The 224,093-nt window shown below is 43.1% G+C and overlaps 5 protein-coding genes across 7 annotated transcripts; 1 reads left to right on the forward strand and 4 right to left on the reverse strand.

Annotated features, from left to right (window-relative positions):
- Positions 1 to 4,099: 4,099 nt before the first annotated feature.
- On the reverse strand, positions 4,100 to 10,379 carry LOC306976129 (interferon alpha-inducible protein 27, mitochondrial-like). The gene is made up of 4 exons (XM_079574011.1): positions 10,342 to 10,379; positions 10,231 to 10,260; positions 9,988 to 10,152; positions 4,100 to 4,342 (listed from the first exon to the last, which is right to left on the reverse strand). The coding sequence occupies exons 1-4, from the start codon at positions 10,349 to 10,351 to the stop codon at positions 4,254 to 4,256; spliced, it is 294 nt and encodes a 97-aa protein (XP_079430137.1). The 5' UTR covers positions 10,352 to 10,379; the 3' UTR covers positions 4,100 to 4,253.
- Positions 10,380 to 23,247: 12,868 nt separating this feature from the next.
- Positions 23,248 to 24,505, reverse strand: LOC306976130 (interferon alpha-inducible protein 27-like protein 2B). The gene is made up of 4 exons (XM_079574012.1): positions 24,380 to 24,505; positions 24,280 to 24,309; positions 24,023 to 24,184; positions 23,248 to 23,510 (listed from the first exon to the last, which is right to left on the reverse strand). Exons 1-4 carry the CDS (start codon positions 24,387 to 24,389, stop codon positions 23,425 to 23,427), a joined length of 288 nt encoding a protein of 95 aa, XP_079430138.1. The 5' UTR covers positions 24,390 to 24,505; the 3' UTR covers positions 23,248 to 23,424.
- A 338-nt stretch (positions 24,506 to 24,843) lies between these two features.
- Positions 24,844 to 27,734, forward strand: LOC306976127 (galectin-8-like). Its single transcript, XM_079574009.1, has 8 exons — positions 24,844 to 25,036; positions 25,233 to 25,321; positions 25,606 to 25,816; positions 25,886 to 26,005; positions 26,088 to 26,114; positions 26,875 to 26,963; positions 27,043 to 27,208; positions 27,283 to 27,734. Exons 1-8 carry the CDS (start codon positions 24,965 to 24,967, stop codon positions 27,430 to 27,432), a joined length of 924 nt encoding a protein of 307 aa, XP_079430135.1. The 5' UTR covers positions 24,844 to 24,964; the 3' UTR covers positions 27,433 to 27,734.
- A 1,128-nt stretch (positions 27,735 to 28,862) lies between these two features.
- On the reverse strand, positions 28,863 to 49,660 carry zdhhc14 (zDHHC palmitoyltransferase 14). 2 transcript variants are annotated; one of them, XM_079573000.1, is made up of 9 exons: positions 49,366 to 49,660; positions 41,779 to 41,939; positions 37,692 to 37,844; positions 36,010 to 36,147; positions 34,391 to 34,439; positions 33,576 to 33,678; positions 33,384 to 33,493; positions 32,228 to 32,333; positions 28,863 to 29,429 (listed from the first exon to the last, which is right to left on the reverse strand). In XM_079573000.1, the coding sequence occupies exons 1-9, from the start codon at positions 49,605 to 49,607 to the stop codon at positions 28,992 to 28,994; spliced, it is 1,500 nt and encodes a 499-aa protein (XP_079429126.1). In that variant the 5' UTR covers positions 49,608 to 49,660; the 3' UTR covers positions 28,863 to 28,991. The 2 variants fall into 2 exon arrangements, with proteins under 2 accessions (XP_079429126.1, XP_079429125.1); XM_079572999.1 differs by having other exon boundaries at positions 28,863 to 29,474.
- Positions 49,661 to 54,456: 4,796 nt separating this feature from the next.
- arid1b (AT-rich interactive domain 1B) lies at positions 54,457 to 206,851 on the reverse strand. 2 transcript variants are annotated; one of them, XM_079573991.1, is made up of 21 exons: positions 205,359 to 206,851; positions 182,442 to 182,645; positions 165,521 to 165,760; positions 151,004 to 151,108; positions 97,049 to 97,346; positions 86,255 to 86,341; positions 83,764 to 83,940; positions 78,237 to 78,528; positions 70,414 to 70,511; positions 68,139 to 68,230; positions 66,118 to 66,315; positions 65,222 to 65,431; positions 64,363 to 64,585; positions 61,642 to 61,783; positions 61,156 to 61,325; positions 59,475 to 59,610; positions 59,174 to 59,293; positions 59,015 to 59,087; positions 57,848 to 58,565; positions 57,601 to 57,731; positions 54,457 to 57,442 (listed from the first exon to the last, which is right to left on the reverse strand). In XM_079573991.1, exons 1-21 carry the CDS (start codon positions 206,544 to 206,546, stop codon positions 55,640 to 55,642), a joined length of 6,705 nt encoding a protein of 2,234 aa, XP_079430117.1. In that variant the 5' UTR covers positions 206,547 to 206,851; the 3' UTR covers positions 54,457 to 55,639. The 2 variants fall into 2 exon arrangements, with proteins under 2 accessions (XP_079430117.1, XP_079430116.1); XM_079573990.1 differs by having other exon boundaries at positions 54,458 to 57,442; positions 151,004 to 151,111.
- Between the last annotated feature and the right edge of the window lie 17,242 nt (positions 206,852 to 224,093).

Here is a 224,093-nt window from a genome sequence, read left to right on the forward strand (position 1 = left end):
CTTACTGCTCTGTGTGACGTACTGGTTTAGATGTGGAGTCAAATGTCATCAAAATGAGTGTGTTGGAAATTAAAATGTAAGATTTTCCAATTTTCACTTTTCAACCCATTGTTTAATAAAAATAAAGTTTTGTGTAGAGTTGGACATAATCGTTGGCTACATCATGTAATAGTCGCCTAATGGTACAATCATGTTGCTTCAATGTTTAAAATGAAACATCCCCGGTCTTATTTATGACAAGCCTGACCATGACAGTGTGTGTGAGGAAGGGAACAAAGTTTGATGTAATTGTATAAAACCTAGAAACAACCTCATCTGAGCTGAGAAGTGATAGACCTATATTAGGCTTTGCCAGTTGTGCTGCATTAAACAATGATCTGAATAACAAAGCACGTTTTCTTTTGTATACTCTGCACATGAAAGGATTATAGTAAAAAAAACAGTCATGTGCTGACTCTTGATTCATGTTATGTGCACTTACTGCACCTGCCAAGAAACCTCATAGAAAAGCTGTGATTTAACCTGAAATTAAACTGTGCTTTTTTAACTAACACATTAAATACCATCCCTCTGCAATTGACTCTATAACAAAGTGTGTTTTGTTATTTTCATAACTCAGACCATTTTACTCATAAACAGAAACATTTTATTCAAATGAATGCATTACAAACATGTTGGAGAAATGTCAAATAATTTCAAAAGTGATTAAACAAACATAACACATAAACACAATTGTTTTCAATTGTTGAACTTAGTGTTTGGCAATTGTAGATTATCCTTCAAATCTGTCCTTTAGGTTCGGGTTTCTAAATAAGTATAGCAGCTACACCGGCTCCCACAGCCCCTGAAGCACCGGCCACAGCCGCTGTAGCAGCTGTTGACAGCCCGGCCATTCCTGTAGACACAAAACAGCACTTACATTTTTTGGGCAACATCTTTAAGGTCACACAACATATTCCACCAATCAGTTAGTCCAAGTGACATATATTTTGATTACATTCATCAAGCCTAAATTATAATGTAATGTATAATGTTTATGTCTGTGCACCACCAGCCACTAGGTGCACTGCACTTCCTGTCTGTGTGTCCAGGTGAGCCTTAAGGGCTGAAGGGAGCGGCCTCAGTGCGGCAGAGTGAAGGCATATTTGATCGTGATTGTTAAGCTGTTGAAATACGGAAATAAAAGGATTCTTCACTTAACACAAGAGTATTGGGCTCTTTCCACGTGTGCTAAACACCTTTCTACTTTGCCAGCCTAGTAACCAGTGGTACAGGGCCGCTGGCCGCTACAAATAAGATATTATAGGCCTACCAGCTGACGTGAGAACAGCCACGGTGCTCCCAGCAGCCACTCCTCCTCCACTGGCAATAGCCGTAGCTGACATCCAACTGGCTGCAACGGATCCTGCTGCTATGCCCACTGAGGTGAAGCCTGCAACTCCCAGAGCTACAGGAGCGAGAGCCACACCGCCCACTGCTACTCAGTCAACACACAAAACATCATCAACGTCATTTAGGCCAATAGATAACAATGTAATATAGTCAAATGTGTCGCTAGACTACCTGTAGCAACACCAGCCAAAGCATAAGTCACTAAAACAGAAACATAAAAACGTTAAACCACCTCCGAAATGTAAGACTGAAATGTTCCAATTGAGCTATAAATACTCACGGAGCCCCATTGTCGTCTGTGCTGTGGAGACTGTGTCATGAGAGTGTTGTGAAGGGCCTTATATACAGATGCTCTCTGATTTACACAGAAACGAAACTCTGAAATAACAAAAATTAAACTACCACTAAAGGGCGTGGTACCGGGAACCACACGTAACATAGGGCTAGACATTAGTCATATGAGCAGAGGTTGGTAGTAGCTGCTCAATCACATTTACTCCAGTAGCCTACCTACACGTCGGCCAATGGCAAATGCTTCATTTTGACAAATACTGCAGTTTGTCTCGTGCATCTTGTTCTTTGGAATAATTTCTGACATTTTCTTGGAATTTTCTTGCAGATATCACAATTTCCACATTATTTTAATGTGTGGAAATAATACTGTGCATCGAGTTTAAAAAAGCATTTGGATGGAATTCATGAACTTCAGGCTCGTTTTCCAGCATTTCTGTGAAAGTGACGCTGAAAGTTGTGAACTGTGCTCATAAACGTTTCCCTGAAGAATTGATGCTCCAAATGTGGTAGAAAGTTAGGAATGAGTTTGGAAACAACTAACATTTTCATTTACTGACTTCCTCATGTCACTGTTTGCAGTAAAAACAAGTCAGGTATAGAGCCTTTAAGAGGATGCTCACTGTTCTTCTGCAGAGGGTTTATTTAGCGTTTTACGGAATTATTGAGGAAACAAAAATGACAATGTATTACTTTAAATATTATGCTTTTGAGATGTGAAGTTTTTTTCTTAATTTTTTATGTCTTACATTGAAATGTGCCAGTTGATGAATCCCAGACATTGTGCTGTTCCCCATAGGAAAGTGAAAAGGAAATACTCCAGGAATACAGCACTGATAAAATAATTGATTTTGTAATAACAGTTGTAAGTACTGGCCCAGTTCTGAAGATGGGGCACTTTTTTTGAGAGACGTCATTTACATGTAACACTTTTCACCAAATTAAAAAAAAAACATTGGTTTTTAAAATTACATTGATCGCAGGAAAGTTTCAGTTCACAGTAAACCAATCAAAGGGTGGTTTCTTGGTGCAATAAGGCGGGAGGTGAAGAACACAGAGTAAAGTATGCTGGAAATGTAACCACTCCTACAGTGACAATACACATTTAAGTGAGAACTTTTGCTTTTTTATTCTAATAGTAAAGTAAATGTCATCTAAAAATGTTCTACTGTGCACCATGATATCGGCTAATCATTGCATACAATTCCATTCAAAGGCAGTATCCTCAATGGACTCAGGCCCAGCCAGCACAATAAAACACAAATGTGCATCTATCCTCACAGGTAAGAATGAACATGACTCATAAACATTTGGATGGAGGTTTAATTTGTTCTTACTGCAGATTCACTATCAATTTAAGAAATGTATGCAGCGTATAGGAAAGTGTGGCTTGTCATAAAGTTTCTTATTTCTTAGTTATGGTCAGAGATGGGTAGAGTAGCCAAAATATTTAAGTAAGAATGACATTACCTCAAGTATCATAAAACTACTCAAAGGCAACAGTTACTTCATAAAGTTACAAGTCTACTACAGTAAATGTATCAGAAGCCTCAGGTAAAAGCAAGGAGTCAATCTGCTTTTCTTATAGGACATTATTGTACATTTGTTATAACAATGGCATCAATATTTTAATGGACAAAACTCCCATGTAGGTTGTGGAATAGGCGTCTCAGTGTAAATAATCTGGATATTGTATCCATTTATGGCACTTCTCAGTACAATCTATGATAATGAAATAGCCTATATTTAAAGAGCCACAGACTATATAGATCATAAAACTACAATGTTTTTTTTCTAGCATATAATTAAAAAAAATAGGCAAATTAAGTCATTACTTTTTTGAGTTGGTGCCTTTTGTGTCTGTCTTGCATGTTGTGGGCGGACCTGTCCTGCTAAATTTAGTTCATTATCTCTGATGAGTCTTTGAACCTGGTTGTCTTACTGCTCTGTGTGACGTACTGGTTTAGATGTGGAGTCAGTCAAATGTTGTGTTTTGAAATTAAAATTTAAACTTTTAAAAATGTCTTTTCAGTGCATTGTTTGATAAAAAAAAAGTTCTGTGTAGAGTTGGACACAATAGTTGGGTATATGTAATAGTCGCCTATTGATTGCTTCAATGTTTAATATGAAACATCTCCGGTCTTATTTATGACAAGCCTGACCATGACAGTGTGTGTGAGGAAGGGAATGATTATAGTAAAAAAAAAAACAGTCATGTGCTGACTCTTGATTCATGTTATGTGCACTTAGACTGCACCTGCCAAGAAACCTCATAGAAAAGCTGTGATTTAACCTGAAATTAAACTGTGTTTTTTTAACTAACACATTAACTACCATCCCTCTGCAATTGACTCTATAACAAAGTGTGTTTTGTTATTTTCAGAACTCAGACCATTTTACTCATAAGCAGAAACCTTTTATTCAAATGAATGCATTACAAACATGTTGGAGAAATGTCAAATAATTTCAAAAGTGATTAAACGAACATGAACACAATTTTTTTCAATTGTTTAACTTAGTGTTTGGCAATTGTAGATTATCCTTCAATTCTTTCCTTCAGGTTCAGGTTTCTAGATAAGTATAGCAGCTACACCGGCTCCCACAGCCCCTGAAGCACTGGCCACAGCTGATGAAGCAGCTGTTGACAGCCCGGCCATTCCTGTAGACACAAAACAGCACTTTATCAGGGATTTAATTACATTTTTAGGCAACATCTTTAAGGTCATATAATATATTCCACTAATCAGGCCCACCTTAATGTACCCATAGGCCCCAGGTCTTAAACAGAATTGTAGACCCCTACCCCCCTCCTCAGCGCAAACCCAAACCCCAAACCTAACCCCCACAAAAACCCTAACTCTTCATGTATCCCTCTGGGCCAGGTAGGGCGGGCCTACTCCAGGTAAACAGATAGGAGCGCAGCGCAATCATCTCATATGGTTAGTCATGCTGCAAAGTGAAGTGATTGACATGAAAATCAACGAATCACCAATTGTTTTTTTTTAACTTATTTCTGATATAGGCTCTTGACCATGGTAGGCCCCTGGGCTCCTACTAGCCCATTGGATAAGGTGGCTCTGCCACCAATAAGTTAGTCCAAGACACATATATTTTGATCACATTAAGCAGGCCTAAACAATAAGGTATTATAGGCTTACCAGCTGACTGGAGCACAGCTACGAGGCTCCCAGCAGCCACTCCGCCTCCATTGGCAACAGCCGCAGTTGACATCATTCCAGCCGCGTAGGATCCTGCTGTGATGCCCACTGCGGAGAAGCCTGCAACTCCCAGAACCACCGGAGCGAGAGCCACACCGCCCGCCGCTACTCAGCCAACACACAAAACAGTCATTTAGGCCGATAGATAGGTCAATAAATGAGAATGTAATATAGTCAAATGTGTTGATAGGCTACCTGCTCCAGCAGCAGCCAAAGCATAAGTCACTAAAACATAAACATCAAAACGTTAAACCACCTCCAAAATGTAAGACTGAAATGTTCCAATTTGGCTATAAATACTCACAGAGCCCCATTGTCGTTTGGATGATGCTGTGGAGACTGTGTCATGTGAGTGCTGTGAAGGGCCTTATATAGAGATGCTCTCTGATTTACACAGAAACGAAACTCTGAAATAACAAAAATTAAACTACCACTTAAGGGCGTGGTACCGGGAATCACACGCGAGATGTGAAGTTTTTATTTTTTTATTTCATTATTTTATTTTAATGTCTTACATTGAAATGTGCCAGTTGATGAATCCCAGACATTGTGCTGTTCCCCATAGGAAAGTGGGAAATACTCCAGGAATACAGCACTGATAAAATAATTGATTTTGTAATAACAGTAAAAAAATGTAAAAAATGTTTTTAAGAATTACATTGATCGCAGGAAAGTTTCAGTTCACAGTAAACCAATTAAAGGGTGGTTTCTTGTGCAATTAGGTCATTCCACAAAGGAGGTGAAGAACACAGAGTAAAGTATGCTGGAAATGTAACCACTCCTACAGTGACAATGCACATTTAAGTGAGTACTTTTGCTTGTGTATTCTAATAGTAAAGTAAATGTCATCTAAAAATGTTCTACTGTGCACCATGATATCGGCTAATCATTGCATACAATTCCATTCAAAGGCAGTATCCTCAATGGACTCAGGCCCAGCCAGCACAATAAAGCACAAGTGTGCATCTATCCTCACAGGTAAGAATGAACACGACTCATAAACATATGGATGGAGGTTTGCACTGAATTTGTTCTTACTGCAGATTCACCATCAATTTAAGAAATGTATGCAGCGTTTAGGAAAGTGTGGCTTGTCATAAAGTTTCTTATTAGTTTTCTTAGTTATGGTCAGAGATGAGTAGACAAAATATTTAAGTAAGAATGACATTACCTCAAGTATCATAAAACTACTCAAAGGCAACAGTTACTTCATAAAGTTACAAGTCTACTACAGTAAATGTATCAGAAGCCTCAAAGCAAGGAGTCAATCTGCTTTTCTTATAGGACATTATTGTGCATTTGTTGTAACAATGGCATCAATGTTTTAATGGACAAAACTCCCATGTAGGTTGTGGAATAGGCGTCTCAGTGTAAATAATCTGGACATTTTATCCATTTATGGCACTTCCATGGCACACGGCCAGCTCCGGGGCCCGTGCGCTCAAAACCCTGCATATTGGTAAAATAGAGGTAAATACTAATCACAGAATGTAAGGCTAAAGTATATTTAAAGAGCCATAAACTATATAGATCATAAAACTCTATAGATCATAAAACTACATTTTTTATAGCATAAAATAAAAAATCAGCAAATTAAGTCATTACTTTTTTGAGTTGGTGCCTTTTGTGTCTGTCTTTCATGTTGTGGGCGGACCTGTCAGTGTAAATTCATTATTTTTGTTGAACAAGTGAACTGTCTTTGTCTCTGGTTGTCTTACTGCTCTGTGTGACGTACTGGTTTAGATGTGGAGTCAAATGTCATCAAAATGAGTGTTTTGGAAATTAAAATGTAAGATTTTCCAATTTTCACTTTTCAACCCATTGTTTAATAAAAATAAAGTTTTGCGTAGAGTTGGACATAATCGTTGGCTACATCATGTAATAGTCGCCTAATGGTACAATCATGTTGCTTCAATGTTTAAAATGAAACATCCCCGGTCTTATTTATGACAAGCCTGACCATGACAGTGTGTGTGAGGAAGGAAATGATTATAGTAAAAAAAAAAACAGTCATGTGCTGACTCTTGATTCATGTTATGTGCACTTACTGCACCTGCCAAGAAACCTCATAGAAAAGCTGTGTGATTTAACCCGAAATTAAACTGCGCCTTTTTAACTAACACATTAAATACCATCTCTCTGCAATTGACTTTATGACAAAGTGTTTTCTGTTATTTTCATAACTCAGACCATTTTACTCATAAACAGAAACCTTTTATTCAAATGAATGCATTACAAACATGTTGGAGAAATGTCAAATAATTTCAAAAGTGATTAAACAAACATGAACACAATTGTTTCCAATTGTTGAATTTGTTGATTGTTTGGCAATTGTAAATCATCCTTCAAATCTCTCCTTTAGGTTCAGGTTTCTAAATAAGTATAGCAGCTACACCGGCTCCCACAGCCCCTGAAACACCGGCCACAGCCGCAGTAGCAGCTGTTGACAGCCCGGCCATTCCTGTAGACACAAAACAGCACTTACATTTTTTGGGCAACATCTTTAAGGTCACATAACATATTCCACCAATCAGTTAGTTCAAGTGACATATATTTTGATCACATTCATCAAGCCTAAATTATAATGTAATGTATAATGTTTATGTCTGTGTACCACCAGCCACTAGGTGGCACTGCACTTCCTGTCTGTGTGTCCAGGTGAGCCTTAAGGGCTGAAGGGAGTGGCCTCAGTGCGGCAGAGTGAAGGCATATTTGATCGTGATTGTTAAGCTGTTGAAATACGGAAATAAAAGGATTCTTCACTTAACACAAGAGTATTGGGCTCTTTCCACGCGTGCTAAACACCTTTCTACTTTTCCGCAGTCTACTACTGCGGTCAAGTGAGCCGTCATCCGCAAAATGCCAGTCAAGCCAGCCGTAACGTTGTTTTGTAGTGCGCGATTATTGCCGCTAACACGGTGGGCCAATGGGCTCAGGTTTAGGGACCGTCAACAATGTATTGTACGTCCTTTTAAGCGTCCATTATTACCACGACTGCACTAGGCCAATGCACTGATTAATAGGGACCGTCAACAACATAATGTTAACAACATAACTTGCAATCCAAAGGAGGATTACAGCTGCCAAACTTCCAACATTACTTTCTCTCCTTTGGATGTGAACAAGCAAGCCAGTTGTTCCATCACACTGCAGATAAAGACTGGGTCAAAATAGAAAAAAACCTACTAATGGAATTTGATATTGAAGTGGAAAGCCTATATTACATAAAAAAAATTACCACATGAATTAAAACAAAGCCCTATTGAAGCCACCTTTAATATTTTAAAGTCATGTCAAAAAATACTTGGAATCAAATCAGCTACATCTGTGAATCAGCCTCTTTGGTATAATTCTAATTTCACAATCAATAAAAAGATTATAAAATGGGCTACTTGGAAAGACATAGGCATTACTCAGCTTCAAGATATTATTCATGAGAGTTCCTTTAAAACATTTCCTACTCTAGTTGATCAATATAATGTCTCCAAAAATAACTTCTTAAATTACATATCTTTAAAATTTGCAGTAACCAATTGTGTATCTTTTGAAAACATGACTTATGGCACCCATCAATTGGAAGATGCACTTTTCAATCAAGATGAAACCAAGAAAACAGTTAAAAAAATATATAGAATCTTAAATGAACATCATACTAAAAATGCAAACGATATGTGTATTAGGAAATGGACCAATGATCTAAACATTCAGGAGGACGATTTATCATGGAATGACATCTGGAAGAATGCCAGGCGACCTTTTAGATGCAGCAAAAATAAGCTGAGTCAATTTAAAATCTTGAACAGACTGTACTATACACCTTCCCAATTGTTTAAAATGGGTGCTGTAGATACTAATTTATGTATAAAATGTCAGGCAGCTGAGGGAACCTTGGTTCATCTTTTGTGGGAATGCCCAAGGATAAAGGAGTTGTGGACAAAAACAACAAATGAAGCCATGTCATATCTACATATTGATATTCCAATGACTCCCCAAACTTGCATCCTTGGAGACCTACATCAATTTAGTAATGCTTCATCAACGAAAAAGAATGCATTTCTATCATTATGCATTATAACCAAAAGAATAATTTTGAAAAAATGGACAATGACTGTCCGACTCAATACGACTGGTACGCACATGCTATGGAGACGATATCAGTGGAAAAAACGGCTTTTAGATTATACAATCAGGAATCCGATTATCTTGAAACATGGGATCCATTACATGAATTTATCTTGAGTGTTAATTGAATGTACGTAGAATTCCTTTTTTCTTTTATGTGAATGGAATTGTACTTACTAATATTAATATTGACATTATCATCTGTAAATATTGTTGCGTGTGGTAGAAACGGAAAAAAAAAATTGGGAGACAATGTGGCACTGTTAGTGGAAAGTTTTACTGCTGTTCATTATACATGTATTTATGACTGTGTGTATATGTATGTGTGTATGTATGTATGTATGTATATATATATATATATATGTGTTTATGTATGAATGTACGTGTATGTATATATGTGTGTGTGTATGTCAATATACATTAGCTTTGTAAAAATGCTTTATACACAAGGTGTAAACGGATTGGGTGCGGGATATTTAGTATTTTTCTCTTTTTCTTTCTCTTTTTCTTTTCTCTGTTGTTTTTTCCTTATATGTTTACATCCTTTGTAAATGTATTGAATAAAGAAAAAGAAAAAAAAAGAAAAAAAAACAAAAAAAACATAATGGATAACATAGTCTACTGCGAATACGCGAGACCAATGTACCATAGAAATATAGCAATGTACGGAGAATTAGGGACCGTCAACAATGTAATTTCTCCTCTAAAATGGAATCTTTCCGACACCTAGTGCAGTCGTGGTAATAATCGACGCTTAAAAGGACGTACAATACATTGTTGACGGTCCCTAAGCCTAAACCTGAGCCCATTGGCCTACCGTGTTAGCGGCAATAATCGCGCACTACAAAACAACATTACGGCTGGCTTGACTGGCATTTTGCGGATGACGGCTCACTTGACCGCAGTCCTAGACGCCAGTGGTACAGGGCCGCTGGCCGCTACAAATAAGATATTATAGGCCTACCAGCTGACGTGAGTACAGCCACGGTGCTCCCAGCAGCCACTCCTCCTCCACTGGCAATAGCCGTAGCTGACATCCAACTGGCTGCAAAGGATCCTGCTGCTATGCCCACTGAGGTGAAGCCTGCAACTCCCAGAGCTACAGGAGCGAGAGCCGCACCGCCCACTGCTACTCGGTCAACACACAAAACAGTCATTTAGGCCAATAGATAAAAATGTAATATAGTCAAATGTGTCGCTAGACTACCTGTAGCAACACCAGCCAAAGCATAAGTCACTAAAACAGAAACATAAAAACGTTAAACCACTAACAAATTGAGATAAAGACTGAAATGATCCAATTTGGCTATAAACTCACGGAGCCCCATTGTCGTTTGGATGATGCTGTTGTTGTTATCTTCCTGCTGTGGAGACAATGTGTCATGAGAGTGTTGTGAAGGGCATTATATAGAGATGCTCTCTGATTTACACAGAAACGAAACTCTGAAATAACAAAAATTAAACTACCACTAGAGGGCGTGGTACCGGGAACCACACGCGAGTTTTTAATTTTTTAATTTAATTTTTAATTTTTTTATGTCTTACATTGAAATGTGCCAGTTGATGAATCCCAGACATTGTGCTGTTCCCCATAGGAAAGTGAAAAGGAAATACTCCAGGAATACAGCACTGATAAAATAATTGATTTTGTAATAACAGTTGTCAGTATTGGCCCAGTTCTGAAGAAGAGGCACTTTTTTGAGAGACGTCATTTACATTTAACACTTTTCACCAACTTAAAAAAAAGAATTGGTTTTAAGAATTACATTGATCGCAGGAAAGTTTCAGTTCACAGTAAACCAATCAAAGGGTGGTTTCTTGTGCAATTAGGCCATTCCACAAAGGAGGTGAAGAACACAGAGTAAAGTATGCTGGAAATGTAACCACTCCTACAGTGACAATACACATTTAAGTGGGTACTTTTGCTTGTGTATTCTAATAGTAAAGTAAATGTCATCTAAAAATGTTCTACTGTGCACCATGATATCGGCTAATCATTGCATACAATTCCATTCAAAGGCAGTATCCTCAATGGACTCAGGCCCAGCCAGCACAATAAAGCACAAGTGTGCATCTATCCTCACAGGTAAGAATGAACATGACTCATAAACATTTGGATGGAGGTTTGCATTGAATTTGTTCTTGTGTTATCTTACTGCAGATTCACTATCAATTTAAGAAATATATGCAGCGTTTAGGAAAGTGTGGCTTGTCATAAAGTTGATTATGACAAGCCACACGGATTATTTCACGGATTATTTATGACATAATCCGTGAATTTGTCAGTGTTCATATCAGGTCCCATTCCAACGTGGTCCCGCGGTGATCTGCGTTTTAGTAGACTACTAGGTCTTAACACGTGGCTTCATTCGAAGTGCATCGTTAATGATTTTATTTTCATTAACAACTACGAGTTGTTCAGAAATCGCCCCGCCCTCTTCAACAGAGACGGTCTTCACCCGAGTGGACTGGGCAGTCACATGCTGTCAAAAAACTTTCAGCATGCTGTACAAACAAACACACGTGATTGACAACCATCAACAACGACGTCACACCCTGCCCCGTTTACTTCTCCTTGGAGCCACCCTATGCCATTGAGCGCCCCCTGTCTCCCGCGATATGACACACCTATACCGACCATTATTCAAAACAGAAAGAGCTCAGTTAGAAAGAGCTCTGCGAGGCGCTCGGACCAAACAAATCTAGCACACATCCCCCGTCAGAATGTGGCAACTGGCCCGATCACATTAAAACATGCTGCACTTAATGTTAGATCGCTAAATAACAAATCGCTTTTAATTAATGATCTTATATCCTTTTATAACCTTGATTTTATGTTTTTAACTGAGACATGGCTGGATAAAAACACTGAGAATGCTGTCCTAATTGAGTGTACCCCCTCAAATTTTAACTTTATGTCTGAAATAAGACACAATCAGAGAGGTGGGGGTGTCTGTTCCCTATTTAAGGACAATTTATCTTGCTACAAACTGTCGTTTGGGGATTTTTCATCATTTGAGTATGTGTCATTTAAAATGAAGATAGAAAAATCTGCCATACTCTATATTGTTATTTATAAACCGCCCCAAAATGTTTCTTCTTTTATTGATGATTTTATTGGATTAATCTCAATTGTGGCAACAGAATTTGACTTTTTGATCATTACTGGAGACCTGAATGTGCATGTGGATGTACTGAATGACCGGCACACAAAAGAACTCAATGCTGTCCTGGACACATTTGGTTTAACTCAGCATGTGTCTGAGCCCACCCATAACAGAGGTCACACATTGGACCTTATTATTACAAAAGGTGTTACAATCTCTAATGTGAATGTTGTTGATGTTGCACTATCTGATCATTTTTGTGTTTTCTTTGAACTTTCTGTCGTGCCCAAGCCAGCAGTTGGGTCCGCAGTGTTTCAGAAAAGACTCATAAATGATAAAACAAGAGAACAGTTTATAGAAATGATAACATTTGAAGATTCCCCCTGTTCCGATGTTGATAATTTGTTGAGCTCCTATACGTCAGGTGTTTTAAATGTCTTGGACACCATAGCCCCTGTTAAGGATAAAATTGTTAAAACTAAGCAAAAGGCCCCTTGGATAAATGAAGATTCGGTCCGGGCACATAAAAGGGAGTGCCGGAGAGCCGAACGAACATGGTGCAAATCAAAGCTTCAGGTACATTATGAAATGTACAAAGAAAAGTTACACGTGTTCAACCAGACTCTGCGTAGAGCTAGAGAGAAGTATTTCTCTGAAATAATTTCAACTCTCGTGTTCTGTTTGCCACGGTCAGCAGACTCACAAACCCTCCAGTTTCATTGCCCCATGAATTAATATGTACATCCAAGTGCAATGAGTTTGCAAAATTTTTTAGCAACAAGGTCCAAGCAATTAAAAACGCTATTAGCTCCTCACAACAAATGGTAGCATTTCAACCAGTAGTAGAACTAGAGCTGACACATTTTGCACCGGTCACTCCTGACTTAGTGGAGGATGTTATCTCTGGTCTGAGCTCAAGTACCTGCTGCCTGGATGAACTGCCAACCAGATTTTTGAAGTCTGTGCTGAGCAGTTTATCCCAACAATTCACGTGTCTAGTTAACACCTCCCTCCAGACTAGAGTTTTTCCAAAGGCCCTAAAAACAGCTGTTAAGCCACTGCTGAAGAAGAGTGGTCTTGAGACAACAGAAATGAACAATTATCGGCCTATATCAAATCTGCCCTTTATTGGAAAAGTCTTGGAGAAAGTGGTTTACAGCCAGCTTACGGACTTTCTTATTGTAAATAATGTTTTTGACGTGTTCCAATCGGGCTTTAGACCCTGTCACAGTACTGAGACAGCCTTGATCAAAGTGACAAATGACATCAGGCTAAATACAGATGCAGGCAAGGTCACAGTCTTAGTTCTGCTGGACCTGAGTGCTGCGTTTGACACAGTGGACCACGGGATCTTAGTAGAGAGGTTAAAAACCTGGGTGGGAATCTCTGGAAAGGCTCTCGAGTGGTTCAGATCCTACCTCGAGGAACGAACATACTATGTCGCCATCGGAAACTGTGTCTCAGACCTAGTTGCATTGACCTGTGGTGTTCCCCAGGGGTCGATTCTGGGGCCCCTCTTGTTCAATTTGTACATGCTCCCTCTAGGTCAATTAATATCAGGTAACAATGTATCTTATCATAATTACGCAGACGATACGCAGATCTATGTTTCATTGACAGTGGGTGAAAATGGGCCTATAGATTCACTGTGTCATTGTATCAAACAGATTAGTGCGTGGATGCAAAATAACTTCCTCCAGCTGAACACAGATAAAACTGAGATAATCGTCTTTGGCCCACAAAAACACCGAGAGGTTGTCATTGCTCATCTTGAAGCTCTTTCACTGGCACCCAAAAGTCAAGTTAGAAATCTCGGGGTAATCATGGACTCAGACCTGAATTTGAACAGTCATATCAAGCCCATTACATCAGCGGCCTATTACCACCTCAAAAACATTGCCAAAATAAAAAACATAGTGTCCAAACCAGACTTGGAGAGACTAATTCATGCTTTTGTCTCTAGCCGCTTAGACTACTGTAACGGCCTGTTCACTGGCCTCTCTAAACGAGCTGTTAGACAACTGCAGTACATCCAAAATGCTGCGGCTCGATTCCTGACCAAACGCAGGAAATACGACCACATTAGTCCAGTGCTCCGGTCTCTGCACTGGCTTCCTGTTGCTCAGGGAATAGAGTTTAAAACAGCCCTGCTTGTGTATAAGTCCCTTCATTGTCAAGCACCAAAGTACCTTTAGCTCCCAGCTGAATGAATGAGCGTACAGGTGGGTTTTCCTTTTACACGTTTCCTTTTATTTCCATGATCACCACCGTAAGAGCTATATAAAAACATCAGTGAATTAATCATACCATATTACAAAGAATCAACCGTACAATAAAAACATACCTTATTTCCCCAATCAGCTAGGGCCAAGACCATAGTGAGGACGTCTGGCGAACCCACCCGCCCTATTCTATTTGAACATTTCCTACTTCCTCCCAAACAGGAAGCGCTCCACACCGGAAAACAAAACTTCAAAATAAACTGTCCGATACAGTACCTCTCTGACATGTTACAGCTGTATGAACCACCTCGGGCCCTGAGATCGTCAGGGAAGGGCCTCCTGGTGGTTCCCAGAGTCAGGACTAAACATGGTCAGGCTGCATTTCAGGTTTATGCAGCAAAAGTCTAGAACAGCCTCAATGAGGATCTGAGACAGGCCTCAACCCTGAGCATTTTTAAGTCCAGGCTGAAAGGACACCTTTTTACTGCAGCCTATGGAGATTGAAACTTTTTTATTTATTTTTGTATTTTATGAAATTGTAACTAATGATTTGTTTTCTTCATTTTCATTGTGTTTTTAATGCTTTTTTTGTGTGTTTTTAATGCTTTTTATTCTATTTTTACTATGTTTGGTGCTGCTGTGAGGCACATTGAGTTGTCATGTACATGAAATGTGCCATACAAATAAACTTGCCTTGCCTATTAGTTTTCTTATGGTCAGAGATGAGTAGAGTAGCCAAAATATTTAAGCAAGAATGACATTACCTCAAGTATCATAAAACTACTCAAATGCAACAGTTACTTCATAAGGTTACAAGTCTACTACAGTAAATGTATCAGAAGCCTCAGGTAAAAGCAAGGAGTCAATCTGCTTTTCTTATGGGACATTATTGTACATTTGTTATAACAATGGCATCAATGTTTTAATGGACAAAACTCCCATAGGTTGTGGAATAGGCGTCTCAGTGTAAAGAATCTGGACATTTTATCCATTTATGGCACTTCTCAGTACAATCTATGACGGCCCGGAGTGCGGCCAGTTCCGGGGCCCGTGCGCTCAAAACCCTGCGCTCGTGGGGGCTGGAGATCGACGAGGCGCTGTTCCTGGCGGGGGCTCCCAAGGGCCCCATGCTGGAGAAGATCCGGCCGCACATTTTCTTCGATGACCAGATGTTTCACGTAGAGGGCGCTGCTGAGCTGGGTACCGTGGCCTGTCACGTGCCCTACGGGATTGCACAGAAAGTAGCCAATGCCGTAAAGCCCACACTTAATTGACGTTGCGTCAACTTTTAAAGAGGCATGTAGCCGTGTGGCATTATGTTGTGATGGTGGTGCCCTCTTTATCATCTAACACATATTATTTATTCATCTACAAAGTATTTATTATAACTCCAGAGTTGGAGAAATCACACAAAAAGAGTGCCTTATTTGAAGAGGTGTTCATATTGGTAAAATAAAAGTAAATACTAATCACACAATATAAGAATCAAATATATTTAAAGAGCCATACAATTAAAACTGCAATATTTTTTATAGCATATAATTCAAAAATAAGCAAATTTAGTCATTACTTTTTTGAGTTGGTGCCTTTTGTGTCTGTCTGCATGTTGTGTGTGGACCTGTCCTGCTAAATTTAGTTCATTATCTTTGTTGAGTCTTTGAACCTGGTTGTCTTACTGCTCTGTGTGACGTACTGGTTTAGATGTGGAGTCAGTCAAATGTTGTGTTTTGAAATTAAAATTTAAACTTTTCAAAATGTCACTTTGCAATGCATTGTTTGATAAAAAATAAAGTTGTGTAGAGTTGGACATAATATGTAATAGTCGCCTAATGATATGTTGCTTCAATGAAACATCCCCAGTCATATCTATGACAAGCCTGACCATAACATAACATAACATAAACCTGGAAACATCTGAGCTGAGAAGTGATAGGCCTTTGTTAGGCTTTGCCAGTTGTGCTGCATTAAACAATGATCTGAATAACAAAGCACGTTTTCTTTTGTATACTCTGCACATGAAACGTTATGTGCACTGTGCTAGGCTGCACCTGCGAAGTAACCTCATAGAAAAGCTGTGTGATTTAAGCCGAAATTAAACAGCTTTTTTTTAACTAAGCTTAGCACATTAAATACCATCCCTCTACAATAACAAATAACAAGGTTGTTTATGTTTTCAAAAGTCATAACTCAGACCATTTTACTCATAAACAGAAACCTTTTATTCAAATGCATTAAAAACATGTTGGAGATATGGCAAATAATCTCAAAAGTGATTTAACATGAACACAATTGTTATCCTTCAAATCTTTCCTTCAGGTTCGTTTAAGTACAGCAGCTACACCGGCTCCCACAGCCCCTGAAGCACCGGCCACAGCCGCTGAAGCAGCTGTTGACAGCCCGGCCATTCCTGTAGACACAAAACAGCACTTTATCAGGGATTTAATTACATTTTTTGGGCAACATCTTTAAAAAAAAAAAAAAGCTACATCTCGCCAACGGGACGTGCACCACTAAATGCATACCTACACGCCCTACAGTCACATTGCCTGACATGTTACTAGTCAAAATGATAGATTTGGGTAAGACAAAGGTCCCCCATAAAACGCATGGACATATCCACGTAAAAATGTACAACGTTAATTTTTACAGATATTGTTGACCTGACCAGGATATATGTTCAAGTGGTATTTTTTAAAGGCTCAGGGTGTGTTTTGGTTCCACCCATACGAGCGATCGCAATGTCGTCACATCCGTTGGCCGTGGTAGGCATTTTACATTTTCATATTTGATAAACATTTTATTAAAATCCTATAATCAGCAAAAACAATGTCCATAAACAAGGCATTGCTTCTCTTGCGCTGTAACAGATCTATCATTTTATAAAACCGAGTTAGAGGCCTGTATGCATCAGCTGTTGCCGACCATTCACCAAAACATTCAGCGAAAATTGCGGAAGTAAACCATAACAGCGATCGCTCGTATTGCAGCTGTGGACCTTATTTTCATCAAAAACTTTAAACTTAAAACAGAATGTGCAGTTCGAAATGATTCGCCACCAATAAGTTAGTCCAAGTGACATATATTTTGATCACATTAATCAGGCCAAACCAATAAGGTAGGCCATTATAGGCTTACCAGCTGACTGGAGCACAGCTACAAGGCTCCCAGCAGCCACTCCGCCTCCATTGGCAACAGCCGCAGTTGACATCATTCCGGCCGCGTAGGATCCTGCTGAGATGCCCACTGCGGAGAAGCCTGCAACTCCCAGAACCACCGGAGCGAGAGCCACACCGCCCGCCGCTACTCAGCCAACACACAAAACAGTCATTTAGGCCGATAAATGTGATAGCCTCTAGTAAAATGTGTCGTTACCTGCTCCAGCAGCAGCCAAAACGTAAGTCACTAAAACATAAACTTAAAAACGTTAAACCACCTCCAAAATAGATTAAGGCTGAAATGTTCCAATTTGGCTATAAATACTTACGAAGCCCCATTGTCGTTTGCGCGGTGGATCGTTGCTGTTTATCTGCCTGCTGTGGAGACTGTGTCATGTGGGTGCTGTGAAGGCGGGGCTTTTATAGACCCTTTAACTGCTGACATCATCAGTGACATCATCTGGAGGCAGGAAGTGATCAAGAGAAATAAGATTAAACTAAAACTAGCGATTATAAGTGTAAAACTACAACTAAATAATGTGGTCCTGTTGTGGCTTAAGGTGCCAGACCAAGAGGAATGACATTTGAGACGATATTTATTTGATATTTCCAAAACAGTTTTTCATTTGTTTATCGCTACCATGACAACAGCTCCAATGGAAATAGATAGGAATCTAACTTCCTGCCTCCTGCGAGTCCGAGCTACTCATGGACCTCCCTTTGCCTCTCTGAGCACGTCTTGTGAATGCAGCGCGCGGACATCAAACAACCTAACGTAAGCGTGCTATTGGTATTTGATTGTGTATATCGCCGATTAGGCAAGTGGTTTATGTGGATCTCTAACCATTACATAAGTGACGCGTACCTTTGCACTTAGGGGCCGTTTAACAGGGTCCAAACTCCGAATGTTTTGCCTCCAGCCATCTACACCTGATTGGTAATGTAACTAACATTTTAATTGACTGACTTCCTCATTTCATTGTTTGCAGAGAAAGAGTCAGGTATAAGTCAGATGATTGAGAGCCTATCATAGAGGATGCAGATTGCTCACTGTTCTTCTGCAGCGGGTTTATTTAGTGTTTAACGAGTCTCAATGTCCTTTACTAATGTGAAAGAGTTTTAAACCCAGCAAGAAGTTAGTTTTATTACCAATGTGCAAAGCATTATGCTTTTCAGATATTGATTGAAATATGTCAATCAATCATGACTCCCAGATATCATGCTTATCCCCATAGGGAAGTGGGAATTACTCCTGGAATACAGAATTGATGAAATAACTTATAAGTATACTTAATATTTTGAGTATTGGCCCAGTTCTAAAGTTGGGGCATATTTTATGAGAGGCCATTTACATTTGACATTTTTCACCAACTTTTTGCAAAATATAGTTTGTAAGAAGTACATTGATCACAGGAAAGTTTCAGTTTTCAGTAAATATTAAACAGCCACATCAAAGCAATAACATCATCAGCTTTTTACCATCTGAAAAACATTGCTAAGATCAGACTTAGAGAGACTTATCCATGCATTTGTCTCCAGCAGGTTAGACTACTGTAACGGCTGCTCACTGGCCTCTCTAAATGAGCTATCAGACAGCTACAGTACATCCAGAACGCTGCTGCTCGAGTCCTGACAAGAACCAGGAAATACGACCATATTAGTCCAGTGCTCTGGTCTCTACACTGGCTTCCTGTCACTCAGAGAAAAGACTGTAAAACAGCTCTGCTTGTCTACAAATCTTTTCATGGTTTAGCACCAAAGTACATCTCTGACATGTTAGAGCCGTATGAACCATCTCGGGCCCTGAGAACTTCAGGGAGGGGCCTCCTGGTGGTTCCCAGAGTCAATAATAAACACGGTGAGGCTGCGTTTCAGTTTCATGCAGCTAAAATCTGGAACAGTCTTCACGAGGATGTGAGACAAGCCTCAACTCTGACAATGTTCAAATCCAGGCTGAAAACAGTTCTTTTTACCGATGCATATGACTGAGAGTATTTTATCTGCACTCTCGCCTTTTACTGTAATTGATTAATTTTATGTTGATGTTTTTATTGATTCTATTTGTTTTCTTGTATTTATGCAACTGTGAAGCACTTTGAGTTGCCTTGTGTATGAATTGTGCTCTACACATAAACTTGCCTTGCCATAATCAATTAAAGGCTGGTTTCCAATGCAAGAAGGCCATTACACAAAGGAGGTGAAGAACAGAGTAAAATATGCTGGAAATGTAACCACTTCTACAGTGACGTATTGAAACAATTCTTAAGACAAAATAAGCTGGGTACTTTTGCTTTTGTATTCTAATCGTAAAGAATTACATTTGCATACAATTCAATTCAAAGGCAGTGTCCTCAATGCACATAACAATAAAAGTACAAGTGTGACTCTAGCCTCGCAGGTAAGAATGAACATGACTCAATCACATATGGATGGAGGTTTGCTCTGAATTTATTCTTGTGTTAGTGTAACACGTGGTTGTAACTCAGCCATAATTTAGGGTTTACCAAGAGAAAGGATTAATTTAATCTAGTAAAATAAAAAAAAGAATATGTTTTCACCAGTTCTCTCATATAACAGAAAGTGTCCACCTCGTTATTAAAACAGGTAGTAATAACCTTTTTCAGTTCTTATTGTTCTTTCAGTTAGTCAAGTAAACTTTTAGTCAGTGGCCATATATTTCCCCCTGTATCGTTAAGTGAAGAATAGAACGTGGGGGAGGTTCCAGCACTCCGGAACGTGTGCCAGTCCCAGGGTACGGCTGTCCAGGTGAGGCAACGGCAGCTGGGTGTGGTCCTCCACTTGAATGGGTCTCTCAAAAAACAACCTGCATATTTATAAATCAAGTCACTATCACTGTCCATATGCAGGATTAAATATTCATATCTCAGTTACAAGCTTGTACAGATCTCAAATCAACAACTGTTACAGTTTACAATAAAAGAAAATAAATGGCAGACCTGATACCATATTTCACTCAGTAAACAACAGTTATTACAACATAATAACACAGTTTCAATAAAAGGTACCTATTAAAATACAACTTTAGAATAGTCTCCGATTGGTTTTTAGGAGTACATAAAATACATTTCACTCACCGGAGAAGATCAGCAGAACTACCTTACTGCAGATGACCTTTCGTGTGTATGCTACTCTGGACAAAAAATCTAATGTAATCAGCAGGTGTGCTCGCTTTGGCTGAACAAAAATAGCATTCTCATTACATACAAATTAACTCACCAAATAATGCTGACATTGATGACAAAATGCAGCAATGCAAATTTATAAAAATAACCTTGTCTCGATTACCAGGAGAAACTGGAGTTATAATAACAAAAAATAAAATATTGAATTAGCATGAGCACTAGTATTAGCTTAGCAACATTAGCTTGCTCTCAACTGCAGATATTTATCCTCTCTGTCTCACTTATTACTGATGTGGACTGGACTTTGAACGAACGACTTTTCTTCTTCTGTCTATTGGCTAAAATAAAATTAAATGAGAGTTTTGTATGTTGTCTGAGTAGCGGGCGACTCAACAACTTCAAACTTATTTTTCTTAGCAAAAGGACGAGCAAGAGCCAGGCGTGCTCTTTTCTGCCACGTTTCTCTCTGTCTTTGACTCACTTGCGTAAAACATTTGTTGCACTATGGAGTCTGGCTCCATCTAGTGGCGACTAAGTGTAACGACACCGACAAATGAGATGTTGGTGTTTTACAGGGATACTTGTAGCAATAAACAATAAAACCAAAACAAATAATGAATAGTTTGACCCAAATTATGGGGTTACATTAGGTTACTGCAGATTCACTATCAATTTAAGAAACAGCCAAACAGGAAACTAGCACCCGGCTCCAGAACCTGATGGGTGTGTCAGAGTCTGAAAGGGGTGCAAATAGAGATCCTTGTTGTTGCGATGCTAATAAAACTAAGGGTGCTGGGTAACTAAGGGACTCATGTGTTTGAGTTCAGACACAGGGGGCGGGACCTGAGTAGTCACACTGTGGTTACAATACAATGGGGACGTGGGAACTGTCTAATAAGCTATTACACTGTATAGGAAAGTGTGGTGAGAGGTGGGTAGAGGAGCCAAACTGTTTACACAAGTAAGAATAAAGTTACTTCATTTTACTCAAGTAGAAGTAAAAAGTATTGATCCAAATTATTACTCGAGTAAAATATACCTGGGGAAAAGGTTTCTTGAGTCCTGTGAGAACTGAGTAACGTGCCATAGATTATGAGTAACAAAACACATAAGAAAATGCCGTAAAAATACATAAAACGGAGAAGAAAAGAAAAACTACATCTATTTTATATGTGGAAGCTTTTGCCACAATTTATGATTTTTTTTATTTTTTTACACAAGTAGGTGTATAAAGAAGTGTATCACAAAACTGCTCTAAGATGTAGGCAACAGTTACTTCATAAAGTCTACAACAGTAAATATATCAGAATGTGTTGTGGAACAGGCATTTGGACATTTTACCCATTTATGGCACCTCTCTGTACAATCTATGACGGCCCGGAGTGCGGCCATTTCCGGGGCCCGTGCGCTCAAAACCCTACATATTCGTAAAATAGAGGTAAATACTAATCACACAATGTAAGACTAAAGTATATTTAAAGAGCCATAAACTCTATAGATCATAAAACTACATTTTAAATAGCATAAAATCTAAAATAAGCAAAGTAAATCATTACTTTTTTGAGTTGGTGCCTTTTGTGTCTGTCTTTCATGTTGTGGGCGGACCTGTCAGTGTAAATTCATTATTTTTGTTGAACAAGTGAACTGTCTTTGAACCTGGTTGTCTTACTGCTCTGTGTGACGTACTGGTTTAGATGTGGAGTCAGTCAAATGTCATCAAAATGAGTGTTTTGGAAATTAAAAGATTTTCAAATTTTCAGATTTCAGCCAATTGTTTAATAAAAATAAAGTTTTGCGTAGAGTTGGACATAATAGCTGGCTATATGTAATAGTCGCCTAATGGTACAATCATGTTGCTTCAATGTTTAAAATGAAACATCCCCGGTCTTATTTATGACAAGCCTGACCATGACAGTGTGTGTGAGGAAGGGAACAAGAGTAAAGTTTGATGTAATTGTATAAAACCTGGAAACAACCTCATCTGAGCTGAGAAGTGATAGACCTATATTAGGCTTTGCCAGTTGTGCTGCATTAAACAATGATCTGAATAACAAAGCACGTTTTCTTTTGTATACTCTGCACATGAAAGGATTATAGTAAAAAAACAATGTGCTGACTCTTGATTCATGTTATGTGCACTTACTGCACCTGCCAAGAAACCTCATAGAAAAGCTGTGATTTAACCTGAAATTAAACTGCGCTTTTTTAACACATTAAATACCATCTCTCTGCAATTGACTCTATAACAAAGTGTGTTATTTTTAAAAGTCATAACTCAGACCATTTTACTCATAAACAGAAACCTTAATAAACAATGACCTGAACAGACAAATGCACATGAAATGATTAGTCAAACAAATGTGCCGACTCTTGATCAATGTTGTTATGTACACTGTGCTCGACTGCACCTGCAAAGTAACCTCATCGAAAAGCTGTGTGATTTAACTCGGCTAAAGTGAGGTAAGAGCATATCTCAGTATGTAAAAACGGTGGCCTATTCCTTTAAGTTTATAATAACACATTAACTACCATCCCTCTGCAATTGACTGTCTATAATAAATTTCTTTTTTATTTTTCAAAAGTCATAACTCAGACCATTTTACTCATAAACAGAAACCTTTTTATTCAAATGAATGTATAAAAAACATGTTGGAGATATGTCAAATAATTTCAAAAGCGATTAAACAAACATGAACACAATTGTTTCCAATTGTTGAACTTAGTGTTTGGCAATTGTAAATTATCCTTCAATTCTTTCCTTCAGGTTTGGGTTTCTAGACAAGAGCAGCTACAATAGCGGCCACAGTCCCTCCAGCACTGGCTGCAGCCGCTGTAGCAGTTGTTGACAGCCCGGCCATTCCTGCAGACCATACAAGAAAACAGCACTTTATCAGGAATTTAGGTACATTTGTTTTGGGCATGGACTATACCTAACTTTGAACCTTTTTCATCAAAATGTGAAAAAATTAGTATTTTTACTGTCACGGCTGTCCTTCGGAGTCCACAAGTGACTCACTTATTGACTATTTGGGTCAGGCCCGCCTTAAAGTACCCATTTTTCCCCCCTTAATTCTGATAGGCCCTTGACTATGGTAGGCCCCTGGGCTCCAGCCCCTGCTCGCCCATTGATTTGGGTTGACCATTAACGTCAACAAATCAAAACAGACGCAAACATCATGCTTTACTCTGATTTTTTCCACAAATGAATACTTTTACAACACATGGGGCAAAAATAATTTTACCCTACAAAAAGAAATTAGCCTTAAGGTCATGTAACAGATTCTGCCAGTGAAGTTAGTCCAAGTGACATATAAGCCTATTTATATTGTGATCACATTCATCAAGCCTAAACAATAAGACATAGAGGCCTACCAGCTGCCTGGAGAACAGCCACGGTGCTCCCAGCAGCCACTCCTCCTCCATTGGCAATAGCCGCAGCTGACATCATGCTGGCCGCGTAGGATCCCGCTGCTATGCCCGCTGTGGTGAAGCCTATGGCCCCTAAAGCCAAAGGAGCTACGGCGACACCGCCCGCTACTCAGACAACATACAAAACTCTCATTTAAATTCATTTTAGCCAATAGACAGAAGAAGAAGAAAAACATTATGTATTAATATAGTTAGACTACCTGCTCCAGCAGCAACCAAGGCATAAGTCACTAAAAACAAGCATAAAAACTCTGATTTAGAAAGAAATGTTAACATTTTGGGAACAAACAGCCAACTTACATAGTCCCATTATGGTCGCTCTCCGGTCACACCAGTTCTGCGTCTGCTGTGCCACGTTATGAAGGGCTGTTATATAGAGATGGAGAGACCCTATTTACAGAGAAACGAAACTCCGAAATAAGAAAAATGAAACGGACCAGCAGAGGGCGTGCTGCCGGCAACCACATGTGAGAGTCACACAAGAGCCTGAGACACTAAACATTAGATATATATTATATCTCTATATATATACATCTATGCACTAAACGGGCAAAAAACAACAACATAATAAATAATAATATTAATATAAATATTAATACCTATATATATATTGTATTATTATTGTATTGTTATTATTTGATATGAGCACATCATATGTTTATAATAATATCTTAATGTATGTAAATAATTGTTAAAAAGCAGACTGTCAAGGTAATTTTTTAAAACTAAAATACAGCTTGAGTGACACCTTTGCGCATGCGCGAGGGATGCAGGCCTGTCGTAGAGGATGCTCGCTGTTTTTGTGCAGCGGGATTTACAGTGAATTACGGAATTATTTAGGTATTCAACATAAACTAATTGGTTTATTACCTTAAGCGCAACTGCATGGTGCTGGTGCATCCAGGCAGGCTCGTCTCGATGTCTGTTGCCAATGCGAAACACAGAGTATTAAACCCGGTAAGATGCTGCTGTTTTATTAGCAACGTGAAAAGCAGATGTATTACTTCAAATATCATGCGTGTGAGATGTGAAGCTTTTCCTTTTTTCTTTCTTTTAAACGTTTAACACGTAAACAAACATTCAAATGAACCATGACTCCCAAACGTCATGCTTGAAGTGGAAGTACGTAAGTTTCGGTTTCATTTCTCCTCAGGTGATCCCGTACACAGGAGCCATCCCTGAAGGCCTGCACCCTGGAGAAGTCATCATTGTCCAGGGCACTGTGCCCCAGGACGCTGACAGGTATTTGGGTTATCTGTTGGGCAATAGCAGAAATGCCCAGACGAACCACATGTAAAAACAATAAACAAAAAGACCGGAAATGCCACAAGGTGTTTTTTGTGTGTCATGTTGGCTATAAGAAGTCAAGATTGCAATTGATGCTTACTTTACTGTGACCACCAACAATAACTTCATTATTGTACAAATGCATTATTTCATTGGTATGTGTGGAACCCCCAAAGGCAAAAATATTGTTGGTGACTTGAATTGATCTGAACATTATATTTACGTGTCTGTTTTTCTAGCTTTCAGATAGACTTGTCGTGTGGTTGCAGCACTAAGCCATGCTCAGATGTGGCCCTCCGCTTCAGGACTCAGTTCAGCGGCTCACCGTGCGTCTCCTGCAACTCCATGCAGAGAGAAAGCTGGGGCAAAGAAGAAACTGTTCATCAGCTACCGTACAAGCACGGAGCCCCCTTTGAGACCCTTATATTTCTGCACAAAAATGCGTTTAAGGTGAGTCACTGGCTTATATTTCAAATATCGTGTTCATGGGCGACTTCAGGTCAAATGCAATATTCTTAGGTGGCAGTGAATGGCACACACTTGCTGGAATTCAAGCACAGAATCCCGTTGAACAGGGTCGACATGTTTTCTATTTCGGGCAATGTCCTGGTGTACGCGATCGGCCACATCCCAAGTTCAGTAAGTTCCTTCTCCTCACACAGAAAATGCTTCTATTTTAGACATGTGTTTACTCATTGTTTTATTCCCTCCTCCTTTATAGGCAATATTCTCAGAATCAGGTGACTTGGTAAGTTTCGTCTCTTTTGCGTCATTCACTGATCTCTTGGACAAAACATGGCAAGTGTCTTGTGATGTTACTAAATTGGGTTCAATGGCATCTTTGTGCACTGCAGACAGACTTGTCCAAATTTCCGTGCTTGTTGCCAAACTTCTGGAATACAGCATTGATAAAATTAACATTTGATACTTTTCACCAAATCTTTTAAAGCTGGGGTACCTGATTTTTTTTGTGTTGTAGAATACATTTCTTTTTGCCACCTCAGAGTATGTTGTAAACACAGACCTTGTTGTATTGTCTTCACCTAAAGTTTTATTGAGCATTGGATGATAGAAGTATAATCTAAATTAGTGTTAATTTATCTTTTTAATTTATCTAGCTTCACTTTGTCACCACTCGATGCTGTATACAGGTGTGAAATGCGCATGTAATTACATTCTTTGAACAATTTGAATACACAGGAGGGACTGAGAGCTGGAAACAAGTTTGGGCCAAAACCACAAATGTCACTGTTTGAACAGGAAAAACAGTAAATCAATTACGGGGTGGTTTGTTATGCAAATATTATACAAAGGAGGTGAAGAACACACTCCTACAATGACGTTTAGAAACAGTTCTCTAGATATAATGCAAATCTAAGGTACTTTGTTTTTGTGTTGTAATAGAAAAGAGTACATTTAAATAATACTGTCATCTAAAAATGTTGTACTGTGCACTAAGAAAATAGTCCAATCATTCCTGCAAGTTTCATTTTTCTCTGCAATTTCAGTGTCTCCCATACAAAGGCAGTATCCTCCATGGACTCAGGCCCAGCCAGCACATAACAATAAAAGGGCAAGTGTGCATTTACCCTCACAGGTAAGAATGAACATGACTCGAAATAACAAACATGGATGGGCTTTTGTTAAGACTTTCTACTTGTGTTCTGTCACTGCAGCTTCACTATCAATTTGCGAAACAGTCAAACCGGAAACATCGCTCTCCATTTGAACCCACGCATTAAGTCGGCAGTGTTTATAAGGAACTCTTACCTGAGTGAGTTCTGGGGCTACGAGGAACGAGAGTTGCCTTTCTTCCCATTCTCAGCAGGGGAATATTTTGAAGTAAGTGCAGTTGTACCTTTATATTGACTGACACATGACACTTTATGAGGAGATTTGTGTTATTTCTCTTACAGATTCTCATCCTCTGTCAGCCCCATCAGTTCAAACTAGCAGTGAATGGGACTCATCTGTTTGAGTTCAGACACAGAGTGCAGGACCTGAGCAGCATTGACCAGCTGGAGATCATGGGAGATGTGGAGCTCTCTGATGTGAAGATGTGGTGAGGTATGCATCTCCCCTCACCTCCCCCCCTCTTCCATCACATTATCAAAATGAGAAGACTACAAAAGAATGAGTAAGTCATCAGGAAGTATTCTCCCTGCATATGAGCCCTGGCTGTGGAGATGAAGACTGCTGTTTACAAGCCTGAAAAGTGTCACTACAGTGGTGCGTTATGTGTGACAGGCCTACAAATATTTACCAGAATGAGTATAGAGACCATGCACTAGTCATGTATTGAATCATTATAAGTATATTCTGAAAGTGACAAATACAAACCAAGTATGTGAATGTAAACAAGTAGTTATTAGGTCAAAGTAAGTTTTCCATTGTTTGCCTTACGTGTTACAGCTGCTGAAAATAAATGAATACTAAAAGTTTGTGTTTATTTGTTGTATGTTGTTTTTCCCAATGGTTTACGTCACAGAATCTCTGGCCCCCAAGGTGATTTTGAAAAATATTATTCTATACCTGTTAGAGTACTCGTCAGTATTTTTTAAAATTTTGTGGTACAACATCCCACTTGGTCATAAATAATGTGAAACATTGGTATTGCAGAAAACCATTCTTTACTTTGGACTATAATGATGATGTTCGGTCCTTGGCGTTTTGGCAATAATGAAAATTGGTCCTCCACAAGTGTTTCCTACCCAGAGGTACGGGACCCCTAGGGGTACATGAGCACTGAGTGGGGGGTGGTACTTCGAAGCATTTCACATCAGATTGGATACTAAACTAAACTAATTCAATTATATTTGATTTTGGAGTAAATTATGGATTTGAGCATATTTGGCTGTATATGACCACAAAGCATGGTCTTTAAACGAACAAACCTTTTCAGGTTTCAGTGGAATACTTTATACAATTTCGTCAGCATTCTCGATTTTGGAGTGTAAATGGACAGAAGTGGTACACGAGACAAAAAGGGTCCGCAATCACTGCTCCACGACGACACTAACTTGCCTACCAAGTATGCCAAGACAATGTACACCAGGTACATTGTCTTGGCACCGTCCAACCACAAGGTGGCACCACAGAACTAGTGCTGCCAGGTTATAATTAGACCTGCTGTTATACTTCAGGGTTTGTAATAAGACTGAATCCTCTTTAGTCCTCAACATGTGATCATCCAGTCCGGTTTGATAAAAAGTTTTATTAATATCCACAGGAAATACATTTTTGTAATACCATCTAACAGTACAACAGTCTTATTTTCTTACATAAACGTAAAAAAAACCTCAGTATGATATGCATAAATCATGAAACCAATTGTTGAAATGCTGACTTGAAGGCCCAAATGTGGCAAAGACATTGTCCAAACAGCAGGTTTCCTTATCAAAGTATTCCCATCGTCTTTCTCACAAAAAAGGCCTTTTGTTTTGAAATAGTTTTGGTCTGCCTTCCTTTGGGCAACTATAACGTGTTGTCTCTGGGCCAGGTCCAGCAGAGGCATAACATTGACTTGAAGACTGTAGTAGCAGCAGACAAAGCACAGCTCTTCGAGTTCGTTGGTCTGTGGCAGGAGTCGTCTGTGGCACAGTGGAGCGACAGAGGAGCGCAGCTGTCAGACTGAGCTGAGTTTAACTAGTCCTCTGACTGAGTCCTCGTGCAGAGAGTCCTGGCTGGCCGGGTTGTAGAAGCCCGCCTGCACTGTGTGGCTGTGTCCCATGGGGCTGCCACAAGGGAGCATGCCTGGTGGCGAGGGCACCTCCTCTGGGGTGAGGAAGTGGTGATGGGCCATGGGGTCCTGAAGGGGGTGTGTGTGGTTGTGGTTATGGGCGTGGGGGTGTGTGTGGCCATGGATGGGTAACATGTCCATGACCTCATGGCAGCTCAGGCTTGGTGTTGACGTGGGAGGAGTGGGTTGACCCAAGGGCAGAGAGGTACAAGGGCCGCCCAGTGACAGCGCCGTTCGTCCAGCCAGAATCCCGCCGTTTTCTGTGGAAGCTGTCAAGATGACAGGCTCACTGCTTTGCTGTTGGAGGAGGGGGGTGGTGGCAGCCTGTAAAACGAATTTGGTGCTCTGAATGCACTGGTCTTGATCACACTGAGCACAAAAATGGGGAAAATGCAGAAAAGAAAAAAAGTATGTAGGATAGAGACAGAAGAAGGGAGAAAAAGACACTAGATGTTAGTACTGTTGTTAAAACACACACAAACGCACCAGAAAAGACCCACAGCAGCTCGTGCATCTGCCCCAGAAACAGCAGCTCAGTCAATAGCTGGAAACACGCAGCTATCGAGTCTACCCTTCATGGCCTATTGATCTGCATTGCTTTAGAATTGAAATCAAATGTGAAAGTGGAGCAGCCTAACTGGGTTAGGGCATGTTGGGTTATCAATACCATACACTAGCAACAGGCAGATTAGCTCAAAGTTGGTCATTCCCTTTATCACCACAGCCACAAAATGACAATCACCACATGTGCAAAGACAGTGATGGTAAAATCACTGGACAAACATTTTGACAGGTGACTCCCACAGCCATGTCAGCATTTATAGGAAGCTTCATAATCTGTGCTCGAGCCTCACCTTTCAGTCTCAGTGTCACTGACCTAAAAAAAGTACAAATGTATTTTAACGCACAACGCCGCATGATTAAGTACTGTTTATCAAACTGCTGTGGACCTTCCCTGTGCTGCCAGTCCACCCTATTTTTAGGGACAGTGATTTAATACTGAATGTTTCCGACCTTGCACATATTGGAGAGGGTAAAAATGCTTGTTTGTCCTTTAAATTTGACTTTGAAGCCCACTCATGTTTTATAAACAGACAGAGCTAGACTGAGTCAGTCCTGAGCATCCCACGCACACCGTTTAAAGGAATTGTGTGGAAGGACTGATGGATGAGCTGATGGCTCCACCTGAGACTTTGATGCCGCAACAAACAGATTTATGCCTTTTTAAATCGAGTTGCATTTCACACATGACCCATACTTAAACACCATATTGTTTGGATTTCAGTAGAATCTTTACTAATCATGAAGAATTCTGCAAATGATGGATCCATTTTAGACCGTCACCCTGACATTATTTAAATGCACAGTAGCGGTCAGCTGGCAGCTCAGTGCGCCTCATTTCTCATTCTCTCTCCTGATTTTCCCCACAGAAGAGCTGCTCATCAGCAGCTTTGATCAGGTTTGACTCTGTAATTACAAGGTCACTGAAGGATAACCAGGACTTCGAGTGGTCTGAGGAGATTCAAAAACTATTTTCTTTGGCCCAACCTGTCACCAAAAATACATTGAACAAAGGAAATGTATTTTATTATTTACAAAAGACTTTGTGGCCAACAGAACTGACATTGAAGTTGTATGTGCTAAATTCAAGGTGTAACATGACATCATATTACTGCCACTGTTACCGTGGCAACAGCCTTTCAAAGTTCCTACATGGAGGCTGTGGCTTTTATGCTACAGAGAGAGATATTCAATTCCAAATGTAACAGCCACATATTTATCAGGCCATTAGCAAGTCAGTCTGCTCAGTGGACCAAGTGCATCATTATTCATGTCTGCTGTGCCCATGCTGGATCTTATTACGGGGTGTCACGTGCTGCACGCACCCTATTACACAAGGGCATTATTTGTGCATTATTTTTACTATTATTTAGAAACTTTAGAAAATTAGAGTGGTGCATTGTCCATCAATAAATATTTGTTCTTTCCCTTGTAGTGACAATTATCTTTGTGTCAATGTAGCAACCATTTATTTGTAGTTGAGAAGCTGATCAGTATGGAGATTTTTATTTTAGGTGTAATTTGAATTTTCTCTATTTCTAGGGTTCCTGGTTTCCCAAATGAACCTACAACAGACAACATGCACAGTCCTGACCAAGCTTTGCTCAAGATCAAATTCCCGCCGACTGAAAAGCTCATCTGATTTTATTCGCCTGTTGTACTTTGAGGTTTTCTTGAAATGTAAAGTGCAATATAAATAAAATGTATTACTATTATTATTATCTTATAATTTCAACTGTGTTCAGATCAATGCCACTTTTCCTGTCTGCAGCGGGCACAATAGCACCAGTGTGCGCCATCGTCAGTCTCTGAAAACAGATGGCGGTTATTTGTGAATGTGCTAACGTAAGGGAAGGCTGCGAAGGCTCTCGGGCCCAGTACAAGTACACCACACTTTTAAGTTTCAAGCCCGAAGACAGACAACGCCGGACAAGTCGGGCTGTCACGATAATTACTATATCGACTGATCGTTCAATAACAGATATATATATTTGTGCTCAATATCGTCAATACATTACATTACAATACATTATGGAATACCTTTTTTAAACCTGAAGTAAGTTGTGTTTCATGGTATTCATTTGTTGTGGGATATTTTACAATCAAGTACTGTTCGAACAAACTCATTTTTAAGCTGTGGGAGTTTCTTCAGCGTCAAAAGCTCAGCAATAATATCGTTTATCGCGATATTTTCCACCCTCACCGAATATATATCGAACTCCAGATTTTGCTATTGTGACAGGTGTACGGACATGTCGGATAGAACCCGCGGGACCAGCTCCGGTCAGACGGGACCGAGAGGGGTCTCAACAACAACATGTTCAACAGCAAAAACCAAACTATCTCGGCTGATTTGAGCTTTTTTCTGGCTTATGATTCTTTAATGAAGTTAGTCTCTGTTACACAATTTTGATTGGATTTGCTATTCAACAACTGCTGTGTTTCTTTTTTAGGAATATAAAATGGGTTTTCTATTTAAAATGGTGATAGCCTGACAACTACACATTATGACATGAACATTACAGTGTGGTCTGAGGCAAAGTGTCCACTCTGAAGCTCACCATGTGGCTCTGCTGGGACTGCGTGGCGCCGTACATTGTGATGCCGTTGGTCGGTGGTGCCAGCTGCGGGGCATCTGACTGAATAAAGCCCCGTCTGTCGATGAGGCTGCAAAGACACGAGAGGAGAAAAACATAATATCAATAAATGTTTATGGACTTAAGTACACAGTTGGAAAAAAAATAGTAAATGCGAGTTCACAGGAGGATGTCAACAATCCACAACAGTGTCTTACTTTGACAATAATCTAGGACCATTTATAAATGATCTTGCAGTGACATGTTACAGACAGTGGAGAAGGTTTCTTTAGTGCCTTAGTGTCTTGTCCATGTGTGTTCATTAATGTGCACTGTCCCGACCAAATAAACAAACAAATAAAAACATTTGAAAACAAAGCTCTTTGCGTGTGTTTTGTGGAGTCCAGGGCTGAGGTGAAGCGTTCCTCTCTGGCTGCTGCACCCAGCTGTGTGAGGCCTGTGGCCGGACACAAACATAATAAACAGACAGAGTCCAGATGGCGGCCACCTGTGCACCAGAACTATCCTTCGTGACCCACTCTTCATCACCGCTGACTAATGGGTACGGTCGGGGATGTCTAAAGCACAGCGCACTTTTATAAATGACAAATTGCACTTAAGACTAGAGATTACAAGAACTTAACCTTTAGAAATGCATTTAAACACAATCATAAAGTGCTGGAGATGACCTCATTAACTTGTACTTGTTGTGCCAAAAAATCCAAAAGAAAACAAGCCCATGCACTGTAGATATTTCAAATGTATCAATGTCATTGTGTGTAAAAATAAACTGGCACAGACCCTTGCATTGTATAATGGCTGTAAAAAAAAAAAAAAGCGGATAACAGACTTGAATCTGTCACATGGACGTGAAAGTCCCTCTTTCTCTCACATGAAGAGCACAAGTGTGGAATCTAATATCACCAGCTTTGATCTAGGCTTTGGTTAAAATGATCTTGAAATCTTTCTTCCTTTTGCAGTGTCTTATGGAGCCGAAGCTGAAGGCCGTCTCATTTCAAACGGCTCTCACATCAAAAGGAGTCTCTTGAATGCGCAGGCCCACTCGGGTGATTGTGGTGAATGAAAAAAATAAAGTAAATGTCTGAAGCTGGAGCGATGTGTGTGTAAATATAGACTATACCTGGGAGGCAGGGGTCCACACAGTGCTGCACAGCAGTTAGTGAATATATTCCCATAACTGTAGGGATTGTAGTTGTCCTTTCCTCTTTTAGACGACCAAGAGCCTTTAATCTGGACAAACACATACAGACGGGGGTTACAAAAACAACACTCTCACATTTTTACAACATTAATACAGTAAAGATATACTCACATCTTCATTAGTGGTCTGGTTTGAGCTGATCAAGTAAGTATGGAAGCCTGAAAGGCCCACTATAGACCAAACAGAGAAAAAACACACCACCACCTCCAGCACAGTAACAAAGTCAGTTAAGGATTATGCTTTACTTAAAACAAACCTAACCAACATAGTATTCTTATGAAGCACAGAGGGCACACTTTGTGGCTGAGGCATATTGACCTACAGCCCCAGGATGCTCTGCTCGAGCCAATAGTTCCATGTTACCAGTTCATTTGGCAGGGACAGCAGCGCCGCTCATGTTTTCTGCACCACATCAAGAACACAAAGACTGTAAGATGCTCTGCTCTGTAGAGTGAAAGACACTTTCCATTGCACAGATTTGTAATGCTAATAATAAAAAGCTAAAACATACATATGCAGTTTTATTCTACCTTTCTTTCTACTCATTACTCTACGTCCTTTCAATATATTCCAGTGTTAATAATGATTTAAATATCCTGTGTACTGGTATCAGGACACAGTTATCTCACTCAGTTTTGTTCACAACTCGCCCTGTGCAAGTTGACGGAACGGGACTGTTGCTCTGTTAACAAAATTAGCAATTATTGACAAATGCTTCTTCTAAAATATTTACTAATTCCCCAGGATGAAAATATAAAGCACACATTTCATACTGATTAAAGTATTTGGCCATGTATTATAAATCTTATTTTTCATTAGTGTTAAACGGGAGAGGGAGGGATTAGAGGGCAAGCTTACACAGTTAATATTTGGGATATTTTCATGAGCTTGTGTGAAATAAGAGATTGAAATGAAAAAAAGGATATCTGGCAGGACTGTCTTTGAGTGCGTTGAGAAACCCGTTTCGATGGGAGCCTGTCGAAAAACAATGACACATTTACTCGGTGCACAGGTGGTTACGCACATGGACTTGTAAAGGGCAGTTTTAACCGGCTCGTACTGGGCCCAACACCTGCAGCAGCACACTCTTAGTTACAGTTTAAGTGTGACCAGATAAAGAGCTGACACGGACACTTCATCTGAAGAAGGAAGGACAGAGCCAAAAACAATGCTTCATCACTCATATACAGTGTTTGGAATAACGCCGTTTAAAAGAACGGCGTTAGGTAACGGCGTTATTTTTTCAGTAACGGAGTAATCTAATTCATTACTCTCCTCGTCGTTACAACGCCGTTATCGTTACTGGGTAAACAAAGTGGCACGTTACAATTGGGCTGAATGAAGCGCCGCGGTGTCAGCATGGGGAGAGCAGTGGAGAGGGTGGGCGGAGTCTGACGGAGCAGAACACGCACATCTGACTGTCCGTGCAGAGTACTGCATCGCGCTCTCTGCTCCATAAACTACTTGTGTCCCCGACCCGCGGCTTGTCATCCCCACAGCGCGGTGCAGCCGCAGGGGAGAATCAAGTTGGTGATCATTGATCAGTAGTGTTGGAACTTATTTTTAACCCAAAGACGCAGTGGACGCGGTGGAGACACGTCTTTCTCCCTCTCTCTCTCAGCGCCTTTCTTCTTCCTCTCTCCCCGCTCTCCGCTCCATAGAACAGTGCAAGGCCACTAACCTTCTGGGGCATGTAAACTTATATTTGCTGTCGATTGTTTCACGGAGAGACATCATGCTTGTGCGTAAAGTCTGCCCTGATCGTTGGCACATGTTACTCTTGTTCCTCCCCATTCTCTTTGAATACGGCCATATTCCTACATTAATAAAACAGCGGCGCAAATACAATACCACTCAGTCACAGGGGCCTCCCCCACTCACCCCCCATTCAGTTCATTCAGTTACTATGAACATCTTTGAACATCTTTGAACACCTGTCTGTTCTAACCATTTCAATTGACTTGTGAAAACAGCAACAACAAAAAAACAAAATTCTTTGACATATAGCAACACAAATAGTTACTTTCCCTGGTAACGAGTTACTTTTATTATAGAGTAATTCAGTTACTAACTCAGTTACTTTTTGGAACAAGTAGTGAGTAACTATAACTAATTACTTTTTAAAAGTAACGTTCCCAACACTGCTCATATATAATCATGTACATATTAGTTGAATATGATTTAATCACAGCTTTGAGTGCAGCTGTGTGAAATGCTGCAGAAGGCTTCATAAAGTCTATATGGTAATAAAGTTTGAACTAGAGACAATTGTACAACATCATTTAAATAAAAACAGCCGTCACTTTGACAGATGTGTGCGATATTTTAAAGTAGTAATGAGCACACAATGAACCATAAGTAAACTCTTTCTTTGCAGTGCAGCATTCATTCAGCGGCTCACATTATAGACAGACCACATCAGTCACAACAGTCCACTGCCCACACAGAGGCGCTAACTTTTCCACCACAACAACAATTTACAACACGCTGATCTAGAAAAACACCTTTGGTTTTGTCGTTCAAATGGGCAGCCGCAGGTACTTACGTATAATGATGTGTGTGATGACGAAGGCGAAGATGAATATAGTGAGGAAGGACAGCGAGAGGATGAACATATAGAAAAAGCGGTAGTTCCTCCGTCCAACGCAGTTCCCAACCCACGGACAGTGGTGGTCAAAACGCTCTGCACAGAGAATAGTAAAAATGAGTCAAATACGCAGACAGCATAGTAAACAGACCCTTGAGGGCGCTGACAGGTGGATAGGCTGTGCTCCTGCAAGTGAATATGTGGGAGGCAAAGAAAAGAGCAGGGAGGTCAGCTAAACTCCACAAATGTGTGATTAGCACACAACAGGGGCAGCAGGACAAATGACTCTTCTAAAAGCAATGTGCATAATATGGTTATTATGTTAGAACTAGATTGAATTTGTTTAGCATAAATGTGAACTAAAAGTACATTGTGCTGATTAGCACCGGGCAATTTCTTTGAATAAATCTCAAACAGCTGCAGCATACTTGTTATTGCAATGATTGCTTGACTTGCTGAGGACTTTTCCTCGCAGCACCATGTCCACGTTCTTACACAACACACTAGAGCTGCACTCTGCCGCACTCCTTCAATAATTACTCATGCCCTTTGTTTGTTTAAAGACGAGAAGTAACCCACTTTAGTCTCAGTTAATCAATTCCCAGTTCAAACGGTCAGGACATGTGCTTTCTAGCCCGGGGAGGAGAGGTCCACTGCTGGTGAAATAATCATATGAACACAGTGGCAGATTTCAGACGCACTTTGAAAGCGTTGGAGATCATTAGTCACTTATTATGTACAAATGCTGGCAGAATTACAATCAAATGTTCAACCACATTCTGGAGCCAACATCTCACTGCAAATGCTCAGGTTTGTTTTAGAGGATCATGTCATGTGTGTATCGCTTGCTGTGTGCATAGTAAAATATGCAGGAAGTGAAAGTGTGCCTCGTCTCAGCGCTGGGCTTTTATAAGCTTCTTCTATTGCTCCCAGAGGAATAGCCCTCTTAAGAAAGGAAGTCCTATCCATTGTGGCTGTTTACTTATTTAACAGTGTGTTGTTAGGGACCAGCGAAACGGGAATCTTCAGCATCAGACGTTTTCACTACAAACTACAAATGATCATGCATTACACACTTACTATAGGCAGGACTTCTTTTAACACGTCTCTATGAATGAGTTATGGCGTTTGTCTGACCCATTATTGCTTCTTCCCATGTAAAAATATATATTGGTTTTGCCCAAATTGAAAATCTTTGATAGAATTTATCATTGTTCTATTCTGTTTTATACGTAGTTGTAGAAAATGATGATGCAGCACAGGCACAGTGGGTAAAAAGCATCATTCAGGCGCCAGTATCATAAACCAGAGACTAACAATAGAAAGAAACTCCATTCTCTTGTTTACAGCTGCTCATCTGTCTGTCCAGACTGCTTCAGCTGAAACATATTCCTGCTGTAAGTGATTTGCTCAGTGCAATGTTTTCAATGGAGATTTAGTCGGCTCTGCTTTTGTTTGACTCCCTGTAACTGTGTGACAAACTCAAACTACTGTCAGAGCGTCGCACTGTTCTTTCCCCTTCTGCTTCTGTTGCTGCCAAAAACCTGCGTGACTTTTGCGTGAACTCAGCGGCTCTCACTCAAACTGGCGGCATGTTTTAATGAGTAAACGGTTTGTAATTGTTTGAACAGGTCACTCACCCACACAGTTGTCACAGAGGCTGCAGTGGGACGCTCGCGGCGGCCTGAAAATTTTGCAGGTGAAGCAGTACTTGAGTTTGACCGTCTGCCCGTTGATCTCCACCTCCTTGGTCCGGGGCGGCGGTCTGTAACCCGTGCCACCGTTGGCCACATCTAGAAGAAAGATTAAAAACATTGATGCCTTTGAACTGTTAAGTTTTTCCCAGCACAAGTACAAACCGTATTGCTTTTTTCCATAGTTTGGCTGAGGGTGCGACTTAAACTCAGGTGCGACTTATATATCAAAATATATCATTTCACATGTTCATTATTTTCACACTGACAGACGCTCGAGGGCGCTCTAGGCTTGTGTACCGGTATCTGCTACTCTGAACCCAAATGCCCCAAAGAGAAAATCATATTCTGCAGATTACAAGCTGCAAATGGTGAAATATGCAGCCGGAAACAGTAATCGAGCAGCAGAAAGAAGGTTTGGAGAGAGCGAGAAACTTGTGAGGGACTGGCGAAAAGCAGAGGTTACTCTTACTGCAATGAAGAAAGCAAAAAAAGCAGACCGCGAGCTAAAAGCTGGATGGCCACAGCTAGAGGAACGAGTTAGCAAATACGTGCTTGAACATCGTGCTGCCGGGAGAGGCTTGTCAACAAAACATGTTTTTTTCTTCTTCATTATGCATTTATTGGCTGGTGCGACTTAAACTCCGGGGCGACTTATAGTCCGGATAATACGGTACTCAAATATTTAAAACTTTACAGAAGTAATCACTGAATAGAACCAAAACAGAGTACACTCATGAAGTCAACAAAAGAAGTTGAACAAACCAGCAGGTCTGTATCATCTATTTACGCTGGGAGCCTTGGGACAACTTAGTATCTTTCTGCAGCATTGTCTCTACGTCTATTCTCTCTTGTCTATACTTCATCCTTCTGTGTCAGTTTTCAGTGGCAAAGGCCTGCAATGACGACATGACAAGCTAAAGAGCAATGATGGTGATTTGGGAGCCCCACTGCAGCTCAGCTCAGAGCCACTGTGGGCAGACAATCGCTGGGAGACGAGCTACGCAGCAGCCCATCCAAACGTAGGGGTGTGCGCAGCTATTGGAGGCATCGTAGTGAGAGAGGACTGTGTGGGAGTCTGACATTTCCAAAGCAGTGCATAGGAAACACTCACTTCAACTGTATTGAACTCTATTGTTATCCGTGCCGGTGGAGCACTGCTCTGTCTCAGCGCTGGGAGAGAAAGGGGGGGGGAGACGAGTTTTATGCGGGCAACAGCACAGTTTAGAAAAGACTGGGAAAAACAATGCTGAACGCAATCAGAAAATAATAAAAAATTATTATAACGCCCTCTACTTGACTCGAACAACCCTTTTCTACGATATTTAGGTAAAATGATGTCCTCTGAAAACATCCATATCACCTTCTTTGAGATCATGTATGAAAATGTTCTATACTCTAGCTGCTTCCAGTAGGGCAAGCACAACATCAGGATTGTAGTCGTCATAATGCGCAGAGCTCGTCCGCTTGCACCCACACACACACACACACACACACGAACCCAACCAAATGAAGGCTCAATGTCAGCCAAACATGCGAGGCGTATCCTGGCGGGGTATAAAGGGAAACTAATTGCCATCCTGCTGCGAGTGAGGAGGAGAGTAAATGAGAACCTTTGCACCAGATGGAAACGACAAACAAGCAAAAGTTGGGAGGGCAAACAAACAAGGGGCTGCACTGTTTTGGGAAACACCTACTAGATTCAGTTGACAGTTTGAGAGGAATATTTCAATGTCTTTTTCCCCCCATTTTATGGCCATAAAGCTTATAGCAAAATAACGTTAGATAGGACTAAAGTGTGTCAAAGTATCCCTCAAAACTAATTCTCGAGCCCCCCACTGCTCCCCTATATTTCATTTCAGCCTGTAATATCACAAGTACTGGCTGTGCGAATTGCCTTGGCAGAAGCACCTTGTTCTAGCGTCATTTTCTATAGCTTTATCAGGAGTGAACAGTCTTCCATCCTAACCTCCTTGTTTTAGGCTATGTGCCAGTGCTCGGACAATTATTTCCAACCTTTTTTCTGGCAAACCTAGACCTCCAGAAGAAGGGAGGAAGCATCCGCCCGTGTGAACAAGGACAATGTTGTGGACCAGGTACAAGAAAAGAGGATTTAAATATGAGCAAGGCGTGCTGATGTGTTAAAATGGAAAGAGGAGAGGTTTATTTTATGGGACTGTAAAATCACTGAAGATACTGTTTATGCGATCTCTTAATATCTTTTAATGTATCGTTTAGACATTGAGATATAAAGCGTTAGGGCATACGTCAGCGTAAACAATATTAGCTTTGTGCAGACCAATGATCAGTGCTGACTCATCGCTCCTCGTAGTCAATGCTGCCATCCTACACATCAACAGGAGAAACCTCTCTGTATAAAAAAGCCTTGAGAAAAAAAAAAAACATCAAACAAATAGAGTAAACCTTCCTTTCAGCCCGTTATTACGACCTCTCCAGTCTGTGCAACATTTTGCTGGAGACTGCTGTGGGTTTGGCATGTGCTAGCCGCGCTGATGCCAGCCCGTCTAGTCCTGACAAATTGGCCGAGCGGACAGACATGCAAACACGGCACGCAGGCGAGGGTAAACGCTACACTTTTAAACCATAGACATAAACACCAACCGGCTTTATGACACATCACCTGACGAGCAGCAGGATACGTGTTTGTTTTCTCCTTTTCTGCATGTATCGTCTGCAGTGAACTGGCAGCTTGTATTGGCAGGCACCCACACCATCCTCACACTACCAGCTCATCTCAGAATCGCTGAATTCACAAGAAGTCTCCATTTGTACAGGTGTTTACCACAAACAGCAACCCGCTTATTCGCATAAAAAGAGCCTGTAGGACATTTACATTACTACAGCAGTTTCCTGAATGTAAAAAGCAGATATTATCAGAGCGACTATGAACTTTTAAGGGTGGTATTCTTCCTTAGCACGTCGTGAGAGGTTTGCTCATCTGCCCAGCAGCGGTTTAGAGCTACTCACTGCAGATGTGCCGAGTGTCCTCATGAAAGAGAGACGGTCTGCAGTGCCATATCACACTTGGATAATCAGGACATTTGAGGATCCAATGTGATGCGAGCGGTCGCCACAAAACTGGAGTGTATCGAGCCTTTTGTTTGTGATCAGTGGTATTTTCACAGCACAGCGAATCGTCACCGAATTGCATCTTGAAAGGGTCACAAAAAATGACAAAGGCAAACCTTTGCTAACAACAAAATATCCAGTGTGTGTGTGTAGGATCTTGTTGGCTGAGGGTATCCTGCTGACGCTGAAGTTTAGCACAATCCTGCATGCGATTCTTCGGTGATTAGTTTAATTAATGCCATTTAGAAATTGGTATGGAGAATTTGGAAACCGACACTTAAAGTCTGGAAAAACGGAAAGTCTAAATAACTAAAACTTCATATCACATGCCTCAAACCAGTGCGCCTATAAACAGACTGAGCTCTGGGCGACAAAACAACAACACAGTAATAATAATCATTTGCCTGAGAGCAAACATTCCAATTGAGAAGCAGTCTGCTATGCTAATGCCAGTCCCGAGCACAAGAGCCATGATGGGGAAGAGCAGGAGGAGAGAGAGGCAGGCTGGTATTTGGGTCAACGTTGTTCATGTTTTCAGTCACTAATTTGTTTATCCTCATCAAAAAGACCTGCCAGTAGAATATGGCTGTTCGGCCTCTCAGAGTGGGCCGTATTTCACTTCTCGGCAAAGCTTTTAAGTCTTCTAATGAGATTAATGAAGCCGGCCCAAGCTTTGTTAGATGAGGCTCTGTAGGCTAAGTGTAGGATCTATTCAAACAGAACAGTAATGCTTTAAAAAAAAGGCACAGAAAATGTACACAACCTGCAGATTTTTAGGCTTGTTAAGTTAAAACTGTTCTATTTCTCCCCTTCTTCTTTGCACATTTACAGTTTTCAGGGAGCAGGGTGACTCGGTTAAGTTCATATTTGGGCATGGCTGGTTTATGATATACAGTATCCTGCAAAACGTATTTCACTCCAGTTCTTTACTGTCTGGTCTCACCTATCTGCCTCTCCAGGTCGGCCGCTTCGTCTGGCGTCGCCCTGGGCAGAACTCCCGGATCGCTGAAACTCGTCCGCAGCAGAGTGCCCAAAACAAAGAGGAACAGCACGCCTCCGATGACCGGGATAACCGGCGTCAAATACTGCGCCAGGAACGGACAGCTGCAACACAACACAGGAGAAAGAGATGTGAGAATCACGTTACTACACAAAGCCTGTGGGTGGTTTCTGATCGCTGGTAAAGTTATGTGTGGCTCGAACGCGCCACTCTGAGACACCTGTGACTCTTGAGCGATAATGGCGATAATCCATCACCCGCTTGTTCTAATCTGCGCTAATAAGACAATAGAGAATGATCCTGTTAAAGCTGGGCCCAGGTGGTTTTACTGTAATCACATTTAGTCCCGTGAGGTGTGCCGCCGCGGCCCAATCCACTTTCTTCTGCGGTTTGTGGAGCGACTGGAGTCAGAGACAAGGTCCTGTCCCAGAGCGCAGGGGCAGGTCTGGTCCATGTGGGGACCATATGTTTCAGAGGCAGCTGCAACACATCTGCTGCTTTACAGACGCACACCTCAACATATGATCCTTGAGTAACATCTTCACTAAGTGGTTGGGATGTCTCGCCAACAACCAAAAATGAGAAGCCTGATAAACCAAAGCATTGGAAGCAGCATTTTATTATCACTACTTAACACAAGAATTCCCATAACACATTAAGCCTACCTCACCTTGAAATCTCGCCCTTCCCGAGTCTTTGTGCAAGGTGAGCGTTAGTTTATCTTGTTGGCAACTGCGCTTCGACTAAATTTAGGTTTCGCCACTACGCGAAGCCTGTGGGAGGAAGAGGATGTACGGTGGTTGGGGCCTGCATGAGAGTGATCAGTGTAGGTGGCTGTGAAGAAGACGGGTCGCACAAATAAAAACATTTGACAGAAAAGCTTTTGGAATGGTTGACTTAATAAATAGAATCTGGTGGATGGCTTCAACGCCAGGGACATATAAGGCTGCAGCTCCTCCGTCGAGTTCACGGGGCCGTGTGGAAACTAGCCAGTCCCTGCTGCTCTCACATCTGGAGTGAGAGTGCGATATGAAGACACTCCGGACCGGGACATCGGCAGGGGACGGGGCAGGAACACACAGCGCTGCACAAACACCAAAACTGTGGCTCTGCGCTGACAGATGTGACCACAGCTCTTCTACGTTTGACTGATTCTTGGTCTGGTGGTTGCTTTTTCCTCTCTAGTCTGCTCACACACAATGCACGCTTGTTTTCTCTGCTTGTTGTTTGGGGAGGTCAGGAAATATTGCAGCCACCGCAGACGACCAAGACAGAGACGACACACGCGGAATATTTCCCAAGTTTCAATTGTTTTTCGTATCAAGCCACTACTTAATACAGGAAGAAATCATTTTTTCAAAAGTGTGAAGGAAGTCCACAAAGTCGGCATCCTGCGAGATGTGCGTGGACCACACTGGTGTAATGAAAAGGCAGTCATGTGGAGAAAGTGGCGGGTCAGGAGAATCCCGACAGTGATTAAAGGCCGCGGCCATTAGAGAGGGCGGCAACACACAACACGTCCCGCTCCTCTCACAAATTACAATCAATACGAGCACACGGATGGTTTTAAATAGGTATTCCCTTATTAAACCGTGACTGATTTTGAGGTTCGCTTTACAGAGAGGACCCTTATGAGCTCGTCGTGCAGATAGTTTTGGCTTTAGTTGCTATAGAGATGTGCAATTTCTAATGTAAGAAAAACGCTAAATTCACAAAGAGGATCTGGTTACCCTGGAAACAGACACAAGAGAGAACAGAGGCCTCCAAGACGAACCAAAGACAGAAATGGTTGAGTTACTATGTTCAGGAATTCTGCTTTTGAGACTAAAAAGAGCTTAATCCGTGCGTTTAATGCTTAGCTGTGCCGCCACCGCTGGTAAATATAGTGCGTTTGTGAAATGTGATCCAGTTTAAAAAGGAACAGCGTGTCCCATAAGGCTACAGGTGTTCACACGTATTTCGGTTTGCTCTTTGCAGATCATTAACAAATCACCTGATATGTAAAAGACATGAAGCGTTTCTCATTCCAGCCCGAACAGAATCCCATGAAAGCGAGTCAGCCAGGAAATGTGGTTATTTTAGAATACTACAGGAATGTTGTTAGTATTCGCAAAATTAGGCTAAAATCTCAAGGCACATTCACGAGTTGAAGTCCTGGCTCCCAGCAGGTCTGATGAAATCTAGGGAACAAAAAAAAACAACAACCTAAAAATAACTTAAAGATAGCAAAAAATTAAAAGTTGTGGGAAACACTGCCCTGTGCCAACTAAGGCTACAAGATGAATCGCATTTGTATTTTATTTGTTTATATTTCTCTTCTGGCTTAATGTTTAATTTGAGAACAGTGAATGGAATCTTAAATTCAAAATGCATTGTGTCAGACAACTTGAAATCATATCCAATATCATTCAGGTCACTTCAGTCAATTTTAAAATTATGACCTTTAGGAATCCCATCATTCATTGGAGGGGAAACAAACGATCTGAAAGTGAAAGCCAAATAACCAGTCGACCCGTGTCAGTCCAAGTGTGGCTGTATCCACTTCATATATCATGTATGTATATAAAGATCACCATCACAATAGAATCCCTTTCGGCTTTGTCGCTCTTTTGCCCCTCGAAGGCTGCGCTAATCTGTGCAATGATCCAATCCAGATTACGATTATCGCATTTCTCACTAACCCTCTTATGTCGGCCACTGGCTTTTCAAAACCTCCAAACGTCAGCGGGAGCCAGAGCCGTAGACCTTTATCTCTGTGGGACGCGCCCGTGTGATGGCTCAGGTCGGGTCAGAGTCACCTGGGGTTAGCCCCGCCCACCCCGCTCTTATCTCCCGCTGTGAAGGCCTTGCCACCTCTACAATGAGTGTGCGTTGGCAAGGAGCTACAGAGGAAAAGCATTAAGCCTCAGACATCAGCATGTCCAATATGCTGAATAAAACATGACAAGGGTGTGTTTGTGCATCCAGATATCCTACAGCAGATAGAAAGTGACTTTTGATCATATGAAAGGATAATATGGAAAGAACTGAACCGAGCATATGAAACTACGGACCGGCGACATCTTCACTGCATGCAGGACCAGGTGATATGGTTGCTTACTGACAGGTCATGAGAAGAAGAGGTTTCTAAATCAGCAAGCATCCCATTACTGACTCAGAGAGTGGATGTTTGTGCGTGCGACGTGTATATTTCTCTGCAACATTAGCCTGCCTTCTGAATGGAGAGCGGCCTTCGGAGGAATGCTTTTCTTAGGAAACCTCCACAACGGGCGTGACTGTTCAAATTATGTGGACAAAGGCTATTTCGCAAGCAACTGCCAGATGACACTCCGGGGCAGACATTTTTCTGAGTTCATGTAACGTTGTAAAGAGGTTAATGTTGAGGTGGATTTCAACCTAAAAGTTGAGAAGAGTTAAAGGGGGCCAAAGCGTGTACATGTCAAACAAAGCCGAGTTCTCATGAGGAGGGCTCCTACAGCATGCCGGTACTGATAGGGTTCCTTTGAGTCACTTCTCTGGCTCCAAACGGCCTCACAAATGCTGCCCGTTTACCTTACACACCCTTCAGGCTTCGCAACTTCAGCTCAAGTGCCACTTAGCTGAAGGAGAGATCACTGGGAGAGCAGCATCGTATAAATTATTCACACTTTAGCAAATATGGTAAAGTCCATAAAGGAGTTCAAATAAGGCTACGGGAAATACAATGTGTGCAAAATGACTAGAGAGAGTGGTTCCATTTGAAAGTCATTCAAACAAAAGTGATTTCCAACTTTGGGAATCACTCATCTCAAGAGCGGTCATAGACTACGTTTACAATATTTGGGTTACGGTCAATATTCCGGTTTCTGTAACCCATTTAGAATAACTTGTTTACATGCGTGAGCAGGCAGAGCTACTCCTGTTACATGGTCTTTGTAATCAATTGGGAATATCCTGATCCAAACAGCGATGCACGGAGAACATCAAGATGTAAATATGCTCTTGATCTTTCTATCGTCAATATTCATGCCTTTCACCACACTAATAAAGCAATGTGTGGTGCTGTGCTGCGTTTAGGGTGTGCCCTCTTCTTTAGTTTATTCACGGGTCGCAACCAACAGTTTAGGTGCACCTACTGTACCGTGTGTGTCTTGGGATGCTAGTTCTGTTTCTCCTATAGATATAATTCTGAGCTGTTGTTTTTCCCCCCAACATTTTATTGAACAGATATGTAATTACAGTAAGAATAAAAGTGCAACAGAAGTAAACACGCAAACATGTATTTCCAGACAGGGCATTCGTACATGTACTTCCTGTTCTCAATAGACCAAGATTCCTTATGAATGAGTATGAATGTTCTTTTTGATGGGGATATTCCGATTCGTGTTTGCATGACCAAATATTCCAGTTAGGAAAGGAGTAAACCAGGGTCATATTCAGGTTTTTAAAATCCAGAATATGAGCATATTCCGATTTTGACGTGGCCGTGTGCAACCAGGGTATTGCTAACATCCCGGTTATGAAAGGCTTTTTGACTGCATGTAAAAGTAGTGACTGTTAAAAAAGACCCCTTCTTCTTCTTGTAATTTCCAGCAGGCTATAGGCAGGAATGCACATTGTTGCAACCCCACAGTTAAAAAGACAAAAAGGGAGAGAACTAGATTCTTGCCAACTTAAAATAGACCTCTAGCTTAGTGAATCATTCTTACATTTTGAGCGTGAAGAAGATTCTAAGATTCTGGGATAGAAGCGAAACCAACGCAGTCCAGTCAACATGAAAAATAAAGCATGGTGGTGCCCAAAGACTGAAAAATTAAGTTCATTCATCTTTAAGTTTGTGTTGCTAAGTCCAAGACAGACAAGTAGAAACAAGTCCTTTTTGAGAATGTTTAAATAAGCAAATAGATCAACCACTGCTAATCACCAGACAAAAGAGTTCCAACACACCTTTTCTATTCAGACAAAGAAAATTGTATGCGTAAGCTAGATGGTTCTTACAAACAAACATCCCCCATCTTGTGCACCTTATTACTGATTCACGCTACACAGACAGCCTTTTACCCGGAGTCTAAAGTGCACTGTCAGACAAATTATATGGAAATTAGAGAGATAATGACAGCTACTGACAAACACAGATTAGTCTGACCCTTGAAAGTCTTCAGCCATTCAAACTCTCCATTTAAATGACATCCACTAAAGAGGTTTATAAAATCCTTTGGCAGTGCTGGTCTATTTGTCCATTAGGAAGGCAAAAACAAAAAAAGAGAAAGTAGGTGAGGTGCGTGGACTCGATGATATATAAAGTTTAACAACGTTGGAAAAGTATTTAAATAAGACACTTGGTACATCGATTATTAACTGTAGGATTCAGCGCATCCGCCACTTCCATTCAATGCTTTGAACTCTCTGATGCCTCGTGCTTTTCTCCAACACCTGTGGCTTTTGCGCTCCGTGTCACCTCAAAAGAAAAGCATCTAACCCAACACTGATTAGCGAGAGTCAACTTTAACAAGGCAAGGGCGAGAGGAAACAGCAACATGTGGAACAACAGAGCACACAGGTATCGTGGGGGAGGGAGGGGACTGGAGATAGAAAAATAAACAGCCCAGAGTCACTAAGAAGCCTCACCATACCTTAGATCAACAAGCTAAGATGGATATAGTTCACAAAGGATGTTCTATGTTGTCACAATCCTTTTAGCCTGTCCGCGCAGCACAATGAATGACATGAGCCCCGCACAGTCAGACCATGTGAAGTAAACTATAGTGTCAGGGTACATGGACGATTTAAAGGCATCCCTTTACAAACTGGAAGAGGAGCTGTTTTTCCACTTTGCTGACAACCTGCGAGGACGAGGAGGCTTAGGAAAAACGCCTCTAATCGAAACACATTACACTTAATGGCAACAGAGGCCAGTGTGCAGGTCTGCTGACTATCGCCCTGTCCGATAAACGTCTCCGTTCAGCTGACAGGCAGGCGGAGGCAAGGGGAGGAGGGAGGAGGGAGAACTGATCCAGCCTGAAGGCGGCTACAGCTCAAACAGAGGCACATGGTGCTGCTGTGGTCACAACAAACAGGGGACAGGAGATCACAGGTAGTGGAGCTGTATCATCAGGAAGCATCCGGCGTCCTCTGTGTGGGTACCACGAGAGTCCAGGTTACAGCAGTCACTTACAGGCGGCCAAAATCCTCCCAAGACGAAGGTTAAAAATGTACCTAAGGCAGTGTGACCATCTTTCATGAAAACCACCTCCCCAAAGAAATTATAATGATATTATATATTTTATCATTAAAACAACACCTTCTAGGACTTTGTGTGGTGATAGAGCAAGACAGGCTTGAACGCCCTTTTTCAACCTGTGCTACAGATGGCAAAATAAAAATGTGTCTCATTGTGCACAACCTTTGCTCACGAATAAACAAGCAATACACTTATGGCCATGTTTTACTGTTACTTATTTAAAGGAGAAACACAACTTACTTTCTTTGCTATGGAGCACAACTTAGAGCATTATTTTATTTACCTCAACAAACATATTGCTCTATGTAAACATGACCGTACCAAAGTTTTTGTTGTGTGTGTAAAATATAACTTGCAATACTATATTCCTTACAGTTATTAAACCAGAAGTGTGTTCTGCTCTTTGCTCTGTGTGTCACACAATAATATGCAATAATCAGCATAATATTGCTTCTTCTGCTGGCTGTTGCTCTAAAGCTTTGGACGCTGATAAATCGTCTAATTGAGCTTCAAACAGCATGATGTGCAGGTTTCTTATCTAACAAAGACGTGCTTCAGAGACCATCAGTGTCAGAGTTATTACGAGGTCTAATGAGGAGATAGAGAGTGTCCTGTGTTACACTTCTGAGCTGGCAGCGGACAGGTCAATGTCTGCATGCAGCATTACACACTGCACTAGAGTTTAGAAAAGGCACATGTGGAGCTCGACAGGACTCCCACAAACACAGAGACTCTTTATAGCACGTTGTTTCTGGAGTGAAGGAAAGACAAGTCTCCTCTGGGAATGCCAGGACTGTGATTAACACAGGTACATGCAGACAGAGTAAGCCAAAGCGGACTGTGACACGGTCAAAAGTCAGCGACAACTCGAGAAACAAATACAGACCTGTGTTTTACAGCAGCGGGAGAGAAAGTAGAACCTGATATCAGATCGATCCGCAGCGTTGCCACACTGGACACCGTGTCAACACTGGAGAGGTACACTGAGGTTGTACACTACACGAAGAGACTTGCTGACATAGTGTGAATATGAGTCCTGTGGCAAAAGGATACTATCTGATCATACTCCAGCATACACGCAAACAAATAACAAGAGGGAAGTAGATTACAGTCTCACCAAGTATTAAAACTTATTATTTCCAGTTTCCATCAGCTGCTGATAAACGGACAACGCAAAAAGTCACCGACGTGCTTGAAACACAAACCCTGTCATGATTCAAACCACTCTCAGGACATCAGAAACCCCCCACCCCCCTCTCTCACACACAAACTGAGACCAAACAAACCTGCATAGACACAGCAATACTTACTCAAATGTGAAGAAAAGTCCACAGGTGGCTAGAATAAGCACAAGCGTGAGGTAGAAAACCCCAGTCTGTTTGGCCATCATAATCCTGCCATTGCAGTAAAACTTATTCCGCCCAGGAAAGGACTCCCACTTCCTCTTCTTGGGGGTCCTCTTCTTGTAAGGGGTCTCCATCGGTGTCGAGCTGCGAGTGCTGATCTGGCTGTACTCGCACTCTCGCATGGACTCTGACACCCCGAGATGCATCAAGTGCCGATGACTATCTGCACAGCTGAAGAAATCCTGGGGCTGACGCGTCTCTGTGAAAAACAACAAACCAGTTCAGATCGACACATTACAAAAAGTGACAGGCTTACAGACAAGAGGTGGAAAGTTTACGAGAAACACACTCCCAGTTCCTGATATTAACTACTACACCTGGCAAACTCTTTACACACAGAGTTGGCTTAAATACGAGCAAAACTGTTTCGAAGACTGAGCGAAAGCAAGTTAGGAGTAAAATAACTTGACATAACCTCACGAGCCTAACGTAGCTTCTTTGTTAGCTTCAACTTGGCTAGCACTGTAGCATATATATGTGCTGCTAAAGCTAAAACAACTTTATTACTCAACACTAGCGTGCAGTTTTAGCTCATCCTCATTCAGCACACAGTTATAGTGAATACACATGGTTGTAGAGCGAGTGGATAAGCTGCACATCTCCCGGGTCCGCTTAGCCCCAGTGAGGCGCAGCTCAAGTGCCTCACCGCAGCCGAGGAACGCGGCTCTGTCGCGGGGTGGCGTCACGTAGCTGCTCCTTTTCCTTATCCAGGCTTATTCCGAGCCGAAGATAAAGCGAACGACACCATTTTCGACAAATTCGTGGATAAGACGCGTCCAGATGCTTGTTGCCGGGTAAACTTCACACAAAAAGACGAGGATAAAAATCCAGCGAAAGCGCTCGACGGCTTCCTCAGACGAGCTTCAGCATCCCGTCGCTCAAAAACACAGGGATATTATGGCACGAGCGTTCACCCCATCACAAGCACAGGAGCGAGGATCTTAAAGTATCAAGTAACCCGGATATTTAAAATCTTCACTCGTGAGCACCTTGAGTGATAACATTGGCGATCGCAGCATTCCTGGAGACGCGTGAGAGCAGGCAGGCCAGCCGACAGCCTCCGCACCACGTCCCCGCTGCTGCTCCTGCCACCCGCACAAACACCGACACACGGCGCTCCTCCTCCCGCGGCCGAGGCGGACCTCAGGAGGCTTCCCAAACCGAGGCCCGGGGACCGCTGATGGGGGAGTCCCACTGTTCAAGCAGAGGGCGTGGCTAAGGAGAGCTCCCACTAACACAAAAGTACCACTTCATGTTATATTTCAATATCCATTACAATCCAGTGTTAATTTTGACAACATATTTTTATTCAGTTTTAGTCTTAGTCTTCTGACGAAAATGTAATTCAATTTTAGTCAAGATTTAGTAAAAAAAAATCTTCAATTTTAGTCTAGTTTTAGTCGACTAAAATTGCAAGTAAATTTAGTCGACTAAATTTAAGACACATTTAGTCGACTTTACATTTATAATATTCATTATTATCATATTTAATCTTGTTCCTCTGCTTCATGGAGCTGCTCCCACTTGATAAAAGCTCAGAGCTGATCCTTTGGCAGAGAATTTACATGATCTGAGACTCTTTCAGACTGTCCATAGAAGTTTGTATGATTTTAGTCTCTCCTTTTCATTTTTATTTAGTCTTATTTTAGTCGACTAAAATATCTAGACATTTTAGTCATAGTTTTAGTCTCATGAAAAACTTTTAATTTAGTTTTAGTCCAATTTTAGTCGTCAAAAATATCACTTTGACTAAAATTAAGACTAAATATTTTAGTCAACGAAATTAACACTGTTACAATCCCAGCCTTAACCAGTGCGTATGATTTGTGTCCTTTGGCAACACACTTCACCCTCCAAGCCTCCAGTCCTCCATGTCACATGACTATGAATGAGAAATAGTTCTGGGCTATAATCTATATGTATGCATAAACTAATAATAGGCCTATTTATATCAATAATAATTGTGTGTCTATACCCTGCAAGTTTGTGTAAGATCTCAGTCATACAGGACTTTTCTATTGTAGACAATGTTCTCATCATCTGCAACGCCAGTAAAGAGTTTCTACACTTTTGCTTTCCATGTCTCACCATAACCTACCTGTTGTGACGTCAACTTAAGGGAATGTGAATGTTCATCTGTGGAAATGTCATTTGACTGGCTTAACCAAGCATGTCCATCTCTGATAAGGTTTGATTCAAAACTTCTAGTGGATCTAAATTGACTAAAACACTGGGCCACTTCATCATTTAACAGTTTTCTTCTGGAAGGAATGCACTCGGTGTGCGCTTGTGTCCAATTTGGTCCGCCTCATGTGGGGCTGGTTTTATATCCACCTACCATTTGTAGTGCTACATTGGATATGACAATGTAAACAGAAACAAACAGCTTCTGAAACAGTAAGGATGAAACATAGCTATTGGGAGGAGGCGTGTTGACATTATCCACAGCTTATGATTCATGGTCATTCTTTTGTTTCCTCTTAAACCAGCTGACATTAAAGGCAGTGTGATGTCGTTTCCTCTTTCTTGCTTAAAAAGTTTGTAAGTACAACACAAACCAGTATTTCTGCTGTCATATGTCTCTGTCATTCTATTGCACACTTTCAAAACCACACGCCTGACTCTGATTCATGTGAAAGTTTTTTCCGGGAAAACATTCCTAATTTCCGTGAGCGCAGTTGTTACAAATGAAGGAAAACATATTCAGCTTCACTCTAAAACCCACACATTTCCAAACAAAACAGTGACTGACAGCGTGATATTTAAAGCATGGCGGAAGTGAACCCGTTTTACATCTTGTGGCATGTGGCTGCTTTCAAAATGAGAAGTCATGTTGATTGGCACCCACAGCAGAGCATGTAAAATCTACAAAGCTTGTGGTAAAATATGTGTTGGAAAGCTGGGCATGTTTTCCTAATGATCTGAGTGTAATCCAGGCAATTATTTAACAGTTTGGCTTGTTAAGAAAAGTGAAGACATATGGCAGGGGCTTTGTGACATGGGTGAACATTATAGACTCCATTTTGATCTGGAGAAATGTGGGGGCCAGAGTACTTTGCGGCGTAAGTGTGACTCATGAACTGAAGTCGGTAGAGTAGCCAAAATATCTACAGTACTCGAGCAAGAGTGTTTTATTTTGAACAGTTATAAAAACACATTTTGGTGAAATAGAGGGTAACCTATACACATAACATAACATAATTTCCATGCTCAGAGGCAGGTAGTACTCAGTTACATTTATTCAAGTGCATGTACTTGAGTAACGTTTTGAAGAAATTTAACTTCTTAGAATAGTTTTTATCAAACTCTACTTTCTACTTCTACTTGAGTCAAGTTATATTGAAGTATCTGTTGAGTAATAATAATTGTTACTTTTTCCACGGCGCATAATTATGTGGCAAATGCTTCATTTTGATCTATACACCCTGTTCTTTAGAATTATTTAGTTTTTCTGTATTTTCTGCAATTTTCTTGAAAAATCACAATTTCCACATTATGTTATGTTTTGTTTCACACAATGTATGGGATCTGTCATCCAAAATGAATCACACATTTTTGCTCAGTTACTCCCAGTACTTTATAATTTTTACTTGAGCAATTGTTTGGGTCATTACTTTTTGCTTGTACTTGAGTAAAATTCTTTCAAAGTAACTAATTTGACAACTCTATCACCTCTGTCCATGCTTAACAGAACCCTCAACATTATGTACTGAGTGGCAAAATCAAATAATAAAAGCTGCAGTTGTACATTGTAAAACTGTACCCCCACATCACTCAAATAAGACGCATGTTGATATTCATCAACTCCCTCGCCTCATCCTGGACATCAGCCGAGAGTTATGTAGCTACAAAACTCGTCTTACTCTATCGAGCTCGAGTGAGAGACAGTGCTGGTAAAGTACCAGAGCCACCACAGCAGTCGTCAGTGGCAGGCTGCCCTCAGTCGCCACATCCATCCTGTCAGATCTGGATGACTCAGTGTCAGAGGCACAGAGAGTGGGAGAGGTTTTCTCAGGTGATCTGCTGCCTACATCAAAACACTTCCTACGACACCAAAACCTCCTACAGCCACTTCCCATTCATATTTCCCAAGTGGATGTAGGGGCAAGGATACCGAGATAAACCAACAAGAAAGAGGTAAGTAAAACAAAACAAACATATTAGTCTTAAAATGGAGGTACTCAAGTAGAAGTAACCAGTAATAACCCTGATCAAATATGTATTACTCCAGTAAATGAAAAACTCTTTACATGGAGAACTATTGAGAGCAACTGAGTATAAAAGTCTCATGTATGTTTTAGCATATTTATTCAATAGTACAGCAACTTCAAAATACTTACAAGATAAAACTACTCTTGGAAGTACAATTTGCCCAACAGCTTACTCAAGTAGTTGTACTGAACCGTAAATGCTTACTCCCCACCTCTGTCTACATGAACACAAATCACATCTTCATAGAGACACACTTTAGCGGAGGATCCATCAAAGCTGCCGAAGCACCTCTCAGGAATGTTGTAATTGGTTTTAAGGTGCCAGTGCAGCTATAATAGGATGAAGATGAGTGATTACAGTGATCTGCAGCTGAGCGACCGAGCTAACCATCACTATGTGGATGGCAGCCTTTGATGAGGCAGCTTATTGGCCATGTTGTCAAATCCAGGAATCCTGTTATTGAAGTTTCCAAAAAAAAGAATTAGGTATGCTTTCATTACGGAGACAGAGTAGACCTAGAGAAAGAAATCATATCATAGCTCATTAGTAAAAGTCTTTTGCTATTCCCACACCGGCTTAAAATGACTCCAAGTAAATGTGTGTTTGTGATTGGAAAATAAAAAACAGTAGATATAAAAGAGATGGGCTAAAAACTACTTTGTTAACAATAATTTAAAAATAACAATATAAAAAGTTGTTGATTCAGTCTTGCCATTTCTCGCCAGACCTACACATCCAGTCGTGGTTTTGATCACAGTATCACAAGAAAATCAAAAGCAGCAGCCCGGGTAGCAGCTGATGTTCGTTTTATTGGCCTAAGATTGTCGGGACATTAAGCGACATATTGGGTGTTTCCATGTTCATTGTACATTTATTGTGACATGTGCAGCACAGAGTATAAATGTGTGTACTGATAAAAGAGACAGTCATATGAAAAAGGCAAAGTTTACAATGAGCTCCGGGACTTTTCTCATGTGTTTCAGAGCCAGTTCATAATGAGTCCATTGACATGAATGGAAATATGGATGAACAGTCTCTCTCTCACCCTGGCACTTTCATGTGGAATTACCAAAGCGATTGTTTTCTCAGCTATTATACAATGCATACAAGATTTGTACATTAAACATCAGTTACATCTTTTCAAATATTTGACCCAAATAACAAAATATGTATAATAACAATAATAACAAATTTACCACCATTAAAAGCATTCTTTTAATATTTCAGAAAGCCTCATCTCTCACTACGCTTGAAACACGTGTCCATTATATACACAGTGATGAAAAGATACAGACATAACACAAGTGTGTAAAAACATAAACCTCATCTGTGAAAGTCGAACTTGTGAAAGGCTATGGTTTATAAATTAGACGTTCTCTCTGGTTTATTGGCTGGTGCAATGCTGCCTCACCATGGCCTAAAGCACACATTGCATGTGTCTGTTTCAGACTTCCTCTCATCCTATTGCACAATCGATCTTCCAATGAAGAAAACGTATACATTTCATAGAGTCAGTGTTTCAGTTTTTCACCATATCTGTTGGCAAGAAGTTCAAACTACTGTACAGTGTCACGTTTTAAATAAATACTCTTCATAACAAAATGTTAATGTGTAGATTAGCATTTATAAAACTGAAAAATTTCTCATTGCCTCCAAACAAACAGAAATCAGCACCAATATCTGGTGGCAGCTTTGGCTGAAAACGTAAACAAAAAAGTCAAATAAAAGACTGAACACTGCAATCCAACACCAGCAGGTATTAAATATTTGTATTAAAATGAGCTTTCAAAGTTAAAACCTGTTTAATAACAGGACCACGAAGCTTCTCATGTATAGATGTATTCTTTTAAGCTGGATATTTCCTATAAAACAAATTCTTCTTTCATTTTGATAAATAAAAATATAAAATCACAGGGATATGTTGCCCGTTTTACTGTCCACTGTGCGAGTGCGGCCTGTCCTCCTGTCATAACTTCCCTAAGTGGAAGAGGATTTGGCAGATTGTGGTCACCACAGTCGTGTTCAGCACCGATGAAATGGAGAGGTCTAATAATCTGCTTTCATACAGTACAAACTCACATTTATTCTCCTCCACTCTGGCCATGGCCAGGAGGCCTTTAGCTGCTCTGCACAGCATGTTGGAGCTGGGCGGGTCCATAGGGGGGTGTCCCATGTGCAGCAGGCTGTGAGGGTTCTGCTGGTACTGTGCCATGCTAACACCATCCTCCAAGAAGCCCACCAGATTGCCCACACAGCTCTTCTGCATGGCAATGGCCCGGGCTGCTGTGGGTTCTCCTTGTGCCAGATGTGACAGGACGGCCACAGCCATCTCTCGGTACACCTGGGCCTTCCTATGTCCCACGTATCGCACAAGAACAGTGAAGAGTTTCTCCTGTCTGCTGAACGGTGGAGTAGCTAACAGCAGGTCTACATTAGCATCCTGGATACTGAGCTTACACAGACACTCCAGCACCAACCTCTGAGGAGTGAGCTGTGAGAGTGAGTTTCCAAAGGGGAAGGGGTCGTGGGACTCAGCTGAGGGGCACACCATCCAGTGCAGCAGCCCGTCCAGGATGGGGAGACAGATGGTGTCCGTGTAGTTGGAGAGGTCTAGCTGCCCGGAGATGTTGGCTAGCGTCACCATGGAGTCCTCCCTGAGCACGCTAAGACACTCCCACCACCACTCCTCTTTGTTACTGGACATGCCCTGATCCTGTTGTTCATCCCTCTGAAAGGTAGGGGGGGCTCTGCTTCTCTCTGGGTGCTGGTGGTGCAGTAGCAGAAGCCTGCCTAGGAGGAGAACCAAAGCAGGGTGGCGGGACATTTCCAAGTCGTTGCCCGGTATAAAAGACAAACTGCGCACAATATTGGACACACAGAGGCACCGTTTGGACAGGGACTCCTGCCATGTCAATGTGGTGCACAGTGGCGCTTCATCCAAGCAGCGGGGCTCATCCTCCAGGAGGGTGATATTGTCCTTCTCCCCATTTGAATGCACTCGAAAGGGGTAGGATGGCAGGAAGCGTGCAGGATGGGCAGATGAAAGGGCATCGACGCGAGCACATAGCACATCATCGATAGTAGCAGTGATCTGCTTCCTTGGTTTCTCCCCTTCCTCTGTGCTGCAGTCCTCTTTCTTTTCCTCCCCTGCTTCCTTGTTGTCCTGGGCAGGGGGTTCAGTCCGAGGGTCGAAGTGTGTCTGGATGTGTGCAGTGGTGTCTCCTCCTCCGGCCTGCCAATGGAGCAGCCCAGTGCTGAACTCAGAGATGTAACCTAAGCGCTCCGTAGGGTTCTCTATCAAGTCCTCTTTCTGTACGATTTTAATGGGGAACTTGTCATGTTTGCTGGCCTGCTTTGGTCTTGGTTCTAGCTCAGAGGCCGATTGCTCCATTGGCTCTTCCTTAATTTCTGCTTTTATTTCACTCTTCTCCTCGCCTTGGTCGTTCTCTGCTATTTCTTCTTTTTTGTCGTTCTTTGCCGCTGACTCCTTGTTGACCTCAGGCGGCGCTGTATCTTTTTGATTGGCTGGGTCCTCCGTGCTGCCCTCTCCTTGCGGTTGCTGAACTGCTGATTCGGATAAAGCAGTACAGTCGGGCTGTGGAGTGGAGCTTTTAGCATGATCCGCTGTGTCTTCTGTTTGCTGATCACAAGCTGTATCCAGATCGTTTTTCTGAACTACTGTCCCAACTTCAAATTCTTCCAAGATGCCAAATATGTCGATTAAGCAGCGACGGAAATGCTCCACAATCAGCTCTAGGAAACCAGGCAACTGGAAAGAATGAAAATTTGAATTAGTACATCAGTGAATACAAGGCTCAAGAAGTAATTCTCCCACAAAGTTTGATACAGAAAATGTTCAAAGTATTTCTTTATTCCTAAAAATTCAACAGATAATTGTAGAGGCTGTAGGAGATACATGTGGCATACCTGGGAAAGATTAAAGGAGGCCACTGTGCTGTCGTCGTACAGCAGGATGTTTATTGTGTCCAGAGCCCATGTGCTCTCAGCCAGCAGACCAGACTTTAGAGACATCATCACACGCCATGCTTCGGGGGTTCCTGGAAGATAAGTAAATAAAAAATTGAAGAAGTGATAATAATACAAATGTTAGGAGTAGCACTCACAAAGGATGTTTTACACGGCAGTTAAATATAAATAAGTAATAAGTGCTCACCTGTGTCCTTAGAAGTGAACTTGCGGCGCGTCTTGAGAACAGGCATAGTGGCTTCTACAGATCCCGGCGGGTAATTCAGGTCCCTCCTCAGGCTCCCTGGAAACTGCAGCATCCCAGAGCCTTGGGAGCCCATCATGGCCATCCCGGGCTTAGGCATTTTCATATTGGACATGAAGGGGACTTTGCCGGGTGACATCCTGGAGTCCATAGAGCGCTGGTATGCTCCTGGGCTAGGAGCTCTGGGCAGGTGGTTGACCATGGATGAGGAGTTGGTGTAGGACGAGGGGGGTTGCCGTGACGACAGAGGAGCCATCGATGACGACATGTAGGAGGACTGCCGGTGCCACTGCTCCTGCCCAGGCCTACCCTCCAAGTCATCTCTCCCCATTGAGCCGTAAGGCGGCATCTGGGACGGCGCTCGGCTGTGATACGGATAGCCGAGGTCAGTCCTGGATGACCACATGTTTGGCCCGTCGGCGTGATTTGGAGTGGACCCCCCTCCCATCATACTGTGCTGGCTCTGTGATGGCCCTATGCGGTCCCGGGGGTAAGGGTAGGAGAACTGTCCTTGCATTAGTCTGTGCTCTGGCCCTGAATACCCGCCTCCGTAGTGGTTGTACATGTCCGGCTGCTGGTTTGGGTACTGCATGCCATACATGTCGCTCTCATGCCTCTTTGCTGGAGGGCCGTACATACCATCAATGGGGCGTTTGTAAGCCTGCGAAACAAAACACGCAGACGAAAATGAAAACCTTTGCGATTCTGGCCTATTAACTTAATTTGCTTTAATGCCTCCTTAATAAAATAGACCTTAATGTGACTTGACTGCATTTAAACCATGTCCAAACCAGCAAAACACATAACTTAAATGCATAAGTACTAAATTATCTCTAATCAAAATAAATAAAATTGTGTACCACATTCAACACTTATCTTCACGGCAAACTAGACTCTGAAACATACATACAAATTAAAGTGTGTGAAGAATTAGGATTTGTGAAAAGGTTTACGAGAGCTGGAGTTTAGCTGGGGCTTTGGCTAACAACGTACATTCAGCTTTCTCCCTCTTTCACAATTTAAGAACAGGGTAAATAAGGTACAAATAGCACTAAATTCCAAAGCATGTGCAATGACAAGAGAAATGATCTGCATAGAGAATCCTCCCACCTGTTGCTGTGGGTACATCCCAGAAGAGTGCATACCATATGGCATGCTGTACTGCTGCCCATAGCCGTCATGTCTATGATTAAGCAGAGAGAATACAAATGGAAAAAAAAGTTATATCAAACCGGAAACACTGGATTAAAAGTAACCCTGGATACTGACCGTGGCTGTGAGGGGTATCTGCTGGGAGTGTACATGCTGTTTTCACCGTTTCCAGGTCCCATACTGTTCTGGCTCCCAGGTGGGCCCATGCTTCCATCCATGCTCATCATGTGTTCAGGTCTGAAATCACATGACACGGAAGAATTTGATCATGTTCTCATTAAAACTAGAGTGGAGTAATGTTTTAACTTGAATTATAATGTTGCAATGTTTAAATAAAATTATAAAGAGTAATTATAAAGGATCTTAGGGTAGTTTATTCCCATGATCACTATAATTACTGTAAATACCGTGTACCTACCTTCTGTCATAACCTGGTCCATACGGGGGGTACGGAGAGCGCTGGTTCATGGGGAGAGCTGTCGACGGGCGTCCGTACATATCCTGCATGGCACCACCGGACATCTGACTGGGCATGTAGGAGTCCCCTCCAGCCACTGCAACGACAAGTATACATACAAAAAACATTATAGTAATCGTAATACTTTCTTTAATCCATATGCTGCAAGCTTACACTTAAATCGTAAAAAATTTGATATTGATTTCTAAACCAAAAAAGAAAGAAAGAAATGTATTAAGATTATTTGGGAGAAATCTAACTTTACTTTGCTAGACTGGACCCTTTGATAAGAAAATAAACAAATAATAAAGTGACTGCTGCTGGGAATTAATGGTCTGGCTTGAATACCTTCTGAATGCACAGTACACTAAAATGTAGAATAACACATTTCTTAAGACCCGTCTCGTGTTAGCCACCAGATGGCACCATTACTCTTCACTCATTTCCCACCTCCAGTGATTAAACCTATTGCTGCTTGCCTGTCTCTTTTATTATGCAGCCAACATCCTCTTCAGTATTATTCATTCAGACGCCGTTCTCTGTCTATAGTCTTCGGAGAGACCGTGTCCTTTCCACAACTCCTGTTTGTTGTGAAAAACCAAACCGCACGCGTCGGTCCAAACAGGTGCTTCTCAGTGGGGTGGTGAAGGATGAAAGGTGGAGATGAGTTGGATGAAAAGCATGAAACAAAGTTAGGATGAGAGAAAGGCTAAGCTACAAGAAGATCAGAGGGGCTGCTGCTTTTTTCATGATAACGCCGTGTGGATGTAACAAACAGCTTCCATCGGCTTTTATATTTTCACTGGTGGAAAAAAAAAAATGACATCTGTCCTTCTAAGGGGTGACGCAGGGATTAAAAAATTAGAGCAGAAATGCAGATGAAAGAACAGTACCTCTGTATGAGTGATGCCAACAGCATTATGAGAAATTGAACACTGTTACATTTCTATTGGTTGCATTTAAGTGACATCAGTAACATTGTAAAGAGTAGTTTAAAAACTGAGGTCAGGCCAGAAATCTGTGGTTTGAATGGTGTCTGAAAATGTTGTCATCTGGTACTTGATTCTGTTATTAATAGACCTATTGTTGTAAAAACAAAGCCATTTAAAACCGCATTTAAATGACCCCACCTACTATTTCCTGCGTCTGTGGGGGTCATTTATCAAGACCGGTGCAAGCTGAAAAACAAAATATGCTATTTTGTTGGCATATTACACCTAATTTACCATTTGAGATCTGTATTTCTGCTGCTTACCCACTATGGCCCATAAAACTCGTTTTGCACGCTTGGTAAATGATCCCCATCTTGAAAAGAGCTATACAAGTACTATGTCATTATTATTAGTATTATGATTATTATTGTTACTATGACCATTATTATTATTATTATTGATATTATTATTATTATTAATAGTAATAAAACTGCCATGGAGTTCAAGGTATTGATTGCCAGCAAAAGTAAAATATGTTTTTCTATAATGAATAAGTGGTGGTATTATTCAATCATAAAGGATGAGAATATGAGTTTGAGCAAACAGTTCTTAAGCCAGTGCAAGCGTTGCCTTGGCTAGTGTTTGGAACCTTTGTGGACATTACTCTATATGCTACAAATACTGCTATGTCTCTGCATGGGCCCACTTACTCTTTCTCATCCCGGCGAAAGGGTCCTTGGTGTCATAGTGCATTCTCATCATCATGTCGGGCATGCCCAGTCCCTGCTGGTACGGGCCGGAGGGGGGCAGGGGCGGAGCGCGCTTCTGGAAGGCTGGGTCGCTCACCTCTGAGAAGGGGTCCTGCACGCTCACACTGCTCCTGAAGGGACATGACGGGAGGCAAGGACGTTGGATTTGAAACAACTATGTAGAGAAGATGCCTGGTAAATCCAAATGCATGTATGTATGTAATGCATGTAGTCATTAAGTGATAAGTGTAAATATATTGGCTGCATAGGCCTGCAAGTTGATGTTGAAGCAATTAATATTAAATAACTATGTTTTTTTTCTAAAAATCCTCCCTTTGTTGATCACAGCAACTAATCAGAAACTGTAACTGTAACTTCTACTAGCCTATGATATAAACATGAGGTTTAGCACATAGTACTAGAGCTTTAATGGCACAGACAAAGCACCTGTTAGGGGGCAGTGGCGTGGCCTGTCCCAGGGGTGTGGTAGCGGGAGTGGGGGGCTTCAGCTCTCCTCCTGCCTCCGCCGCGGTGCTGCTGCCGGAGGACTGAGGTGTCTGCGGGCCTTGGAGGGATCCAGCTGAATTTGCTGAAAGGCAGAGGCAGACTTTGCTGTAATAGAAGGTGATCCACTGTAACACCAACACTGAGTCCTGCTTGTCCTCAGCTCTGATACGGGCTGCTAGGACTAAGAGCAGTCCAGACCGGCTTTAGGTGCTGACTTCGGGAGAAACGCGAAGAATCAGAAGTGTGCGCTACGTGCAAACTCAGCAAAAAGGGGAGAGTGAATATAGTAGAGTCAGTTGAAGGTCATATTTGGCAAGTGATATTTCAGTCTGTTGCACCTCAAGAATGTGCAATGTTCCTGCTCACTCATACAAGTTGAGGTAAAAAAAAGTTGTTTTTAGTTGCAAACAAACTACACAAAGGACAACAGGCTTTCACTCTCTTGTCAAATTCAAACCAATACATATTACAATTGGAAATGTAGTTTTGTTATGATATTAGTGAAATAGAAAAATAATATTTGCCGTAATGAATTCAGTGGCCTTTCAGTGCAGCACACAATTCCAGTGGATGAAGATTGAGCTTTTAAAAAATGTATTACAATTTTGAATTATTGAACAACCCCCCCTGCCTTTACATCATAAAAGAGAACCAGACAGAGAGAAGGGTATCCCATGATGAGGGGTGTGCCGAGCAGAAGTAGGTGAGAGGGCAAGCGAAGGGCAGGAAGCAATAGGGGATTCATATGCTCTCGGGATACCCCTGAACTGAATTAGACATAGGCCGATGAGGTGCAATAACAGAGCGAGGGAGACGTCCACATGGCATAGCACAGAGTCAGGGATAACAAGAAACCAATGCAATGGGAGAAAAGTGTGTGAGCGTGCGTGTGCCGCTAGTGTGTGAGCCGTGACATAATCCAGAGATGTGGCAGTAGTAAAAGGGGGGAAAGGAGGGAGGGGGGGGTGATAAGTCAGTCAGCTGAGCCAGTTTTGTGAATGAAAGGTGGCGGCGAGGTCGGGTTTGTTTACGTAGTACATTCCTCTGCTCATTAATCACCCCCCTGACCCCCCCCCCCCCCCCCCCCCCCCCCCCTACCCTCCCCTCCCTTGACTGCTGGACGAGCTCCCTCTGTGACATCACCAGCCTGCTGTTCTATATATAGATTTGGAGGGTGTCACTGGGGCACACAGTGACACTGAGTAAAACAAGGTCGAGGCTAAACTGCTGATGGGGTGGACTTCATATCGGGGATTTACTACAATAAACAACAACTAAACAATAACTAAAGCAAAAAAAAAGGTTAAATCTAGTACTTAATATAAATATGTTTAAGTAGGCCATATGTAAAAGCTTCTTTCTTCTTGTGGCATTTCATTTTCTTAATAAAAATGTGTACCGCCGTGAAGAATAAATTCTGAAAAAAAAATCTGAACGCATCCAATATTGCAAGCTGATATAAAATAATGTAATTAATAACATCAATTTTCTCGCCTCAGCAGTTAGAGTGTGACGACGACTACACATAACCGACAAAAGCCATGAAATGAAAATAAAATTGAAAATCTTGTGATACATATTTCGTAATAAAATAAGACCATTTAGAGTTAGACATCTGTTGGACTGAATCAAATTAATACTTAGATGGAAAAAAAGCCACATAAGCACCGTTCATTTCTAACATAGCATTACGGTAATTCATTAAAAAGCCTGAGCCTTTACCATCACTCCAGGACAATTTATATTGGGAATTTCAGTGCTATTCATTCTGTTTTAAAGATTGAAGTCAGTAAACTGCTCTTTTTCTATTAAACTTCAAACCGAGCCTTTCTGTGACTGTGTTCAAATATAGACCATTCTCTGTTCTAAATGAGCTCCCTAACCCTAAAATGTTCATGTTTGCGCAGGTCTGTGGGTTTATAGGCAGCATTCAAGACACATGTTCATTACGTGTTTCAATCTGTGACCGCTCACAACTTCTACTCGTGTTTTAAAAGTGTATAGAACAGAGATTGGCGACTGCTCAATAATTCTATTCAAAAGGTAATTTACAACATCGTTGCAGTAGTTTTACATTAATTAAAACAAGATTTAGAATGAAGTCCTGCTTATTAAAGTATATTGACCTCTGCATTTGCAATTACAAGTACATTAAAACATGAATAAATACATTTTCTAACTTTTGACAAAGATGTACAGCACAGAAACAATTATACACATTCAAAATTTGCAGTTATTTTTGTTGGCAGAAGTTGTACATAAGATCTTAAAATTAATAATATGAATCTGGCAACGAGCTGTAGACACCTCTGTATTTAACAGTCTAAAGAGATGTTGGTTTAAAATGATGTACAATTAACTTGCATGTTAATTTGTTATTCCAAATAAAGAATTTCCAACTGCAAAATCGATATTTTTTAGCTTTTACGCATAAACCGTCACTGGGACGTTCTGAGCAGTTCTGCACTTGATATGCTAGCAGGCATTTAGCTAAAAATGATGGCTTGTATTTGGTGTTTAGATGTAACTTTTTATTGAATAACTTCAGTGTCACGAACAGCACTATATGACGATAATGCATTAGCTTAATACATATAAATTGATCGGTGATGAAAACCCCAGCTCAGAGCACTTGCATATGGATGCTGTTTTTTGGCCTACCAGGTGAAGGAGGCTGGACCTTGACCAGCTTCCCTCTGTCCCCTCCCGTCGTCCCGCCGCTGCCGTTGCTGTTGTCCGTGGGCGGCTCCTCCCCCCTCTCCATCTTGCACTCGTAGGCGAACAGATACTGGATGTACTGCTTCTTCAGGGAGCTGGCCACGCTGCTGGACGTGCCCACATTCAGGGTGCTGGAGAGTTCGCGCCACTTCTTGTTTTTGTTTACCTGGTGTGGAGATAAAAAGGCCACGACAATACAAGATTAAATAAAAACGTGTTCACTCTGTTTTTTTTCTCACCAGTGGATCCCAATAGTGCCAGGCAGCTACACAAACTTGTCATTTTGCCTGGAGCGGGGCAGACCACAGCAGCTGAGTAAATCGACAATAATTGATTTCATGTTTTGACAGTGTTCTTGTATTTACTTGGGCCACAGGCTGCTGGAAATGTAGACACTGCTGTTCTCGTCAAATAGGGGAAAATGACTAAACAATTAGCTTTTTTTTTTCTCGTTACCAAAATATCCAAATTTCAGTTTTAATTGATGTATAAGCAAGATGTTTGTTGGGGACGTAAAATTCAGAATAAATAATATGAACAATCAATGTTTATAGGATGGTTCTACTGTGTTACTATTGACCAACCATGCAATTATTTGGGTTCACGAAGAAGAGAGCTTGTAAATAGAAACTGCATAATCTCTAATCATACCCCTCTATTCCTATATGATACTGAGTGAGTTCAGTATTTCTGTATCATCGGCCATAAATAAACTCTAGCTTTGAACAATGGGATGGGTCCACGTTTATAAACTTGATTATAGGAAGCATGACTTGAGGTTGGTATATGTCCTAAGCCTCACCATAGCCAGGCCTCCAATCTCTCGCACGGCCATGTAGAGCTTCCAGAGGTCCAGAGGCTTCTTGCCCACGACAGGCAGCTGGCCCACAGGCGTGCCCCTCTCCTCCATGAAGGACAGGTATCGCTCCACCCAGCTGCGTCTCTCCGGCTCCACTCCCAGATCGAACAGACGGGCGATTCTCTCTGCTCCGAGGGAAGAGGAGTTTGCTTTCTGCGGAGGAGATAGAAAAAAAAACAACAACAGATAACTATACACTCTTTGCAAATGTATTTCACACAAAAAATTGTATTGGAGTCAAAAGGTTGTGAGGGTCAATTTATTAACTTTTCAGGTCAAGAAGTAGCAATAATTTTTCTGCTGGTTTGTTGTACATGATGTAGCAGAGACTGACCTTGTATTAAATTTATACTGTATTTTACACAAATACATGTATTATTTGTAGCTTCAGGTTCACCAATTGATCAATACAAACATTGTTCAAATTAAATTTATCTTCCTATTTTATATTATTTATAATTTTCCATAAAATGCCCAAAACATTTATATTATTTAAGTTTTTCACCGATAAACGAACCATGATTTTTTTTTATAGAATCTGTGATACATCCAGTGTGCGGGTTATAAATATTTCTCAGAAAAGGTATACTCCGATTTGCCATATCCCAGTGCTGTTTTCCTCAAAACACACCGCGTTTGCCTTCGGGGATCTTTAATATTTCATCCTATATTTACACATTCTCAGGAAAGCCTTTGGTTGAATGACTGGCCTAAAAGAGCATTTTGTAGGAGAGGAGTTTTACTTTCTGATGTAGCTTTTATAAGACGTTCACTGCCCAAAGTAAAGTCGACTTTTCCTATATAGTGTACCGTATGTATAGCAGTGTGAGGGTACTGACTGGGCTGGACGGGGTCTTGAGTGGCCAGGGCGGGCTGCTGATGCTGTCACTGTCGTCTCCGTGGTAGGACGACAGACTGGCGGGGCTGGGGGAGAGTGGAGAGGACACCGGGAGAGCTCCCCCCGGTGTGGGAGGCTGGGACACACACTGCTGGGCACCTACACTGCTGCTGTTGGCGTTGCTGTAACCGTCCTGGAGCTGCAAAACAAAGACAGGAAGTTCAATATGTTATCAGTACTGGTCATTTGTATTAAAAGCAGCATGTTCATTAGGGAGTCTAAACACAACACTTTGGGAGCTGGATTATTTATCCAAACCCCTTGTTCCAGTGTTTGTACAGAATCAGCATTTATGTGCCTTCATTTCCACTGTTTGTTGTGCGGAGCCGAGATTTCAAATGCGGGCAGATCATTATGCATTAGCCGCATTTTTACATCTCACAAATACGCGGCGGCTAACAAACTCTGAGAAAATCACTTCATGTTAGCTTCCACTCGTGTACGTGTGTGTGCGTGCGTGCGTGTGTGTGTGTGTGTGTGTGCGGAGCGCCTGTGAAGGAGGGAACAACAGCTTGACAAGTGCTTCTGGTCTGCCGCGTGGAATGCCCATGTCAGCAAAATCTTATCTTTCTCTCCCCCCCCCTTCCTCCTTTTCCTCTCTTGGCAGACAGATCATCTCTTTCGGGAGCATTGGGGGTCTTTCTGGCTGCTCGGGCTGCCTTAAATTATTCAAAAGGCCCTAGTACAGTAATCAGCAAAAGAAAAGACCGGGATTTGTAGGGAACAGACGTGTAGAGGATGTGATGGAGTGAGCGCCTGCGTGTGTGTGCGTGTGTGTGTGTGCGCGTGCGGGAGCGAAGTTGTTAAGTGCAAAAAACAAGGGAGAGCAAAGACCACGGAGTTGCGTTGATGCAGAGCCGGAGCAGTAAATAGTAGGGCAAAATGAGAAGTCAGCATCGTGTTTTGGGACTTGTGCGTGGACTTACAGGCATCAAGGAAGTTTAAGAAAGCGAGGTGCGTGTGTGTGTGTGTGAGAGTGAGTCAGTGGAAAGGCCAGTGTATGCACGGGCTGCGCGTCGAGAGTGCTTGCCAAAACATGAAGCAGAAGAAGAGCGCTATGGGCAAAAACAACAAGGGGAAAACATTGAGAGCACTAAATGTTAAACAAATCATTAAAGGGGCTTCTGGAGCTTTCTGCCGCGCTGTAAAAATATTCCCAAATCAAAAAATATACCTGAAGCTGTGTTTTGTTTCATTCACACCTTTTCTTTTGAGTAGCCCTGTATTCTCCCGCGCTGCTGTTAAGCAAACTACAAACAGCTCATTCTCTTTACTTCAGACCGCACTGACCAATCAACAATCCCTCCACATCCTTTCATTTTTTTAATCTGTTCAAATATAATGCCTTGCTCTGTTTACCAATGTTTCCTCACAGCCTTTTTCTCTGTACAGTAAAGTAGTATCTGTTCTAAACAATGCACAACTGAACTGCTGCCCTATATTGAATTAAGTTGTTCATGTAAAGCACAGAAAGCTATTTACGGACCTCCGCAATCCTGTCCACCTTGAAGCTTCTGTGATAGTAAAATTCACATTCCTTTCCCTGTAAACAATTGGTCAATTACGTTGATTAAACATGTTGTATTGTCAGTGGAAAAAGGGCCTGTTTGCAAAGTTACAAGTACAAATGCTGCAGATGCAACGTCCCTGCCAAAAACACACCCGGGAGATGAGCGCCAGGGGCAAAACTAAAAGCGCAAAAACATTAGGAGTGCTAAATGTTAAACAAATCATTAAGTACAGTGAGGAAACAGCAGAGAGGGCACACTGCAGTGAGGCGTCATATGCAGAATGGCTTTAGTTTGCTTCATTAGTGGAACAAACAAACACATTGGTTTGCAAAAATGAACTGCAAAAACAGGCCCTGTAAAAGAGCAAGTGAAAAGAGAAATGGCAAAAACACGCACTGAAATGACACAGTTAATTTTCAGCTTACTCAAAGCAGCGGCGAAAGTCTGTTACCTTTGGTTTGTGAGGGTCATTAGCTGGACTGTCCTCCTTCATGTCCGGTTTGGCTTTTCCGTCTGGGCTCATCACCTCGTCGTTCATGCCTCCTTCACAGAAAAAGAACATTTTGAAAACACAGCTCTGTTTTACATGTATTAAAGGAAGGGTGTGTAATTCCCGACTCCTGCAAGTACACGCTGTCATTGTGTCCTTGGGCAAGACACTTCACCCACCTTGCCCCGAGTGCCTGCGTACACTGGTGTATGAATGAGTGTGAATGGGTGAGTGGTTCCTTGCTGTAAAGTGCTTTGAGAGCCTGATGTAGGTGGAAAAGTGCTGTACAGGTGGAGACCATTTACTATACAGTGCATTATAATATATAGATGTACTGTACATGATGTAGAAGTTGCTTATAGGGATTAAATGTTTGTTTTTTGGGGTTCTTGAGGACATTGTTCTATTCAGAAAGCAGTCACTATGGGCGGCCAGATCCTATGGTTAAAACCACTTTGCATTACACTAAAAAGCAATTCCAAATTCCCAGCACCAGTCTCAAATCAAGTCCTAATTGTTTTCGAAAACGTTATTTCTCTATTATTACACATTTCTTGGCCTGTTCAACTCTGTGCCTTATGCAGTGAGGTATATAACATCTTCACAGGGACTATTATGATCTTAATAGTATTCATTTGAGGCTTCTGCTTTTCTGTTGACTATAAAAAATAATGTATAAAAAGTCAAAGCGAATTAGATAAAGACTGAGGTAGCACGTTCCTATTTTAACCTCGCTAGTGCAGGAGAATGAGTGTATTCAAAACAAGCAAAGTGCCTTTCAAAAATATGCTTTTTGTGTGTATTCTCAGGTTATTCCTAATTGAAAAAGAGTTCTGATCCTTAAGACTGGGTTTAATGATGGCAGCTGCATACTTTCCTCTGAACAGAAGGAAGAGGTCCTTCGATGCAAGGCTGTTCTCTATCCTCCCTTGTGTGCCTGCGCTGCGCTGGGAAAACGAATGGCTTTTTACTGCGCCCAGGGGCAAGCCAGATGAATTTTGAGGAACCTTGGTGCTCTAATTCTTTTGAAGTTTTGCAAATGTCACGCGATTTGATATTTGGTGTTGAATGAAAAGCTGCCTTTCAGTTCACGCATGCTCTGAGGTGTGTTTAGTAACAATGCAGCGGGTGAGGTGGTAAAGTAGAGGAGGCGCAGACAGTTGTGGTGTTGGCTCAGTGGAAGGGCAGAGGGGGAGACGCTGGCATTGGGAGAAAACAAGTCTGATTTGTTGACCTTTACTCTTCCGCTTCTTCTTGCTCGCTATACCCCCACTGCTATCCTGTCTCTGTGCTTCAGAATGTGAATAAATACGAGTTATGGTATATGTTGTATAGTGCAACTTTAAAGAAGATAATGCTACAACAACTCATGTCAATTTGCAGATTGAAAAAAAGAAAGAAGACATTGAAAAGACTGAAACTGTTACACAAATGACATGCATTTCATAATATGTTTGCAGAGATGCGAACAACACCAAAATGTGTGTTTTAGATCATTGACATATGTCTAACCCCGCTGTGATGTCATTAGGTGGTGCTCCTCTCTGTTTTAAAAGCTTCACTGGACTCATTCTTATCATTTCAGTGCTCTGACAAAATAGAACAACAACTGCATTGGCTCACTCATTTTTATTACTTGCACCACAAAGTGATGTTTATTTTTATTTTTAGTACAAACTATGTCTGGCTAATAGCTGACGGCTATTGTTTTAAGATTATATCACTCACATCTGCTCCATCAGATGCTATCTGTCTTCCCAACTTAAAGCAGAACTAAGTAACTCATGCCCCTAGAGGCCATAAGCGCCACTGCAGGTGTTATGTTTTTTACTCATTAATTGTCCGTGAGAGTAAATACTACGCAGACAGAAAAGACAAAGGGAGAGAGGGATACTACACAACCAATTACACAATGGAGATATTTTTTTTCACTCAAACTTGGCTGTAAACACTGTCTAAGTGGAGCTACCCTGCAGTTAGCTTTGCCCGTTAGCCTGTTAGCTTCTTCTTCGTGATTCCATTAGTGTGTATTGGGGCCTCCGTCCCCGTGCATGAAAACGGCAAGTGTGGTTTTCTGGCCAGAGACACCAGGGGGAGATTAAAGACCCCCCAATCATCCCATTGACACTTGTATTACCCCCAGAGGAACTACGGAAAGGATTTATAAAGGTAAAGAAGTTACTTAGCACTGCTTTAAACTCCTCACAGAAGCACACCCGGGCTTTGGCGCATTTACCTGTGGGTGCCATGTTGTAGGCTGGACTTTGTGCGTTGCCCATAGTGGAGCTGTTGTTGGCCACAGGCTGGTTGTTTGGACCTTGGCAGTTGCCGGGCCTGAAAGACAAAGCAACAAGCGGCACCATAAAGGTTAAATTTGAACAAGATGAGTAGTCAGACGCCGCAGAGAAGTCATAAAATTCAACAAAGATCATGTTTGGATTCTGTCAGGGCAATGCATCAAGACTAAATGGAAGCACTCCAGTGTGTATATGTGTAACTCTGAGTAAAAGACAAGCCACAAATCTGCCATCAAACAAACAGCTCTTGAAACAGAAAGCATGATCTTGTTTTCCCCGCTCTCTCCATCACTCCCTCCCGCTCCCACAAGTCCTCATTTAACTAATTAAGGTGTGCTTTTGGAGAGGATCATGTTATTTGTTGCCATGGTGACAGCAGAAATCAATCCCGCTCCATCTTCCTCCCCCGAAACAGGCCTGCCTTTAAAGCCCGCTCATCACACGGCGCTCAAAGTGACATCAGAGGGGCTTATCTGCAGCCTGCCTAATGCTCACCGGCCCCGTGGCTTCTATCAGTGTGAACCAGTGCGGCCGGAGCAGGGGCACGGAGGCTGAAAAAGGAACACCACGTTTTGGAACAATTTGCTCTATCTCCTGTTGCCTCCAGATTATCTCCTGGACAACCACAGGAAACGAGCGGAGGCGCACACAGAGAGGAGATTGGGAAGGACTGCAAATGCAAGATGAGATAAATTAAAGGAGAGACATGGAGCTGGTCAAAGAGTCCATTTAAAAGTCAGAAAGTGTAACGATAACAGTGCAACGTTCTTCAAGGAGGGAGTTTTGGCACAGATTACAACGGAGATTTATGAAGTCTAAATCATGCTTTACGGATTTATGCCATTCAAAATGTAACTGGCATCTTTCTCTCTCTCTGTCACACACGGAGTAATACCTCATGTTGGAAGCGCTACACATAGCCTAAGAGGAGGGATCGGATTGGTAAACCTCCCCATAATCTCATCTCACAGATGTAATTAGTCATAGAGCACGGCTGATGATACATGTGTAATCCCTCTATGGGGGCCGAGGTGCACAGGGAGCTCCATGGCGAAGAAACAAGCGCTCACCAAATCCATGCTTATCTGGCCTGTCTCCATAACACCGGGGTGATATAGAATGTGCTGATGCTGCCTACGTAAAACCTCTGTGTGAGTCGACAAACAAATACATCACCGTTTAATCAGCGCACCTTTCTCTCTCCTGCGCTCAATCACAAACTAGCTCCAACGTGTAAATAGCTTGCCAAATGGCGGCGGATCAGGTTTCTCCTTACTGTAAAACACCCACTGCCACCTAAAGCAATGTAAGCACAAGCTCTCAAGTGCATGAGAAACATCCAAATCAACAACAACAGCCACGGTGGTTGGAGGTTTTCAACTGTGGCGCTCTCCCATTATGACTAATTCATGTCATAAAAAAGCCTATTAGAAAGCACTTGATGGAGGCACTGCACAGCGTTTAATCACACTTAATATATGCATGTGCTGCTATCGGGGAAAAATGGAACAGCACATTCATCTTGCTCTTGGGCACCTTTGTGCTGGAAAAAAAGCATCCTGTTGCTGAGAGAGAGAGAGAGGGAGAGAGAGAGAGAGAGAGAGACAGAGAGATGGAGCAGACAGAGTAAAGAGGATGTGAGATGAAGGCTGGAACAAGCTGGAGCTGTGAGCATGTCCCTGGCGGACCGACGGGGGGGCATGTTTGGAGCTCAGGGGCCCAGAGCTGGAGGTAATCGCTGTTCCATGAGACTGAGCCAGGGGAACCACACACATATACTGAAGCATGGAAAACATCTATCTAACTCCATCACACCAGTGCATTCTCAGTTTGTAGTCCAGGAGTGGCCTGAGGAGACGAACTCCACTCAGCGCGTTCTGAGTTTGAGCAAAAGTTTGAGCTGTCCTCAAAAGTCCACCAAGTCGAAAGAACCGACAATATACTATGTGTGGGTAGCAGATTCAAGTATATAAATATATAGCAGTGTAACACTTAATGCTTTGCCATGCATTTGCAAATATAGCACTTACTCCAATGACATGTAATATACTGTAAAATATGTATGTTTAGACAGTTTTTGTTGAAGAGTGCCAGCAACCACAACCACCCACACACCATGGAGGAGGTTTAGGTAGTTGGAATTTACTTTTGCCCTGACAAACAAGATTTAAGAAGTTTTCACAACATTTCGGAGCACACCGTATTCTTGTTTTGTGCTTAGTGCTGGTCCTGGGTGGGTGAAGGGCATTACCAGCACAGACGCGTACGCGAGTGTCCATGTGTTTGAGCGTGTCCTTGTGCACATGACGGAGTGGGCGCTGTTGCCAAGGGGATGCCATGGTTACGAGGTGCCAGCCAACCAGCTGACAGCGTCTCTCTCCGCGTGGCAGTGGCTTTGTCCTTCATTTGTGTTGACAGGCCGCGGTGATGGCTCCCAGCGCTGCTAACTGGAGCAGACAGCAGAGGAGTGTGTGACGGCTGAGCGGCTGTCCCTATCGATCCCTTGCCTTTGTGCGTGGAAGAAAGAGGCAGAGAGCGGAGCGCGGCTGCTGGATGGAAGGATGGAGTGAATCGGCTGGAGGCCATGAATTATATATGGAGCCAATCTGTTCTCAGGGCAGTGCGGGCACATAGCTCCTTCAAACTCCTGACTCAACCCTGCATACACACACACAAACACTGAGGGCACCAGAATAACCCGGCAAAAAAAAAAAAAAAAAAAAAGAGAAGGACAGCTTTTAACATATTAAATCCAGAGAACGCTGCTCCCCCTTCATCCTTCCCCAACATCAAACAGCTCAGGACGGATGGAGGAGAAGCCATTTATTTAGCCGTTCTAATGAAAGCAGAGCGAGGCACAGCACTGCCAAGACTGCCAGCGACAAAGCGCCACAGGCAGCATCCCCCGTTCTTGACATTCAAGCGCTGCTCTTATTTATTTAGCAAATTTACTTACTAAGGAGGTCAGAAATGAATTATTTGGCGAGGATTTGCCTGGGAGCACTCTTCTCTAGTCGCTTCCAACATTTTTCTCCCTTCAATTTCCTTTGATTTACGCCTCTTTTTTCCTGAGCTTTGCTCTTCTTCTACTAAGTGCTTATTTTTTGACAGAGCCTGTTCCTATAGCTCCAGGAACTTTTTGTAGAGTGTCGCCGGCAGCACTAGAAAGTCATTTGAAAAGCCAATTCTGTTCTCAGAAGCCGCTGCCAAGAAAAGCTTATACCTTTTAATACTTTGTGTTCTCTCTGTTTTCCAAAATTTCCCCAGCATCAATCTGCCAAGCAGAAAAAACCTGCACCTTTATCCCAAACAGACTTCCTCCTCCTCAGCCCTGACAAGCCTGCCATCGCCCATGTTCTTCCACACAAATCAGAGATTTATCATGCTCAGTCTGACAGACTCTATCACCCATAGAGACAGCGCTTTAAATTTATATCCTTCCCCACTAAATCATTATTAATTAAGAATGGCCAGGATGCTTTCGGGACAATCTTACTAACAGCCTTTACTTAGTCTGTAAGATTGTAAGTGAGGAGAGAGCAACTGTGATTTTTTAAGGTAAACAATTGGATCTGCAAGTTACTCCTAGTTTGCAAAGTGAGGGGAGCAGGAGCAAAAGTTCAAAGTACACAGTTAAGCTCCCTCCCCCTTCGCTCCTGATTGGACCTGACAGGCTGGCTCACAAAAACGCTCGTCTTATTGGCCAAAGTAATAGCCCAGGGATTTTCATCAGCAAAAGGAGGGACTTTGAATATTGAATATTATTGTCACATCAAATTGCGGGCTCAGGCACTCAATTATACATTATACTATTACATTTATAAAACATTTAAATTTACAGACTTCCTTAAGTGGAAAAATAGAACTCACTCAACAAACTTTTTCTTCACCTCTGACCAGCAGATATGGGACGCTTTGAGAGACTGTTCTGTTTTCAATTGTTACTCTAGTGTCGGTCTGTGAAAAGCTGTATGCTGAAGTGGGATGGAAGTCCAAGGCTGCAGTGAAGAGGGTCTGCTAGTTTTTGGTAGGTAACAATGGGACATTTATGATAAACTCTAGAAAGAAGACACATTGGATCAGACTTCTCGCTGGCTCTGATTTAGAAGGTCTGGCCGAGAGACGCCTGTGGATGGACGCATTAAAGCTACCAACAAGACATGCGCCAAGACTAACAACTTGTTTCTACGACGAACCAGGGAGGAACCGAGTCTGGATCTTTCACAATGTTGCTGCAGAGAGAAAGAGAGACTTTAAACTGCAGGTTTTCCGAGGCCAATTTTCCCCTGATCTCCCTCAGATGTTCTAAAGGGGGGATCTGAGGGAGCAAACATAACAAGGCTGTAGCTGGAGTCGGTGCAGAACAAAAAAGCAAATTGGGAGGAAGAAAGACTCTGGCAGATAAAACGGTCTGGGGAAGGATAACAGAGGCGCACAGCAGAGACAGAGACGAGGGAGCGCTGTGCAGTCGGGAGAGTTGGTAAAACGAGTGAAATAAGGTGGTGGGAGGAGGAGGAGTGGGAGAAATGGCTGCCGATGAAAGGGGGAGAGTAAACGACGGCGGTGGCAAAAAAAAAAAAAAAAAAAGGTCGCTTTAGCACGCCATTAAAACGACTTGATCCACTTTGTGTTATTGACAAATTCACAGCATTATGAGGAAATAAAAGAATGGAAGAGCCCGTGTTGGCAGACTGTTTCATCATTCTTTTATGAACATCAAAACAGTGAAGGAGTTGCGATTACTTCTAACTGCATTGTATCAGAAAAAAAACTAGTTAAAAGGCTTGATAGCGCACATAGCATAAGGTTATTTGTTCATTGTTTTTTTAACCTAGCATTTCATACCGCTGGGGCTGCTCTGTTTGCTACCAATGGGGGCCTTCACAAGGTTTCTTGCTCAGCCAATTGAGCATTTTAGCCAAAAACATAATCTAATCTGATTCCTCACACAGGCTGGTATAGTGTTTGATCTATCTTGAAGCTGCAACCTCACTTCATAACTACAGAACCTTACCCTTGCTCGTATCGAAACATAACTGGATAAAGATGCAGTCTTGTAAACAAATGCCATTTCCTGACAGTGCCCCCTTGTGTGAAAATACAAGCGACTGACAGACACTCTGATTTGTTCCAGCAGCGGGGATCACATCTTCTGCCACTTCTTATTGACAACTCAGACATGTCTTACTGACACGACCCACATTTGCATTATAGCCTGCGCATGTGACAACAGAATTTACCCCCCTGATGCACATAATTAATCATAGTCCCCTGCTACACAACACGGCTGGGCTCATATCGTCGGCGAGTGCCGGTGATGATGGCGACAGTTAAAGAGCCGTAATAATAATGATGACACCCGTGGCTTTGCGCTCACACAGAGATCATGAGGAATATTGAGTCGTCGGCGTGGGGTACGCGGTGCTTTTCGACGTACCACAGGCGCAGTGAGGGCGGCGGGATGGGGAGGTGGTGGAGGTGATGGTGGTTGGGATGAGGTGGAGGTGGAGAAGGAGGGGTACAGGAGGGAGGCCAGTGGTGAGTGGGAGGCATCTGAGAAGGCCTACCAAAAACAAAGCAAATAGTCGACTTAAAATGGGAAAGCATAGGAAAGGGGAATCAACTTTCAGTTAGTGTCAGTAACCTACTATCTATCTACATTTTCAGCATACAGCCTTTCCAACAGTTATTGTCTCGTTTACTGCCATTGCTTAAAGCAGTATGAAGTAACTCATGCCCCAAGAGGCCATAAGACAGAAAAGACAAAGGGAGAGAGCAATATTGTACATCCAATGACACAATGGATATAATTTTTCACTAAAACTTGGCTGTAAATGCTGCAAAAGGGGCGCTAGCCCACAGTTAGCTTTGCCCGTTAGCCTGTTGGTTTCTTCTTTGTGATTCCGTTAGTGTGTATTGGTGACTCCGACCTGTTGGCAGCGAAGTTGCAATTGTGGTTTTCTGGCCAGAGACACCGGGGGAGATGAAAGACCCTGCTAATCATCCCATTAACCCCCAGAGGGACCACTAAAAGGATTTATTAAGGTAAACAAGTTACTTAGTACTGCTTTAACGAGACTTAAGTGTACATTTTACTCACACTTGGTGGAAAATGTCTACACTACTGGTCTTAGATCATATTTTCGAACTAGGGCTGGGTACATTTTTTCCAGTACTGGTACTTTAACAATATAGATTTATGATACCAATACCTGAACAATACTTGTTTTGATACCTATACTGAAATATTTGTTATCTAGAACAATAAAACAGAACAAATTTGTATCATTTATTTGAGCTGAAAGAAGCAAGTAACTTCCTTAAACGCTGTCGCTGGACTCAACGGGCATCAGAACTTGGTCTCTAAAGATATCACCTAAATTCGTGTGCATATGGACATTATTGTTGTCATTATCAACCAAGGATTTGTACCTGCTTTTGATACTGTCATTTTTTCGATACCAGTATTATCGAAAACATTTTCACCGATACCATACGGGTATCATTCAACGGCACCCAGCCCTAATTCTGACTACACCAGTAAACAAACTAAACTGGGTCAAAACTGCTACACTGGTCCCATAAGCTGTACCAGACTTTGAGAAACAATGATCTTGTCCAGTGGTTCAGGTATTACAGGTTCCCAACCTTTTTTGTCCCACATACCTCTTTATACCCCGAGTACCGTCTAATACAAGGATCCTGCCAAAAAAGTGAGCAACTAAAGATGATTCAGCATTTAGAAGTTTCAAAATGTAGCTTAAATACACCTTTTACTAAAAATTATCATTAAAACTTGTCTTTGAAAGTACTATTGAAATTCTACTCAGTTTCACCTACTGTTTTTAATCTGAGGTAATTCCAAGTACCCTCTGTGAAGTGCTCAAGTACCCTCGTACCCCTGGTTAGGAGACACTACTCTACAGGACTAGTCTCCCTTTATTTTATTTTTTTTGATATTATTAATATTTTCTGATCAGAACCTCTTTAGTCTTGGTTTTGACCTGGTTAAGGCCCAGTGTAGACCTGATTGAGACCAGTGATTGACCTGGTACAGTCTAGATCTAGTTTAGATCCCCTGCCACACAGACAGCCTACCTTTGAGAACCACTGGTCCAGTCAAAATCACTACAAGACTTGTATGATGCACCAAATCATTATAAATGTCCTACTGCAACTCGACATTCAGGAGCATTCAGTAAACAACCAGAGCAATAAAACTTAAGATCAGTGAACACGTGTTTAGATCAATGCCACACTTGGTTTTATGATTGGACATCGTAGTCTCCCATTTACAGACTTCGTACAAGCTTGTATCTTTCCTTCTGCAACAACTGGCACTTGGCGTATAGCGCAAGCAATCAAACTGTCAGGGGCTTTATGAGTGTGTGAAAATAGAGATACGTCTGCAAATGGCTTATAAAAGTGAAGAACCCAAGAGAACTAGTCTTGGCCATAGATTTGAAGAGATGACAGCAGGCCTTTGTGAGGCTATACTCCGCACATCTCCCTACAGAACGCTACAAATAACACTGAGCTTTGAGACTCAGGGAATATGCTACGTTTTACAAATTAATTAAAGTACATCTTTAAATATTATAAATGAAACATTATCTGAAGCAACCAGATATATCCACCACCAAGGCACGAGCTATTCAAAAGTGATACTTTGCTCTATATGCTAAAAAGCTAAATACAAATTCAGAATGTCAGGGTGGGCCACAAACAAAGCTTGGTTGAAAACACATATTTAATTGCATACCTATTGTGCGTAGAGTTAGTCGACATGGATGCTGTGTCTTGGGATTTGCGGCTGGTGGTGCCCATAGCTGGTGGGCCCATTCCCGCGGACTGGGGCATGCTGGGGGAGCTGGGGGCCACTGGGGGGTAGGCTCTATTGTGGTTCCCGGGACCATGGCCGCGTCCCATGGCACCAGGCTGGCTCAGGCCCTGGCCTTGCATCGGACTAGTGGAGTTCATCCCCACACAGTTGGTCATCCCGGTGCCGCTGTAGCTGCCGCTGCCGCTGTAGTTAGAGGGTCGAGGGTAGTTGCCTGCAAAGACAAGATAGGAATGTTTAAGTGTGGATATTGCTCCGAGGAGCGACCTACAGTAGACTTGTGCTAATCTGACTTTGTGACCTTTTAACCATGTTATAAATTTGTTCTCTCATCATAAATATACATGGCTTTGTAATCCGATTCATGTTTTTTTGAGTTATTTTGCATATTCCGTCAATCTCCTTCCCAAACAGCTCAAAGCACATGGTCCACCAACCTGCTCATGCAATGGGGTGGTAGTTATTATTGTGGCCATACCGCCTGTGCTATGCCCCATCCCGTCAGACCTTGGAAGCTAAGCAGGGAAGGGCCTGGCAGGACTTGGATGGGAGACCGTTTGGGAACAGCAGGAATCCTAGCAAATGTAATGCGTGAGTGAGTGGTGGTGGTCGGAGGGGCCGATGGGGCAGACTGGCTCGCTTCTGTCAGTCTACCCCAGGGCAGCTGTGGCCGCAATAGTAACTTACCACAACCGAGTATGGAGTGAACGAATAGTGCAATGTAACGCGTCTTTGAGTGTCCAGAAAAGCGCTATATAAAACCAATGCATTATTATTTGTGTTTATATTGGACAGACATATGCACCAAGAGTTGTTATGATCATTTCAGAGCTCAAATTGTCTCCAGTAAAAAGCATGTCTTTCTTATAGCAATTCTTTTGCAGTCCTCAAATGCATAAAAGTTATAAAATATACGCTTTTTCAAAAATTCTGACGTTTATGCATAGTTTATAAAAGGATCTTTAAAATACAGTACTTTGGTAACATAGTATCATCATTATGGAACATTTGAACTAAAATGTGTCAGTATACACATGTCGTACACATTGCAGTGACAAAGAGGCACAAATCGGGTGAAGGTGGGAGAGACTATCCTGGGTGAACCATGGTGACATTTTTAAAGGTTCCTAGAAGGCCTGGGGAACAATCGGCTAGCTTAAGACCAACCACTTTAATCTGCGGTAAATGCTTTCCTTTCTGCCCTGTAGTGGCACACAGCTCCGGCGAAAGCAACACTCCTAAGGCGCACTTAAACCCCTCCATTTTGGCTCAGCGTGACTCCCAACTTCAGCAAAAAGGAATCGCTGTGCGGTCAAAGACAACATCTACATGCGTCCCGGCATATTGGGACGGCCACACCACACACACACTTCAGAAGTGACAATATATTCACTCTCTAGGCAGCAGCGGGGTCTTTCCAGCGTGATCCGCCCTCCCTGGGACAAATCCGCGCAAAATAGGAAATGGAAAATGTGGCATCCTCTATTGTTAAGGGGCTATTTATTATTATTTGATTAAGGGCGCTTTCGTTGGGCCTCGCGGCTTAATCCCCTGAGAATGTGTCTGGAAAAGGGGATCAAGTCTCTTAAAAACCTGCGGGCTTTTTCTGCACGCCAGACGAGGGGAAGTTGAATGACAATATTCTGCATGGGGAGGGAAACGATGACGGAAAATGGGTTTTCAGTGTCCTCGAGCTGAAGACACTTTCCACATGACATAAACCCACGGGTCCAGAAGTTGTGGAAGGCGGGGGCGGAAAGAAGCACACCAGAGGGGAAGGGTTATAAACTCCTACCCGTTCCAAACCCCCGAGATAGGATTTATATTGAATCAAAATCTTTCCCATAAAAGTCAGCAGCTCCGCTTGAATTTGTCCAGAAATTGTGATGAAATCAACTGTGGGAGATGAGAAAAAGAGAAGCGGATTATTTTGGGGGAGAGGCTTTGAGTACAGCTGACACCTGTCAAGGGTTTTGGGGCTATAATAGGGAAGCGTTCAGGAAGAAAGGAGGGCTGCTAACGAACACAAGAGGATACGGGGAGAGGAGTACATTTGTGCACTGAGCATGTGTGTCCATCTGCTCAGAGAGGAGGCATTTACTTCAGAGACAGACCGTCAGAGGCACATTCAGAGTTTTACTGCGTGGAAAGTCCTGGGAACAGCTCAGCGCGGCTCCTCCCTGTGACTCCGGCCTCAAACAGTCACTGACCTCTCCCACTGCTCCATGACAGCTGCAGCCTCACTTCTTAAATTTGCAAAGGTGGGTTGAGGAACTAATAATGTTTAGAAAAAGTACATTTTGGCACTTACATTTCTCTTCCCAAATATGGTCATTAACTATGGTCATTAACATGTCTGTCCCTGCCAAAAACACATTTGCAATGAGTGTTTGAGAGTACTGCAAACTTCCATTCTTGAACTAGGAAAAATAAACATTTATATTATTATATTATACACACTCAAGGTTTATGTTTCAATACAAATCTTATATACGTTAAAAAGCTGCGCTGTACCCAGAGCCAAATAATTTTTCATGATCATAAATTTGACTAACTCAAAGCATAGGAAAGTGTGTCATTAGGGTAGCTTTATCAGTCAAGATGCTGCTCCATTGAGTGTGGAGTTGCCCGGGCTGACAAAGATAAGACAGAGTAGCACAGAGACTGGGTTAATGCTAAGCTTTCCTATGGGAGGTTTGTTCCACTCTGACAAGAATGATTCATTTCCTGAAGGATCGGTGCTATGGCAGCCAAAGTCTTTCTCAAGGACAGATAGCGCACTAACCCACTTTTTAAAGTGACTCTTTGGAGTTTGGAGATAGACGTTTTATTCATGTGTGATGGTTTGGAGAGCTCTTCAGACTACTTAAATGTAGATCAGAGAGATTGGAAATGAAATCGTTTGATGTTTTACATGTGCTTTACAAAAGTATTTGAGAATAAAACTCTACGGATTGGAATGTACTTGTAAGAGCTGCAGCAACAAGTTTATTCAGTTCAATGTCTTCTCTTCATTTCACAATGTAACACATAGCACTATCATCGACCTTGACTGTTTCAAATATTGAACATTTCTACTTTTTCAATTTGTTTGTAATTATTTGATGCCCTAATGGCAAACATGCTGCTGTTGTGTCATTGTGCAAGACATTTTTATCTTGAAAATAATATGTGCCGGTTGAGAGGACACATGGTAATGGAGTGCGTTTTGAGGCAGAAAAGCCCAATACAAATATGCCAATTTAGTAATGTGAATTTTCTTCCTGCATGTTAAGATATTGAATGAGGGCACAGAAGGAGAGGTGGACAAGGAGAACAGGTGTCTTGGTGTGTCCTTGTGGCTCGCTGCTGCTGCTGTGCCTCGGGCTGCACTGGTATTTATAGTGCTATGGATGAGAGGAGAAGGAAAGCTCATACTGCTTCGTTCATGATTACATGGACATTCCAAGCCCCGTCACGCCTCGGCCGGACACTGTATCCCGAGCCAGCTTTAATCCCAGCATTTCCGCAGGAGAGAAGAGTGTGACCAGGCACATTACTGTCTTCTGCCTCCTCAGCAAACCGACCCCGGCAGTCATCGGTATGAGGTGCCCCATGGACGGAGTGGAACGGAGATTACATGCTAGCATATGTGTTCTGTTAGAACCGTTGGTGTGGGAAAACCGTGCACACACAGAGGAGCACGAGAAAAGTTAACAGCAGCACTTTTGCTTTGAGTTTACTGTTTGTTGGTTCTGACATTTCACGGTGAGGATAAAAGGTGATGTCAACAGAAATAAAGCAAGACTGTGGTCATGTTTCATACAGTGCACTCTGACACTTTTATGTCCATTACAACTTCTGACAATAGACTTTTTCATTGTGGTTCAGTCTTACAGTGCACTTTGTGAGTCTGACTGGGGTGGAGAGTTTTCTGCTGCCTTCTATTGCCCGGGGCCAGTACATCCTCTGTGAGCCACCTCAGCACCTTCCCAGCAGGATGCCTGAGCCTCAGCAGAGCAAGGGGCCGCCGCGGGGCTGCCAACTCCACACGCTGTCAAATTTCCTCCAAAACCCCTCTCCCTCCCCCAGGCACTGGCTTGACTCATAGCCTTTTCTTGGGCCGAATTATACCATGGCTGCAGCAAGGCAAGCGTGGCTTAAAAGTGCTGTCTGAAGCGTGGTCATTACCAGCAGAGTGCTTAACCCCTCCAGGGGGGTGAGGGGAAAGAATGGCCCAGGACTCACTCCAAACCTCATACGGTAAAGACAAGATATCCTGTCTGTCTGGTTGACAGCCTGTTGATCTCACTGGCCAGTGCAGACCAAAACTAATAATACAGGGGTTACCTTACATCGGATAAAGAATACTTTCAGCGGATCAGTCGCAGTACTTCCTGGTTTAAGTCGAAAAGAGGTCCACCAGTGCATTTGCATGTTCAAGTAAACATTTCTACAGCAAATAATGCAGCCACAAAGTTGCCAATTCAAACTCACATTACAGCTCTGGTGGATGGATATCAAATGTGTGTTTTATCTTAGGCACAACCCAGCTGGTCCACAAAAGGCACATATGCACAGAGACAAAGAACAACACTAGTGCTTAGGTAAGCATGGTAGTACAGTATTTACGCTCAACCCTGACGAGTGACTCAATCACAAACAAATAGAATGTATGTACAGAGCAGATGCAGAAGCAGAAGCACATAGATCTAGAGTTTGGTCTGGTGAAGAGCAGCAGTCAGATCTGAACTCCTCTGTTGGTGATGGGACATGTCTGCTGTCATCCTAGAGAGATTTCACGCTCATGTGAGTCCAGAGACGCTTCACTCGCCTGCCTCACGTTGCTCGGTGCCTCCTTCATTTCTTTTCTTCTGAGCCGTTTGGGCTGTCAGCCCAGCCAAAGTCACGTTAAGAGATAAGAGTGGGCGGAGAGAGGAGACAAAATACCAAATGCATTAAGGCTATTAATCAACATTAATGAAAGTAAGGGAGAGCTGGTTTCAGAAAACACACGCTCGGCTGGGCGTGTTTATCAAGGTGACACTTGAGAACACATATACTAAAATAAAACTCAAGTATTTTGGTGTGTGTCCAAAGATTCAAATCAGACCACACATCATTACTCCCAAGACATTATCAAAGCAAAAAAAAAAAGCAGGCATAATTAGACCCTGCTTATTCGTGGGCTGTTTCTTCTTCATTTCTTGTGTTTGGAAGTACAGTTTTAACATCGGCACAGCGCCAGAATTCACTTTGTGTGACATTCTTCCATTGTTTTAATGCAGTGGTCTCTCATTTTCACTAAAGTAAACCACAAACTTTTACAAATCTGCAATGGCATCATAAATCCAACAGGGGGTGTCACTTTTAAGTCAAAAAAGTCTTTTGACTCTGGTGTTAAAATTAGAAACAAATGACCAGAAATACTCATTACGAAAACAATTCTTTTTGCATTACTGTGGCTTACCCGGACCATACTGTGCTCCTTGTGGTCCATACTGTCCTGTAGGAGTGTTCTGAGAGTAGGGGCCCATCCCCTGATACATGGGGCCTCCAGACGTGTGATGCGGGGACATGGGGGGCCCAGACTGTGGACAGGCGAACTGGGAGCCGCTCTGGTTTCTCTGCACATTGGACATGAACCCTGCAAGAGACATAAGCACATCTGCATCATGAGGCTGTTTGTTCAGTGCCAAACAGTGACTGGCAGCTCTGTGTGGATAATCGTTAAGGTCATAGCAAAATGAGTCCTGCTTTAGCACTAATCTTTTGCCATTCATGAGGCTTGTGTCACATGGAGACGTGCACGGCAAGGACAGGCCAACATGTAAGATGAACCTTCGGAACATAAAAACAAAAACACACGACCAAGGTAAGTCTTGGTTTGAAATTAAAAACATTTTGCGTACAATACAGACAAAGGGGGCAACCGAGGACAGCAATATGCAGATTTGCTTTCTTTCTGTTAATTGAGTTTTGTTTGTTGTAAATCAAAAAAGAACATGGTAAAAAGATCAGAAATATAAACGGAGCCCCTTTAAAGCACACCTGGGCATATTTTAGGAGAGGTATGACTTACTTGACTGCCCAAGCGCAAGCTCTTTCCCCACAGGATAACTCGGGGATTTGACCATGACTGCAACTTTATTCTAAACCATTCTGTCAATGTCCGAGCCGCTCAGGCCTGGATCTGGGCAACACCATTCAAATTGACATTTTAAAGCAATCCTCACATGGGCCCGGAGCTTTGAATATGTCCACCTCCTTTCACCGCAAATCGGCAAAGGTCACCGGGTGGCCATTGAGAGCGAAGGAGAGGCGTGCTTGATAAAACAGATCTGCCCTAAATGGATCGGGTCCGCTTGGCAGTAAACTTTGATAGCTATTGTTGAACGCTCAGAGCGACTCGCCAGTGAGGGCTTTGATGGTTAAGAAAGTGCAAGCCGACACATGTACAATTCCGTGTTTTTGCTAGCGGAGGGGGGAGATAAAACTTAAAAACCAACTCAAGACTTAACATGCGCGCACGCTTCCGCCCCTGAGTGCAAGCGCGGGGAGATAACGCGCCAAGCACAAGCCATAAAAGCCTTGTGTGTTTGCGTGAATAAGACGAGCCAAGGCAGCAGAAGAAGCTCCGGTGGCTAAGTGTGTGTGTGGGAGGGAGAGAAAGAGCGACCCAGGTCTGAAAGTGCTTAGGCTGCGAGTGCCGGGTTTAAGGAGCCAGGACATTATTGTAATGTTTTGCTTCCATTAGGGGAAGGGGATTCTGGGAGAGCAGCAGGAAGAGAAAAAAAAAAACATACAGTGTGTAATACTGCACTTTAAATTGCCTGGAAAATGGATGGGGAGAGGAACATTGTGCAGACAGTGCTAAAAGCAAATAACACATTCAAGGATTCTCTCTCTGAGCTTTATTCCCGTGGCACACTTACGGTCACACATAAAGGTTTTCTGTGGAACTCTCAACAAGTGGAGCTGGGGCCCGGCGTGTGTGTGTGAGGGAGGGAGGGAGAGGTAAGTGGACGGGGACAGTTTGTGGAAATGAGAAACACTACACTCAACTATTTGCAATCTTTGTGTAGGGGGAAGTCTTTTATTCATAATGTTGGTGATTAGTCTCTTAAGCTCCTCTTCATTGATTTCATACTTGTCTTACTTTGTCTTTCTCTGGTGCCCTCTGACTTTCTGCATTGCGCTGTAAAATGTTCCTAATCAGTTGTTTTGGCTTAAGCTAAAGAGAAGTGACCAGAAACACCGTTATCATTCGCTATTCCCATGGACTGGCATTAAGTTAAACTCAGGTGGTGGGTTGGTTTTTCAACATCAGCGAGGAACACAGGAACGCCATGAAATCGATGCAATGTCTATAATATTACCGTATTTTCCAGAATATAAGACACACTTTCTTCATAGTTTGGCTGGACTTATGCCCAGGTGCGACTTATATATCACAATATATAATTTCACATTTGTTATTTTCACACTGACGGCCGCTAGAGGGCGCTCTAGGCTTGTGTACCAGTATCTGCTACTCCTGTACGGGCTGTACAATGACAAATAAAGCACTTACTTACTTACTTACTGTGCCTCTGAAAACAGTAAGGTTTGGAGTGAGTGAGAAACTTGTGAGGGACTGGTGAAAAGCAGAGGTTACTCTTACTGCAATGAAGAAAACAAAAAAAGCTAATTGCGGGCTTAAAGCTCTATGGCCACAGCTAGATGAACGGGTTTGCAAATGAGAGCCTGAAAAACGTGCTGCCGGGAGAGGCTTGTCAACGGAGCAACTTATGCCTCCATGCCCAGGTAGTTGCCAAGGCTGGTGCGACTTATACTCCGGAGCGACATATAGTCCGGAAAATACGGTATATCAATGCAGAAACATGTAACGTTGTCAAAGCTGTCATTTTTTAAGTACGATTAGAGCGCAGACAGAACTAAAAGTCTGAAGCATACTGTACCTCTGTCCTGAGCCATAGGGGAGCGAGGGATGGGAGGATGCCCCCCCTCTGGTCCATTTCCAGCACTCTGTGAGGCCATTGATGAAACTGCAAAACAACAGGGAGACGAGACAAAGGTTATCGTACAGAGCCTGCAGGATAACCCCGAGCCGGTACATATTGCTTGCTCTCCTGTCACTCCCCACTGTACACAAACGCCCCAGAGAGAATCAAAGCCATCTGAGGATCATCGATTAGACGCATGGGTTAGCACCTTCCCCATTGAAATCCAATGGACAGTCGAGGGCCTGATTAGGACAGTGACAGACAGAGCGGTGAAACTCGTTTTACCCAAAGGTCAGAATAAACGATCCCATTGTTTTGGTACATCCAATTCATTCTGCGTGACATGTGCTTTTATTCACATTACCTTTTACAAAAATGAGCTAAAAGATGACCGTTTAGGGCTTGCGGAAAGGCACAGGCGTAGAAAAAATGACTTTTTATTCCGTGAACAAAGCATAACTTGAAGTATGTTTATATGAAGAAAAACATTGACAGCCTTGTTCAAAACCTCATTGATTTTTGTATGACAGGAGGAGTATCTCTTGAGTGCTGTTTTATAAGTAGGAATCTTTGGTATTCTTTGTGTTATGTCCTTACACTCTACATTGAATGGAAACCTTTTTTCCGACAAGACGCACTTCACATTATTCACAGCTGAGAGAGAGGGTCCGCGGCGTGCCTCGGCAGCACATGACTGGAGGTGGCACTCTCTTCACACACAAACAAACCCAATTAAGTCAGCCTAATTGCTTTGAATACAACTGCATAAACAACGCATCCAGCCTACTCTAACGCGCAAATAATACGCCCAAGTAGTAAGTGTAAACACTCGCGAGCGCACAGCGAAGAACATAATGGCAAAGAAGGAGCGGAGCATTTTGCGCAAAGGAGGACCCCCCCAACGCACGCTTGAATAGAGCCAGCGGCGCGTCTTCAAAGGCAGAATATTCGATTAGTTATTCTGTCGCCGTGCGCGCTGCATGAGGATGGATCTGGGAGAAACGCGCAAACACTGAGAGAAGGAGCTGGTTGGATGAAGTGGAGAAAGAATTCCACTCAAAAGCAATGTCAAATTCAAGCAGCACTTTACAGTCAAGGTAAAAACTTAGCAAATATAAGTATCACAAACTTATTATCATATCCTTTTACGTGCTATATTTTTTAGGTTCATAAGCATTCAGCAAATAGTCGGAGCCGGTGCTCTGCTGCAACCTTATCTACCAGGTATTGTAGTGCACTAATGAAGTTGTATTCACTATGGATTAGAGACATGTTTTTCAGCTCGGCACATTCTTCCTCAAGGCAAAAGCTTGGTCACATGCTAGCTATGTTTTCGTTTTTTTTTTTCTCAGTGATGGTGTGTTTATTGCATGATAGAATTGAGAACTGGACTTTCAAAATATTATTTAACGACAATTTAACCATAAAACAAGGTCCAGAATTTTCAGTTCATTATGGCCCATGATGGAACCAATGGAAAAAAAAGTTTAATGGATTCTGTCTCATTCAAATATTTAGTTAAGTATGTCAACGTTGAAACTGAAATATCTACTGTATAGCGTGAGTCCAAGTTTAGGGGAATTGTTAATGTTCTGATTACAACACTGGTATAGATACTTCATGTAAGCTTAAGAGTTTTCAGAGAGAAAAGGGAAAGAACAATTCCATAATTACTGGAGTTGTAAAATTATAATATTTCTGATATTTGGGATAAAGAATAAAAAAATCCTCCAATTAAAAGTCACTGTTAAATGCTTCCAAGTTGTTAATTAGCACTCCAACATGTTAGCATGGTTGAATCTTGTTTTGACAGTTTTTTTTTTTGACGGTATCAAGGTACAATTTTTGGATGTGCAAATCATCTAATCACCTTGGAGATGGGTACACATCCCATGATATAGTTCTGTTGAGGCACAACTTTCTTTTTTTTTTTTTCAATTAAAAAGTTCAATGCAAGAAAATCTACTTTTAAAAAACACAAAAACATATCCTTTAAAATGTCATCAAAGTTTGACAGCATTTTCCACATTTCTTGCTAATTGACAACCCAATAAATTAACTATTCAAACAATGCCTCCAAAATTATAACCTTTTCATTGTAGTTTGAGTAATTATTAAACAAGCAACCTCAAAACCTAACCCGTTTTGGAAGTTTTAATCACCAGTAATTACTAATCACATGTTTGGACAGGCTTCTCATGTGCTAAATGTCAGCAAATTCTTCAATATATATTTTCACTTGTCCATGTAATGATCAATTACTATGTTTAAAAACAAGGGTATTTCAGGGTGGATGCACTCTTTGGATTTGTAAGTTTTGGGACAGTTGGTAAGCAAGTAGCTAGTTAGTAAAGCCGGTATGCAGTATGGCAAAAGCATGGCAACAAAACCTAAATGTGTGCCAACGCTGAGTTATGAAATTTGTTATTTGCTTTGACACTTGCTGAGTACTCTGTTTAGAATGAAAATGAGTACATACCCTCCCTGAATAACCGAGTTGTAACGACACATTTAAAATCTGCTTTTAAAATACCATATCTTGACCCAACCTTCAATCTATCTGGAGGAAAGAAGTATTTCTAATTACCATGTCCAATATGTCCACTAAGGTTCTAGCTCATTACCAGGTCACTGCAGTATTTCTCACTTGCATCTGTGTACCGCTCAGTTACAGCTCCCATAGGTGCCCTCTAACACAATTAACACATGGCACTGTCATTCCTGCCTTCTTCCCCACTATCCAATGGCTGCAATTTGCACCTTGCCTATCGCCCAGCTGGGCGCGCACACACAAGAGGCGTCTCGGCCCAGCTTTAACGCATCACGTGTAAGACTTCTTCCTCCCTCTGAGTATATTCTCTCCCTTCATAGACGGGCCTTCAAATGTAATTCATTCACGCTGACACCGAAGACGTCGGGACGCACCTGCACAAATGTTTGTTTTTAAGAGATGTGGCAGAACGCATTAGGCTCGAGACATGAAAAGATCTAATGGCCACGCTGATGGAGCTTTTACAGAAGGAACCGGACTTGTTGAAGCCTCAGAGCGAACAGGCGGGAGAGAGATTTTCAAACAAGGATGCACTTCGGAATGTGAGTCAAATCACTGTAATTTCCTCTTTGCACAAAAAAAAAAACGGCACTTAGCAAGCACATCCATTTCTTACATTTTTCCCATGATACAAAACACCAGAGCCACAAGTAATAGGAGTTCATTGCAATTTTTTCGAGGAGATAATACTGCCTACTAAAAGCCAATACGCATTTTTAAATTTCCCTGACTGGCGAGGCAACCCGGAGTCCGCTTTGAAGAGACGCGGCGTCAGTCTTTGAAGCGTTTTTTTTCATCAGGGTTTCAAACGTGAGCGCTGGCGAAGTTCAAAGCCGAGGGAGAGCACTTGTGGCCATATTTCTGTTTTGTTTCAGGGTCTTGGTAATATTAAGCTTATGGGAGTGACTGCGTGTGTGAAATGCCAATGATGAAAGGTCGGCCCGAGTCAATAAAAGGCCTCTATTAATTGGAGATGAAAGGGAAGAGGTGTGTGCGTAAGGAGACGGTGTCCTACCAGCAGCAGGGGGGAAATTTTGTAAACTAAAGCAAACTCACAAATTTATACACGTTCAACTATTTTCCAATGTCCTTGTTTGAGAAATTTCACACCGAATACAACTGGCTCCAGACTAAACTAAATCAGGACTTTAAGACTCCCCCGATGACTTGTATAACCATTCTACAACCTTTTGAGTGTGCAGAACCAAGCAGCAACATTCTCACTTTTGTGCTTGACCCACTGACCCCTAGAAAAAAGGAGCTGAACTGGTGCACCAAAAATACAAATTCAAGTTTAAATTTCCAGTGGCAACCATAAAGTTCACCATTACAAGAGAACACAGCTGCTTGAGTCGTGACTAGAACCGGGGTATATGCCCACATTAGTCCAGCACTCAAGTCTCTGCACATGTTTCGTGACAGCCAGAGGAGGGACTTTAAAGGAACAGGCCACCGTTTTTCCATACTGAAATATGTTCTTACCTGAGCTTAGACGAGTTGATGCGTACCTGTCTGGTCTTTGTGCGTACACTCAGTCTTGCAAAACGACCAAAGATGTTGTCAGCATTTGGCCTCTCCCAGCATATTCCTACAGCTCTAAATGGGATGAAGTTGGAAGCTACCAAGCTCTTCCACGGGCACGCACAAAGACCAGACAGGTACGTATCAACTCGTCTAAGCTCAGGTAAGAACAACTCACAGTGTGAAAGAACTGTGTGCCCTCAGTCACGTAAAAAGACCAAAGATGTTGCTAGCATTTGGCCTCCCCCAGTATATTCCGATAGCTCTAAATGGGATGAAGTTGGAAGCTACCACTCTCTTCCACGGGCACGCACAAAGGTCAGACAGGTACGTATCAACTCGGCGAAACTCAGGTAAGAACATATCTCAGTATGGAAAAACGGTGGCCTATTCCTTTAAAGCAGCTCTGCTTGAGCACAAGTCTCACCATGGCCTTGCGCCTAAATACTGTACATCTCTGACATGTTAGTGAGAGTCCAAAGTCAGGGCTAAACATGGTGAGGCTGTGTTTCAGTTTTATGCAGCTTTAAACAGCCTTCCTGAAGAAACAGGCCTCTCTACTCTGAAAATGTTCAAATATGATCTGAAGACATACCTACCACTAAAACCATGTACAATAAGTTGTTTCTGACCATCAGCCTGGGTCCCCGAGTGCCGGCCAACGCTGGCAGCTCACTGCTCCTACAGGTTGCCCCAGCGGCATTGAGGATGGGTCAAATGCAGAGAATGAATTCCCCAACAGGGACTAATAAAGTATAATTTAACCTAACTTAACATTTAGCTAGCTTTATCTGTTGGCTTTTGATTTAACTTTTACAATAATTATCTATGTTTTCATCAATTGTATTTGTCTTCTACATGTTTTTTATCACATTGCTTTTGAACTGTGCACTAGAAAAATAAGTTGTCTTGCCTCAAAAGCCTTTGTGAAAGATGCAGCATCCGAAATTCTGAAATTACACCATAGTGAAGAAGCCTAGCATCAACTGACTGTTATCACCAGCAGAACAGTATCTACCTGGTGCATGCCTATATAGTGTGCTACTATAGCGCACCACCAGAGTAGCAGAGGGCAGTTTTGTTAAATTGAGGTAAGTCCGGTAAGCACCGCTGTACAATGTGGAGAAAGGGCTGCTTCAGCACCATCTCGTAATACAGGCCTCCGGCAGTAAATGCACACACCTGCTCCGGCCAACAAACACAGCCAGCTCATATCCCCGACTTGGCATGTCTTTAGGGGGAAGACGCAGATAAACAGCGGGCTCCAATAATGCTGGTTTAGATCTCAATGGGTGCGAGTCAATGCCTCTCCGAGCCGGGGGCTAATGCCAGTTAACTCTCCCTGTAGGGAACAAGCGCGGGCCTGCAGTGGCTCGCAAAACAAGCGCTCTCCCCAGATCCTCATTACTTCCAACGCTGAGTAGCAAGTGTAAGTAAGGCAAAACTGCAAGCTTAAGCTAAAAAACAGCGAGCGGCGAAGCGATGGAGTGGGGGAAAAGAAAGAGAATAGGTGTTGGGGAGGAGAAATAATTGTGCGCGCCGCTCCAGTTTGGGGTTTTTTGGAGACAGTTGGAATGGGATCTCTCTAAATGGCTAACTCTGCAAACCAAGTGTTTTTTTTATTTTTTCTTCGTTTCTGTTTTGGCCGACAGTGTACTTTGTGATTGTAATGCCTGCGGGGAGGGCATTTTGCTGTTTCACATCGAGAACATGAGCAGCCATCAGGAAGAGCAGAGACGGCGGCATGTGGGAGCGATGGGGCTGCGGATGCTATGGGGTAGGGGGGGTGGGTGGCGGGCGGTATTTGTGGAGGGAAGCAGGGAGAAATAACAGGCAGAAACGTGGATGGAAAAAAAAAAATGATCCAGGCTTGTTCCTCGGTGGGACGCCCGGTACCGCAGCAGCGCTCTGAGCGAAAAAAAAGAAAGAGGCGCAGACAAACAGAGACGGAGCGGAAAGGGGTAGGGACGAGGGGGACGTGAGACGAGAGATAGAAAGAGGGAGAGAGAGAAGTGAGAGAGTAGAAAATAATGAGAAAGACGATGGGACAGGGACAGCCAGAGGCGCCGTTCCCACCACGCAGCCTCTCAGGGAGTGCGGTGACTAGAAAACTCACTGGAAAACACGTTTGCATAAAATCTCAACCCTCCCTTCAACCATTTAGCTGCAGCTTTCTCATAACAACATCCCAAACGGTGAAAAGTGCGAGCTCGACTTCCCCGTGGCATCCTTTGTGGTCCAGTAACTGCTTGCTTTAAAAAAAACAACCCAACAACAACACTATTCTATTGAGCTTTATGGAAGGTCAAAGTAGCAACAGCTTTCTCACTTGTTAGCGCTTGACCTATATGACCCCGAGTGCAGAAGAATACTAGCAACATCCCACCTCCCACTTTGATATGCAGCCGTCATTAGCATAACTTCAGAAAGAAGAAACACACACATTAGAAATGGTTAATGAATGCAAACCATGGGGTTAGCTTGGGGACAGTCGGCTTAAAGGACAAAACGCTGCAGATGTAAAGTAGGACGTGATGGGGAGTAGCAACCCTGTAGCGTCTAAAATAAAAACCCAAGTCTCTCAAAGCTCCTATCTGCTTCGATCTGCTTCTCCTCTCGCCCTGACCCCTCTGTCCTCGCTCAGGCCCTGGAAGCACTCGAAGCGCGGTGTAGATAAACAGCTCTTAAACTCTCTCGAGCGCTTGCCTACGTGCTCCAATCACCTCTTCAGAAGAAAATAAAAAAATGTAGCGGGAGGAGGAAAAAGGAGAGGAGAAGAGGAGGCTAACTGGACCTCTGAGGACCTGTGTGCGGAGACGGGGAGAGACGATGGTGGATCTTGCGGGGAAGAGGAAGGGAGGGCGAGGGGAAGACTGTTAATTGGCAATAGTGCAGAGTGGTGGGCTGCAGTGGTACATCCTGCTCATAGATTACATACAAACCATCACCTATTGAGGACCTTTTCATGCCCTGCAACACATCGCGGACAAGACGTGTCCAGCCTTCTTTTCTAAACTTTAGCCAACTTTAGTATAGACTTTACCAAAAGCTCTCCCCCACAGCTCACAGCCCCTGACAGGATCTTATGTCTCTGCGTTCCCTCCACCCCTCCACCGTCCGGCCTGAGAGATGAATGGCCGTCCCCCGCCCCGTCCCGACTGTCTCGCGGAAAGAGAAAAATATTGGAAGGATGCTCTGAATTGCTTCGGAGACACTGGGAGGAGGATGAGGTGTGTGTGTGTGTGAATAAACAGCTGTGTGTATATAAGGAGGGGTTGTGTGTGTGGGGGGGTACGTGTTGTGGGGGGCTGCTGGCGTTTGAGCAATGCGATTTCTGCTCGACTGTCACAAATCTAGCGCAACAGGAAAATCAATTTGGCCCTGCGTGTGCCTTTTTGGCTCTGGGAGAGATTCCAAATAGCAAGGCGAGGCCCGGATAATGTTACAGTGTATTGGATTTGCTTCACAGGGAGACGGAGACAGCGAGGGAGAAAGGCGCGCGGGAAAGTGTGGAAAAGAAGGAGGGAATCGCGGGCTCTGACAAGATAAATTTGTGAGCGGTTTTGGATGTGTATGATTGGCTGCCAGGCTGTCAGTCCTTCTCCGCGTCCCCTCACCTGTAACAGCTTTTCCATTCAATGTGAAGGATCTGGAGCGGGGCGTGTGAACAGCGCGACAGAAATTGTTTACAGATAAGTGTGCAAACGTGCGTCAGCGCTGGACCTGACGGCTGTGATTTGAGATTTTCCAGGGGTGACATAATGAAAGTGCGCTCTCCACTGACTGCTGTCAAGGGGAACGTGTCCCACAAGCGCTCCGCCGCGTGACACATCCCGTCACTCTGGCGACGTGATGCTGGCTGACAAGCGCTGGACTCTCGAGCAATGGGAGAGAGATGTAGTCGCACCGGTGGTTCAGGTGTAAATGCTCCGTTCAATTAGTCACAGAGGCAGCAAGATTAACAATTGGAGATAGTTATTGTACAAAATCCCAATGTGAATTACAATTGCAGAGTCTCACCGTCTCTACAGCCTGCTAACCCTGCCGTTTAGACGTCTACAATTGTGAAAATACATGACTCTTGTTTTAGTTCAGCAGTTCATATTCTCCTGGACAACAACAGGAGGCAAAAGTAGCACTTTTTCTTGTTGACTTGCTTCACTCTTTCCACACAAACTGCAACTCAGCTGCAAGAACAACTTTCCAGTGTCCTCTAACTCATGCAGAAGTGTTGGTAATGAGCGCGTGTATGCTAACTCCATTAGTTAGGTCTTCGCTAGGCTGCCTACTCCTCCATCTAATTCAAATTGATCGCAGAAAAGTCTCCAAACCACGGCAGATGTTACTCACCATTCTACACTTAATCACCATTTATTTGGCACGGGGAATATTTATTTTAACCCTTTTTCTTATTAATCATATCCCCGCAATCACTTTTCTGCCCCCCCGTCTAATTTGGGATCTCGGGTTGTGATTCTTGGCACGGATTCCCGGAAAACCGCTGTCCCAGTTTTTCATTAGCGTCAATCACTGCATAGAGGTGACGCGGGGGGAGGGGGGGGGGAGGGGGTGTGTGGCGTGGGGGATTGCGCTCTAGACACTTTGGCCCTCCCGCGTCAGTGTGAGTGGCAGGTCTGAGACATGCTGATGCGCCGGTCAGACACGCTGCCAACCAGAGGAGAGACAGCAGCAGCACCCACACAGCCGAGCCACAGTGTCGACCGCAAAGGTGATCAGTAATCAGTTACAAATACTTTATGTAGGATTGTACAAAAAAGTATCATTGTAATTCCTATTAACTGTATTGTTCAGCTTACTTTTGGGGTCACCTGTCTCCTCTCGAACACTGGATAATGTAACTTGAGTAAAACATTTGGTTACTCTTTCTACTGTGACAAAAGCTTCAGATTGATGTAAAGTAAACACAATTTAAACATAAAACAAACTTTTATGCGATTATTCATGACTTCACTTTCGTCTAATCGAGTAACATGACTTAGCAGTATTTATTTTCAGTTTAGAAACTATACTGGCTCTTCCACATAGCCCCGCTCTACTGCTCAGTGTTTATCTAAATTGTAATGTTGTCTCCCATGGCCTCGGGAGACAGACAGACATAGTGCACTGTGAGATTATCCGTCCGGTGTCTTGTTGGGAACGCCATGACTTAGATAAGGCTTCGAAATCTGATGGGAGGCCGCCCAGTACCTGTCTGTCTCAATTCATTAGCAGTGGAAAATGAAAAAGGAAAATCTTCTCCCTCAAATATGCCAGTTTTACCGTTTGTCAGAAAGCAGGGAGATAGACTTAATCGAATCGGCTGTCATGTAGGGACATTTCTACTACATGGCTTGATCAAAGGCTTAACAAATCCCCACTATGCACGGACCAAAAAAAAAAAAGAAAAAAACGTGCGAGGAAAATGAAGGAGTCATTTCTGATGAAGAGTGCCGAGGTGGAAAAGCTTCACAGTGAGAATAAGGATCAGAAATGCAGAAAGAGATATCCAGTCTAGACACCAGATTGATATGATTTGAGCTTTGCAGCAGTGTACTCCCAGGCTAATCCTCTCTGTCCAAATGAATGAAAATTGATCGGGCTGGATTATGCTCTCAGTCGCAGATAAGAAAAGAGATGCCGAGATATTGGGACTATTATAGTTCAGAATGTGCAAACTGCTCTTGAGTTTGGCAATCACAGAGTAATACAAGCAACCAAACATCTTCTACTGGCTCATTGTGGCACAGGCGTCCAGTTAGTATTTTCTACTAATGCGGGACTGGAGCTCATAATGGTGGGACATCATTTTTTGGTTGTGCAGAACAGCAAAGGTTTCATCTCAGTGGGGCTCAAACTCGGGTTCACCCCCCACAGGATGAACAGTTGAGTTAAAGAAGGATGTGAGGCGAAAACATCATTTAATTCTAGACAGCCCAGACCAGATGAAAGCTTGTATAAAACATTAGTTATACATTGGCTACTCTTGTCACATGCTGCTAGCTCCAAAAGGCAGGTCATCTGGTAAAACAAGCGGCCAAATTGCTGCACCGCCAAATAGAAGAGCAGCACCCACAAAACAAAACAAGCAACCGGCCTCTTAACATCTTTCCCTGCCCTCGTAAAGATATACTTTATTCCTCAGTCAGTGTAAAATACAAACACACATTCTGCTTCGGGGTCAGCCTCCTGCCCTTTCTAAAGGTCTCTCAAATTGCACATATTCAAAAACAAATGAAAGCAGGCCAATGCCTCTAAATGGCTGCAGAAAACGGAAAAGGTCAAGCAGAACTATAGGTATGAAAAACAGTCCCGTTTGCCAAGCACGACGGCTAATGATGCTTCAAGGTTTGTTTAGTAAAAGCTGACCTCGAAAGCGTCTCTAATGTCCCAGCTGCTGTTGTTACCGCTGTCAAAAGCAATACAACTGACGTGACATAACCATCTGGGAGATTTGCCTGTGTTCTCATTTGCTCTCAAACTGCAGCCCTTGTTTGGTGGCACAAAGCAATTTCCCTTTAAGCTGTAAAGTAATTTTGCAGATTTCCCAGGGAATCCGACACAGTAGTGCGGGATACGGGCCGGGAGTGGAGTGCGGCTCGGAGCTTTCTAATGTTCTTTGTGATTTGTGTTGTTTTTAACACAATGCTGGAGGAGCGATGGCGTGCCTGTGCCCATACCTGCAGCTGTGTTGTTAGTGGAGGGGCCGTTGGCGGGGGAGATGGGCCCCGAGCCGGCGCGGGACTGCTGGGACTGTGTGGATCCAGCCGGGGAGCCCACAGGGGAGGGAGAGGGTCCGCTCCTCTGGTTGGGGAGGTGAGGGGACGCATGAGGGGAGAAGGGCGACTGTCCCTGGGCACTGGCACCCCCCTGCTCTGCTTGGCTACTACTGCTGCTGCTGGAAGAGTTGGCAGCGCCGGCTGAACCCGTGCCGACCTCTGTCCCAGTGGGGAGGTCATCAATGGAGCCCGACAGATCCTGAAACACAAAAACAAGACACATGACCATCTCTGTGTAAAGGGAAATAATAAAAACATGTTATTTTCTGATAGGGATGGATTAGTTATTGTAAAAGTATATCTTCAGCCACACCCGCTACAAGCAATCCATACAGCCAATGTGTCCTTGAGCATAAGGAAAAGCACAAACTAGTGAAAAAATAAATAAAAATCACTGCTCCGTGAAGTGTTATATAACCTTATTGCATTATCATTATTCATCATTACAGTGGTCGGCCACAGACACTGCCCACAGGAGCTGAAAGCCTTGTACCGTGGCCGCAGTGGTGAAAATGAAGTGTAATAGGCTTCCATTCAGACCAAGGTGAGCTCATATTACCGTGTTCATTCCCCGTGGTGAGCGAGAAGTGTGCACATTTGAGTGTGTTCACAGGTTCTCCCCTTTTTCAATTGATTCCAGGGAATCCCCACTAAATCCAGCTGACAGAGAACTGACAGCCAAAAAAGAGAATTCGGAGGGGAACAGGTAAAAGTGGGAGTAAGAGCAGAGCAGATGAGATATGACATGATGGGGATGTGAGAGCTTAACTACAAGTGACACACATTCAAACACACACACACACTCACAGTCAGACTGGAGCCTGTGCCACAGCTGCACTCTATACAGGGGAAATCACCTGTGAGTGACCACATGCTCCAACCTGCTACTCCTACCCTGACCCCACTGTAGCCGCACCTGATCCTCCATGACTGACGCTACAGATGGCTCATCTCTACTGTCGGCCGAGCACAATAGCAGAAACAGTGCGTGCAATGCACCAAGTCACTTTTGTTTACTCTCCGAGGAGTAGTATGTAAAGGTGTAAAACATTGTGTTGAAAAGCGAGCAGATTGTACAAGTTACAAATAATATTTTGTATATGGTGTATGCCAACATCCATTCTACACTTAAAAATGGATTTGATTTCAGAGTTTCTACAGCCCTGTCATTTCAGTGTCAGCAGTAGGCAAACACTGCAGCTTTTCTCATTATTCTAGCTCTATGTTATATCGCAGAAGTACGACAGGCGTCCCCATCTCGTCCCATCTATGTGGGCTCAGCCGCTGGAACAGACAAGAGTTATTGTGGCAGCCGCTCCATGGCTGCTTGTTTTGGTTAATGCGATCTCGACACTGACACACAAAGCTTTTGTTTTGCTTCATGCCACTGTGAGTGCCCACCCGCTCTGCCAGCCTGCCAGTCTGTCGCCTGGCATTATCTCCTCATGCTCCGCTCAACACATGGGGCACTGGTTCTCCGTCTGACGCGTTCTCTTCTCCCCTCACCCTGGTACCACTCGCTGTCTCAGCCAATCACGTCAGCCAGACAACACAGCTGAATGATGTAATGCTCGGCAACCGCCAATAGACTGGAGTGTTATTTTTGACCAAACCTCCACTAGGGTGCATGCCATCTGACACGGTGGGGCATAAGAGTCTGGTAACCATGGCAATGGCTCTTCCAAAACACTAGACGCTAGCCTAGTGCAAAGCTAGGTTGTTAACCCACAGGCTAATTGTGTGAATGGATGGGAATAATTGCATTTCAACTAATTGGGAGCTGTTGCCAGCTTTTCCAGTGGCAGTTCAGGGCTGGGAAAATGTGTACCAGTAATTCGTTTAGAGGCTGTTAGGCTCATTTGGATTATACACGTACTTGAGCACAGCTGTGAGGCCCGAGCCAAAATACAGCAACACTATATGAAATTAAACAGTGTTAAAGCTTAACTCTATTACAGTAGTCATTGCATGCTATTTGTAAACACTGACTACATCTGTGATAATAAGTGTTGAACCACTGCACACCCATATGGCCATGTTTGGGAAATGGGCCAGAAACTACAATATGTGCTCCACGGCATCACCTTTACTGTCTGCTAGGTGCAGTGTGTGAAGAACCCATGCCAGTCAACCGTCCCACTAACTGTCCAGGCAGGATCATCCCAACACCCAACAATCTGGGGCCCCGGTCCAAAGTGGCCCAAATCCAATTTGTTTGGCTCGGGGCTGCAAATTGCTCTGTGCATCGAGTCTCCAAATAGCTGTCAACCACACCCGCTTGGCGTCCTGAATCGCTTAATTCGCCGCAAGAGCATGTAATTGTCATAATAAGAAAAATATTGAGGTGATAATAACCAGTTACTTTGAGATGGCCCCCTACACACACACACACAAACACACGCACACAAACACACACACACAAAGACGCAGTAGGTATAATAGGCCGAGAATGCCATCTACGCTTTTCACACAACATTGGAGAGGCAGCCGCTTGTGACCTTTCACCTTGCTGCTGTTGATGGGTGCGTGTCTGTGCTGCTGCTGTCACCCGCAGACATGCTTGAGCACTGGAGCAGCCGAGGGACAGATGAGCCTACACACACCCTCTCTCTCTCTCTCTCTCTTTTTCTTCTCTCCCTCCATCCCACTGCCGGAGCACAGGCATCAGAGTGGAGCCGCGAGCTGTCACAGTCACCTTCTCCCCTGACCACGCCGCCGATGTTGTCTCCTCTCACTGCACTCCGGGAATTAATCAAAGTTGCCATGGTAGAAGGAAGCGAGTGTAGCGTGTCTGTATGAGGGAGTGCTCTCTGTCTAGACAGGGAGGAGCCCGGAGAGGCAGCTTCCTGTGGTGGCAGGAAGAGAGCGCGACAAGGGAAAGGTGCAGCTCCTCCTCTTTTGTCGCCTCCAAAACAGTAAAGTGTAACTTTAAGCCATTTCTCAGTCTGTCGCTGGGGCCTGGTCAGAGGAAGAGGGTGGCTCTGGGCTCTGTAACAGATGGCTTGAGCTAACCTGAGCCGAAAAGCACTTAGACAGCACTGTGAGAGGTACATATCATATTGTGACCTTGGTTTTTAACTGAAAGGAAGAAAGTTAGCATTGCTTTTAGTTTTGTACTTTTTCACTTCATTGTCCTATGCTTTTGAAACCTCCCTTCCACCACTGGCTCTGGGCAAACTCTCAGAAGTAGTGGGCATCTCAAATTCGACTTGGCCGGCCCCTTATGTATATATGCAAGGTTAAAAGGATGAGTGGGTGGCCTATAGTAGCACTATGGCTCTTTTGTGCAATCCCACTATTTTATGTACGTCCTGGAGCGCTAATGTTCTCATCAATGTGTATATTTATCCATACTGGCCTTGGGTTTTCCATAGGTCAGAGGCAAAATGCATTGTATTGTTGCGCACACGGCAGCGCATTCAAAAACACCACCTCAGAGGCCACTTTGACTCTCATGGCTGGGTAAATATGATGATGCAAACTGTAATTAAGTCCAATAGTTATCGTTTGGAAGCCGGAGGGACGAGGAAGCTCATGGCAGCAGCACGCTCGTTTATCGGGCTTGGCCGCTGTGCTCTCCGTCTTTATAGTGCGCTAGAGGAAAAAAAAAATTTAAAAAAAAACGGAAAATGCTATTACGCCAAGATCTTATATTTTCTCATCTTCACAAACCTTTGATTAAGGCAAATGAAAAGGAGGCAAAGGTATCTAAAAGAGCAGATAACCGTGCTAATTACAAAGCGCTTTATTAAAAAGTTAAGACACACTACGAGAATTTAGGAGCTTTTCGAATTAGAATTGACAAAGAGAGCAAAGAGACACAACCAAAAGGAATAATCTCGAGAAAGATGACAACAGTACATGTGCGGGGACCTCTCTCCTGATATGGGCGATGATCCTGGTCATTCTATCATCGGTCGAGGGAGGAAACAGAGCACACAGGACCAGAATTTCCACTCAATTATCAGGACGCGTCTTTTGGTAAGGTGAAGGTGCTGCAAACGTGCTGCAAACTGTGTCAAATGGCAAGTTTTCCAACAGGGACGATGAACTAACCTTTACCTGAGAAAACTACGGCTTGATTCCATTAGAAATTGATTCTGCAAAAACTCACAGTGCATTTTTACATTTCCAAGAACACAGTCGTCTCTGTCCAAGTCTATGCTAATGCGCCTTCCCCAGCTCGACATCCCCTCTCTCCTCTCAATAAGACGAGCATCTGTGCGCTGGCATGTCTATGAGCATGTGCGAGGAGATAAGAGTGCTCCAAACTCCGTCTCTGCCATCTCCCGAGGGCTGCCTGAGTGAGTTCTTACTTAGCAGAGGTAGACGCCGGGCACAGCGGCGGCGGAGTACAAGGTGGCAGCTCTGTGGGAACCTTCGGGGAGATTGGGTGAACACCTAGCAGGCACTCCAGTATGCTAACATGCTAACCTGCGTGCCTCTTCTTCACTGTGCCAGGGGCAAAGGGGGGGGGGGAGAAAACTTCCCCTCTTAAGTGACTCCCAAGTTTCCAAAGTGTCCCTCGCTTAGTTATTGCCAAGGCAGGCGCAGGTGGGATGCAGTCGAACAAAGTAATTCAGCCATCACTAATGAAACTAATTATATTCTGTAATGTATGTGCAGGTTAGCGCCCACTTCAACAGAACAAACAACTCAACTTATTCATACAACTTTAGGCACATCCAGGATACATTAGGCTTGAAATGAGAACGTGTCAATGCTTACAACTAACAGACAAACTTCCAAGTCAATCTGCAAAGTCGAGGAAGAGTAAATGAAAAATTTAATTGGATGTGTGACTGATGTTTAAAAATCAAGCTTCTTCTATGTTATTCCAAGTAACAACTCTTAATGTGTTTTGCACTTTCACTCATACACACACACACGTTTCAAGTTGTTACAGGTGGCCGATGGAAACTGTGTCCGAAAGTCTTGTTTTTGTTTAGACATACGTTTTTACATCAGCTTTCTGTGTATGTGTGTGTGTGTGTGTGTGTGTGTGTGTGTGTGTGTGTGCTGTGCCCACACCTGAGAGAGGCTCCCACTATAAAGGCGGCATTCATGGGATTAGAATAATGAGCAAAACGCTGCTGCTACCATTTTACGATAAAGAGGTTTTTTCCCCCTCTTTCTTTTTGGAAGAAACATTGCTGAATACTGTCTTTTTGGCTTTCTTTTTGTGTGTGTGTTTTTGTGTGTGTGTGTTATCCCAGAACAAAAGCTACCTTGGAACAAACTGTTCGGGGCTCCCTAAAGTTGCGTGGAGGAGAGCCGATGCTTTGCTGAAAAGAAATTGTGCTTTTTCTTTTTAATTCGCCTTCGCCACACTTCACAAAGCCGGCGCTATCTCTTGATAATTCCCCCGCATCCCAATAAGAGGGGTAAAAAAAAAAAAAGGGCCTATGTTTCACCAACAGCAGAGAAAGCAAATCAAAGCTTAAAGCCTTAAAGGTCAAAAGATCAAGGGGATGAACTGCAACGACACCTGGCGACGGTTGACTGCACACGCCGGGTGATAATGTCACCTGTTTCTCCAGCGCATTAGTAGTTACATGTAGGCCGATAGCGTCCTAACAGTCTGATAACTGCACCGCCTGCTAAGCCCCTTATAATGCGGCGATATGGGGCGGGCCACTTTGAAAAGGACATTTGAGGCACTATTAGCCCTAAGCTGGTAAAGACGGCCAAATCTGCGGCGCTTGTCTCCAAATGAAAAGGATTAGCAGTGAGTTCGAGATGCCGTCTGATACAGCAGGGGCTGGTAGTTAAAAGCGCTAATATAGCCACCGGGCGCTATTAATGCGATGACCAATTTGTGTTTGTTTGTTACTGTAGAAACAACTACGGCTTTTGCTGAGGTAAAGACTTGCCATTTCAAGCCAACGAGGATCAATACAGATGAAGGCAATAATATTCTGCCGTTTAAATTTCAAATGCAAGCGTGGGAAGACTTGCAAAGAGATATTCGAGAAAAGTGCTGAAATTGCCACTGTAATAATCACACAAGTATAGTTAATACTTACAGTAATGCATTTTGTTTCACCAGAAAAGCAATCATTTGGTTAAAATCTTTCACAAACTTGGGAGTATTATTTCATTGCAGATTCTGGGCGTTGAATATTGTGCATGTGCTCCTCACAGCTCTCTCCTTTCACCAACAGTTCTATTAGTTCAGCACATATTTGCTCCACTAATGCTATTATTTATAGCATTTCAATATGACGTCCTCACATGCATGAGTGTGCATAGACAGCGCCGTGTACAGAGAGAGAGAGAGAGATAGAGAGAGATGGGAGCAGGGCAGAGCAAAATAAAGAAATAAATGGGCCCTAAATTCCTCATTTCTAATTCAGCTGCTCGTTCAGCTTAACCTCTCTCTCCTCAGCAATTAAAGCGCACGCCACATCCTTCACGCTGCGTACGGCCCCGGCTAAATAATGCAGGGGGCAACCGGCGCCCGCATCCTTTATCATCCCAAATGACAGCCATTTGCATATCTCCCCAGTCAATTAGAGCGCGGCGGAATAATCAGGCCATAATTGGGGGAGAGCGTGGGTAATCAGGCGCCCTGGCACACCGACAGGGCCGTGGCAGGAGCGCGCACTTCACTTCACACTAACACGTCCAAACAACTCGCTCCACTCCTCTCCAACTCCGGATAATTCTCCCGTCCCTGCACTTCTACGTCGCTAATGTGCACGTACCGGCTTCCTCAATCCCTTCCCCTGCACCATATTATTTCTATGAGATATATTTCAAAAGGATGGGTCAGCGAGGGACTTTCAGACGCGGAAAAAAAAGTCTACCTGAATGACAGGTTTCAGCCGCAAAAGCATTCATCTCCAAATGTTATCGAACGTTAATTGTTGGCCATTGAAAAGCTGGAATTATGGCGCGCTCTTCAGTGATGCGACTTCATAAGTGGGATTAAGAGTTCAAGATCGCGGCGGTTAATAATGAATTGGATTTGAAAGCAGACTGCCGCTCAGTCAAAGGTATTATTAGTACAATTCATACACTTAATTTCCTACACGTTTTATTTCTACTACTCTAGAGTTAGACATGGGCAGAAAGTAACTAGATACTTCAACTCTCATTCATGTGAACCTTTCGATTTCCTTTTAAAAGTAAATTAGTTAAGTAAGATTCTTTTTACACTCAAACCTGTTATAATTTGGTGCAAAAAGGCTTTGAATGTCAATTGGTGCCACAGATATTGTATCATATTACTATAGTTCAGTTTGACTCGCTCACCTTTTGCTCAGTGACACAACATTACAGTCAGGGGAGAAATGGCACATATTCTTAGCCTGGTGTGTCTAAAGTAAGCAGGATGCAGCTGGGTATGCAGATGATGTCACAGCATGGCAACAGAGAAGGAGCTAAATGAGAGTCAATGTTAACATTTGTTTTGACCCTGGAATAGGAAGTCACTGGGGCCCAATCTGCAGCGAGCCACTTCTGGTTCAAACAACCACAGCGGTTTTGTGGGGAAACTTCTGTCACGCTTTGAGGAGGTGTATGTAGCTCCGGCTATAAAGGGGAGCGGCCATTTTGAAAAAAAAAACTTTGTAACTCCATACCCTCCCATCCTTTAGATGTTCGGGCTCTGTCCTGTGACAACACGAGCAGTCTGACAGTAATGTGTGTGTGTGTGTGTGTGTGTGTGTGTGCGTGTGCGTGTGTGTGTGTTTGTGTGTGTGTGTGTGGATGTCTTTGACAACGGGACATCACAGAGGAGGTTAGCTCCCATCTGCAGCTCCCCAGCTGCTTTCTTTGCATCTAGCCGGTCTGGTTCAGTGCGAGCCAGTGCTGTTTTATCTAATGTTTTATGCCTAGATAAAACATTGCTCTCCTTTATAGAAGACATGGAACAGGAAGTTACAGCTTGGCGTGAGAGGACAGGTTTGAAAATGTAATCCCCATGGTGCAAGGTGCAGGAGGGAAGTGAAAGTTCCTGCGTCTAAAATGCATTGTTTGGCTGGAGTGACCTGAAAAGGAGTATTTTGTCCAGATTATGAAGATTGTGTTCCAAGTATCAGGTAAAGTTACACTTTTAAGTATTTGACACAACACAAAGAGTAGCATCCTTGAAAGCCCCCTACTGACCAGACACAGGAAAGAAACATCACTTTGATTTTTCCTTTTTTGTGCGTGTAACGTCGTCGTTCTATGGTTAAATCCCTGTTCCTTTGCTCTCAGGGGATCTGTGGCATTTCCTCGCAGCCAGTCAGCTCCGTGCGGTATGAATCACTGTCAGGGCTGCTCTGATCAAAAGAAGGAAGGGATGGAGAGAGGTGTGTGTGTGTGTGTGTGTGTGAGTGCAGGGGTAGCGGTGGTTTGATGGGCGTGAAGTTGAAGGCCTGTCCCCTCGCCTCTGCCGGACGTGCCGATCTGTCAGGGCGGCCCGCTCCAGTGATCCATCAAGCACACAGCCGCTGATCAATAACCGGGGATCAAGAGAATCCTGAAGAATTGTGGACATGTAAAATTAATGTCTGTGCACCTGGCAAGTGAAAAATTAAAAAGGAAATAGGTTTTTGGGGGGCTGGTTGCTGTACATTTTGTTGTATTAGTGCACCAAGTAACCAAGTCCAAGTTTCTAAAAAAGGATTTACGTTTTTCTTATTTGTTTCATAAAAAGTGCAATGGTCAAACTGCTTAGTCAGAAGTGGTTGCAGTCTCTCCTTTGAGCATCGTATCAAAGTGAGGATTTGCCTATATGAATGAACAAGTCTGCGCTGCAATACTCCAGCACGTCGGGGCGTACGCAGAGCGGCCCTCCCAGGACCGGCCTCTCTCCTCTCTCTCCCACGTCATCCCTCGTCCTCGCAGCGTTCAAACAAACTTTTTTAGCGGCGCAAAAACAAATTGGGCTCACCATCAAAGAGACTTTTCAAAAAGCCATTTCTCTCTGCCAGTTCAAAAGGAGGGAGACGCGCTCGGTAAACAGGCACGCGCAATTCACAAGCGCAAAGATATTGTAGGAGGAGGAGGAGGAGGAGGAGGAGGTGGGAGCTTCGCCACAACAAAGCAGTGGAGGGGCTGCAATTCATCACACGCTCCCACAAAAGCAAGTGTGACTGACTGTCCGTGACCAAAGAAACAAAACAAACAAAAAAACTTCTTAATTGGAGAGGCGTTTTTTTTTCTTTTCGTTTTTTTTCAAAGTCCATCTATTGTGCGTTTTTTCTCTCTCTCACTCTCCCTCGTTCCAATCCCTCTGTCTCAGCCGAGCTGCCCTTGCCCTCTCCTCCCCGCTCTCTCCCCCTCCCTGATTCTTCATTAAAACAATTCCAGTTAGCCAAGCCTCCGAGTGAAATTAGCAGACAAGACATGGCTCCAGGAATCGAGAGAAGAAAAAAAAAAAAAAAAAAAAACAGTGTTGGCTTGAGAGATTTCTTAACAAACAGACAGGCGGGTTTCGCTGTCCGTAGCACCATCTCCGCAGACACCTCGGGCTATTTTGGATTTGTCCAAGAATCAACATCAGACTTGGGGGATAGTCGCTAAGAGAAAAGAGAGCAGAACAATTGAACAACAGCTACGCGCAAGACGGAGGCGCTCCCCCCGCACAGCCGCGCGCGGAGCAGAGGAGAGAGCAAAGGATTGTGGGTAGGCAGGTGCAATCCATAGCTCCACCTGTCGTCTGTATTGACATCCCTGCCTCTTCGCTCACCTCTGCAATTACAATCAAACAGTGGGCCCCGAAGCGGTGACGGACAGCTCGGATTGGGTACGCGGGGCCATGGGAAGCTTCCTGAAAGTGTGTGCGTGTGTGTGTGTGTGTGTGTGTGTGTGTGTGTGCGTGTGTGTGTGTGTGTGTCCCTGCCTGTCAAATGCCTGCCTGTCCATCTCAGTGTGCTTTGCTTTGTATGTGCGGCGTGCGGGCCGGTCGGCACACATGTCTGCGTCTCCTCCTGTCTATCACTTCATTTTCTTTTATTCGAGCGCGGCGCTGTGGCATATGTCCGGAGCGGAGCGTGAATAACAACACAATTACACTTTTTAATCCAACTGCGTGCGCCAAACACCACACTTTCAAATCCAGCCATGTTGCTATTAACGTTTAACACTGCTACTATTACCAGTCACCACAAGCTATCACTATTCTAATCACCACAACTTACTACTACTTGTACAACTACGTCTGCTACTTTACCTCTGTTACTGCAACAAAATACAACCAGCACTTGAAGGACTCTTATTAGTGTCCTGAAGTAATACAAGTACAGAGTATAGACTCTGATTAACCTCTTAACCCCCACCTTAACTGAGCCCGGCTTTGAATGCAGTTCGGAGTTTACAGTTTTACCCAAATCTAACAGCCTCTTGACCTGAGAGCTGACAGCCTATAGGCCAGAGTGACGCCTCATTTGAAAGCTAAGACCTACAAAAGTGACTGTAACGTTTTTGTCGCCACATTTATGTCAAATTTTGAAAGCGTTTTTGTCACGTTTTCGTCTCTTTTTCGTCATGTTTTTTGTCCTTTTTTGTTGATTTTTCATTGCTTTTTTCATTGCTTTTTTGTAGTGTTTTCATCACGTTTTAAGCGATTATTTATTGCGTTATTATTGCTTTTCTGGCATTTTTTTGTTCACTTTTTTGGGACTTTTTCGTCACTTTCTGGTCATGTTTTTATCCTTATTATTGTCGCTTCTTTTATGAGAACTTTTAAGCCAAAAGAAAATTGGTTCAGCTACTCCCAGTACTATTGCAATTACTAACTACTCCTACTATCACTGATGCTGTTATTATAAGCCTGTTACTTATAACCACTAATACTACCGCCTTCAAGTACTATCACTACTCCTTCTACACGATGCTACAACTAAACTAATCACTACTGTTATATTACTCACTAGTAACACGATGACGACAACCACAACAGAAACAACTACCACTGCTCCACTGCTACTACAATATGAACTACAAGGGCAATCACTTCAACAACTCTCACTAGCGCTACTGAACAGATGTAGTCAAAGTTACTACGACCGCTGTTCTGAGAAGTACTGTATGAGCAGCGTGCTAAAGCCAGTCAGCGCTGCATGTCTGCGTCTCCTCCTGTCTATCACTTCGATTTGCCTGACTTTTATTTGAGCGCGCAGTGGCATATGTACGGAGCGGGGTGTGAATAACAATGCAATTACACATTAAATCCAACTGAGCGCCTCATTTGTTTCTGCTGGCTGCGCTGGGGAAATGTATCATCAACTGATTATTTTAGGGACGCCATGTGACTTGATAGATTTTCATGGGAGATTTCGGGCGGCATATTAATGATCGTAGACAATTAAAGTCTCTCGCAAATATAGGGAGGGGGAAGGGGTGGTGGTGGTGGTGGAATAAAAAAGACTTCAAAATTGCCTTTGTGATTTGCAGAACAATCCGGATACTGCACTTTACCCAAATAACAAAACTGACAGGGAGGAATGTCAGAGAAAGTGACAACACAAGCCAATCCAAATGTTGGAAGGATACGCGGCGAAATCACAAAGCTGTCAGAATAAAGGGAACAAACGGGCTCTGAATTAACTTCACCGCGGCGCCGCACCAAGCCGTGTCAGACATGCAACGGAATAGAAAAGCGTCCCCTCGCAAGGAAAAAGCGAATGAAAGGCGAGTGTGGTGGGGGGGGGGGGGTGAGGGAGGGAGAGGGGAGGGTGACAAAAACACATCAATCTGCGCTATCCCCCCAAAAAAAGAAACAAAAAAAAGAAGAAAAAAAGTGGGGAACGCTGAGCCGCTCTCGTGCCTGGTGTGGCGCGCGTGCCTCTCGCGAGTTACGGATTTAACTCTTGCCGGGCAGATAGCGACGTCATCCATCACGACGTGACAAATGGGACATGACAGCTCAGCACCGGTACAGGCAGAGAAATCCACTCAGAACACGGGCGCCGAACAAGGGCAGGTTTGCCAAAGCTGATAGGATCTGAACTACTGTGCCCCAAGTGCGCAAAGGAGGGAGCTCAAATGTTAAAGCTAACCAACATTGTACTTTGAGTGACATCTAGACAGAGAAAGAGACTTGCTAGCACTGCTACATTTACTACAAGCACAGCGACTATTGTCTGACTATTCGTTCACTTTACTTGTCCTGTCACTATTATTTAACTGTTGTTACTTACTAATATTACTAGTTGTGGAGCTAGAACAACTTTTCTCATTTCTACTACTAAGTTACTACCACTGTTGATGGAGTAAACTTAAAGAGAGTGTTTTCGGAGGCTCTTTCTGCTGATTCTGCTTTATGATTGGACGAGAAACAAACAGACATTTATGAAATTTTCAATGCACAAAACACTAAGACCCTAACTTGGAAAAACAAAGTAGGTTTCCATCAAAAATAAAACATGTTCATGTAATTTTTTATTTTTTTTAAGTCTGTGTTTACTAGAAAACGATTAATCGATTAGTAAAATAGTTGACAACTATTTCAATAATCGATTTGTTGTCGATTAATCGATTAGTTGTTTCAGTCCTATTACTCTACTGCAGTCATCATGAATCTAAGCACGTCTACTACAATTTGTAACTACTGTTGTATTATGAGTATAAGTACAACTACTGACAAACTACTATAGGCTATATTGTTTGCATGTGACTTATGATTTGGCTGAAATTCCAGCTACAACCTTTAATTTCCATCACTGTGCTCTGAAGCAAACATGGCTGCCTTGATTCCCCCTGCGCCGCTGACAGCTTTTGTTGTGTTTGATCCTAATTGGCCGGCGCACAACAGATATATCCAAATACAACGCCTTTCTTTTTTCTTTTTTTTTTCTTCCTCAAGACATTAAATATACCACAAATGTCAGCGATGAGAAAGAAGAGCAGCGCATGTCGGGCCGTGACTTCAAATGAAAAAGAAAAAAAAGAAAAACGCCAGAGAAGAAGATGACAAACAAAAACAGCCATAGATCCTGCCTCTTATCAATCAGCGCCTGCTCTTTTTGCATATTCATAGCTCGTCCCGCGGCGCCCTCGCTCTCCTTCGACGCTAACCAACCAGAACAATCTCGCCGCAGCCCGGGCGAGCCAATGGACGTCCCGTGTGTGATGTCAGGGAGGGAAGGAAGGAGCGGTGGCGGCGGAGGCTGAGCTAATAAAAGCCGGAGATGAAACACTGTCAGGTGCCTAAAACTATACAGTGCTGGGATTTGGTGGTTCTAACTTATGTCGGGACAAGTAATGACCCTTTTCAAAGTTCTGTGACGAACATTTTTGCGGCATCTTTATCGCATGTTGCCCGCTCTGCTTTTTGTGCACGTTTGACCGTTAGTTGTTGTTAGAAGAAAGTGTCAAAGAGCCGTTAAAAAAGATCCGATCCAGGGTCTTGAATGCCACAACTCCTAGTGAGGGCTGATCTAATAAAAGCGGAAGATGAAACACTGTCAGATGCCTAAAACACTCTCTCACTCTCTCGCAGACGTCTCGCACTATCTGGCTCTCGTGCACGCTCCCAGCCCACGTGCGCGCCTCCCCCCACCCCCCCCCAGTGTGATCGACAGTTTCATAGTGTCGGAGCTGAGGTGGCGGCCTATAAAAAGCACTGCTGATATGATTTAATGGGCGAAGTCTTATTATAAGGCTGTCGCTGGGCCGCTGTAATCTGGCAAAGCGCTGCGGGGCACGGCGAAGAGACACATGCACTACAATGCGCCAGATAATATTGCTATGTGCTAACGTTGCTATTATAAGATGGAGCTATTTGCCACGGTGATACGGCGTGTGCAGCACTGTCATTTGGGAGGGGAGAGATTTATGACTGCGAGGCGTACGAATAAAGACGTGGAATTATTTTGATTCACGTCTCTGTAGAGGATAACTTCTTTCGTCTTTGTTTGTATTGTGCTTATTTTTACACGGTATCTAAAGGGAATCTGTGAAACAGGCAGCAGCACCATATGCGTGAGGGTCCCACTCTGGGGTCCCACTCTACACTAATTATACTACCAGCACTGTTTAGGTAAATGGAAAAACAGACGTTTTAATAAGCGTCACTAAGGGTACACTATTCACTCATTCATTTGAAAACACTCACGCATTTATATAGCGCACAGTACACGCACATAAAGGTCTTTGCCAAGGACATGACAACTTTAATAGTGCTGCTCCCAACACTAATATTTAAGTACTGCTTGAATGAGTGAATGAAACCTTTATTACATCAGAAGGGAATTTGACTTGTCATGAGAACAATAGGCCATGTTCTCACACATGTTCATTCACCTCATTTGTTCTTAGCTGAAAGTGTTTTTCTGGAAGAACTAATCCTTTAAGAACAGTCAGGAGGACAAAAAATCTGCAGTTTCAGAATATTATCACAGTCAAAATGGACCCAAAAAATATTATTTCTTTCTTATGGCCAAGAACATGTTTGTACAAATTATTTAATTTACAAATGCAATTATTTTAGAGAAAGCAGTGATCCTTTTTTTTATGCTTATGTTGTAATAGAACAAACAAAACAAAACAAAAAAAATGCTATAAAAAAAGTTAATTATTTGATTTTTGGACATGGTCAGGTCTAATTATTTAAACTTTGAAAAAGTAAAGAGCATTGTGTGATAAAAATTACTTCAAAAAGTAAAATGACTTCAAAAAGTGACTCAAGTAGACGTATGTGAGTAACAGTACTTCCGGACTGTGGAGTTTAGAGGTGTCTTTGTAGTTACATAGTCAAATGCCCTGATAATGACAGGGAGGCTGTTCAAGGGGGAATCCTTCTTTTAAGAAGGGATTTGTCTTCTTAAGAACTCTTCATGAATCTGACCTAACATTCTCCAGAAACTTCTTAAAGTGGTACTTAAGTGCTTTTTCTTAAGAAAACATTAATGAATGAGGCCCATTGAACACAGAATCGTCACAAAGACAGGACAATAAGTATCACATATAAAAGTATAAAAGGCCTTAATAGCTACAAAGAGTAAAAAGTCCAGGCTAAAGGTGCAGTACAGAGGGCAGATGCACTGTGCACTTATTGGAGTTTATTCAGCAGCTGGATGTGCCTTGGGACTAAGGATGACATTGTTTTGTTCCTCATCAAATCTTCAAGACTTTCTTTCGTAATGAATATTATATCTCCTACAATGCCAAACCAAAGTAGAGTTCACTGTTACTACATTTCTAGAAGCGAAAATTGAGCAAAAACTTACAACGGAAACCACTAATTTTGCTTCCACTTTGACAAGGTGTGAGCATAAAGACATGGTAATATTGTAACATCTCTTTATAGACACTAACTTCTTTCTCCTTTGTTTTGCACTTCCCTTTACACTGACTCAAAGGGGAATCTACTAAACACACAGCAGCACCATATGGGTTCGGAGTATTTATACAAGCCCCGAGGAGCGGAGGCCTCCCACTCAAAAACTACACAGTGTCACTGCGACATTGATTTTGAATGTGCTCCTAATGGAACCAGATCCCTGTGCTAGCAGTCGCGCAATTTTTTGCCCGCGACTAAATTGCTATTAATTATAAATAGTGAAGCAGCTGTCTTAAAATATATGACACATCTACGGGGGTATTAGACACTGCGGTGATATTGCCTCTCCTGCCACTTTTAATATCAGCACCCTGGCTCCAATCACGGCCTAATAATGGCTTCTCATTATGAGGCGAGTGTGTGTAAGTGTGTGTGCATGTGTGTGTGTGTGTGTGTGTGTGTGTGTGTGTGTGTGCGCGTGAGGCGATGTGCTTCAATTTCAGCACTTAAAAGCCACAGATGACACCTTGTAAAAAGTTAATTTCATTTTAGACATTTACGGAATAGGGCTGTAAATTTAAGCTGGGGAGGTGCGCAGTAGGGCCATCAGCTCTGATAATTTGAGATATTGAATAATTAGATGCAAGCGGTTCGGTATATGAATAAATGCAAAATACCTGCGAGACAGAAGATTTGTGAATAGTGAGGTTTTAACATTGCAGGAGAAGGGTGTAATGACGAGCATGGACAGGAGGTGGCACTGTGTTTGTTGTGAGCGCGGAGGGGAAGGTGATAAAACTCCAGACAACAGAAGAAGGGTGCACTCAGGCTGAGGGAAAACTGTGAGGCTGTAACCAAGAGGAAGAGCGAATACCAGAGGTTTTAGCCAGGAGAAATGTGGGGAGCATATCAAATCATTCCAGCAGTGTAAAAACACACACTTCTGCAAACCAAAACCAGCTACCTCATTTTATTATTGCTCAAGCAAAAAGTACTTTTAACCAAATTAGTAGTACCAACTTCTACAAATACTCTGTAATGCTGCAATGTTACCACACTGCCCTATAACAGCTTTACCTCATTCAACTGGTAATTTAATCTGCTCCCAGTGCTACCTTTGCTATTTTACGACTACACAAACTTTGCTTACAAGGTCTTAAAATGACTTTCACTCCTTTCGATATCCTAATTTAACAAAAGCTTTTACATATTTGAGTAAATGTCATTGTTCCAAGTTAGACGGTGTGTGGGAGTTTCCCATTAGAGATGCATACAAAAGGGCATGCACACTGACTCCATAAAATTACTAAAGAAAATTGCTTGATTAAAAGTATCCAGCGCGTATTTTCACAATAACAATTTTATTAAAACAACTGCCCACTGTTCCAGCTATACTATGCCTACTAATACTGCTTTACCCACTAAAATAGTCGACAATTATATATCATTGAACTAAACCTTTTTCATAAATATAAATGTCACTGTTGGAAGTTGAACAGTGTGTGGGAGTTTTTCTACTAGAGATGTATTCAAGAGGGCACACGATCGCAACTTCCTCAACATTTACTGTAGAAAATGGCAACTACATCAGCAAACAAAATCAACATTGACCTTTCTTGGGTTTAACTTAACCTCTTTAAAGCGTCACTTTTACGAGTTGAAGTCTGTGTGAGACTTTTTCTATCAGATATGTAATCAACAGAGAATATTCACACTGAAGAAAATTGCTTGATTAAAAGTCTTGAGCAAATATTTCGTAAAATGCGATGTTGTTGGCATGTTTTTGTTGGTTTGTGTATTTAATGACGTGAACTATTATTGTTATTAGTCCCATCACCTATTTGTGTATATAGAGCGCAGTGAAGGATCCATTTTCTCTGACACTATTGTGCCTTACCCTTGTGTATTGTGTGATTGCAAAACTGCTCCTGCTGCGTGATTTATGTGTAACCTGCTTTAATTCCTGCATCAGATGAGATCGAGTTAGCGCGGAAGGCATCCCTGCACCCCCCCCTTCACAAGCGCCCCTCATGGCCCCTGTCTTAATTTCACTGGGGAATCATTTGACAGATATTGCCCTTGAAGAGCCAGCCTGTATCGTGCCACGGAGAGCTACTATGGCGGGGGCTATGTGGGAAGAGCAGGAGACGAGTGATGGGGAGAAGAGAAAGGACGGCTGCTGCTGCTGCTGCTGCTGCTGCTGGTGGTGGTGGTGGTGATGGTGGTGGGAGTGAGGGTGTACAAAGTTATTAAGTGGATGTGAAAATGCAGTGCAGCCAAAAAGGTTAAGTCTGAAATAGGAAATTAAAACTTGCATCGCTTTTGGCTTTAAATAGATTTGGTTTCATTACGGGCGCCAAGGCCAGTTAGAGTCAAATCCCCCCCGGAGAGAGAGGAACAGACAGGAGGAAGGAGGAGAGGAGGGGACAAGGAGAGGAGCAAAACCCAAGGATAGCGTGCAATAAGCAGGGAAGAAGGCTGACTATCAATCGCAGTCCCACCAGACGAAGCAACCACTACAACCACAACAGAAGTAGAACAAATACTAAGGCTGTACAAATATTTAGGTATAATATTCCTTGCAAACAACAAGAAAGTCAGTTTTCCAAAAAAAAAAAAAAAACCCAGTAGTAGACAAAACACCTCTGTACCAAGATGTTTTAAAACAGAGCTGCCATTATGGTCACAAACCTAAAGAACGGTGAATGGTTTAGATGCATCTGAGATGGATCGACACGATTTAATCCGGACCGCCAACTGTAGAGCATACAGTCCTCCTGAGTATGTAAAAAAAACAAAAAACAAAATGCTCTACTGTCTGGAGTGAGCATGTGTCCAGCAGAGGGCACTGATATAATAAGAGATCAGTAAATAAACAACATATTATAGCCATGTTTCAAGTCGTCAGTCTGCCCCAGGTTTGGCTACAATAGTATCTTACCAGCACTGAGTGTGGAGTGAACGAATAAAGACAACAATGTAGCACTTTGACAAACTTGTAACACAGGTTTGTAAAGCGCAATACAAGCCATTATTATTATTATTATTATTATTATTATTTATTAGGATACAGTCCTGTCAGGCTTTTGACCAGATCAGCACTATTTCAAAATCACAGCTTATTTTTTTCTCAATAGTATTTTCCTGTTTACGTTATAGTATGTACCCCGCGACACACTGTGGGAGCTGAATTTTGGCCCACAACCTAAAATGACTTTGACACTCTTATACCCCTTCCTGTTACTACAACAAAGCCGGGCGAAACACCAATTCTACATACCATCACTGCAACTTTAAGTGGGATCCAAGGCTGGTTCAATTTGTGCACACCAAAATCCCCTGAAGGCATTGGCAAACAGGTGTGTGGACATCATGTGGTATGTCTCCCGTTCCCGTTGCTCTTGGGTGACTCGAGTTAATCCTTTGACCCTGGATTGTTGAGCCGTTTCTTGGTCAGGCGTTTTTACCGTCGTCACTAGGGAAAATGAGAAGGCATGTCCCTATCGCCACCATGTCCTTGTGCATTGTAGACCAAACCAGTATCTCACAAACATGAAATATACACCAAGGATCCCTCAAACCACAAAGGGCCTTGGCTGCGGTTCAACAGGAGGCCAACTCCATTCAATCACACTAGCATACTAGACATACTACGCTCTCAGTTTGGAGGAAGGGAAGGAAGGGCATCTCTGTTTAGACTGCTGCCTTGGCGAGGCCACCAATGTCAGATTCATACAGACACTGAAGTGAAGTTTTCTGCCAAAGGACACATTGGCTGTATGCATTTCTTGTGGCGGAGATAAAACCACCTTCATTAGGTTAGTCTGAGAGATTTGGAGAGATATTCAATCATTCACAACACCATTCAGTACACGCAGTATTGTCTAGTTAGGCAGCTTTTTTACATGCAGCATCCAAACGAAGAGAAGAGATAGATGCTAACAGAGATAAAAGCGAAGGTGAAAGAAAGTCATGTGCATCGCTGTGTCTCTGTAGAGATGTTATCCTTTGCCCCCTCTGGCCATGCAAGGAAACAGCAACAACACAGGCTAATACAAGACTAGCTGCTGCATACATGAATAAATAAAGTTGCTACGGATTTTAGGCAAATTCAAACTGTTAAAAGTGAGAATGCTTTTATGATGATAATTTTATAAATGAAAACATGTAACCTGCAGCCAAATGAAAAAACCAAAGCATAATACAAACGATTGTGCTGGTGAAAAGGGGGATTTGAATGGAGCGTAAAAGATATGGTGAAGAAGATAAATGCGACAGAGAGCCATCTTTTTTCCGTTGCTCTCCTGGTTCTTTCTCCGAGCGACAGCGCGGAGACGCACACGGGGCACAGTCTCCTCTCCCTGTCTGCCTCTGGACGCCACATTATGAAAATGAGCGGGAACCAGTGACCCCTCAGCTTCCACTGCGCACTTAGGGAGGGGTGGGACAACGCACTCTGGGTACTAATAAATAAGAGCCGGAGCCAATGTGACACCAGAAACAATGCATTCAGATGTGATGGGATTCATGCCAGCCTCTGGAGGATGAGGCTGACATGTGTATTTACATAGAATAGCATGAGTTGCTAATGAACGTCAAGGCAATAAGTGGAATCATGCCATTAAAATGTATGATCTGCTTTGCCGCAGAGTAGAACAAGCTACAACGGAACTATTGCACATTACAGGCTATTATTAAGTGTGTCCCACTACATTGTTTTCAGTCATGCAGTCACAATACCTGAGTTGAACATTTCCTTACATAAGTTGGTGGTTAAATAATAAAAATTAAAAAAAATAAAAATAATTTCACCCAGGCTTCCAGGTATTCTCTTACGGTCTTCCTTCCAGGTACTATCCAGGCTGGACCTCGTTGTACAGCCTTGACTGGAAATATTATGATTCTGTGACCCTTGCACATGATTTGATCTATATTTTATGTATACAATGCACAGTGCTGCTCGTCTTGTATCATGAATGGTATTTACAAGGTAATAACCCTGAACGCTTGGCTAAGTAAGCATTGGCAAGAATAGGCTCCGAAGGCTCACTGTTACGGCAGCTCAAGTAATAACACCAAAGTGAGTGTTGCACGATGAAGTCTTTGTAGTTCATGTTCTTATTTACACCTGAGCCACAGCCTCCTCTGATGGGCCAAACGTCTTAAACGCCTCGAGTCAGTGCATTTGCATCTCAAAGGAGCCTCATTTGAATTGGAGTCCATACAACTGTTGCTTTGAGTCATATGTGACAGCTCACTGCCGCGAAATGTCACTAATATAAATGTTAGAAGGAAATGCAGGTCTTTTAGACCCACCCCAGAACGTGTTTCTCAACCAAGTGCTTCTCTAAGTGGGATCCGGGGTGGGGGGATTCAGTTTGTATTTTGTTTGTGTAAATGTTAAAAAATTTCTATGAATGAATAATTAGTCTATGGCTGTTTTTACACTTCAATCTAAAATTAGGCGTGAAAACAAAATATATTGATTGGAATTAAGTGTTTTTTGTTGCTGTGATGCTTTGGACTTTGCTGCTCTAATGCAAAATAAACGTTATACGTTTTTTTCTTTCTTTTTTTATCCCGTCCCAGAGCTGAATATATTTGACTTTATTAAATCACCCACCACGTATTGCACTGCCTCTGAGTGGTCTTCGAAAACACCAGAGGATTTGAATGTGGTGGTAAGTGCAAAATGGAGAGACAAATGTTACCAAAATCTACAAGCTGTATTATTTAAAGTGAACTACAATTTCTTCCTCGAGCATACATCAGCCCTCTAAAGACCATTCACTTAGTGAGTGGTCCTCTTGTCTGTTGGCATCAAAATGAAGGCCAACGCCAAATTTTAAGTGCATGGCTCTCCATTTAAGGCGTGCAATACAACGTTTCTTACCCCTGTGAGGGAGGACGAGTATGTGCATGTGTGTATGAGAGAGACACGAGGAAAGAAGTGTGAGGATGTGAAGAAGTGATGCGCTGGCTTCCTTTCAAGGTCTGCTTTGGAGCTGGAGAGCCAAGGCGGAATGGCTGTTAATGTGTGTTTCTCTCTATACCATTTGAGTGTGCGCTCGCTCGTCCCGGCAGAATGGAGAGAGTGAGCACTCCAGCAATGACAAGTAGGTAAACAAAAGCATCCGTGCAGAAAAAAGACAGACAGAGATGGACCGTGCGGACGGCTGAGAGATGGGGAGGATGAGAGGAGCAAGAGGAGGAAGTATGGACTGGAATGTAAGAGATGCTAAATGATGCAAATAAACAAGAGAGCATCAGAAATGAAGTGCTGGCAATATGATGGCAGTAGACAAACACATTCACAGCAAGGAATCCAATATCTAAGACTAATGCATGAAACAACTGGCAAACCACAGTCAGTCTGTTTGTATGGCTCTACATTTACTGGAGCATTATGGGAAAGTGAGTCCATGTGTCCAGGGGCCAGTGTACATTGGGAAAACTGCTGTTTACGGCTGTCCTTTTGGTACCAGAGACAGTTCCTAATGTGGCCACTCTAAATCAGACAGTTGTTGTTCATGAGTCCTGACAGCACAGCGTGCACGTGTTCCTGCGTCTGAGCATGTTTATTTCATGTGTGTTGCCGTCTTTGAACATCTGTATGCACTCTGTCTCCATCCCTCCTCCCTCTGCTCCCTCTCCATGCAGCTCTGCCATGATGAAGTCCGTCGCACGGTCCCCGACCCAATATCCAATGCCTAATAAACTAATACATCATTAATGAGAGGAAGGGAGGGACGCGGAGGAAGACAGAAGACTCCACAGCTAGGCTATAGCACGCTATTGCTCCACAGCTCAATAGGCTTTCTAACAAGGCTCTGTCCTTGAGAGAGGCTGCATACTAAAAACTTCTCCATCGGCTGCTGTGCCAGGCAAGGGGAATTCATAAACAGAGGACAGACGAGGGAGGGAAGGCAAAGGAGGGCACAGGCAGCGCTTCTCAGAAAAGTGAAGGAGGGAGGCCAAGAAGATGAATCACGCTCCACTTTAATTGTCCTTTCTTATCTCCTGCTGGAGTTGGGTCAGACTGTCTGTCTGAGGCACACACTAACGCCACATGATCAATAAGCGGTTTATTAGTTTGTTTGTCCTGACAGTGTGGGCGCACAGGAGCTCGTGTCACAAACACGTCCCATAGGCATGTGGGCAGAGGAACAGGGCGCCACTCTACTTTACAGCCCCTCCATAAAATACAGCTCATCCATTTATAACTAAACGCATAAACACACAAACACATAATATGGACAAACTGCTTAAATGGAGGGTATGGAAATCGCGCCTACCTTTATGTTGCCTTCGTAAACACGCTCGCACAGGCGCGCTCACACACACAAATGGGACGTCTCTGAGCAAATACTGCCGCGGGGCTCATTTGAATAGAGATAATTGAAAATCAGACTTGTTTATCAGGCTAAATAGAATGATAGACGCTCACAAAAGGCGGCAGCGAGCGCGGGCTTAGCCGGTATTAGCATAATGTTCACGGCTGAATGATTTTAGGTCCATTAGGCCAAAGAAGGACGAACAAAACTTTTCATATCGAAGCCTAAATGCTGAAACACTGCTGATATTTGAAGGTGTAACTTTAAATTTGGGGGAATTTGGTAATTATAGAATTAACAGCTTTGAGTGACTTTGGAACACTGTCTAATTGTAGTATTATGACTGCAATTACGGTGGGTCTGCGATTTATGTTCTGAATTCAAGACATCGCTTCAGCATATGTTGTTCTACCTGTGCAAGAACATTTGAGAATTGGCAGAATGATCAGATCCACAATTAAAGCTCTCATATATCTCTTTGTTCCATCCTCCTGCTATCTCCTTGTGATCGTCGGAGCCGTATGGGGTGCAGGGGGCCGTCAGAGCACGTCCTTCCCCTTTTTTTGCGCTTCTCCCCGGGCCCTGGTGTGGCACAGTGCCTGGACGTCCCCTCAATTAGTCCCAGAGACATACAAAAGACACATGGCGGCCTTCCTTCGACACAATGCAGCGGCTCAGAATGAAAGGGAGAGCATTTGGCCCGGAGCGCTTGTGTAACGACCGGGACCGGAGATGGGGCTATAGGGACTGCTGAGTCAACAATAAGCAACAAATCTACAAATGTTCGGATTACTGGTTTGATTGTGTCCATGGATGCGGATTCAATATACACTAATCTACGTAATGAAACTATGATTATGGGAAATTGTCGAGTTTGAGAATCTGACTAGCTTCCTGACTTACTCAATTGATCCTGGACTGTCTGGTACTGCTCCATAGAGAACTGTTGCAGTAATAGCATGGTTGGGTTGGGTTTGTATGAAAGAGAAAGGGAACAGGCTTCTCTTAAGGCTTTCCTTCAAAAAACAAACACAATTTTCCCATGCCACTGGGGTTTTGCACTAAATGGACTGGCTTACACTGTATATTAGAATACACGGACGGAGGCGAGTCAGGGTACATCTTGTCTATACAAGCAAAAACTCAACAGAAAAATGTTGTGACAAAACAAAAATGTCAGAGAACACTTGAAGGGATATTTTGAGTATCATCAAAACCCAGCGTACAATTTAAGATTCACTTCCAAGAGCCAACAAATCCTATTGTCATCTGGAATCCAGTGAACAAGGCGAGTCTGTCACTCAAAACCTTTAAAGACAAGAAAATACAAGGAAATATCTGAGTCGAGCTGTAGGGAATGTAGAAATGCAGAATATGAAACGATCAAATGACTGAATTTAAAGGCCACTGTGGCAAAAGATTTGGTCAAAACAGAATTTCCGAGGCTGTGGCCCTATATCAGCGACATCGTATTTACATGAAGGCAATAGATCAGAGGGGGGGAAAAGTGCATTTGTGTGAGTTAATATCCTGGCCCGGTGCCCTTGTGTCAGCTACAGCCCCTCCAGAGGCAGAAGTCAAAGTCAAGCGTCCCATTTCCCCAGTGAGATGGGCTGATTAGCTGGGGGGAAGAAAAATGGCTGAATGATGGGACGGATGGGAGTAAAAGGGGACCGCTATAAAAGGCAAGCCTGAACGAAAACAATGGGACTTGGGTAAGTAAAAAAAAACCTGTTGTAGCTATGCCAAAATCCCTTTACACACATCATTGTCGTTGGCAGTGCTGTCAATCAGAGAATGAATCTATGTGTGTGATTTACTTGTGGAAGAATAGACAATACAAGCTTCAGAAAAGAGCTCAACTTTGGTTCACTTATGCATATGTTAATTGCCCTTTTTGTGTGCAAAAACCAACCGATAAAATCTTATTTCTAAAGTCCACGAGTAAGACCTGCTTTACATGGCTGTATCGAGCGGCCAAACACAGCGATAAGGCAAAGGACAAAGGCGTATAAAGAAGCAGAGGACACTGACATTGGCCCGCTCCTTTGGGACCGCGGCGATGGGCGGGAGGGGAAGGTTGAGTAGGAAGAGCCGAAGAGGGCAATTTGGTTTCCACTCTCCTCTAATCTAATATGTGTAACTGTGACTGATTCTCTGTCCTAAACCCTGCACCCCCAGACGCCGGCAAAGGGCACCAAAACTTCTCCGCTCGCCTCGGGGACGCGAGGAGCCGAGAAAAGGGAGAAGAAGCAACGTGTCAGCGCTGGTGAGGAAGAAAGACCTATGGTGCCAATTCCAACAAATAGAAGACGGATATTCCCAAACGCTTGTGTATTATTGCCGGGCGATGTCGGACAAAGCAAATATCTGACGCTGCGCAGTTAATCCTTTGAAGGTGATGGTGTGAGGACAGCACAGAGGAGAATAAAAAGTACCGAATCACAAATTTTTCACAGCACCGCGGGAACATGCTGACTCTAAAGTGAAAAAATATATGCTGGAGTATAGTGTGGCCATGGTTTCGGTCCCAGTGCAGCAGGCTAGAGCTGGCCATTTGCTCTTTTCACACCTCGCAGGGTAAAAAAAAGGCTTGGACGCACAGGGAAATGCAGCTATTAAGACTTCCTAAATCCCCCCTTTCACCGCAGGGGCAATTCGTGTTTGGCTAGCCTTGCTCCAAGACACTAAAACGAGCCAAAAGTGACACATAAACGCACATGCACAACCACACTTCTGCATTCTCCCATTAGATCATTGATTTTGAGAGAGAGAAAAAGGCTCAGGGCAAGATGACTCCTCCAGGGAGGTTTCAGAAGGCAAGGTCAGCGATCCACAACTGGGCAAAAACACTACACTAATGATTATTCGTTATGTATTGAAACATATTTCTGTTTGCTCGTTCAGCATTGTACTCATGATTGAAGAGACTTGTTATGTGTCTACAGGTTGACCATTTCAAACGGACGACATGGAAGAAACTCTACATCAGCTAGTTGTTATAGTAGAACAAAGCGGTTGAGTATATACAGAAAGTTGTTTTTAGGCTTAGCATTATTATCTAACCAGGAAAAGTTCCACTGAAAATATCAGATTCTAGTTTTTTGTAATGTTTTGCTGTGAGAGAACATTCAAACTCCACACAGGAAAACAACAGGCCTTGTACATTTTCTGTGAAGGGACAAACTGCAGCTCAATTCAGACCAGTGTTTGAAATGCACATAGCCAGGAGGCGGACCTGTGACACTGAAATGCTTGGCTTATGTGCTGCAGCTCAAACCCTAAGGCTATCATGAAGTACACATAAGAATAGATTGTTATTGATTTTTTATTACTGAGACACAGGGCTCACCGGAAAGTCCGTAATACAACCATTCACTTTTGCACCGACATGTTCTGAGACCCAACGTGTCATCACCCTGTATCAAATATAACCTCGCAATCACCACTTAGCCACTTGAGAACTTTAACAGCTCTCACCAGCCGAAGTTGCCAAAACCAAGCACATCTACAATCCACAGTGGCACATGACAGTCCTATCTCTCCCGCAGCTCCCCGCAAATGTCCCTTACAGGCACTCTTACTGTCTCACAATGCATGCTCAATGTCAAACGGCGGTGCCATTCAAGCGTGCGTCTCCGAGGGGCGCAGAGACGGAAGCGTTTAGGCATTTTAGTGTGAATAATACGCGGACGGTCTCCTAAGTAAGTGGGTGCGTGTGTGCGCGGTGCATACTGAGTGTGTCAGAGATGAGTAGCCATGCGCGGCTCTCAGATAACGCCTGTTGCGGAGTTCTCTGAGGGACAGGGGGGAGAGAGAGAGAGAGAGAGAGAGAGAGAAGAACATCTGAACACAAAGTCTCTTCTGAGGCGATCACAGAAGACTTCATTCAAGCAGCCAGCTCGCATTTAGATCACTCTGTCTTTGTGTGCCCCCGCTCACTTCTTCTTTCTTTTAAAAACGAATATTCTCTGTACCAGCGCTTGCAAAAGGCAGTGCTCTTGATGGTAAAGCCGCCTGATGATCAAAGTTATGGTGGAAATCAGTTGTGTTTTAGATTCATACAATGAAGGAATGATTAAAAGCAACGTATGGTTAGGAATAAGAAAACTACTAATTCATCAATGCACTCTGCAACGACGTAAACCTTTTTAAAACCAAGACAACGTAACAATACTGAAAGATATATATTAACCAATACTAAAACATTAACTGACCACTTTAGGATGAGCATCTTTCACCCTATCTTGCAATGGTAAGACGTCCACGCTGCTTTGAATATGTTCTTTCACAAGAAGCTTTCCCTATCTCAGAGCAATTTTACAGAACTGAAGCAAATCTGCGCATTAGCTTTGAATGAAAACACAAAATAATACAATTACGGCCCTTATATAAAAGATAAATGTGCTGCTGAAGTTAATCCGACAAAGACACATGGGCAAAGGGAGAAACTGTTTTTAATGCGCTATGCACCACTATATGACATCGGCATAATTGCTCATATAGTCTATACAATTTGCATATGATTATTCCCATACAAAAAACCGTGCAATTCATTAATTTTGCATGGGGTTACAACAGGCACTTGCTGGTATAATTACATATATTCCCAGGAATGTTGTTAAACATTGTGACAATTTGCGGCACGTATGAATGTATGAACTGGCGTGAGGGATGTGCCGTTTAAGAGCCGGCGCTGCATCATTAGGGGCTTTGAGATACTCCGTAGTTTTTACAGGGCTGTAATGATTGTGTTTGCACATGACAGAGCCACAATGAGAGGGCTGGAATTACTGTGATTACTATGGAGAGGGAAAAAATATAATGGCGTTTTATAGAAATTAATACAAAGTGCAGTAAATGTGTAGTGCAAATAACAGTGTAAAATGTAACTCAAACAGAAGTGATATTACCGTAGTCGACTAAAGTACGACGTGAGCATGTTAGGTGCTTTACTGCTTTGAGGACTGGGAGTGTGACAATGTATACATTTTCCATGTATCGCGATATTTTGCGGGACGATACAATGCTTTTTATTCTGATATCGATACTTTTGATGAAGTCATACATATTAATGATGGACCTCATGCATATTAATGAGGTAGCAGGGCTGCTGATTTCAAGGCAATAATGAGCAAGAATTCAGTCAGAACAGTAGAGGGCAGCACTACAATTTGAAGCACTTTGACCAAACACTGTCACACAAACATATTACTTTTAATGATTTAATGATACTTTATAAAATTGTAAATAAGATTAATTTTGTGTTGATTTATTGCTTTTGAAATGAATGAAGTGATTTTTTTGTGTGCACTATATCGATGATCGCAGTATCGGCGTATCGTGAGATTGAGCCATGCATCGCGCATCGTATCGAATTGTGAGGTACCCAGAGGTTTCCACCCCTATTGAGGACAACAGTGTTGAGCACTGGTTGGAGACGATATCGAACCACCGACCTCTGGAGTAGCGGGTAAATGGTCTATCCCTGAGCCACTGCTGCCCCATGCTGGCTTGCAGAAATGTCATTTTTCTTGACCGATAATACGACAAACATCTTCACCGAGTCCTTGAATAAATGCCCAGAATTTACCATCCACCCTCATCCCCTCCCTGCCTCCCCGAACCCCCCCCCCCCCCCCCCCCCCCCCCCCCCTTTTGCAATCTCACGGCTCTCATTTTAATTATCCAGAATGCACAAGGAGAAATTAAAAGGAAAACGCAGAGCAGCGGAGAGAGGAGAGCCCAAGGTAAAGAATGGAAGGCGCTGGAGATGGCGTGATAAACAATCTACAATCGCTCTAAGTGAATTAGAAAAGGTGTGTGTGTTGAGTTCAGATGAATGATGAGGAAGGGCTGATGTTATCACTACGGGAGAGAGAAAAACTGCTAGGTCAAATAGGTTAGACACGGGTGGAGTGGGACGCTTGGGCGACTGTCAATTCTACTTCAAGATTTCTATAACATTAGCACAATAGGCGAATAAATCCTCCAGCAGGGTAGTCCTTCGCGAACCTGGCTCAAGATCAGGAGACACCAGGAGCTGCACTGCGTTCACCAACTGCTTCTGACAGGCTCCTTCACTGGCATTGAAAGACGGGCCAAAAGGAAAAAAAAATCAAAGTCCACCCTTCTTTCTTAACTTGCCTTGTCAGATGTGTATTTAGAAATGTGAAAAAGCATGATAAGTAGTTCTACTCTTGTGGAGCTAGTCGACTAAAAAGCATGTTTTACAATGGTGCAGTTTGCAAAGCATTGGACTAACTGTGGGTTGAAGCAAAAAACAACAACAATTTCAATGTATTATTGGAAAACCCCTTGAGATGACACATCTCGTTTGCAAGTGGGACCAAGACATTAAACAAATAGACATACCAATATATAACACATACTTTCACACACAAACAATACAACACAAAACATAACAGACATAATACAGAGAAGCAAACGAAAAAGAGATAGCATGGAAGATGGAATATAGATGGAACTAGGTGACATTTTAAAGGGACTAGATGCAAGTTCTCATTTTTATACCTACTACTGCCACCTCAGGTCTTACGTGTAACTGCAGTTTCTACAATAAGCTCGTGCATGGCAGCAATAACAACTTTTTGGCATCAAGACGTTAAACTCAGAGAAACTTCAAGCGTGGTGCGCTTTGGGGCGTGGGCTGGAGTTTTGAGAGCAGATGTGGCAGACGGACTACTGAAAGATGTGCAAATGAACCAAAACACCACTGCAGGTATGTTTTTGATGAGCATATAACATTATGACCGAGCTCAGAAAAGTTTACTATAGGCTCTCTGTGTTCCTCCATGGTGCCTATATCCAGCCATGTGTTCTTGCCAGTGTTAGCCAGAGCCACAAGCAGGAGGCGAAAGGAAGAAGAAAGACGAAGATTTCAAACGCAAATCCTCCAGAGTTGAGATCACAGACGCACTAAAAACAGAACGAGATGAAAGTCAAACCCATCAGTCTTTCTGCGAATACAAAGCTCCACTCACATTTTTGGAAAAGGTAATATCGTATCTCCATGTTTTCAAATGTTAAAATCTCGAATACCTTTATAACTTTCATCGCCCTAAAGACTTTTTAATAATCCTCCAACTTGTCCCCTCCTCGAGTCTGTCATCTCTCCTTCTCCCCTCCTGATCTTTTTCGGCTCCACCGTCCCCCCGGCTGCTTTCTGCCGCTGTCGCTTTGCAATTTAAATATTTTCTGCCGTTTTAAAGTGCAAGGACAAAGTTATTATGGCTGGATTTTCTTGTCTCGCTTCCTCTCATTAGCTCTCATCCTCGGTGGGTCCGGGCCACTCAGGAGGGTCCCAGAGAAAAGCACAGAGTGATTTAAGTTAAGGAAAAGCATGCGATGTAGGTTGCAATTTTAAGAGATGGTTAAATGTAATCTACATCCTGTATATATGTAAAATAACTACTAAAATGCTATATAAGCAATGTGTGAAGAAAGACCACCACATGCAGTGCTTTTTTTTTTGTGCTAACACGAAGCATGGAGTCAAAATCATTACATTACAGTTTAAACTCCTTTGACTGAAAGCAGGAAAACTCTGGAACACAAACTAACTTTCCACCAACAAATAGAAAACCTACAAGCCTGAAGTGTTTAGCAGACTTGCTTCCAATATCCGTGCTAGACGTCCTGCTTAATGACTTAACCTTCCCTATTTTTACCTGGGTTGTGACCAGCACCAAACGAATAAAATACTTTTTGCCATGGCTAGATTGATGCAGTGAGTTAAATACAGTGCATGCAAAAAAGTCTGATAAATCCTACAGCCTATTCACTCAATCAAAACCATTCAGCCATGGAAATGTTTTGAGATATACGGACTAAGCAAAACTGTCCAAATTGCTTACTTTTTTCGTGCTTCTCATAACTTCCTATATGCACCAACACTTTGAGTCAACTTCTATACGTATTCTGTATGTGCTTCTGTCTGAACCCAGCAGGAAGCTCCCTGGTCTGGGGGTCCTTCCTTCATTATGCAGCAGCCTGTTTAAACAACCGTACACAAACAGTCTCCTTGTGTGACACCTCCACATGCTTACCGCTTCTCTGTGTCTGAAAAAAAAAAAGAGAAAGGCACAGTTTTTCTGCCACACACCGATTTATGATGAAGTGCGCGTATCCATGTAAACAAGGGCATACGCACAGGAAGAAAGCCACGCATCATTAGTCGCTGAACAGAGATTTGATTTCTGCTCCCTTTTTCTATAATTAGACAGAGGTGAAAAGAACTCAAAGTGAGACCCGGAGAATGACGGATGAGGTCAGACATCATTATAAATACATCGCAATGTAAAGTTATTGCGGTTCCGACGCAAATCGGGAGATACAGTGGAGACGTGTGCGTGCCGTAGCCTGCTGTGACATTTGCTCACATGTGACAAGTTCTCATCTGAGTTTTCCACAGCTAACAGTGACAGAGAAAGGGCTATATAAAGCTACACACACACACACACACGCACACATTAAAGGAATGAATGCACACATTACTGCGAGCACAGCATGGCACAAGCGGTGGAGGAGGATTATATGGAAAGGTGTGGTTAGTCAGAGCAATGGGACCTATTTGCTATACCTGTGTTTGTAGGACTAACCATGTGCATTAGTTGAGAAATGTATTTCTAATCATTGATCTTCCTCGGCTTGTTTACGTTGCGGGTGACTTGAGTCTATCCAAGCAACTTATGTTACCTTAATGGCAAGAGCACCATTCACTCTTACATTAAAGGAAGCCTATGTGTAGAGCATAGCAAAGGACTTATGGAGCCATTCTCTTGATGATAATATTAAATTTGCATGATAATAATAAACACTGTGAGCTCTGCTTAGGTTTAGGTTATAACGGGCTATGTGTTCCACGCTCATCTTTGCCGTGTTTTTGTGAAAGTTCAGCTAATTTTTTTCTTACAGCAGAGAGTCCATAATGGTCCTAAAGAAAGCAGCTTTTTAAAAGTAATAATAATAATAATAATAATAATAATAATAATAATGCATTAGTCTTATATAGCGCTTTTCCAGACGCTCAAAGTTGCTTTACAATTTCGTGCATTATTCATTCACTCCATACTGGTGGTAAGCGAGGCAACCAGTCTGCGCACATCAGCCACCACCACCAACCACTCACACACACTACATTCGCCAGGCTTCCTGGTGTTACCAAATGGTCTCTCATCCAAGTCCTGCCAGGCCCTTCCCTGCTTGGCTTCCGAGGTCTGACGGGATCGGGCATGGCAAAGGCGGTATGGCCACACAAAGCAAACAAACAGCTAGCGTATGAGCTAAAGACTTTTAAGACCAACAAATGTATTTTTATGAAACACGGAAGAGGCACGAAGAGCCCCCCACAGCTTCAGCACAGTGGAGGTGTTACAAGAGGCGCTACAGGAAACAAAAAAGTGACAAACAAGGAGGTATCTGGGCGAGACTCGCAGCTAAGCCACACATGCTATCTATCCCTACTATTGTTCTGGCTAATGGACGTTCACTGGAGAATAAAAGAGATAAACAGCGGTGATCTTCCCAGATGGTGAAAGACTGTTGTGGAGTGGTCTGTCCACACTCTGAAACAAGGACAAAGCCAGGAGGCGTTTCAGAGGGTCAGAGGAGGACTGACGGCAGACAGCCAGGTTTCCTCCAGGTGCTACGGTTTCCCCTACCTCCAAAATTATGCTGGTCAAGCTGGCCCACAGTTCAGGACTAGCACCTGAACACAAATTTTGTTGACAAATACATCACTTACTAACTTGCTCACTTTACTCATAAGGGCTATATAATTTGTATATGATGGAAAGTCGAATGTGCAACCGAATTAATAAACAGAGACTCTTTCTGTGTTAAGCACATATTTTCAAACGCCACAACAGAATAAAGCGGTGTTTAAAGACACAATGGACAGTGTTAAAATAACTTGTTTACACTTCCTAATCTCTGTGATATGGCTCGTTTTGGTGTGTCTAATGAGCTCTCCTCTCCTCCCAGCGTCCCCCAGTATCAAACCTCCTCCCTCCACTCCACTCGTTTACCCGGGGACTGTTCTCTGTGAAGTCGGCGCGAGCTCTTGTTCCAGTTCTGCGGCTTCAAACGCTTGCCGTGCCTTTTGGGGAGCCGCGCGCACGTATCCCCTCTCTCTCTCTTCCTCTTCCTCTCTCTGTTCGCCCCCTTTTCAAGTCCTCCCCAGTGTCTACCCCGATCTTCGCTTTCATTTTTTCCTTTCAGGTGGGAGCGAGCAGACTGCCAGCTTTTTCCTTGGCGTTTCATCTGCTTTCTTGTTGTCTCTCTATCCCATTCTTGCGCTCCGTCTCTCTGGTTCTTGGATTTGCAGTTTTTTAAGTACAGTGTAGTGCGGCGGATTTGACGTAGTGGTACACAAACAAATAAGAGGATTAAATAATACATGGCTAATCTTACTGTAAGTACTGCTACACGATCAACAAATAAAGTTGAGGCCTTAAAAATAGCTGTTCGCTCCGACTCATGTTTGAGGCGATTATTTCTGTTACAAATGTGTGGCTCCTTTGTTATTTTAGAGAACAATATTGTAGCAAGGTCTATATATCAGTACTACAAAAAGAAAAACTACTATTAATGTGGATTGCCGAATGCGAGTGGGTTTGATTGGTTGGGCAATGATTACATTAGGTAAAGTCTATAGCTAGAAAAACTAGCTACTAGTTCAACTGATATCTTGACTACTTCTACTCCTATGACAACTCATCCTATCACTACCTAACACACCCCTGACAATGGCACTTCTTCCAAAACCACATAGATTAGAGGCCTATATTTGGGGATTTTACAATATCAGCCGATCGAGTGCAGAAAAAAGCCGATATTTCCGGAACCGAAAATGATAGAGACTTCCTGTTTTTTGTAGAGAGAAAGAGCAAAGTCAGGGCTTTCAAACGAGTCCTCCCACAACTCCCTAGGCCTCAGGGGAGGTGAGAAACATCGCTATGAAAATTGGTTAATGCTAACGACAACTATTCAAAGCTGGGACAGAAACTATGATTGGATCACCTAAAGTAATAAAATAAAATCGGCCGGAGCTGGTGCGGCCAAGTATTTGTTTTTACAGGATTATAGTAGACCATATATTGGCCGAGCATATCGGCATCGGCTAATTAACATCCCAAAATATCGGCATCGGCCTTAGAAAAACCCATATCGGTCGGCCCCTAACTGAGATTACTCGTGCTACCAACCAAAACAGTAAGATATTTCATTACTACAACAGTACTGTCCTGTTATTAAGTGTCATTGTGTCTATACACAAGCGTCCGAATAGCAGTAAAAGTTATAGAAAATTCAGTGCATTTATTTGCTGAAATAATGATTGGCCACTGTGTCCTCAAACCTGAATGTATGGGCCTGCACATTTCTCTGCTGCTCAGCCGTCCTCCCACAGGTCAGCGACGGACAAATAACTTAGAATATAATGATTCTCGGGCGGAATTGTGTTGCCTCGCGCGCCTTTTAAAACATATCAGCATTTAGACTGTGTAGGCAAACTCCGGGACATACTGCATTTAATATCAAAATGAACCTTTAAAAAAAACTATAATTGAACAGCGAGTGGTCAAAGAGCAGAATGGGCCCTACAGGAGGAAAGCGCCAAGTTAATTTATGAGCAAAAATCCTATTAGCATGTGTCTAGTGGCATAAAGCCATCAGAAATAAACAGGAAAGAAGAAAGCTCAATTTAAAATGAAATGCAGTGAGTGAGAGGGGGGAAAGCGAGTTTCTGTGCCTGGCTCTCATTGCTTCCTGAATCGTTTTATAACTCTCGTCCAAAAATCACCCCAATTACCGAGCTAATTTTAGCCTCCAGTCACTGCGCGTCTGTCTGTGTTTTTTACCTTTCCAATAGACAAGGCAAATAGGCTTAATACAGCAAGCCAGGGTCAAACTAACTAACCTTTTGTTGGCTTAAAACTGTGTTTCCCAATCTCAGGTGCGGGGACCACTGGAGGTAAGCCAGTTTTTTACACTTAGAACATGAATACACATGATTGAAATGTAAGAAATGAATGGTATATCCTAAATTACTAATCCATGACATATGTGTAATGTATTCCGGGTAAATAAACGCTTGTGGACCACTAGCTTAAAACACCCTGTAAGACATTGCAATGCTAGCTCGGTGTTTGTGCCCAGTTACAGAAAAAAAAAAAAAAAAAGACTTAGCAGCAAGCTGTGTATGTTCTCTTCCCCCAAAATGTGTGAAAAAATTGGTAGACAGCTTGTGCGCAAATCCCTACATTTGTGCGCTTGCCTTTAGCTTGTGCTTTGGTGCATTATGTTGTGTTTTGCGAGAGTACACAACTGCCAAAATGTCACTCGCTTGCTAACACGCCGATCATCAAAGCCCGCGCCATCTATCCTAAAGACCATCTAGTGATATTCATAAAGAGCATAGCAGATAACAGCCTTGTCATGTTAGCTCCTCCATAATCCAGACGTCTCGCCTTTCATGTGAACGCGCCTGAAAGGAGGTTGATCATATATGCGGCTGTTGTTAGGGCTTATCACCCACATCAGAGCCGTGTCAAAACAACTGTGCGCTGGCAGGTGATGACACGGGCTGCGCTCGCACACGCGCGCTTCACAAGAGTTTCGGGGAGGTGCAACAGTGGGTAGGTAGTATGGGGAGAGGAAAAAAGTGTGATCAATCGAAGCAGTGGGATCTTACCAACTCCCAAAAAAAAAAAAGAGGCCGACTTTAAAGATTTGTGCACTCTCACGATTCACCGCCCACAGATACATGGAGAGGAGCTTCAGCCCCGCACACAGCCCGGATGAACTGATTTGGTTACGTTGGCTTTCTTGAGTCCAGCGTCTACTTAAAAAAACTACTTTAATGTCTCTTCTGGTTGTTTGTTTTAAAGTAATAATGCATGAAGTAAATACTATATTGTGTGCTAATCTGTCTTTTCTTTCTTGTTATTTGCCGTCCATAATGTACTTCTCAAACCCAATGAGTTCCATACCCTTGATCGCAAGCTAACCTTTATTCACGTTGAATACAATGTAAGCAGAGTAAGTAAACGTCGTTCAAAACCGCATGAATAATTGTCAGAAATCGTCCTCTCCTGGTTTAAAGATGAGCGAAAACAATGCCTGCACAGAATGCTTGAATCACAAGTGAACTTTGATGAGGGAACAACATTATAAGATGGTTAAACGCTCAAAAAAGTCATTTTAGAATAAAATATCGATGTTGTTTAATAAGTTTGGTGTGAATTCTTTTGTTGATGATATTTACGCGCAGCTCATTCACTGCGCCACACTTATAGCCACACACAGCATACTCCGTGTAGATGGGTGTAGGAAGTCAGTCTGGGTATTTGAGTTCTTGTACCACAGCCAGCAACAGGCCTTCCCTAATTACCTCTGGGACGCCAACATCACGCCAGCAGCCAGGCAGGTGCGGGAGAGTCGGGCCCGCGTCTCTGTAGGCACTCTAAATTCAAAGTGTATTTTTTTTTTGAGAGAGAAATGTTAATAACAAACCTTGATCAATATTTCACAAAGCAGAGTTGATTTTGGCTGTTAACAGGTTCTGCTCCCGAGAGGAGGGAGAAAATTCACTGCGCTTGAACTCATCACCAGATATGAGCGGATCAAAGGTGTGGGAATTTCGACGGGAATATTTGGAAATGCAACGCCGTACTGGGAGATCTCGGCGTTTTAGAAGTGATCATTTTTTCATGCCGAGTTATGAGCTGGGGTCACGGCAGAGCGAATCCATTAAAGGGACTGTATTTTGCAAAATCACCTTTATTTTTTATCTGTCTACCATATTACATTAAATAATACAGTTGTTCCCTCGTCAAACTGGAGCTGTCCTGCCTTTCATGCCTAGCTGAGTATTTTCTGGCTGTCTCTGTGAGCTCAAAGTTGTTCATTCATATCCTCACCCCATATTCATTACTACTTCACAAACCGCAGACCTATTAACGAAACCTTCTACATCCGGTCTTTTCATAAAGTCGAGTATAGCACCCTGCTGGTCTGTTGTGTAGTGAATTATTTTAGTCAGACGGTGTAGTGGAGGTAATGACAATGGTAACTTTGATTTCTTTACAGTTACAAAGACATTTTACACCTTACAAAATTTGCTTTGGTTCTCAAGCTGATAATCCAGTCATGAAGCACAACGCGCCTTGGGTTGCCAGATCCAAAAACTAAAACGAGTATGTGGCAAAGATAAAAGGTCACTCTCTGATATAAACGCTTACAACCACTATTGCCAAATCAAGTCCTAATTAATGCGAGGTTCTGAGCTTTCAAATAAGGCGTGACCGCATATAGGACAACTGAAATGAACTAAACAAACCCAGATTGAGTTGTTATTGTAATGCCGTTTTATTTTAAACCAGTGCACGCGCATGCTACATATCCTACCCCTAAAACGACAAAATCACAACATAATCCTTTCGTGTTTGCAGGTTGCTCCCATCCTGTGAGTTTACTATGCATAGCTTGTGGCTCGTCTTCCTGCTTCAGCATTTCCGTGACAGATCAGCACCCGTCTCCCGCCTCCTCTGATCAATACGTAGATGCTGCACCCAGAGAAAGCTGACATGCAAACACACACACACACACACACACACACACACACACACACACACGCAGGTAGAAATTAGCATGCAGCAAGGACGCATGCATAGGAATATGAGGGAAAACAGTGGCCTATATGTGGGAAAATCAACATGGCCGACAATGAGTCAGGCAGCTGCATACACTCTATATGAAGCATGCTAATTTCCAAGGACTAAATGGATGGCTCTCTTGGGGCAGCATTTCAGCTAAACGGTCCAAAGCCGTCAGTGTGGAGAAGATGGGATGGGATGGAGATGGAGATGGTTAAGGGAAAATACAAAGAAAGACGGCAAAAAAAAAAAGAAAAAAAGAAAAAAAAGAGGAACAGTGGAAGGAGAAGAGCGACCATTAATATGAAGAAAGAAACCAAGCAGGAAATGAACGTTTGGAATCCGCGCTTCGTCTGCTGGGAAGGCTTTTATGGCTCAAACCTTCTTTAGCTATTGCAGTTTCTTTTTATGATACAAGAACTGCTTCAATGATGTTTTACCTTTTGGATCTAGTGCCTTGAGACTTTGTTTCTCTCTCTCTCGCTCTCTGAGGAGGATACAAAGCGATGACTGTAATTCGGTAATGAAACAAAAAAAAAAAAATGCGCAAAGGTCGAAGTCATTACACCACAGTAATATTTCAGAATGAATGAAAAATCAACAAAGACAGCAGGATGGTATACGACAGTACTGTAAACTGTGGACAGAGGGGTAGTGTTTTGAGAAGAGTTAAAGTGAGTTTGAGCTAATAACACCAGCTGCTGAGCGCTGTTGTGGCTCGGTCCGGACTTTTAAATCTATTTCTCCACTGTAATTGAGTAAGTGAGGCTGTGGGTCTACCTCTCATCACCGCACAAGATAGACATTCGCGCTGCTCCATCAGAGAGAAATGATTGCCACATATACGCTTCTGATGGCTATATAAATCGACACCAGCCATGGCAGCGGGGTGAAAGGCATGCTGGGAAGCGAGGTATCAGTAAACACGCGCGCTCTGATTGGTTCTGACAGCCTCTATTCCCCAACATGTGATCGCTGTATGGATATAACAGACAAGATTGAGCCTCTCTCTCTCTCGCAGCACCTGAACCCGGGCCGGACCTCTGACCTCAGGGTAGTCATGGCAACGGCGGCAGGTTAGCGGCACATATACATACAGATGAAACCCGCGCGCAGTCACAGAACAACGGAACAGAGCATCCTTTTGTCTTGCGCCTTTGTTTTGCCGCGCGGCTTTCTCTCCGGCGCAGGGTTTGAAAGTGATTACCGATGTGGTCCACTTCATTAGCATGAGAACAAAAACAGCGCGGGGGAACACATTATCACTTCACAAGAGAAAGGACCGGCGCTGTCTGCCCGTTTGTTTACCGCGAACGCGTCCGGACATTTTCTCTCTCTCTCTCTCTTTGCGCCGCGGCTGTCTCGTGAGAGCGGGCGTCTTCTGATGGAGGAAGAGCTCAGAAGCATTGATGGGCAAATATAATACGCTGTAATAAAACATCTGGGGGAAAAAAAATCAAAAGCAGGCACCGCACGGGCAACACCTGGAGATGTCAAGTGCACCGCGACCACATATGACTGAGACGTGTTAATACAGGAAAAAATGCTGTGATCGGAAGTTTAAATATAACCGAATCTGAACACTTGAGACACACGTAGCTCAAGCCTTTCTCTTCATTACTGTCAACTATTTTGTTCTTGTAAGCGGGAGGCATATCTTATTGTTTTGTTGATGTTGACTGTACATTTAGCAGAAAAGGTTCACATTGTGCTTTCTTTAACCAACGCTATAACAGTTTATGTAATGGTGAAGATGAAGGATGAAGTTAGACGTACATCCGAAATACTTAGTTACTTAAAGCAGTGCTAAGTAACTCATGCCCCTAGAGGCCATTAACGCCCCTGCAGGTGTCGTAGCATGTTGCGTTTTCTACTCATTAATTGTCCGTGAGAGCAAATACTACGCTGACAGAAAAGACAAAGGGAGAGAGGGTTATTGTACATCCACTTACACAATGAAGATATTTTTTTTCACCCAAACTTGGCTGTAAATACTGTTTAAGTGGAGCTAGCCCGCAGTTAGCTTTGCCCGTTAGCCTGTTAGCTTCTTCTTTGTGATTCCATGAGTGTGTATTGGTGACTCCGACCCGGTGCAGGGAAGTTGCAAGCGTAGTTTTCTGGCCAGAGACACCAGTGGGAGATGAAAGACCCCCCAATAATCCCATTAACATTTGTGTTACCCCCAGAGGGACTACGAAAAAGATTTATTAAGGCAAACAAGTTACTTAGTACTGCTTTAAGGACATCATAACTTTTTGTTGATGTGCCCTTCCTTCTGCTATAGTAAAAGTAGTTATTGCAGTGCTATCTCCAATTTCCATTTCCTTTAGCCCTTTGGATTTCTCATGGCCAATAACAAACATTACTGTTGTTATAGTTGATAACACTGACCAAATCTATAACTGTGTTCTGAAAACAAACCCATCCCAAAGCAGTCTATTGGAGGCTGTGAGGATCATAATATGAGACTACCAGGCGTATAAAGTCTACATTTTTAACCAGCATCCTTCTCCCACCTTTCCTGCTCCTCCAGTGTTCAGCCTAAAGAAAGGTGTGTGCCACAGAAATGTAGTGCAAACAAGAGTGTAGCGCTCAGAGGAAGCTATTTGGGGAGGGCTGACCCAGGGGTCGGCTGGCTGCCTCGCTTCCTGGTTAAAGGCGATTGGTGGGAATGGAGGCAGTTCCGATTAGCCAATCACAAGGTGCCGAGCAGAAATCAATGAGGTTTCACAGAAAATGTCATGGCAGGAGTGACCTTTCTGCCTATAGCTGTAGGTGGAAATGGAGGAAATAGGAAAGAGGTGAGGATGGATGGAGGGAGGCAGGATGGAAAAATAGAGTGGAACATTTCCAAAATAACTGTACTAACCTCATGCTGCATTTATAATATGAGAAAATAGCTTTGAGCACCACATTGAGTTTTGAAATCAGCCTTTATCTGAAACAAAAGTGGCCATCTGTTTTCCAGTTGATGTGACAATCATGGCAAACTAAATGTTGATAGTAAATAGTGTCTAACATACTTGCAAAGCATAAATAGTTTTGCCATCAATCTATTACCAATAAACTAACAATAGACATTTTGTTTTTCTAGCACAGACATTACAATTTTCTTGCTAACTTACAATGTCTTACACAGTACTTTTGCGTTTTAATGATACATGTTCAAACATATCAAACCAAACCTTTCCGCAAGTCATAAAATTTAATACAAAGATTAATATTTAAAGAGTACTCAGCATCACTTTATGTCTAATCTGAAATCATATCAAAGGATCCCCTGGTAAGTGCTCGTGGTGATATTATTAGGGAAGTACACACTTACAGTCTGTGTTGAATGCAGCACTAAACAAAGAATGAAGCTGCCTCGCAACATTTTCTCAGTATTATATATATATTTTGCTCAAACTGTGCTAATTGTTGGTCAGGGGTAAACCAATCTCGCAGCGGCTGGGATTTTAACTACACCTCCAGATATTTTCCCTGCTCTCTGTAATTCCTTCTGTCAAGCGCTGGTCACATTTTCTCGGTGGAAGAAGAGAAATGAAGTCGGCGGAGGAGTTTGAGTGGAAATCATTTGAGAGATGGAGGGAAGCAGGAAGTGAGAGATGAGGTGACCTTTACTGTCTCCTGGCGCTGCTCTGTCTCACAGCGTCCTCACAGGGACAACGGCCAGGGGACACGACCAAAAATGGAAACACTGCCTGACTGTGGTCATAGTTACATAAAATAGTCCACATTTCTTTGCTTTGTGTCCTGGTCATTCAAATCCACTAATATTATATCAGTTTTAAACGGCAATAACAAACTTAGTTCCTCTTATTTATTGGGATGACTGTTATTCGTGATCACAAATGTCAAAGGAAGGTTTATAGGTTTCATTTAAGGCAATACAATTAAACAGGAGCAATGACAATGAACAATCAGAATCAGAGTGTTGTGATGTCAATTATAATAAAAAACACAATATTTCATCTCACAAATGACTATAATCACGTTAAAATTTGACATGATAACATCCCGAGTCATAAACCATAAATCTGCGGCGAGTTGTCCACTAAGTGAACCAAGCCGTGGCGGCATTAATCATGTTTGATTATGCACTACAAAAGTCAACCGTGGAAATCAGATATTGAGCGCCAATCTGAAAGTGTCAATTGCCACTCGCAGCTGACCTTTAGGTCGAATGGCGCCGCGAGGAGACGTGAGAGCAAACATGCATCGCAAACAAACGCAGGGAGCATGCATGTAACAGCTTCATCATATGCTGTACGTTGACCAATGTGACTGAATGGAGCAAGAACTAAGGCACACACGATGCACTTTCCAGGACAAGTCGAAAGAATATTCAACATTTAAACACAAGAAATATTTGGGGGAAAGCCTCAATGGTTAGAGCAGATCTAGCCTGGTCTTACCATACCCTCGTACTCATTTCGTGCAGAGGGTCTGGATCTTCACAACTGAGCGCTGTTTTCAGGATGGAGGGATAAACTCCTTTTAAAGTTTGAAACGATTGGATCTGATTTGACCCAGTCGCGACGTATGTAATGCGCCCGAGTGAGTGAAGGAAGCTATCATAACTCCTGGGGGCAGCCAAGGCTTCAATTTCAATTTCTGGATATTTGGGAGCCGAGCCAGAGCGGATTGAAGAGCTTGCTTTACTTTCGTATACGCTGTCAATTCCAAAATACAACGAGCAAATCTGGCGCAAATGCTTGACGTCACCTACAACGCCCGCCTGCCTCGCTCCCAGACGTAACATGTAGAGAAATGATAACTGATAATTGACCGGAGTTTACAGATGGCTAAGGCCAGGCTAGAGCAGATCCAAAATAAATTAGCCTTTTGAATCAAGCTCGGCTCACTGCATACTGTCCTTGGGCAAGACACTTCACCCACCTTGCCCATGAATGAATGTAGTGTTAGAGTTGGCATGATGGCGCAGCAGTTAGCACTCGTACTCAAGATATAGAATAAAATGTACATAATTATGCGAGACCGCCTAACTACCTACAACTGATGATCCTCCAATACTGATATTATCTACTATTTTTTGCTCCAGTGCAATTTCATAAACTTGCTGGAACCTATAGATTTTAATACAATACTCAATCCATCCATTTTCTTCTGCTTTATCACAGAGCAATACAAAATGATGTTTTATTAAGAATTTCACTATATATGTAGTAGCCAAATATGGTGGAGCTGCTCATGAAGAAACAGTAGAATTAACTATTGTAAAAAAATGTATATCTTTAGTTAAGTAATCTACCACTTGTCAGACTCACAGCTGTTAAATTTAGCCCATGGGGAATGTTGACTTTCACTTTCTACCGAGGTCAAAGGTGAGGCCAAGCCTAGCGGGGGCCTCATCGGTCTGTCACTGTCCCTGTCCCGCGGTCCATCTCACCGTTGGGACAGCCCTGCCTGCCCTGCCACTGTCCTGGGTCACTCTTAATTAGGGGAGGGGGCTCTTTGAATGCAGGTGTACAGCACAGTCTCCGTCGGCCCTGCTCCTCCTTCTGAACAGACCAACACAGACTTCCACACACACGCACGGGGCGCTCGGCTTTGAACTGCGTGCTGCAGCGTGTTCAAAGCGAAAGGCAAAAACTACGGGGGCGGCGAGGGATGGGGAGAAGGACACTTGAAGGTGAATTTCATTTCCACAACTTATCCCGGCGCACATGCTACAAACACAATGCTAGCGAGTCGGGCTTCCCAAAAAGAGTAGCGGCTGCATAACGTTTTGGCAAGACATTTACAATAATTGAGACAAGAATGAATTGCAAAAGTCTATGACAAACAATATCGTCGCTCTAAAATATACATGGATATAGCGGCTAATTCCATTTGTTGGGACTGTTTTAGCATGCCTTACATATTTATGAATTTAGCACACAGCCCGAGCCCCCTTTTTTTGAAATGTATGTTTACTCAGTATGCATATGAGCGTGTAGGAGCGAGATGACTCATGCAAAACTGGATTTTACCGAGCAACAACAGTGAAATCAACAATGCACTTGGAAAACCCTGGCTCGCGTGTGCGCCTGTGTTATAACGCTCTGCCAATTAAAACAATCAAGTCAAGAGCTCGCCACCCACAGCGCCGCATACTGATGAGGCGGGCCGAGCTGAACGCTGACCCGGACGAGCTAGCTTGACCCCGCCTCCACTCCTACAACCAAAACGCAGTAAACACTTCACCGCTCCCGTGCTGGATGCAGGATGCAGATAGTCTGTTGTCGACAAAATGATGAATTTTACCTTGCGCACGGAGAGGAATGAGGCAATACAACTGAAAAGTCAATGGCTCATTAGAAAGATAAAAACCCTCCCTGAGCCCGAGGGTTAGAGAACAGAGGCGAAATCAAGGAGTGAAAAAGAATAGAGCGGAAATGACTTGAAAGACGACAAATCATAACAGCTGTAACTTGATTCTGAGGCGCAGCAATAGACGGCTTTCTTGATATCCTTCATTTTTTTTTCCTCCCAGAGTTGTTTCTCCCTCTCTCATTGTCCCCGCTCCTTGATAGTTTTTTTTCCAACCAACCAATAATAAGTCGTTATGTGGCAGTAATATGGCTGCTAATGGATGCAGCGACCTGAGAGGAAGAAGCGCACGGCACGCTATTAGTCCAAATGCTATGCAAAAGCTATCATGGGGCACTTTCGGAATTAGCTCGAGTTAGCGTGTGTACACGTGTGTTGGTCGGTTTGGAATGAAGACTTTGAAGAAGAAAAATTTTGCCACTCAGAAGGCAAATATTAATGAATTCGTCCTTTTGCTAAATGAAACGACAACGAATGTCTGGCCCCATCTTACATTTTTACAGTTTAGAGCATTTGTCAGATTCTAGGATTGCACGACTACCAAATCAAAATAGAATTACAACGGTTGCACATAGCAAATTTAAAATATCTATTACAGCAGTACAATATCCGTAAGCAACCAAATATTCTGTTCCCATGTGTTCAAACCTGCAAAATTGGTGATAACTTTAACTAAATCCTTTTTCGTAGTCTCTTTGTGGGTAATACAATTGTTAATGGGATGATTAGGGTCCCCCTGGTGTCTCTGGCCAGAAAACCACACTTGCAACTTTCCCTGCTCCGGGTCGGAGGTCCAATACACACTAATAGAATCATGCCGAAGAAGCTAACAGGCTAATGGGCAAAGCAAACTGCGGGCTATCGACACTTTAGCAGTATTTACAGTCAAGTTTGAGTGAAAAAAAATATGTCCATTGTGTAAGGTTATGGCACAATGTACAATATCCCTCTCTCCCTTTGTCTTTTCTGTCAGCGCAGTATTTACTCTCACGGACAATTAATGAGTAAAAAACGTAACATGCAACGACACCTGCAGTGGCGCTTATGGCCTCTAGGGGCATGAGTTACTTGCTTCTGCTTTAAATATTGTTCACAGAACTGAGTTGACCGAGTTGAGGACATTTCACTCTTATCTTCAGAGGCTTCTTCTTGCTCTTGTAGTCGAAGGTAAGACATATTGCAGCACTAACAGAGTCATTACAAAAAAAAAATGTTATAAGCGAAGTGCAAGCCAACTCACCGCTCACACAGGGCAAATTAAAATCTTCTCGTTAAAGGTCAATTTTATTTTAAATAGATTTTGACAGGACTCATATGAAATCAACCAAATTGCCCCAATAACAAAACAAGTGGACGATTAAACGGTTGTGTCCAAAGCACGAGTGGATTACTTCATTCAAATTTCACTTGGGTTTTCATGGGGGAGGATGGTTCATAGCGCCTTTATACATAATTTAATAATTAAAACAATTAAAACATGCCCGGCCCATGGAGGAAGCATAATTAAAACATAATAAGAATCAATTATAGCAGCCGAACCTTGCTCAGTACACGGCGAAACATTGTGAAGAATTAGTGCTCATAAAGAATCCATTAGAATGGCGAGGTTTTCGGGGAGCAGAAGGGATATTGTTCCTTAATTTTCCAGTGCGGCATGTTTGTTTGGAGATGGGGCTTTTATTGCGACACAGAAGCCACACAAACACTTTGGAAAATGGAGATGCGCCATCCATCTCGGGGGTCAGCGACACATGACTTATAACACTTTCCCAGAGAAATAGACAGGGAGCGCTTGCTTGATCATTGGGCCAAGTCTGACAGATGGCCGAGCCCTTCCAAAAGAGCAGTGCGCGGCTGCCGCAAAAATGGTCCATTAGTGACCCTGGCGTGGCGTAACAGTGTGCTCCGCTTATGCACGGGTGAGACTGTTACTAAAGCTAATGCTACGCCAGTATTGTTTCACTGTAAATCACTGCCAAATGTTAGTGGTAATGTTCGAATGGCTGAAAAACAAGCATTACGAGAAAGCCCTTTTGTAACTCAATGCCACCTTCTTTCATTCATTGACAGCCAAACTTTCTGTCTCCACTCCAACAACCATGCATAATGTTTACAAGCACAACCAGAATCTTCCAAGAACCAAAAGTTGCTATGGTTTTCAAAATGTTGATTCATCTGAAAATAGGACCCATTTAGGTATTAAAGATTAGCTTTAACCAGCGCTGTATGATATGAGAACGACATAATAAAAATAATACACTGATTTATTATAGTGCTTTACATGGCATTATGTATTCACTCCATACTTTGTAGCCACAGTTGTCCTGGGGTAGACTGACAGAAGCGAGGCTGCCAGTCTGCGGCCACCACTAACACACTCACTCACTCACTACCGTCCTGGTGTCCCGGTCTCCCATCCAACCAGCCTCTTCCTGCTTTGCTTCAGAGATCTGACAGTATCGGCCATAGCAAAGGCGGTATAGGACCTTACAGTGCAATATTTACAGTTTCATTCGGTATCAAAATTATTGTGATTTTACTAAACCGTTTTAACACAGTACGTTCCATTAAAAATAAAAACAAAAAAACGAAATTCTGTCAAAACAAGACCACATACTAAATCAGGACCAACACAACTAAAATGGAAGCTTATTAAAAACAAAATCATAATATCATTGGTCTCTCACAGCGTCCCAACTATTCCCCCCTTTCACCAACGAACACTCCACAACAAAAACATTCACTTCCTCTTCCATACTGTAAAACAAATAGTCTCTGTGCACGCTGCTGGGACATTTGCGACGTAATTAGCCGCACTGTTGATCTGGTCTTTACATAAGAGACAGCTCAATTACACCCAGGGAGACTCAGAATGGACCTACATATGCACAAACAAATACAACTGGCACATGCGCACCACTCTGGCTGCTGTCCAGGCCAGTCATGCTGTTGCGTCTATAAAGCCCTCAGCGACATATCGACAAGTGTAATAACCAGAGCAGGCAAGAGAGAGCACATTACACCCTCGCACACACACAGACTCTCCCTTATGGTTACACAAATAAATCAAAGATGGTGTAGCAGTGTGAGATAACTATGCTTTAAATGCACTTTTTACATGGGAATAATGAACTCTGTAAACCGGTATAGAAGCCATCCAGTGTCAGGCTGTCAGTGAGGGTTCGTAATAGCGGCACAAGGCCATGGAGCAAAATGAAAGTGCACTATATTGGAGCGGAGATTGAGGTCAAACCTATATGGTGCGCGGGCCAAGGAGAGGAGAGGCCATATTAGGATGGGACCAAAAAAAAAAAAAGAAAAAAAAAAATCACCCCCCCCCTTTTCTTTTTTTTTTTTCCAACACCACTCCTCTCTCAACATCCTCCCTTCTTTCGTTCAGCCCCGGAAACCAAGGAGAAGCGATTTGCAGCCGGGATCCGTCGCTAATTCTCGCTCAGCGTTCATGAAAAATGTATAGCAGGCAGCAGGCGCGCTGTGGGGAGATGCAGATTGGCCCTCAGCGCGAGTCTGGCTGTGCATTAATGGAACACTATTCGCACCAGCTCATCCCGTGTCTGTGCCTTTTTTTCTTTTTGTTTAATTCTGCCTATACGTCCGTTCATCTATATAGCATCTTTGAATATGTCTATGCCAAGCTGATAAAGAAAAAAAACAAAGCCCCATGAATATTCCAGGACTCTGCGGAGTATTAGCAGCACAAGCTATCTGCAATCTGAGCATCTCTTTATGCGTGTGCCTGGGAGCGCAGTGTGTATCCAACTAAACCTTCTCAAAGATAATAACGGGGGTGAGAAGAAAAAAAAATAGAAACTTTATCTTAATCTTTAAAAGGCACAACGTGAAGTTCTGAAGCCCGGAAAATGGGTCGAATGTGTGTGTGTGAGCGCTCCGTGGTGAGAGATTTCAGAGCGATAATGGTGCAGGCGAGTGTGTTTAAATAAGCACAGGTATAATATGAGGCTGGATTAATACAACAAGTGTAATGCCATCAGAACTAGTCGCAGTGTGGAGCGTGCATAATAAACCTCCCGAGGAGTTTGCGCGCACACACGCGTACACACACACACACACACACACACACTAGACGTCGCCATAGCAACGCTGCCCCCAAGAACCCTGAGGTATGAAGATGTAATTTCAGCCTCCCAGCAGCCAGAGGGAGCCACGGTGATGACAGACTGCCGGCTTCCCATCTCCCCTGGCCAGAGCCGCTCTCAATGCCAGGCAGCCCCCGACACTAAAATAAACCCGAAGGTTAGTAGTGCGGCCGGGCGGCAGGGGGGGTCAGGAGAGACTGAGGAAGGCAGTCTGTGGGCAGAGGAGAGAGGGATATGATGTGGTTGTTTAGCTATTTAGGCTGGACACTTGTTTCTAATTCTGTTTTGCTTCACAACATCTGACTCTGAGGCTAAGATTCCGCATTATGTACATAGTCTTTATATTAATAGTCTCATGTTTATCGTTCAAACTTTTTCTCTGTATTATGCTGACATTCTTTTTCTCTACATTTGGTTTACCTATTTATGTTTTCTCCCTTTTATAGTTTACCTGTAGACCATTCTTTGTGAGGCAGTGTATGCGTATGTGTGAAAAGTGCTACATACAGTAAATGAAAAATAATTATTATTTTAGAGCATGATCAATTTTCAAGAGGACTTTTTTAATCAAGTTTACCCACACTGTGCTTACGTTATTATGATGGAGGTTTAGTGTATCTTATTCACCACAGCTGCACACCATGTTTCAGTTTCTGGGGTAATAAAGATGGATTGATTAATGGCGCTTTTTGTACAGATAAACCCTTGTGTCCATCTAGGGGTCTGTCCTGCCTCTGCTGGTGCTTATCTGTGTCCCCGCTCTGGAGCAGAGTCTGCTGGAGCGGCGCCAGCTGAAACGCACCACTGTTTTCTTAACCAAGTTCATTCCTCTCCATTTCCCCACACTCCCAAATCATAGCCCTGTCACACACCGGGGGTAGGAGCATCCGCGGGTCTCCGGTCTCTTGCCGAGGGGTGTAGGTAAAAACATGCCCCCTCTGTTTCTCTGCCTGCCACTGCTGATCAGCCGTGTGTTGTACCCACTCGCTCTAACAGCCTGCACTGGCTGGCATGGCTCCCAGTAGGTGGAACAGTGTGTCGCCTTCACATTTTGCCGTAACATACCACTAAATGCCTCCGGGCTGAAATACATTATTGATCCCCATGGGGCTAGACTTACTGGAGAGTTTGGGCTCAGCATGGAGACACTGACTCAGCTGTGGAGCGCTGCTGCTGGCATTCTCTGCCCTATTAAAAGACATTTGCACACACAGATTTCTGTAAAGTTGGTAGAGACGTTCGCCCACTTGCTCAGGTTAGTGGTTTGATGCCTGCTGTCGCTCTCCTTGTGCAAGGCACGTCACCCACTATACCTGAGTGAATATTTTAGGCTGAAAAAAAGATAGCTATGTTTTGGTGACTCTCTTTGATTGAAGAATAACTTGTACAGCTACTGACTAAGTCGAAAGTCTATTTATTCTAGAAGCCCAAATGTATATAAAGGTCAAGCGTTTGCCAAGGGCAAAAGTCTGACCCAGGCTCCAGAACACTGCTTAAAATATTGTAAGAAAGTGATTTTGGTATCGTCTCACCAACATGGTTTGAACCCAGAATTTTATGGAACACCCCTCCTAAAGTGCCTTAAAAGCAAGCACATTTAAACACAGGTATCAGCAATGTGCAGATAAGCATATGGCAAACCCAAAATTGAAAGTTTCATTCACAGCTCGGGAGGATCAAATGAAACCTCTGCGTACATGAAACTGAGTGTGTGCATGCTAAATCATTCATGAGACGCGAACGAAAACAGGCGCGAGTACAAGCGGAAAAATAGCCTGTCTGCATTTTCGATGAAGCCAGCTCCTCTAAGCGGCTGTGTCATGATACGAGCTCTGTGAATCAGAGGTGAGGTGAGCGCGGGGCTATGGTGTGCGTTGCTCTTGTGGAGAGAGAGGACTGTTGCTGGGAGTCAGGACGTAGCTCCAGATTACCGGTCCTATTCTCAGAGCTGTTGGTTCAGAGCAGTGGCAGGAGCTGCTGTGGCCTTCAGAGCTGCCAGCCTAAGAATAGGCAAAAGCCCACAGAACATCTCGTCTCCCTCATGTGCACTCCCTTTTCTCCTGCACGCTTCAAAACATACATCTGAAATATCCATTTCATTTCTGTAACTACCAGAATGGGTTATTGAAAGACAGACTGGCATAGTTGCAAAAGCTTTTTGCCAATGCATCGTGTCCTAAAATATCCAACTTAATTTCTTAAAACATATGAATTGAAAGGCACATGTGCATTATTTTTTCCTTCCATAATGGATTTCTTTTGCCAGTTTCCTCTCTCCCTGGTGTTTCTGTGCTTTCATTCCCTCTCTCCTCCCCGGTGCTCTAATGTGGGGCTGAAGCTAGCCTGCTGGATGACATTACTGTGTGCTGCCTGCTGGCCTGTCTGCCTGCCTGGGGACTCTAAAATAAAACACAGCGGTGGGAGCACCACAGTGAGAGCACATGCTATAGGCAGCCTGACTGACATGCTCTGATAGAGCACACACACACGTGCGCCCTGTGTAACTGTGCTGTGGTGGAGATAGAGGGGAGACGGGCCTCACCAGCTGTGTCCTGTCAATCATTCATGACCCAGAACTCAGAACAACACGGGAGGCCAAGGTGGACAGGCCTGAGAGGAGACTGCAGCCTCACACAGTGGGTATAAGTTTGAGCTTTTGTTTGACTGAAAATCATTCCAAGAGGCAAACGATCTTCATAAAATACAACACATTTGTGTGTATTTAAGCGAGGAGCCACATCCGTCACCCTGAACAAGTGACAAAAAGATAACAATGTTTCACTCCACTGCTCCTCTCTCTCTCCCTCGCTCTCCAGCCTGTTTCCTTTCTCAGCTCACCTCGAGCCCCTTCCTGATCTTTACACATGGCTGCCCATCCTCTCCCATGTCCCAGAGGATGGGAGCTTGTGAGGCAGCTTGGCAGGCTGTCAGGGGAGCACCGGAGAGCAGGGAACATGTAGTGACTGGAACAGAGGCTGGCGGAGGTGGAGGTGGTGAAGGCATTGGTTCCCACCTCAGCGTGGCACTGGATCACCAGCTTGATGGAAGGTGCAAGTGCTGAAGGCGACAAAGGCAGCAGAAAACAGGAACACAAATGTTGTTATTCCATGTTTGTTACCGCAAACCTCTGTGAACCACAAACCACTGAAAACCAATCATCAGTAGCACTGCAGAGCAAAGATCTGTCACTATTTATCTGGTTCATAACAGAGGAAATGTGAAATATCTCTGCAGTACAGACAGTACCAAGTGTGTAAGGGAGTCAGGGTCACAGACTTAGAAAAAGGAATTGTTTTACCCAGAATGTGTTACTGTAGGTTTTCTTCTTCTATCAGTCACCGTCCAACGAAATGTTTGGAGGTAGTGAATTAATACTTGTTAGAGTGAGAAGCTACTGGCTTGTAGACCATCTAAGATACTAAGAGGGTCAAGTACAAAGCGTTTGCCCAAGTGCGAATCAGCAGCAGTGGAATTTACATTTTTTTTTCCTCATGCAGCATTCTCTCATCTACATATCAGATGTGGGGCCCTGAAACTGTAATGCACACAATTTCAAAAAGAAATGGCATATATACATAAACATGTATATACACATCTATATATCTATCTTGCTCTAACATGGCTGTGATAGTCAGACGACTACATTTCAACTGCAATGACACAAAAACGTACAAAGATGGGAGCGGGTGCATGTGCAATGACAGCACTTTAACTAACAGAAAGTGTTAAATGACAGTAGTTGCAGGTTAGCCACAGTCGTGCATCCTCTCTACACATTATGTTTCATAAAATCCTCGGGGCGGTGTGACTCGCATTTGTGATAAGTTACAACCCTTTGGTCTGGCTTCAAAACTCGCGCCACATCACACGACAGCCCTGTCCCGAAACAACAACATGACACTGCGTCGACCTGCGCTCCCTCCCTTCATCCTCCCCCTGACAAAAGAGAGACAGAAAGGGAGAGAGAGAGGGAGAGGGAGAGGGAGAGAGGGAAAAGATGACAGCAGCTTCAGATCTGACATCAAACGCCGGCAAGAGAGTGTACATCTCTTCAATGACAGCCGGTCGGGTAAAAAAAAAAAACCTTGGCAATTCCTCCTCTATCCTCTTTCTATCTATCCATCGCTTTCTCTGTGTCTAGCCGATCAAAAAATGTGCCGGCGATTAGGATCTAGGCTAGCCGCGGATCACTTTTGGATGGGATGGATGTAAAAAAAAAAGAAAAAAAACACAGGGAGGACCCAGGGGTGAGGGAGTTATGGAGGGTGACAGTGGTCCTGGTTCAAATGCAGAGGCCTAGCTTTTAGCGCTATGGATTTGCACACAAGTACATCAAGGCGGCTTCTCTTCTCCAGCAATAAGGGGAGGGGGCTTTGATGATGCTGCTTTAGAGGGGAAGATATGCAGAAAGAAGACTGACTGGGGCAGAACGAAAATAAAAGAAGAAAAAATAGCATTAAAGATTACATTAACAACATGAGCAGTGGTGCTGGGAACCCATCTCCATTTGTGTTGCTATAGTTTCATGGTCAGAAGTACTAGCCGGATTCAGTCTCTGGTGCACGGTCTAGGAACACTTCAGCACCGACTTCATTTAACACAGAGCAAATTTGACTTGGTTAGAAAGTTAAAAAAGTATGGCGAGCGAAAACTGTTTTAGCTAATTACATTTCATGCATTTAATTTAGATTTCACTTCATCACGGCGCTCTTGAGGCCCTTCCAAAGTATCTGGTAAATTAAAATGCCGCGCACCTCGAGCCGTGCCAATATTTGCGACAATTTGCAAATGTGTATTTATTCTATCCTTGCAAAGTGCCGAGGAGCTGCGAAGGAACACACTGACAGAAAGTGAAAATTTGTTTAGGCAGAAGAAGAAGGAAAAAAAAGAAGAAGAAAGGAAATGGCACAGCCCACATCGCGTCCTTATGGATTTACTCCTCCGGTCCAACCTGCTCCGTGATTTTGCCGCGGTCCAAATGCCAGGAGGCTGTGTGCGTGTGGGTTAGTGTGACTGGAGCACGGCCGCTCCGGCGGGAATGTCTTGCGTCCGTGCATATGTTTCCCTGCTCACGTGGGTGTATGTTTAGACCAGGCTGATAAATAGTACGGACATTTTTAATTCTTTTGCTGTAGACAAGGTCAAAGTCGTGACAAAAGTAAAGAGTTGCTACAATTTATATAGGTTTAGTTCAGCAATAGAACTGGGAATACATGTTTAGAAGCATTAGCAACATAAAACAAAAATATCCTTCATTTTCTTTATCCCATGTGTCACTGTAGCAACTAAGCATGTCCTGCAGTTAATTTAATAATGCACTGCCTCGCCAGAAAAAAAAAACAGTCACACACTTCAAAGAAGAACTAAGTAACTTGTTTACCTCAATAAATCCTTTTCCCTCTGTCGTTAATACAAGTGTTAATGGGATGATTGGGGGGGCTTCATCTCCCCCTGGTGTCTCTGGCCAGAAAACCACACTTGCAACTTTCCCTGCTCTGGGTCGGAGGCACAATACACACTAATGGAATCACGAAGAAGAAGCTAGGGGCTAACAGGCTAAGATAACTGCGGGCTAGCGCCACTTAAACTATTATTAGTATAAACAGTCAAGTTTGAGAGAAAAAAATGATCTCCATTGTGTAATTAGGTTTTGGCGAAATGTACCATATCCCTCTCTGCCTTTGTCTTTTCTGTCAGCGTAGTATTTACTCTCGAACAATAAGCTTATGGCCTCTAGGGGCATGAGTTACATAGTTCTGCTTTAATATTTCGCTGGACTGCTTTTCGCTTTGATTACAGCGCACATTCACTCTGGCATTCTTTCAATAAACATCTGCAATGTCAAAAGATCCAGTGTTGCATGAATGATTCACCAAGAACTTGTACTGATGATGGGAGAGTGTGGCCACTGTGCAAAGCCTTCTCTTCGCACTCCCCAAAGACTCTCAATGTGGTTAAGATCTGGACTCTGTGGTGGCCATTCCATGTGTGAAAACGATCTCACAGTGTGTTAAAATAGTAACTGTAGTACCATAATGCATAAAAGCACAAAATTAGTTGGACACAGCATCACCCAGGCTAATTTTAAGTGTGAAATCAACTAGTCTCCTGGTGAAAAAAAAAAAGAAGAAAAAAAAGACCCGGTGATGCATTGATCTGTCTCAGTCACTCACCGGCAGGCTGGACGGGCGGTCCTGGGATACTCCGTCCTCACTGTTGGCCTTGGCAGAATTGGCTGTGACTGGACCCCTGGCGTTAAAGCTCTCCTGCTGGGTCTCCTGCTGCGCAAGAACAAAAGAGACAAATGGAGAAAATCAGTCCAATCCATAAGCTCTAAATTAAATACAAAACGCTACACATCCACAAAAACACACACTGGCGATTGAAGCTCACCTAAGAAACCTTCTATCAGGCTGAATTGTGTCATCTCCTGTTGTTACGGTTAGCTCAAAGCCCACAACAAGCCACAAAGCAGGAAGAAGTACCAGTAAACCCAGAAAACAACATTGCAAACAAAATCAAGCATTAGTGCAACAATAACTGACAATTCAGTTCAACCAAACCTCGCCAAAGCACCTTCTAATCCGCCATTCCAACGCACACACGGCAGGCCTATTGTTCAAATCTCAGTCATTTTCCTGCCCCTCTGTAATCACAAGCCTATCTAGTGTAAACCAATTTTCCTTCCATTGTTGGAGGTGTTGCCCTCTCCCACACTCCCCTCCGTATCTTGCTGCCTTAGACGGCCTCTTTTCATTCACCGCTGAGGTCGTTTCTCCATCATGTTAAGCGCGGGCCGCACAATGGCAACTTGTTAAAGAGCCCTGAGTGGAGGGATTAGTGATAACTGAGATCGCGCGCACTCACAACCGCACACACCCACGCGCTCCTCACTGTTCCTTCAAATCCACTTTCTCTCCCCATGTCTGATTCCTTATCGGTACAGTAGGTGGGCTATGTTACTGCCAGTCGGACAAGATTACTCCTCGCAGCAGGCTACAGTATTTCTATTATTATAAGATTAAATAAATATCAAAGCCACACGCCACATTTGTGTTGCTCTTGTATCCGTACTTTTACTTAAAGCCACACTGCCTGACTCGTCACCCACTAAATAGAATAAAATACAAACATTTATTCAAACACAGATATTTTTATTGTTGAAAAATACCTAGAAAACGGAAGAAACCTGTCTTTGCTGTGAGCGGCTCACCTCGTCTAAGACCTGACTGTAACTTTACTGGGAGTGGGGACGTCTCTAGCTCATCTCCATGGAGATGTTGGCAACACGGTAGTGCAGCGGTTAGTGCTCATGCTTCACAGCTCGAAGGTCCTAGGTTTGATTCCCACCTGGCCTTTCTGTGTGGAGTTTGCATGTTCCCCTTGTGTCTGCGTTAGTTTTCCTCCGGGTACTCCGGTTTCCTCTACCACTAAAAACATGTGCAATAGGTGAATCCTCCAGCCAGGTGATTCTGAACATCAGCCTGGCTCCACATCTGGAGATGGGCGCGGTACTGCGGTCGCCCACTGGCGTCGAAGGATGGGTCAAATGCAGAGGACAAATTTCGTTGTACATTTGTTGCATATTGACAAATAAAGCACCTTAACTCTTAACCGTAAAGAAAACCAAATATGGACTTAACAGGTGAGGTCCTCATTCATATCAATTCTTTGATAACCCACTGCAAAAATGGCATTGTCTGTGTCTAGCTGGTGATTAGGCGCATTGTTGGTATTCCTGATAACAGTATAGTTCAAAATGCTACATGCTGTGTCTTCAAGTTAGAACACTTCTCCCACCACTCTCTGTCGGCACAAAATGTCATCAAACTGTAAAATAAAAGGTTGTCAACCATAGCTGCAAGCAACAAATGCTAAATAAATGGCAATAAATGTGTTGTAATGGAGACAATTTTAGCATTGAATTTGTCATAACGAAGCCGGAGCAGCTGTCGACCTTTATCAAAAACACAGGAGCAAAACCTCATGACATCAGCACGTGGGGGGCGAGTGTTTTTACATACATGAACATGCATGAAGACAAGTCCATTCCTTTATAAAAAGGTAAAAAGCTTGGAAAATTCTGTTTAGCATAATATAGGTCCATTTAAAATGAATCTTTAATAGCGTCCTACACACACAGTCAAAAAGTCACTGTATTAGTTAATTCATTATTGAAAAACCAATGACCCTAAATGCCCCATAGGCAATAGGGAAAATCCACATTCAAATTAAAAACCAATTAAATGTACTAATCTTAAAATATTAAAACTTATAAATATGGGTATTATGGTTCACAGGTACGCAGCGGACATGTAGTGTGGCATTTAGATTAGCAGGGACCAGATTTGCATGGCTAAGCGCGGCCTGAATCAAATGAATGGGTATTATCGTCCTCATCTGTTCATATACTCAATTAATTTGCCATAACCGCATATAGAATCAGCTTTTTCCGTTAATAGACAGAGATAAAGGTCAAGCCATAAAAATTAAAAGTACATTTAGAATTTCATTTCCCTGCTTCGATAAATGGGAATATTTCTAAGAGGGAGACTGTTTTTTTTTTTTTCAAGCAATTAAAATGATTGCATCTATTCAGGTGTTTATTCGAGTTTCAATCAAAATAGAGTGAAAATAGTCAGTTTTATCAACAAAAGGCCGATAATTCTGTACAAATTTTTAGGTCCATGGTGAGTTTGTGTGGGTAATAACAAGTGGGTGTTGCCGTACAGTGTGACTGCTGAGATGCCGTTTTGAACACAATGCCCACCACTGCCACTTGAGCCCTGCATTGATTGTGCATTCATGTGCTTCTGGGTGCGTTTTCCAGAAGTGCCAAAGTGCCAAACGCTAATCAACATGGCAAATTCACTCTGCAACTTTGTTTGTACTTCAAAAATCTATCAAATTCCACACACAAAACCTGAAAATGCATTAGTTTTTTTTAAGCAAACTGTACTGTGAATGGAGTGAGTTTATCGCTGGACAAAAGAAACATGGCAGAGTAGTTTCTAGGAACTCATAACCTGACCTTGCTGCAACAAAACATAAAGAGGGGCTATAATGCTCTTTGCAGATATTTGGTAACAATCTCAAAAACATCTTTACCGCTGTCTTACACTTATACATCTGAAACTAAATATTCAGAAGTTTCATTTCCTGAAGTTTATGAGATAAGTCCCTCCCACCCCTCTCTTCTTGCTCCCCTTTGCTGAAAAGCCCAAGTGGCTGTCATGAGTGTTTTTCCTTTGCAATGAAAGGATTAAGCTTCTTGGGAGGTGTAGCCGCTCAAAGATTACTCAAAGACGCGCGAGTGGATCAAAACACAACTAAAGGCATGCTTTAGATGAGGTAACAACATTGCAACTTGGTAAAAAAAAGCTCTAAAAATAAAAAGATAGAGCATAACACCCCATCTCTTAATGACAATGGCTGTCAATTAGAATTTACACAGAGTTAAAACCACATTATATCCGGAAAATCAAATCCTTCAAACCCTCGGAGTTTGCTGAGCGTTCTGAGCGGTGTCAAGGCCGAGTATTTTATTTCAGAAATGGACACGTTCAATTGTGTCACAAAAAGACCTCCAAAGGTAAATGGGAGTGAGTCTTGACATGTGCGGTCACTGGGAAGGCGCACGGACAGACCCTGCATTGAGAACAGTGTTGTGGAGTGGCTGCTGACCCAAGTCCAATATTTACTCAGGCGTATGTGTGTGTGTGTGTGTGTGTGTGTGTGTGTGTGTGTGAGCGCCGCGCGTATGTGTGTGTACTCCAGGGGATTTCTCTTTTAAGTGGGTCAACGTGAGAGGGGTTGCCTCGTGCCACTGTTTACGCTCATATTCTTACATCATCCCTGTCAAGCGTAATAGGAACAGGAGGGAACAGGAGGGCACGAGGGGGGCGCGGCTTGCAGGCGGACTGATGGTCCAAAACAAACACGCAAAGGTGAGACCGCGCGGGCGTGAGCGATTGCGATTAAAAGTGTATACGAGAAACGAACCTTCAGAGGGGAATGAAGGAGCGCTGCTACTGCATCCTTTCATTTGAGTTCTTTCCAGTCCATTGTCTCAAAATCCCATTTCCCAGCTAATTTAGAAGCTTCTAAAATACACTCCACTCCATACCTTAAGCCTTAGGCCACAGCTAATCCTGTCTCCACACACACACACACACACACACACACACACACACACACACACACACACACCGACACACAGGCGCGCCTCATTCATCCTGCTTGCGTTTTCAAAAGACTCCATCTTGGCAAAGTAGAAATGAAGGATATTGAAGGCAAGCGTTTGAAGTGCACGGGGGAACGTGGGGAATCAAACTGTGAGTTAAATGCTATTAGACAGCTGTGTGGAGAGCCAGTGTAATATTAGATGTGATTGAAAAGATGACTGCTGAATGCAATGTAATATATAGAGCCGCAGAGGCTTTATGCGGACCTAAATCAATATAGCAGCGCAGTGTTAATCCCAGTCACTCAGGAGCCGCTCGGAGAGAGTTGGGGAAGTAAAAGATGACTCTGTTGCACGTTGTCAGTACACGCTTCACAAGACGGTTTAGAATTAATTTGTCTGTCGGATGTTTACTCCTGGAATAGACTTTTTTTCCCCCTTTCAATGGTGGGAGACGGGTGTGTGTGGAGTGTTCGTCCATCAATACAAATGTTGCGGTTCAATCCTGGCAACTACAGTATGATGACTCTCATAACCTCCAACAATTTACAGATAATTAACTTCATGATATCTACAGTGATTTGTATAAAAATTACTCCAGAGATCGAAAAAAAAACCGTCAGAATGATTCATGTTTTCATATTGACCTACTGTCTTGCCTTAGAAGTGGGTCAAAACGCCACCATACATAGCACATGTTTGTCTTGCCAGATCAACTCAGACACTTGTCACTTTCTACTTTTAAAATGCCACACTCGAGAGAATCCTTAGTTGGGACCTCCTTTTGTGCGTGCGCTGCAGCAGGGAGCAAGGTGAAGAGTTAGCCTGCCTTTGCCCGAGCCAGTTTGATTGCTTGTCGGGACAAATAAGCGGTGAAACTGGTATGACAGCGAGCAGGCACGTCTGACGCCATCCCCCTGACACTAAACAAAAGCACCCAGTGCACAAATCACAGGCATTAACTAAAGATGATTTCACCTGACATGTGTCTTCAATCGTGCACCTAAATAGCAAAGACAAGATATGTATTACTTCAAATTGTACTTTGGCAGCAGTTTTATCTAGCATGCTTTAGTGATACAATCCGCCCTGTTACTCTACCTCGGTGTGTCATCCTTTCACACTTCCTGTCACATAAAATTGTCTACAGACATGTGCAACATCGTCATGCACCTTTATTAACACACTTTGCAAATCAGATCAAAGAAGATTGTAAAGTTTGTTCTTATATGTTTGATCAACTGCTGTCAGAAATGAAATAAAAATGAATTTACGAGCATTGATGCAAAGTTCTCCACTTGTTTTCCTTTTTCTTGGTTGTTATTAGGAGGATCCAAAATGCCAATATCCAATTTAAAGGCAAGAAATAGTTTCACTTGCCCAGTCATTGCTGCAGAACTGCATGATTTTTAGAGGCATAAAAAGTGCAGCATAAAGTTACCAGTATATAACCAAGAATGTTAAAAGAGTTTATCAGTAGTATCTGTCCCTCTGTCTTCTGCACTTCTTCTCTCCCGGCTGATCCTGGCACCTTAACCTCACCCCTTTCTGTCTCCAGCCGCTTTATTCATGACTGCCAAATAAATTAGTCATCCCCCTCGTTTCCCTTGGACCTTGGCAGATGCATATCTCCACAAAATCTGATGTTAATGCCATTAATATTCATTAAAAATTAAGCTTAATTGTGTGTCTTTAGGAGCAAGGCCACTCACCCCGCTCCTCCCTCCCCTCACAGAGTCCAATCACACACATTATAAAGCACAGCACATTTGGCTGCAACCCTCCAATACCTAAAGGGCAAACTTGCTGACGCTCCAGGGACTATGCTTTGCAGCAGGTTCAATGTATTAGGGTGGTTAACTCTCATTTAGTGCAGTGGCAATGTTTGAGATATATGCATATTACAAGAATTAAGTAGTGCAAGTAGTACTATATGATTCATAATCGTAACTCAGAAGTGTTGCCGGACACAAGATACATCACAGACGTAACATGAATACTTTTCCTGTGATTATGACAGACATTAGTTTTGGGTATCGAACCAGTGAATAGGTTTATGTACTCGCCAATAACAATACAATACAAATCAGTGGCATCGGCACAAAATTCAATACCAATATAGTATCGGAGCAACCCTATTATATAGCAGTTTAGTAGTAGTTTTTAAGCAATTTCCCTTGGCATCCATATAAGGTAACCACACAGGTTTTCTTCCAATTTTGATTTGTGAACATGTAAGTATCTAGTCCCAGAACAGACATCACAAATAGACATTAAATCCAGTTCATAGGGGTTATATACTGTAAAATCACTAGTCTCGCCAACCAGACTCCGCTTCTTTACAGAAGAGGGTCTGGCAACACTCCATTGCGCGCTTTCAAAGGAAGTGACGCAGCGATATGGAGCCTACCGACCAATCAGAGCAATTCCCTGAACGGGCGTCAAGTTGTTGCGCCTTTGTTTTGTAGTTTTTCAACACAAGCAACCACTTCACGTAATGCTCCGGTATGCTTGTATTCTTAAGTTTTTCGGACATAAACGACAGAAGTCATTTACTGAACTCCGTGTGGCAGGAGCGCCATTGTTAATGTCCGAATGACAACAACTTTCTTGTCGCTGTTTCTGTCGTCACATCCGCTATGTTCTCATTGGCTGCTCTAAGCTTCGGTTGTCCCACATTAGTCCCGCCTCAAGCAGTAGCTTTTCTACGACAGGGTCGCCAGACTAGTCTCCTGTTTATTAATTAATAAACACCGGAGATTAGTCTGGATGCCAGGCTATAAAATCACCAGTTATCCACACATTTGCATGTATTTAGTCGACGGGGGAAAGTGTGACTCCCAGGGAGAATGCACACAGGAAGGACATCCAGACAGTGTTCATGTGTGTTTGGATTCTGGACCAATTGACTGTTAAACATCCATTTTCCTGCTCATTTGGCGAGGCTGTAAAAACTATGGCCTTCAAAGAGGCGGGGGGGGGACACACACATACACACACATGAGCAGCCCTATACATCACAGAGAGGTACTTCAGGCATTGGTTTCAGGACCCATCCATATTCAGTAAACTGCTTGAACGCACCAATCAGGCTGACGGTGCCATAATTGAATCCGCAATCAAAACTCCGCTGTGGTGAGATAGTGACAGACTAACGTTCGCCGCGATGTTCGTGTTTCCCTGACACTTTGCCCCTTTTGATCCATTACAAAACGTCTGAGTAACAGTGCAGTAAGCGCGTGATTACTTCGGCTATATCGGCCATATATTAAAGGGCAGGCCTCACTTTTATGTAAATGCCATCATGTACACCACCAACACAGGCTTGAACCATTTCTGAGCGTTTAAATCAAGATGCTTATTATCATCAGGGAAAAGGTGAGCATTTGAATGGAAATCGAGGCTGTTTGCGCAAGTGTGTGCTTCCCTATAGCTGTGAGCTCTTAATAGGTCCATTTGTACGGGGCCTGTTCTAGTGCCGTGTCCTTCAAATTGGATTCTATCTCACAATCCCCCCTGACCTTTAGCACAAAGACACTACAAGTGAGGACCAGCGCTCAACACGGGGCGCACACACTTTTCTATATCCACCATCACACTTTAGCAGCGAGCCTGTGCCAGCCTTATAAACACAGAGCCACAGCGGGCCGTCCCATAGGGATGATGTCAGATGTAGCCGACAGTGTTAGCCGCGGATGCCTTTGCCAGGACGTTTCATTCTCATTCCCCTATACACAGGCTAATCAAATAAAAGCCTGTCTTTGTAGCATCTTTAGCTTCACACACTCCTTGGAAGTTTGCCTCCGTTTCGCCCCCGTCCGCCCATTCACTTCAATGACTTTGGCTTCCAGTTAAAGAGGACATCCACGCTAACTGGTGCACACCCACATGACTCTTGCTAAACACGCAGGAACAATGGCAATGTGTTGGCGAGCTTGACTTTGACGGTGACATTTTCTACTGTTTTCTCTTTCTCGTTCTGTGTCTGTGAAGTCTGTATCCAGGAACAAATGTAGCGGCATTTCCTAACAAATGGCAGCTAAATGAGGCCCCCAGGGTGCTGTGCCGCTAACTACCGGGCCCCCTTTTTTCTAAGCCATTATGATTGTCCTAACCGTTCCAAAAAAAAAGAAAAAAACACCTCTCCCGTTCGCGTTCATTTGCATTTGAATTGCCGCTCGGTTGTACAAAAACAAACATAAATCAAAAAAGGGAGAAAGAGAAGAAGAAGGAAAAAAAAAAACAGAAAAAAAAAACGTGGCGGATTCTGGTTGAGCAATTAGCGAGTGTCAGTCAAAAACACACACTAAATTAAAAACATTGTCTCAAGCACGCTCACACTGCTAGCTGACATATACTTCCCTTTTTTCCCAATTTTATCATTTACTTTCTTTCTTTCTTTTCTGTTTTTTTTTTTTTTTTTTTTCGCGGCCGGGAAACTCATCAAACTTAAGTGCTCGTCAGGCGGGCGGGCAAATCGGAGCGCGGCAGGCCCGGGGTTGCCGTGGCGATACGCGGGGACATTTAGAGGACTCCGATAAACTCATGCCATTTAAAAGGTTATGACAATTAACGCCGCCTCGCTGCAAATTACCACTGCCAGACCTTTACCCGCGGACGTCCCTCTCGCCTCTTATCGCCCTGCACCCAGCCTATACTCCCCCCCCCCACCCCACCCGTCTGCCCTCCTTCCCTCCCTCCCCTTGTCTGCCACCATATGCCCCCACCCCCCCCTTCTACCAAGCTTTTATTATCCGCCTTAATTAACACGCACTTCTTCGCTTAATATTCCAATGGCAACCAATTATTGGCATTGAACTTTGTGGGGGGGGGGGGGGGGGGGGGGGGGGGGTGTCATAGCTTCTCCCTACTGTCCACTGCACTCCAATACCCGTGACTCCTGGTCCGACCTCTCTCAACCCGAGAGGTGAGCGCCCATTTCCGCTGGATAGTGTGTTCATAAGGTTGGGCCGGTAGAGTGGTGGTGGTGGGGGGGCGATAATTGAAGCAACAGAGCAGAGTATACAGTGCATGGGGTAATAAAGCCAAGGGTGTAGACCGCTGGAAAGGCCTTTTAATTAACCCGGTGTGATTAAAAGAGGAGGTGGCTGGGGAGGGGGGGAGGGGGGTTTAGGGTGCACCGCTGCGGCAGCCGGCTTCGGGGGGCAGAGGGGTGACAGACAGGAAATAAGAAACGGTCCACAGCGCTCGGATCCAGGTGATGCACACGCACTCCCCGCTGTATTATTTTACAGCAATCTATAGGCCCATAAAACCAATAAAAAGTTATTCAAAGTCGCAAAAGCATATTCATAAAGTAATAGTGTCCCCGCTTTGATTCTGGTTCAGGGACCATGCGATATAAAATATATGGTACTCAATCAAGTCTCTAAAGTCTTCTCATAAAACACAATTTCCACAAAGTCCCAGTGTACTGCTCATGATGAGTAGTAAACATGTAATTGCGCATAAGAAAGAAAACTTGTGCAGCATTGCAAAATACTGGTGTTAAATTAGAGTTAGATCTTTGGGATTTTTAGTAAAGACATAGGCTTTGAATATCACGGTGTCTGCTCGAAAAGTAGGTTTGTGGAAGTAGAAACAGAAGGTTGTTTTGTAAGTATAGGAGCACATATGGCGTGAGGAAAAGGAACACAAATATTGATCTAAAAAAATACTAAAATCCAGGAGACACTATTATTCCACAATTATTGAATTCATTTAAAGAAACTCAGTCACCCACACTCACTTGAAAATAAAATGCAACTGAAGTTTTATTTATTTTTTAGCAACATTCTAGAACAAAACATGACAAAGCGTGGCACCCTAAGTCACAAATGTAAGTGAGCTTGTCTTGAATCAGATCTTTTCCTATGGTGATACGCAGGTCCCAGGGGCCTACTCCCGGAGAGGAAGAGGAAACAGTTAAGGCCAATAGAGGAAGTAAGCGCTGGGATCAAATTCTCATGGAGGAGCGGAGCGCTGCGCTTCACTGTGGGGAGCACATGTCACGGGGAATGATTTCTGTCTTTAAAGTCACTCAAAACCACACAGACAGGCTCTGACTGTATCCAGTTACATGTAATGACTCCCGAAACATAAATTCAACACACTGCTCCAGAGCGTAACATTAAACAGGGACAGCTAGGAATAACAGATTAAAGGCTGTTTTCACAACATTATGAGTTTACACTTGGCGCGCGGCCAGCGCAGCATTAGAGTTCCTATCCCTCCCCCTGGTCTCCTCTGTCACACTCCGCTGTATACTGCCCAATAAAACAAACATGCCATAAAAGTAATCTCCGAATTCTTAAAATTACAGCACTCTCATTTTGCGCTTTATGAGGTACAATGTATTAGATAGTAACACGATCTCGCTGCCTGTTATGAAGATTTAGACTGAGCATTGACCTGCGCTATAGCAATCATATCAGCCTCCTCAGTAATCAAAGCTGTAGTTACGGTTAAATAGTGAGCGAAGTACTTCTAAATGAAATTGTGCAGCTGCGGGGAGACAATATTCAAACGCGCTTCGTCCACATGTGGGCGTATTTTGGAAAACGCTGCTTTCCTGAGCCTTTTGGCCTTTTGTGCACACGCAAACTGTGATTTAGGTCAAACAAAATGCTCTTTTCTGAAAACTCGTTTCAAAGTCGAGACAGTTAGAATGTCAGTTTACTCTGGATTGGTGCAGACAGACGGATTTTACACAATGACACTCCAGCTCGGTTTTAGCAAAAGAGACGTTTTGTTTGCTTTTGGAAGGGTGGCTGGCAAAAATCAATTGCAGTTCTTTACTGTTGTGGACGAGAGCATACCCCCCGTCAGTACTATTGTGCCTCACGCGCGTGGACTCTAAAAGTATAGTCACTGTACATGCAAAGGGGAAAGTGGTTACATAATTATTATTTTGCATTTATACTGTGACAACCAACATCAGTGTAAATAAAAAGACTAGACTAGACTAACCTTGATCAAAATGTGTTGTTGTTTTTACATTTAAAATTATGCAAACAGGCAAAACTAAAGAAACTGAGTCAAATTTATATGCACCACCAGTAAGCTAATTGATGTTGGAAAATGAACCACTCTATTTGGAAATAACCACCATTGTAACCCGTGTTTTGAAGGACAAATTAGCACAGTTTATATTGAAATTGTGTGACAGTCAAAACAAAATAAAAAATGCTATTTTCAAAGTCCTCCGACACCTATACTTCATATTCTTATTTTTTCCTTTATTTCCTATCAGCCTTGATGTCTTCGAAAAGTCTTTTAGCCTGCACCGCTCAGTGCAATCAGATGAGGTCACAGCGGTGCAATAGACTCAAAAGGCGGCGGTGTTTTCCCTCGATTTGTTACAAAACCAGCTAATAGCGGTCGGGTGCAGAGCAAATTCGGTGTCAAAGGCAGCTGGAATGGCTCCATCAACTGGAGGATGTCCTCTGGCTAGGGTTAATGGGAGTGGAGTGGAGGCAAAGGAACTGGCGGAAGAACAAAATAAAAAACTTTTCAGCTTAGATTTCTCAGAGTAATGCGGGGTCAAAGAACCGGGGTCAATAGCACAATGACATCCTAATCTGCAGCACTGTGGCAGGGTGTGTGTGTGTGTGTGTGTGAGAAAAAGGGAGAGGCTAACATCATGTCTCATTTCAGTCCAGAATCGCACACAAAGGTCACGCCACGACCTTTTCTCAGCTCAAAATTGCTGCGGCACTTTCGGCTGATTAGAGTGCTCACAGACTTACACTCAACACGGCAGCGGAAACGCAACACCACTACTATTTCGCAATCTCGGTCAAATTCGACATCGCTTTCCAAAAATGTCAGGCTTACAAGTCCTATGAGCAGAACCCCTCAATTTCTCAGCATTTGGGCGTTTTTGCTCGGGGCAATTCCTATCAGCCAATGACAAGTGCAGAAGGCTAATCTTCTGGCCTGCTTGGTACCATGATCCTGGGCCACTGCACTGTAGTTGCCCACTGCTCCTGACATGTTAGCCCATTAGCACTAAAGCATGAGCTGATTACACATTTTTATGGGGACAATACAGTAAATAAATGTATGTCAGTAATTCATTTTTGCACACACTACTGTTTTGCTACATTACATGCAAACATGGTGCAGAGTCTAGCCATTAGCAGCTGCGCAGTTTATTTCCCATCACCCCAGTTTAGTTGGAACAAATTAAAATTCCGCTCTCCCGGCATCGGGTCAAACTGCAAAGAGCAATGTACATATGAAAATACAGGACTGGAGGCTTATTAGCTGGCAAAATAGATTGATTTGTGTGCAATGCGAGGCTCGCGAGGGAGCAGACCAAGGAGGTACGGGCTCGGCCGCCTGCTGAGCTTTGGTGCGGGGCATAAAGTAACACATAGGAAGGAGTTTTTTGATTAGAAGTGAAGCCAGCGGGACGGCGGCGTTGATGCATTGACGACTGGAGGTATTGTGGCTTTTATGCGACGTTAACAAGCACATGCGCTGATTGAAACATTTTTTTCCCCTTTATACTAATGTGCAGGCATTTGAATGGAAAACAGACGTATCCATGGGAACAAAAGTCAATGTGTACAAAACGTCATTAGATAGATATGTGTCAGATTGTATTCATTATTATAAGATGCAAGTTAACATACTCAATATGATAGTATAGTGGGGTTGACTATTTGTTGCCCTTCTCTTCATGGTCTTAACGCAGGTTAATAATATAATTCTATCATTTATAAATGTATTATGCTCTGCTCTCTGCACACCCACTATACGCACAGTGACCGGTCAGTATAAAAGCCATTTGCAAAGGAGAAATGAGGCTTTGGCCAATCACATTCAGCTATTGAACCTGTTGAATAAAGGTCAGATGAGGTCAATTACTGCCATATTATCAGTGGTGATGACTGCAGACCATAATGCAGTCACAAAATGTCAAGCCATGTATCCCAGCCTCTCTTCAGCCTGAATAACATTACTCTGTAGTGAGCGAGTGAGTTAGTTAAGACATAAGTGCTTTTTAAAATGGAAGACAATAGGCACGGCAGCTGAAACCTTCACTCAGTGTTTAAAATTACTATGCTAGCGCTAACGATTTCCTATTCTGACACCAGCCTTTGTTTCAAAATGGCTGGCTTTTTGCGTGCACATTTGTCTCGAGTTGCTCTATATTCAGAGCTGTCTAAAGAAAGCTTTAACTACATCTTGGTAAATCACAGTATAAGTAGCATGCACACTTCAGATGTCAAAATGCATCAATTTGTTCTGACTCTTTTGCTACTTGTGAACCACATTTCTCTGGCTTAAAAACGTCTGCAGTGGACGCGCAGCTCTCGAGTGTTTTGAATGCAAGACGAACTTTGGTGAGCTCGGAGGTAAACGCGCCTGTAAAAGAGAGTCACACCGGATTACTTACTCTCTCACTTTGCACTCTCACACCGTCGAGATGCAGAAGCTATTTTTGAAGCCGTATTACGAGATTATCCTTCCACAAAGCCCGTCACTTGATCATAAACCTTCTTTTTTCTTTTTTTTACAAATTACAATACAAAAGTCCAATCTGCTCATGATACTCTACTACACTTCTGCATTCCATCTTGTACACATTTGCAACCGAATCCCTTGTCACATTAAATTCAAATCAATATGTTTTTTCTATCAATTGGGTTGTTTTCCACCATTGTCTTGCACTTCCTCTTGTTTATCCTGAGAACTCTTCTGGCCACTCCACTCCTCTTCCAAATCTCCCCTGCTCATCACGCCTCCTTGCTCTTGCTCTCTGTTTGCATCCAGTACGGAGCCGCATGCCACAGCCGTTCCTCACAGGCTGCGCGGCGGATGGGAAACACATGGGCAGCCTTTAGTCAACTCTGAAACAACTGGCTGAACTTCTCCTTGAAACAAAAGGAGAGAGAGAGAAACAAAAAAAACAATCTCCAAGAACATCATGCGGAGACTTGGCAGAAACGAGGCCTCGATCCGTATCAGGCACTTTGCTGTACTGCGGACGTGGTTTACTCTGGCGGGGCTGCTTTATTTGGAAATATATACAGTATGTTTGTGCACTTTGCCTGTCCAATCTGCGAGGCGCATTCAGATGTCCCTTTTTCTGCTCGGGAATAGATAGAGAGAGATTGAGATGAACCTAAAATACCTCTCATGAATCATGCATGGGAGCAGCACATGTTTACGCGCAACACACACACACACACACACACACACACACACACACACACACACACACACACACACACACACACACTGCATGCGTTTATCCCCTAAGATGCCTGCTACAACCTCCCGCACCAGCCAAATAATAAAAAAACACAGGCCCGGGGAAAGGAATTGGCTAAAATCCCTTTGCTGCTGATGTTTCAAATATTATTCTCGATGGTGTTACTGATAAGTGACGTCTGCGTGACCTTGGAACTAGAGATGTGTATTTACGCTGGTGGTGCGCTACAGGACGGGGACATGGAGAGCGGATGTTCCGAGGTGGTGTACGGCGCACTTGTACCTGTTGTGGGGGTGGCCTTGGCGGCATGTTGTATGGGCTCTGGGTAGGTCCTGGGGGGGTCTGCTGAGGTGGGCTGAAATATGGAGGGGTCCCTGGTTGGCCGGTCTGTTGCTGTTGCTGCTGCTGTTGCTGCTGCTGCTGCTGCTGTTGCTGCGGCTGCTGCTGCTGCTGCGGCTGCGGTGGCGGCTGCTGCTGTTGGCCGTAGCCTCCCATTCCTTGCTGGCCATACGGAGGAACCTGCTGAAAAGACAAATGATACAGGATAAGGTTAGTATTTGGTGTTTGGTCAAGTTGACAGGTCAAAAATTATAATAATACTTCACTAATAGGGCTCATTACTTTCAGTGTCTATCAAAAAAAGTGTGAATTTCGCTGTGGCACTGTTTCTATAAGTGCCTACAATGGCAAATTATCATTTTTCACATCTTTTTTTCATATGTTGTATTGATGATGGGAGAGTGTGACCACCGCACAAAGCGTTCCCCAGCACATCGCCAAAGATTCTCAATGGGGTTTAGATCTGGACTCTGTGGTGGCCAATCCATGTGTGAAAACTCATGCTCCCTGATCCACTCTTTCACAATGTGAGCCCGATGATTAATATTGCCTTTATTTATACAGGTAAGGCTCTTGAAACTCAGTGTCTCATTTGCAAGAGAGGCCCGTTTTACAATACAACAGTTTAACAATTCAGCAAAATGTACAATCTAGACAACAATAAGTAAGTAAGCGCTTTATTTGTCATTGTACAACCATACAACGAAACTGTGTTCAGGTGATGGGTTAGTCCTGAGCCCGATGTGACTGAGCAGCGTGTTTTTCGAGGTAGGGGAAACCGGAGTACCGGCTTCAGAGCTCCTTTGAAACGGTGCAGCGCCTCCTGGGTTTGACCCTGTTTCAGAGCATGGTGTCCTGCACCGGTCAGCTCCTCCTCCATCCTCTCCCTCCTGAGCCGCTCCCTCCTCTCAACAGCAAACGTCCATTAGCCAGAACAATAGGATGGATAGAAGACTTGTGTGGCTTAGCCGTGAGTCTTACCCAGATTAGGGATGTCACGGTTACCGGTAAACCCCGGTAAAAATGTTGACAATAATATTTACCGTCTTGTTTTTGAAAAAATATTTTAGAGATTTTAGGGAGAGTGTAACGAGTCGCCCCATAGTGCGGCTGCAGCGCCACCGCCAGCATAATCTTGTTCAAAAATATTCTTTTTCGTTTCTGGCTCTATAAATAGTACATGTAATACCCTCGAAACATCAAAAACACATCGTTATAGTTCCTTTACTTTGATGTGAAAAGTTGCACTTTTGATAAGGCTTTGTCTGTATTTTTTTTTAAATGTAACAAGCACTGTTTAACTTTTTTAAACTATTTCAGTTTGTGTAGGACTATCAATGCTTTCCGAACATATTAACACACATTAAATAAAATACCGCGGTAATACCGAAAACCGTGATAATTTTGGTCACAATAACCGTAAGGTAACATTTTCATACCGTGACAGCCCTAGCCCAGATACCTCCTCACTTGTCCCTATTTTGTTTCTTGTGTTGTCTTATGTGACGCCTCTTGGTGCCTCTTCAGTGTTTCAGAAGAAGACAATAACAGCATAAAATTCTACTGTATCGAAACGTTTATTGCCATATCAGCCCTGGAACAAATTACCAGTGATGTGGCAGCCATTCTGAATGTACAGCTACTCAAATCATCTCCAAAGACACAAATTGATTAACATAAATATAGTCAAAGTCCACAACAACAAAAGAGCACACATTTTTGATTTTGGTCGAACAAAGTTACAAATTCAATGCAAAACTCCAACTTTTCCAAGCCTCCAAATTCCTAATATAGCCAAACCAAACTGTCACCTGTCTCCAAGCAGCTTTCTCATAATGAACTCCAACTCCCCGTCCCCCGTCCTGCCAAACGAATCTTCCTCAACAGCGCTATCACTGTCTCGGTCAGCTCACAGATGGGATGAGGTGCGTTTGATATCAGTGCGAGCGTGTCCCAGTCTGCAGCCTTAATGAGGGCCACATGGGCGATTCCGGCACATTCCAACGCACATTGCTTGTAACAGCTAACTCACTGATGCAGAGTACATTACAGCTATGAGCGCAGCGAAAGGATGTAACAAGCTGGCACCGATACAAATGCAGTCTTAATCCTGCCCTGTCGTTTGTTATGACTACAGACAGCGCCAGGTGCTCCCTCGCTCCTCTAAGGATTTCCTATGGAGTTTTCTCATTCACGCACAGTCAAAGAACATTTAAAGGCGCTCGTGTAACAATGCGACAGCACTTTTCATGTCAAATGTTTCCTCATCGTGTCAAGTTGATTTTTTTTTTTTTAATGCTCCTTGTTCTGACGGCCAACGGTGCTGCCACACACTCATTAAACGCAGCATGTGGGCAGTGATTTACACGGGCATGCAAAACTCTACCTCTGGCTTTTCATCTGTCATAATCTTTGAACGATTCTTTTACATCTTTTGTGTCAGCAAAATATATACAAAATAAGTTGAAATTGCTAATAAACGCCGTGTCAAAACTTTATATTTCTTGAAATTTGGGTTTGCATAGGACCACTACTTTTATTGAGTGGGAGCATTAACTACTCAACAGCGGCCTTGCCAGATCAAAAGCAAGGCAGCGCACTTAAAAAAAAAAAAAAAAAAAACGGTATCTCCTCTATTACTGCACCAAGATAGAAAGCCCTCTCAGAATTTCTTGATAACGGTAATGGTTGGTATAAAACACAGTGAAATGTGATCTGGCTACGGAGGGCCTCTTCAGACGAATAAATATCAAATAGTTTTCAAATGTAACTTGCTTTGAGTGGGAGGTAAAAAATCTCTTTTCTCGAAACCGACAGAGGCTCTTTGACGCTGTGAATAGAGATGATTGGACAATGGCGAATACTTCTCACTTGAATGGGAAATTGATTAGAAAGGACAGGTTTTGCGCGAGTGTGTGTGCGAGGGTGTCATTAGGCCGTGGAGACAGGCAGACAGGCAGGCTTGGAGATGAGGCTAGCGGGCGCAGAGGTTAATAGCATGGCCCCTGCTCATGCCAACTGCTCCTCTGGATTCATTATGACCTGTCCAATCCCGCACTCACTTTCACTGCATGGACACAGCATATAGAGGGTCCACAAAGTTACTTTGGAATATTATTTATGTAACTGATCTGATACTGAAAGAGTTTAAACTGATCTGTGTTTCTACAACTCACTGACTCCATACAGTAAATGGTGGTAAGCCATGTACTGTATGCAGCCAAGGGAGTGAGGCAGCACACATCTGTGCCAACGGACCTTCTGACCACCACCAACTAACCACTCACACACCACTCATCCAGACTTCCTGGTATTCCCTCATGGTCTCCCCTCCAGGCACTAACCCATCCTCAGGCCCATCCCCTTTCAGCTTCCGAGACCTAACAAGATACAACATTCATGAGATGGTTTGGAGAAATGTGGCTGAATGATAATCTATACTGGGCTACTGTATCAGTCAATGTGAACCTTTGTTATTGGCATTAATAACAGCCTTTAGTGTTACGTTACTTAGCATGTTTTGATCATATCTGGAGTGAGGAATTGTTTGGGACGCGCATGGCATTAGCCGTGTGGTTTACATACCAGGTTATTTAGCTGGAAAGCTCTGAGCTGGAAACTAGTAATATTCAGGTCAGAAATATCCCAGTTTCCAGTTGCCTGGAGTGCATCTTAAATAGATGTGATTGAACACTTTCTGAATCGACTGTATGTAAGGTAGATTGCGTGATTTATGGGACAACTCGTGACCTGTTCTCCTGTCATGCCTGCACACACACAATTGTCTTTAGCAGTGTGTCTCCCATCAAAACTAAGGCATCTCTCTATCCAGTGATCGCTGATGACAGCCTGGTGTAACATGCTGGGTCTTAACTCGAACGCTCCTGTTCTGGGATTGGTGGGGGATTAGGTCGCCATGGAGATCGAGACCAGACAACCGTGGGTGGGTTGCTTTCTCAAGAAGAAGAAAAAAATAAATAAAACAATGACAAGCCCGGAGACAGATATGGGCAAACAGTAACAGACAGTGGGAGAGATGAGTGTGAGTATAGAGACAATTGTAAATGAATGGGAAATACAATTATTCTTAATATACTGGCCCAATTTCTGGTGGTATAAATAGACATGTGGAAAAGCTAATGAATAAATAATAACGTAGTCGTTTCTGTTACTTGTAAAGAGCTGTTAAATAGAGCAAATTACATGTAAAGACTCACTGGGGACACGTTCTCCACAACGTACTGCAAACTCATGTGTTTAGCTGTTATTTATATGTCTGGTAATATTTGTTCTCCATGTTGATTATAGCAGCAATGGAGCCTTTTGTATATTATAGTGAGTACACATTCATTGATACACAGTCCTTGTTACAATGGTGATGCCAGTTTGCATTATTTACTTTAACATGTCCTGTAAGTTACAAAGGTTTCCCATCAGATTACTGTAATAAAAGATGACCTTAGTGGTTATTACATTAACTGAATTAACGCAGTAAAAGCAAAACTTTCAGTAAACTGACTGGGATCTCGTTCAGCTATTTATAGTATTTACTTTTCCAACAACTGATCCAAACTAATGCCAGCTTCACAAAAGCACAATGTTAAAGTCTTCCTTGGCACCTGTGGCTTTGTGAAAAACAGCACTAGTTTGTTTCCCCCCCAAACAACAGACTTCCCTGCAGCACAGCCGAAACAAAGATGGACGTAGAAGGTGATGTGTTATGTTTTTTTTTTTCTTGTTTTTTTTTACAAGCCAAAAGTGAATGGAAAAATCTTGCAACAAGGGACTATCCATTTTCGGGGCGCCCAGGATGAGACGCTGACAGATATGCAAACAGGTAGACAGGCAATCAGGCCCGAGCGCAGAGAGGCAGACATGAAGACAAACAGAAGAGACAGAAATACCAGCAGTCAGTCAGTCAAATGGGCCCAGAGACAGCAGGCAGGCTCAGGTCTAACAAGTAGCAACCTGTCACGGCGGCTGTGGGAGGGAGAGCCAGTCAGTCAGGGCAGAATCCCACTGAATGAATGCACTGTACCTACTGAGCACACACCGGTTCACTCAAACCTCATTCTCCTTCGCTGAGAATATGCTGCTGATAAACAGGCTGGCTGCGCTGCTCGCTTAGACCAATAAAACTAACGGTTGGGAGTCAAAAAAGACCATTTTCTGCCTTTTGCCTCCGCTCAGGTGTGAGCCAGCAGACAAAATAACAGTGTGATTTATCCAGAGCGTCTTGGCAGGCACACGGTGTCAAATAAATGCCTGTAATGAAATGACAACAGATGTGAAGTGCTGTAGGGAGAAATGGCGCAGAATAGACGTCCTACGAAGCAAATAATTTACCATAAACTGCAGAAACAGTGTGATGAAAACAAAAGCCTCGGTGGCATATTAAGACACAAACAGACTCTGAAAGACTGGGAAAACTCAATCAGAAATCTATCAAAACAAGAGTGCTCTGAAAAGGGAGACAATATTCCTCTGTAAATAGATGGAATAAATAGTCAGACTAACCTCATCCAGCAGAACTGTGCGAGCCGGTGTGCGTGTAAGTGTGTGAGTGTGAGTGCACCTTAAATCAAGCGTTTAAAAGCCTTCCACGGAACACGGCGCGGCATGTAATTCAATTGGGCCAATGAGCAACAGACAGGAATTTTCATAATTCTGTCAAAGAGGCGATATGGCTGGCTGGCGACCGGTACCACAGGTCAGGTGTTTTGAGTGACAGATGGGCCCAGCCAACCAGAGCGCTAAGCAGAGCCGCCACCTCGACCTTATAGTCACGGAACGACAGGCAAAATACAGGCGGCAAATCGGCAATCCGCGTTCTATCGGGGCCCCGCGAAGCACCGAACTGGCAGCTTTAAATAAAGACAGAAAAGAGAGTTACAAGTAATGGGGCATCACATGACAGAGAGTGAGAGGGGAGGAAGTGTGGAAGAGACACGCTGAGATACCGAGCTGTGTTTCGATTCAGACGGATATACAGGCATCAGATAAAGGAGAGGTGTTAGAGGCGCAGACAGAAGAAGGCACTGGCTCGTGATAAAGGGAGACAGATGGAGACGCTGATGTGGACACAGACACACAGACTCTCTCACATAGTATAGAGCTTTAAGGGAAGGACGTGCCGCTGTAATGGAGATGGATACCAAGACAAGAGCAGTAATGCTCCTTGACTACACAGTACTTTATGTGGCCTTTAAATTGAGTGTTTATATATAATTGTAACAGACTTGTACTGAAGATATAATAACAAGTGTGTGGACAGATGTAATCATTCACCTCTTACTCCCCGCCTTATCCGAGCGCATTGTCTCCAGTTCGACTTTACCCAAATCTAAAAGCTTCTGGACTGGAGTCTTTAGGCCAACGTAACGCCTCATTTGAAAGCTAAGACCTACACAACTTATCTAAATGGATCTTTATCCTCACGTGATTGCTCTTTGTGGCATATAAGACACACTTCCATTGCTTTTTTGTGGCTTTATTGCTGCGGTTTGGTCACAGTTTTATGCAAGTCACATGACATAACTTTGGGGAGCTTTTTTGTTGCTTTTTTATCACATTTTGTCGTTTTTTAAGCTCTAATGTGGCTGTCGCTATTTAAACACATTTTTCAAGAAGTTTTTAAATTTGGGTAATAGAAAATCGGTTCAGGTGGGGTTATACCTTTAATGAAATTGTGTCCTCTTCACCCAGCTTCACTGTTTGAATGATAGAGTGTGTGTTTGAGTGAGTTATTTTACAAAATCAAATACTGTAATTCATCTGAAGCTACATCGTAGGCTACTCTTTATTCAATATATAAAAAATTGCTTTTGTGAATAAAAAATACTATTATTCTGGCCAACACTGAATATAGGAAAGCAATGAAAAGGTTAGCACTTCATTACCCAGTGCCAAACAGTTGATGGATGTCGTAACAGAGTCTAGCATTAGAGCCGACTTTAGCATGCATTATACTAAAAGCATACAGTCATTAATCCATGCTTGCATTTATATAATACACAACCTACTCCAGATGGCATTTAGCAACTTATGAGCAATGCATTTCTTTTAAATATGCTATCATTTGTAAGCTGACTTCTGACTTTTTTTAGACGCAACAATACCTGACACATAACCGAAAATAGTATAGTTCTTGCCATCACGCGAAGCTGTCATTATCAAGAAGGCATACAGTCACAGTGGTTAATCACAGCCTCTACATGCGAAAACGCACAAACCGCCCGAATTAAAATAATCACGTTTGTAAACAAAGAGCAGATGACACCGAAGTCTGTCACTCTCTCTCTCTCCCCTCCTTCCCTCCCTCCAGCAGCTCGCACAATCTAAGAGCTAACTTAAAGGCAGCTAATCAAAAGAAATTTCAGATAGGGAGCACAGCGGGGAGACAGGCAGGGAGAAATGGCACTGCTGACAGATCCGTCAATCAAGAGGATGAAAAGTATACAGGTATCAAAATAACTCGGTGACAACGCAAGCGGCTTGTGTCTTTTTAAAGATTATTTGGCGAATGGCTGAAGCGCTTACATTATTCAGATAGTACACTGGAACCGCTTTTTAGTCAAAGGCATTAATGCTGTCAGATGTATGAGAACTAAAATAAAATATTGCAAGCACTGCATTTTTTGTTTGTTTTTGCTTAAGGATGATGTTGAGATGCAGCCGCCTTTCTCGTCAGTCTTTTCTACGGCAGGTATGTCCTACACGGTTACAAATGGTCATGATTATCACCTCTAAAAAAGCATTTACAGGGATGGATGTGCAATGAATGAAAACCAATATTGATCAGAATGAGGGGGAAAAATGTGGCTTCATTTTGTCGCCATCTTTGCCAGCCTTTAGACACTTTATATTAGTGTCTAAAAGATCCCTTATCGCATATAAACAGTGAGTCAGGCCTGTTTTTGCACCCGCCTGTATGCTCCCTGTCTGTGTGATGTGGATTTCATCTCCCCTTATTTTTGTATCATATGAAGCTGACACCTAAAGAGGTTATCAGTGCACTCCATCGTCACACATTCTCCAGCTTTGTGCCGTGATAAGATCAACCACTCAGGCAAAGCGCCGCTGCCTGCTCCCGGGACGTGTCTGCTGCCGCGGTGAACTGGAAGGCTTCGGGAAGGTGAGTGCTTTAATGAAACGCAAGGAATCGGTGGTAGGGATCAGCATCAACAAGCTCATGATTAAACATAAGGAGGGAGAGGGAGAGGGAGGGAGGAAGCATCGCGTCATCCTTTCTGTCTCTCCCCCCCCAAGGTGACGGCACGCTCTGTCGCGCCGTACTTTTGATCTGCTCTCCTCCCCTCTGCATGCATGGGAAGGCCCTTGACACTTGGAGAATGAGCTGCCCTTGTGGAGGAGGTTGGCCGGGGAGAGAAGCTATGAGGTTCAAGGCCTAATGTGCCACTGTGACTGGAATACGCAATGTGGGATAATTATGTAAGAAATAAAAATAACATTTATGTAGTAATGGCTAGATGGAGAATTACCTTATCCATGTGTTCCTAGTCATGGGGTTTCGTCCCCTGTTATTGACGCCATTGGAAGGAAAGATAAAAGTCTAAATCACTGCATACGGTAACAGGCAAATGTCTTATCTAATATCAAAACTAAAGCTAAGGTAAAGCTCATATTCAGCCCCTTACCACCCGCGCGCATTTTCTCCAGTTCAGCTTTACTCAAATATAAAAGCTTCTCGACTGGAGCTTACAGCTTCCATGCCTCATTTGAAAGCAAACACCTACTGATCTCCTTTTTCCTTGCGTTGTTGCCGTCGCTTTTTTCACTTCTTTTTCCATCTCATTTTTGCCCCTTTTCTTGTTGAGTTTTTATCACATTTTTGCTGCACTTTCATCCCGTGGCTTTTTTTGGGTCAGTTTTTGATGCTTTTTTTTGTTTGTTTTGCGTTTTCATCCTTGTTTACGTCTCGTTTTTGTCGCTATTTGGATGCCTTCTTTCAAGAAAACTTTCAGATTTGGGTCAAGAGGTTAATAGATCGTTTTCGCTTTTACTAATCTCCTAAACCTGCTCGTCCAGTTTGTCAGTCTCCCTCCCAGAAGCTCAAAACCTACGACCCACCCGCTGATGTCACGAGGTGCTGCTCCTCCGCACATCTTCACCAGACTCTCTATAGTCATCACCTCCACTTCACTCGCTAAAAGCTATCGTCGCTTATGATTTTTAAACTGCTTCCCTCACGCCTGTGGCAGGTCCTCCTCTGCCAACCGCCGAGTCCAGCTGTCGTTGCCCTTTCCAGAAACTAGAGCTGTACGTGTTTTCCCCTCTTGTACGCTCTTCTAAGTTATAAAACGTGAAATCAAAACGCGAAAAGTCTATCAAAAGCCTGGATAAAGAAGCGTAGAGGGACCTTTAATAAACTCTGAATGTGCCAAGTCAATTGATTTTCTATATATTCGGCAGCATACACATGTGCACGGACAAACCCTGGCGAGCAGGCGAGGTGAACGCGCCTGAATGCCTGGCAATAACGCGGCGGGAGCAGAGAGGAGTTTAATGTTATGAAGTCTGATTCGACCCCCATCCCCGCATCCACGTAACTCCACATACAGGCCTTTATTTATTTATTTTGCTCCGAAATGAAACACAAGCCGCTCTATTCAAACACCCGGCGACTTATCGACCCGCTGATAACATCAACGGCACGCTGACGGTGAGTGAAAGCGAGCAGATAGTGTAGCCATTGACGGATAGACACCGCTGCCCCTGTTTTTCTCTATTTTCATCCTCGGATCCCTTTGTGAACACTACCAAAAGATTGCACCGTGCCCCCTGCCTGTCTGTCTGTATTTTGCCTTTCGCTCTGTTTTTTTTTTTTTTTTCTGCTCGCATCAATTGACGACGGAGAAGGGAGAGAGTACAAAGCTTGGGGTTTTTATTGCTGACTGGCTGCGAGTGTGTTGTTCCGGGCAGACAAGTAATGGAGACATTTGGAGAGCCAGCGCTGGGGCAGGTTAATGCTCGCTCTAATGTGCGCAAGAACAAGCCATTTATTTCGGACTTTTTTTTTTTTTTCCTTCTTCTTCTTCTTCATTTTGGGGGGAGGGAGGGGGGTGTGGGGGGGGGGGGGGTGTGGTCTGTGAAAACTTCTGGGCTCCGTGCCACCAGTTCCAAATGTTTTTCCCCTACTAAACTCCTGACCCCGATCTGAGGCCAAGAATCACAGTTAGAAAAAGAATCGAGGGGAATTGAGAAAGTGCGTGAGAAAAAAAGAGAAGAAAAAAAAGGGCTAACGTGGTTCATTTGGAAGGCGGTCAGGAATAGATGTGACTAAAGAGAGCTAATAAAAACTACAAAAGCGAAAGGGCGATGACAGGTCTTAACACTGGTGATGTAGGAAGTGCAGATACAAGTGATTTTCTCAGCGTTTATTCTGGCAATGCTAGTGGTCGCGGAGAAATCATTTTTGGCACAACTCGGCGTGCTTATACTCTTTTCTATTCACTTAGGTAATCACTCAGCTTTGGTCATGCCAATTGGGACTTACAAAACTGAAAGCAAATTAGAATTAGGGTTACAAAGATCCGATACTGGAATCAGATAATGGAAAAAAATACAATATTGGGTATCGGGCTACAAATATTCGTACTGAACCGATATCAGCTTTGCTCTCACCGCTTCAAAACACAACTTTCACCGACTAAACCTCAGTGAATATGGACATGTTGTATGTCATTTTGAAGCTAAGAACCTAGAGAATTCAGTCTCTGAGTTAGTTGAAACCTCTGCATACGTATTTTCGATTGCTGCGTAAAATGCCGTGGCTCGCGACAGCATGCTAAAGCTAACGGCGACTAATCAGGGCTGGGTCAGAAACTATGATAGAAATACCTAAAGAAGCCTAATAAGAATCGGCCACTGCTGAAGACAAGTGTTTGTGTTTTAGTTTATGAAATGCTGTTACAGAAAAACTGATGTAAGATATTTGTGATGCACAAGTAGTAATGATCACTTTATGTGAGCTGTTGTCCCAAGGATAGTGTCAAAAATTAAATCATGCTTGTAAAATGTTTTTCCATTAGCTTATTAAAGGGGCTAGATGCAAGTTAGTCATTTTATACTCACTACTGCCACCTCAGGTCATATGTGTAACTGCACCTTCTATATTAAGCTCGTGCATGACGGCACTTCGGACCCGAAAGAAATCTGACAGTGCAGGATTTTAGAGGCAGTTGTGGTGAACAGGTCTGTGCTCATTCTACACCTTAGGACATTGTTGGAACATGTAGGTGGAGGAAAATACTTAATTTTGACATTTTTAAACTCCGTATAGTCCATTTAATATATATAATTGATAATTGATCTGTAACATCATGACAAGAAAATACTTGATCTCACAATGAAAATAAGAGGACCATTCACTTTCGGAAGATACTCAAACCCCCAGTATTGGTGTTGGTATCGGAAGCAAAAAAAAACTGGATCCGTGCATCTCATTAAGCAGCACTGATCAACAACAATAGCCATAACCCCAAGTCATGAGAGATCTCAAATAAATAAATAAAGAAACTGCGTGAGGGGGGGTTAAATTGCACCACAGGAAACATTTAGGTACAAAAAAAAAAATGAGACTATTGATAAAGCTTGAATAGGTAGGATAGGCTACAGGGGAAACTACCTATAAATCTAAAATATACAGTCATATTAAAAAAAAAAATCAATACGCAAAAAAGTGGCGCAAAAACAATTTCCCAAAGCCTTTTAACAACAACAGCTTGTTACAACAACGGGTATTTAAACATTGATTTGACTCTTTTCTTTGAAAGAAAAAAATAAATAAATAGAAGAGAACTGCAAATTGGCAATCACCCATAACCAGAAGTAACCAAAGGCACTCAGCAGTGTGCAGTGACCTATGGAAGATACCTGAACGGCTTTGGCCTCTATCTAATTTATAACTGTCTCACTAATTGTCTCTTTGTTTCATATGAGCTCAAAGCGATGCGAGTACAGCAGTAATTATGTGAATGTAAACACAACTGCACGGGAAGGTCAACGAAGGTTATGTATACTCATTACTACAACACTGTGATATAGATTTAGGAATATCAAATGCACTTAAACACGTGCATTGAAAGGAATGGGTAATAGTCTATACCTGGTTTCTGTCATGCAAATCAGCCACGTCGACCTAAGCTGTAAGTAGGCCTGACACAAAAACATCTGTCTGAGAGTTGTGATATTGGTGTGGACTTTACTTGCACCGAAAAAATACAAGAAATCTATGTGTAATCTGGATGAAAAGTGAGGCGAATTCTCAGTGAGCCAATTAAAGCGCCCACTAATCCGGCTGTAACTCTGAAAAGACGTAACGCATCCTTTCTCTCCCTCGCTCCCCCCGGTTCACTCCCCTTTCATCTTTCGCCTCTTTTATCTTATCAATAGGCACGTATAGGGCGCCGCAGACACAGTGCCGAATGGGAAGCGTTCAGAAAAAAAGTTTAAAAAAAAAAAAAAAACATACACACCATTCGGAGACGTTTTACATCGCTTGCCGGCATTCATCCCCAAATTGCATTAAATTCCGACTTGACTTCACCTGCCTGAGTGGAAGTGACGGCGCTGGCAGCTCGCACGGCTAATGCAATAGTGAGAAATATAAGAGAGACAGCTGGCTTTGTAATTTAACTAATGGTTCACATGAGAAAGTCTAATGTGGCTCTTCATGCTTCAGCATCACAGTAAATGAACGTGCGCCTGTACATTATGCAGAGTTAACCCAGGCTCATAAGCATGTATTTACTTTGTCATTGTACATGTGGGTAGATATAGTCCGAGGGGTCTTGGTGTTATAGCCGCATACATTGTCTCCTCATACATGTGATGGGCCGGGAGTCAGGCGCAGCGACAGGGTAATAAAAGTTACAAATGAGAGCAGCCTATTAGAGGCATTGATGTGCGTAGGCTAGCTGGCTAATTAATTGATCTTGAAACTTCATCTATCCTGTAGCCAGCGAGAACCCTTAATTAATCAGCCTTTCTATAACACTGTCTCTCAGCCTCTCTCCTCCCTCTGTCCTAATGCGTTTCAAACTTTGAGGTGAGAGTGCCCCGGGCCCCTTGGGCAAGGCATGAGTGCAGGTCTGGAGAGTGTTTCTGCATGTAGGAGAGCTGCACTCCGATGTACTCTCTGAAGGGAGGGGCATGACAGAGCTGGAGTGTTCCCCTTTCCTCCATCTTTCCTGGCAGAGGAAAGGCTGATTTATTGGGGCTTCCCAGCCATCCGTCAGAAGCAGCGGTGTTGGCTGCATTAACCCCAGAGACAACCCTAGAACCCGGGGCCCCTAAGTGCTTCCAAGTGGCCCTCAGTCTCCCGGCAGAGAGAAACACCCCTCTGCCCAGGCACAATCGATGTTGTAAATTACCCATCTAACTCCACAAAGTCGATAGCCCACAAGATGATGTTTGGACAGACGTGGATTTGAGCGGCTTTTTGTTTTAATGGAAACGCAAAAGCCACATTGCATTTTCTGAACAAACAGAAAAACGCTACATACAAAATACTACATACATTGTATTACTATTCATAATTTAACTCACTGAGCTCTAATACTGGTTAAATAAGACAAAACAAAACAAGAGTTACATACATAAATAGTCTTCAGGTGCTCATCTCGCCATTTTTAATGAAGTTGAATGTTTCCATGTTTGATGTCGTACAATTTCACACAATTGTATTTACTATTAAATGTAAGTGACAGTTACATTGACAGCTGCAAGAGAAAGAATTAATCAAGCAAATCTGTGCTTAATTGTCAGTCTTTCTGTGATTGTGACAAGACAATGTAAACACAGCCTATAAAACGCTTCAACACAATGACTCATTAACTGTATCCAACATCACTCAGTGTGACAAAGCTAATTATTACATATTTCACTTTCACAGATACTCACAATGTAGCTTTTGTATATGTTTGGACTGACTCATGAAGCTTGCAGAGGTGCCATACTGCTCAGAATTAATTCGAGAGAGACCTGCGTGCCCGTAAAGACATTTTTACTTGAGTCTAAATGCTTTGCTTTTATTAAGTTGGCCTGTAACGTGTAAGGAACAAACAGCCAATACTGGTAATGGTTTCTGCCTGACTCGCTGACACCTTCACCCTGCCTGCCACACACACATGTACATACACACAGTCTCTCTCTCTCCCTCTCCCCCTCTCTGTCTTTTATTTCCCAGGATATATCTTTTTTTCCCCCTCCTGCACGCTCTCTCTCCTCTCTCACCCCCCCTTCACATCAAACACTAATGTTTCCTTCAAATTCCTTTTCCTCTCTGTCTGCCAACTTTGACATCACAGGAAATTACGCTCAGAATTGGCAGACCTGTTTTTCCCCCTCTTTCAAGTTCATTCTTTTTCTTATAGAGTGTCCCTCAGTATCACATGCTCTGTTCCCCAGTCAACTGCATCCTCCTTTCCCATGTCTCTCCGCTGTTTCATTTCTTTAGACATATAAGAAGACCTGAACATGTGCCCGAGCCAGTGAGACACATTAAAGTGTGCTGGCAAAACACATAGAAGCTAATTCAAGTCATCATCCTCATAGAGTCTGTCATGGAGATGAGCATCTGGTTTGAGGAATATAAGCTGCCAGTAAGCCTTTGCACATGTTGACATTTATTAATTACAATTACAATAATGGCCTGTAAGATTATTTTTTAATGAATATAGGTTGTGTAGTTTTTGAAATCAAAGGAAAGAAAAACATAAACAAGTCCTCAGACAAATAAATGTAAATAAACAACTCACAAGCTGAACTCTCCTCTTCCCTCGCTCTCCTGCCTCTCCTTCTTCTTGATTTTGCTCTGTATATAGTGCTAACTATTATCCCACAAGAGGCTTGTAAATAACACAGTTTCAATTCTCAGCATGTGCTTTACATGTGGTAAAACTGACAATAAAACTAATTGCATTGCATTGAATTGAAGTACACGTAACAAGATACAGATTTCTGAATTCAGTCCATTGTATACTGCTTGATGCTCCTTTTTAGCACTTTATAGTATTGTAGTAAGTACTGCATAATGTTACATCCCCAGTAATAATGAATTGATGATTGACATAGCACTCGTGAGAGGGGCCAGTTTACACACAGTATACACTGCACACTGCCTGGCTCAGTCCCACTGAAGCAAAAGACATTCACGCACATCAACGTTGACGTCACGTTGTCCTGGCAACATCCCAGCATGCTGGAGTGTGACAAGCAGAGGCCTCAGCCCTGAAGCCTGATGCATCATGGGGGATGTGCGTGCTTTACATCAGCCCGGATCCCCTTCCTGTCACTCTCAAAGCCGCAGCTGAGCCCGGACACTTCTGGCACACGGGGGCGAGAGAGTCTTGGCACCTTGGCTGTGTTTGTTGCATCATTCAATACGTAATTAACAGTCACTTTAGCCCTAAACGTACAGTGCATTCTGCGGTGCGCATCTGGAGCGCTCATTTTTTAGGCTGACTGATCAGACCCCTGACCGCTTTTCTGTAGGTGAGCCTCATTACACTCATCTGAGAGCGCAGAATTAAACCTCCTCCTCCAAACTCATTACTGTGAGCTAGATTCCACTGGCTGCAGATAGGCAATGCGCTGGTGCTGCTTTTAAAGCCAGAGCCAGATAATTAGAAACTTTAGAAGCGCAGTTCCCATGGCTATAGCCAGAGTGAACAGCTAATTCTATTTGAACTAATTACGTTCCATAGCGCTATGCAGTGATTGCTACCCGGACGCTTGGCCTCCCCTATGTATTACGCTGGAGGATTTCATCACACTACAGTACTGCAGATGTATTTTGACTGAATAGCATCTATGCATTACATTGTTGTGGCTGTGAGTTTGAGCACAATCAGGGATACTCGCATGAATTACCTTTGTCATTTGTTTGCGACTTGGATTGAGAGTCTACCTTTACTTTTAATATCATTCATTAATTAATACAAGTTAAAATGTCAATACAATATTTTGAAATGCATCCCTAAAATCTCATGTGAAGAAGACCAACCTATTTTTCAAAGTGTACAGCACCCAATACGATGATATCCTCATATTCATTACCTGTTATCATTTTTTCCTCCTGTTTTTGAACCCCTCTGCCAGTGTACCCGTCCCCTAGTGCGAGGTGTCCAAGTCCATGCACCCGCCCCGTCTCCCTAAATATAGCAGGCAGCGACAGCAGGGGACACGCTCTCTCCTCTCTCTGGAGCTCCACAGTGCTGTCTCACCAAAGGCTGAGCTGAAAGAACGCCGCTGTCATCCTCGCAGACACACACGGGCCTGTTTTTGCTCCACGCGCACGTGAGCTAACGCGCACAAAGGCCCGCGATAACATACGCATTATTAATTCACCGAAATAACTTCTTGCTATCGCTGCCGCTCTAATCACATGCACCCTTCCAGTCCAAATGGGATTTACTTAAGACTCAATAATACAGACAGAACCGCCATTGTCTTCAACACAGAGCTATTGTGCGGCATAGAAAGACTGTGACGTGGGTCGGCCGTGCTGCTTTCTGTTTACTAGGCACAGAGCATTCCCTTACATGCCAAAATGAGAAGACGCGGCGGCACCTGACTCAGAACCGTATAGCATTTTAATCAATCCCTTCAACAAGGAGAGACTTGATTGGCAGTTTATTGAATAGATACATTTTGAAACGCTTTGAACCACATATTGTTATGAATGTGGCACAAAAGTAGAAGGCTACAGGCTTACAATCAATACATTTTCAAGGATGCCAAGCACTTGTACATGATCAAGCTCCGATGTGAGATAGGATGAGCTCCCTGCTATTTGAAATCATAAATAAAATATGCGGGGACATGTCCTGTTTACACATACCTGCTGTTGGGGAAACTGCATTGAGCCCATGCCCATCTGGCCACGACCCTGCATGCTCATTGGATAGCGGTGAGGAGAGGGGGAAGTGTATGGCTGGTTGGGAGGGTAAGGCCCGCCTCCCGGCTGCGGCGGAGCTGAGTAAGGGTTGTTGGGCATGCTGTACAGCTGGGAACGCTTCATCGCCATGAAGTCCATGGAAGAAACCTGCGCAAGACAACACATACAATAAGGATTAGAACATGCTTGCGTCGGCTCAGGTGGACGGGATTGAATATTTAGCTTAAGTGTCAAGCTATGAACAAACATGGGGTTTAGGGAATTGCTTTGTTTACCATTCATGCTGTACAACAAGTTACACATATCAGATGCAGTCCTGAGGCACTGCATGTCACCAGTACGGACAAACCTCATCCACATGGTTTTGGAGGGAGGAACAACCGGACTCACTTGCGGAAAGTGGAAACCAACCAGAATAGGAAAACTGTTGCTGCGGTTTGCAATGTCTAGGTTCAGCAATACTATGAGCCCGAACAATGAGACCAGCTGACTATCTGAACATCCTGAATAACCGGGTCAGTCATCAATAGATTTCTTCCTCCCTGATGGCACGGGTATATTTCAAGATGGCTCTCATCATCGATACAAGGTCTTGGTGAAAAATGAATGCAACACTGGATCTTTGGACATTGCGGAGGCTTTTGAAGCAGTGCCGCAGTTTGTCTGGCAGCGTATAATAAACTGCATCTTAAGTATTAAAGCAAGTGAGAGCAGTATCTTCATGGGGTTCAGACGATCAGCTAATACTTTGTCAATTATTCATCATAAGCCGTGACTGCTCAGAAAACTGCCATCTAGATTTAGGGCCCTGATCAAAACCTACTTTATGCACTCACTGCAGAGTCCGGACACAGCTGATTCATTGCATATTTGCAGAGTCAGTAAAAGCCTTGACTAAACATGTACAGCTCGTAAACCCTCAACAAATGGAATTAGATATCCAAAGATGTTTATTGGCCCACAATCAGAATCAGAGTCTACCTGGAGCGAGGCCAATGTAAAATGATTTAATTAAAACTTAAAGCTTGTATCTTTGTTTTAATGTCGGCGAGGCCTTTAAAAAGCGTTGTTAATGTTGTTTAAAGAGATGGGAAGCAATAGCAATAAAAACCTGTATGGCCTTGTTCCCACAACCACAGCCCAGCGATGCCAGTAATGACTGCACATGGCTCCTACTCCTGATACTAACTGCAAACTGCCGGTAATGCAGATTATTCGATGCGACTATATGCCATTACTCCTTCAAATATTCAAAGTGCGAGGTGCTTAAGGTCTGCCCGCGAGTGCTAAGGTGCGTGGCAGGGATCCAAAGCTTGGCAAATGCAACAGCGGCAAGACATTTGAAGTTGGAAATCCCAGCTGGGAACGCCGCGCGGGCAGTCAAGCAGTCAAAAGCACTTGTTCTGAAAATACTATACCTTAGGAGCTTACCGTGGCTATGAACACAGTGAACACAGAGAACAAAAGGGGAAATGTCAAAAAAGGGGGATCTTTACATTGAAAGCAGTTCCTTTTTTGGGGAAGTTGATCTGAAGTAGGAGGAAAAGGCAATGTTTTGGAAATATGTGGCATGTAATTCCAGGACCCTCGTTAACCAGAGGGGTCTCTCCTTTTGTTTTGGGATGCAAAGGAAAAATGACATGAAATGGATGAGAGGTAACATGTTCAAAACCCTGTACGGATGACTACTCTTGACGGAAACGCTCAAGACAAGTCAATGCAGTTGAAACCTCGAGTGGGCGGGTCGTAGTTGTTGCTCGAAAAGAATTAAAAAGAATAGAGAAAACTCAACCATCGAAATCATTTTAGCAGCACTATTAGTTGCACTTGAAGTTGAAAAGTAGATGTAAGTATTGGAGCCTAAATATTTCATTTAACTAACATAAATCTTTTTCATTTTCACATTCTAATTTTGATGAGTACAGATACGAAGAACACTCCCCATCCCTGCTTGTGATTTACGGCACAGTAATCCAACTCTTCCCATCTCCAGTTCCCTCCTCAGGTCCGGCTCTCCTCCCCAACCCAATATCTTCTGGCCTGGTGTGAAGGAGAGAGCTGCAGCAGCGCTAATATCGGGGAGCCGGTGTCAGGGGGGAACAGCAAGCTTTATACAGCAGGTCGCGCGTGTGGGCTGCGCTGCCACTGCCGGGGAAGTGCTTCTTTTTTTTGTCCACCGGGGCATGAGCGCAGAGCCTTTTGGGATACTTCACGCGGCGCGCTGGAGTGAGGGGCTGCGTGTGTGTTTTGGTGGTGGGAGACAGAGCAGCAGTTAGAGAGAGAGATGAGGGCTCTTTGGAAGTTATTTGGCAGCCTGGAGGAGGATGAGTGAGTTTATCCGGGGAAAGTGTGCACGAGCATGTTTGCAAGGCGTGTACCATGTTCATTTTTCTGCTGTAAAGCCAAAACCCTCGTACTTACATGATTTTTTGCCCCTCTACAACAAAACCTGTAGAACTGACAGAGGAGAACTCGAGTAATAAAACAATAACATAAAATAAAACTATCAATATGCATCAATATAACAAGTGAAGAACTTGAAAAAAAAAAAGTTGCTCCGTAAGCAACAACTAGTTCCTAATAATTTTTATCATATAATTGCAGCAACAATATCATCACTACTCCACTTTATCCACGATGATGCATGAAAATAATAAACTTAACACCAAAGAGCAACTGGTATTAGTAAGTTTGTCAAGGTTGACAGCAGCTTATCTGTTTTCCGGATTGCACATTGGCGAAGCGAGTAGTGCTTAACCATAATTGCTTGATATCTCTGGTAGAAGTACATGTCTAGTCACAACACGCCACACTCCACCCAATAAATAGAACTAAATACAAGCATTTCTTTCATAACAGATTTTTCTGAGCATGTTTTGTTTTGCTGGCAAAAGTATAATCCAAAATGTTATGCAGAGTGCCTTTAAAGCAGTACTAAGTAACTCATGCCCCTAGAGGCCATAAGCGCCACTGCAGGTGTTGTAGCATGTTGAATTTTTTTTACTCATTAATTGTCCGTGAGAGTAAATAATACGCTGACAGAAAAGACAAAGGGAGAGAGGAATATTGTACATCCAATTACACAATGGAGGTCATTTTTTTCACTCAAATTTGGCTGTAAATACTGTTTAAGTGGCGCTAGCCCGCAGTTAGCTTTGCCAGTTAGCCTGTTAGCTTCTTCTTCGTGATTCTATCGAATACACCCCATAGGCAGCGAAGTTGCAATTGTGGTTTTCTGTCCAGAAACACCAGACGAGACCCCTTAATCATCCCATTAACACTTGTATAATCTCAAGAGGGACTACGAAAAGGATTTATTATGGTAAACAAGTTACTCAGCACTGCTTTAAATAATTAAATGTATTTGAGATAGTTACACATTGCAAGTGTTTAAACTAGAGCCTATTTCAGAAAATCAAACAGCCCAATTCCACATCAGTTGGGCTTAAAACAAAGTACACTCCTCCACCGGTGATTCATGTGAAACCGCAGTAAAAAACTTGACCCCCTCCACAGTGTCGCTCACATCACACAGACGCACACAGAGCTATTATTGCCGCAGTAGTAAAAGGGCAATGCCTGGAGTTCTTAAAAATCTAGGGCAGTGTGCCACTCATGATATGGGACACGCACCCCTCCCCTCCCCATCCCGATCCAGTTCACCAACTCATCTCCAGAGGTCCTCCGTATGCCAAAAATGCTGAGCACAACACAAGTAAATCCCCTCGCACGTGGCTGCCAAGTGCATAGCGCACACACATACACAAAATACAGAGGAATGAAGATCAGGCTTCAATGTCGGAAGGTGTCAATTCCCAGCAACTGACTGAAAAACTCAAATCTTCTCTTCTGTGCTGCAGGATAGCCTAGGGTTTAGGTGTAGCACACATGCATAAGGCACAGCGTCGTTTGTCATCAGTTCGATTCCCATCTTTGACAATTTCCTGACTGTCCGTCCTTCTGAAGCTTACAGGCCGAAAAACTTCCTCACCAGGTCTGGTTAAGTGAATGTGAAATACGAAAAATGTGAAAAGAACATTGCTCTTCACTAAAGTTCTCTGGAGGCCTTTTGTCACACCTCGCTCAAGCCTTGGCACGCTACTGTTTATGACTATACCAACTTAAGATACTGACGCAATCAAATTCTATGGCTCGCTCTCAAATCCACATTCTCCACACACGTCCACAAAGGAGCAAAGTCAGTTTCATATCGGCTCTCGTGACAAGTTCCATTAAATGAGATTTCTGCCCACCGTTTCCCTCACAGCACTCCACAACAGTTCCTGACAAATTGAAACATTCTTCTCTCTCTCTCCTCTGAGGAACGGCTGTACTTAGAAAAAAAAAAAATTATGAATATGACACAGAGACGGGCGGTGTTTGTGCCAGAAGGGACAGAAGATAAAAAAAACTAGAGGGAATACACACAAATTGTTTTTTTTTTTTTATTTCCTTCAGATGCATTTTTCACTTTGGTTCGTCTGGGCACGCCGTTGACGGGAGCAGGGGGAGGAGCAGCGGAGACAATAGTAATTCGGCTGCTAAATTTAAAATTCAATTTATGAACTCCTCTGCTTACTCTCGTGAGCTAAAGAGAGAGAGGAAAAAAAACAAAGCCATTAAAAGGGAACATGGGTGAAATTACGGAGTGCGAGCGCTGCTAAATTGCTTTTCAGAGTTCAATCGACAGCGTTTTTATGTAGCAAAAATTATTGTACTACTTGCTTTAATGTGCTAAGTTGTTAATCAGAAGGAGACAAAATGAGAAACACAAAAGCCTCGGAAATTCTGATACGCGCGCCGGGATCAGGTAAACACACAGTAAAAGCAGATTGGAAAATGGCTGTTATTCCATTTCCATTTGGGATACTGGGAATTTTAAGCATTGTGAATCTTCTTTTTTTAAGCGTCCATCGTGGCTAGAATAGTGTCTTTTCGGCTTCAGCAAAGACTGCCCACATTGGAACCAAATAATAATGCCCGTTTCTCCCAATATTGACTGTGTCCTCAAATCCAGCACCACTGATGTATAGAGAATGCGATAAGTGACACTATCATGCACAATGAACTCAGGGAATCACTGACCAATTACCATATATATCAAAAATTACAACGGAGCTGCACTCTGCTAGTCTTTAGACATGCTTTGGAAGGACAAAGGCATTTGATGAACTGTTTTCTCTTAGTCAGAAACAAAATTAAAGGTTACAAATCTTGAGATGACAAAAGATGCTTTAATAATATATTCAAATGCATAATTTAGCGCTGGAATGCATACTAAATGCATTTGGAAAACAATGGTACAATCAGGAGCCAGCCGAAGATGTCAAAAGATTCTGTTGGTTCATCTCGAGTATTGCCTTTCCCTTTTCTCTTTAGCCTTCTGTGTAAAAACAAAGCCTTTTTTCCCCCCCTATTCGAACTAAAAAGCTATTTGGCAATTTCTCACATGGCGCAAATTACAACAAGCTCTCTCCTCTAAAAAGACATCAAACTGATTGTGTATGAAAATTCGCCCCTTGATGCCTTTTGCTATTGATTGTCTTTCCTTTTTCTTGGAAGGGCTGCTAACTGTGGTATGCCGGCATTTATCCGTGTGCGTTTGTGAGGAGAAACAAATAGGGAATAATTATTGTCATCGGATCCTCTTTATCCTCAATGCAGCGGCTTGTCTCCGGGGGAATCGGCAACCATACAGGCCTTGTTCTATTCAAAGTGCAGCGTGCGGCCAGGCCCAGGCCTCCACAAAAGATGGGTCGAGAGACAAAAAAGGCTTCATGAGCAGGAAGAGGAGAGGTGGAGAAGAAAGACTGCAGCGGTGGGCGAGTGCAGATCCAGTTCCATATTAATGTGTGCAAATTCCCCCACTCCTGCTGACTAAGATTAGAAAAATTAATTTCATGGATGCAGAGACAATACTGATGTCATCAAGCGGGGAGCAGAGGAGCCGTGTGCCGTTAACCCCTGCCTGTCTGGAACACGCCAGAGACGAGTCGCTCTTTAAAGTGTCAGAATCAAAGTGGACAAAGTAAAAGGCTCTTGTGATAAAACGCCTTACATCCGGAAACAGTTTAAAATCTCAACTATTCTATATAGAGGGGATTTCTAAGCTATCTGTCAAAGAGAGTATTCTAAGATATTTAGCAAAATCCATTCCAAACAGATCAAATGCTACACTATTTTCAAACCAGTGTACCCTAAAGTACCTATAAGTCGCATTTGTTTTCACAGTTTGGCACAGGGTGCGCCTTATACTCCGGAACGACTTATAGTCCGGAAAATATGGAAATTATCAAATGATATAGTTGATTTTATGCTAAATCAATATTTACTCATACTAACAATTCAGATCATGAAATGGAGTATTATAACTTTTTTTTGCTTAAGACGCATGACTTTTTCCCCCAGTACAGCTGGTCACAATCTGTTTAATCTTTTGTGAGGTTTTCCTCCTTTTGTGAGAGATTTTTCTTTCTTTTGGTCAAAAAATATGAAATGACCCCCAAAAAAAGTACTATGATTGTGAAGCTAGCACAACCTTTATGTTTTTTTCAAATAGCATCTTTATTAATTTACTTGGGTCATTCTATTCAATTCTAATTGTTTAAATCGTTTTATTAATACTCTATTTGTAGCCTTTTAAAAGAACACATTGGTAACAACAAAGAAAAATCTCATCAGGGACCAAACTGCTAATCATTTTCAAATTTTACTACTAAGAACTAAGTTGGGACCATGTACAATGACAAAAAAGAAAAGTGTACATAGTCTGTATTTGCCAGTGACGCTGGGTGAGCTAAGAATATGGCGAACAAAGGGACCTCGGGCTCCTGTAACGCATCCAACAGCGTGCTTTTGTGTCGGTGCAATACAAATAATTGGTCTGTGTTTGTCGCCCTATGCGTTTGACACCAATATTTACACCCCGCACAAACACACAGCCCCCCGCTCCCCCTCACCCCTCCCCTGTGCATCAGCAAAAGTTGCCGCGCGCTGGTTTGGTCACGGCCGTTACAGACACGTCATTAGCTGCGTGGAGGAGTGTGGCGGAAGGGAGGGCAGGGGGAGAGAGGAGAGGCAAGCTTCATCTGTCTCAAGTGAGATTGGGGTCACGGAGGTCGCCGGAGCCCTTTTTCTCCGCAGAGACTGAGAGATGGGAGGAAGCGGCGGCAGGGACAAAAAAAAAAAAAGATGGGAGAAAAAGCCTCAATGGCGAAACGAGATGCGGCTGACACGCCGGTGACACGGCATTAAGAGGGAAAACAAATCAAATGCGGTTGTCGTCAAACGCGTGGAGAAGCATGGGCTCAAATGGACAGTTTTGCTACAGAATTGTGGATGGACACTTACGGGGATAACAAGGGGCATTACAGTAGTGTGCCGAGAGTGTGTGGGATGAGATGGTTAAGTGACTGGATTATGCCTTGATCGTTTTAAACCGATCTTTGTCTTCTTCAGAACAGAATGAAGGTGAAGGGCTGCTTTCCTGTGATGTTTGAACTTTTAAAAAAAAGGTACTATGCAGTTTACTTTGAACGTAGACAAATACTTGAGAGGTATTGAAAACAAGGCAGTACAGTTTGATAAATCAATGAGAGCAGTCCTGATTGGCTTGTTTATAAAGTGTGCTTCCTGGAGTGGGTAGGTGTTCATGGGAAATTCTATTCTGTGGAACTAAGCCTCATAAACTTTATACAGGAACACAGGATTAATCAAACAGGTGTGAATGAAACAGAACATAACTCCATGTATGTGTTTGATAGGGAATCAACATGGCAAAAAATGTAGGCTGAAAAGAAAATCAATGCTGCATAACACTGTATTAACCCTCTTAAAAATATAAAAACTCTTTGTTGTTTGCCAAACATGTGTTTCAAGGCAGCTTTACAACACAGACGCTTGTTCCAAAGAGAACAGATTTAAACGATTTCTTTGGAAAGTAGTGCATCTTATTTTTAGAAAGACTTCCACATGTGTCTGCTGTGTGATGTCGAGAAGCTCGGTTCCCAGGCTCCTCCTGCCTCTCAGTCCACTCCCAGCCCATAGGACCGCTGGGCTCTTTTATGGAAAAGGCCAGGGAGGGAACCAGAAGAATGTGCTCCTCTCAGACTCCCCGAGCCGCACAGCCCTGTAGCGAGACTGTTGCACAACACAAAGACACAAACGCGGCTGTGGGAGGATACATTAATTCCATGTGGCCAAAGAGCGTCCCATTAACCATGCAAGTCCAATTCCCACTTATTCCAGGAAATCACCACCTTTGCAAATGGGATGGCATTGGAGAGGAAGCGCTTTTCTCTGGCTCGGATAATTATGAACGAGGCCCCATATCGCCAAGTGTGTTTATGAATTAGCAATGGTTATTCATGATAGTGTGAAAATACATAAGTGAATGCTAAGCAACAGAAACGCTGCTAAAGGGTCCTGAGGGGGCTCTCTCTGCCATCCATTAGTCTTCCCTGCAAGGCAAAGCTTAACGAGCTCTTCGGGCTGGGAGGCCGGCCACTGCACCAGAGAGCACAGTGAATTATGAATGTTAACGCTACCTAAAGCCACAACACAATAGTCTTTCACTTTACAATGTGTTTCCACTTGTGCATCTTGATTTCCTGGTGTAGGACTATTTATATATATATAAAAAAAAAATCTACAAAAGCATTCATCAAAGTAAAAGTAGAAGTTTCTATAAAAAGCAAGTGGGTCACACCAGCAGAGCGCGCACTGCTAAGAACAAGGATTCGCAATCAGCCTGTTTGTTTTGGAGCACTGCCCAGTCCTCCAGGGTGGGAGCATCCATATTTCTGCTGCAGGTGATCCATCAGGGGGAGGAAGAAGAAAAAAAAAAGCATAAAACACAAATAACAAACAGATACCATGACCTTCCTTCCTCGGGCGGATATTACATACTCATTAAAAGTCACCTGAAACAATTTGAGGCAAATTGATTTCATTATTGGACTCGGCACGACATACAAGGACCCCACGTCTGATAGCTCAGCGGGAAATTTACAAAGTTAATTAGAAAAAAATTGATTTTCATATAATTTTCTCAGGCGCAGCTCAGCCCCCACAATGACATGAGGGGGGTGGGGGGGGGGACCTGCAGGCAAAGTAGCGGTGGGAGTAGCAACAATAGCATTCATATAATTATTCAACTAGGAGTATAAAATCGTTGAGGATATGATACTCTAGATATAAAAGCGTTGACTATAATGTAATCTTATTTTGATACACTAAAATGTACTGTGTGATAAAACTATGTGGAAGCTCAATGTGTTGAAATGATATGTGAATTTATAAGGCTAGATACTCATGTCTTTTAACCTGCTGACCCCTCCTACTCAAACTGTTCCATCGAGCAGTCATGGCATACCTGGCTTTCATTTTGCCCTGTAATGAATGTGAGCGCCCCCCGTCTCCTCCCCACTGTGAAGCCTCCCACAGAAATAGCCTCCTTGACCTAGTGCTGCTGCGTCCCCTCCTCTCACACACACACACACACACACACACACACACACACACACACACACACACACACACACACACACACACACACACACACACACACACCCTCTGGAAGGCCCCGCTGACTGTGAAGCCTGGGCCAGGCCTCCATCTCCTGAGTCCTGACTCGGAATCAATCACCGGAGCTGGTGGGGGAGAGGGGCCAATCAATGAGAGGCTCCGGGCCCCCACGCACATGTCTGCACTGAACCTCTCACTTCTATTACAGCAGGGCCCGGGGCCGTAGTTTACACTGCACTGACCGGGCAGGGCCATATGAGTAACATATGACTCTGGGAAATAAAACAGGTCATGTTTGCTGTTTAGGGGCCTTTACTTCTGTCGAGACAAGGTGGTATCACAACAGAAGCCAGTTATCATTCCCATCGAGATCAAATGTAGGATTTATTTACACCAATACACATACCAGGTGCGGTGGGTTTTACTGTGGCCATCTTGTTGCAGGGCTGGCCCACACAAGTACACAACAATAGTTTCACAGTAGATCATTTAGAGCCATCAAAAATCCAAAACACGAATGACTTTAGAGTATAATGATGATACACACAAAGACGTGAATAGAGTTCTGTATTATAACCACGTCAGATGTTAACCATGGACTCACACCTTTACTCGAAGTGTCATATCATAATAAACTAATTGGCATCAGCATCTACCAAAGTGGCATGACCTCAGCTCCAGGAAAATGAATCCTCAATATGTGGCAAAGACAATATTAACTCTATGAAAGCCCCTCGATGTCGTTTATCAAAAAACAATGTCCACAGGCATCCGTCAAACTTTTGGTCCACGTACAGAGAGTCCGAGTGCAGTGGGGTGTGTGTAGCAGATGTGTCCAGATGTGCGCAAAAGCCTGGACAGCGCTCGCAGTTGGCAGGCCTTCTGACGGCCCTGTGTTCCTTATTGATAGAGGGATCACACAGAGAGGAGCAGCCCGCCGCAACGCTGTCCTGCGCTGTTATTCTTCCCAGTCGGCCGGGCCCAAATGGGGGGCTTCAGAGCCAAGCTTACAGCTGTCAGATCTGGGCCGAATCAGAGCTGAAGAGAGTTCAAACATTTAGCACAAGGACCGGTTCGTTTGTCGTGCACATGCCTCCGGATTCTAGCCCCGATCACAACGGGGGCGGCGATGAATTACGTTTACTTTGTTGTATTTACTTGCGTAGCTATTTGAAGTAATTGCAGATCTAAGCTTAGTTTTGCAGAAGGGAACAAGTAGAAAAGTACTATTATTTGAGGTATCAATACTACTTTCGCTTATCCACCATCAGTTCAAGTACATACTTTTATTTTACTTTTTGTCTCATTTTTACTCTTGCAACAAGTAACAGCACTCTTTCATCTCTCTTCCCACCTCCGCAAAGATCAGAGGCAGTTGTTAGGAATAAACTACAATATCACAGACTGCATTTCATGTAGAGAATAAAGAGTCAGACAGGTCCGGTGGTTTCGATTTATCGGCCTTATGATAAACATTTGCCTTTTCGACACTGCTCTGTCCAGGCAATGGCCCCGACAGCTCGCTCTCCTCAAAGCAGTGACCTGAGCCGATATCGTGCTTGTGCTTTTTTTTTTTGTTCCGCCTTTTCCAAAAGCATGTGTTGACTGCTCATTCCCTATTATTGCCTGTTGAATTGTCTCCCTGACCCTGCTCACGGTGCCATCTTTCTTCCCCCGGCTGCCGCAGAGTTATGGAGTGGGGCAGACGTTTATAGAGGGCCGACCCTCTTCTCCGAGCTTTGATCCACGATGTTCTATAGCCTATAGTTTTGTAGGGGTCAACACCAGAAGAGCTATACGCAGGCAGCGGTGTGTGTAAACGAAAGCACATTGAGCCACCGCGGGGGCCTTGGGAGGATTTGAAGGGGGTTGTGAGGTGCATACAGGCCCTATGCATTTGGCAGCCGAGGCTACTCTACATGTGCAGCCAGGTATTTCTTACATTTTGGACACCTTAGCCTTAGCATTTCTTACTAAGGACGTGCATAGAAATAACCGTGACAGTGACCCTGATTAATCCTTGATATGAAAAGAGCACCAGTAGAGGGCAACAGAGAGGCATCTAAAGCACAACGGAAAATGAAAAGGTTCAAAATCAAACTAGAAACAATGCTAGCTGCTGTTGAACATGCTAAACTGCAATTTGCCCATAAGCATGATCGAAACAAGTGCTTTAAAAGAGCTTATGGACTACCACGCAGTGACGAATAAGTATATAGTCCAGCGTGTGTTTGGAGAGCGGAAGAGGGAGATGGACAAATTATGCAGGAAACATGCACGAATTAAACAAATCACTGCAGGTACGTTTGTGATGAGGATATAGCAACTTTATAACATGATCAAAAGCTCAGATAAAAGCCAGTTTTGCATAACACAGACCCTTTTAATGCATGGGATGAACACAAACAACAACTAAAGTGACACAAACTAAAAAATGGACGAGCCAAAAAAAAAAGAAAAAATCCATTCGGCGGCATCACAGCTTTTCCAATCTGTCATCTCTGTTTCATCCAGCGCCTGTGTCCCCTATACAAATTATTCATGCCAGCAGCTAAATGTATTCATACCATTCTGTTTACTTTATTACGGCACTTTTATTCTGCTCTTTTCCCCACATTTGTTTACAAGAATAAAAGCCTACTCTGACAGAATTATCCCTCCGCACAACAAAAATAAATCACAGCGCTTGCACACACATCATTCACATTCAAAGAGCACCGCTAAATTATAGATGGCCCCTTTCTCCCCAAATATGCATTTCATTAGCATTTCCTTCGCTTGTTGTGTTTTTTCCCTTCTCTTTTTTCTATCCGCTTGTGCATAGAACCAACTAATGCGTGCGCGTCAGAGTGTGAGTGAGTGAGTGAGTGTGTGTATGTGTGTGTGTGTGCGTGTGTGTGTGAACGGAGAATGGGAGCAAACTCGCAGCAAAGCAGGACACGTCCCCTTTCCCAAGCCTAATTTAGGATTCAATTACAATACTCTTTAAAAAGCGTCGACTTCGCAATTAATTATTTTAAGATTAGTCTGACAGTAATGGGCCTCCCACTGACGCCAGCCAGCGCGGGCCGCCCCCCCTTCCCCCTGCACCCCGGGACCAGCCTGTCTCATGTCTTATATATATAGATAGAAAATAAACACAGGCTGTATCTAGCTCCTGGTTCACCGTGCGGCTCTACCCTTCACACTCTGTCTGCCTTCTCTTCATCTTGCTCTGGCTCGCTCTCCAGAGGAAACGCCAGATAAATCTTGCTCTGCTCACCTTCACCCCCCCCCCCCCCCTCTGTCCTTTCTCTCTCTCTCTCTCTCTCTCTCTCTCTCTCTCTCCTCCTCCACTCGGCTCACTCTCACACTTTGTTTCTCTTTTCTCTTCTTCATGTTCTTTGTCCCTTCATTACTTTGTCACATGCGCTACAGTCTCCTTGGCGGAATGGGGTGCAATTGCCAGTACGGAGCGCTGTTTTTTTTTTCCTTTTTTTACGAGCCACAAGGGCCTTCTCCCACGTCCTCTCTCTCTCTCTCTCTATCTGGCGTCCCGGAGAAACGCTGACGGATGGGCTCTGCCGCTGCGTGCACGTGAACACACATGTGCGATGCAGCCGTCTGTCACCGCGCTGCCGGGCGCAAGAAGAAAACACGCCGCCTCCTTCTCTGGCTTTGATTGCAGCGAGCCCCTCTCTCCCTCCTCTGCTGCCGACGCTTCCTCCCACCACTCTCTCACCGCTGTGTACCCAAACTACTTTTCCTTTCCTCGTTTTGGAAATGAATGTCATCATGCAACCCCCCACCCCAACACCCCCGGGCAAACCTTGGCTCAAGCCCACGATCCTGTTTATTTAAATATTTGAGATGTAAGCAGTCATAAAATAAATGTCAAGAGAGGCGAAGGGATGGATTGGAGGTCATTATGGGTAATGGTTTCTGATGTATGCTGCGGCCCCCGTAGTGTCACCTCTGCCGGCTCTCCCCCCCCCCAACACACACACAAACCTGCGCCGAAGACACTAACACAACAGGGGAATAGATGGAGCAAGAGAACACAACTACTCTCTCTCACACACACACACATTCAGCCAGCGATATGGAAAATAGGCCCTCCCATGCACAATTGACTTCTAATACATTGTATACTCCTCAAACCATCCATTTACCAGGCACTGCAATTTCAGGGGCCCAGCATTTTGCCAGCACTTTTGCGAACACCTTTAAAAAAAAAAACCTACAAAAAAAACCTGCAGCCTGTTCAAATGCCTCTCTCTCGCGGTAAAGTGCCAATTCAAACATGTCTGCAAAAGTGACAAAACATCCCCGCGCTTTATTGACTCGCACGTTGGACCGAGCGCCCGGCGATACCCACTGTTTAGAAACAGCGCGCAACCTTCCACATGCCCGCAAAGAACGTTTCCCACCTAGTAGCACCCAGAGGATTACAGCCTGTAACAATTTCACCCAAGAACTGATAAAAGAGGGGAGGTGGGCGGGATGAATAAATCAAGCGCAGCCACTGAGAGGGAAGGAGAAGAGAGACAGAGGAGAGAGTTAGAGAGTTGAACAACCTTGAATCTCTCCTTGATGCAGAGATGCTGAAATACTGCGGATCAGCACAAAATGGAATCCGCAATTAAGAGTAAAAAAAGAAATCATCAGGAAATGTTCATTAGCGGCCGATGGTATATTGACTTGGCATTTCGGGGGGCGTTCCGTTCTCAGACCTTTGCCTAACAAGCTCCCAGGCCGGACCGCAGGGCTGCAGGAGGGGAGTGACATCACATCAGGGGGGAATCGCAAGTCGCCCAAAGGTGCTGGCGCAGGTTGACACCATCAGCAGGAAACGTTTCACTAAATTCACTACCCTCTTTTTATTTTAGCTACAACTAAGTAAAGAATGAGTAGGAAAGCCAGTAAGGAGGGACAAACACACTTGAAAAGCGACAAAGATTAGCATAAAGACAGAATACAGTCACTTTTTTGTACTTTTTAGCACATATCTCAAAGCATTTGTTTCGGGGGGGTTTCAGTTGTTTAAAAATGTGCTATGTTGGGAATTTTGATTAGATTAGAAGTAAAGAAGATTTCAACAAAGCTTGAAGGCGGCATATTTCAGACACTTTCAGGAGAGGTCACAAACAAGGAAGAAACACATTTCATTTCCGTATTATAGTGAAATTGTTGGATGTATTAGGTGAAAAGCTAATAAACACATTCTCAATTAGTGTGTGTTTTATCAACTAAACTAAAGTCCCCTTTCTTGTGAAGTGAAGCTGCCTTTGCAAGTCCCTATAATGCAATATTTATAGAAACTTGTCATACATTGTATCATATGTACAGTAAAGGCGTAGACACCACATACTATAGTGAAGACCACGTTCCTACATCCGTGCATTAGTCTGGCTGTATATACAGAGAGTGCCCCGCCGGAGCACAGGTCAGGGTGCCCTCCAGAGCGCGCCCTCGTCTCTGTTAATTACCACTAATTGGCCCCGCTCGTTTCTCTGCCGCCATAATGGAACCATTCATCTTTACTACTTAATGAGTATAGCAGTGTAGTCACCAGCCAAGGTCACCCCAACGCCACCAGCATCCGATAGCAAGAGAGAGAGAGAAAGAGAAGAGAGGGGGCTCGATGCACCGGGAAAGAAGACGGAGCGCCTGTCTGTTTAAACGCAAAACTTTTTACATGATTCAGCTTTTTGGAATCTGTGTGGAAGTTAGGAAACCCGGTCTGCAGTGTCCAAGGCGAACCACAACACACACGGGGAATTTCCAAAGACAGTCTAATTAAAATACCCTTCTGCAACAGCAACAATAGCTCTTTCCAAACAAACGCTGCCTCACATAAACAAGAGAATGCACTTTTTCGAAACGGACCGAGTGCCTCACGCCTGGCATAAGCACACACTATTAACAAACAATCAGTCGGACAGTCGGTGCAGACTCCAGGCCCAGCGGGTGAGAGGGCAAGTGTTATAGCTGCCTCACATAGCGTAAAACATCTAATTAATGTTTTAAATTTTGAACAACAGCTATGTACATGTTGCCCTTATCACTGTGAGCCATACGGGAAGGTAACAACATCATAACACCAAGACAGAAAGCACCAAAAAAGCCAATATTCGATCCAAAAAAAATATTTAGCATATTATCCAGACTATAAGTCGCACTTTGTTTCATAGTTTGACTGGGTATGAGACTTATACTCAGGTGCGACTTATATATCAAAATATATAATTTCACATGTTCGTTATTCTCACACTGACAGCCGCTAGAGGGCGCTCTAGGCTTGTGTACCGGTATCTGCTACTCCTGTACCACTGAAGATTTAAAAAAAAAAACAGTAATCGAGCAGCAGAAAGTGAGTGAGCGAGAAACTTGTGAGGGACTGGTGAAAAGCGGAGGTTACTCTTACTGCAATAAAGTAAACAAATAAAGCGAATTGCGTTCCGCTGGATGGCCACAGCTGGAGGAACGAGTTTGCAAATGGCTGCTTGAACAAAGTGCTGGGAGAAGCACCAAGGTGGCTGGTGCGACTTGTACTACGGAGCGACTTATATATATATTTTTTTTATTCTTCATTATGAATTCTTTAGCTGGAGCGACTTACACTCCTTAGCGACTTATAGTCTGTAAAATACGGCAAGTTTCTCTAAGTACAGTATCTTCAACAACATCATCTCTATATTGAAGCCCATTGCATATATCACATGAAAAAAAATCAAAGTCAGATCTAAAATGCTGTATATACCCAGGGGCCAACAGGTCAGAAAGACAACATTTCCCGACAGCGAGGGCCATGTAGGCTGTCAGTTCTCGCCTATGGCACAGTGGAGGGATACGCCATCACATCCGAGCATCATAATCTGCCCTGTCAAGTCAAGCCAAAAAGTTGACAACCAGCCATTTCCAGGAAGAAGTGCCAGAGAAGTCTATTGCATCAACAGTGTGCTGTGCTCGGAGGAGGCAGAGGAGAGACGGGTCCTGTTGTTCTGGTAGCTTTATAGATTATGGTAATGCGGTATTCCTGTCTCCCCACTGGCACACATCTGACATTACAGTAACCTTTGCATGTTTGGACAGTAGCTGTAGCTGACCATTCAGATCTCCCCACCCACCCTAAGGGGTATTGATATCCTTTGGAGGAATGAACAACTTAAAAGAAATGAGACAATTTAACTACGAAAATGAAGTTCACAGTGTGGTCGATATCTAATCCAGTTCATCCGGTTTGCGCAAGAAGAGCGGCTGTAGGAATGTAAAAAACAAGTCGGGATATATCAGAGGAGCTCATACAGTAATGCAATGGAAAAGGCAGCATCAGTCAACATAACAAGATCAGTAACTCACAACAGCCCCTTGAAATCAATGTAGATTTGATTACAAAAAAAAAGAATTAAAGAGGTTTTTTATTTTCGTTTTGGGGAATTGGACGCATTTTTCTCACTTAGATAATACAGAGAGATTCTTTGCTGTTGTGAATCTGACAATCATTATATTTGTACTGAAAACTATTTATTATCTTGCATTATTTTTTATTTGTTTGTTTAGCAGTGAATCATTCTGTTTCGCTACTTTCCTAAAGTTAGCAGTCTTTGCCAGGCTGTGACGGGAATTACGTCGCTTAAAATTGCTTGTCCATCACTCACTTTCGGAAACACTGTTATGACAAAAACTTATAAACCAACACGATGCCTGCAATAGAAAATCTCAAAAACAATATACAGGTGTCATGTTGAGGCTGGAAAATACATTTACTTGTCAAAGTACAGCACAAGTTTGTAAGAGATAAAAACTGAACGAAAGTAAAGTAAGAGAGGCGGTGTGTGCTTGTCACTTCATTTTGTAATTCCTATGCGTTCCCACACTGTGATTGTGGTGTATTTTTTAAAGCTGGGCGAATGGTCTCATCATGCCAGCGTTGATTAAAATCACCTCAAACCAAACAGTGAGATGCAGTGCACAGTCTGGGAGCTCAGAAAAGAGTGTGCTCACTTTGATGCTCGCGCTCGGTAATGATGATGAGAGCCACCATTATGATGATGTCCTAACTGGATGAAAAACACACAAATGCACACTTGCATCGCGTTTTATTGACACTAATCACGCAGCTGAGGGAAGCAGTCATTCCTGCTGATACTATAGATATGAGTGTGGCGTAGGATATAAATGTGCTTACATTTACATGGACGTGTGTAGAAGATGATGTAAAAAATGGTTAAGCTCAAACTTATTTATACAAGTAAAACACAGACAAATAAATAGTCAGGGAAAATGTACAGTATGATCTGCATGTTAGATTTTAAAACAATACATTCAAATATCTCAAACTTTGTATTTACGCTAATCAGGGTTGCAAAATGCAGGAATGTACAGGAATGAAGAGAAATAAACTGGGAACTAACACAACTGAAGGCTGCATTTTTACAGACTGATGCAAACTGCAGCATAAGAATCTAATACACTTAAATATCTCTCACAAAAGAGATGAAAAGTTTTAAAGAAATCATCATGGTCCTGTCTGACAACACATCTTTAAAGAGGACAGACAGGTGTATTTCAGGTGTATGGCCTCATTCCATGTTTGTATCCTCCTGGTTTACTGTCACTAAAAGTATGCAATATTACAACACTCAATTATATTGTTCTACGAGTCTGTCAGTTTGCAATGATAGCTCTGTTGTTTAGGTTGGTTGTGTTTAATGCAGAGCTCAGACACAGGCAACTACTGCACCCGCCCACTCCTCCTATTGGTCAGAGTCTGCCCGGGACTGAGTGAGTGACAAGTGAATTTAACCAATCACAGTGAAGCATCATAAATCAAAATCATGACATAAAACTTTGCCGTTTCTCCCAGCCCTGCTGAGATAGAGCATTAAGCGACACTAGTTTGCAGCATTTTGTTTTAGGAAAGATGACGATGTTTTGTGTTTGATATGACTTTAAGGGGCCTCACACTTTTTGTATGGGTCAGGGTGGGTGTGACATTCCTCACAATACATGTTTATGGTTCAAAAACAGAGTATCTAATAGTTCATTCACTGTTTATTCTATGAAAACTACAAAAATATAATAAGAAAGTTTGCCATTTGCAATTTCTGGAAATTCATCGGGAATTTTCCTTCCGTTTTCAACGCAAACTGCAATAACTTAAAAGACTTAAGACCTAGAAATAATTAAAATAGTTAAACTTTTCTTTTTTATTAGACAACAAACTAACAAACTCTTCCTGATGATTAAACAAAAAGATTAATAAACTTTTTTTTTTTAATTTTCAGAGTTATGCATAGTTTCATTCTTATGGTGTGTTAAATCAAAATAGTCACCCACAATGTATTTAATAGATCTCAAATTTAAAGTCACTATTTCATTCTACTCAATTCTGAAGTTCTTTACAGCATCAGTAGTAACAGTGGTGGGTGCACACCGCCACAGCTTTGTACATATTTTACACAATTTGTTGGCTGTCTAAACATCTACATAGTGACTGCTGCTCCCCCGGGACTAAGAAAAAAGTGAAAGAACTTATAAAGCTTAAAAAGATCTATAGCAGACCATCTGTTAAGTAGGTATAGTTGTCATGCATAGTCGTTTCATGGTGGAACATAAGGCTACAGGCGGAGTGTGGCTCAAGAGAGAAGAAAGAGAGAAAACGGCGCTCCTCTGGGATTGGAGGGGGAGGAGGTGGTGGGGCGGTCCCATTCGGCAGCTCCACGTGGCTAATCTGCATATGTGAAGGTCAGGAGGGTGGGCTGGGGTGCCACGGCTGCACCCGACACCATGAGGCCTGGCACCCAGCCAATAGTAGTGTGTTATGTATGCGTGTGTGTGTGCAAGAGGCCAACAGATCGTAAATACTACTTTTGCTGTGCATCGCTCAAAGAGAGAGAGAGGGGGGGATTTAAACTACACTGACATTTGCCAAATGTTTTTTTTTTTTTTTCTCTCCCCGTGTGAACTCGCCCGGGCCATTCCTCAGAAGTCAGCAGTGATCCTTGTGACTTACTTCAAATATAGCCTTCGATTTTACATCTCCATCTTATACTCCTTATCACTACAGACAAAGCAAAACAACGTGAATGCAAATGCTACGAGCACTACTGCTGCACTGCAAAACAAAACAGTATTTCCTATTTATCTTTAAAACCAACTTGTTTTTTTTATCATATCATCAATAACCATCATGAGCAATCAATTTAGACAGTGTCTTACCGCACTCCAGCACTACAAGCTTGCAGGAGATTTTTTATAATTTTTTTTAATGAAATGATGCTGGAGTGGCTAAGAGGCCTGTAATTCATTTATAGTTGTATCAAACATGTGCATAACACATAGCAGAACGCCTAAAGACAAGCAGCATATTTTATAAGTGAGTGAGCCCAAACATAACAATCAAGAGCCAATCCAAGAGCCTCAATCGCCCACGCAGTCCAGCCCAAATTTCCCCTATGGATAATTATGTTCTGTTACCGGCCGTTCGGATAAGGCTGTGCCGGGAAACAGCTGACATCAAATCAACGCCTGCTCGTAGTAATTAAATCCTTTCTTCAGGGTGTTTACACATCAACCTTTGACTCGGAGGGGATGCTCCGACCATGTGCACAATAGAGCTATGCGCAAAACATACATTAGCTAATAACACAAGACTGTACCACTCCTGTACACAGACATTTTAATATTCATTATTTATATTTTTCTAAAAGGCGCAAACTTAATTGGCGTTTGGTGGAAACCGCATGCACAGAAGGATAACCTCTGCCTGGCAATTACCTACTCAGACTAGCTGTTTCATCCAAGAAAGATAGAGGAAAAAAAAAAAGAAAAAAGCTCTTATCGGGCACAGCAGAGCAAATTAAAACGCCACTCCGGTCTAGCTAATCAGCGCTGCAGCAAAGATGTAAACAAAACAACGTAAACAAATGGGCGATGGGAGGGGCCAGGCCGGACAAGCGCTGACAAGAAGCTTTCGCCTGCAAACGCAACACGACGCGTTCAAGGGCACACATTAACATACATATACAGACGTTCACCTGGGTGCCCACTTCCAGGCTGCACTCGTGGTCTGTCTTCTCAATGAGCATGCATCTTAAATGAATTCCCCGCCATATCCATAGTCAAACCCATCACTATGCACAAGGCTCCCCGAGATAGCCGCATAATACAACGTGACATTGATGCATCGCTCCCATTATAAAGTCTTTGTTCGTATTACACTAATAATTCATAAGGGAGAAATGTAAACAGTATGCACCGGAGAGCAGAGAGTGAGAAGGGATCGTATCAAGGTAAGCACATTAGCAAGCGATGGGACTGTAGCTGTGTGTGCCTTTGATGAAGAACTGCACAAAGCTTTTGATTTGGACTTTAAAAAAACAAAACAAAGACAAAGCACACAGCGTAATTGATAAATTAGGGGGAAATACAGACACAGTTTACAGTTTTTTATTAGGTCAAATTTTAAACAAATAGCGACTTTAATTAGCAACAACAACTTACTAGGCTGTTGTTTTATCTGTTAATTGCCTTTGTTTGTGCGTGAGCTATCTGAGAATAACATACTGATTGTTTTAACACACTTACACAAGCGGGAAATGTTGTTAATTTTTGCACTGTTGTAAGCCAATAAAATAGGAAACTGTAACGTCTATAATGATGATGTGTCTGACATAAAGCATCCACAATTGCCACAGCAGAGGGTTTACACAATGAATGGCAAATATTCTTCTGTTCTGCCTTAGAAATGAGGACATTTGGAAACTAGGACAATGCTGTTTTGATGAGCACTTTTGACACACACAAGGACAGGTGCGGGGGCAACGTCTTTATTTTGGTGAGTGGTCAGACCCTGCATAAATGGGGTGCACTCTGGAGGGGGCTTGGGGGCACGCAGAGGGGAGGGGTAATTGAATTTGAAAGAGGGAAAAAGTGTGCCAACAGGTGACAAGAGGTGTGCTCCCCCATGAAACGCAGCCTCTCAAGCACAGCACAGCCATATCACGGGGCCAATTTGGAGCCGGTATATTATGCACTACATCGCTCGGCTCTCTCTCACTGCTTGTCAGCGCAGAGAGGAGCAGTGCCGCCGCTGCTGCTACTGCTGCTCTAAATATGAATTAAACATAGGGATTTGTGCCGTGAATATACAGCTTCCAAAATGTTAGGAGTCAAGTAAAAACAGTAGCGCTTTGAGAATAAAATGCTAAATATACATGCATTTAATAGATAAAAATGTAGAAAAATAAACGGTTTCACGTATAGTAATAACAATGCATGCAATATCAAAAAATAAATATGCATGATTAGCAAATGCGGTAGTGGTGAGGAGGACTGAGGCAATTGTGGGTTTGCACTGACCATCATATCAGTATCATTTACACCGATCAATACAACACAGACGGGCACGCTTTAAGGCATCAGTTTCTTCTATTCCAGCGTCCAACACAAATTGCTTTTGATTGAGACAATATAGGTTAATGAACTACTTTTGTTGTGAGACTGACACTAAATGCATGTGAATGCTCCATCTTTTGCCCTCTAGTGTTCCAGATGTGACATCCAGCACTGCAAATCCAGCCACAACTAAAGCTGGATTGTTGCTAACTTTAACAGGTATTTTCTCACCAATAGATGCAAGATGTATGTATTTCAATTGTAAAATATACTGTATATATATATTTATATATGTTAAAAAAGCTTTAAGATTGCCCCAGGTTGCGGCATTGAAGGAAGTAAAAGTAAAATTATATAAAATACGACACAATGTGGCAATAATAAACAAATGAAAATGCCTCATAATCTCACTGGACGAAGCACCAACACTAAGGATCAGCAGAAGAAAGCAAGCCTTTACTAATGTTTGACCAACAGGGTCACGGAGAGCCTATCAGGTGGAGGATGGTTTGTCAAATGTGAGCATTGAGAGCTTTTGGTCCGTTTACCTTAATTCAAATTCCCGAGTAAGAAAAGAACCATGAAGCACTGAGGTATAGGCGACACTCTGCTTTAAACTCGGGACATTAGAAAGTCATGTATGGTATAATGGTATTATTATCATGTTAAGTATTATTTGTCATTCATTGACTACTGACTGAGACACTTTGAGATGTGTTTGACAGCACATCGTCAATGGGCTGTCAATAAAGCTGCTCATCATGTTTAACTAAGGCCTTGACCCGATCATACACATGGATTAGGCCTAACAAAAAAAGAGTGCACAAAGTTATTAAAACCTACAGGAAATATTAGGCCTATTGCACATGATCATAGATTTCATATGCCTAATGCATGCCATGGCTGAATGACCTCTGAACTCTGAGTGCAGCGGATCAAAAGTTTCCTGCTCACCTGCGCCCTGCCGAGGCCCTGACCTCCGTTTCCAGGACTCATGGAGTGGGGGTGATTTCTCTGCTGGCCTCCCCAACCGTGAGTAGAGGGCGGTCCATACTGTTGTCCCATGTCCTTTCCTAAGCCCATGCTGGCCTGCTGCTGAGCCGTAGGACCACTGTAGTCTTGATAGGCAGCGCCATAGCCGCGCATCATAGGACTAGGAGATGTGAGCAGCTGGTTTAGGGTCGGTGTGGCCCCAGAGGGATGCTGCTGCGGCTGGCTCTGTCCTGGGTACCTCTGAAAGCCTCCTGAGGTCGGCCCCAGAGGAGACTTGGTGTGGCCCGCAGGGGAGCTGCTGCCCATCATCATGTTTCCTGGCTGTCTGCACCCCGTAGAGCCCATCATCCCGTAGGCCCCACCGCCATAGCCCGCGCGGTACCCCGGGTACTGGTTGTATTGGCTGTTGTAGCCCGCTTCGTGGGAGTTCTCCAGGCTGTTGTGAGCTATCCCAGACCCGCCATGTTGATCATAACAAGAACGGGGAGGGTAATAGTTGTTATTAAACTCAGAGTTGTTGCTTGTTGGTCCCAAGTTGCCGTGCTCATACCTCCCGCCCATCATCCTCTCCGCGGGCTTACAGGTGAGGTCCCCCTCACCTTTCCCCGCCATGAGTTGCTGTTGTGGCTCCCCCTGGCCTCCCAACAGGTTCTCTTTGCCACCGTGGTGTGGGTGATCTACGGCCCTGTCCCCACGGGGACCCTGGCCGTTGTTGTTGGCTGTATTGTTACTTTGGATCTGCCGTTGCTGATGTGGCGCAAACTGACTGAAGTGCGTCTGCGGCTGCTGTGCGTGAGGCTGTGGGTCTCCGCTCCCCACACATTTCAGCTTGTGGTTCGCAATCATGCTCACTTCCATCGAGGAAGTGGATGAGTGAGTCGACGCTGGAGCTAGCGAAATGTTATTTCCATCTTTGTCATGTCCGTCCGCGTTGTGACTCGTGGAAGTTGAATGGACCATGCTGTGCTCGTTTCTGTGGTGATGGTCTACATTATTCAGAGTCCCATCTCCAGCTCCGAGCATCGGTCCAGTCCGCTGCACGGTCCCGCCTCCTCCGGATTTCCCAGAATCGAGCTCTGGTCCCAAGCTGCTGGACAGTTTCTTGTTTTTACTAGTTCTGGTCGGAGCCGATGCCACTTGCGCAGCCATGGTCACTGCAACATCTCAGCGCGCGGTGACAGCAAGCTCCGGCCAGCCGTGCGCACAGAATAGTACCAGAGAGGAAAAACACGCACCGAAGGCAGAATATTTTCAGCAAAAACAAGCTTTGTTCCTGCGCTGTGGTGGTGACATGGCGCGTCAGCGACGCTTCATGTTCAAAGTTTCTCCAGCAGTTTAAAACAAACTTTTCTCTTGCCCGCACCGCCTCTCATCCATCCTGCTCCTCGGTAATATGTAGCAGCGTCTCCCGGAGCCCTTGTGGCCCAGCATGGCATGAGAGAGAGCGAGCTCTACCAGCTTATCCACCTCCTGCTCTAGCGCGCCTCGCAGGAAAATCCGGACTGGAGTCGAAAGCCACTGCACGTTGCACTAGTTACAGTTTCATAAACCCGTTACACGGAAACGTAGACGGTGATATCAAACATTGTGCTATAATAGAATTACCACGTGACAGGTAGCGCTAGACGAAATCACGCAATGGCAAAGATGTAAACTACAGGATGAATGACTCCTATCAAGAAGAAGGCAGTAGATTAGATACACAAATGTCAGACACGATATTGAAATAACTTGAACTTGTCATCCTGCGCTAAATCCAAGAATGAACTGGAAGCAGGACAAATATTTTTAATGACCTAACATACAATCAACTAAAAATGACAGTATGAGGCCAGAGAGCGCGGATCTACTCCATGTCTGATCTTCCCACATACCGCTCTCCCTGTCCCTCGGCGAGAGCCAGTTCTCTGCAGCTCTGACAGGAGTCGGACACGCAACCACAAGCTGTGCGCAATAATGTTGCCATCGGAATAAGAATGTAATCACACTTTATAGCAGCTTTAATGTTGTAATATCAACGGAGTTCACCCCCCACGCGCTTCAATCCCTTCTTTTCATCCCGAAGTAATGATCCCCTTGTAACAAACCGTAGGCTACCCGATGATAAGAGAAACAATATATAGGCTATCACAAACTGTGGCTTAATCTGCACCATATCGAGGCTAATAACAGCGAATTTACAAGAAACACGTGTAAATCTTCGTCTGAACGTGATGTAGCTCCATTATAGCCTATTATGGTCATAGCCTATTATTGGGCTATTATTGTTTGGTTTATTGTGTCAAATAAGAACTTTTCTTGATTTGAGAGTGACAATGAATAAAACAGCAGAGATAAAGCGCAACCCCAGGCTGTGGTGTAGGACCACACAGAACCAAAGTCTACAAGACACGCTCTCCCATCAGCAGTATTCACACATGAATGTATAATGGCGCTTAGTAAAGAAGCCTGCTGTCTGCTGGGACTTGAATGAGCAGAGGGTCCTCTTTGATGAGATCAGATGCATTTGATCAACAGAGAGAGGCGCGGATGAAAGACGGGTGGGAGCGGGTCTGAGGGCAGGGAAGAGCCGGGTTTGGGGATGAGACTCTCTCAGACAGGATGGCCATAAGAGTGACTGCAGCTGCTCCGAATATGCGACAATGACCGTAGTATGAAAACTTAGCATTTTAGGCTAAACTTTAAGCAACAGAAAAACACCTCTGTAAGCCTCAGTCATCAACACTGTTTTTCTGACGGTCGGCATTATGAAGGCCATGAAGAAGGGAAGCCCCCTGCTGGAGAGATACCGTTATTACAATTTAGCCTTACAAGTGTGAGTAATTTACTGAAGGCCTACTGATGTACAAGGAAATGTTATGTTAAAATGTTATTTGTGCTGCTGTCAAATAAGTGTTTTCAAGTCAAGGGCAAAAGTATTATCGTAAATTTAAAAAATAGTGACAGCTCTAAAGCTATTTTCCATCTATTGGTTTTATGAGTCCATATGGTTATAAGTGAGGGCAATAACAATACTATGATCCAAACACTTGTGTCCGTTCAGCTTGTGAAAGCCTCCAGCCTCAATAGGCCAGATGGCTATTTAATGACAGACCTTGGGAACATCACACTTGCAATTTTGACAAAAATGTAGGTAAATGTGTTCAACAACAGTCCATTTAACTGATCAAGAGGTTTTTGTGTTGAGCATCTACTTGAAGACACATGACTGGTCCTATTTCACTGTTGTGATTAGAAGAAGTCTCCTGCTCACTCCGTGGCCTCTGTGCAGTGACGCCTGGCTCCATCAGCGTCTCAGATCAAAGCCGGAGCTCTGATCTCTACAGCCGCACCAGCGCTGACAGAGGGGACCTGGGGCATTAGCATATTCTATGATGGCGCCGTTGCCTCGGCTGCAGCTCTGGGTGTGCCGTGCTGTGGCTTTGCAACTCTAATTTCTCTCTCGCTCATTAAAAAAGCCCACTGTTCTCCTATTAATTCGCAGACACACTGATCTGTTTGAATGGCGAGGAAGAGTGGGTGTGCAGGAGGGAGGTGGAGGAGGGCAATGGCTCAGCGCATTTGCATTTATGTTTAATTTATAACCTTCAGGGGCCCCCTGATGCAGCAAGATTGAAACAATAACTCCAGACAAACACATGCAAGAGAGGAGGAGGAGCCGGATGAGGGTGGATGGAATTAAAAATATACAGCTCTGGAATGCTCTCTGCTTTGAGCATGTCTGATCCTACTGTTGTGAATATACACACACTTATGCTTCTGTATCTAACATGCACACACCCCCACATACACACCGTGAGAGAGGCAGAGGTCCCGATACACCGGGGGGATAACATGCCACGGTGAGTGTCTGTCAGAGCAGAGCTGGAGTCTGTTCTGGGGAGTCTGTAGGGATCTCCCCCCAGCACCACAGCACAACACAGCAGCAGCATGAGCCTGGCCAAGCACAGAAAGTGGGTCAGCCCAGAACACACAGACACATATACACACTCGCTCAGCCCCAGTGTCACGCTGGGGTGTGCAGGAGAGAGAGGAAGCTTTAGTACGCCAGAGAGCGGGTTGGTATATTTTGCATTAGTGATGTTGAAGGGTGTCTTATTTAAGACATGAGGGTGCATGGCTGCAGCGGAGGAGGGGAATGTGCAACGAAGACAAACAGTCAGCCATTGTGTGCACACCCTATGGAAGTGCATCAAATTGATCCATAGTCTTTTCATTTCAGGCTTGAGTAAATAACAGCATTTGCATTGATCAGTCTGCAAAATCAGGCAAAGACAGGCTTATAGGAGCAGAGTGTGTGCGCCACTGTGCCAGTGTGTTCGTGCGGCGGCTAACAAAACACATCTCTCATTCCTCTGTGCTCCTTGCAGAGTCGAGGGCCTCAGCAGAGCCCTACAAACAGTTATGATGGATAAAATGTTTTCAACAACACTTGAAAAGAGTGGATGCTATTGTGTCCGCTGTACACTGAAACACAGAATTCCCAGGATGCCACATGCTCTATTTATGTGTTATGAAAAACATGACTCAAAAGAAACAGGAAAACAGCTCTGCTCCACTTTCAGCCATCATGAGGAGTGTGAGGAGTGGGTAAGAACAAGCCGGAGACAGGAAAGCAGAGCAGCGGAGAGTGATTTTCTTCATCCGCAGATCCTGCTGATGGTGTGATGCTGACAGGGGACCCCCAGCTCCTCCTGCCTGTCACTGCTCCTCTCCCCCCCCTCTCGCCCCCCTCTGTCCTCCTCTTTCTACTGACTGGAGGAGCGTGTGAAGTGTCCCCCGTGAGGCACACACTCAAAGACGCTATTTACAAGATCCACACTGAGCCCACTTTTAACTGGCTGTGAAGAACTTCTCCCGCCGCCCGCCTTTGATGTGCCAACCTAATGGGGAAGAACTCGCCGCCAGTCATTGCATATGTTAGCGAGGCATCGCGAGCTAATCCGCTAGCATTGCAAGGTAGACTTCACACTGCTTACTTTAAGTGAGCACTTCAAATGCAGTATGAATCCCGCGTGGCAAACAGTCGCTAACATGGAGCGCAACTTTTGATGCAAATTAGAGACGTTTTATGTAGCCTAACAAAACAAAAAATTATGCCGAAATGACTTTTCTGCGCTTATTACTGTGCTAGTGTCCATCTCAAAATCCTACTCCGAGAGGAATTTCATTTCAGTCTTGTTCATTTGAGTGAGGCCTTGCCACAAGATCATTTTAACAATGCAAGGGGCATTGCCACCGGCACCAGCTGGGCTCATCAGCCAATCCCAAATGTATGTAATGTAACGTAATGGTCAGTTTGACACTCCCGTTACCTTAGGATTCGAGTGAAATGGTTGTTTATCTTCATACAAAGGGGTCCAAAAAATATCAATAACTAACTTATGATGTATTCGATAATGTATTCAGCATTAGGTGATTTTACATGTTCTTTACTGTCAGGGCTTGTGCAATAAATCATAACTCTGGGATTCCCTTGCTGCTTGACATTTTTATCCAGATGGGAAGATCAACAAAGCCGTCTGCAGCACACCACATTGAGATATCTGCTACACCAGTAAAGCAAATGGGCAAAGGTCACAAGAAGCATTAGGGACCTCTACAAAAGTAAAAGAAGCTTTCAGGTCTAACTTTTAGCTTAAAACTCCAGCTCAGAGAAGGACGGCGTTGATAACAAACACAGGCATTTGGAACGATTTCGAATTAGGCTAATTAGGTTTGTGTTTTGTTTGTTGTTCAGGAGGCATGATCAAAGTGATATTTCACCAATTTGTGTCAGCCCAGGAGGAGAGGAGGAAGAGTTTGGAGAATGCAGCCTATTAATCTCTGCAGGTTTGGTGCTACGCTGTGCGTATGGGGATGCTAATCAAAACAAGGGAATTATGAATAATGAAGAATGTTGATCCGAAATGAAACAAAACTGTAGATTTGTGCTTTATTAGCGGATTATTAGTAACATGATTGGACTCGCCATTTTTCTTTGTACTTCCTTGTTTTCCGGGTCTTTAGAAAGGGGGTCTTCAATTTGAATGCATGCTTGAATGAATTGGAGAAGAGAGGGGAAAAAAAGGAAATCAAAGCTCTGTGGATGGCTTGACCCAGGAGCGCAGAGTCTCAGAGCAAGCGGCTGTTTTGATCTTATCTAATATTTATGAATAACTTCCTTGATATTTCCTTTGCACCGTGAAGCTGTCTGCTGTTACACTCTTACACAATGATGTCTTGGAGGGGAGATGACGGAGATCAAACGCGGCCCGGGCTCAGAATGTAGCGCGCTGTCTCTTTCCCTGTAGCCGCAGAGGAAACACAGCAGTGAGCTAGCCAACGCCATGTGATTGAAATACAAGCTCCACTAAGCTGCGCCTATGTGCCGCTATGTGTGATATTTGTGTTTGTGTCTCTGTCAAAGGAATACGGAACAGTGTCCTCAGTTTGGTTTAATGGCGTCTGGGCGCATGAATCCATCTGTGTCTTTGTGTGAGTGTGTTCTCCGCAATGAAGATAAAAATGGCGCGTCTACAGTCGGGCTTTTTCAGAGCTGGCAGCCGCACAACTATTCCAAGCTCTTTGGATCTGTAATGGCTTCAGATGCTTTTCACTATCTCTTCACAAAAGTCAAGTGTTCTCAACATGTTATTTGCCCAAAGTGGCCTTGTTCCATGGCTCTATTGTTAGCCTAATGGAGGCTAGACGACACTAAGACTCTAATTATGGACACCAGCGATCAGCCCCGATAATATTGCGAGTAAAGTGGGTAATTTGTGGCTGTTGTACTAAAGTCTGGAGGGGAGGGAGAAGAATAGGGGGTAGAGAGGGAGGTGGGCAAGTTGTTTTCTTGTGTCATCACCTCATCGTCCGTCACCTTAATCATTCCCCATGAGCACACTGTGACCACGTGGGCACAGCATGAGAATATTAATGGACTGTGTGACAGTACAGTTCCCGCCCACTCAAAAGGAATCTTCTATTACATTAAAGTCATCAACAAGTGATTTCTCAGCACTCACTTTACTCCGTGGAAGTAGGCTCCTATTCAATAAAGTGCCTGCATGGCTCAGCTCAAGTGCCCATTCACCTCATATAGTACCGTTATTACACATACAGTGGAGTTGTGTCCATAGATCAATGACTTATCTGTCACGAGGCTGGCAGCACAGCCTTCACTGTTCTGTATTCTTAAAAGATGATGTAATAAAAATGGATTTGCAGTTATGATGTGATTCGGCAATAGCAGAACAACATTGTGTTAAACCTCAACAAGCATCGACTATCGACTGAACATATTTCCAACACAATCCTTTATGTTAGAGCAGCCCGAGGAAGACAGAATATTGCAATCAATACTGCGCTGGTGAGACAGGCACCAAAGCCGCGCAGCAGGCCTGTGCCTATTCTGTCAACACCAAATATCAAAGGCCTTTCCCTTGAGTGATCTGTCCAAACAATTAAAAGTGAACCTCTTTGTGCCATCACACTTAACATGGCAGACAGAGAAATGAAAGCAGCCCTGTGTGTTGGTGGAGCCAAGCATGATGCCTCCTGTGACAAGCCCCACGGAGAACACAGCACGCCACAGCAGTGACGGCCCTCTTCAAATTTTAAATATGTTTTGACACAAAATCAAAAGTTGCTCACCATTCTCAGGGAGAGATTCCCTATTATTTGTGTGATCACTTATTAGACCCGCAGGTGAAGCAGGCAGAAATACTGACACCTGAATATTCTCTTTGCGCCTCTTCTGACGTTCTGCTGCAGATCTGGGGATCATTCACATTCTGAGCCTTTTCATAGTGTGTCTGTGATCAGCACATCTGAAAGCCACCAGTGATCCATGAGGATTCCTGTGTGAGCTGTAGAGTGTTACAAGCCTCATTCTTACTGCTGCTGTGAGGACCAAAGCAGTCGGTCACAGAATGGGACTGAATGGGTTGAAAGTCAGGGAGGAGGGAGGCCCCAGAATACAATAAATGCATGTGATGTTTGACACAATTCAAACTTTGTATAATCAATCATCATAATTGATATTATTGATACTGCTTTCCACCCCAGAAGAATACAGTATACATGCTGTTAGAGTCAAGTATACATTGAAGCACAAAATACCCAATGCTAAAGCCCAACTGCACCAACCAAGTGCGTTCCAAATCAATCTACATCTTTTTGTCTTCAGACAATAGTATTAGAATAATTCATTTCCGTCAAATTGAGCGAGAGTGGTTTTAAACATAATGGAAAGCCAAGACTGTTTGAAGGGCTTTTAGTGTCCTTCATACATAATCCTCAGATGCAATTCCCAATCATCACTAAGAAGAGCCGCCGTTTTAAAGCAGAACCTCAATTATGCCCTGCCACAAATGAGCGTGTTTAATGCAGTCAAATGTTTTAATAGAGAATAAAGGCAAAGCAGCAGAAAACAAAAGCCAACTGCATAATAAGATTATCATTGCAGCGCCCAGTGCTCAGCATTGGAGTTCAGACAAATGAAAGCCATTAAGTCAGATTCAAAACTAATCCGTGAAAGGCTTGTGATATGATGACTTCCTATTACGTCTAGTGACGGAGTGCATGAATTCAGCCAGAGGACTCTTTTAAGTACAGCAGGCAGAAAGGACAGAAGCCATGATTAACTACTGTAACTATAACTATCTGAGCAGTATGGAAACAATACCATCATAATGTAATATTGGTAAATCATCGCTTTCCTTCAGAAGTGAGTCACTAGTTGGTTACACAATAAGAAATGAATCTGCCCAGCTTACAGTAGCTGCCTAAAAAATGGATGTCATATCAAAAAAGCAAGAAGTCCTCTTGCTCTTCCACATATACCACAATTGCGCGCCCGAAAAGCAGCACAATCGCTAATTATGTGCCCTATAATTTCCTCTTCCAAGCACATTAAGATACAGACAAGGGAACGTCCATGGCTGCATAAAATTAGCGTGAGAGAAAAACAGAAGAGGTGCTGGCGCGGCGATGACAAAAGGGCATCCAAAGGAGAATGTTAATAACGACTCCTCTAAAACAATTTCCATTAATTTTCAGCCATCTCGCCAGGGAGTAATATCTACATGCCCGCGGCACGTTTAAATTGCATAGTCTGCCTGAGCAGGAGTGGAAGGCTCCCCAGTGTCCAGCCGCTCTCATCAGAACAGGAAGAGCCAGGAATCACCCACGAGACAGGGACACTCAAGTGGAAGTTAAGATATGAAAAGGAGCACTGCTGCAAAACACAGGCAGCTATTTTAAAAGGGCTACAGTGTTCCATTTCTAATGTTGCTCCTTCCTAAAAAAAAATAGGTGTGTTCTATGCTTTTCATGTATTCTGCACTGCTTTTTCCAAATGCCCCTACCTCTGTCTTTACTCTGTTACACTTCAGGAAGCACTGGTCTTTTAAATTAGAATAACATGGCACTTTTAAGCATAATCTTTCTTTTGTCAGATAATATCTAAAAGCGTTCTAAAAAGCATAAAGCGTGTTGTGTGTCAAAATGCAGCCCACAATGTAAAGGTTAGGTTAGCATGCAGATCTGATCTTTATGTCTTATGTCTTATCGTTCCACTTGGGTACAGGTCACATACCTCTGTAGCATGTGGAGGTAGAGCTGAGCTGGGACTTGAATGAAAGGAGAGGAAAGGCATCCAGCTAATGTCACACAGTCCGGCTGCATCACAGCGCTGTCTGCCGCCTAAAGCTATTCTGTGGCCGATCTGCCATCTCACCTGCGCTCACAGCCACAGGGAGAGAGCATGCTTGGTCGGTGACACAGGGGACTCTCTGGGGTATAAGCACACCTGGCACTCAGTCAGGGGGCAAAGGCTTTAGAAAAGGCAAAAGGGAGAAGATCTAATTGTATCACAGCAGGAAGATAACCTAACAAAGCATGTAAAAATAAATATAGCATTGTAGAATCAACTGTTTGGACGCTAACACAGTATTGAAACCACTTCTAAAGATGGATGGGAGGAGTTCTCACCTCATTAGAAGGTAGAATGGATGAAGCCTCCTGTTTGGAGAGTGTAACTTCTTTAGATCTTTGTGGTTTCCTAGTCAAAACAAGCCAAATGTTAACTTCTCCTTGCTAAAGAGCAGGGAATGGGCAAAGAGACCAAATGATAAATCAAAAATGTCTACAGTTGCATTTTTTTTTTACAATTGAAAGATATGCTGACTAGTTTATAAATATAGTGTGTAAAACTTTACCCTGTCAAGAGAATAAAAAACTAAAATTGGTTTAATTAAAGGGGCTAGATGCTCACTACTGCCACCTCAGGTCTTATGCGTAACTGCAGCTTCTATATTAAGCTTGTGCATGACGGCGCTTCGGACCCGAATTAACAACATTTTGAGTGACAGTGCAGGATTTTAGAGGCAGTTGTGGTGGATAAGTCTGGGCTCATTCTATAATGCATTGGTTTTATATATCGCTTCTCTGGACACTCAGACGCTTTACATTGCATTCATTCACTCCATGCTCGGTGGTGGTAAGCTACTGTTGTAGCCACAGCTGCCATGGGGTAGACTGACAGAAGCGAGGCAACCAGTCTGCGCCATCGGCCCTTCCGACCACCACCAACCACTCACTCACTCACTACATTCGCTAGGCTTCCTGGTGTTACCAAACGGTCTCCCATCCAAGTACCGACCAGGCCCTTCCCTGCTTAGCTTCCAAGGTCTGACGGGATTGGGCATCGCATAGGCGGTATGACCATTCTACACATTAGGACATGGCTGGAGCATGTAGGGGGATGAAAATACTTAGTTTTAACATTTTTAAACTCCATATAGTCCCTTTAAGACAGTCAGGAACATACTTCAAAAAGATGGGAGCAAGACATTCCCAGCTCATGAAGATGTTGCTGCACGGCTTTGCCTACAGGTCATCTTCCAAACGAGTCAATAAAAAAAAAAAAAACATGGTTGATGTCTGGATTGATTATTAGAAGTGTGCTCTGTATTGCTGACACGTTTGTTAATTTGATTGTATATAGAAATGATTAAGTTGTCGTCTTGTGAGACCAGTTCAATAGTGTTGCTTTACAAACACATTATGTTATGAGTGAAAGGTTATGTATTTGTGATATTGTAAAAAAAATTGCATCGCAAATTAATCATTTGTGTTTGATTATAATCACTATGAATGCAAAAGTTTTTATTCAATATCTTTTTTTTTTTAAACCTTTTAGCTAAAATGAAAAATGTCTTTCCAGTTTCTTACTGACACTTTTAGATGCACCTATAAAGTGTGCAAAAAGTCTATAATGATCAACATCCAGCCAGCATATGTCTCCCTTCACTCACCCAACAGCACAAAACAAAGTTTCCTGCCTATGAAACTTTTCTAATATCCTGTCCCTCGCCTGCTTCTTGAGGAGGCTGGTGGACGTCTCATTTGCAAGAGCGGGCGAGCGCCGGGAGAGGAGACGTCAGCCCACCGCCTGTCCGTCACCGCGTCTCACTGGGGAGAAAGAGATGGAGAGAAAGGAAGAGAAGGGAGAAAAGTGTGTGTGTTGATTAATATCAGGAGGGCAGGGCAGAGCGCGGGCTGCGGCTGCCAGAGAGGACACTTCTCTTCACCGCTGCCCAGGGAGGAGAGGGGGTAATGAGGCAGAAACAGGCTGGAGTATAGGCACAAGGACAGACAGGCACATCACCCCCCGCTCCCACCCCCAAAACTCAATCTCTCCTCCTCTGTGCCCTATCTATGCACCATCAAGGTCCCCCCTGAATGTTTTCACTATTTGACACTCATTCCCTGCTTCCTACTGTCTGGCTCTGTGTCGGTTCTGCTCCACATCACCTGCATCTAATGGTAAAATATATCTATGTGCTTTTACAATGTACTACAATTCACACAGCTGCTGCAGTGCTGTGACTGAAACGGCATAGACTGGCCTGATAAAAAAAAGAGAAAAAAAAGGCTTTTATGAATAAAAGTGACAGAGACAGTCTATGTCTCAAAAGAGAATGGAAGTTTGACATCTACCTGCAACAAGTTTTCAGTTAGTAGGCTATAATAGTAAGCCAAGACACAAACTACTGGAGTTTTCAGTTATTCTGACACTACTATAATGAGTTTGATGTACTCACTTGTAATGACTGAGCTGTTGAAGTTCTGTTGATCTACAGTTCTGTTGTCTACTTTCTCACTAACTTAATTTCTAAAAGGAATAAATTAAGACTGACCAGATGATTTGACAACACAAGTAAATATTGTGGTCTCCGAAAGCCATTAAAAGTCGAAAGGATATATGTGCCTTTCCCAGAGTAGAAAACAGGCAGTGGGTGGGGATTAAAAACAAATGCTCAACATTAGGGCCCAGGTGCAGTTTCTGGGGCTATTCATGTTGGACGCGAATATAGCACTCCACGTGTTTTTGTATTTTTGTATTTTTGGGGGGGGGTGGGTGGGAGCAAAGCCACTGAGATGTGTCCTTTATGGGATTGGAGTTGTGTGCTTACCCACTGCAGGGAGAGGATGCATTCACCAGGACTTATGAGAGATATCGCCAGGCACAGGAGGTGGAGGCCAGGAAATAACATGAGCAATTTCATAAATGGAAGGGAGAGGCTGTGACTTCCTAAATCGTGTGTGAAAGACAGAGGGAGGCATCAGCGAAGGGGGGGCATGGGGACAGAGAGGGGAGTATACAGGCGCTAAGTGAGAGAGAGAGAGAGAGCGAGAGAGAGTGAGAGAGGAGTCCCAGGCATGCTGCTGGTAAATGGACACAAGTGGCTGAGTGAGAAGGAGAGAGGCCGGACAGATAGAAGAGATGAAGGGGGCAGATTTGGCGCCAGCTGAGTGAGCACTTCTATTAGCCCCCATGCTTTCCTGTGCCTCTTCCTCCTCCGCCTCAGTGTGGCTTCCTCTCACATCAGATTAGCTCCAGCCATGGTAAGATGCTTCAAACTCCTCTGTCAAAGTTATTTAAACGCATGAGACGTGGAGGCCATCTTAGTGTCTCCATATTTGTCCTTGTTGAGGTCCAAATGCAAACTTCAGCCTTGACGGCTCAGCTGGGGTGCGCATGTCCCCATGGCATGGAAAGTCACTGTCAATCAAACATGAGGACACGCACCTAGGTGTGTCGGGGCAGAGAAGAGAGACTGTAGTCAGTGGGAGAGTGACAGCGCAAAGTCAAAGTCAAGGGATTTAAGCTAAAAGAAGCCTTCAAAATATTTTTCAAAATTCATTAGCATTGCTCAAAGTTTTAACGCTTGAATAGTATAAAATCAATACCCCACATGGAAGAAATAACCACTAAGGCAGTTATTTGCCTAATAAACTATGCTTAGTGTCCCACTCTGTAGATGTCTTAGGATGGAGAGAAACAGAAGACGCAATGAGCCGCTGTCAAGCTTTCATCCTGCTGATGAGAGAGGCCAGTGCAGTGTGGCAGAGCGCAGCCCATTTTCTGACAGAGACGGCTGTTTGAGCTCTCCAGTCATGGCCCCGGTGATGAATGGCCTCCACTGCCAGGGAAAGAAAGGAAAAAACGGGGGCTCGGGAGCCCTCTGAGGATCAATACGTACGCACAGGAAGAGCTGCTTCGCATGTTAAAAACCCAATCTGGCCCTGGCCCCCCCTACCCACTCACTCTGCTGTCTCCGGCATCTCTGACGGACAAGCCTGTGGGAGCGAGTGGGCGGGGGCTGATGCTTAGGAGGAGGCTGTGCATGTGCATCTCCATAAAGTGTGTCAGCAGGTTTCCACAGAGGCTGGCATGTCAGCAAACTCAAGGTCGCTGTGGCACACGATCGAGCGCACAACCCCAAATCTCCACACTGTTGATGCTCTGAAAGGCCTCAGTGAGACATGGTAATTCAGAGGTGTCTAAGTCGATGGATATCCTATTAATGAGTCCTAAACAATGACTCGACTAATGAGCTTATAATGGGAATATTGAATGCATGGGAATGCGATTGGGCCGGGTTTGAGCCAAGAAAGGGACTGCTGAATGAGCGCCAGTGCACCAGGGCTACAGGGCTCAGCGCTGAAGACGAATACAAACTGCAAGGGGTGTAGAGGGAGGCTGGGTGAAGGGGTGCAGCGTCAACCCAAATCAATAGCAGCCTACCCGCCCCGGCTCATTGCTTCTGTGATATACGCGAGCAGGCAGCTTCTTTGATCATAAATAAAACATGAAAATGCAACAAATTATCAGGCCGAATGGACAGAGATCTATTTATTCAGTAACGCTGTATTTTCTATTTGAAGTGGGAGGGACACAGCGTCCAATCAACCAAGCACAGCAATGTGAATCAGCTTCAGTTTGTGAATTAATCAATTAATCAAAGTGGTGGTTTGGAGGGGTGGGGACTCGTGGGGTAATGAGAAGCAAACCAAGCAAGTGAACGGGTGCAGTGACGGCCTAATAGCTAGAATAGGAATTACAGTCCAATTGGTCTGCCGTATTCTGGCTTTAATGCAGCAAGGGCTTCTGCTGCCAGCCGGTCAGCCTCCCTGTGTGATTTGATTCCATTTGGAGAGCCTTATTTTCCTCTTGATCTCACACATTAAGGGCCTTGCTGTTCACCATGGCAGGGGAAGCAAGGGCGACAATCAGAGCAATGGGTTAGCTCGCAGCTGTTGAGCCCAGGCAGGCAGGCAGGTCTTGTTTGAAATCTCCTGACTTGTCCTGTTAAATCTGCAGGCCTCTACTTCACTTTGATGATCAACTGCTCAGGACAACGAGAAGAAAAAAGTTGAGGCCAGAGAAGAGCAAATAGCAAACAATAAACAAAAGCGCCAAAAATATTCAATGTTCTGTCATCACTGGTGACTAAATGAAGTGAACTTTTAAGTTTAACATCACGGCGACGGCTAATCAGCTATGTCCTAACTCACGGACATGAAACATACGAGGTAAAATTGAATATTTGTCTAAAACGTTAAAAACTGCAAAATTATATAAGCAATTTTGTCATATTTTCAAGAATTGTTTCTTTCTTTCTTGTAAAATACCCGCGCAAGTGTTGGTAGTTAGCACATAGCTGATGAGCCGGCGTCGTGCCATTAAACTCTTAATAATTGACTTTTTCGAAAAGTCAACGCTTAAAATACATGGGAATTTTTGTGTCGGACCCCGACACGTGACCGGGAGTGGGTGGGACTGTGGAGCTCTATTGACGTTGTGCAGACCTTTAAAAGAGGCATGTAGCCGTGTGGCATTATGTTGTGATGGTGGTGCCCTCTTTATCATCTAACACATATTATTTATTCATCAAGAAAGCATTTATTATAACTCCAGAGTTGGAGAAATCACACGCAAAAACGTGCCTTAAAATGGAGGTAAATACTAATCACACAATATAAAAATATGGTATATTTTAAATAGCCATAAACTATATAGATCCTAAATCTACAATATTTTACAATATATTATAGCATATAATAAAAAATCTGCAAATTAAGTAATTACTTTTTTGAGTTGGTGCCTTTTGTGTCTGTCTTGCATGTTGTGGGCGGACCTGTCAGCGTAAATTTGGTCCATTATTTTTGTTGAACAAGTGAACTGTCTTTGAATCTGGTTTTAAAATGACACAGAGTCTTACTGCTCTGTGTGATGTAGTGGTTTAGATGTGGAGTCAGTCAAATGTTCAAAATGTGTGTTTTGGAATTAAAATTCAAGCTTCAAAATGTCATGGTTCTGTGCAGAGCTGGACATAATAGCTGGCTATATGTAATAATCACCTAATGGTATAATCATACGGCTTCAGTGTTTAAAATGACGCATCCAATATGACACATCCCCCAGTCATATCTATGATCTGGCAGTAAATATGCCAGATTTAGCCCACATTTGCTAATTTCCATCCGCAGTCCCATGGGGGTAAAAACTAAAAACATACCACCAACACAAAACATACAGTACATGAGTACTACAAAACATGATTTACAGTTTACACACATATACAGAACATGACACACAATAAACAGCACAGCATGTACAACAAGACAACCCATCCATAAACTACTCCATGTGTCAAATTATTATAGAGAAACAAATGTGCTGACTCTTGGTCAATGTTGTTTTGTGCATTGCGCTAGACTGCACCTGTTAACTCGTAGAAACTCTGTGATCGAAATGAAACTGTTGCTTAGAAACATAATAACACATTAACTGTTGACAGTCTATCTGTAAAGTTGCTTTTTTATTTTTCAAAAGTTATAACTAGACCACATAACAAGTGTCTGGACAGCAGGGCTACGTTGAGTGGAGCGCCCGCCCTAACGCCGGCCTGCCATTGACTTTAGGGCGAAAGCCCGTCGCCGGCGGAACCATTGTCTCAGGCGGGACTCGAACCCACGATTCAGTGGTTAGCGCGTCTCCAAAGAGCTGCACACTACCGACTGTGCCGTACCATCCAAACAGTTACTCCTGATGCGCTCGGGCTTTTACTTTGAAACGTTGGAACGTTCGGGTTTTTAAATTTAGAACGTCCGCCAAATGGACAACATGACGTTTAGTTTTGGATGAAAAGAGGACTTGCCATGTGTTATAACCATGTTTTAATGGAGAAAATTAGTAAATTTAAAATTAAGATGAGCAGGGGCCGCGCAAATCATGCGGTATCCAAAACAGCTAGCCTAAAAAGTAGCTAGCCTGTCAGCAGGGCAAAACTAAAATACCTTACGGCAGCAGGCTAGCTATTTTTATACCAGCAGAGATACTTTTTTTTGTTTGTCCTTTTTTATTCTGAACAAATTGAAAATGCACAGATAAAATGACAGTCTGTAAACATGTGTTGTTCATTAGCATAACAAGTCGCTAGCATGTGGAGCACAGACGCTAGCTAATATTGTGCTAACATACATAGCCTACTCCTGTTTAGCTCTATGGTTTAGCTTCACCTCTGTGTAACATTTAAAGATCGTTTACAAAATGTTGCCGTCAGATATACGCAAACTTACAGGACATAGATTAGTTCTTTTCATTGCAACTCTTAACGAGTACCACCACCCGAGGGCGCTTGATCTTGTACCTTGTGGCCTGTAGAATTTATCTATGGCATCAAAATAACTGCACCATGTGGCAAAAAAATGCGGCCTTACCTGACAAGACATCAGATGTTGCAGTGTGAGTGGAGGACGGTACTAAGGTAAAGGGATGGACATGTCTCAGCAGTGCTTGTCTTGCCCACAGTAGTGTACACAGCCAGCCAATTACCCCTCTTAATTATCTATTGACAAGAATGAATTGATGTTTTTGGAGTGCTGATTGGATAATCGGGAATGTTGGCCACAGTTATGCTCCTTGGCTGCGCTCACTCTGTCTGTGTTCCAGTGATCTGTGCTGTTGCAAAATGCATTTGAGTTGTGCTAAACAAACTAGGCCTGTGATGCTAAAGTGTTAATTGGTCTACTCTTACCAGACACAAACATTTAATAGACTACCAGTTCATCCAAGAAGTTTCACTGCACCTCATCTGAAATATAATCTACTGAAAAAAGTGCAATACATAAAGAAATAAAGTCTTATTTATTTATTGCACTTTATGTCAAATTTTACACTGGATAGTAGGGCTGCAAGATATAAAATACATCTTGAATATTTCAATACAATAATATTATACTTAACCATTTCAACACAGTGCATTCAATCATACACAAATTGTATTTTTCATTCTGTTTTGACTATTTTGCAATATATTGTGGCTTTCTTGCGTTGAATATTGCATCACCTAATATCGTGATAAAAATAAATTGGCAATATATTCTGCCGCCAAACTGAAAAGTGAGTGGTTGGTCCATTCAATTCAAAATCCACACAATTTTTTCATAAAAGAAAGGTATACTTAATGCTCTGCTCCTCTTCAGTTACAGCCCGGCAACTCATTTTTTATTGCTCCTTTGTGACAGTGCTCTGGCTTTGAACCAAGAAGACACACATTGGCGCAGAGGAGCTGGAGAGTGGACTGACACTGATGAGGCCTCTTCTCATTAAACCCACCTGACCCTGGTGTTGGGACATTGTTAGTTCTTCTTCTAATCATCACACCACACCAATTACATTCTGTTTTTACACATTTGCATTTTACAAGATTTCTCTGAACAATAAAGAAAAGAAAAAAAAAAAAAAGGATAGGCAAATAAGGAACGCAAATAAAACCCGCTTTCGCTTGCGTAGATATTGTAGGAAAAAAAAACACTTGTCAAACACAAACCTATAAATGATTTTTGACTCCGGGCCTAGGCACTGATGGAGTTGAAGAGGAGGTGATGAAGAGGCTGCAGTGGCCGGTGCTTCTGCTGCTGTGGAAGCGATGGAGCGGCGGACAGTTGCAACAACCCATTTATGAAACAGCGAAATAACAGAGGTGAGTGTTTCGGGGTAGATTGAGAAAGGTGATTGGTGGGAATTAAAAGGACTGAATTGATGCACATAGCTTTATGAGGTATAGTTATCTTGTACTTTTGTTTGTGAATAGAAAACATACATAAAGAGACGTAGGAAGGCATTTCCCACAAAATCAACAATAGGTATGAGGAACCACGCGTATACAGAGCTGCTCATTTATTGATTCAGGCTTGCAATCTCTTCATCTTTTCGCTTCACAACTAGTCTTTAGCCAAGTGTTTCTGCTTTTCTTCCTAACAAGCTGCGAATGAAAAGTATGACGGAAATAGAGAGGCTGACATCACCGTGTTTGTTTGGAAATGAGCGATTTACTTTACTTTTTCAAAGCGATGGCG

Source organism: Gobius niger, assembly GCF_951799975.1.
Source record: "Gobius niger genome assembly, chromosome: 16".
Classification (NCBI taxonomy): domain Eukaryota; kingdom Metazoa; phylum Chordata; class Actinopteri; order Gobiiformes; family Gobiidae; genus Gobius; species Gobius niger.

Excerpts from the sequence above, each read along its gene's own strand:
- LOC306976129 (XM_079574011.1), bottom strand. Across the intron at positions 10,153-10,230 it reads TTTGGCTGGTGTTGCTACAG|CAGTGGGCGGTGCGGCTCTC; the intron begins GTAGTCTAGCGA and ends TTGACCGAGTAG. Across the intron at positions 4,343-9,987 it reads GGCTGTACTCACGTCAGCTG|GAATGGCCGGGCTGTCAACA; the intron begins GTAGGCCTATAA and ends TTGTGTCTACAG.
- LOC306976130 (XM_079574012.1), bottom strand. Across the intron at positions 24,185-24,279 it reads CTTGGTTGCTGCTGGAGCAG|CGGGCGGTGTCGCCGTAGCT; the intron begins GTAGTCTAACTA and ends TTGTCTGAGTAG. Across the intron at positions 23,511-24,022 it reads GGCTGTTCTCCAGGCAGCTG|GAATGGCCGGGCTGTCAACA; the intron begins GTAGGCCTCTAT and ends TATGGTCTGCAG.
- LOC306976127 (XM_079574009.1), top strand. The coding sequence starts at position 24,965 with ATGGTGCTGGTGCATCCAGGCAGGCTCGTCTCGATGTCTGTTGCCAAT. Across the intron at positions 25,817-25,885 it reads TGCACAAAAATGCGTTTAAG|GTGGCAGTGAATGGCACACA; the intron begins GTGAGTCACTGG and ends CAATATTCTTAG. Across the intron at positions 26,115-26,874 it reads TCTCAGAATCAGGTGACTTG|TGTCTCCCATACAAAGGCAG; the intron begins GTAAGTTTCGTC and ends CTGCAATTTCAG.
- zdhhc14 (XM_079572999.1), bottom strand. The coding sequence starts at position 49,607 with ATGCATCTCGGGGTGTCAGAGTCCATGCGAGAGTGCGAGTACAGCCAG. Across the intron at positions 37,845-41,778 it reads CGACCTGGAGAGGCAGATAG|ATGTGGCCAACGGTGGCACG; the intron begins GTGAGACCAGAC and ends TCTTTCTTCTAG. Across the intron at positions 32,334-33,383 it reads TGTGGACCCCTGCCTCCCAG|CCTCATCGACAGACGGGGCT; the intron begins GTATAGTCTATA and ends GTGTCTTTGCAG.
- arid1b (XM_079573990.1), bottom strand. The coding sequence starts at position 206,546 with ATGGCTGCGCAAGTGGCATCGGCTCCGACCAGAACTAGTAAAAACAAG. Across the intron at positions 182,646-205,358 it reads AGGGCCTCGGCAGGGCGCAG|GTTTCTTCCATGGACTTCAT; the intron begins GTGAGCAGGAAA and ends TGTCTTGCGCAG. Across the intron at positions 70,512-78,236 it reads ACTAACTCTACGCACAATAG|GCCCGGCAACTGCCAAGGTC; the intron begins GTATGCAATTAA and ends TTTGTCTTTCAG.